The 284,406-nt window shown below is 56.2% G+C and overlaps 3 protein-coding genes, 2 long non-coding RNA genes and 3 other non-coding genes across 8 annotated transcripts; 3 read left to right on the top strand and 5 right to left on the bottom strand.

Moving 5' to 3' along the window:
- Positions 1 to 66,134: 66,134 nt before the first annotated feature.
- IGFBP3 (insulin like growth factor binding protein 3) lies at positions 66,135 to 72,887 on the top strand. The gene is made up of 5 exons (XM_038559248.1): positions 66,135 to 66,543; positions 69,181 to 69,401; positions 69,721 to 69,840; positions 70,430 to 70,569; positions 71,548 to 72,887. The coding sequence occupies exons 1-4, from the start codon at positions 66,135 to 66,137 to the stop codon at positions 70,553 to 70,555; spliced, it is 876 nt and encodes a 291-aa protein (XP_038415176.1). The 3' UTR covers positions 70,556 to 70,569; positions 71,548 to 72,887.
- An 8,448-nt stretch (positions 72,888 to 81,335) lies between these two features.
- IGFBP1 (insulin like growth factor binding protein 1) lies at positions 81,336 to 85,062 on the bottom strand. The gene is made up of 4 exons (XM_038559250.1): positions 84,638 to 85,062; positions 83,466 to 83,620; positions 82,610 to 82,732; positions 81,336 to 81,801 (listed from the first exon to the last, which is right to left on the bottom strand). Exons 1-4 carry the CDS (start codon positions 84,975 to 84,977, stop codon positions 81,670 to 81,672), a joined length of 750 nt encoding a protein of 249 aa, XP_038415178.1. The 5' UTR covers positions 84,978 to 85,062; the 3' UTR covers positions 81,336 to 81,669.
- Positions 85,063 to 96,829: 11,767 nt separating this feature from the next.
- On the top strand, positions 96,830 to 101,634 carry LOC102151790. The gene is made up of 3 exons (XR_005371156.1): positions 96,830 to 97,335; positions 98,824 to 98,868; positions 101,464 to 101,634. It is a non-coding gene; the product is annotated as an uncharacterized LOC102151790 (long non-coding RNA).
- A 7,076-nt stretch (positions 101,635 to 108,710) lies between these two features.
- Positions 108,711 to 209,797, bottom strand: ADCY1 (adenylate cyclase 1). The gene is made up of 20 exons (XM_038559246.1): positions 209,636 to 209,797; positions 192,818 to 192,967; positions 182,592 to 182,710; positions 177,585 to 177,696; positions 163,994 to 164,121; positions 159,459 to 159,617; positions 158,940 to 159,081; positions 157,053 to 157,208; positions 149,484 to 149,678; positions 149,246 to 149,343; positions 148,376 to 148,460; positions 143,306 to 143,395; positions 142,466 to 142,722; positions 142,113 to 142,239; positions 125,311 to 125,427; positions 124,587 to 124,733; positions 124,126 to 124,224; positions 119,478 to 119,592; positions 118,232 to 118,356; positions 108,711 to 116,269 (listed from the first exon to the last, which is right to left on the bottom strand). Exons 2-20 carry the CDS (start codon positions 192,929 to 192,931, stop codon positions 115,931 to 115,933), a joined length of 2,724 nt encoding a protein of 907 aa, XP_038415174.1. The 5' UTR covers positions 192,932 to 192,967; positions 209,636 to 209,797; the 3' UTR covers positions 108,711 to 115,930.
- MIR8862 (microRNA mir-8862) lies at positions 144,729 to 144,873 on the bottom strand. Its single transcript, NR_128815.1, has one exon. It is a non-coding gene; the product is annotated as a microRNA mir-8862 (primary transcript).
- On the bottom strand, positions 191,559 to 191,703 carry MIR8852 (microRNA mir-8852). The gene has a single exon (NR_128803.1). It is a non-coding gene; the product is annotated as a microRNA mir-8852 (primary transcript).
- Positions 209,798 to 275,010: 65,213 nt separating the features above from the next.
- MIR8853 (microRNA mir-8853) lies at positions 275,011 to 275,143 on the bottom strand. The gene has a single exon (NR_128804.1). It is a non-coding gene; the product is annotated as a microRNA mir-8853 (primary transcript).
- A 97-nt stretch (positions 275,144 to 275,240) lies between these two features.
- LOC102152535 lies at positions 275,241 to 276,233 on the top strand. Its single transcript, XR_005371151.1, has 3 exons — positions 275,241 to 275,499; positions 275,587 to 275,657; positions 275,859 to 276,233. It is a non-coding gene; the product is annotated as an uncharacterized LOC102152535 (long non-coding RNA).
- Positions 276,234 to 284,406: the final 8,173 nt, after the last annotated feature.

Raw genomic sequence — 284,406 nt, 5'->3', positions numbered from 1 at the left:
AGGGTGTGTAGGTGAAGAAAAAAACAGTCATCAAAAAAACAAGCACACATTTATTTCCTATTCTACAACACTAACATTTATAACAAAATGGCACTTGTTCAACACAATTCTGAAGAGAAACAATCTTAACTCTAAACTTTTTACACTGGATTTCACTCATGAATAAAGACAAAAGAATGACATTTTCAGATATCCAGGGCATAAAACATTGACATATATGCTTCCTGGAAAACACTGCCCCAAAATTAGCACCAGCCAAGCAAGATTAACCAAAACAGAGCACTCGTCATAGTGAGCTGTGAAAGGAAATCGTGGAAAGAATCAAAACAAGTTATTTACAATACCAATGCTTGCTATAAATTTTGGTTGAAAATCTAATGCAAGAAACAAAATAATTTTTGAAAGGGAAGTTAAATAATGTAAACAAAAAAGAGCTAATTTTGAGCTGGCCCTACTGGAACAATAATATCACAAAATATAATGAAAATAGCGATGGGGAAAATTAAGAGAAATGAAGCTTGTTAAAAATAGCCATCATATTTATATATTGGGCAGAGAAAAGAATTTACTATAAACTGAGTGACTGTCAACACTGGGCATTAGAGGAGGGAAGTTTTCAATGTTAGAATTGAAAAGAATACATAATTTCCAGAATATTGGAGAAATGAAAAAGGAGACATCCACTGAACAAAAACAGGGTAGTGGGGAGAGAAGGAACATAACAAAATTGAAATAATATAATAGTACAATTTGTGGACTACAATACATGTAAATGTGTTATATTCTCCTATTAAAAGTGCTTTTACACTGAGGCAAAAATAAAATCAATTTTCATTTATAAAATATACACATGATAGGGGATCCCCAAGTGGCTCAGCTGTTAAATGCCTGCCTTTGGCTCAGGATGTGATCCTGGAGTCCCGGGATGGAGTCCCACGTCAGGCTCCCTGCGTGAAGCCTACTTCTCCTTCTGCCTGTGTGTCTGCCTCTCTCTCCCTCTCTGTGTCTCTCATGAATAAATAAATAAAATCTTTAAAAAAATAAAATATACACATAATAAAAAGAAAATATGCAACAGGGAAAGAAGATGTGATAGACTGCAGCAATGGTCCCAGTTCTTCTGGACAGCTTCTACCTATGCAAATCGTGAGCCCCCCAGCTATGGGTCATGTAATTCTCCAACGCTGGGCTCAGTCATTTGACAAGACTTGGCGGAGAAGACACTAGATGACATGACATATGCAGGGTCTTGGGAATTACTCATGGCTCCTGTGCTCGCAATCACCAGGGGGAGAGCCTGCCTGTGCTGGCCCATTGGCTCCAGGAGCAGGAGGTGAGACATGTGCAGCAGAGCCACCCCAGGCTGACCCTCGCCCTGCTCAGCTCGCCCTCTGCTGACCCCTGGAAAGATGAGTGACCCCAGCCAAGGTCAGCTTGGAAGAACAGAAGCCTCAGATGCAGAAAACAAATGGCTACTGTTGCATGCCACTGATTGCACTTCACCGCCAGGAGAAGCTGACTGATACATTAGGTCAGGCTTTTTCAACTTTGGTGCTATTGGGATTTGGGGCAGGATTATTTTAATTTAACGTTGTCCACCAGCAGACTCAAGTGACGTTCCAGAACACCCCCCAACAACAGTACAACACAAATTCTCCTCAAGCACTCAAGGAAGCACGAAGGAGGTGCTTGCGGTGACGGGACAGCTCTATCCTGCTGGTGGGGCTGTCACACAAATCAATGCATGTGACGGAGTGGGACAGGCTACCCTCCAAGATAGAAATACACACAGATGAAACATGCAGAAATCTCATAAAATTCTGAAAACAACTGCTCCCAATTAAAGAACATATCGTGCCAAATCTAGCTCACCTGCAAAATGCGTATGTATATTTTCTGCTTTAGCCTTGGCGTCCCCTATGGATGTTCCAACCTTCGGAAGGGTGAGAGACAGATGCGATGAAGGAGACAAGATACTGGTAATGTGCAAAGACACTCAAACGTGATACGATGTTTTTAGACGCAAAATACATGGCTACCTGTATTCACCATAAACCCTATTTTTGTTTCCATGTGTGTGTGAGCATCTATGAGTCAGGAGATAAACTGGTGTGTCGGTAGTGGTTTTGCCCGGGTAGCGGTACGACATACATTTCTAGAACTTGCGTAACTTTTCATGGCTTTCTAATGTGTGATAAAGAGCATGCACTACTATGACCAAGTAATCACATTGTTCAAAACAGATTATGTGACAATCTCTCTTTATGTTGTCACGGCTGCACACTCCATCTTCCCACACTGGACGTTCCCAGCCCCCATGCTGCAGGATGTCAGCTTTCCTGCTCACGCTTATTTTTAAATATGCTGCACGCTGTCCAGATGATGAAAATACCCTCGGACTTGAAGAGAGACAAATAGACATGGCCAGCGAACTAGGGTTTTCCCTCACTGGCGGTTTTCCAAATGCATCCCACACTGTCTGCAGAGTCCTTGAGGGGCAGCAGGGTGCCGTCGTTGTCCCTGTATGGAGCACAGAGTCTCCAGGACACATATTTGTGACTAGCACCTGTTTAGGAAACACGTACAATTCGCTGGAAAGAACTCTCAGAACCAGGCCATCTGGGAGCTAGAAGCCCTGGCCAGGAAGGAGCGAATCCAAGGAGATGCTCAAGTGTTCGAATGCTACTGCCTCTTCCTGTTGAGAACACCAACAGCATAACAATATAGGCAAGTGATTAGATCTCACATTTCCTTGTATGCGCGCAACAATTCCTCCACACCTCAAATCAAACATAAGGTATACTTTTCTTCCAAACACGTCTCCTTAAATGTACCCCATAAGTGGCAGGATCAGAAGACATTCTGATGCTTACCGAGTTACCGTGCGATTCAGCCTTGGACACGGAGTTTTCAGCATCTCCCACCCTCCAACCCAGGAGTTTAACAAGCGCACTTTAAAAATAATTGCCTTGTCTGTGTTCTGTATTTGGGCTACACCACCAAAGCAAGGAACACACACAAAATCCATTTACCTGCCCAAGTAGACTGTGCACCTCATAATCTGGTTGCAAATTGTCTCGGTTTAGCAGGGGGCTCACTGGGGGTCGGAGGGCAGACAGAAATCTTTGGAGAAGGAGCTCGGGTCCAGAGGCCCTAGGAACACAAGGCTGAGTCCTGGCTGCACATCCCTGGGCAATTATTTAAAATTTGGCAGCCAAAAAAATAAAAAATAAAATAAAATAAAATAAAATAAAATAAAATAAAATAAAATAAAATAAAATTTGGCAGCCACATTCCTTCCACTAAACCTATTGAATCAAACAAAACTGATTTATAAATTAAAGGAATATCATGTGGGGGCACCAGGTGGCTCAGCGGTTGAGCATCTGCCTTCGGCCCAGGGCGTGACCCCAGTGTCCTGGGATCGAGTCCCACATCAGGTCCCTGCGGGGAGCCTGCTTCTCCCTCTGCCTATGTCTCTGCCTCTCTCTGTGTCTCATGAATAAATACATAAAATCTTTGAAAGTAAACAAATAAAGGAATATCATGCTAGAGAATCCTGCCTGTCGTAAGACACATGCGGCCCAGTAACAACCGCCTGCTTCTAACTGAGAACCCGAGTGGCCTGCAAAGCCCCGGAGGGCACAGCATACAACATCTCTCGACACTTCCGATTAAGCCACGTCCCACACACCAGTGTCTTTGCCTTTGGAAAATACTGTGTAACAACACAGGCATACGGTTTAATGTAACAAATTCATACACACAAAACAGTTACTCTGTACCTTAGATATACATTATTTTAAAACAATGGCAAATTTATATTTACGATTTTGTTTTATTATCAACAGGAGGAATGTTATGGGTGACAAGGGTGGTGACACAATTTGCACAAATGGCTTGACGGTCCCGTGAGTAACCGTCACCGAGCGGGTGCTGGGAAATGCCACGGGAGTTACCATAGAAACTGTTGAAGATTTCTGAACAGAGGTAAGGGCTTCAAACACGGGGGCTCGTCTACTTTAAAACCCTGGTCCCGCCGAGGACCGCGTGGCACACGTTTCCATGGGAACAAGAGCTGTTTGCTGCTCAGCAATATCAGGGAGACGAGGTGGTTGCTTCCTGGAGCCACGTTCTTACTGGAAATGTGGTTAAAAGTCCTATAGCTTTGTCAGCACAGACTCAGAGTAGTGCTCTCCAGGAAAACCGAATAAGTATGTTCTATTTATGCTGGCGGTGAGGTGTCCCAGTTGAAGGGTGGAGGAGGCACCTGTAATTTGAGAAGGGGCACAAGGACACAGGGTCCCGTTCAAGGTCGGATGCTGGCAGAGAGGAGGTGGCTGTGTGACTGGAGGAAGTCCCTCGATCGGTAAAAGGGGGACGTTGGCATTTCGTAAGCTACCCAGTGGCTCATGTCCACACACGGACACAATTCTGACGTCGCTTTATTCTGTCTTATTTTGTCACGGTCTCAGTGATTCACTGAGGTTTACGGTTTGTCTGAGGTTTCTTTCTGGGAAACAGTTATGGTCTAATAGCAGAAGACCAGCCACACACCTGACGGGAGGAGCACTGGGTGTTATTCTATATGTTGGCAAATTGAACACCAATAAAAAATAAATCTATAAAAAAAAGCATTAGCACCGTGCCTGATATATAAAAATTATTTAATAAATGGTAACTATAAATGCCATTGGAAAAAAAAAAAAAAAAAGACCAGCCACAAAGTGGAGTGAATGTCAGGGGCTCCTCAGTGGGTGGATAGATAATGATGGATGGACACCATAGACAAATAGACATAGATCATTAGAGTGAAAGATGATGGGTGATTAGATACGTAGATACACAGTTGGATGATAGATAATTAGATGATTGGATAGATAATTAAGATACACAGATAGATGATAGGGAGATCGTAAATAGATGGATAACAGACAGATGGTGGACAGCCCTCAATACTACCCTGTGTGGCCCCTACCTGAGGTCCCACCTGACCGACTGTCCACCCACCAGCCCTCTTGGTTCCATGGCTCCTAAAAACCAGTCCCACCAATAAATCCGTGCACTTCCCAAAGTCCAAGCTATTGAGCGCTTTCTACGCTCCTCATGTTAAATATATACAGTTGTTAAATGACAAGGGAAAACGCTGTAGACAGAGTGTGAAAGATTAAAGGTAGGATACAAAGAAATGCAGACGCAGCTATGGCCGTAGGCCCAGGCGCCTGCCCTAACCCAGAGGGACGCCCGGGGAACGGAAGCAAGCTCCGAGCATTCTGTGCAGACCCTGCCGGGGCCCTTGTGCAGCTGAGACCCCGACCCGACCCCTTGCTCCCCACCTGGCTTCCCACCCCTGGCCTCCCACAGGGACACCTCCCAGGGGGGCCCCGGGACGCCGGGACACGGTGCCAGCACACACCACTCTGCCCACACCTGCCAGCCGCCTCTGCCATCACTGGCTCATGGCCCCCGGCCTGACTGTTCTCCTCCCTCAAAAAACTCTAAGTGCAGGCAGGCAGTGACCTCTGCCACCCTGTCCACGGACGGTGTCAGAGCTTCTCCCTCTGCCTCTCTCTCTCTCTCTCTCATGAATAAATAAATAAAATCTTTAAAAAAAATGAAAAGATCTCACACGCCTCACATGTTCATTGAACAAAGGTTGATCGACTACTGATCCATCCACCGGCCTGTGCACAGTGGCGACGGTCGTGGTAAGTGCAAACGACGGAAGTTCACGGGAGTAGCCAGTGGCCGCAGGGGAGCATGCCGCGGGGACAGCTTTCTCCAGGAGGATGGAAAGCCCCTGGAGGAACTAGGGCTCGGGTGGGCAAAGTATCAGAACCGTGTGACCGCAGCGCCACTCACTTGTTCACGTGTGGTTCTAGTGCTGCTCCTCCCCCCGGGGACACCGGGCCCTCGCTGCCCCGGGCCGCAGGGAACAGATCCCCCAGCCGAGGTCTCTCTGGCCAACACCGCCCATATTTCATTCCAGAACCACTCACACCGCCCTCAAGGACCAGAGACGTTTTATCCCAGTAATTCTCTACATCTTGGTGGGCAAAAAGCAGAGCAAGACAGAGGCCTGCCATACTGACAGTACGATCTTCCAGCAAACGTCTTCTCCGGCCTCAAAGGGTCATGTGGGGCATGTGGACGTGCAGAGTTAGGACAACTAGTGTCAGGGCCTCCGGGGGGCTTTTGCCCAATTGAGCGTCTGACTCTTGATTTCAGCTCAGGTCGCGGTTTTCAGGGTCATGAGATCGAGCACCATGGTGGGCTCTCCTCTCAGTGGGGAGTCTGCTTCAGATGCTCCCCCTCTGCCCCTCACCTGCTCTTGCTAAATAAATGAATGAATGAAGAAAGAAAGAAAGAAAGAAAGAAAGAAAGAAAGAAAGAAAGAAAGAAAGAAAGAAAGAAAGAAAATCTTTAAAAAAAGAACACCTAGTGTCCATTCAGAATTCTGAGCGAGGGGGCCCTTTGGGGGCACCTCCTGGAGCCCCTCCAGCTCCAGGAGGTGACGGGAACACCCGCTCCTGAGCTCCTGCCATGGCTCCCGATGGTCCTCTCTCTGCAGTAATGCTCAGCGTCCAGGCCAGAGCTCACAAACCAAATGTATGACCATTGCATGAACGCGGCCAGTGACCCCAGACAGCCTCTTGCAACCGGCACGCGGTGTTTTCAGAGGGTACGGGCCAGGTTTGGGCTCATGCACACAGAGTTGTGAGGTCTCGAAATCTGCAACCTCCATCATCTTCGGTCCTGGCACCTAAAGACACTCTTGTACAAAATGCTCAAGACCGAAATGGTGCTGGATCAAGGCGGTGTTCAGTGTAGACTCTGTGACCCTGTGGCAGGTGCCTTGGGCGCGTTCCCACCCCCTGCCCAGCTCCAAGCTCTTGCACGGCTCCACCGGCACCGCTTCTGGAAGCCGACGGGGGACGTCCTGGGAGTGGGACTGGAAGCCCGGCTCCTCCTCAAGGCAAACCCTGCAAACAGAGCACCCCTGTCCCTGCAGGTGCCCCACCCGCAGGCATCACCCAGGCCCAGATGTGGCCTGAATCCTCATTTGCCCCTCCCCTGGCCCCAGCCCCTAGACTCCTCTCAATGTCTCCTCGGAGCAGAGGCCTAATAAGCCTCTCGCACACGAAGCCCTGGCTCAGCGCACCTGCTATGGGAGAACCTGACCCACACGGGCCCCGAAGGGGGGACCAGGGCCAGTGCAGGCGAGCTCCCGGGAAGCAGAGAGTGTCTGCTCCACAGGAGGAGCTACTTTTCTCACAGATGTGCTGCAAAAGGAAATGTGACTTTATCACTGGACGCCAGAAGGGTCCATCCGGATTGCATCCGACGTAGAACAGCTACTTCAAAGAATTTCTACCTTGGCCCTCTCCCCTCCTTTGGGTGACTTCCATCATGGGGGTAGGTGGTCTTCAACTCAGACATAAGCCTATTCCTCTGACAGGCCTCCCAACTTCGACAGGACAATCCCGGGCAGGGCTCCCGCATCCGGGGCGCTGGGCTAGGTGCTTGGGGTGTCCTCCGTGTCCAGGAGACAGCGCTTACGGGGCCTCCTAACCCACCACCATGACTCGCAAGTTCACCTTCGGAGGAGGATCCCGGGAGATGTCCTTGAATCCCCCGGCAACGCTGAGCTGTGAGCAGTGACAGTGTCTCTCACGCTTCCAGATGGCGTAGCTCTCCTGGCATTTGCCCCCACGGGCGGGCACGGAAGCAGCAGCGAGATCCTAAGCACCCGCTGGGGCCTGAGTCAGGCTGGGCCGCGGCCTACCCGGGAGGGCTCACGGCTCCCGGGTGCCGGGAGAGAGCGCGCAAGTCCTGGCAAGGAAACCACGCGCCTTGGAAGCTACCCCCGGCTCCCCGAATGGTTTTCCTCGCCTCTGCATTCCGTGGAAAGCAGGAAGCGAACGCACCCTGAGGTCCCCGAATCACAGCACTGAGGTCGCCCAGACCCAGCTGGCCGGAGTCACACCCCGCATTGTGTCCCCGGAGAGGGAGGGATGCAGAGAGCAGTGTGCGCCCACGCAACCGCGCGGACACGAGGGCCCGTCGCTCACTCTCCCACCTGTGCTCAGATTCCTCATTCCTGGACGTACCTTCCCCGGAGGCTCCGGCCTACCAGTGGCTACCTGACACTCATTTCCGAAATGTGTTCCTATTTTTCGGGTGTTCTGCTTCGGATCTGTAAGCAGCTCCCCCGGGAACCCCTGGATGTCCCTCAGCTCCTGGACCAAGAGGCTGTGTCCAGAGGCTCCCAGAGAAGCCGTCACCTGGGACAGGACAAGCCGCCCGTGGCCCATGCAGGTCCAGGCCGGGGGGCCGGGGCGCCTTCTCCCCTCCTCTCCCCTCCCCTCCTGGGCACTCGCAGCCGCCACCTGCCGCGCCACCAGGTGCGCATGCCTGTGTTTCACACCCGACCCCAGCCCCCGCCCCACCTGGAAGACCCGCTTCACCGATGACCTTGACATTGAGCCCCCCTGCCCTCCGCGGGGGTCTCCTGGCACAGAGACCACTCCTGGCCAGCTCGTCCTGCCCTGGCCTCGCTCACCCACATGGTCCCTCCCGCGTCCCCGTTCCGCATGCTCCTCGCGCTCCCCTGAGGCTCCTTCTGGCCTCCTCCCTGGGACCCCACAGCTCCGGCCCCCCTCGCTATCCCTCCGGAATCTGCCCCAGTCTCCCTCCCATGACAGCCCATCAGACGCCCGTCCGGGCTGCGCCAAGCTCCCGCCCAACCTCACACGCGTGCTCCTGACCCCCATCCTGCTTGGTCAGCTTGCACCCTGGCGCTCATGGCTGGGACTCCTCATGTGTTAGGTTCTCGGGTCTCTGGCTTCCTCCCCTGTTAGAACCTAATGTCTCTAAAGCAGGATCCTTTCTGTCCTATAAGGTGGCCTATGTGCTCCCTACAGAGGCCCCCACATAACGGGTCTCAGCAGAATGTGTGCAGTGCATGGGCTTCACCCGGGCAGACCATGAGTCTGGGCCCCAAGGGTGCCGTGACGCCGGGCCTGCTTGATGGGTGGGCTTGACCCACGGACAGCGAACCTCCAGACCGCAGGCTGCAGCGGCCCTGGGTGCCTCCGGGTGCCTCACAGCCTGGGCAACGCTCCGGGCCCTTCCGCTGACCTAGGGGTGAGGCCTGACCGCCCGCCGCATGTGCACCAGATGCGGGGCCCGACCCAGCACCCGACTGACTTCATCTCTCTCCTCCCTCCCCCCCCCCCCCCGTTTCTGGAAACATCTAAATGTTTTGAGGTGACGACTGAAAACTAGATTAATTTTTTTTTTAAGATTTTATTTATTTATTCATGAGAGACACAGAGAAAGGCAGAGACCCAGGCAGAGGGAGAAGCAGGCTCCATGCAGGGAGCCCGACACGGGACTTGAACCTGGGACCCCGGGGTCACGCCCTGGGCCGCAGGCAGGTGCTCAACCACTGAGCCCCCCAGGGCTGCCCCAAAAACCCGATTAGTTTTAAGATAAAATAATGGGTCTCTTAGCAGCTCACAAACCTACTTCTGGAGGCAGCATGTACATTTTCATACCAGCTTTCTTTGGTTTCTCTTTATTACAGATGAAACAATGGATTCGTTCAATCGCGATGAATTCTTGAACTCTCGTCTATGTCAAGGGCAGAGTTGAATCATGCCAGTTTTCCTTAAGATTTTTGCAGAAAATTTTTTTTTCTTTAATTCCTTTAAAAAAATTAAATAATTAAAGTCTGGTTCGCGGCCCAGAGAGGAAGCAGAAATGCCAAACCTCCCCCAGAAAAGCGTATTTGACTGCAGAGCCAGAAACCCCACAAGAAAGCCTCCTCCATGGCCCTCTGGGCTTGGTCATGGTCATGGATTCAGATCTAGGTGAGCTCAGCCCAGCTCCCACCCCAGCCTCGGGCACTTGGCTCCTTCCCGAGGTTTGGGGACACAGGTCCCTCCGCAGGGGTGCCGGGAGACTCCAGCTGGGGGCAGAAAGCCGGGCAACTGGTGCCCAGTGGGTGGGCTGCACAGACCCCGGAGGAGGGCCCACGACCCCGAGGACGGCTGAGCAGCATAGAGGCTCCTGCGCTGAGGGCCTGGAGCCAGCATCGGGGGGCAGGGCTGGGCAGGGAGCCTGGATGAGCAGAAGCACTGGCTGTTACGGGGGGCGCCTCAGCTCCGCCGACCAGGGTGAGCCGTTGGCCCTGCCCCATGCGCACACCGTGAGCCCACCTCGCTCTCACGCCCGGTTGGGGTCCTCCTGTCCTGTCTGAGCAGGAGGCAGCCTGGGAGCGAGCTCTGCTGACTTGGGCGCCCCTGCCCTGACCTGCCCGGTGCCAGCCTCCCGTGCGCTGAGCTGCCGGGATGGAGTGCCCGGGATTCACCGGCACCGAGCCCTGGAGGGACGGCCAAAACCCCGGCTCCTGGGTGCTGGCAGGACCTAGGGCCAAGCCCACCTGACCTCCGAAGCCGTCCCATCACTCCCAAGCACACGAGGTCGGGCCACATGCAGGCAAGGGTACTCACTCCGACCCCAGTGGGGAAAAAAGAGACAAAACAGGCAAAAAAAAAAAAAAAAAAAGTCCTTGTGAATAGGTGCCACCGATCTGCAGCCATTCGTAAGCCGGGCCACCTCCTACAAGACACGAGGACCCAGTCCAACCGGTGGACCCCCAGACGGGTGCCGAGGACGCTCTTCCAAGTCGACAGCAGAGCTTCCTCGGTGTTAACTGCAACTGCAGGGTGAGGCCCCAGACTCACCCTAGGGCCCACAGCCTGGTGCCAGGTCCCCTCTTTCCGGCCTCGACCCACCCGGTTGCTGCTCCAGGAGACACGCGACTCATCACTCTTCTCCTTAGATGTGTCTGTGCATTTGCACACGTCTGTGTCCCTCTGGTGCCTCGTCTGCAGCAGGTGTCCGGTGATGGGTGGATGCGGGGAGGTGCGTTCCAAGAGGCACTGCAGGTGCAGGGAGGGGAGGAGTGGGAGGGTCTGGAGGCGGGGTGCTCCTCAGCCCAAAGACGTCCAACCTAAGCCAGGACCAGAACTCAGTTGCCGCATGAGGATCCAAGCACTGGGCGGGTTTGGTTTCTTAAACATGTGACTATGTCCCAGCTACAGTGTCACACCCAGCGTCTCAGGCCCTGACCCGGCCTCGTCTGCTTCCCCGGCACTTCTGTGGGGATCCACCTGGAGACTTGGTGGTGTCTGAGGTTCGTGACACCCCAGCTGATGCCGGGAGCCAGGTGTCAAACCTACTTGATTTGCTCAGCCTCCCGGAGGCCTGGAGGGGCAGTGTCCTCGCCGTGATGCTGAGGCCAAGGGGCTCGGGGGCCCAGGGGAGGGTGCCCAGTGCTACAGCCTGCAGAAGGAATGGAGGCAAATCAAAGTAGACCACCCCGTCCTTTTACGTGGTAGCTTCACATCGGGATCACAGGCACCTTCCCTGTGACTTGCACCACCTCCCGGGGCAGGGTCTGCACTCCCGGAGCTTCGCTGTGTGCCCAGCCTCCCCGAGGGCCACTGTAACCCCGTAGCCCCCCCCCCAGCATGCCCTCCCCGGAGCCCCAGTCTGCGGGTGCAGCCAGAGTGGGCCCAGCAGCGGCTGGAGGCTGCGGAGCCCCAGGGACAGTCACCGCACGGGCCCCCTGGCCCCGGCCTCGTCAGTCGAGGTCTTGCAGGGACCACCCTTGGCTGGCAGGTGTGGGACGCCGCAGGCCAACCCGCTGACCCAGCACGCCCCTTGTCAGACAAGGAAGGAGCCAAGAGCCTGCTCTGCCCCCTGGGGCCGTCTTTCAGAGACTCCCAGGGCTGGGAGGGCGGAGAGGGACGGGCCTATCTCCCCAGGGTGCTGCTCCCGGCTAGCCGGAGAGGCTGCACAGACGCGCACGCAGGGCCACGACGCGGGAAAGGAAGGCAGATCGTAGCTTATGTCCTCGCTCGCTGCGGCCCACGGACACGTCCTCGAGCCGGGCAGAGGGACCGTCCTCCCGGGACTCAGCTGCCTCCATGTGCACACCCTGCTGAGGGCACAGACAACCTTGGCCCGACCCCAGGGCCCCGTGAGGCCCCTCTAACACGTAACTTCTTTAAAGTTGAGAAACTTTAAGCTTCTGAGTTTCCTGTAGAAACTCCCTGTGTCTCTGCAGCCCCCGAGATATGTGTTGGCGTCACCCCCCAGGCACGTGGCCCACCCATGTCCATCCGAAGGGGCTCAGGACGCAGGTTTTATTAGACGGTAATCAATGGCCTGCTCCCAGCAGTAGGTGGCCCCCCAGGGTCCTGGAAACCTGGCTTCCAAATTCCTCAGGGACTCCCGCTCTCCCGGAGTATAAAATGCCCCCCACCCCCCCGCCAGTGACCCCAGGGCAGCCCCTCCTACCCATGGGTCCCATCCCTGTGATCGATAAAAATCACCCTTTTGCACCAAAGACGTCTCAGGAATTCTTCTCGGCCTCAGGCTTTGAACCCTGACGTCTCTCCTACATCAGGGACGGGGCCAAGGTCATTATCTACCTTGTAACGAGATTTACACCCCCGCCCCCGGTTGGCATCAGCACTGTGGTCCCTTGGCCCACAGACCGCGAGTGCCGCGGGGCATGCGGGTGCCTTCCCTCTGGGCAGACGTCCTCGCGCTTGTCACCCTGTGTGATCTGCTGTTGGGATGACGCTGAATGTAGACGAATCTCAGTGACCAGGATGCCCCCACCCCTGGCCCGACCTCGAGGGACGGGGCCGCAGGGTGAACCCACACCCATGACCAGTGATTTCATCAGTCCTCGGGATGAAGCCCCCAAAATGCCCACAAGGATGGGGTCTGGGGGCTCCTGGGCTGGTGAGCAGGTGACATGGGGACCGTGGGCCCTGGGGGGCCTGAGAGTGCGACCTGGGCGCAGAACCTCTCAGAAGCATCCTTCATAGGATTCCACGGAGCATGCCCCGTGGCCTTCCGTGCTTTAGACAGAAGGACTCGCGTGTGTTGGACACTTTGAAGGAGCAACAGCAGAGGAGACACGCACAGCACGACGGAGGGGCTGCTGCCCGGCGGCCCTCAGCCCCGACCTGGCCAGGACACTGGTCTCCGATACAACGTCAGACTGCGACAAGGAGCAGGGGTGTCGGGGACGGCCCCCTTCCAGAAATCCACGATGAAGACTAGTTTTATGCATGGCCCGGCTGGACCACAGCGTCCGGACACACGTGGTCAGGTGCCACTCTGCATCTCTGGGTGACAGTGGCTTGAGACGAGGTCAGCGTTTCGAGCGGCAGACCTTGGATGAAGCCGATGACCCGTAAGGTGTGTGGTCTCGTGGCCGGGAGAGGGCCTGCACGGCGCACAGGCCGACGCCCTGAGCGAGGGGGTGTCCCAGCAGGCGGCCCCGACGGCCCTGCGAGACCACAGGCTCCGGCCCGCCAGCCCACCCCGCCCACTGCGCTTGACGGCCTCCACGGTCACAAAGAAGCAAACAAATCCACTCATCCATCGGTCCCCACACCGCGGCTTCCCTGGAGCACGTGGAGTCCTGCCCCCGTGATCCGAGGCTCCCAGACCCGGCTCAGGGCACAGACCCCACAGCAAGCTTCCCCAAGAACCTATTGACCTATAAGGAAGGTGCAAATAGCCCCTGAAGCTCCAGGCTTGAACCTGCTCCTGGCCCAGCAGGAGCCGAAGGCGAGCAGCCGCCCAGCAACGCTACCCTGGTGCCTGGCGGTGCCGCGTGGAAGGCCCGTCCCCACCCGGCGCCCCGAGGCCGGCCACAGCCATGGCCCCAGGCAGGGGAGCTCCGATGGAAGCCGGGAGGGGGCCCGGCAGTCCCGAGTGTGGGCAGTGGGTCCTGATGGGGTCCAGGTTCCCAGGAAGGACAGGCGGGGAGGCCCAGCCCCCTCACCGCAGCCAGATCCAGCAGCACGTGGCTGCACCCCGCACCCCCCCGGGTGGATGCAGACCTCACAAAGTGCTTCTGAATACCCGAACGTGAAGGAAATAACCAGCAGCCACTTATTTAGCACCTACTGTGTTCAAAGCACCTTCCTGTGTCCATCACATGACACTACAACAAACCTTCCTACGAATGGTCCCAGGGAGTTTATTTGATCCCAGCAATTTTATCACATTTTATAGATAACTTGGCTGAGTCTTGGGGAGGCTTAAATAGCTTTGTGCGGGTCGGAAAGCAGGAACCGGAACTCCGGGGCTAACCCTTGGGAGTTCGTCTCCAACAGAGGGCGTGCCGCAGACTTCCCCCGCACACGCCCGGATCCTGACTTGTCAGGGTTGGGCCCCAAAACACCTCCAGCCTCTTTGCTGGCCTGAGTTTAGGGCATGTTTTTTTTTTTCTTTTTTTCTTTCTTTTTTTTTTTTGGAGGTCAATTTGCCAACATATAGCATAACACCCAGTGCTCATCGCGCCAAGTGCTCCCCCCCCAGTGCCTGTCACCCAGTCACCCCCACCCCCCACCCACCTCCCTTTCCACTACTAGGGTGTTTTTTTTAGATGACTCAGCAACTATACTTTTGCAAAAACTTACCTTATCCTTATAATCCATTAAAGAACACATCAGTTAGGAGAAATAAACAGGAAAAAGAGCAAGTTAAGTAATTCCTGGGCTTCTCCCACGGGAGACCACTCCTGAAATTAGGAAACTGTGTACTTGAGATACTTGTCGTTGGACGTGCACTTTCTATGGTCAAGTTTATCATGAGGGAAGTGTCTGTTTTCTCTGTGAGTTCTCAGCATTTCATTCAGGGAGGACAAGGAGGCAAATTTGCATTTAGCAATACTCCACACATCTCAGCTGGTCACCTGAAATATTCCCAGGAAGATACCCTACATGGGAAAGCACTCCCCAGGCGTCCGCTGCGTGTCCGGCCTTGCTCCAGGCGCTGGGACTCGACCCTCACAGGAACAGAACAGGGGCCTGGCCACACAGCAGTCTCCTTTTGTTGGGGCAAGACCAGCAACAAATTAACCAACAAGGAGCCCCCCGGCCCTTACGACACCGTCTCAGGGGCTCCTTCAGGTCAGAGGACAGAGGAGCCCATCAGGGAGGTAGCGTGTGAGTTGAGATCTGCATGCAACAGCCAGCCCACCAACTGCTCTGCAAAGCCCCTGGGAAGAGCAAGAGGCAGAGAGGACGGTAGAGTAAAGGCCCTGAGGCAGGCCACGCACAAGGAGTTGCAGAAGGAGGTCGGCGAAGATGCCAGGGTCACCCCAGAGGGCCTGAGAGGCAGCACGGGCAGATGCGGAGAGACCAGGTTGCAGAAGGAGCAGCTGTCGTGCTCCCAGGAAAGTGAGCTGGGTGCTGAGGACCGGCCTCAGCGGCCCGATGTTCTAAAAGTGCTGGCTGCTGTGTGTAGTCAGTCGTGGACGGGCTAAGTGCAGGTAGGGAGAAGTCTTCGGCGTTGACGTTGAACTTCCTTTGCAGTCATGCAGAAAACGTGGCTCATTTCCTACTACCTCTCAGACATGTCACATGAATAAACCCCCAAGCATTTTGGGGGTTCAGATTTGGGAGTCTGAGAAGGCTGCCCCGGAGAGGTGACCCCAGAGCTTCAATAGGATGAATAGGGAATGAAAGAAGGGGTCATGCGTGGTACACAGAAGGAACAGCAAGTACAAAGGCCCAGGGGCACAGAGCAGGGAGAGGGGATAAGCCATAAGGGTCCTTAAAGAAAGTAGGTGCCAGCCTGAGATGGCACAAGTGCCTCCCCTGGCACCAGGCAGGGCATGGAGGCCTTCCCCAAACTTGTCAGCAGCAGAACATGGTTTTCAGATTATGTTTTAGGAAGGTCATTCAGGTAATGGAACATGTGCCAGCCACATGTCAAGCACGCTGCTAGGAATTGGGATGCAGAACTGAATAAGGTTGATTTTTCCCTGAAGGAATTCAGAGTCTACTAACTAGATGCAAACACACATCACCTGCGGAGCATAGCTGTCCACCTGGTGGAGACCCCATGGTAGTGGGAGCATGCTTCTGACCTGAGGGTCTTAGCCAGGGTTTTAGAAAGTGGAATTCTTCAATCCACCCATCTATCCATCCACCATCCATCCACCATCCATCCATCCACCCACTATCCATCCACCCATACACCATCCGTCCATCCAACCACCATCCATCCATCCACCCACCCACCATCCATCCACCATCCATCCATCCACCCATCCACCCATCTATCCATCCACCATCCATCCATCCACCCATCCACCCATCTATCCATCCACCATCCATCCATCCACCCATCCACCCATCTATCCATCCACCATCCATCCATCCACCCATCCACTCATCCATCCATGCACCATCCATCCATCAACCTATCCATCATCTATCTGCCCATCCATCCACCTATTCACAGGCAGCCACCCATCTACCCAACCATTTCATTTATTTGATCACATATTTTCTTTACCAACTACATACCAGGTACTGAGGGTTCTTAAGGGGGAAAAGACAGATATACATCTCAGTGGGTACCACGTAGAGACCACTCTACTCAATAGGCCACTGAAGAACCTGCCAGACTCCAAGTTCCTTGGAAAGTATATTTTATGTCATTTTTTAAGTCCTAGGTGTTGAACTGAGTTTTATTCTATAAGTAAGAATGAGCCCATTTTTTGACACATTATTCCCTTGACTCTCTTTATTATATTTCTTTCCTTCTTAAAAAAACTCTTTAAGCCTTAAACATTTTTAATGTTTAATTATGGAAGCAGGTGTCAAGAAATAGCCTTCTAGTGACCACCTCTGAAGTGTCAGCAGGAATAGCCTTTCTACCTCGTTCTCCATCTTTAGGGAACCTGCTATGCCAGACAGGGCAAAGAATGTTTTATCAAAAAAATTTTTAATATGCATGACAACAGTGTGAGGCAGGAATTGTTTTCCCTATTTAATAAATGAGGAACCCGAGCTTCTATACAGCTAAATAACCTTGAGGAGAGGACACAGCAAATGATTTCTGGATCCAAAATGCCAAAGCATGGCCAACCTCCTACTCAGAGGCGTCCTGGAAAGTGGCCATCACTTTTACTTGAAGGCTCCGATGCAACCATTAAAAAATTCTCATTTGTGTCACTGAATTGTCCTAAACAGGGCATCCATCAGCTTTGTCCCTAACCGCTGTGCTCCTCTCTTCAGTAGGTCTGTAGGACCCTCCAAGGCTAGGTAAGGGCCTGCTCACTTTCTCATTTGATGTTCAAACACAGATCTAAGGGAAATGCATTCCCGTACACCTTTGTACGTCACTTGAACCCGGTGAGAGATTCCCTGACAGCGAAGTGCCATTTACAAATGAACGTGAAGAGCATCTTACAAAGGCCTTGGAAACCATGACCCGAGCTCCATTTTACTCATTCTGATCAACACAACCCATGTCTACCCAGTATTTTAGTGAGTCATTTTTCAATATCTTCCTTGACAAATATTTGTTGCTTCTGAAACTTTCTTTCACCCATACGTTGTAGGCAACCCTATGTCACCGTATTTGCAAAGGCAATGAATAGAGCAGAGGCTCCCATCAAGACCTAGGCCATGTCCCGTCTTTCTAACAAAGCCATGAGAACAGAGACACCTGCCCGCCACCCATCAAAACCGTGACCATCCACGACAGCTGCTGGGGGTGAGCGAGTTCACAGAGCCGTGAGGTTCTGATCTGGGTCCACCTGTTTGGGGTTTTCTTATAAACTGCACATGCTTCTGCCCATAAATTTCAGGAATGCCGTGTTGGCTCCCAGACTTCCTGGCGGGGGGGGGGGGGGGGGGGCGGGGATGATGAAGTTATACAATTTCATGTCCGACAAAAGCTTTGTTCCCACAGCTGCAAATCTTCATCTGTTCCAACGCATATGGACCTTATGGGTCCCGTGAGTGCAGTTTCTATGACCACGAAAGGTTCCCATAACCATTGTTTAGTTACACATATAGAAGAGGAATCTCTTAAACTTTGAATATAAACATTGCAGATGCACCGTGCTAATTGATGCAGACTACATTTCAGTACCCCTAACGAAGGAAGAAAAAATAAGAGCTTTTCGGTAAATAAGAGAAATATTCGTGAGCACATTAATTGTTTTAAAGATGATATATTTGAATTAAGGGTGTTTTTCTTTTTCTTCTTCACTGGGGGAGAAACATTGTGATTTTTGGAAGAAAATCCAAGCGCTATCTCACTTGAATATTTTGAAACAATCTTCATTAGTTTGCTACTCAGACCGAAAATACTCTGTGTGAATGTGTGTGTGTGTGTGTGTGTGTGTGTGTGTGTGTTTATTGGAAGAAACAATGTTATGTTTTGCAGAAATCAAGACAGGAAAGAATGATAATTCTCAGAAGATTCTCCTTGAAATATTTTAGGTTAAAATTTTTATTGTGTTGTCTTCATGATTCATAGAACTTTCAAGCTGAAAGGTGTTCATATTTCATTCATCTGGTCAAGACACAGAGTCCAGACTCCCATAAGCGACACCCACAAAGAGGCCCTTCCAGTGCCCATCTGGCAGTGCCGACAGCAGAGAAACAGCTGTCCCCTGGATTCGATTCCCAGTGAATCCACCGGCCACACCCAACCAGAAGCAGAGGGCAAGGGCCCCGTCCGGCCGTCTGGGGAGGTCACCCTGGTGGGGAGCAGGGCTGGAGGGGCCAGCGGAGAAGATCCAGCACAAACCAGATGTCCCTAAAGTCATGGGATGTGAAGGATTAGACAGTTCCTGGAATTCTGCTTCAGAACTCATTCTCATGTAAAGGGATGGAGGCTGAGGGGAGGGAGGCCGCTTCCCCAGGACCACCCAGAAGGGCAGAGGAGCCCGGCAGGGCAGCTTTGAGACTCCTTTTGTGCTGGAGGTGGACCTCTTTGGCTTTCTCTTAGGACAGGGGTGATGGTCCTTTGTGACGGGAGGACCTTGATGTGCCACCACACGGAGCCAACCCCAAATCTGGGCCTCAAAGGTCTCATGAGTTACCCAGTCGAGCTAAACAGCCACAGACTCCCACCCAGCTCTGAAGGCAGGCTGTCTCCCATCTGAGGGGCAAGAGAGACCATTGGTGCTTTATAAGAACTTAACTCTTTTTAAAGAGCCAAAGTTAAAATGCCTTTAATCTTTCTTCCCTCGGAAATTGAAGAAATACGATGAAAAGAATGATAAATTTGCAAAACACATTTTTATGAAAACTTAAATACAAAAATTAAATTTAAAAGATTGTGTAAAATGCATGAGCTGTGTTTTATAGACATACACTCAAAGATTCATTCCGCTTGGTAATTGCTTCTAAGCGCCTGTCAGAGTGGAAAACAGAATGCTTTATTGTTTACAAACCCATCCTTTTGAAAGCATCAAAGGGCCTCAAGTAGAAACCCAAGAGCCCCACAGACACATGATGAGGAAACAGAGAACAGATAACCCTTAGAAATGGGGCGGCAAACACAGATGAACTGGTTTAAAAGCCCTTTCTCAAAAAATTAAAATTAAAATTAAAATTAAATAAATAAATAAATAAATAAATAAATAAATAAATAAATAAATAAAAGCCCTTTCTCCATGTCCTGAGCCATGCAGCTGCCATGAAGAACGGAAAGAACAGAGTTCAAATGATTAAAGATGAAGTTTAGGCATCGAGACAAACGAAGGAGTCGCACAGCGCGAGGCTGGTGTGACTGTGGAAGTCAACTGAGTCGTGGCGCGGGGGAGACTGAAGATACAACTCAAGAAAATTTTCCAGAAAGAAAATGAGCCGATGGGATCCCTGGGTGGCGCAGCGGTTTGGCGCCTGCCTTTGGCCCAGGGCGCGATCCTGGAGACCCGGGATCGAATCCCACGTCGGGCTCCCGGTGCATGGAGCCTGCTTCTCCCTCTGCCTGTGTCTCTGCCTCTCTCTCTCTCTCTGTGTGTGTGTGACTATCATAAATAAATAAAAATTTAAAAAAAAAAAAGAAAATGAGCCGAATCGCATCATTAAAACGACCTTCCAGGGCGCTGGAAAGGTTTACAAAGGGCGAAGCTGCCCTATAAATACAGCAATGAGCTTGCCAAGCATCAAAAATAGAAGTGAATACTTGGGACGTGTAAGCAAGGGGCCCCGCTGCCCACGGAGGACGGAGGAGGACAGCTCCACCACCGTCGCGGCGACAGAGACCTACGTCGGAACGTAAAGGCAGAGCCGGACTGAAATCATCGCTTCATAAAAACTAAACACACAGATAGTTTTCACCCAGGAATTCCGTGTCTAAAAATTAGCCCAGCGCATACGGTGCTGCTGCCTGTGAGCCGTCAAGTGTCTATACTGGTACGTGACAGCTGCTCTTTTTGGTTCAAACCCAAAAGATAGGAAACCACCAAAACACTTATCAAAGGAAAAGAATTAAAATAATTAGGATCGATTTATAGAAAGGGATTCTGAAGAGCCATTAAATAGAACGCTGCCGATCGATGGCTGCGTGGTTAGTAGAGAGAGCAGGACAGTGTGTTTGCTGCTTGGGTGTTACCCGTACACATTCTTGGCACCGGGAGCACGTGAGAGTTAGCACACACGCTGCGTGTGAGCCCATGGAAGGTTCTGGAGGGATGCACAGGGAGCTGATAATGGAGATGGTCCCCGGAAAGGGGGCGTGTCGGGGGACACGGGTGAAAGCAAACACATGCTCCATCTTTGGGATTTTGCTCACGCACGTGTGTGACAGACAGTGACCCAGAAACACGGCGCCTGTGGTTTGCAGATATTAAACATCCCGCTGGGTAGAAGCAGCGGGAGGAGTGAGCGCTGCCACCCACCGACCCAGCCCTGCGATGCCTTCTCCTGCAGAATGACCGCTCCTACCTCCACGTCGCCTACGTGAGCCCAGGATGCGGTGATCGGTGCAGGAAACTCCAGGCGCGAGCCCCTGTCTGCAACTCTGGGCCACGGGTACCAAACTGCTCTGCTTCGTGGAATTTCTTCCCTGGAGTCCTGGGCCACTTGCCCAGAGGATCTTACAGACTTTCTTTTACTCGAGGGTGACATCCCGGGAGGTGGGGAGGCAGCAGGCCATCCCTCCTCACTGTCCCACTGAGGCTTGCCCCCAGCTGGCGAAACCCACTGACCTGTTGCCCAGAGCCCTGCAGCTCCAAGGGCAGGTGGTCGAACAGAGCTGGGAAAGCCACAGGCCTGAGCAGGGGTCCTGGGAGCTCACGCCCTAAAGGCCCCGTGCTGGCCAGCTGTGCTCGTTGGGGTGAGCAGGGGCAGGTAGCCCTGCTGGCAGGGGAAGCAGCAAGGGAGGGGGAGGGCCTGAGGGGCCCCGGCTGGTCCAGTCCAGCCCATCACGGGCATGGCCAGGTCCTGGGAGCTCCTCCAGCCGCTGAGCTGGAGCAACCCTGGGCAACGGATGCGACGTGGCCCAGAGAGACAAGGTCTGCAGCCTGTGCTGGGCCCCAAGTGGACACACTTACATGGCTGAAGGGCAGCGTGTGCCCCCCGTGCTTCCTCGGGCGCCCCAGGAACTGGAAGATGCACTCCAGCCACGCCTGCTGGCCCGGCCTCGCGCTGCAAGCAGCCACCCGCTCTCCCCGGGCACCTCCTTCATCCCAAGAACGCACCGAGGGGCGGGGAGGGGGCACAAGTCTGTGCAAGACATCTGCAACGTGTCTCCTTGTCAGCCAGGAGAGTTTGGGGCCCAGGGACCTTGGTCTGCTCCCCCCGGGGTCCTCCCAGCCTGTGTCTGCAGCATCTCTGGACCCACCTCAATCCCACCTGCAGGCCTGGCTGTGAGTAATTCTCGACATGTCCCCACTGCGCTGCTTCCTCTGGGACCCTGGGGGCTCTGACCCCGCGACAGCCTCTGCTCTGGTGTCCTGACAACCACTCCTGTGCCAACGCAGCCCTCACCCCAGTGATGGGCACGTCACCATAGCAGCACCCATGGTGCCGTCAGGGATGCTGGTGTGTTCAACAAGCCCCGTTACTCAGGAATACGAGGCCCGAGGTGCATGGGTGCTGACGCAACACAAGCAGTGGCAGCTGGGGCCCCCAGGCGCTGGGGGCTGCAGAGAGTGGCCTGCGCCCGGGGACACCTGGGCACCGCGCCACAGGGAGCACGAAGGCGCCTCCGCCACAGAACCAGTGCAGATGAATGTTGGGGACGCAGGTGTCAGCGACACAGGGAACGGGAAGCCACTTAGCTAGAGGTCAACAACACGCGGGTCAAGCAGATGAACACAGATGTGATAAGGCTCCAATTGCCGGCGGTGTGGACCCACCCAGGGACTCGGAGAGCACCCAGGATTGTGTCCGCGGGTGCCCCTGAAGCCGGGCCTGGCCCGTCGGGGTCAGAGCCCCCTGGGCAGCCTTCCTGGAGCGCCAGGACCAGTGTCCCCGCAGCGGGCATGTGAGCCCCCCTCCGTGAAGGTGTCGGGGGCAGGGAGGGGACAGGGGCAGAGGCAGGATGGCAAGGAGAGGGAGATGGAAACCAAGGGACACCTTGGTTCAAGGTGAGTTTCCTGGTCACCGAGTTACATTTGTAGAGTTACAGTGACATCCTGCTGGAAGGACTCCGGAGCTCGCTCAGAAACTCCCATTGGCAAAGTTGAGACAATCTGACCAACAATAAGAAAAAGAATTGAAACGGTTGGAAATGTATCAACTATGTTTAAACCCGTGGGGTCTTAATGATGTTTTAAAGGCAAAAACTGGTCTTTTTTTACTGGCCCCCTTCTGATGACAGAGTAGCCATTATTGAAAAACTAAAGCATTCAGGGAAAGTGAGCTATTTACATCACTTTTCCCAGATAAACTTATCTCAGGGTAATAAACTTGATGGTGGTAAGGTCATGTTTAGGATTTCTCAGCTAAAGAAGAATAAGGGGAATGTCACCATGTTGCCCTCTTCTGAAATGAAAGGTGTTGTGTGCCGACCATCCCCACCACGCCCTTGGCAAGAAGGGACACAGACCCCACAGGTTCCTCTGAGGCCACGTCACAGGACACGCCCAGAAAAGCCAATAGGACTCTGACAAGGCTTCTGTGCGGGAGAGGCAGGGGACAAAGGGAGTGCGTCCCGTTACGCCAGGTAGACGCAGTCAGCAGACCCAGCCTGGGAATGTCTACAGGACAAACAAAGGGTCTAGTTTATCCCATAATTTGCAAAAAAAAAAAAAAAAAAAAAAAAAAAAAGACAAAAGAAGGAGGAAGAAGGACAGTGGGGAGGGGAATGGGGATGGGGAGTAGAAGAGGAGGGGGGCACAGGGAGTTAAGGACATTGGCCTTCGCAGAGGGCATGTGTCCACGCCCCCTGCTTTTCTTCTCTCAGACACGTTGGAAAGTGGGTGGACTGTCCCAGCCGCCGGAAGCGTGAGGACCACGCATGCAGCACCCCCCACCCCGCCGCCCCACAGCGAGGCCGTGACCTTCCCACGCAGGGCGGGAGGCTCCATCCGAGGCACCGGTCAGCCTGAGAGTGGGGCTCGGGCTGGGACACCTACCAGCATCCGGCCCACGGACAATCCAAGCCCCCCGCCTCTGAGGGTGTGTCCCGGGGTGACGGACAGTGGAACCCACCCTGCGGGGCTGCGGCCGGTGCACGTGCTCCCCCAGGGACGGTCGCCACACCAGCTGCGGAAGCGGGGTGAGCAACTAGCCAGCCAAAGCCGCGTGAGCGTGAGCGTGAGGCTGCCCCGCGCACGTCCGCCCGCACTCGGCGCCCGCGTGTGCGCTGTCTGGGGCCACAGCCGGCGCGCCCGGGGGCCTGCGGGTGTGACCGTGTCTGCGCCTCCTCACACCATCGCTACGTGACTTTCCATCGCACTGTGTGGTCTCACCTGGCAAACAAAGCAACGACCGCCCCGCAGAATCCCTGCCGCCTGAGAAGCAGGAAGAGCCGTGAGTCACTTGGTTACGGTGAAGGTAACGTGAGAACGTTCAGGTGACACGTGTTTCGCCTTGTCTCAGCGGCCCACGCCAGGCGGATGTTAGCTGTTAAAATAACTATGTGGCTCTAATTCAAATAAAGTCAGTTATAGAGAATGCTGTATCCTAAAAACTTGTGTCGAAACAACTATGTCTGAGTGTAAAAATGATACTTTTTTTTTCATTCCTCTTTGCAGGAATGTTGGGAATTAAGGAACAACAGACCGGGCACAGAGACCCCTGCTTGCACCCCTGCCCCACCGCACGCTGCCGCTCAAGCACCGCCCGCCGCCCTCCGGCCTGGACAAGGCCCCTGGCATCTGGCTGCCACAGCTGGCACTGCGGGTCCCCACCACTCACGACGCTCTGTGCGTCCCCGCAGCAGCTCCCATATGCCACAGCCCTGGTACCTCAGGGCCTTTGCACACACGGCCCCTCTGCCCACACCCTCCTTCCCACACTCAGCTGTACTGCAAGCCTCCCCCTGGAGGGCCCCCCCCAAGCAGCCCCTCCGATGCGTCACTCCTCTCTGCCTGTCATCCGTGTCCCGCTCACGGAGGCTTTTCCATGCAGCCTGGCTCTTGCTCTTCTGTGGACACGTTGGCCGTGGGCCCCCCAACCGGCCTGTGCTCTCTCTAAGGCCTACAGGGCAGCTCCGTCCCCTCACCCGCACAGCACCTGCCCTAGACGCCGGGGAGTACAGATTTGTGGGCGAATCCATTACTGTGCCCTTCTTGGCATCCCGGAGCCAGGCCACCCGTGGTCGTTGCCTGTGATGGAAGTGGCGGAGTGTCACTCTCATTCTGTCTCCACGGCCCCGCCAGGCCCCAGGCGCCTCTTGGTGAGGGAGGATCTTGTGACCCCAGGACCAGCATCTGGCCCCGAGGCCTGGCTTGGCCACCACCACAGCCCAGAAGGGCGCAGAGGCCAGACCCCAGTCCAGGCGGGGGTGGGGGGTGCTCCCGAGGCCTCCGCAGTCCTCGCGCGCTCGTGCCTCTGTGCGGGTCTGCGTCCTGACAGCTTCTTCCGGTAGAGACGCCGGGCAGATTGGCTCAGCACCACCTAGGCCCTCATTCCCCTGCCTCCCTCCCCGAAGCCCTGTCTCCAAATAGCCACATCCCAGGGCGACGTGGGTTAGGGCTCCAACACGGGCTCAGGGCAGGACGTGAACCAGACCTACCCGCGCTCACGCTCAAACATGAATTCTTTGGAAGTTGAATATTCTTTCCTAAAATTTCAAATAAATAAACTATCCTCGTGGCGGATCATTGAATTGGTTTGATCCTGTGAGATTTGGGACTAACTTTTCAACTGCTTGTCTCCCCTGAGCCCCCCCGCCCCAAGTGTGTCCACACGTAATGCAAGCGTCCGCAGGGCCGAGGGGTCCTGGGTTAGGGCGGAGGGCAGTCCCGCAGCAGGAGGGTCGGCGACAATGCGACACGCCCCATGCACCAGGGCTTGCGGTGGGGGTGGGGCCGTGGTAGCTGCCTGGCTGCCCGTGACACAGGTGGACTCAGGATAAGCTTTGTGTTACCTGCAGAGGAGGACAGGTAACCTCCAAAGAAACAAATGCCCCCCAGAGGGCCCCAAACCACAGTCTGGGGGTGAAGCAAGAAGGGGTCAGGGTGACGGGGATGCTTGTGAGCTGCCCACTGGGGTCAGGGTGATGGGGACACCCATGGGCTGCCCGATGGGGGAGGGGGTCAGGTTGATGGGGATGCTCCTGGACTGCCCTCTGGGGGAGGGGATCAGGGTGACTGGGATGCCCATGAGCTGTCTGCTGGGGTCAGGGCGACGGGGACACCTGTGGGCTGCCCGCTGGGGGAAGGAGTCAGTGTGATGGGGACACCTGTGGGCTGCCTGCTGGGGTCAGGGTGACGGGGATGCCCGTGGGCTGCCCGCTGGGGGAGGGGGTCAGGGCGACAGCGACGCCCCGGGGCTGCCCGCTGGGGCAGGGTCAGGGGGACAGGGACGCCCGTGGGCTGACCGCTGGGGTCAGGGTGACTAGGACGCCCGTGGGCTGTCTGCTGGGGGAGGGGTCAAGGGGATGGGGACGCCCATGGTCCCTGAGCGTCTTCCTGCACGAGCAAACCCAAGCGCCTCCCCAAAGCAGCCTTCACAGACTTCTGAGCGGGGGACAACTGCTACCCATATCTACAGTGACCCCCAAGCTGCAGGATCTAAGACAATCTAACCCACATGAGATAGACGGTCATTAAGATTGATTCTCCAAGAAAAGTCTGGAAAATGCCTGACATAAAACCCCTACAACCTTGTCATTAGCTAGGGTCGGCTTTGCCCTGGGAGCTGGCACTGAGCCTGCGGGGGCACACTCCCAATGTGGTCCCACTGCAGAGAACCTCCTGGTCACACGAGCGACATGTGTTTCTTGCTGTCCAAGCATGAGACCCTCGGCCCCAAGAGCCGTCCTTTAACTTTCACCGGATGAATCCACATGAGCTCATCTGGCGCCGCCGGGACGCAGCTTAGTGCCGTCCCCAAAGGGCTGGGTCGCCACAGGGGACTGAGAGCAAACAGCAGCGCTGCAGCTGTGACTTGGTGGAGAAGCCCCCGTCCTCGTGATGACGGGATGTCGGCTGCAGGGACGGACGTGCCCCCTCCCCGAGGCTGTGCACACCGGGCGGAGTATCAGACCCCAAGGGCGCGGCCAGGCTGGGCTGCGGGGCCGGGGACGCCCCAGGAGCGGCCAGGAGCTCAGGGCCCGGCGGTCGCACGCAACAATGAGCCATGCTTCGCTCTTTTCAATCCTGTCGTCAAGGGGGTCAGGGGGTGGGGGTTCCCACAGGCTCCAGGATGCACAACCTCACAAAGACCCAATGCAGGCTCGGGAGTGAGTCTGTCCCCTACGGTGGCAGTGACAAGACTGGCTGGCAGAGATAGGAAACAGAGGCATATCGGCCACTTCTTCCTTAGAAAATGTATTTTCAAAAAAAAATGTATTTTCATTAAGAATATATTTTGTATGGGGGTATGTGAGGGGCTCAGCTGTTGAGCATCTTCCTTCATCTCAGGGCATGACCCCGGGGTCCCGGGATTGAGTCCTGTGTTGGGCTCCCTGCATGGAGCCTGCTTCTCCCTCTGCCTGTGTCTCTGCCTCTCTCTGTGTGTCTCTTAGAAAGAAAGAAAGAAAGAAAGAAAGAAAGAAAGAAAGAAAGAAAGAAAGAAAGAAAGAAAGAAAGAAAGAAAGAAAAAAGAAAGAAAGAAAGAAAAAAGAAAGAAAGAAAGAAAGAAAGAAAGAAAGAAAGAAAGAAAGAAAGAAAGAAAGAAAGAAAGAAAGAAAGAAAAGAAAGAAAGAAAATGTGTGTACAGTTCACGTTTTATTTATTTATTTTTTTTTTCAGTTCACATTTTCTAACCCTACAAGAGCCATGTCAGACGTCGTTATCTGGGCACTGAAATTATGAACACTGGGACTCATGTGTTCATAATTTTTAAAAGAATGTATTTTTATTTATAATGAAGTTACATGTTTCCAGTCTTGCAAAATAACTCCAGGGTTCCTATTTGTTATACAGAAAGCTTAAAAGCTGCATTAATCAAAAATATTCTAGTTCCTTTGCCAACTATTAGTGATCCTTTTTTTTTTTTTAACCTTAGAACTTTGTCTTTTAAGGACCAGGACTGGATTTTTTTTTTTTTATCACATTTGTTGGCTCCATGCTGCTTAATGAATGTTAGTAAAAATAATGAATATTAACATAAGAAGTTTAAAGACAGAAATAACCCAGGGGAGCCAGGCTCTGCGCCCTGAGCGCTGCGTCCGCTGGTTACACAAATGACCTCAGTAAAGTACAGGCCGTGGCGGGTTTTGTGATGACCGACCAGTATCGGCTCGGCAGTCGAGGGAGGAAGAAGCACCTTTGATTTGTGAGTAGGCCCTTTAAGATCTCCCAGCCGGCCCTACTCATAACCCAGCTCAGGACAGACTTGCAGGGCAGGGGTTGGGGGGGGGGGGGGGGATGCTGGACACCTGCCGACCCCCAGAAGCCACACGTACAGCCGGACTCGACGTCTGCTGTCCTGGAGGACCCGGCACCAACCATACTCAGAGCAAGTTGGGGACCTCGCAGCGGAGACTCCCGACCTCAGCAGAACTGACCTGGGGCGGGGCGGGGGCAGGGGTGAGGGAGCCCCCACACCGCAGGCCTTGTGAAGGGACCATCCGGCTTGCAGCTGATGCCACCTCTGACCGGCAGCCCCGGGAAAGGGGGCATTCTTGGAGGGTGACGACTACGTGATGTGACGGAGGGTGTGCTCGTGGGGGGGGTCAGCTCCAGGAGGGGGTCAGCAATCAGGAGGGGTCAACTCACAGGGTGGGGTCAGCTACAGGAAGGGGGTCAGCTCCAGGAGAGGGGTCAGCTCGCAGGAGGGGTCAGCTCGCAGGAGGGGGTCAGCTCTCAGGAGGGGTCAGCTCACAGGGTGGGGTCAGCTCCAGGAAGGGGTCAGCTCCAGGAGGGGTGTCAGCTCACAGGAGGGAGTGAGCTTGCAGGGGGGGTCAGGTCCAGGAGGGGGGTCAGCTCGCAGGAGGGGTCAGCTCCAGGAGGGGGGTCACCTCTCAGGAGAGGGGTCAGCTCGCAGGAGGGTGTCAGCTCACAGGGTGGGGTCAGCTCCAGGAGGGGGTTCACCTGTCAGGAGAGGGGTCAGCTCCAGGAGGGGGTGAGATCACAAGGGGGGGGTGAGCTCACAGGAGGGGGTGAGCTTGCAGGAGGGGGTCAGCTCCAGGATGGGGTCAGCTCGCAGGGTGAGGGGTCAGCTCTGAGGGCCAGGGGTCAGCTCACAGCAAAGGAATATGCCCTTCCTCTTCTATTAAGAAGCCATCCTTCCCGCCTCATGGCAGACACTGGGACTATCTCCACGTCCTGAACTCCAAGAGTCATTGGTACGACCCAGAGCTGGGGGTCACGATCAGTATTTCCGTGTTGCACACTTCCTGCGCCCGCCAAGTATTTTTACCGTCTTTTCGGACTTTGCTACTCGGCTGCTTTCTGATCCTCAATCGCTGTATTTTCTGTGGGTTGTGTCTGCTCCGCGCCCGCATCTCAGCCTGACCCTCCTGTGATTTTTGTCGCCTTGGGGCCCCCCTCCTGCATTTCTTCTCACCCCCCGGCTGCTGAAGAAGCGAGGCTCAAAGGATGGGAGTCGCCGGCCGGTTATTTCCTGAAGCTCACCGTGGGGCATCAGAGGAGAGAGTGGGGCAGGTCCGTGAGCCACGGGGCGCACCCCCTGCCACCTGTGCTGGGCCTTTGTGGGGACAACCTGTGGACATAGGCCTGGGGTCCACGTGTGTGACAGCAGGGAAGGCACTTCTGGGTGATTCTGGGGCGCTTTCGGTTCTTTGTCCATGAACTAGTTAGATACACGTGAGTGAAAACCACGAACACGCGGTTTCCAGGTGTGCGTGTGCCCAGGGTGCCTCGGCAGCGCCCACCGCCGCTCCAAGGGCCCTGGGGCCCGCCTGTGTCTCCGGCCCGTCGCATCGGCAAGCTCCTCCCGCGTCGCCGTCAGCCACCAGCGCGCGTCCTCCAGAGTCTGTGAAGCCGAGGGTCTATCCGTGTAGACTCGCTGCAGAGACCAAGCTCGAAGAAGACTCCACGAGGAGACCGTGCCCACGCAGGACTGCGGCCGAGCGCTCCTCCAAAGTCAGTTCCAAGGAAGCAGCCCGTGACGCCAAGGGGGGAGCTTCCGTGCTCCACGTGGGAGCTCAGACTGCAGGGCACACTTCGCCCTCCAGACGGCGGACACGGTATCTCGGTGGGAGGGACCCACGAATGGCGTCTCGCATACGTGGGTTCAACTGGGTCATTTCCAACAGTTACGGTAGGAGAAGGGAACCTGTGACGGCTCGGAATGCAACCTCGAACAGGGCTAAATGTATTGTTAAATTGTATTTTAAGGAGAATATATGGAGTTTAAAATAATAATAGAGGGCCCGCCTGGGGGGCGCAGCAGTTGAGCGGCTGCCTTCGGCTCAGGGCGTGACCCCGGGGACCCGGGTTCGAGTCCCGCGTCGGGCTCTCTGCCTGGAGCCTGCTTGTCCTTCTGCTTGTGTCTCTGCCTCTCTCTCTCTCTCTGTGTCGTTCATGAATGAATAAATAAAATCTTTTTTAAAAAAATAAATGATAATAGAGTGGTTAAAGGAACAGGCTTTAAAAGACTTTTGGAAACGGGTCAAGGGTGTGCGGTGAGGACGGTGGGCAGCAGCTCAGAATGGGCCCCGGGCTTTCCTGCACAGGGTCTGGGAACCGCAGGGGGGCCTGCTGCTAGGCCCGGTTGACAGGCTGCCCGGCGTGGGGAAGGCAGTGACACCTCACCCCAAGCCACTTTCCTCCCTGGGAAAGCGTGAGGGTCTGAACCACCGTTGAGTCCCTCGTTACACTCCGCAGCCCCCAGTGCCCCCAGGGCACCTCTTAACCTGAGAATATTTGTGGTTAATGTGGTGGGTCTGGCGCCTCCGTTTTGCTGCTGAGGGACCTGACATGTCAAAGGCGATTGTAGTTTTACAGGGACCGCCCGTGGGACGGCCAGCCTGTCCCCAGGATTTGGGATGGTGAGCCACACTCACCGTGCACACCTCCTCCTCACCGACCAGACAGGGGTGTCTGCATCCTGCTGCCCAAGCGTGCGGTCCATCTCCTGTTAGGGAAGGATAGAGCCCCTGGGGGCCCCTGAGGGCCTGCCCAAGATGGCCAGACCCAGGAGCCCAGGGCCTGCCCAAGGTGACCAGACCCAGGTTCCCGGGGCCTGCCCAAGGTGGCCAGACCCAGGAGCCCGGGGCCTGCCCAAGATGACCAGACCCAGGAGACCAGGGGCCTGCCCAAGGTGGCCAGACCCAGGAGACCAGGGCCTGCCCAAGGTGGCCAGACCCAGGTGCCCGGGGCCTGCCCAAGGTGGCCAGACCCAGGAGACCGGGGCCTGCCCAAGGTGGCCAGACCCAGGAGACCAGGGCCTGCCCAAGTTGGCCAGACCCAGGTGCCCGGGGCCTGCCCAAGGTGACCAGAGCCAGGAGCCCGGGGCCTGCCCAAGGTGGCCAGACCCAGGTGCCCGGGGCCTGCCCAAGGTGACCAGAGCCAGGAGCCCGGGGCCTGCCCAAGGTGGCCAGACCCAGGAGCCCGGGGCCTGCCCAAGGTGACCAGACCCAGGAGCCCGGGGCCTGCCCAAGGTGACCAGACCCAGGTGCCCGGGGCCTGCCTAAGGTGACCAGAGCCAGGTGCCCAGGGCCCCCTGCCCACACAGAGCCTTTGCCCAGCCTGACTCCCTCCCTACCCCCGGGACAACTTGAGGTCTAGGGGAGACCCAGCGTCAGCGCTGTGAGGAGCGGTTGGGACGTGATGTTTTATCAGGGTCCCAGTTCACAGCAGGATCACAGTCCACTTTCTTTTGATTGCGCGACAAAATTCTTCACAGTAGCTTGGATTCGTCCGGGAAGCACCCTGAAGTAGTTGCTTTTAAGGTGAAATGTGAGTGGCCCTCGTGTGGACACGTGGATGAACCGGGTCAATCCTCAGCAGTAGACAGCAGGGCCGGGGGCGCAGGACGGGCCAGCAGGTGCCGAGGAGCCCTTAACAGCAGTCGACCCCGGGGGGGCTGGCTACCGGCTCTCGGGGCTCCTGTGCTCCATGCGCATGTGCTGCTTTTAGTTAAGGAAATAAAATAACACTAAGCAGAAGGTGCCTAACCCCTAACGGACACAGGGAGCACTTCCGGGGGCTCGGCTCGGGCAAGCGGCTGGGCCGTTCGTTGGGCGCCGGGGGCCAGCCCGCCCCGCCCCCTCCTCCTAGGAAGAAACCCGCCAGCGGCCCTTGTGTTTCTGGGTTTTCCCTCTTCTTTCATGTTTCCTATTGTTCATTAAGGTAATTAGATTTTTTCAATGCTTTAATGCAATTTTAACTGAAAGAAGTGGAAAGGGGTCAATGAGTCCCCAGATTTGGGTGCAAATGGATGACAGTATTTCGCAACCACACGCGCCGTCCCTGCTGTTAGCGACAGACAGGTTATCACGCAGCACACCCCAACGAAAACCCCAAATCATGTGCTTGGTTCACCTGTGCACACACGTCGTAACCTGACGCGAGGTCAGATGAGGCCAACGCAGAGCGGAGGAGGCACCCTTGGGGCCCAGAGCTGCGGAGCCGCCGGGCAAGGGAAAGAAAGCAGAGGGCAGAGCTGGCGCAGGCGGAAGGCAGCGAGGGCTTCGCGGGGGGCGCCTCGCACCATCCACGGCCTGCGGGGCTCTCCCGGGAGAAGCCGGGGGTCCAGGCCTGGGCGAGGCTCGGGCACCGGCAGGCTGCAAGCAGGGAGAGGCCGGATGACCCCGGCGGCCGTGGGCACCCCACCTCTGGGACGCCGACCCCCATCGGGTGACCCATGCACACACCTGCTCGGCTGTAGACTTGTCTCCAGGTGGAGTCTTGGCCTGGCATGTGGGGGGTCATGAGGCGTCACGGGCGTCCAGCTGCAGGGAGGAAGGGGAGAGCTGATATTTCGCACTCGCCGCATGAAGGACATACACCACTTGCCTGTCTCCCACCAGGGAGCCCAGGGGTCTGAGCCGGGGAGAGTAGGTTCTCCACCCCACTGAGCCCCCCGGTGCTGTGGCAGGAGGAGGCTCCAGCTCCCAGCCTGGCTCGCGGCGCCGGGGCCACCACCAGCAAGACGGGGCCTGCTCAGCGGCCTCACGGGCAGGTGGCAACTCTCCGGGGGTCCGCCCAGGAGACGGGCCCGAGGCGGCCAGGACAGCGTCCTGGCCTCGGAGCTGCCTGTGCGTCCACCTGAACGTCCACCTAGGCTGGCTCCTTTGCCAGGAACGGCACCACGGCGCTGGCGAGGCCTGCCCATCGCTAGTTGGCTGAGGCCCCACACGCAGCTGCATTTTTCTTACGAGACGCAATCCTCGAGTTACTTGCAGGCTTGATGGGTCTGCATCCCGAATCACAGCCGCTGGGCCAGTGACAACGGAGCACGTCCTCCCACCAGGTTCCTTGCACCGACAACCACCTCTTCTCTACAGGTCCGGGGAACTATCCTGGCGAGATCCTAGGAATGGGAAATCCAAGGTGGCCCCGTCGTACCCTCCCCGAGGGAAGCCACTCGCCGCCAGTGGCAGGAGCGTGAACTCTCCAGGCGAGCGTCCGGCGTGTGAGCACGTGTATGCACGTGTGAGCTCGGAGATGCAGGCAGGGCCCAGAGCCCAGGTGTGACCTCTGGCTGCAGCGTCCCCGAGAGCACAGCAGCGTCTCCCGCGTCGGTCGGGATGGGTTTCCTGCCTCAAGCACTATTGCCACCTCGGAACGGGAACCCCAGTATGACAGACGGCCTCTTTCCACATGGACCCTTACAGGGACAGAGCCTCCACATGCTGAGTCACCGCGTCTTCAAAAGGCGGCAAATCCGTGAACGGGAGCATCTCCCTTTTCCAGCAAGAGCCCTAGACGCGAAGGCATGGCGAGGACACCCACGGGCTCCTGGGGGGAGGTTTGGATGCAAGCGGGGGGCTGGGATCACGGACCCGGGCGCTTTGCTCCAGCTCACGCTGACCTTCTAAAATTTGCCCACGGAGACCTCCAAGGGCGGCCATTAGGGGCCCCCACGGAACAGTTTTCCAGATAGAATGTTCCAGTGTGTTGGGTGGAGTTTGACAGGTTTGGGACTAAGTCCTCAGCCTGCAGGAGGGGAGCGTCACTCCAGGCCCCGACCTCGGCCGGCCGTGCTTGGCCAGCGCATCTGAGCCACAGCCTGGAGGGGACAGGAGGGGATTCCCACCCCGTGGTGCCCCCGTGCTCCCCCCTTACCTCTCAAGACCCATGCGTGCTTGGACCCTGGCCTCCCTCTCCCTCATCTCCCAGATCCCCTCCGACATCCCTGCCTCCAAAGTGTGACTGCACAGGTGTGTCTCCACTGAGTTCGAGTGTCCGGGCCACCTGACCCGCCGGCCCCTCCACATTGGGGACCATCCTCCCCGGAGCGCCGGGGTGCCCTTCTGGCCCGCACCTCTGCCTGTAAGCCCCTGCCCTTGCTGCATCAGCCTGTCCCTCCCAGTCCCCTGCTCTATCCACCTGCTCCGACAGAGCCACTGTCCTTCTCTCTGTCCCTGTGACACCATGTTTCTCAAAAATGTGGAGCCCAGGCCAGCCACGTCAACGCATCAGCACCAACAGGGAATCAATTAGAAATGCAGACCAGAGGCCCAGACCTGCTGAATCAGGACGTGTGGGGCCCGGCACTCAGTGTTTCCACAAGACCCCAGGGGACCCGGGGACAGCTGAGGGTGGGAACGGGTCTGACCCCGCTCAGCGGTGCTGTGGGTCCTGCCCCAGGGCCCCATCGCTGTGCGGCTTCCTCTCCTGAGTCACCGTGAGAGCATCTGCAGAACTCACTTGTTGTCATGTGTATTTTCTGCTTTCCCCCCCAACGCTGGGGGTCTGGACCCCGTGAAATAGGCCTGTTAGGCGCCCTGATTCCAGAAGCACGCCCGGCACAGAGGCGGGAACCCACTTAGGGCTGTTTCACCTCTGCCCAGACCCACTTGGGGAACACGGGACCTCTGTCTGCGTTCGAGGCCACCCTACGGGGTCCGCAGACGGGAGCAGGGCCGGGAGGAGCATCCCACAAGGTGGCATCAGGGGCACTTGCACGTGGCCTGGCATCGGATGACCCGGGGGCTTCAACATTTTTACACTTTGATCCCATCGTGATATTTAACTTCGATCTGTTTTCCCGTTTCTAACAGTCCTGTTCATCCTGCGTGTTTTTATTTTTCTCTCTTCCCTTAAAAAGCATTGATGGACTCTTTTCAGGAAAAAAAAAAAAGGTCTCCCTTAAAGGCGCATCTGGGCAGGATGTCCTGGAGTGGCCACGCGGGTGGAAACCCCAGGTGCCATCGTGGCAGAGGCTGCTTCCCACACTCCAAGGCTCCAGATTCCCAACAGCTGCCCGCCAGTGCCTGCTGCCTCCCGCGTGCGTTACCTTCCGTCCTGGAGCCGAGCCACCATCTGCCTTTCTTTTGTACGACTGAGGACAAATCCGCAGGAAAAATCTAATTAGCGGCTCCAGCAGGGACCAAGATGTGAAATGACATTTTTATCTAATTGTGGTTCATTGTGTCTAACAAAGGAAAGCCAGGCTTTCAGAATCTCGACCACCAGCTTGGTGGCCTCATTTCCCTGAGCTGCCTCGGAGCCTCCGCGAAGCCATACGGAGCGATGCAGAAAGATCGTGCCCGCGGTAGGCCAGGCCCAGGATGTCCCCATGTCACTACATGGCCCGACCAAGGAAAGAGGAGACCAGACAAAGGGCGCCGGTGTTGGGAGCTGTCGCGGCCTCCTGTCTGTCTGTGCGGCAGCCCCCGGGCCCCTCGTCGCGTGGCCTCCCACTGAAGTGCACCCAGCAGCCTCCGCCTCCCGGAGCGGCCTATCTCGACCGCCTCAGGCAGCTCCCATCATCTGCACGCCCTGGCACTTCCAGACCCGCACAGGCGCCCCAGGCTCCTGCCCCTTCCAGCAGGGCTGGCTTCCACCACCCCCGGCAGGTGTCCCCGGATGTGGGACGTGGGTGTCACACCTGGGACGAGTGGGTGACCCTGCCAGGAAGGTGACGGGCATGGACAAGGTGCTTCCCTGGGTGGGGTCCAGTGGGAGCAAGGTGACATCCACACGGGTCTGTGGTTAGGGATTCATTTGGTAGCCGGTGTTATGTTCTGTTTCAAAAGTGTGGCCGGCAGAACTAGGGTACACACAGATCAGTGGATTTGTCCTGTCTGTGCCATGCAGGATCCATTTGTTCGTTGACTACCAAGACTACCAACTCAACGTCTTGATAGATTAGGGACAGCCAGGGGATCTATTCTCCCTTAAGCAGATTCTAGTAGCACGTACGCTTCAAGAAGTGGATCCGTCTCATTTCAGTTGTAAAATAAGTGGGTTGTTTGTGGGGCTTCCTTATTACCCCTTTAATGACCGTGAATCTGTAGTGATGACTCCTTTCCCATTCCTGATACTGGTGATTTATAAATTTTCCTATCCTGAGTTAGTCTGGCTAGAGGTTCATCATTTCCATCACCTCTTCCAAATGACCATATTCCTATGTCATCGGTTTTCTCTATCAATTTTCTGTTTATTGATTCCTGCTCTGATTTTTATTGCTCCTTTTCTTCTGTTTGCTTTACGAGGGCTCTTCTTCCTCTAGTGTCCTGAGAGTGAAGTTGAGTCGTTGACTTTCTTTTCTTCTTTTCTAACGTGCATTCGGCATCATCAGCTCCCCTCTCTGCATTGCTCTGGCGATGCCCTCCAAGTCATAACAAGTTGTGCCTTCGTTCTTACTCAGGTCAATGATCTTACAATTTCATTTGAGACGTCTTTGACCCCTGGACTAGTTAGAAACATGTTGTCAAACCTCAACAAACTTGAGTATTTCCCAACATTTTTTTTTGTTACTAATTTCTTATTCAATTGCATCCTGAGAACATACTCTGTATAATTTCTATTATTTTTTTTAAGATTTTATTTATTCATTCATGAGAGACACAGAGAGAGAGAGAGAGAGAGGCAGAGACACAGGCAGAGGGAGAAGCAGGCTCCATGAAGGGAGCCCGACGTGAGACTCGATTCCAGGTCTCTAGGATCACGCCCTGGGCCGAAGGCCATGCTAAACTGCTGAGCCACCCTGGCTGCCCGTGTTTTAATTTTTTAAATTAAAAAAATTATCCCACAGTTCTTGGATGTTCTACTCTGTTCATGATTGTCATTCCTATTTCTCTTGCTGCATTCCACTTTGGGAAATTCCTACGGATGACACTCGGGTTCAGAAATCATTGTTTGTACTGACCTGCTGAAGGGCTCATCAAAGACATGCTTCTCATCTGTTACTCTGGGCTTTAATTCACTCCACTCTGATGTCCTCCTGCCACATCCCCCCTTGGAAGGAACGGTAGGTTTGGCCACTGTACTGGCCCAGACCACAGGCAGCCACGCTAACTGGGCAAGGGCCTCCCGCCGCCCACGCCCACCCAGGCAGGGTGCGCAGACCTGGGTGCAGAGCCAGTGGGCCTTCTCCTGCTCTGCAAACAGGTGCACTCACCGCCAACCAGCCCCCACTTTTCCGATGGGGTCTTTTCTGATTCCACACAAATCTTCAGATGATCTGTTCCAGCTCTCTGAAGAGAGTCCGTGGTATTTTTTTTTTTTTGAGTCCGTGGTATTTTTGATAGGGATTATGTTAATTGTGTAAATTGCCCTGGGTCACGTTGACATTTTCCCAATATTCATTCTTCGGATCCATGAGCATGGAATAGTTTTCCATCTCTTTGTGTCTTCCTCAGTCTCTTTCAGACGTGTTCTGTAGGTTTTTGGGTAGAGATCCTTTACCTCTTTGGTTAGGTTTATCCCTAGGTAGCGCATGCTTTTGGGTGCAACTGTAAATGGGGTTGACTCCTTAATTTCTCTTTCTTCAGTCTCATCGTTAGCATCTAGAAAGGCCACTGATTTCTGGGCATTGATTTTGTACCCTGCCACACTGCCGAATTTGCTGTATGAGTTCTAGCAGTCTTGGGGTGGAGTCTTTTGGGTTTTCTAGGTGTACGGTATCATGTCATCTGCGAAGAGGGAGAGTTTGACTTTTTCTAGGCCGATTTGAATGCCTTCTGTTTCTTTTTGTTGCCTGATTCCTGAAGCTACGATGTCTAGTGTTATGTTGAATAGCAGTGGTGAGAGTGGACATCCCTGTCTCGTTCCTGATCTTCTTCGGGGAAAGGCTCCCAGCGTTTGCCCCTTGGGGATGATAATTTGCTGTGGGCTTTTCGTAGATGGCTTTGAAGATGCTGAGGAACGTTCCCTCTATCCCTACACTCTGAAGCGTTTGGATCAGGAATGGATGCCCTATAACTGGCCATTTTGAATACCATAATGTGGTAACTCTGGAAGCAAAATCTCTCCCACCCCAAGGTTTGTTGTTGCTGTTTTTTGTGGACTGTTGTTGTTTAGTATCTTCTAAACTCTTTCTGTAAGATTATTCCTTGCGGTGTGTACTCAATGAAGTCCTAGTTCTGCTAGCTCAGTGGTCAGCTGGTGATTTAACAGAGAGGTCATTAAATGCCTGAAGGCAACATAATAAAATATTCTCCTAGTCTTTGCAGATAGGTTGTGTGTTTGGGCACCCCCAATGTTGCTATGCCATTTGCAACTCTGCCCTAGCCTTCACGTCCATCTTGAGCAGAGCCTAAAGATCAGCCAGAGATAAAAGTGTATGGTCTTCCCCAAACTTTTCTGAGCACCTAGCCCTGGGCATGGAAGAGGTCTTCTAGATTCTTCAGGATTGGGGGTGTTCAGAGCCTATTCGCCCATTCTTAGCCTTCCCCAGCCTCTTCCTAAGACTTCTGTCTGTCTGCCGCCCGTCCTGCTGCTGCGCCTCATCTCACACAGCTGCAGCTAGTATGTTTGCCTTCATAGGCTTCTGACAAATGCCCCTGAGTCTGCTCCAGCCCTGAGGAAGTTCCGAGAAAAGTGAATCAAAGCCCCTGAGCAATCCATCAGGGTGCCATCTGACAGACACACAGCCATAAATCCTGGAGACCAAGGTCCGCATTGTCCCTTCTGGCACCAGCAAGTCCCACGAGGAACACAGTCTAGCATCACCAAAGCCACCATGGAGCTGGGAAGTAGAGGGTTGCGCACGGGTGAGTTAAAATGCCACAGTAGGGCAGCCCCGGTGGCTCAGCCCAGGGTGTGATCCTGGAGTCCTGGGATCGAGTCCCGCATCGGACTCCCTGCATGGAGCCTGCTTCTCCCTCTGCCTGGGTCTCTGCCTCTCTTTGTGTATCTCTCATGAATAAATAAATAGAATCTTTTAAAAAAAATGCCACAGTACCCTCATCCTGAAATTCAAGAGCTTCTCTCTTCATAAAACATACCCCTGGTTCTTGTGAATTTTTTATTAGATTCCAGAATTTGGAAGCATTGCTTCTGAACGTGTTTTCCAGCTTAATTGCTGCTCCAGTGGAGGAGCAGAGTTTGGGAGTCTCCAGTCTGTCATTTTTGATGTTGTTACACCCTAGACTTACATTGTATAAGACCTGCTGGTGCCCACATCAGAGGAACTGAGCGGCGGTGATGATAAAAGACACGAGGGTGCCCTATGCCGAGAGTAACAGTGAGAAGACACAGTTAGACTCTGCATACTGAGAAAGGACAGGCAAAGGGATCTGCAATGGGGTGGAAAGCAGGTCATGAAAGCTCTGGAGCTGGAGGGACGGATTGGCTATTATTCACCTGATTCCTCCAGGAGCCTCCTGACTGGTCTCCCTGCCCCCAGTTCACACTTGAGTCACCTATTCTCAACAGAGTAGCCAGCATGAGCTTTTCAAATGCCAAATGAGGTTATGTTACTCCTCTGTTCCCGTGCCCTCTCCCAAGCCCTTACCACAGCCTGCAGAGCCCTGCAAAATCTGGCTCCCTGTGACCTCTCTGTCCACCCCTCCTAACCCACTCACTCTGTTTCATGCTGGCCTCATGGCTGTTCCCCTCACTCACCATCAAGCTTCCGCCTCAGGACCTTTGCACCTGTGTTCCCTGACATGCTTGGCTCCTTCCCCACTTCTTTATGTATCTACACAAATGCCTTGTCCCCTTGTTCTGCCTGTTCGTCATAGCTCCTGTCTCCACAGCACCCGTCATATGGTTGTTTCTTTATTTGATTGTCATCCATCTGCATTCGCTGCCCCACAGAATGTTGGCTCCGTGAGCACCAGACAACTGCTTCTCTCCTGTCTGTGTCTCTAGCACCTTGAGCAGTCCCTGCAGGCAGGACAGCCAAGTTCCCTTTCCTGATATCACAAATCGAGGCACACGGTCTTTCTGCTGAGAGATTCCACAAGTGAGACGGGAAGAGAAAGCAGCGAACCAGTGATGGCATTCAAACGACGGATCCCGTGCTGCAGGCAAGTGCAGCAGAGGGATGTGAACAGGACGTACTCAGGGGTCACTAGACCTAGTGGACACTCGCCAGGCAGCTCCCACCCCCTCAGAATGACTCTGTCCTCAACTCTTCCTGGTCCACATAAGGCTTCATTTGGAAAAAAAAAAAAAAAATCCTGAGCCTTAAAATAAGGTTTGAAAAATAACTAGTCTAACACAAAAATTAACTCAAAATGGACTAAAGACTTAAACATAAGACTCCTATGAAAACACACACGTGGTAACCTCCTGGACCCTGGTCCAGGACATGATTTTTTTTTTAATGTGAACCAAAAGCAGAAGCAATGAAAGCAAAATAAACAAGTGGGACAATATCAAACTAAAAACGCTTCTGCAGAAAAAAAGGTCATCAACAAAATGACATCTATCTACTGAACGGGAAAAAATGTTTTTGAATCATATATCTGAAAAGAAGTTAATATCCAAAATATATAATAAACTCATACAACTCAGTAAAAAAAAAATCCAATTAAAAAATAGAGAATCTGAATATGTATTTCTCCAAAGAAGACATCCAGAGGGTCAACAGGCACATGGAAGTGTGCTCAACATCACCTGTCACCAGGGAAATACAAATCCAAACCACAGTGAGATAGATATCGCCTCACACCTGTTGGGATGGCTTTTCTCAAAAACATGAGGGACAACAGGTGTCGGCGAGGATGTGGAGAAAGCAGAGCTCTCGGGCACTGTTGGCGGGAATGCAAACTGGTGCAGCCACTTGGAGGACAGTGTGGAGGTTCCTCAAAAAATTAAAAATAGAGCTGTCCTATCATCCAATAATTCTGAGTATTTACCTAGAGAAAACAAAAAACACTAACTCGAAAAGATCTCTGCTCCCCCATATTCATTGCAATCACCAAGACATGGAGGCAGCTAAGTGTCCAACGATGGCTGGCTGGCTGGATGGCTGGATAAAGAAAATATGAGCTACACACCCAGGGAATATCACTCAGCTATAAAAAGGACAAGGCCCACATGATGATGCCTCTCATGTATGGAACCAAAAACAAAACCAAGCAAAACAAAAAACCACCAAGCCCATAGACACAGAGGCCAGATTGGTGGTGGTCAGAGTCAGGGGTGGGGGGAATAAATGAACTGTTGTTTGCTGTTGAAGTAAATTGAATAATAAAAGAGGGGGGGGGAGAAAACGTTTGGTCCATCCTATGGCTGAGTTAGCACCCAATTCCTACAGGGTAGCAGCTGCTTGGGAGAGCCTGGCCACGCTTCCCTTGGGACTCCCAGGGCGCAGCTCCCTGGCCCTAAAACCCTACATTCAGGGGTTGGGTTGGAGGCTTTGGGGCGTGCCCCCAGCTTCAACAGCGTGGCATCGGAGTCCATAAACACTTGGCCACAAAGATGCAGAGCATCTTCATGACATAAAACAGTTAAAACCAAGAATTCATCAACGACTTTATTTTTCCCCGAGACCCTCTGACATCTCTTTGCTTTGGTGATCATTCCTTGGAATTAAGCTTAATGAGCAGATGTGGTTCCTGCCATGCAGTCACACTAATGTGAACTTTGATATTCCAAATTTCATTTGCTTCTTTGCATTTGAGATATTTGCACCAGGTTTAGAAAGAGATTTTCCTCTGTTTTGTTTACAACAGATGCTAGAGAAATACGGCCAAGAAGGAAAAAAGCAGTCCGCGCTTATCTGCGTAAACTCTTGCTGGCTTCTCCGGGAGATGTGAAAAACAGCAGGGCAGCCCAGCAACCCCACAGAATGCGCCGGACCCTCCCCCCTTAGGGATGCACAGCCCTCGAGTCATGATTTTAAAACCTTTTAGATTTTTTTTTAATTTTATTTGTTTATTCATGATAGACGAGAGAGAGAGAGAGAGAGAGAGAGAGAGAGGCAGAGACACAGGCAGAGGGAGAACACATGGCAGGGACTCCGACGCGGGACTTGATCCCGGGACCCCAGGATGGCGCCCTGGGCCAAAGGCAGGCACCAAACAGCTAAGCCACCCAGGGATCCCCTAAAAGCTTTTAGATTTAAAAGTGTGGTTCACTCCTGCAAAAGCTGTTTTTGACTGTTATAAGCCGATAATGCAAAAACAAATACCATATTGTTCTTTATCAAGAGACTTACAGTCTTCAAAAAAATAGGAATAATCGGTATTTCAGAGCACCCCAAGAAAGGAAGTAGAGGTTTGCTAGCAGATGCCAGGTTTCTCTTTGGGGCCAGGGAAATGCTCTAGAATTAAGTTATGGTGGTGGCTGCACAGGCTGCGAGTCCAAGAAAAGCCATGGAATTGTCAGAATGAAACAAGCACACTAGACAGTGTTGCAGTGTGAGCCTGGGTCTCCCGGAGAGGAGAGGCCGACGCTGTCACACAGTCTGGGGGCAGACAGGCCGGCCCACAAGGGACTCAGACACACACCTTCACAGCTACTCCTCGCTGACCCCAGCCCCTCCCCCAGACCCTAACCCTAACGCTATCAAACCGTAACCCTAACCCTAACCCTAACCCTAACCCTAACAGTACCCTACCCTAACTCTAACCCCAACCCGAACCCTAACCCCTAACCCTAACCCTAACACTAACCCTACCTTACCCTAACCCTAACCCTACCCTACCCCTAACCCTACCCCTACCCCTACCCCTACCCCTAACCCTAACCCTAACCCTACCCTAACCCTAACAACCCTAACCCTAACCCTAACCCTACCCTACCTCTAACCCTAACCCTGAACCCCGAACCCTAACCCTAACCCAACCCTAAACCTACCCTACCCTAACCCTAACCCTAACCCTACCCTACCCCTAACCCCGAACCCCAAACCCCAAACCCCAAACCCTAACCCTAACCCAACCCTACCTAACCCTAACAACCCTAACCCTAACAACCCTAACCCCTACCCCTAAGCCTAGCCCTACCCTAACCGCCGACCGCCCCACCTGCCCTGCGCCACCTGCGGTGCTGTCACCCACCGGCTCCCCGTGTCCCGCCTCCCGGCCCCACCTGTCGTGACCGCGTCGGCCGCCTCCTGGGTCTGCTCGGTCCAGCCTCGCCGCCCCCCCCCCGCCCCCCTCAGCACCCCCGACAGACCGCTGCCCGCCCCGGCCCCGGCCCGGGCCCCCAGGGAGTCTCCACCCCGCGTGGGCGCGGCCGGACGTCGGGGCTCCCGGGCGCAGCACCCAGCGGCGTGTCCCGCCTCGCGTGTCCTCCCGCGCTCGGAACGGGGGCGCGGGGGCGCCTCCTGCGCGGACTGCGGGAGCTTGCGGGGCAGGCATGGGGCACAGGCTGAGGCCCAGGGAGGAGATTCCGGGACTAAGGGGGGGGAGGGCGGGGGCGACTGTGTGGGCGCCACCTGCCCGGGGGAGCCTGCGGGGCGGGGCTGCAGGGATGGGGCGCAGCTCGGGGTGTGCCGGGGGGGGGTACGGGGGGCAGAGCAGCTCGGGGTGCAGGGGGGTACCCGGGGCAGAGCAGCTGACCCCCACAGTCAGCCACAAGCCCAGCCCGACCCTGTGGGCCGCATGGACACATCAGAGGGCCCCAGGGCCCCAGAGAGGAGCCGGCCCCTGCTAGGGTGCGGGACACAGAGGGCGAGGGCCCCACGGCGCGGCTGCGGGGTGAGTGCCTAGCTCGGGGCCTGGGGTTCCCTCCTGAGAGCAGCTCGGGGTGCGGGGGTTCCCTGGGCCGATGTCTTCAGCGCAGCAGGCTGTGCCTTACACTTGGATCCTTCGAGGCCGTGGGGGGGGTGACCCCTGGGAGCGTCCGCAGCTGAGCGCTCTGACGCGGGAGGCTCCCAGGGGGCCCCCAGCCCCGCGCCCTGCAGCCCCGCACCCCCACCTCCGCGGGGAGCCGCCAGCCCAGAGCAGGCCCCGCTCACCCCCGCGCCTCCGGGACCAGGGCGCAGCCACGGCTAAGGTCCGGCCCACGGCCCACAGCCTCTGCCCCCGCAGTCCCCCCACGGCCCCCGGACCCTGGGAACCCGAGGCCCGGGTGTCATGGGTGTCGCGGGTCGGCTTGAGCAGGACCTGGACGGCCGGCGAGGTGCGTGTGGCCCACTGGGCCCCGACCCCGTGCGTCCCCCCCACCCCCCACCCCCGACTCCCCGGCTGCCGGCCTCCCCGCGGCCTCTCGGGCTCCTTGCTGCGCCCCCCAACCCCGCGCCCTGGGCGCCTGCCCTCCTCTCTGCTGCGGAGGGCCACACGGGCAGCGCGGGGCTGGCACCTTCCCCCCGGCTCGCTGGTCATCCTGGGGACAGGAGGGTGACCCAGCGGCCACCACTTTGAGCTGACACCCAGGGCAGCGGGACATGCTGAGAAGCGCCCACCACAAGAGCTCCTGTCCGGCGCTCAGGGACCCCCAGGCCTCCGGCAGTGGTCACCCTCAGGCCAGGGTCGCATGCCAGGCCTGCTTCTCCTTTGTCCCATGGGACCAAGAGGTCCCTTCTCATGTGCGATGGGGTCGCAGACGCAGCACAGGCCAGGCTGGCACCAGCACCCCTCGAGCCACCCTCTACCAACCAGAAAGCCCACCCGGGGTCTTGAATCTCAGGGGGCAGGACGCAGAGGGTCTGGTGGGACACAAGGCGGGACCCCACTGGGCTGGATCCAGCAGATGCCGAAACAGGAGGCCCCTCAGCTCAGGCAGTTTGCTACCTACAAGCCCTGGCGGCCGCGCTCAGCCAAAGGTCCTTGTGGGGGGCGCCGTGAGTCAGGGGCTACAGGACAGCCACAGCAGGGAGGGGACACGAAGAGGCTCTGTGCCCGAGGGGGCGAGCGGAAGGCTCATCCCGGGCCTCAGAACCAGGGCCATGAGACATCATTGTCACAACCTCCTCCATCGGGGAGGCCACTTAGAGATGACAGTGCCCCTCAGGCCTCCGAGATAGACCCTGGGGTCTGGGAGGACCACAAGGCCTCCTGCAAACCCCACAGTCAGCCACAAGCTGTACACACGAGAGGGCCCCAGGGCCCCAGAGAGGAGCCGGCCCCCTTCTAGGGTGAGGGACACAGACAGAGGGCCCCACGGCGTGGCCGCAGGGTGAGCACCTAGCTTGGGGCCTGGGGTTCCCTCCTGGGGGCACCAGGGGCCCTCCGAAAATTTGAAGCAAAATCACCTAATCGGGCTGGCATCGGATTATTGATGTTTCCTGAAAGCAGAAACGCGAGCCAATGTTCAAATCACCACTCGGTAGGGAGGGCAGATTTTTTTTTATTAAATAATGTTAAATGACAACAGATATTACCCTCGGCTCTGTTTACCGTCCCAGCTAAACTCTATTAATCAAGAAGCTAAGAAAATATTTTTTTAAGATTTTTGTCTTACCAGGTTATAGCTTTCCCCAGGCTGCACTGGACTTGCTCACGTCCTTCAGAGTGGGATGTGTTTTTATTTTATGAGACCAGCTTCCCAGCAAGTATTCTGATAAAAAGGGGGCTTCTTCTTTAAAAAAAGGGCGGGTGGGCTTCTTGCAGCGGGAACCTGGGAGCAGAGAAAGCAGATTTCAGGAGACGCTGGAGTCTCTGGCAGCAGAGAGAGGGCCAGTCCTGGGCAGGGGCAGGGCCGCTGGAGCCCCCGGAACAGGGCAGCAGAGGCTGAGCCCTGCGGGCACCTTCCAACCTCACTGCCCTGAGCACCTGCCCGGTGTGGACACAGGTGCCCCTGAAATAAATTAGGACGCGGGCTCGGTACTCGGGCGCCGTTTCCGCGGAGGCCGGGAGGCCCAGAGGCGGAGGCTGTGCTGCGTGGCCCCCCGGCGAGGCCTGGGTCTGACCCCAGAGCGCGGCCAGCTGCGTGGGAGCGCCCCTCCTCCTGCAGCCCACGCGGGATGGGCCCTCGGGGTGGCCCCACCAAGTGCAGCTGCCCACCCCCCCATGTCGGACCCCAGGCCACCCTGGACCCTTCCCAGCAGCCACTCATTCTTTTGTAAGTGAAATCCCCCGGCCAACGACACCCAGGTCCTAGAGTCGGTGCCGATTCCTTCCCCGAGTCCCCCCCGATTCCTGGGGAGGACGGTCCAGCCGCAGCCCAGCTCCCACGGTCGAGTCCAGAGCCTGCCCGCCTCCCACCCAGGCGGGCCAGTGGGCTACCCTTTATTCATCAATCCACAACAACACAGGCTCGTGGGGTAGCAGCTCAGAGACAGGCGCCCCCGGGCTGGGGGAGGGGGCCGGCGGCCTGCTGCTCCCATGGCTCACCCATTATTTCCAGAAATCCGTACTTTATAGAATCATTTAAGTGTTAAGCGGCAAAGAGGCCCTGGGACTTCCTTCTCTGTGTGCTCGTGCCGGTGACAGAAGTGAGGACAGTTCGCCAGCACGACTCTGTTTCCTTGATGACTCTTCTTGGCCTCATCACATCGAGGTTCAGGAGGTCAGGAGGGAGCAAGGAAAAGCCGGTTCGTGCGCGTGTCCCAACGAGGAACCCGAGTGAACTCCACGTCTCCTATTGGGGCCTGCTGAGCCCATTCCTGCCACAGGCCCTTTGCACGACTCACCCATGTGGCCGCCCTTCACACAGCCCGTCCTGTCATCCTCCCTCACTTTGCCTTCACCCATCACACCACGAAGCTGTCCCCCTCTGGCCATTTCAGCTCGTCTCAGTGTCTCCCCACCGCACCCCCACCGGAAAGTGAATTCCTGGGAAGGACGGGCCCTTCCTGCAGCCACTCAACAATCAGCTGTTGGGTGCTCGCTCTGGGCTCGGCGGCGTTCCAGAAGGGAGTAGCAGGACGGTGGCCCGCTCGGGAAGCCTTGGGCCACGAGGAACCAGGGGGGCGGCTGTAGGCGGCCGTCAGCGAAAGCCTCTCCGGCCCCTCCCCAGGAGGCCAGCTGCCTGCGGCCGGGGCGGGAGGCAGGTCAGCCACACCTGTGCTCCCCAGCACCCACCTTCACATCGGCTCCCTGCTGGCTGCAGCCTGGCGGGGGCTGGGGACCCAGGCCACCAGACGTGGTCAGGCCCCCAGAGGCCACCAGTGCCTGAGGCGGGCGGGTGGGCACGCCGCCACTCCATCTGGGTGCCAGGCCGCAGCGCCCACACAGTGGGGCGGGGGGACGGCCCATCAGCCGCCGCTGGCTCTCAGCTCCGTTCCCCGCCTGGACCCCCTCCCCGCTCCTGTCGCTCCACCTCAGGGCACCCAGAGTGACAGCCGAGGGGACGGGGGGTGTCCACATGGCCTCCCCGACTGGCCTTGACCCCTGCAGGGGCAGGGCCCTTCTCCCCATCAGTCCAGGAACTGGGCCTCAGAGGGACCCCGCAGACCCTGCTCTGACACCCGAGGCCCAGAGGCGCCAGCCCCTCCTGGGGCCCCGTTCCTGCCGCCAAGACCCCATAGGCACAAACCCCAGCTGGCAGCTCAGAGACACCCCCTGCACCCCCCTGGCCTGCAGGCTGCAGCAGGAAAGGGGTGCAGGCATCCCAGCGCATCAGAGCCGCAGCGGGCAGCGGGCAGCCTGGGGTCCCGGGGCCGGGAGCTCTCCGACCTCGTCCATTGGGCCGCACAAGAATCTGAGCGCGGCCCCATGGACACGCAGGACCCTCTGGCGGTGGGGGGGGGGGGGTGGCTTTCCAGTACATTCCAGGCAGCACAGGCCTGCAGGAGCTGCTGGGCGGGGGAGGCCTGTGTCTGGAAGCCCCTGGGACCTTCTGCCTGAGGGAGGGCATCACAGGAGAAGCAAATGGTGCAGCCGCGTCAGGAGGCCAAAAGTTCCTTCCTCTGAAACGCCCTGGGTCCCCTCCTCTGAAGGGCCTTGGCCTGGGGTGTCCACTGGCTCCCACGCGGACGTGGACCGCAGGTGGCAGCCCCAGCCTTGACACCCACACGTGTTGCTCGGCACCCAGGATCCCCCCAAACGCATTTGCCCACACCCTCACCTGCCTAACCCCTTCCTCGGGCCCACGGTCCAGGGGCTGCTGCCTTGGCTGGGCTCGTGCCCCCGCCCCCGTGGTCTGACACCCGCAGCACTGGCGCTCATGTGGGTCGGGCACTCGGCCTGGGGCCTGAGGGAAACTCCGTGGCCAGGCATCCGGCCGCCCCCTGGGCCCAGCCCAGCAATGACCCTCCAGTCCTGCCGCATGTCATCTGCTTTGGGGGCCATGCAATTGAGGATCGCGAGGAAAAGCGGCATCTGGGGCCCTGTGAGTACACGTGGGAAGGTGCGGGGGGTCAGGGCAGGCTGGCCTCAGGGACAGCGGGATCCAGGGCAAACCCAGCGGTCCCAGGCCCGCTCCACCCTCAGCCGGCATCTGTGGCCACCTGTGGAACCAGCGGCCGCGTGTGCCTCCCCCGCCGACAGGTGGGTTCCCACAGCACCAGCTCCTTGTGGGGGGGGCGGGAAAATAAAAAGGCAAGTCCAGACACAGGCTCCAGCCACGGGGCCAAGTAGTCACAGGGTGGAAGGTGCAGCCCGGGGGGGCCAGCAACGGTGTTGTGACACACAGCATCGTGGTGACATGGAGACACGGCAGGTGGGCCACAGCACGACACAGAGATGCCGAAGCGCCGGTCATAGCCCTGAGCGAGTGCACGGGGGCGCGTCACCTGTACCCAAATCCAAACGTGGAAAGAGTAAAGACATACATTTACTTTGTGGTTATTTAAAAAGGCAAGTACGGAAGCTGCCAGAGCTCAGGGTCGGGGTGAGGAGGGGCTGCCCTGGGGAGGGAGCAGGGCTAGGGGGTGAGGCTGCCTGCCCCCGAGGAGGGCCCCAGGAGGGTCCAGCGAGCGGAGCTCAGGGAGGAGGACGCTCAGGAGCAAGAGGCCAGGCCTCACAGGACAGCCCGCGGGAGCCCGGGCCCAGGTGGATGTGGACGGCTCCGGCTCCACGTCGGGGAGGACGGCGCTCACCCTCCAGGAGCCTGGGGAGGAGGCAGGTCCTCCCAGCCAGCGCCTCCGAGAGGTTCCCGCGGCCCCAGACTGAGGACAGGGGCGACCTGGCTTCTGGAGCGGGAAGGCTGCGCCAGGTCCCCCAGGAGGCCCCAGGGAAGCTGCAGGGGGAGCCCCGGAGCTGCAGAGCCCCCAGGAGCAGGGTCGCAGCGCAGGTCGGGGAGGCAGGCAAGAGGCGAGCCTGGGGCGCCACCCTGCCAACCGGTGGCCAGGCACCTGCCCCCCTTCCTTCCCACGTGGCTCCCACATCCACATGCTTCAGGCTGACAGAGGCGCCAGGCCCCCCGCCAGCCCCCTTCCTCAAGCCTTCCTCTCCCACATGTCCCCAAGCCCTGGGGCGGTCTGAGCTGGCTGGCCGACAGGGATGGGGCCGAATACCTGTCCACTGACGGGGGCTGCAGCTGTCAGGTGACGGCACCGGGGCCCCTCAGCAGGCCCGGTGCGGCGCCTCCTCGCCCCACGGTGGCCCGGGTGCCCTCCTGCAGCGGCCCCAGGCGCCAGCCACCCGCCGCAGACACCTCTGCAGGCCACGTCGCCGCCCGCTGCCGTGAGGGGCACACAACAGATTGTCGCGTCCCCGCCACCAGGGTGGGTGACGCTTTGGAAACCTTCCCACGCGCAGCAGAGAAGCATCCCTGTCCCCCTGGAATGAGGTACGTTGTGTCGCTCGTGGGACGGGCCGTGCAGGCGGCGTCCCAATGCTACCTGTGGACGCGCCCTTGCCCGAGGCATCACCTGGCCCGCTGCACAGCAGAGCTGATGTGGAGCAAAGCGGGAGCTCAGGGAGGCGGCCAGGGACGTGCCACCGGGGCTCCCCCCTAGGGCGGGGGCGCTTCCCCGCGGGGCTCAGGGAGCCGGGGCAGTTCCGCCAACCGCCAACCCTGGGAGAGGACCTGAAAAGGAGAGAAGAGCAAGATAGGGAACATAAGGGTCCTCATCTCCCGGCACGTGGATTCTTAAGACGTTCACCTGGAGGCTTCTCCGATACTGAGTCATCTGCAGAGGACGGAGTTTTCCTCATATTTGGACTTTTAACAGACAAAGGTGAGTCAGAGGGAAGGAAAACATCCTTGCCCCATGCACGCTGTGTAGACCCGGAACTCCCTGGCTGCTCGGTGGCTGCGGAGGCTTCTCGGAGGCTCGGCCCCCACAGGAAGTGCCTCACAGCCACTGGAAGGGCGAGACCCTGTCATCTGCAGCGACGTGGAGGGCACCAGAGGGCATGATGCTGACTGAAGCCAGAGAAAGACACATCCTCTATGACCTGGCTCGTGCGGAATTTAAGAAATAAAACACATGAACCTAGGGAGAGGGAAGGAAAAGGAAAACAAGATAAAAACAGAGAGGAAGGCAAACCACGAGAGGCTCTGAACTCCAGGAAACAAACTGAGGGTCGCTGGAGGGGAGGCAGGTGGAGGGATGGGGTCACTGGGGGGGGGGGCATGAGGAGGGCAGGGGATGGGATGAGCAATGGGTGCTTATGCAGCTGATGCATCCCTGACCACTGCCTATGAAACTAGTAATACACTGTATGTTAACCAAATAAAAAAAAAAAGAAGAAAAGAAAAAAAAGAGAAGTAGGTATGTGTGTGCTCATAGGGCCAGGGACACACTGGGCAGGAAACAAGGGGCTACACAGCACCCCTGTGCACCCTAGTCCTGTTCACAGCATGAGGAGGGCCTTTGGGACACTCACTATCAATGGCTACATCCACCTCTGGGAGGAGAGCAGGAACAGGTAAAGGAAGGAGTCCCTGAGGAATTTGGAAGCCAGGGTTCCAGGACCCCGGGGGGCCACCTACTGCTGGGAGCAGGCCATTGATTACCGTCTAATAAAACCTGCGTCCTGAGCCCCTTCGGATGGACATGGGTGGGCCACGTGCCTGGGGGGTGACGCCAACACGTATCTCGGGGGCTGCAGAGACACAGGGAGTTTCTACAGGAAACTTAGAAGCTTAAAGTTTCTTAACTTTAAAGAAGTTACGTGTTAGAGGGGCCTCACGGGGCCCTGGGGTCGGGCCAAGGTTGTCTGTGCCCTCAGCAGGGTGTGCACATGGAGGCAGCTGAGTCCCGGGAGGACGGTCCCTCTGCCCGGCTCGAGGACGTGTCTGTGGGCCGCAGCGAGCGAGGACATCTAATAGTTCCCTTCTGTCCTCGCTTCCCACGTCAATAGGGCCTCGGGTTTCAGCAGATTCACGGATTCCGCGGATGGCCCAGGTGAGCCCGTTCCCCGCCCCCCATGCTTCAGCAGCTCGCCACCTGCGTGCCGACTCCCCCTTACACCCCAATCTAACCTACCCCGTTTGTCCCTCGGAAGGTTCCTGTAACCACAGAGCGAGTCCAGGAGCAACGGAGCTCGCTCCCCAGGGCTCAGAAGACACAGTAAACCAGCGGCAGATGAGGGAACGGCTCCCTCCCACTAGTAGGACCTCCAGCAAGACCCTCCAGCAAGTGCGGACGGACAAAACCCTGGGAATCGATGACCTTCTGGAACTATCTACAGGGAATAAAAATCATTAGATATACAATTGCACTTAACGCGTTTTTAAATGGCTTTGCAGGGTAACTCAGCATTTTAATTTGAGTTGAACCTACACTCAGGTGTCTCCTGTTATGCTAACGAGGTGAGGTCAAGAAAGCACCTGATGGGGGCTGGTTGCCAGGGGAACCGACCATGTGGTTACAGGTGGGGACCCCCCCAGCGGCAGCCCGACCTCGAGGGGCGGGACCGCAGGGTGAACCCACACCCATGACCCAGTGATCATGACCATGATCCCCTGTCCTCTGTCCTCCGGGGATCCCTGGGTGGCGCAGTGGTTTGGCGCCTGCCTTCAGCCCTGGGCGTGACCCTGGAAACCCGGATCAAGTCCCATGTCAGGCTCCCTGCATGGAGCCTGCTTCTCCCTCTGCCTGTGTCTCTGCCTCTCTCTCTCTCTCTCTCTCTCTCTCTATCATAAATAAATTTAAAAAATTCAAAAAAAAAAATCCCGTCCTCGGGATGAAGCCCCAGAAACGCCCACAAGGACGGGGTCTGGGGGACTCCCCGGCTGGTGAGCAGGTGACGCGGGGACTGTGGGCCCTGGGGGGCCTGGGAGCCCCGCGCTCCCTGCCCCCCACCCGCCCCGGGCAGCTCTCCCTTCTGGTTTCTCACAGAGCGGTGACCTAGGGACGGAGCTGTCCCCTGAGCTCTGCGAGCCGCTCCGGAGACCTCTTCAGACCCAGGAGGGGCCGCGGGGGCCTGGGCTGGTCCCTCAGAGCCCGGGTGACAGCTTGGACGGTGGGGGAGGGGTGTGTGGGGACCCACCTGGGCCTGCGGGGCTGTGTCCCCCGGTAGAGGGGGTCAGGGTCGGGGGAGTTGTGAGTTGTAGGAGGGCCGTGCATGGGGTGGGGAGCCTCCCACCGCGCCCCCCCCCCCCCCGCCCGTGTAGGGACGGATGATGGGAAGTGGAGCTGGTGTCAAAATGCTGCGTCCTGATTGACGTTAATTGGCGTGAACATATTAATCAACATATTGATGACTCTGAAAACTTCCGACAGTACAAGTTGCTGGGGATGGAATGGCTTCCTCGAGTCATCCTTTCCCCAGAACGGTTAGCGGGGCGAGCATCACCCGGACGGCTCCTGTGACCTGGTGCTGTGAGCCCCCGCACCGTGAGGGGCCCTCGGCATAGCGGGCAGCTGTGCCCGAGCTGGGCCCCGACGGCAGAGGGTGCCCGGGGCTCAGGGATGACCCTCCAGGCCTGGCGTCCCAAGGCTGGGCAGGTTGGTGTCGCCGGGGAGAGGCCCTCTGGGAGGGAGCACGCCAGGCCTCGCGGCGTGAAAGCAAACGCGGACATGGCGTGACCCCATCTGAGGGAAGTGGTGCGTCCAGGAATTGGTCTGAGTGCAGAGGCGCATTGTCCCTGAGGACCACAACAGGCCGCCCCGGGGAGGGGGTCCCAAGGCCAACGCCATGGGCCAGGTGCAAAGTTCTAGGACACCTGCCTCCAGAGCCTCTGCACCTGAGCAAAGAGGGGTGGGGTGCTCTGAGGCCCCCCAAGCGCCTGGACGCCAGCCCCTCCCTGGTCCCCGCGGCGCTCTGCTCCAGAGACCGCCTCCACCTCCCCTCCCTGGCCCAGCCCAGACCCACCCCGTGACCTGGCCCTCCAGCCGCACTCAGGGTGACCGATGCCACCTGCTGCCCCTAAAGGGCCCCGAATACTGTGCTGCAAGCTCCCCCAGCAAAGGGAATCTGCACGTCAACAGTCACATCATCCCCAAGCTTCGCCACAAGCATCCGAGGGATATTTCTACTTGGAACCCACCGTGGGGAGGTGGGGTGTTGTGGTTTGGGGGACAGGTCGGGGGACCACAGCACAATGGCCGGAGCCCTGGACACAGTGGGGAGGTTCCATGCGGGGACGCCGGGTCTGCAGCCCAGCCCCCAGGACAGGCCCCAGGCAGAGGCTGCGGGGAGCAGCTCCCCCTGCATCATGGGCTCTGTTGAAAGTAGAGCTTCGGCCTTCAAAGCAGTGGGATGCGGGGTCGCTGGTTACCTGTCCCTCACCAGGCTAACCAGAAGCCCAGACGCTCACAGGTTTGGAGCTCCTTCCACCACCGGTCACCCTGCTGGGGTCCAGCAGCACCGTAAACCACACGGGGAAAGGCCTGCCCTGCCCCCCCCACCCCAGCTGGGGACCTCATCCCTTCTGGTTTGTTAGAGAACTTACCTGCTCTTACTCCGTCTGTTTTACACACTTTGGTGTTTCTTTGCATGCTGCAAGCTGCTGAATTTTCTTTTTCTTTTCTTTTCTTTTTTTTTTCTTTTTTTTTTTTTTTTTTTGCTGTTGAATTTTCGAAGCCAACGATACCTCCTCTTAAATAGATCTCATGTAATCTTGAGACTTCAGCAAGAAGTGGGGAGCGGGGGCGGGGCGGGCATCATCACAAGTGTTTACCCAGGTTTTATTTTTTTCTAATTCCCTCCAACTAAAATTAATGACAATTATTTCCTGCATCTCGAGAAAACATAAGCGATTTTTGGCCACTAAAATTGTTTTCAACGGGAACTGATGCTTGCACCTTTGCCAATCTTGATAATTGCTGCTTCGTTATGGCTTCGGCTGAGACTCTGTCAAAGTAAAAACAGCGATATAATCAGAAAATGTGGATCTGTGCGTTCATTGTACGTGCACGCGCTCACTCCCAACCACACACGCTCACAGGCTCATGCAGATATATGCGCCTGCACACGCGTGTGCACACGCTCACACACACACAGAGTCCTCCGGGAAGTCTGTTTTCAGGGCAGTCAGGGAAGTATCTCAGATCAGAAATCTTTCCCACTGCTCTTGTCCAACAACAAATGCTCTTCCTACGCTTTAAAAGCAGCCAATGGGGACGCCCGGGGGGCTCAGCGGTGGAGCGTCTGCCTTGGGCTCAGGGTGTGACCCCGGGGTTCCGGGATCGAGTCCCGCGTCGGGCTCCCTGCTTGGAGCCTGCTTCCCCCTCTGCCTGTGTGTCTGCCTCTCTCTCTCTCTCTGTGTCTTTCAAAGATAAATAAAATCTTAAAAAAAAAAAAAAAAAGCAGCCAATGTTCCCAACAACAGGTAAAGGCTTAATTTTGTGGCACCTGCGCAGACACCCTTCCTTACTCGACACGTTCCCCATCTAGCCCAGACCCACACACACGACACACTCTCCCCAGGACCCAGGATGCTGGACCCTCCCACCCACACGTGGGTGTATCTGCCGCAGGCGCGTCACTCGGGGAGGAGCCCCCTTGACATTCTGCATGTGGGCTTGGCTAAAGATGTCCTACAGAGCAACACAAATTCTCAGAACAGCAATCAAGGGAGACAAATGGATGACCTGCCACGGGGTCGGGACCTTGTAAGTTGGTGCTCACCGTAGGCTAGCGAGCCCCAGGCACCCATGGAGTCCAGGCAGAGGCTGCAGGCAGGGGCCGTTCGCTGCACACGGGCCCCCACGAGAGCTGATTCCCCTACCCGGGGTCACTGCTGCCCACCCCGGGGCCAATCTGCCTCCCCCGTCAGGGCAGGTTGTCCGTGCGATGAAGAAACATCTGCTTTGAGGGGAAGGGGGGGACAGCCTCTGAGAGCAACCCATGAGCCTTCGTGGCCACCACCGCAGGGAGACCCCACCGTGTTGCCCAACACCTCCCCGAGCTCCACCCTGCAAATATCTGGCTTCCTTTTCCATCCTGTATCCTTACACTGAGAAAGGAACAGCAACTCCTCCGTTTGGAGCAGACCGGTGGCCTCTACTCTGGACAATCCTAGAAATGAAGGCAGGATCACCCAGCGACCGGCATGCACTCGGGCCAGGAAAACACAGAAGGCGTCCCTAGTGTCGCAAGCACCCATTTTAACAGCCTTTTCGGAGGGGCTGCCCGGATCTGACTCTGTATCTGTGGAACTCACAAAATGATTGCCAGAGGGATTAAATATAGACCAGCTGAGGTGCCCGGCACAGAGATGGGCACGTCCTGAGTGTCCAGGGAGTGACCAATCTTGCTTTTACTTCCCTACATCTGCCCCCCTCTGTGATCCGGCTTCCGGATGACTGCGGCAGCAACCCACCCTGGTCCCAACCCCAAATCAAGCCTCCGCCCTCCCCCGTCCCCCTGGTTTTTATATACCTGCATTGTCTGGTGGCGGAGACATGCAGCCCCGGTATCGTGGGTCAAACCCTGGGCATCCCAGGTACCCAGACCAATGCACAAGGCTTTCCCCAGCTCCCAAGCATCGTCAGCACCTGCGTGCACCGGCAGGTATGAGAGGCATGAGTAAGAGCTGCTCCCCGCCCTGAATGGAAGAAAGAGACACGAGATCTATTTTCTTCAAAGCAAAATAAACTCTGTGATAGGAGCACAAGGAAAGGGGCAGCAGTGAAAGATCTGGAGACGTCAGGAAGGCTCGGGGGAAGATGCGACTTCTCAGGCTTGTCTGAAGCTCTCAGGCGGATGGGAAAGACGCGGAGGGCTTGTGAGGAAGGAGACGTGGGTCTTCAGGACGTAACTCAGTGCGGCCTACGACGACATGGGACTGCTGGGAGACCGAGACGAGGGTGCCCGGGGGGAGCAGCTGACTGAGCGTCGAACTCTTGGTGTCAGCTCAGGTTGTGATCTCAGGGTCGTGGAATTAAACTAAATGTGGAGTCGGCTTGAGACTCTCTCTCCCTCTCCCTCTGCCCCTCCCTCCACAGTCGCTCATGCTGGCTGGCTCTCCCTCTCAAAAAAAAAAAAAAAAAAAAAAAAAAGGAAAGGCAGAGATGCTCAGAGAAAGAGAAAAAAGAGAAAGCCAGCTGGGAGGCCACAGCAAAGCTGAAATTCATCGTGTAAGTAACACATTTGAACGAGCACAGTTGTGCCTGAAATAAAGACCAATGTCTCTGACAACTAGATTTCCTGGTGGATCTTTGAAAATCCATGCAAAACATTAAAAGGATAGAGTAAAACTTTGATAGGGAAAACTATGGGTAACCTGTATCACAAATGATGAATAGCCTTAAAACATGGAGTTTCTTACTACAGAGAAGGAAGAAGAAAAATGAACAAAAAATCCACAAGAAAATGGGCTAAGATACGAACTGACAAACAGGAATTGGAAATGACCTTTAAATACAGAAAAAGATGCTCAACTCACAGTAAGAGAAAAGCAGGGGCGCCTGGGGGGCTCAGTGGGTGAAGCGTCTGCCTTTGGCTCAGGTCATGATCTCAGCGTCCTGGGTTCAAGTCCCCCATCGGGCTCTCTGCTTGCCGGGGAGTCTGCTCCTCCCTCTGCCCTTGCTCCTCCCCCAGCTTGTGCTCATTCACTCTCTCTCAAATAAATAAATATAAATAAATAAATAAATGTGAGGCCCATACCTTAAAAAAAGTAAGAGGAAAGCAAATTCTAAGTACAGTTAACCCTTGAACAACTGGGTTTTAATTGCACAGGTCCACTTACGGATTTTTTTTTTATATAAATACCATACAGCACTATAAATGTATTTTCTCTTCCTTATGATTTTCTTGATAACATCTTCTTTTCTCTGGCTTACTTATTGTAAGAATACAGCATCTATTACATACGACATATAAAATATGGGTTAATCAACGGTTTTATGTTATCTATGAGACGTTCCATCAACAATAGGCTATTAGTAGTTAAGTTTTTGGGGGGAGACCAAAGTTATACATGGAGGGTAAGCACCCCAAGCCCCTTTGTTGTCCAAAGGTCAAGTGGATGATGAGTTATGATTTTCTTGCCTATCAGCGGGGCAAAAACCCAAAAGGCTGATGATCACCGAGGACGAGGTAAGACAAAGGGACATGCCTTCTCACGTATACTAGAGGAGATGCGAGATAGCACAGTCCCTACAGAGAGGAATGGAGATAAATCACACATGCTATTACCCTGTGACCCAGCGGTGTCACTTCTAGGAATATTCCAGCAAATATGTTAAAAGACATAGGCACAGTGTTACACACGATAGCCCTTATTTTACAACAATACAAAAAGAAAAGGAGAGAGCAGAAGCAGCCCAAATGTGCACCCCTAGGGAGGAGCAGGGCAAGTTCTCGTGCTGCGCGGGACAGAGTGCCAGGCACCTGTACTGAGGGGTGGGGTGTCTGCTTCAAGGTGGAATGGAGAGAACAGCAAAAGACCATCCCTACCAGCCAAACAGTGAACTTCTAAATAAAACAATATTTTACTTAAACCCATCAGAAATACGCAGATGAAAAAATAAGGTCTATATGCACTAAATTCTAGAAGGTTCTAAACCTTCCCCAAAAAGAACAGACCAATGGCTACTTGCTCCTTGAGATCACTGCAGAGCAGAAAATGAGCACATCTGCCAGGATGAGGAGATTTAAAGGATTGGCCTGTTGGGGGCTGGAATTTGAAAGACCCCAAATTTGGAGCCAGCTCACACGTCCTGCCAACTCTCCTATTGGAGAATCTGGAGGGAGAGAAATGTCCCAGTTCTGAGGTATTTAGAACCAAAGGTTTGACTACAGAGAGGAACCTGGTGTGGTCCAGAGATGAACTGCAGCTACAGAACGTGGGGACCCACCACAGCCCCCCTGACTCTGATGGACCCCGGTGACGGGCCGCTCACTCCGGCTGCCTAACGAAGCACAGCGCACACCATCCTCACTGTCCTTTATATTCAAAGTCAAGTATATAATAAACAATTATCAGATATTTAGAGAACCAAGAAAACAAGACCCACTCTAAAGAGATAAAACAGTTCGAGAGGCGTACAAGGAATGCAGCAGACAAGGATTTTATGATAACTTATAAATATACTAAAGTAATTAAAGAAAAATGTGAAAATAGATTAAAAGATGGGTAATTCAAAAAAATAAAAATAAAAAAAAGATGGGTAATTCCAGCAAAGAAATGAAAACCAAAAAAAAAAAAAAAAGAAAGAAAGAAAGAAAGAAAAAAAAAGAAAAAAAAAGGAAATGAAAACCAGAGAAAAGATCCAAATGGAAATTCTACAATGAAAAAAATATATAATAACCAAAATTAAGGAAACATTCAGTGGGTTTAATGGGAGGCTAAGCAAAACAAAACAATCAGTAAACTCCAAAGTAAATTAGCAGAAAGGATTCACACTGAAGCATGGAAAAAACAAATACATCCTGTCGCAGATGGAGACAATGTCCATCAGTCTAGCATAACAAGGTGTGTTGACAGGAGACAGGGGACCAGAGCAGAAGTATTTGAACGGATAACAAGCGAGAACTCCCCAATGATGTCAGTCATCAGGCCAACAATTCAAAAGCTCAATAAGTCCCATGATGGATAATCACACACACACACACACACACACACACACACACACACAAAAACTACACGAAGCCATGCCCTAGTCAAACTTCTGAAAACCAGAGAAAAACTGGGTAAAAACACCCAGAGGGAAAATAATTCAATTCCGTGCAACAGAAAGAAAGGCAGACGGCTTTTCCTAAAAACAAAGGAAACCAGAGTGAGGAAAATGAAATAATTTTTTCAAATGCCGAAGAACAACCTTTCCAACTCTAAGTTCTATAATTAGCAAACATATCCTTTAGAAATGAAGCTGAAATAAATCATTTTCAGAAAAAAAAAAAGAAAGATGAAAGGATCCACAGCAGCAGGTCTACACTGAAAGAAATACCACAGAGAGACCCTCAGGCCATCAGGATCATCCAAGACAAAAGCCCAGGTCTGCCAGAAGGAACATAGGGGACCAGAGGGAGTCGACGTGTGGCCAAAAATAAAATGTGAAAAGATATATGTAAAACTATGAATTCTGTTTTTTTTTTAAGGTTTTGATTATTTTGGGGGGTGAGGGAAAGAGCACATGGGGGTGGGGTAGGGAGAGACGGAAAGAGAATCTCAAGCAGACTCCACGGTGAGCGAGGAGCCTGACTCAGGGCTCGATCCCATGACCCTGAGATCATGACCTGAGCCAAAATCAAGAACCAGATGCTTAGCACTGAGTCACCCAGGCGCCCCAAGACTATTCATTCCTTAAAGAAAAAATTATAACATCATGCTGTGTGTTTTAGAACATGTGTGTAAGCAAAATATATTACCTTCATAGCACAGAATGGGTGGTGGTTATAGTAACAGAATTGTGTTGTTCTAAAGCTCTTACACGGAAAAGTGGTCCAATAGTAACCCATGGTTCACTGAGAAAAGTTAAGCATGATAATTGTATTCTGTAAAGTCAACGATCAAAGAAATACAAAAAAAGCCAACAGAGGACATGAAGTAGAATATAAAAAGATATTTAATGAATCCAAAAAATGTACAGAAAAAAAAAACAGGACAAAGATTCAATGAGACAAAGAGAAAGTAAACGGGAAAAATGGTAGATTTGGCCCAATTGCGTGCATGATTACATTAAATGTTAATTAACAAAAAAGGTCCAATTAAAAGATGGAGATTGGGATACCCGGGAGGCTCAGTGGTTGAGCATCTGCTTTTGGCTCAGGGTGCTGGGATCGAGTCCTGCATCAGGTCCCTGCATGGAGCCTGCTTCTCCCTCTGCCTGTGTCTCTGCCTCTCTCTCTGTGTCTCTCATGAATAAATAAATAAAATCTTTAGAGAATAATTAAGAAATAAAAAAATAAATGATGGAGATTATTGAACTAAGTTCAAAAATAAAGAGCAGGACACCACTACCTATATATAAATGAACCGTAAATATAAATGCACCCCTAGGTTTAGATTAAAAGGGTGGAAGATCTGTACCTAGTAGACACTGATTATAGGAAGGCTGGAGATACAAAATTGAAGGAAGGAAGAAATCCAAATTACGAGACTATATTCAAAGGAATGCTAACTGTAGTAAAACAAGAACACTAATACGTTCTGGGACGTGAGACACAGAGACACAGCAACAAGGGCCCAGAAATCCGGGAGCGCACAACTAGAACTAACGCATCTGAATGTGCTCCCGTTGCACAGAAATAGGATAAAGGCACCAACCAACACTAGGATTTTATAAATTAAGAAGGCCTTTGTGGTTTCTAGGGAGTACTGCAAAATAACTCAAGAATAACTTTGAAAGTAGTCGGAAGAAATAAAAGCACAATCATGAAAACTAACAACCAGGACACTACTTCCCGCAACGAGGGAGTGAGGTTTCCCCAGCTCCTCGACCAGCCGCTGACCACCACGGACACATCTAGTCCCCAGAGCCGGCCACGCAGAGGGGAGCCAACGCATGGCCAGGTCGCCCCGGTGGGCTGCCTCCTAGTGTGGAGGGTCCTCTTTCCTCTCGGGTGATGCCCCAAATGCAGCCCCACACACAGAAGGTGCCGGGCCGGCTTCCTGGCCAGAGGGACTCACAGAAAGGGCTCCTGAAGCCAGGAGGTCGGCAGGAAAAGCCTGTCTCTTCCATCCTTTCCCTCTGAGCTTTGCCCAAAGGTGTGGCCCCATCTGAGCACCCCAAGTGCAGGAGAGGCCCCCGGCTTCCGGCTAGAGCTCATCTAGGGACCCCCGTGGGCCGCTTCTAAGAACGGCCGTGCACACGTGCCAGGCAGCTGAGGCCCAAGACAGAGTCGCAGACGCTCGGGCCCCGGGCTTGGGGACGACCTGACACAGCAGAGCCAAGCCCTGCACGTGGCACTGACACGCGAACCGCAGGCCACGGGCAACACAGAACTCGTGGCCACTAACCGGGCGGCTACCCGCCTGGAGAAACAAAAGCATCAACGTTCTCCCGAAGCTGGTAACAGGCTCCCGCAGGGGCCACACACACCCACAGAACACAAGCGCGTCGCGAGCAACGACCGCGGACCGCGGAGGCCAGCCTCACGACGCCGACGCCCAGACACACAAACACCGGCCGTAGGCAGCTCCTCACACCGCGCACTGTGCACCCAAAGGGGAAACTAAGTGAAAGAAAAGCTGACGTTCCCCACAGAATAGGAAATTTAAGAAAGGACCCCCCCTCCCCGAGAAGGAGAGAAGAGAGAAATGCGGCCCACAAAGTAAAAACGCACCAGGCGAGGGCAGGCGGGCTGGCAAAGCGGCCAGATGCTGGCCCAGATGTGGGCACGCACGCCTTGGGGCCCAGGGCCACTCGCTAACGGGGGACAGCGAAGGCCAAGGTTCACACAGCTCGATCGGGAGCGCCCCCGAGGGCCAGGCCACCCAGGGGCCGCCCAGGGGCCACCCAGGGGCCTGCACGGCGCTTGGAGAGCGCGCACACGGCCGTGCGGCGGACTCGCTCGGAGCGTGGAACCCGCTGCCCAACTGTAGCTCCGCGTTGAAAGCCACGGGGAGCCCCGCACGACGGTTTCTCCTCGAGGCCAAGGCCTGCAACCAAATCCCATGCCGGCGTCTGTCCCGGCTTTCGAGCCGGTCTGTTGACTCTGTGGAGACAGTGGGCTCGCTCTGCAATGTAAATGTTTACATGGGTTTCCCAGAAGCTCTCCGAGGCAAGCTCTCTCTCCATAAGTAAGTGTTATCTTTTATGAAAACACTTCAGCGTCTTACCATAAAGTAGACACAAACACTCGTGACAGCCTCCTCTCCCTCCGGCGCTGCTCGTCTCTCGGGGAACACTTGGTGATGATTTCAAACGTTTATCAGTGGTAGAAAATTGCTTGAATAAATGAAGTATCTGGGATTACCCCTTGAAAACAGATGTCTCCATGCTTGTTGAAGAAGAGTGACTAGGCCGTCTAATTTCAAATACTTCTAAAAGAATGATGATCTAATCCCTGAGTAAGCCAATTAAAAAAGGGGGGGGGTAGAAACGGAACAATGCAAAGAGCAATCGAAAGAAATGGAAGTATCTAAACTCGTATCAAATGAGTAGATTACACAGCAAAGCAATCCATAGGGCAAGGAAGAACTTTAATGACAACAGGGTCACCCATCAGTTCACTAAGGGCACAGAAATTCTACAGGCGTGTGCAGAACCCGGAGCCTCAAAATGCACGCGGTGAAAGCTGCGAAACAGAAAGGAGAATTGATTTTGGCTTGTCCCCATCCCTGGTCCCGCTCACAGTCAGCTCGTCCCCATCCCTGGTCCCGCTCACAGTTGGCTTGTCCCCATCCCTGGTCCCGCTCACAGTTGGCTCGTCCCCATCCCTGGTCCTGATCACAGTTGGCTCGTCCCCATCCCTGGTTGGGTTGTCCCTGGTTGGTCTGTCCCCATCCCTGGTCCCGCTCACAGTTGGCCCGTCCCCATCCCTGGTCATGGTCACAGTTGGCTCGTCCCCATCCCTGGTCCCGATCACAGTTGGTTGGTCCCCATCCCTGGTCCCGCTCAGTTGGCTCGTCCCCATCCCTGGTCCCGCTCACAGTTGGCTCGTCCCCATCCCTGGTCCCGCTCACAGTTGGCTTGTCCCCATCCCTGGTCCAGCTCACAGTTGGCTTGTCCCCATCCCAGGTCCCACTCACAGTTGGCTCATCCCCATCCCTGGTCATGCTCACAGTTGGTTTGTCCCCATCCCTGGTTGGCTTGTCCCTGGTTGGTCTGTCCCCATCCCTGGTCCAGCTCACAGTTCAGCCTCCTCTTTTGGGAAAACCATGCCCAGTGAAGCCAACTCTGACTGTTCGGAGGGGGGCGGGGCACCCGTTGAGTCTAGGGACTAGGACGGTCAGGCTGATGAGTCTTACTTCAAATTCATAACATCCCAGTACGCCCTGCGTGCCGCCAGGACCCTGCTCCACTTCCCCGGGGCTGCGTCCCCTGCTCCCACATCTCCATTCCCTTCTCCTCCCACCTCACGCTCATTTTGGCTCTTCTCCTTCCTCCCTGATGGCTCAGCCTTCTTTATTCTGACCCCGCAAGCCTCAAGCTGGGTGGGCCCCCCTACTTCTGCTAGGTGAGTCCCCCCACTTCTGCTGGGTCCTGTGTTCTGGTTTTAGGGTGCATTAGGGCATCACTGCTGATGAGCGCACTAGAAATGGATTTAACCTGCGTGTAAGAGCAGCAAGGGTCCGGCTGTCTGTTCCGTTCAGGTACTGAGCACCTTCTCACGCTGGCTGCGGGGTCTCACAGGCTGGCCAGGCCAGACATCTGTGGGGCAGTGGGCATCTGTGTCTTGGGAGGGGGGTTCCTGTGGGGTCAGAAGAAGCCTCAGAGAGGCAGTGGCCTTCCAGTGGAGTCTTACCAGGTTTGGGAAAGCCTGGCTGAGGGGAGCAGCTGGGAGCGAGGAGGGGCGTATGCACACAAGGACCTTTGCTCGGTGTGTCTGGAGGGGCTGGGGGGCTCACAAAGGATGCCGCCTCTTGGGGGATGTAGAATTCTGGGGTTCAGAAAGGAAGACAAAACTTGACAAAGTGGACCGGGGAGGGGTGCTAGCGGCACTGGAAACCCATAGTCTGGAGCCAGGGACCTCAGAGTTGGTGTATTCTGTTTGGTCCCGCAATTTGGAAACGGATGAAGGGTCCCCAGAGAAAGACAGAATGCAAGCCTTCCTGGGACCCCAGATGCTAGGTGTGGGACTTGCTTGGGACCCATCATCCGTTTATTCCTTCCAGTCTCTCCCTTTTGGAATGGGCATGCCCAACCTCTCCCACCATGTACCTGGGGAGCAGAAGTGGGGGGGGGCTCACCCAGCAGGAGAGCTGGTAGAGGGACAGCAAGGTTCCCCGTCCCCACCCACACCTCCCCTAGTGGGAGACACTGAAGCTCTAGGCAGCGTGCCACCGAGGCCTGAAATGAGACCCTACAGGCTACTTGCCTCTGGGAGTTAGGGCCGTCCTGTCCAGGGTCCACCCGGGCAGGGGAGCCTGACCGCCACACCTCCCAGACGCAGAAGAGAGGGTTCGCTGCTCCCGACATCCATCTGCACTGCCCGTGGAGAGCACCCTGGGGTGGCGGGTCAGCAGGGCCTGGGTGGAAGAGAGGCCGGGAAGACTGATGTCACCTGGGGGCAGGTGCCTGTGAGCAGCAGCAGTGGACTCAAGGGAGAAATGAGAGGCTCGTGTCATGTGCTTATGACGACGGGCTGACCCCAGCAACCACCAGCCCTCAGCGGGCCGTGGCTTCTTCCCACAGCCGCACACACTTGACAACCACTAAGCAACTGCACGCGGGTCCATCCGAGGGCGTGGCGGTGCCCGTCTTCCCACTGACCACCCCAGTCCCTAGCTTCTGTCAGTTAACCACCCGCGCCGGGTGAACCACCATCTGACACAATCAACTAGCATGACACAAAGGCAGTTTCAGCCCATCAAAGTCCCCCCGTTCCAACGACTACAATCTGGGGGTAGCGGGGGGGGGGGGCCTGCAGTTGGGTCTCATAAAAACGAGCACCTGTTGGAATGTGGTCTTCCCCACGTGGCCGCCCATGACTGCAGACCCACTTGGCCGCTGCAGGACTTCACAGAGAAGGGGACCAAGGTCCTACCACCCGTGGTCCTGAGTGTACAGTGTGGCCTGGCACCCAGCTCTCTGGTGCCCCCTGGGGCCTTGCATGACACTGGCACCCGCTCTCCAGCCAGGGAAGGGTGCGGGGTTCTCCTGGGGCTTTGGGGCCACCACTGCCCCCAGCAACACTCCAGCAGTGCCATGCTGCCTGGCGGCTGACACTGTCCTAAACACAGAGGCCGACCTCGGGGATCTACAGCGGGACAAGCAGCACTCGGTCAGCACTGTGGCCTCCGCGGGTAGTGAAGGAGCACTTGCAACTCTCAGGGGATGTCTGGCTCCCTCTGATTTTCCAAGGCATTCTGGGACTCTGCTCTCAGAGCCAAAGCAGCCCACACAGAGCTACAAGGAGGGATGGGGGGGTGGGAGGGACGGCCAGGAGGTTGAGCCCCATGCCGGTCGCCGGGGGGACAGGAGTGGACACCCCTGCGGAGCTGGGGACGCAGGTCCCTCTGCGGGTCCCTGATGTTTCCAAGGAGGGACTCACGTACAACTCTTGTTGCCCGTGCATTTGCTGTGAGCAGCTGGTGCTCTCCCTCTAAAGGAGGGCACACGCATGCACACACACCTGCGCCTGTACACAGCAGGGCGGACGCTGGGGGTTCATGCCAGCCTCACCCACAGCCGCACAGGGGGCTGGGCCCGGGCAGCGGGGAAGGCAAGGGGGCCTGAGGGGCGGTCTCTACCGCACAAGGCACCTGTCCGCCTCCTGGAGCAAGAACGCATCGCCAACAGCGCCCGAGAGCGTGCCCTCCCGGGGTCTCCTCCGTTGGCACCGAGGCCCCAACAGCTCTGGGCAGCGGAGCCTGGAGAGGGTAGCCCCCGCGCCAATCCTGGGCCACCGGTGCCCTCTGTTGGTCACCTAGGGAAGGGGCGCGCTGGCCCCGTCGCAGCCCGGCGCGCAAGGAGCGAGACTCCCAGAGCATCTCCCCTCGGGCGCGCGGGGGCCGGGAGCGCGCAACGGCGGGGGCCGCCGGGCATCACCGGCGCTTCGGCAGCGCCCGCTGTCCCGCCCGCTCCATGGCCTCGGCGAGAGCACCCACGGGGAGGAGGGCGGTGAGGTCCAGCGTAGGGACCCGCTGCAGGCGCCGGGCGCACCGGCCGAGGCGCAGGGGCGGGGGGGCGCGCGCCAGCCGACGGCCTCCCGCTCGGGAACACCCCACGACGCCCCCGACCGAGGCTCCCCGTGGTGCGAAGCTTTGCGCAGCGCGCCCGGCGAGGGTCCGCGCAGGCCAGGCGCCCCGGCCCGGGCCCCGGCCCCGGCCCCGGCCCCCGCACCCCGCCCGGGGGGCCCGCGTGCGCGCGTGCAGCAGGTGCCGGCCCCCGCCCCCGCCCCGCCCCCGCGCCCGCGCCGCCCCCGCCCCCGCCCGCGCGCCGTTCCGGGGCGTGTCCTCGGCCACCGGCTTCTATATAGCGGCCGGCGCGCTCCGGCGGCCCAGACGCGACATCGGCGGCGCAGTGCGCAGCTCCGGCGACCGCCCCGCGCTCCCGCAGCCTCCCGCCGCGCGCTTCCCCGATCCCCGCGCCACGGTCGGCCGAGCAGCGGGCCCCCCGGAGGGCGCCATGCAGGGGGCGCGCCCCGCGCTCTGGGCCGCGGCGCTGACGGCGCTGGCGCTGCTCCGCGGACCCCCGGCGGCTCGGGCGGGCGCGGGCGCGGCGGGCGCGGGCCCCGTGGTGCGCTGCGAGCCGTGCGACGCGCGCGCCCTGGCGCAGTGCGCGCCGCCGCCCACCGCGCCCGCGTGCCCCGAGCTGGTGCGGGAGCCCGGCTGCGGCTGCTGCCTGACGTGCGCGCTGCGCGAGGGCCAGCCGTGCGGCGTCTACACCGAGCGCTGCGGCGCCGGCCTCCGCTGCCAGCCGCCGCCCGGGGAGCCGCGCCCGCTGCAGGCGCTGCTGGACGGCCGCGGGCTCTGCGCCAACGCCAGCGCCGCCGGCCGCCTGCGCGCCTACCTGCTGCCTGCGCCGCCAGCGCCAGGTGAGCCGCCGCGCCAGGTGGGCCCCCGCCCCGGCTGCCGCCCCTGAGCGCTTGGGCGCCGGTGTCCCGGGCGGGCAGGGGGCGGACCCCGGGCGGGGGAGCATCTCCCCGGCCGGGCGCGGGCGCCTCGGGGGCGCGGCGGGGAGCGAGCGCGTCGGTGCCGGGGAGCGGGGGCGGTGGAGGGGCCGGGGAGGCTGCGCGGGTACGTGCGGGACACGCTGCCGGGCCTCGGGGACGCTCGGCGCGCGGCAGGGACGGTGAGGTGGGAAGCAGGTATGCGCGTCTCGTTGCGTTGGCGCACCCTGATGTCCGCAAGGAGGTGGCCCCCCCAAGGTCCCCCAAAGGCAAGGAAGGGCGTGGGGGTGCGCCCGGTTAGCACGTCCCGCATCGGCCCCGCGTGCGCCCCAGACCCACGCCAGGGCCGGAGCTGCGGGGAACGTGGACTCGAAGACCTCAGGGATGCTGAGGGGGAAGGAGCCTCGGAGGGCTGGGGCGCGGCTGCTGGGAGCCCCAAGAGGACGGAGGCTCCGGCTTGGCGCAGCGGGACCTCAGGCCGCGTAAATGGGGTCGGCAGCTGCTGCTTTAGACCCCCGCAGGCCCAGCCAGCCTCCCTAGAGGCGGGGAGCATGATGCCCCCACCTGCCCGCCCCAGGCAGGGCCCCACCCCGGGCTGGCAGGAGAGAAGTCCCTTTGTGGCTTCGGGTTCTGCACGTTTCCACTCCCGAGGGAGGCAGGCTGGCTTTGTTGGGCCAACCCAGGATTGGTGAGAAGGCAAAAATCCAGTTGCCCAAGACGTGCACTGTGCTACGGTGGTGGATGTGAAGTGACTAAGGGGCCTCTGTGTGGGGCACTTAGGTCCTGTGCTCTGTGGGCACTGCGTTCGGCCCGCGTGTCTTCAGGATTTTCAAAAAGTGCGGTTGGAAGTTCTTAGAGGCGCCGCCGATTCCAGGTAGCCAGCAATGGGTGTGTTGCGACCACTACCACTGAGGCTCCCCGCTGTGGGTTGATGGGCTTTCCTATAACGCGATTAAAAGACCTAAGGTTTTATAAGGCTTCTCGGGCCTCTGGGGGTGGGGAGGTGCATTTAAGCGGCCGTCCCAAGTTCACTTTATCCGCTGCTTCACTGGGGAGGTTTTGTGTTGCTGCTGAAGTCCGCAGGCATTAGAAAGAAAACCAGGGAGGTTTAAGAAGTTACTCCGTTCTTGGAAAAGAAATGCAAATCTGTTTATTTGCATACTCTTAGCATCTCCTTTGTCCCTGCTACTTCCCTGACAAGGAAGGAAAAAAAACCCCTATGGGTTAAAGGAAATTGAAACCAAATTCTAGCAATTAAGAACCGGGCGCTGGGCTAATCTGCGCTTCCCCTGCCGCCAGACCCCTCGGGAGCCCAGCCACCCCTCCGCCTCCGGGGAGTCTCTCTTCCTAGGGAGGGGTGATCTCCGGGCCCTGGTGAGCACACCTGCCCTGAGCACGTTTTGCAGCCGAGGGAGCGCTCTCCAGGAGACCGTGTAATGCACCTGTCACCTAGAGCCAGAGGTGTCAGCCGGCTTCACTGCGGGCCGCCACCCTATGTGCGGCGGGGGGGGGGGGGGCCTGGGGGGCACGCTCCTGGTCAAACAGAGCAATCGCTGATGCCACAGGAGCCCCACGTTTCATCTGTGGGCTTGAAACTCTGGTGGTGCTGTGGGCATTGCAGCACCGGCGTCAGGGCCTCGGGTGCCCTTCTCGTTTGCACGTTGCGCACCGGGAGGTGTCTCGGGGTGGTGGGGTCCTTCTCGGGGACTGAGAGCTCCAGCACACAGCAACGCGCCCGGCGCGCACAGGGTCTGTGCAGCCCCCTCCGGGCGCTCCAGCCCACGCGCGGACAGGGAGTTAGAGACCTGTAGGTGGGACCCATCTCACACCACCAAACACGCCCAGAGCAGGGGGACGCGCAGCCAGTCCCGGAGGGGCGTGCGGTTTCCCCGGGACGGCGCTGGACTCCAGGGCCCTGCAGGGCTTGTGCACTCTGGCTGCTGCCTCCACCCCACATGGGGCCCAGATTCCGCAGGGCAGGCAGGTGGAGCTGGGGGTGCTTGTCCCCCAGACCACTGTTCCCTCAGAGCAGAGTCAATCCTGAGCACTGTCCCTGCTCTGGCTCGGGCGTGCCCCCTGCTGGTGGAGGGCATGGGTGGTGACGAGCCTTCCACGCCCCCGCTGCCCTGGAAGAGCACACAGCAGGTTTCACTGTATTTACTTTTCTTAAACATTTATTTATTTGAGAGAGAGAGAGAGAGCACGCGAGCGGGTGTGAACAGGAGCAGGGAAGGGAGATCTGGGCAGAGAGCCCAGCACGGGGCTCGATCCCGCGACCCTGAAACTGCCACCTGCGCTGAGACCAAGAGTTGGCCGCCTAAGAGCCGAGCCAGCCAGGGGCCCCAGCAGATTCCATTCAGAAAGTGGGCTCCCTGGGGTGCCGTGTCGGCCGCCCGCTGCTGGTGCCCGGAACCAAACCTGATCCCCGTGTTTCGAGGTCACGTGGCATTGCCGGATGGCACTGCCATGCAGCCGGCACTCGGGCCCAGGGGTGAGATTCTGAAAAGGCCGCCGCTCATGGTGGATGGCTGTGCCACCCGTGTGCCCCTTGCACCTTTCAAGGAAACAGCAGCGAGTCGGAGGAGGACCACGGCGCGGGGGGCGCGCAGGCCCTGCCTGGCACGCACCGGGTGCCCGACGCCAAGCTGCAGCCCCTGCACACGAAGATGGATGTCATTAAGAAGGGGCACGCCAAGGACAGCCAGCGCTACAAGGTGGACTACGAGTCCCAGAGCACCGACACCCAGAACTTCTCCTCCGAGTACAAGCGGGAGACGGAATATGTGAGCGCCTCTCCTGGCGGGTGGCAGGCGGCAGGCACTCGGGGCGCCCGGTCGGGGTGCACGAGCCCGCCTTGCATGGGAGGGGCCGGCCCTGCCTGCCACGGGGAGGTCTCGGGGGTGTCTCGGGGGTCCAGGTACAGGGACACGGGTTCCAGCACCTCGAGTCCTCTGCGCAGAGGTGGTGGCTGTTTTGTCTGCCTGGTCGCTGAGTGTTGTGTGTGTCCCCCACCCCGGGGAGCCATGGTTGGTGACTGGGCATGACCTGGTGGATCCCCCGCGGGGCCACCCACGCTCCCTGTAACCCGCCGCTCCCCCACAGGGGCCCTGCCGCCGGGAGGTGGAGGACACGCTGAACCGGCTCAAGTTCTTGGATATGCTCAGCCCCAGGGGCATCCACATCCCCAACTGTGACAGGAAGGGCTTCTATAAGAAGAAGCAGGTGAGTGCCATACCCCCTGCTGCCCCGGGAGCCCCTGGGCACCCCCTCATGTTCCCCTTCCTGGGAGGCACGGCCCAGCCAGGGTGTCCTTATTTTAGGCCAGGGTGAGTCGTGTCTGGAGATGAGCCTCAGCGTCACGACCGCCAGGCGGCTGCAGAAGCCACAGGGCCCGAGCGCCTGGGGGCCGCGCTTCCCTGGCCGTGGGGCTCCGTGGGGCTCCGTGGTGTCCCTGTGACACCTGTGTGCCACCTGCCAGGAGGCAGCAGCACGTCCGTCTATTCCCCTCAGTCAGTTCTTCGGCAAACCCACGCCGAGAATGCATCTGTGCAGACTGGCGCGTGCCCGGGGACAGGTGCCCGGGGAGGTGGGGACGTTGCCATCCCGCCCGTCAGCGCAGGTGCCTGCAGGGTGGCAGGTCCGGCGTTGCTGTGACACCTGAGGGACCCAGAATCACCCCGGGCCCGCTTCTCCAGGGAGCCCCCCTCCCACATGCACAAGCCTGTAACCTTGCTGCACACGTGCCCCTCAGACGGCAGGGACCCTGCGGGGGCTCCCTCCGGGCTCACTGCCCCCCTGCGCTCCCTCGCAGTGCCGCCCCTCCAAGGGCAGGAAGCGGGGCTTCTGCTGGTGTGTGGACAAGTATGGGCAGCCGCTGCCCGGCTTCGATGCCAGGGGCAAAGGCGACATTCACTGCTACAGCATGGACAGCAAGTAGACGCCGCTGGCCACGTAAGTCGGGGAAGTGGGACGTGCCCACCCGGGAAGTGGGGCCCTGGTCCCGTTGTCTCGGGCACCTCTGGTCCCTTGGGAGATGCTGGACTAGGACGCACGCAGCGCAGAGCCGCCCAGGCTGCCCCACGCAGCTGTCCTGTCGGGGGCTCGTCCTCGCAGCAAAGGACTGAATCCACGAGGACATGGGGAAGGAACGTGCTTCGCGCTTACAAGCGTGGCTCGTGCTCCTCCGTACTGTACGTCACGGACGCGTTGAGAGTCGGTGCTGGACAGACCTGTCTTCACCAGACGCGAAGGGGGGGTTTACGGGAGACTTTGACTTCTAAGAATGCAGTCACCTGCGATCCTGCTTGGTCTTTGAATACACGAGAGAGCCTGGGGCAGCCCGGTCTGCCCTCGGCCCAGGGCGTGACCCGGGGTCCCGGGATCGAGTCCCCTGTCGGGCTCCCCGCAGGGAGCCTGCTCCTCCCTCTGCCTGTGTCTCTGCCTCTGTCTGTGTGTGTCTCTCATGAATAAATAAGTAAAATCTTTAAAATTTTAAAATGGAGAGAGCCATTGGGGAAAAGAGAATAAATGTGTTTCATCTCCTCAAGACAAACTTAAGGAAAGAGAAGAAGTTCTCATTTCGTTTTTTTTTTTTTTTTTTTAAGATTTTATTTATTTATTTGAGAGAGAGCACCAGCAGGACGGGGTGGGAAGAAGACTCCTACCCACGCAGCTCAGTCCCGGGGCCCCGGGATCATGACCTGAGCCACCCAGGCGCCCCCAAATTTTCATTTTTAGTTACAAGTTTTGTTTCCCCACGAGTCGGAAGCAAGAACTCAAGGTTGAGGGTGAGACCTGGGGCTGGGCCTCGGCCTGCAGCCCCCGTCTGCCCGCCGCGGGGGGATCTAGCACCAAGCACCGTGGGGTAGGAGTTGAGCCTTCCGAGGTGGGGGAGTTATCTCAACATATTTATCTTTCTGTTTGTTTTAGTTAACGTGGAGCTCAGAAACGCCTTATTTTGCACAAAAGACTGCCAAGGACATGATCAGCATCTGGCTACAGCCTCAATTTATATTTCTTTTTTGTGGTGAATTGATTTTTTCTTTTAACCAAAGTTTAGAAAGAGATGTCTGCGACGCCTAGGGCTCTTCTAGGTGGTGAACCAGGGCGCCTTCCACCTCCCAGGAGTCCGTGGGACGCCGCTTGGTTTTTCTTCCTGCTTCCTCCAAACGTACACGTAAACCCCAGTGCTGCGCGTCCCCGAGCGCTCCCGCGTGTCTGCCCGCGCAGCCCACCCTCCGCCTCAAGACCGAGCGACTGTTGCCTCCGTGGAGCACAGGCCTCGTCCCCGCTCGGGAAGCAGGCACAGGCCTCGCAAGGATGGGGAGCCCCGCACCTGGTGGTGTCTGAGACCCCCCGGTGCACCTGCCAGGGGCTCACGTCCATCGGGCAAGGGCCCAGCTCGGCTCGTGGAGAGGGTCCTGCGAGCCTTCAGGGGGCCACCCTGGGGAAGAGCAGAGAGTAGATGAGTCTTACAGGAAAATTCGAGAAGCCAAGAATGTCGTCGGGATCCCCAGGAGCCCGTGAGAGCAGGTGTTCCTGACCCTCTGGGTTAGGCAGCTTCCCAGGGGTGCAAGGTGGAGGGCTGGGGACCCGCCAGCAGAGGCAGCCCCATGGGGCCGGGGGCACCACAAGAATTGGCCCTTTTCAGCGGCCGTGGAACGAGAGCAGAATTATTTGGGGACCGCAGACCACAAACCACGTTTCCCCCGTTCAGCAGTTCCAGAACCAGGTTTATCTTTGAGGATGAGCTCCTTTCTGTCCTTGTCTTCCTCTGCACGATGTAAAAAGAGTTAAAAATCAGTTCGGTCACCTGGCAGAGAGGGATGGCCCGCCGGGGACGCGGGGGCCACCTAGACAATCCATGCGCTCACACGGGACTCCCCCTGCTTCTCCTTCTAGTCACACGTAGACGCAGAGAATGTGCATTCCGCCTGAGGTGTCCCCTTGTATACGTCATAGTCCAGATGCGCTAGGAGCTGATCTAGGTAACCGTAGGCACGAGGTTAGCACACGAGGGTGGCCGCGCGGGACGACAGAACCCTGGTGGGCTGCGGCGGCAGGCCAGGACTCCAACTAGCGGGAGCGGGAGACCCCGGGCTGGAGTGCCGCCCGCGGCCCCTTGGGGACACAGAGGGGCCTCGAGACGTTCGCCTCTTAGCTTTCCTTTATTTTTTTAATTAAGTTTTTTTGGGGAAAAAAGGTATTTTTGAAAAGTTTGTCTTGCGATGTATTTATAAATAGTAAATAAAGTTTTTACCATAAGGAGACCAGCTTCCATTCCCCGTGTTGGTGACCAGCTCCGGGGTTTGCGTCGCTGGAGAGTTGGGTGTTCCGAGCACAGCTGGAGTCTGCATAGACAAATGCCTTTGCTTGTCTCATCCTGTCCCAAGAAGCACCCCAGCAGGACCCCTCCCCAGCCCTGTTGGTGCCCTGGAGGCTATGGAGGCGCCAGGCCACACCTCCCAGGAACTCGGGGCCTAGTCGTGCCTCCAGTCCTTTGGCTGGTGTCCCCCAGGGGCCTGTCTTGTCACCACTCAGGCCACGCAGAGCAGACCTGAAACCTGCAGAACGGCGTCCCCTGTGGCCTTCAGCCCCTCTGCTCTGGCAGCAGACGAGGCCGGGGAGGGAGAGGCCGCAGGCCCCTGAGTGGCCTGTTGAGATCCGTGACTGACCCTTTTTTAAAAGATTTTATTCATGTGAGAGGCTGCGGGAGAGGTAGCGCGGCAGGGGAAGCAGCAGAGGGCGAGGGAGAAGCAGACCCCCACTGAGCAGGGAGCCTGCCTGGGGCGCCATCCCAGGACCCCGAGGTCACCACCTGAGCCCCCAGGCGCCCATGACCGACCCTTTAGAGAAGCCTCTGCGGGCTGTGCCAGCTGGCATTGAGCTCTGCGTCCTCGGGGATTGTCCACGGGGATCCGGGGACAGGCCAGGGTTCCGTGGGGGCTGTGCCTGCAAGGTGCCAACCCTGAGGGAGGGAGCCGGCAAGCAGAGCAAGGCCCGAGGCCCATGGGTGCTGGGGCTGCACACGTCTGGCAGGCGCGCGGGCACCCAGGACGGAGCTGGGCGGGCCCCATCGAGCCCCTGCGGGTGACAGTGCCCATCGGCCCTGGACCACTTTCCTTCTCCCGGGTCTCCTGTCACATCTGATGAGCACGTGAAGTTGCACACACTCGGCCCTCTCCCGCCCCCCCACCCCCCACCTCCCAGCTCCTGGGAGCTCCACCCCCCGCACCACGTGTCCCCAGCCGCCATCCCCCCAAACACAGGAATGAGCATGCCAGGGCGTGTGTCCCCAAGCCCCGGGGATGCAGTGGCTACATCTGCACAGCTGAAGCATGACTGTCACCGACGCTGAGGAGGGTGGCATGGGAGGGGCTTCCCCCCTCTGCTGCGCTGCCCGGAGAGGCATGTCTCTTACGGCCGGACTCCTGGGACCCAGCACTCCTCCCCGACACGCTCCTGAAGGTGGCACGACGGCGATGTCACCCACAAGGATTTCGATGTCGGTGATAAAGACAAATGCTCATGGTGGGTGAAAATGAGAGCAGATGCTGTTGGACTGTGCACACACCCACGTGCACACACTTGCACACACCCAGAGGTACATGCCCACAGGCCCACGCATGCAGTGACACACACAAGCACACGGACATTTGCACACATATACAGACGCGTGCACACACAGATGTGCACACATGTACACTGACACGTGCACACGCACACAGATGTTTGCACACATGCACAGACACGTGCACACACATGCACAGATGTGTTCACATGCACACAGACGTGCATACAGACACGTGCACACATGCACACATACACAGATGTTTGCACATATGTACACAGACCCATGCACACACACCCATTTACACAGACGTGCATACATGTACACAGACACGTGCACACACGCACACATGTACACAGAAGTGCACACATTCACAGACGTTTGCACACATATATAGACATGTGCACACACATACACAGACATGCACACATTTACACAGACACGTGCACACATGCACAGATGTGCATACATGTACACAGATGTGTGTGCACATACACAGATGTGCACACATGGACATGGACATGTGCACACATGTACACAGATGTTTGCACACATATACACAGACACATGCACAGACGTTTGCACACATGTACATTTACACAGACGTGTACACATGCACACATGCACCCAGACATTTGCACTCACCTACACAGACACATGCACACATTTACACAGACACGTGCACACACGCACACATGTACACAGACGTGCACACACATGCACACAAAGAAACACAGCATAATGTCAACCTGGTTGTGAAAATGTAGGCAATGTCTTTATTTCCACCTCATTACACTCCCAGCAGTTTCAGCAGTGACACGCATGTGCCCCTCTACCTGGAGAGGGCGCTGCTCACCTCGTCGGCCACCGCCTGTCGCCCTGGAGCCTGAAGAAGGAGCCTGAAGGAGCCTGCGCTTCCAGGGCCGGATTCTTCCCGAGTCAGGGCCGCGGCTCCCACTGCTGACCACCCCCACGCGCATGGTGTAGCCCTGACCCCAACCTGGGAAGGGGACTGGACGCCCCCCGGCCCCCACTCCAAGCGGTCCCGCCTCTCCACACCGTCTGCTCTGGAACAGCGCCCGCAGGCGGTGCGCAAGGGGTGCGGAGTCAGGGCTCCCATGCAGAGGGGCAGCCCGCGGGCGGGGCCGGGACGCGGGGCTGGGGAGGAGGGGGCTCCGCACAGGAAGGGCGGCAGGGCGGCAGGGTGCGGGACACCTGCCGGTGGCCGTCCTCTCATTCCCGCGTGGCAACTGGTCAAGGAAGGCCTCATGGGAGTGGCTTTCCAGTGGCGCCAGGGAGGCCAGGGAGCAGTCACCCCACGCCAGGGCCACCGTGAGCCGGACGCCCCCGACCCCGGGTGCACAAGGTGGGACCTGGGAGAGGGCAGGCGCCAGGTCAGGGACCCAGGAACCCTGGCATTTGCGCTGAGTGGATGGGGAACCAGGCCTGCTGCTCCAAGTCCCGCTGCCCCCGGGAGGCTCGGGGGTGCAGTCAGGGCGTATTTTAGACATGGGGTCCCCTATTCATGGGTTGGATTTGGGGGCCCAGGAGGACATAGAAGGTGCCACCCAAGGCAGCCTTCCAACTGAAGAAGGAAACAAGAGGAGGTGGTTTTGGGGGGACACCAGGATCTCTAGGGGGTGAGGGGAGGTGCCTGCAGGCATGTCCCTCTAGGCTGCCATGGAGAACGTCAAGGTCACTAGAAACAGAGCGGAGGCCCTGGCCATTCTAAAGGGGGCAGGGGTGCCCCGCAGCCCCTTGCGCACCGGGAAGGCCAGAGCAGCGATGCTGCAGCGTGCACCCAGGAACAAGGCCGCTGTCCGTCCACCCCACCAGGGCCCCCGACAGCTTGGGAGCTGTCAGCACCTGCCCCCGGCTGTACGGACACACGCACGCGCGTCCTGAAGGAGTGAAGGAGGCAGGAGGGCGACGGGCCGCAGAGCTCCTCTCCCGAGCCGGGCAGCGGTGAGTGACCCACCGCAGACTCCCGGAGCTGGAGGCTTTCCCAGGACCCCACGCTTGCTGCGCCGCTGCCCGGCGAGCTCCGGGTGGGGACACGGCCGCACACAGCAGGGCTCCCGGGGCGCCCCGGCCAGTCTGAGAGCCGCGACCTCCGAGCAGCACAGCTACATCCAAAGTGAGCCGCGCAGCAGATCATTTCCTCCGGAAACAAAATGAGAACTAACTGCCCCTCCAAGCGCGGGGTTAGGAGCTGTCATGTCCCAGGAGCTCAGGAGGGACCAACCGGCACCGTCGGTCTGAGGCACCCAACCGGGGAAACAAGGAACGCAGAGGGGGAAGAAAGAACAGAATGGGCTCCGCAGAGGCTGCGTCAGTGACCATCAAGTACACGACCTGCCTTGGAGGAAGCCAGGGGCCTAGAGGCTGGAAAATAAAGGGAGCACTTGAGATCCCCGACGTCCTGGCGAATATTCAAAGGAATATGACATGCATTTCTCATTGAGTGAAAAAAAAAGAGAATGACTTTAGGTTGACAGGCTCCACCGAATGTACAAGACAGTACAGCTTAAAGACACTGTGGGGGCATCTGGGAGGCGCAGGTCATGATCCCAGGGTCCTGGATAGAGTTCCGCTTCGGACTCCCTGCTCAGTGGGGGGTATGCTTGGAATCCTCTCCCTCTGTCCTCCCCTCATGCTCTCTAAATGAAATAAAATCATTAAAAATAAAACCACTGGGGCAGCCCGGGTGGCTCAGTGGTTTAGCGCCGCCTTCAGCCCTGGGCGTGACCCTGGAGACCTGGGATTGAGTTCTGCGTCGGGCTCCCTGCATAGAGCCTGCTTCTCCCCCTGCCTGTGTCTCTGCCTCTGTGTGTGTGTGTGTGTGTGTGTGTGTGTGTGTGTCTCATGGATAAATAAAATCTTTAAAAAAAATAAAATAAAATGAAATTTGTCAGGTGAACATAGAGAAGCAGGTTCACAAAAAAAAAAAAAAAAGAGAAGCAGGTTCATTTGCTAAAAATCAAGATACGGGTTGTAATCACCAGAGGAGGCTAAAAGTTAAAGGGTAGACAAGTGAAATCAGAAAAAAGTATCCAGAACAATGTAGAGTAGCCAGTACGATGAGAACAACTTGATTTTAAGCCAGAGAGTGTTTTCTTAGAGGCAGGAAAGTCACCTCGAGACAGCACGAGGGTGGATGAGCCAGGAGTACGAGCTGTTCCAAACACGTGCACCCAATAAAATATCCTTCAACTTTTTTATTTGAAAATTAATATATTACAGGAATTGTTACCCTCTTTGGAAAAAATCGGAGGGGATTTAGGAGATCTGCAACCTCAAAACCAGCCAGCTTAGCCCAACCAAGCTACATGCTGAAATAATAGACTGCACGTCCTTCTCAAGAACCTGCAGGATGTCGAAAAATCAATCACATATCAGGTGGTAAGAAAGCCTCAGAAGTGAAAACCTAGATACCATGTACGTGATAGTTTATGACCATAATGTGATTAAATTGAGAATCAATGACAGGAATCACCTCCCTGAATCCCCACATTTTTGAAAACGAGAAAGCACAGGAGATGAATGCTTCCAGGTTGAAGGAGGAGTTGATTATCTTGAAATCAGAACTCGGTGGGTGATGTTAATGAGGACAATGACGGCAAGCAAGAAGGCCGAAAGAAATACACGCTCGAAATACCTCCATTAGGTTCAGTGGCTTTGAGTGTATTCACCCACATGTGGCATCATCCTCACTCAGTTTTAGAGCATCTCCATCACTAAATAAGAACCCCGTACCTGCTAGCCATCATCCTCCAGCCCCTTGTCCCAGCCCCAAACAACCACTCATTACTTTCATTCTCTGCAGCCTTCCCTACCTTGGACATACGTCCACACGAACAGAATCACACAATGTGAGGTTGTGGTGATGGGTATACTGTCTTCAAGGTCCATCCGTGTTGTAGGACGTATCATTCCCTTTTATGGCCAAGTAGTATTTCATGATATGGATACATGATATTGTGTTTATCCATTTGTTTGTCTACTGATGAGCATTTGGACTAGTTCCACCTCTTGGCCATTATAAATGACACATCTAAGAGCGCACATCTGTGTACAAGTTTTTGCATGGATGTGAGTTTTCACTTATCTTGGATATAGCCCTAGAAGCAGAATTGCTGGGTCCTATGGTAACTCGGTGTGGAATCATTTGAGGAACTGCCAGACCGTTTTCCGAAGTAGTTGCACATCGTACATTCCCACCAGCAGCGTACAAGGGCCTCATTTCTGCACGTCACCACTTGCACTTCTTACCTGCTGTTTTGAGCACGGCCATCCTCATGGGTGCAAAGGGGCATCTCATTGGGGTGTTGATTTGCATTTCCCTGAGGACTCATGACGGTGAGCATCTATCATGTCATGTGCTTAGTGACAGTATCTTCTTTGGAGGAATGTCTGTCCATATATTTTGCCCAACTGGGTTGTTTGTCTTTATACTACTGGGTTGTAAGAGTTCCTCATGTATAATGGATGCCAGCATTAGCAGATTATTAATTTGCAAATATTTTCTCCCATTCTGCAGGTTGTCCTTTTACTTTCCTGAAGCACACGAGTTTTTAATCTGGGTAAAATTTAGCTTTCAGTTTTGTCACTTGCATTTTTGGTGTTATATCTAAGAATCTTTTGCCAAATCCAAGGTGGTGAAGATTTACCCCAAAGTTTTCATCTAAGAATTTTATGTTTGTAGCTCTTATATTTACATCTTTATTGGTCTTGAGTTAATCTTGTATATAGTGTGAGGTAGGGATCCAATTTCTTCTACATGTGACTATTCAGTTTTCCCTGCCCCATTTGTTGAAAAAACCATTTATCCTCACTAAACGGTCTTCCAACCCTCACTGAAATTCAGCTGAACATCAATGTCTATTAGTGGCCTTTCGATTCTATTCCACTGATCTATATGTCTATCCTTACTCCCCTAACACCCTGTTTGATTACTATTATTCTGTAGAAAGTTTTGGAATCAGTTAATGTGAGTCCTTCTACTTTGTTCTTTAGCAGGATTGTTTGGGCTATTCCAGACCTCTGGAAGTTCCATCCTAAATTTGAAATCCGTTTTTTAGCTGACTACAAAGAAGTCAGCTTAGATTCTGAAAAGGATTGTGGTTAATCTGTGGGTTTAAGGTGTTTAATGTTGACAATGTCAAGCCTTCTGTTCCATGAACATGGTATGTTTTCCATCTATTTAGATTTCCTTTTATTTCTTTCAACAACATTTTGTAGTCTTTATTTTGTACTTCTTCTGTTAAATGTATTACCAAGTATTTTATTTATTAATGCTAAACACTGAGTGAAATTATTAATTTTATTTTTTGGTTGTTCATTGCAAATGTATAGGAATACAATGGATTGTTGTATATTGATCTTGTATCCTGCAACCTCGCTCAACTCATTGAATAGTCTTTTAGTGGATCGCCTAGGATTTTCTGTATGTAAGATCATATCATCTCCAAATAGGGATACTTCTACCTTTCCTTTACCTGAATGCCTTTTATTTATTTTTCTTGCCTAACTGATAGAACCTCCAGGACACTGTTGAAGAGAAGTGATGGGAGTAGACATCCTCGCCTTGTTTACCATCTGCAGGAAGGGGAAAGGCACCCAGACTTTCCCCATTAACCACATTGTCAGCTGTGGGATTTTCCTAGATCCCTTTAGTCAGCTTGAGGAAGTTCTTTCTACTCCTAGTCTGTTGATATTTGTTGTTTGGATTCTTTTTTTTTTTTTTTTTTTTTTTTTTACCCTGAAAAGTTATAAAAGATATTGGATACTATCAAATGCTTTTTCTGAGTCTGTTGAGATGACCATGTGATTTTTGTTTTTTGTTTTTTTTCTATTGATATGATTTGTTGCATTATTTTGTTTTAGGGTTTTGGAACAACCTTGCATTCCTGAGATAAATCCACTTGGTTATAGTGAATTTTTTTTTTTTTTCCAGAGAGAGAGAGAGAGAGAGAGCTCACACATGCACACACATACACACAAGTTGGGGGTGAAGCAGAGAGAGAGAAAGAGAGAGAATCTCAAGTAGGCTGTATGCTCAGCATGGAGCCATTGCAGGGCTCGATCTCGCACCCTGAGATCGTGACCTGAACCAAAATCAGGAGTTGGATACATACCCGTCTGAGTCACCCAGGCACCTCATGAATGATTATTTTAATATGTTGCTGGATTCAGTTTACTAGTATTTTGTTGAAGATTTTGTGTCAATAGTCATAATATATTATAATATTGGATGTTGAGTTCACAAGTCAATCCTGGGGGCTTGGCAGAGGGAGGGTGGCAGCCACAGGTCAGAGGTGAAGGGAGAGCCCCAAGAGGGAGAGCTGGAGCCCAGACCATAGAGGGTGGGGGTGTAAATTGGGGAGACTCTGGCTTTTCCCACAGCAAGATAGGGGCATCCAGGAGATGGAGTGGAGGCAGCCAAGAGGCCAGGAGGGACCCATGTGATGGTTGAGATACCCATCGTGGAGAGATGTGGAAGGAAGAGTTGGCAGGGCTGCATCGGGGAGAGCAAGCCAGGAATAGTTCCTGCTAGGAAGAAATAAGGAATCCAGGGAGCAGAGAAGCCCCATGTGCTCAGGGTTCAACCATCAAAACACAAGGGGTCAAGCCCTACAGAGGACAGAGGAGAGGGCGAGGGGCAAAGGAAGAAAGTGTTTGTATCCCGTGCTTAAGATGGTGGGGGGCAGGCCTGCTGCTCACAGAGACAGGAAAGGGGTGAGTCATCAGAGGTTAGGCCCCAGGACAGGGGGTGGGGCAGGCAGGGGGGTGGTAGGGGAAGGGCAGACCTGCCAGCAGCAGGACAGGGAGCCTGAAACACCAAAGCTGCATGAGAAGGGGGTGTGTGAGGGGATTTCGGAAACAAAGGGGGAGCATTTGGTCCTTATCCACGCAGCCACCGTGTTCCTTCGTAGAGCATTTATTCCCACCCACCACGTCCACACCATGCAGGTGCGTGTGACCACACAGCCACGTCCAGCTCGGGCCCCATAATCAGCCCCGAACTCTCCCTGCACGTCTACACAGACTGGGATCTGTGGGCACAGGGTGAGTCCTTAAGCACGGCTTCACCGTCCCCTCAGGTCACTTGAAGGGAACAACAACAAACAACAAAAACCCAGCACTGTGACGCATTTAAGTTTTGCATTTTCCAGGCTTTATTTTTCCCCTGCTTTTTAGAACCAGAAGCAGGGAACTTTGAGGAGCTACAAATCAAGTATTTACACCCAGTGCCTCTAACGTGTTTCATGATTTACAAAATAACAGCACAGCAACTGTGTCGAAAAAATACATGTACAGTGAATAAATAAACTACAGATTTATGCGTTCACCAACACGTATAAAAGTGGCTCCCACACATATACATATATAGGTAGATAAGTGTGCATGATTTCTAGACTATAAATACACTATGTACTTAAATATTCCCCGTGAAGGGACAGAGGACAGCGCGCGTGCTCTCAGCTGTGCCCGGTGAAATACTGCCCGCAGTTGGGGTCGCCTCTGACCTCCACGGACCCCGGAATCCTCTCCCCGTTCCAGGGGTACACGCACCAGCAGAGCCCGCGCTGGCCGTCCATGGCCGTCTTGCACTGCAGATCAAGCGGACAGCGCGAGGTCAGGGGCGGCCCACGGGCGGGGAGGAGGGGGCGCCCCGTGACCGCGGCCAAGGGCACGGACGCCCCCCACCCAGTTCTCCTCCTAAGATAGGGACTGAGGCTGAGCACCTGGTTGTTAGGGAGGCTGTGCATGCGGTAGATGGCTCGGTGCACACAGCTGTCTGCCTCGTGACCCCGACGGCGGGGCAGCTGGGCCCGGAGGGACACGTCCCGAGTGTGGCTGCTGTCACCTTGGACGCTGTGCCCACCCCCCGCCCCCGGGCAGGTTCCTCATCAGGAAAGCACAGCCTCCTCCCGGAAGGGGGAGGTGACCCTCCCGTGATCCCCCCAGAGCCCAAGCTTCCTGGAGTCCTAAAGAGCTCCCCCAGATGAAGCCTCGCTTTGTTTCCCATCCCAGTGATCACCCGGGAGGCCGGAAACACTCTTTCCTGAAGGTGGTTGCTTCCCCTTGAGGGGAGGAAAGCAGGGGGCTGGCTCCATCTCCTGAGCGGAGCTCTCCCCTCCCTCTGGTGTCACAGCCGGGACACAGGTGCAGAGCACGGGACCTGTCGCCCACCTGCCCGGGCTCACTGCGCAAGCGACCAAGAGCCCCTGGCCGACTGCGGGGTCCCTCCACCCCCCTGCCCTGGGCCCCGGAGGGGCGGAGTCTGACTCAGTACGGCTGGTTGGGGGGCCTTGCAGGGCGTATTTGGGACTGGATGCCCTGTCTGGGGAAAGGGCGGCTCTGCGGGGATGTGCCAGGCTGGCCAACCCGCGAGGGCGCCCCGAGCAAGGTGCATACCTGTCTGCTGTGATAGAACCCATTTTTGTTGCAGTTGGGCAGGTAGAAACTGTACAGCTGTCTGGACGCCTGCTCCTCGGCCAGCCGTGCCAGCACCTCGTGCAGCTCCCGCCGGCAGGGCTCCTGGAAGGGCAGTTAGGTCCACATCGCCGTGAGTGACACGGGGACTGACCCAACGGGCTGTGCGTCCCCACCAGGCCTTCCCGGGCCCCTGCCCTGTGGGGACTCGCCCCCCCCCCCCCCCCCCCCCCCGCCTGGAGAGAGGACACGGCCTCTCCCGCAGCAGAAGCTCCTAGGCCGTGAGCCTTTCCTCTGTGCTGTTATGTCACAGCAGCCACGTGGAGTGAGGACACGGCCCCTCCGGGCTACCGCAGACAACGGGACCGTCTGCACCCATCACCCTTGCAGACAAAACCCCGAAGCACCTGGGAAGCGGGTCAGACCCGGTGCCCAGGCCTATGGGTCCCATCTGGCTCTTTCTCTCACAGACCGGCCCGTGTCCCCAACTTTGATTCTTGGTCGCCCTCAAGCGGTAGAATGAAAAACAGCCGTCGGCTCAGCCCGGACCAGGGAGCTAGTGCTGGGTGGGGACAGTTTCGGGGGACGACAGAAGGGGCGATGCTTGCAGAGCTGATGCCTCTGATCACAATGTTTAAGGGGGGGTGCGGGCGCCCTCGGGGAGGGAGCGTAAAGGCCCCGCCTGAGCTTTAGGGCGACACACGGGCAAAGCTACACAGCCCAGCAGGCCCCTGGTGGGAGAACAGCCACAGCTGCGGTGGGGAAGGTCTATCCTTCCCAGGCCCCCGGGAGGCAGGGGGCCGACGGCTTCTGCGTGGCACCTGCCCCAAGGCCTCACCTTCAACTTGTCGGAGTCGTCGGATCTCACGGTCTTGTAATTACGGACAGCGTTCCAGAGGATGGGCGTGTCCTCCTCCGACGGGACCATCAGGTGGAAGTTCTCCAGGAGCTGCTCCTGGGTGATCTCCGAGCTCTCCGAGGACTCCTTGGCATCTGAAACGTGCAGCGCCGCACACCCGTGAGCCCCCCACCGCCTCCCCCGAGCTTGGGCGCCTGCGCCCCTGGGAGCGCCTTCCTCTCCCGGCAGCCAGGCTGGGCTGGGAGGCTGCTCGAGCTGATCCTGAGCTCTACCCCCTTACCGCTGAACAGGGCTTCTGACAGTTTCCTGGGAACGTGACGACCCAACAGCAATTGTGTAATTCAGGTATGTGGGGGGGGGGGTCTGGCAAGGGCGCCCCGAGTCTTTGCCTCTAAAGGGGTGGAAGAGTGAAGCCACATGGACGTTGGGATTCGGTGCATGGACGGAGATAGAGAACTGGCTTTCCTGGGGGGCCCTGGGGATGCATCTCTGCTGGGGACCATCAGGATGAGCCCATTTCACTGACTCTGAAGGCAGAGAGCCTCCTGGGAAGGACCATGCACTCGGGCCGATGCCCTAGCAGGGTTACGGAACCATGGGGCTCCTCCAGGAAGGACCCGGGACAGCCCAGCCACCGGCCCCACGGGGAGGGACAGACGGAGGGGTGTTTCCTCTGCTCCCCTCTGCAAGTCAGGAACGTCTGACAGTCCAGTCCTTGAGCGGGGGCAACACACACATCAGACACCTTCTTTCTATGGCAGTGAATGCAGACTCCCAGCCTCCACTCCCGCCAGCTCTGGAGCAGCGGGCATCTCAGGCTGTCCCCACAGCCCGTGATAAAGGACGTCCCCGGGCCGGCTGGCAGGAGGGATCCCCGTCCTGGGCCACCCAGTGGCAGGCGCACCCCGTGGCCTCCCTCCCCGACCCTGGCACCGAGTCCTGGGAGCCCTCCCGCCTCTCCTGCCCTCTCCTGGGCACCTGCCGCTGGACCACGCAGCGATAGGCCTCACTAGGTGCCGGAAGACCCTCTGCCTGCCGTGCTCTGGCCGTGGGTGGGTTTGCTCCGCACCGGCCGTGGGCCTCGGCGGCACCCCCCGCCCCACCCCAGTCGTCTGTCCTGGGGAGGGGAACCAGTGGGGCTGCGGTCCTACCTGCGGCGGGATCGGTGGGCACGCAGACGCCCCGGCCGCGGATGAGGGCGTGCAGGGGCCGCTCTTCCCCTGGCGCCGCTCGGCAGCTGAGCCCAGTGGCGCAGCGCGCAGTGGCCACTCCGCAGGGCGCGTCCTGTGGCAGGGCGCACATGGGGCAGCAGCCGCAGCCGGCGGGCAGGGCGGTCTCGGCGCAGGAGGCGGGCACCGGAGGGCAGAGCGCCAGCTTCTCGGGGGTGCAGGGCGCACAGTGCCACGGCTGCGGGGTGCCAGCGGTGGCGCCGAGCTGGACAGCCAGCAGGAGCAGAGGCGGCCAGGCACGGGCAGCGGGGGCCACAGGCATTGTCGCGCAGGTGTGGCGCTCGGAGACCGGCTGGCGGGCAGTGGCTCGCAGGCAGGCGACGCTCAGTGCCAAAAGCCAGATGCTCGCATGCTGGGAGCCACGCGCGCCCTATAAAGGGTGCGGCCGGCCCTCCCCTTCCCCCTGAATGGGCGGTTAATGATTGCCCGCGCTGCGTGTTTGTGGCCGCGTTCAAAATAAGTCTGGAAAAAAAAGTTTGTTTTGCTTGCGCACCCAAGGCCCTGCGCAAATGGTGGGTGGAGGGAGGGCTCCCGGCCCAGGTGTCCGACTGTGTTTGTCCTGTTATGGTTTCCACCTGGAGCCAAAGTGCAATTCTTTTTTTTTTTTTCTTTAAAGATTTTATTTATTTATTCATAAGAGACACAGAGAGAGAGATACAGGCAGAGGGAGAAGCAGGCTCCATGCAGGGAGCCCGATGGGGGACTTGATCCCGGGACCCCAGGGTCACGCCCTGGGCTGAAGGCAGATGCTCCACCGCTAAGCCCCCCGGGCTGCCCCAAAGTGCTGTTCTAACCAGGAACGCAGAGCCAGGCCTCGCCTGTTGTGTTCAAGGGGCATCCCCGGTCCACCGGTCGGCACCCCTCCTCGTCCCCCGCACACCCAGGGAGCACCGGAGACATCAGCCGGGCAGGGCTGGGCCTCCTGCCAGCTTCAAATGGGGAAGCCAAGGCCCAGGGAGGGGAAGGGAGGGACCCTGGCCAGGTCTCCGCGGCAAAGCCCAGAATTGAGGCAGAAGGCCCGCAGCCCAGGGACCCGCACGCATCGCAGCCCTTCCCACGATGAGGATGGAAGGAAAGGCCCAGCATCCCCCGGAGCTGGTGCCAAGCTCCCCGGTGTGGCAGGAGCACAGCATCCAGAGAGGAGCTGGACCCCGAGTCTACGAAGGGCCAGGGCCGTGGCTGTGGAATGGGCTCCAGGACCCCAGGCTTCCCCTGACTTTCTGGCTCAGACCAAAATTAAAAAAATAAGAGTTAATACTTTATTTTAGAGAGAGCGAGAGTGAGGAGCAGAGGGAGAGGATCTCTAGCAGCCTCCCTGCCGAGTGCAGAGCCCGGCCTGAGCTCTGAGTCAAGACCAGAGTCTGACACTCAACCCAGAGTCCCCCCGACACGTGCCCCGTCAGACTGAATTTTTACCAGGATTCTTTTTTGTGAAAATTCCCATTTCCCGGATATTCTCTGGGGGTGGTGAGAATGTCACTGTGCGTTTAAAGGCAGTGGGACCGGGGCCCGCTTGCCTCTGGGGCCTGAGGGGCTCACGTGGACAGCCAGCCCCTGGGAACTAGGCCGCTCTTAGCAAGAAGGAGGCAGCTCTGCGTTTACCGGTGGGGAAAATGTCCAGTACTGAAGTTTTGCAAGTTTACCATAATGTCCAATAAAAACGAGCAGGTCCAGGGGTGCCCGGGGGGCTTAGTTGGTGAAGCACCTGCCTTCGGGTCAGGTCATGATCTATCTCGGGGGCCCGGGAGTGAGGCCCCCGTCGGGCCCCCTGCCCAGCGGGGCGTCTGCTTCTCCCTCCGCTCCTGCTCTCTCTCTCTCTCTCTCTCAATAAATAGATAAAATCTTTTAAAAATGGGGAGGTGCAGAGCATACAGCTTGTGTGCCAAACAGTAATATGAAATCACGTCAGGGTGACTCTACATTTATGGACAATGGTGAGAGGAATAGGTAAGAACCCGAGGTGGGCACCTGCTGGGTGGGGGCACGTGAAGTCAGGGACCCGGGCGGAGCGCCGACTTCCGTCGTCCCCAGTTCCCCGACCTCATAAATCAGCATCAGTCCCTATAGTGGTGCTTGCATCCTCCCGTAGGACCCCAGGAGCGAGCGCATCACAACACCCGTCCCGGCCCCATGCGCGGCCCCATGCACAGCCCCATGCACGGCCCCCTGCCCGGGGCCGCGGCGGGCGAGCACCTTGGCTTCGCTCTGCCCCGTCCCCTGGCCGCAGCTCCAGCGGCCACCAAAACAAGGTCGGCGGAAATCACTGCAGTCAGGAGGTCAAGGTCGCGTCTGTCACTGTTTTTACAGAGTAAAGGTCAGTGTCCGGCGAGGAGCTGACCGAGGCTTCGGACTGGCTGAATGCTATTTTTCCAGCAGGTGCCTCAACGATTTCGTTTCCAAGAGTCTGGGCTCCGGATTTCCTCGCACTTCCTCCACTCAGGATCTGTGTGTCCACCCGAGATGGCCCCTGAGGGACGCTGCACGACAGGCATCATCGGGTGAGCACTCACGGCCCACCCGCTGTGCGGGGGCCAGGTGCCAGCCCTGGACAGTTCACCCTGTTGTGCACTTGCCCGCGAGGCCCCCGCCTCCAGCCCACCCTGCCCTAGCTTGGCCTGTTCAGTTCCTCTCCGTCGCAGATCGATGTCCCCAATGTTTCCGCTGCTTGCCTCAGAGCTGCCACAAACCAGAGCCGGCCAGAGAGAGCGCTCCCGCCCGTGGCCACATACCCCAAACGGCGCGGGCCCTCCCGGGGGCCTCTGTGGGCCGTGCCTGTTTGTCTGTCCGCCCCTGGTGGCGGCTGCTCCTGAGCGCACCCCCAAGCCCAGGTCCCGTCACCCAAGTCCGTGCCACCGGGGGCGCAGGGTGGGCCCTAAGGGAAGCCCCTCCTCACCCACCTTGCAGAGGACTGGGCGCCATGCCGCGCGTGGGTGAGGCCGCAGCCGCTGCCAAGGGGATGGCGCATTCGGGGAAGGACCCAGCGCTGTCCCGCCCGGAAGCTGGGAGGGCAGCCGGGGGACGGGAGAGAGGGGCCGTAGGTGCTGTGCGACGGGCTCAGGCCACCCGGGGAGGGGTGAGGCCTGCAGGGCAGAGAGCCAGGCCGAGACCCTCCCGCTAGCGTCCCTGCAGGCTGGACACGGACTGCAGGCCGGACCCCGGACAGAGCGGACCGGCTGCGCCAGAGGCACATCGGCGACAGGCTCACAGCCGTCGTGAGGCCGGAAAGGTCAGCTGGCTCAGGGACAGGGAGGGGCCGCGGGAGGGGCCGCAGCCGGAGGGGCCACAGCCAAGCCGGGCGTCTCAGGGGAGACGGTCGTCCGCGCAGGACCGTCCCTCGGGAAGTGGTGCCGGTTCCATCCGAGTCTCCACGGGCCCCCCACGCCCTGCTATACCTTGGTATGCATCTGCCCTGCTGCCCTCCTCCGTCCCGGGACCCACCTGAGTGTCCCCATCTCCCGGGAGCCTTGCCGGGGCTCCTCCCCTGCATCCTGGTAGCACGTGACACGCCGACCGGATGAGCCGAGCCGAGAGCGTGTGGCTGCGCGCTGGCCCGTGGGTCTCTCCCCAGCGCCCTGCCCAGGTCACCCGTGGGCACCCCTGCCCATCTGACCAGCGATGGAGGAGCCACAGGGCGGGGAGGGCAGAGTGGGGCATGGGGAGCCAGGCTTCCCTGCTCCCCTGCCGAGTGCACCTGGCGCCACGCCGTGCCCAGCAGCGTTGCCAGACGACCCCCCGGATCTAGTGGGCTTCCCACCGCCATCCCGGCGTGGAGCCACGTGGCCCGAATCAAAGCCTGCAGACACCTGCTGTCGGGGGAGGCCACACGCCACAAGTTCAGGGCAGTCGGGTGGACTGGGGGCAGCACGGAAAGGTGGTTGGGGACGCACGGGGAAGTTTTCTGAGCCAAACACGGAATGTGTGTTAGATCCGCTCAGCAAGAAAGAGCCTCAGCCCTGTGGAACCCCAGCCACAGAGAGACGCCCGCCCTGCCTCCCAGGGTGCATCCTCCAGCCGCTGCTCCTGGCTCAGAAAACCAGGGCGGGCGGCTCCTCCGTGCGACCCCGGGGCGGGCGTCACGGGTGGGGACCTGGACTGTACGAGTGTCCCTGCCAGCATGCATCGGGCCCTGACTGCAGGAGCTGCGGGCACAGGTGCCACCTGCTGCGTCTAGGACTCGGGCAATGGCTGCCTCCGTCCCCAGGGGCAGGTCGCCTGCCCAGCTGCACCACGGGGGCTGGCCCCTCGATTCCCACGTCCCGGCCCATCATGCCACTTCCCTGACCTGTGAGGGGGGATCAGGAGCCCTGAGAGGCTGCGCGCGACCCCCCAGCTGCTACGGGCGGAGGGGGCATCCCCAGATGATGAAACCGCACAGGCCTCCCGTCACCCGGTGGGTCCGGTCCTGCCCCGGCAGCGAGCCGCTTACTCACCAGCAGCGGGAAGTTGGGCAATCTCCGCTCTAAAAAACAATGCAAGGGTCAAGGGCGAAGTCAAACCTTCAAAGGGAGGGAACACTGCAATCCGGAGGCCCCTCCAGGGGAAGGACACAAAGATGTTGTGTCGTGTTCTGCGACATCGGGGATGATGTAAATCCATGCAAGCACCTGGCCGCGGCCCCGGCCCCAAGTGACGAAGGGCACCGTCCTCACACCCGCTCCCCCCAATCACACGGGGAAGTAACCTGGCTCCTGTCACGTCGGCACAGCCCAGATCCCAGAGGCAAGAGCTCGCGACGAGCCCGGGGCCCATGTCCACCCGAGGGCTCCCCGAAGGCACAGGGCTTTCCTCCGCGATGCGGGCCACCCAACCTGCAGGCACACGTCCGGGCGCGGCTGGGGTCGGGGTACCGAGTGCCAGGCGCACGGGCAGTGCCCACCTGTGTTCATTCCCTTGATCTTCTCCAGAACCCATGGCCCAAGTGTCGTGGCCTAGGCTGGCCTCACGTCACCTGGGGTCTGGGTAGAGGGGCATGTTCCCTGCCCCATGCGCACCCTGACTGGCAAGCTCTGACGCGGGCGCCCAAGCTCCCGGGGGCCCCCATGCCTGCCTCCTCCGCTCTTGCTGAAGGCCAGGGTGGGCAAACCAGGGTGGACGCTGGGAGGGGTCAGGAGGGTCACCGCGGCAGGTGGGTGGGGTGGGCTGTGGGGTGACGGGCAGGACTCTGCAGGAGCCACAGACCCCACCTCCGCCCCCATGCCGGGGCTCCCCCGCAGAGGGAGCCGCTCCCGCCCTCCACCGCCCCGTGTATGAAGGAAGAAGTGCAACCCAGGAGTCTGCCCGGGGCCCTGCTCGGCTCCCAGGCAGGCCTTGTTTGGCTGGGCGGTGATGAAAATGCCCTGGAGAGCAGGTCTGTGTCTCCCTAGTGGTGAAGCGTGCCCATGAGTCCGATGACAAGAAAATGCTCCACCACAGTGGCCCCAGGAGCCCCTGGGCAGAGTTGGGGGGACGGGGTCCCTGTTCTGACGCCTGACCTGGGGCTGCTCTCTGCACCTGCTCACTAACCTGTCGACAGCCTCATCTGTCAACCTCCAACCCGCAGAGCTGTCCTTGGGGCACTGGGACCTCCCCATGCCCAGAGGGGGCAACAGTGTGCTGTACTCGTGCCCACCAGGCGTGGGGAGGACACAGCTTTGCCTATTCTCTGACCTGCTCAAAGGGCAAGGACGCCGAGCAGAAAAGTGGGGATCATTTCCTATACTATAGTCTGTAGCACATCAGGCTGAGGTGTCTCCCCAACATCACAGCATGGATGTCATGGGGTGTCTCCCCAACATCACGGTGTGGACATCATGGGGTATCTCCCCAACGTCATGGTGTGGACGTCATGGGGTGTCTCCCCAACATCATGGTGTGGACGTCATAGGGTGTCTCCCCAACATCACAGCATGGACATCATGGGGTGTCTCCCCAACATCACAGTGTGGACACCATGGGGGTGTCTCCCCAACATCACAGTGTGGACACCATGGGGGTGTCTCCCCAGCATCACAGTGTGGACGCCATGGGGGTGTCTCCCCTACATTACAGCATGGATGTCATGGGGTGTCTCCCCAACATCACAGCATGGACACCATGGGGGTGTCTCCACACATCACAGCATGGACATCATGAGTGTATCTCCCCAATGTCACAGCATGTACACAACGGGGGTGTCTCCCCAGCATTCCAGTGTGGACATCATGGGGGTGTCTCCCCTACATCACAGCATAGACATCATGGTGGTGTCTCCCCTACATCACAGTGTGGATATCATGGGGGTGTCTCCCCAACATCACAGTGTGGACACCATGCTGTGGTATCTCCCTCACATCACAGTGTGACTGTGATATATGCACCTGGGGGTGCTGTCACCCTGGTCACACCATGACTGGACACCATGAGTGGCATCACATGCTCCTGCCCAGTGATGACAGTATCCCGTTGGCTGTTCTAAGAGATGTTTACCTATATCTGCTTGTTTTTTACATTCTCCAGATGACGTATGATGTGGAGCAATTTTTCATGTGCTTATTTGGTGTTTATCTTCTTTGGGGAATGTGTCCATTAAGGCCTTTGGCCATTTATTAATCAGGTTGTTTGTTTTCTTGTTTTTGAGTTTTAAGCGTTCTTTTAACTTTTTTAGATAACAGTCCTTTATCAGATTCATCTTTTGTAAATATTTTCTCCCAGTCTTTGGGTTTTCTTCTTTTCTCCTTATGTTTTCTTTCACAGAAGTTTTTAATGTTACTAGTGTCCAGCTTCTACATTTTTGCTTTTGTGGATCACACATTTAGCATCGAATAACTCATCACCATACCCAAGGTGATCTAGGTTTTCCCCATATCACCTAAGAGTTGATAGTTTTTCATTTTACACTTAAGTCTGTTTGACTTAATTTTGTGAAAGGTGTAAAGTCTGTGTCTAGGTTCATTTTTTTGCATATGGACACGCAGTTGTTCTGGTGCCATTTGTTAAAAAGCCATTTCTTCATTGTATTATCTTTGCTTGTCCAAGACCAGCTGACTATATTTACGTGGGTCTATTTCTGGGCTCTCTAAGCTGTTCCATTGCTCTCTTTGTCTATTAATTACCAATATCCCTCTCTCTGCTATAGGGTCATAGATTATGATTACCATAGATTTAGAGTAGGGCATGAAGTCAAGTAGCGTCACTCCTCTCACTTTCTTCTCCAGTACTGTGTTGCCTATTCTGGGTCTTTTGCCTCTCTCTCTTTTTTAAGATTTTATTTATTTATTCATGATAGACATAGAGAGACAGTGGGGCAGAGACATAGGCAGAGGGAGAAGCAGGCTCCATGCAGGGAGCCCGATGCAGGACTTGATCCCAGGACTCCAGGATCACACCCTGGGCCAAAGGCAGATGCCAAACCGCTGAGCCCCCCAGGGATCCCCTTGCCTCTCTTTTTAAACTTTAGAATCAATTTATCAACACCTCCAAAATAACATACTGAAACCTTGATTGGGATTGCTTCGAATCTATAGATCCAGTTGAGAAGAACCCACATCTTGACAAAATTGAGTCTTCCTATCCATGAACATGGGATGCCTCTCCATTTACCCAGTTCTTATGTAAGATCCATCAGTCTAGTACTTTTTCATATAGATCTCACTCATATTTTGTTACATACAAGTATTCCATTTGGGGGGTACTAATGTAAGTGGTGTCTTTTTAATTTCAGATTCTACTTTTTCATTGCTGGCATATTTAGAAAGGATTGACTCTGGATCTTGGTATCCTCCCACTTTTCTTTAATCACTTATTGGTTCCAGGAGTTTTTTCAATGATTCTTCTTGTCATCTGCAAAGACAATTTCATTTACTCCTTCCCAATCAGTAGACCTTTATTTCCTTTTCTTGTCTTATTGCATCAGCTAGGACTCCCACCATGATGTTAACAAGTGAGAGATGGGACATCCTTGTCTTGTTTTACTCTTCGTGGGAAAGCTTCAAGATTCTCATCATTAGGGGCACCTGGGTAGCTCAATGCCTGAGCATCTGCCTTTGGCTCAGGGGTCCTGGGATCAAGTCCCACATCAGGCTCCCTGTGTGGAGCCTGCTTCTCCCTCTGTCTGTGTCTCTGCCTCTTTCTCTGCATCTCTCATGAATAAACTTTTTTTTAAAATCTTAAAGAAAAAGATTCTTACCATTAACTGTGATTAAACTGATTTTTTATTTTTATTTTTTGGGGTTTTTTTTTAAACTGAAGTTTTTAGAGATATTCTTTATCGAGTTGAGGAAGTTCTCCTGTATTCACAGTTTACTGGGTTTTTTTTTTAAAGATTTTATTTACTTATTTATTCATCAGAGACACAGAGAGAGGCAGACACACAGGCAGAGGGAGATGCAGGCTCCCTGTGGGGAGCCCGATGCGGGACTCGATCCTAGGACCCTGGGATCATGCCCTGAGCTGAAGGGCATGAGCCCCCCAGGAGTACCAGTTTACTGCATTTTTATCATGAATGCATACTGGATTTTGTCAAATGCTTTTTCTGCCTCTATTGATATGATCATGTGCTATTTCTTTAGCTTGATGTGATGGCTTACATTGGATGATTTTCAACTCTCAAAACAGCCTTGCACACCAGAATAAATCCCATTTGGTCACAGTATATAATTATTTTGTACATTGTTGGATTTGATTTGCTAATATTTTGTTGAGGATGTTTTCGTCTCTGTTCATGAAAGATATTCATCTATAGTTTTCCTTTCTTGTAATGTCTTCATCTGTTTTTGGTATTCTGGTAATGCTGGCCTCAAAGAATGGGTTAAGAATTATTTACTCTGCTTATATTTTCAGGTAAAGATGATAAAGAATTGGTATAATTTCTTTCTTTAAATGTCCAATAGGATTCACAAGTGAACCTGGCTCTTTCTGTCTTGGGAGATATTTTGACAGTTTATGTTTACAAATGTTAGTGCATTTAAAGCAGTCCCTGCGCTATGATCTTTTGCACTTAATTGATTATTAGTGAAGTTTACGGGGTTTTTTCTCTTCTGTAGTGGTTTCCAAATAGTATCAGTCATTAGCCTCGTATTTATAACCCGAGGTCAACTGCAACCTTGAGTAAACTGGTTGCGTAGAATCTGTTCTAGGAATATACATGTTGGGTACAGAATAGTAAAGTCAATGGGACACAGGACGAGATGGAAATGGGGCTTAGACCAGGTGGCCCAGCGGTTTAGCTCCACCTTCAGCCCAGGGTGTGATCCTGGGGTCCTGGGATCGAGTCCCACGTCGAGCTCCCTGCATGGAGCCTGCTTCTCCCTCTGCCTGTGTCTTTGCCTCCCTCTCTCTCTCTGTGTATCTCTCATTAATAAATTTGTTTTAAATCTTTAGAAATGGGGCTTAGAAGGAAAATTCATCATATTCTGTGATCCAGAGACAGCCGGCATGGCATGTCACACGGGGCCACCAGGAGGCCCCCGGGGCGGCCAGGAGACGGCAGTGGGAAGGGGGCAGGGCCCAGGCCGCAGCCCTCACTGGGTTTCCACGGGGAAGGAGAGCAGGGCAGCCGCCTTGAGGAATCCCGGCGGCCTCTGAGCTGCGGGGTGGCCCCTCGTGCCTAGCTCCCCACCCCGGGCAACCAAGCCAGAGGAGCACCGTCTCCGGGGCTGTGGCTCTGGGCTGCTCAGCGCCCAGCAGAAGGCATGGTGCTCCGTGCCAGGTCCTCCCCCCTCCAGGGACCACTGACCCCATGCGGGCAGCCTCTCCCCAGCCAGAACGGCGCTAAAAGAGGCCAAAGCATCACCATAGACAGAAAATAAAAATAAATATCCGATGCAGAAACAATAAGTAATTCTGTGTGCTGGAGTCAGAAAGCCCCAGCGCGAGGTGGAGCGGCCTCACTGAAGGAAGTAGGTGAGTGGGCGCCGATGCCACCCGCTGCCGGGCGCCCCTGGGTGTTCCCCGGCCATGATCCTAAAGCTTGGGACTCAGCCGTCGCTGCCCTGGGCCACCTGCGGGTCCGTCCAAAGCCAGGCTCCGACTTGCTCTTTCCTGCGCCAAGAGGGTCCCTTGTGCCCGTGACACGGTTTCAGTGTGACAGGCCAGAGACACACGCCTCTACCGCTTGGCTGAGTGGTGCCTGAGGCCGGGCCCCTGCCCAGGGAAAGGCCCCCAGCCCTGGGCACACGGCCTCCCCCGGCCCCGCTCTGGGAACTCGCTGGGCTCCCCCAGGTGCCAGAGCAGGGTGTGCGGCCCGCTCCTCCCCGGCCTGGAGCCCAGGGCCTCCCCTGCCCCAGCCCCTGCCCAGACCCCGTGCTTCCCGCCCAGGGCGCCACGGAGGGTGCTGGGGACAGGCGACTCGGCGTGCCCGACAAACGTGACCCAAGACACACACTGCCCATTTCGAAATTGTTTTCAGTGGCAAACGCAAACAGAAGAGGCTGCGGCTGCGCTCAGAGCAGCGGTCCCTGGTGCCAGGTCAGGGGGACTCGGGTCAGGAGGGCAGGGCAACCGGGGCACCAGGAGGTCAGGGGACCCTCAAGACAACAGGACACTGGGGTGTTCTCCAGGAGGCCGCACCTGGCTCACACGGCGGGACTCGGAACCAACTGTCCCCACTGTGGCCCTCACCTGGCATCTGGAAAAGGAGAGACGGCACCAGGAGAGGTTTTTTAAAGTGCTCTTTACTATGAAACGTTAAGAGGCTGGTCAAGGGGCGCCCGGGGGACTCAGGGGTTGAGCAGCTGCCTTGGGCCCAGGGCATGACCCGGGGGGCCCAGGATCGAGTCCCGCATCGGGATCCCCACGGGGAGCCTGCTTCTCCCTCTGCCTGTGTGTCCGCCTCTCTCATGAATAAATAAATTAAATACTTAAAAAAAAAAAAAGAGGCGGGTTGGGTGGGCCCCAGCTTCTCGCCTGCCCCCCTCCGTCCCCCTCCCAGAAATGCTGGCCATGGGGGAGCTCACCGTGGCGGTGGCAGCACCGCTAGTGCCGGGGCTGGGCACCACCAGCAAGGCAGGCCAGGTCCCAGCAGACCCTCGGGGCCGCCTGGCGGTTCTGACGCCCACCCTCTGAGGGCTGGGAAGGACTGTCCCCAGCACCAAGGACACTGTGGGTCACACGTGGCTCCCTACTCGGGACACGGGGGCATGGGGACGCAGGCCTCACCCTGGGTGCCTGGTGGGATGATGGTCTCCACTCCTGTAGCTTGCGGTGAATATGCACGAGGATGCCAGGTCCGGCGCCACAGGAAACCCGAGCACACACACAGGTGTACCTGGGAGCCCACCAGGTGGAAACCCCCGGGGCCTCCGCCCACACATGTGCGCTCCGCCCTGCATCTGCGCCACACAGGCAGCAGGTGCAGGCCGAGCACCGGTGGATCCACGCCCCTGCCTGGCCTGTGGGCGGCGCCGCGGGTGCTTCTGGGCGCAGGCTTCCTGCGGCAGCTGCTTCCTTGTGCAGAGGCGGGATGGCGCTCAGGGCTCAGGTACCGCTGCCCACCTCCCCTGGCCCTGGGCGCCCTGCGCTGGGACCCAGCACGGCCTCCCCTGACTCACCTGTGCAGCTCTGCGTCCTGCACACCCCACCCCCCATTCCCTCCCCAGCCCGGCCGGTGTGGCTTTGCGGGGGGAGGCGGGAGGGAAGCCCACGGGATGCCCGCTCCGTGTGCCCAGGGGAAAGCAGGTGCAGGACCAGCAGGGTCCCCGGGGGGCGTCACATAGCCCTGCGCTTAGGGGGCCCCCACTGGGGTGGGACCACCCCCCAACCACTCCCCAGCCTGGGGAAGGGGCGGCCCACGGCTCCTGGTCTCCTGCACCTGGTCAGAGGAGGAGGGGCCCTCCTCCCTTCTCCATTTCTAGGCCAGGTGTCAAAAGGCTTAATTAGATCATTAGATCCTTAATTTTCCTCACTTTGGAAAAAAATAGAGAAAGACTGTACCCAAAACATGGAGATCTTTTCTTATCGGTGTATTAGAAAAACATTTGTGTGTGTTTTTTTTTTTAAACCATTAAGGGTCCTTGCAAGTGCGCTCTCCCCGGGTTGGAGAGACGATGGCCTCTTTTATAGGGACTGTGCGCCATCTGTTTTCACTGAGGATATCGTGTGTTTTTCTTTGCAGAAGTTTAAAATTTTATGTTTAGTTTAACTTTTCTCCTCCACGGCTTCTGTGTCATGGGTTGTCACATGAAAGCCCTCCTTCCGGCCGATTTACAGAGGAATCCGCCCGCATTTCCTTCCACCGTTTTATTTGTTTATTTTTTTTAAGGTTTTTATTTATTTATCCATGAGAGGCACAGAGAGAGAGAGAGGCAGAGACACAGGCAGAGGGAGCAGCAGGCTCCCGGCGGGGAGCGGGATGCGGGACTTGATCCTGGGACCCCGGGGTCACGGCCTGGGCCGCAGGTGGCTGCTCATCCGCTGGGCCCCCCGGGCGCCCCTCCCTCCAGCGCCTTTGTGGTTCTGCGCTCATATGCGTCGGCAGAGGACAGACAGAGAGGGGACACAAAGCCGAGCGTCTATATGGGGTCTCAGAATTGCAGCTCAGGAACAAGCTGAGTCTCCTAAGAGCTTAGGGAGTTTTGAAGACAACGGGGCATGTTTGCAAATGCTGCTGAGGAAGAATCTGGTAGGTGCTGGCACCGAGAAGCCGGGCGGGCCCAACAGGATTGATGGTGAGTCGCTCACTGAGCAAAATCTGCTCCAGTAGCAAGTTGCAGGGGCTCGGGGGTGTGGGGTTCGGCCCGGTTCCAGGATCCCGGCTCCACCCTGAGGATGGAGGATGAGGGTGCGGCCCCCCAGCTCTGCCCAAGCCCCTCCATGTCAGTGACCCCAGGCCATGCCGTCTCTCACGACATTTATGCCTTCTGTGCAGCTGGAATTTATCTCGGTGGATGCTGCAAGAACTCCACTTCTTTCAGAGTTTTAAAAATCATTGTTTTGTTTTAATAATCTGAATGGTTTTTTTTTAAGAATTTATTTATTCATGAGACAGAGAGAGAAGCAGAGACATAGGCAGAGGGAGAAGCAGACTTTGTGCAGGGAGCTTGATGCAGGACTCGATCCCAGGACCCCGGGGTCATGCCCTGGGCCGCGGGCCAACACTCAACCTCTGAGCCACCCAGGTGCCTCAGTAATGTTAATTTTTAAAGACCATAATATTCGGTCCCTCATAACTTATTTTCATGTAGGATAGGAGGTAGGGACCTGGCTTTGCTACTTTTTTTTTTTTTCCCTCAATGACTGGCCCGTCAGAACAACATGAAATGAAACAAAACAAAAACAAAAACAAAAACAAAAACCTTCCCCGCGCATTTCAAACCCATCTCTTCCCAAATAACATTCCCAGAGGTGGGTCCAGGTTGCTTGTGCTGAGTGTGTGTCTGTAAAAACCACAGGCCTCCCTGTAAGCTGTCGGCCCTACAGGACTGTCCTACAAAAAATGTATCCGACTGTTCTTTCGGAAAAGCAGGGAACAATTCATTGCGTATGGTCCTCGGGGCACTTCCGTGGAAAGGTTAGGTCACCACAGCAGCTGGTGATCGTCCGTGGGAACAGGATCTTTTGCTTCTTTTTCATCCACCAGAGACTGAAAAAAAAAAAAAAAAAAAAAAGCCCAGAACCGTGAATTAGCCCCGATTAGTAATTGGTTTCTGTTTCTCTGAATTTCCTTGTGTCTTTAGCTCTATGGTGATGCTGCAGCGTCTGCATCAAAGGTACTTCCAGCAAGAGAACATCCCGGCCTTTATGGTTTAGCACACAGCTTTTTTGTTTTTATTAAGATTTTATTTATTTATTCATGATAGAGACACAGAGAGAGAGGGGGCAGAGACACAGGCAGAGGGAGAAGCAGGCTCCATGCAGGGAGCCCGACGTGGGACTCGATCCCAGGACTCCGGGGTCACGCCCTGGGCTGAAGACGGCGCTCAACCACTGACCCCCCAGGGACCCCCTAGCACACGGCTTTTGTTCCCGGGCTCACCTACTGTATCTGCCCGTGAACTTGGCCTTTCCCAGGGTTAGCCCTGGAGACCGAGGTGCTCCTGCGTCTCCCCGAGGCTGTCTCTGTGGCCAGCACCCTCTGGATCTTTCTGGAGCCCTCCGTCTCCCGTGCGGCCTCCTGCAGACAGCGTGGAGCTGATTCTGTTTGCCTTTGTCGACAGGGCACAGGGGCTAGACCTGTAAGCAGCAACGGAGATCCATACACGGTAAGTAGGGATCCACAGAGACGCGTCTGGGCCCTTGGTGGCTGAAGGAGTGGCCGCCGACGCCATCGGCCGCTGCTCCCTGTTGGAGAGGGCGCCTCAGGAGGGAGTGGGTCCCCCCACGGGACCCGAGGGCCGCACAGCCACCCCGGTCAACGCTTGGGCACTTCCTGCCGTGGACCCATTCTCCGGCGTGAATCCAGTTTTTCAGGGTGGTTCGAGTTTGCGTTCATTGACTTGTAAAGGATTTGCAAAAGGAGAACAATGTGGGAAGAGCACGCGGGAGCCCCACGGCGGAGGCTCTGCAGCCCGCCCCCACCCCCGCCCCGGGAGGGCTCTCCCCTGGGTGCTGCGGCCCCGGGCCCCCTCCTTGGTGGGTGTGTGTGCAGCCAGGCCCGGTCTGGGCTTCCGGCTGGGCTTGCACCCCCGCCGGCTACCTGGTGGTGATGCACTCACCTGGTAAAGACGCCCTGAGAGCCCCGGGGACCTGGTTATGCATGTGTCCTGGAGAAACAACCCTTCCTCCTAGGTGGCATCTGCAGACCCCCTTCAGCCCTGCCCCGCCTCCAAGCCGCTGTGGAAACTCCAGCCCCTGACCCCGCTCTGGTATCCCAAGCCACAGTCTATCCTACGTGTCCGTTCAGAGAGTCCGGGACATGGCAAATCGGGGCGGGGGGTGCGCGGTGGACAGCCACACGACCATCCACGCGTGCCAGGGGCCGTCTATGACGCATTAACGCTTCTGTGCACGGGACGCGTGGTCTGTGTCTTTTGTTTAGCACAGACTGCTAAGGGCAGCCACTGGGCGAGCAGGACTGCGGGGAGGTGGAAATTGGACTTTCTCGTTTTACCTGCCCCCCTCCTGCGTGGCTGCAGCCGGGACAGCTGACCCCAAGGGCCCTACGGGAGACCCGAGCTCCCACCCACAGAAACTGAGGTCCCAGCGTCTGTCGTAGGCACCTCGGTGTGGGTCTCATTGGTCTTGCCGCGATGCTCACGCGCTCCCCGCTGCTGGCAACGTTCCCAATCAGGCTGGCGCTAAAGGGAACATAAGCCTCTGTCCTCGGTTCTCTAAGAAACATTTAGGCCTTTATTACGTCAGTCTCATTCCCGTGCTCTCGGCTCTGCCACCCCAAAACTCAGCGCCAGGGACATCCCTTCAGGTGCAAATGCACAGCAGGAATTCAAGGAAAACAACGCGGCCGTGCCCCGCGTGACGGGTGGAAGCTGGTTCCACCTTGGTTTTCTGCCAAGCCTGCAGAGCGCGGGCGTCCGGGAATGTCACAATCACCCATCCTGGAGGCTTCATCCGCCTGTTCTTGCAGAAAAGTTCCACTTCCTCCCACACCGTGCGTGCCGGCGGCTTCTCTTAATACTCCTGGGAAGCACCGCCTACCGTGGACGTTGTGACCGGAGACTGTCACTGCCGCTGCCAACGGGGGCACGGAATGGTCCCCCGGGAGTGCGTGCTGTCCACTGTGCACCCCGCGGCTGCAGGGGCCGGGGCGCCGTGGGTCCCTCCTCAGGATGCAGGTCTCCTCTCCTGGGGCTAAATGCCCAGAAGTGCAATTCCTGGGTCACACGGTATTTCAACTTCTCATTTCTTGAGGCGCCTGCACACCGTTCTCCAGGGTGGCTGCGCGGGTCCGCACGCCCACCACAGGGCCGGAGGCCCCCTCGCTCCGCCTCCTTTGCGTCCACCTGTGGTTTCCTGTGTTGCTGACTTCCGCTGCCTGACAGGTGTGAGGTGGGCTCTGCATTTCCCTGATGCCAGGGACGCGGAGCCTCTGTCCACGGCTTGTTGGCCGTCCGCGTGTCTTCTTTGGTGAAGTCCCCATTCAGCTCCTCTGCCTGTTTTTCAGCTGGATTATTTGGGGTTTTTTGCCGGGTCGCAGGAATTCCTGGTGGACCTTGGATAGTATCTCCCCCCGTTGGTGTTGGTCACCGCGGGAAGCTGCACCTCTTTAAAGCAACCCGAGGGCTCCTTTCAAAGAACAAATGCTCAGTCTGTCCCGTTGTTGTCACATGACTTTTCAAGGAGCGCCGTGGAGGCCGGGGCCCTACGATGCTGATAAAGCTATTTGCTGAGGATGGTTTGTCAGCATCTGCAAAGGCCATGAGCACAGCACTTAGAGGGTTTTCAACGAAGCTTGTTCTGGAAGGAAACACTGGCTCGGGGGCTCGGGAGCTCGGGGGCTCGGGATCAGGATGCTCGGTGTCCCGCCCGCTGCACCCCCACCCAGCTCCTGTCCCCACTGTATAGAGAGCAGATGCTCCTCTCTGCTGAATGTGGATGTTAATGTGATTTCATTGACGACGTTTTACAGTTTTCTTTTGGGGGGGGAAAAGTGACTTTACCTGAAAGCAACTTGTTTTTTCAAGTCTATAGATAAAAAAATTGCATTTTTGACCAATGCTTGCTTTTGACCAAAAAAATAGAACAGGCGAGGTTGGCGGAGCGCTGGCACGGCGGGAGGGTGCTCCGGGCAGGCCCAAAGCTCTGCACCCAGAGCAGAGGCCCAGGAGGAGGGCGTGCTGTCCTGCACACCCACCCCCCGGGACCTTCCAGGGAGCAACCTCCGCGCTTTGTCCTGACAGTTTCCTGCGTTGAGCGACGCCGAGGAAGATGAGGCTCCTTCCTTGACGATGGGTCAGCAGCGCTGGGGAGAGGCGGTAAAGCACAGCACCCCGCAGGAAGGCTCCCCCCGCCTGCGCAGGCGGCCGCCGGGCGAGGTCCCCTCCCGCCAGGGCGAGGGCCCCGAGCCCTGGTCCCGGCGGCCTGCGCGCGCCCCCCGGAGCACCCCATCCCTCCGGGCAGGGCCTGGGCGCTCGGCCCCCCTGCAGACCCCGCGGCTCTCCAACGGCCGGGCCTCCAGGGCGGCTCGCGGGCAGCCAGGGCCCCGCTCAGGGCACCCCGCTCCCAAGGAGGACCCGCCCGCACAGGCCTCGGTCACGCGGCAGCAGCACGCGGAGTCCTGCGCACCAAGGAGCTGGCCTGGCCCCACGGGGCTGCCCGGGATCCCAAGCGCGGCCAGGAGGAGGCGGAGGGACCCGGAGAAGATGGCAGCCGAGGTAGGACTGTCCCTGTCCTGGACCCCAGCCCTGATCCAATCCCAACCCTGTCCCAGGTCCAACCCCGACCCTGTCCCTGACCAGTTCCCAACCTCGACCCTGTCCCCGATCTAACCCCAACCCTGTCCCCAACCAGTCCCCAACCTAAACCCGACCCTGACCAGTTCCTGACCTTGACCCTGTCCCCAACCTTCATCCTGATCCAACCCCAATCCTGTCCCTGACCAGTCCCTGACCCTAACCTGACCTTGTCTGCATCCCTGTCCCAGATCCAACCCCAACCCTGTCCCTGACCAGTTCCAGACCCCAACCCAGTCCCCGACCTCAACCCTGTCCCTGACCAGTCTCCAACCTCGACTCTGTCTCTGACCAGTCCCTGACCTCGGCCCTGTCCCAAACCCTGTCCCAGATCCAACCCCAACCCTATCCCCAACCAGTCCTCGACCAGTCCCCGACCTTGACCCTGTCCCTGACCAGTTCCCAACCCCGACCCTGTCCCCAATCCTGTCCCAGATCCAACCCCAACCCTGTCCCCTACCAGTCCCCGACCACGACCCTGTCCTGGGCCAGTTCCTGACCCCAATCCCATCCCTGACCCTGTCCCAGATCCAACTCCAACCCTGTCCCTGACCAGCCCCCAACTTTGACCCCGTCCCTGACCAGTCCCCGACCTGAACCCGATCCTGACCTTGTTCCCAACCTTGTCCCAGATCTAACCCCAACCGTGTCCCTGACAAGTCCCTGACCTTGACCCTAACCCGGACCAGTTCCTGACCCTGACCCCGTCCCTGACCAGTCCCTGACCCTGACCCCACCTGGAGGCTCAGGGTTCTGTGGAGGCAGCTGCCCTTCCCCCACGGCTCAGCCTTTCTGATGTCCTGGGCCTGCCCCACCTGCTCCGAGGGGCCAGGCGACCCCATGTAGAGCACCTGTGACCCCAGGTCCCCTCTGCTCCCCAAGCTCCCGAACTTGCTGCTGTGAATCCTCCGGGCCTTCTCAGGGTGAGCCAAGTGGTCCCAGACAGCCGCGGCTCTTTCCATTCCTCTGAGTGAAGATCTGGGGGCCTCCCCCCATGGCCCCTGCCCCCCCACCCCCAGGGCCCCTTTCCTGCTGGGAGCTCTGCTTCCCCACCTCCTCTGACGCCCTGGTGTTCTAGAAGGTTCTGAGAAGGGCCCCGCTAGGGGACTTAGGCCTGGCCCCTCACACAGGGCCGCAGCTGACCCTGGGTCCGGCTCTGCTGCCCTGGGGTGACCCGTGGGCAGTGGATGGCCTGGGTGCCCGGGGGCCGGACGGGTCCCCCTGGGAAGTTGCCCTGCACTCTGCTGCACCTGCTGGACTCCTTGCCGCCTGGACAGCCGCCCTCCAGGTCTCCTCGGGGGGCGCGTGGCTCCACGTGCCCGGGCCGCTGCAGGAGCCCGGCTCCCCCGCCCTGCTGCTGGGCCTCGCTGGCGTTTCTGGGCACCCCTGCAGGGAGCGTCCTTGAGGCCCCCGCCCTGCGCCACGGCCGCCCTGGCTGTGTGGGGAGCCGGCCTCGCAGGGCAGGGGAGCCCCGCCCGCCATCCCGAATGCCTGCCCGCCGTCGGGTCCCCGTGGGCTGGTGCTTCCCCCCCCCCCCCCCCGCTTCCAGGAGAGCTGTGAGGTGGCTGGAATGTTCCAGAGCTGACGAAGGCGCAGGGCCCGAGAGTGTCCCTGTGGTGGACGTGGTCGCGGGGGGGCAGCCTCTGGATGGCTGGGGTCCCTTGTGCGGGCGTCAAGCTCCCAGCACCCTGACTGCTGGGGTGGCCACAAGCTCCCCAGAGGCCCCCTCTGCTGTCCTGCTCCGCCTGCACCTCCGTGGGCAGCCCCAACACCAGCCTCTCCGGGTCCTCAGGGATAGCTCCTAGTTTTCATGCTTTCAGGCTATTTGGAGGACCCTGGAGCACTGGAGACCCCAGATCTCCCTTCCCCCCGGTCCCTGCCCCAGGGCACCCTGGTCCGGTCTGACTCAGCCACCTGCACCCCCCGCCGGCCGCCCCCACTCTGGTTCCCGGGAGGCCATCGTCTGGGTTTGGAGCAGGGCTGTTCCTGGCCTGGACCCCTCTCCGCTGCAGCCGGGCACCGTGGGGGGACCCCAGGCCCTGGGCTGGCCCCCCTTGGCCCTGCTCCCCTCCCCCCCCCCGCCTCCTGTCTGCACCCTCATCAGACTGGGTCCCGGGCCCTTACCGGGCCCAGTCACACCCAGAAGCAGCCCTCCGGGTGCTGCAATGCCCGGCAGGTGGCAGTGGGGGTGCCGAGAGCCCGAGGGCAGGGGTGGGCAGGGGGCGCAGCCTGCGGGGCCTGTGTCCCTTCCGCGGGTCTTCTCAGAGCTGCCCTTCCTCCCCCAGAGGGAGCGCGTGCGCCAGTGGGAGGCCCGCCAGCTTTGGGACATCGAGGAGGCCACTCAGCATGAGCTCACCCTCCAGGACGAGTGACCTCGGTGCCGGCCCAGAGGCGCCGTGTTCTGGAGCCCCCGCCGCGGCCTATAGGCTTGTTCAGCCTCTGTCCATCCGTCTGTCCATCTGCAAGCCCCAGCCCGTCCTCGGGGCTGGCCCAGGTCCCCCTTGGACCACCGTCCTCTTTACCTGGTGCCTCCTGAGTAGGGGCTCCCACTACTCAGACCCCACATGTGGCTCTGGGGGGCACCACCGGACAGCGGGACGGAGGGAACGGAGCCCACAGGGGATGTGGATGCCCACCACCCATCCCGGCGGCACCGGCCCCTGCCGCCTTCCCTGGTGTGACCCAGGGACAGGGTGACATATGTCGAAAGCAGGGAGCGTGGCGACCTCCTTGGCACATGGGCCGGTGCCGCCACCCCCCCCCCCCACCTCGCAGGGAGGGCAGGCCCAAGGCTCCACAGGAGGCGGCTCTGTGGCACGGGGGCGGGGGTGGGGTGACGAACCCAACCCCCTGCAGCTCGGGGCGCCTCGGCCCCACCCCTGGGCAGCGTTGGGGTCCCGCCCAAGGGCCGGAGGGGTCTGGACCCCTGGGCTGCGAAGAGGAGGAAGCGGGACGCCCAGGGCTCGCCACCCCAGGCCCGCCTGGCACAGACGTGTCGCGGGTCGCCGTGCACACCTAGGCTTTCACCTTACGAATGTGTTCACCCCCCACGGTATTTGGACACACTTGGTGGTTGGTTTTGTCTTTGTGTCCTGGCAACGGGAAGGAGAGCGCTGGGGCCGCCTCCCCTGGGTCGCCTCCAGGCCTGACAGGTGTGGCCCGACTCGCAGGGACAGGGACACAGCAGACACAGCGCTCAGCTGGGACAGTCGGGGGCACCCCGGAGCCTGGACCGGGCCCAGCAGGCGGGGTCGGGAACCCGGCTCTCCCTGCGGTGGTTCTGAGGTCTCCAACCTGGAAGGCCGGGTCCTCGCGGGGCGGGGCGAGGGCTGCGGTCACTGGGCGAGTCACCCTGAGGCCACCTGCGTGTGCTAAGCGCTTGGACGCTCCTGAGTGCCCTGGGTGGGTCCTTCCCATCTCCCCCTTGTCTCTGCTTCTTCCTTTGTTATGACAATTAACAGGATTGGGGAAACAGGTTTATTTTCCAAGCCACAGCAGCGGAAAGTCTGGCTGTAACTGCACACCACGCAATAAACCCTTCGGGGCTAACCCTTGCCCGCTTTAGTGTTGGGGTAATAACCCCCCGAGCGTCTGTGTCTGATGTGAAGGGATTCCGATGCGGAACCGAGTGGCTTTCTGGTCTTGCTTCGGTCCTTTGAGAGGTTCAGATGCAGAAAGAGGCCAGGGAGGAGGAAAGCAGGATGGAGGGACCTTGGGACGGGGCGGGGCCGGGGGGGGGCGGTTCCTGAGCTTGGAGCCCCAGGCACCCCGGGGGAGGGGTTCTGCTCCTCAGATGCTTTCCCAGGTGCTCCTGGGGCATTTCCTCCCCTGTACGATGGCTGGCGAAGCAGACTCTTGCATTTCTACAAAGGGGCCCAGTTAGTGCTGGAAATGCGACCTCACATGGCGTCTCCCCCCACAGCGTGGATCGGGGTGTGCTCCGGTCACGGGAGGCGTGGCCGGGAAGCCGCCGGAGGAAGGAGCAAGGACTGTGCCCGAGGTTGGGACGTGGTCCCCAGGGAGGGCATCCCGTCCGTGCCCACCACCTCTGCGACCCCTGCGTCCCCGGGCCCCGGGCCACCTGCAGACAGGAGGGCGCTCCGGAGGTGGGCGCTGCTGCTTGGGCCACGGGGTCTCCCCTGAAGCAGCCTGCTTTTCCCTCGGGCAGTTTCATATAACGGGAAAAGAGAACTGACCCCCTTCTAACTTAATCTTTATCTAAAGGACACATTTTTCCCCCTGAAATACGCTATTGACCCAGGGCGTCCGACGCTCACACAGCTTGTCACTGTGTCAGAACCCGGTTTGAGGGGCTGCCCGCGTTGGGTTCAGGTGACCTGGCTAAGGACATCTGGTTTGTAGACCACTCGCCACGGCAGTCTCAGCACCTGTTGTTTTAAGTTTCTTTTCGCTGCAAAACAAAGGCTCAAAACAGCCTGTGTTTGCCTTGGTTCTGGTGGCTCAGCTACGCCTCTGCCTGGGCTCCTGCAGGGGACGTGCAGCAGGTGCTCATGCGGTGCACCTGGGCACAAAGGGGGACCCCCAACTGCGTGTGGGGGTGCAGGACCCGGGGCCCCGTGCCTTCCCAGGTTCGCCCAGGTGTATGTGGCCGCCTCGGCTTGCAGCCGTGTAGGGTGGGACACAGACCGTCCGTGCTCCGGATCCCCTGCTCGAGGGCCGGCATGGGGTCCAGCGTGCCAGGTGGCAGCTGAGGGCACAAGCAGGGTCACAGCGTCCCCCACTCACAGGTTTGGGGGCTGCGGGCAGCTCCAGAATCGTGTCTTTTGTGCGAGCCTGCTCAGCACGAAGCATCTTATACTAATGTCTACCAATTCTGTTAGAACCCTACAGGCCACTGCGTAGGCTAAAGGGTCTTAGAGTTACAAGCTCCCTGCTAGCTAGCAGCCGGCGGGGCTCCTGGGTGCGGCATCCGAGTGGGCACTCGCTGCAGCTCTGCTAGCTGTGTAATATCCTTTAAAACATATACTAAAAAATAAATTAAAAATAATAAAACAAAACGCAAACCGCCCAGAAGGGGGACATAGTACCTCCGCGTTCTCACCACGTGCGTCCCTCACGGAGGCTCTGTGGATGTGAGTCTGCCTGTTCCCTGGCGGGTTGTAGCCCTTTCTCGGAGGATTCGATAAATGGCCTGTTTCTCCGGGGGGGGGGGGGGGGGGGGGGGGGGGGGTTATGCTCTTCATAAGGACTTTTTAAATTTCTCTACTTTGGGGCAGCCCCGGTGGCGCAGCAGTTTGGCGCCACCTGCAGCCTGGGGTGTGATCCTGGAGACCCAGGATCGAGTCCCACGTCGGGCTCCCTGCATAGAGCCTGCTTCTCCCTCTGCCTGTGTCTCTGCCTCTCTCTCTCTGTGTCTATGAATAAATAAATAAAATGCTTAAAAAAATAAATAAATTCCTCTACTTTGGATTGACTTTATTTGAACTTAGAGATACAACCAGAGGAGCCACGCGTTATGCTTGTGATGACTGATTTTATGTGTCAGCTTGGCTGGGCCACTGCACCCCCCTGTTTGGTCAAACGCCAGTCTAGATAGTCCCGATGTCATGCTGAAGGTACGGTTTTGATGCGATTGACGTGTACATGGACCCTGATTGAAGCAGATCAAGCTCCATCACGTGGTGGGCCGCGTCCAATCAATTGAAGGCCTTAAGAGAAAAGCCTGAGGTTCCGGCCCCCCCCCGCCCCAGAGGAGGAGGGATTTCTGCCTTCGGGCTGCCTTCGGGCTCCAGATGTCAGCCTCTCCCTGGGTCTCCATGTACCGCCTGCCCTGCAGACGGGACCTGCCAGCCCTGTGACGGGCCCTCATAGCTGTCACGTGCTCCTACCCCTCAGGATGGCGTGCACCCCATGATGTGTCTGCCGACCTCTGAGGGAAGATGCGGAGCAAGTGGGGGCTGGAAATTCGCCCCGGGTCTCGGGGTTGTCAGAGGAGGTGCCGCCCCGCCCGCCTTCCCTCCCTCCCTGCTGACGGGGCTGGGGCTAGGGCCCTATAGGGTGTGCCCAGCCTGGGCCATACTCTCGCTCTCGTGTTCTGCAGGGTCTGGCCCAGTCCCTCCCCAGGCAGGGAGACACCTGTCCCCTCCCATCTCCTCCCGTCCCCTCCCTTTCCCTCCTGTCCCCTCCCATCCCCAGCAGCTGGGGGGGGGGGGGTTGTCCCTGTACCAGTCCTGCTTCTCTTGCCTGCCATGTGGGGGTAGGAGGTGGCTTCCCCGGACATTGGGGGTGTCCCAGTGGGGTGGCCCGGCAAGTCCTTCCTGACACTGCGGTCCAGGGCCTCGCAGCCCCTCCCGAGCCTGGCCCCGACCTTGTCCTGACTGTGGCCCGACCTTGGCCCGTGGAACTTGGCTTTAGGGAACAGCCTGGCTCCACCTGCTGTCCCCCCACCGGCCCCTGCCATCCACCCTTGGTTTCATTCAACCAGGTTCCCTGCCCGGGAGGACACGGCTTGGTCTGAGGACGGCAGGCGGTACGAGTCACCCTCCCGGGGCCCTGGCTGGGAGCAGAGGCCTTCCCCCCACCCCCGCGGCCGGCGGTGGGTGCAGCAGCAGAGCCCGGCCAGGAGTCCCCCGCACCCACACGGGAGGGGCCCACAGTCTCCCGCAGGCAGGCGTGTCTTCCGCACCCTCCCCCCCTCCACCACCCCGTGGTGCTCGGTTAGGACGACCGCAGGGTTTAGTCAAGCAATTTTTTTTCCCTTTATTTTTGTTAAATAAGATTCCAGAAAGTATAGTGCAAACACTCGGTAGAAAAGTCGCAATTAAGAAATGTACATTCACGTTAACATTTCAGTCCGTTCACTGGTTCGTTAATAAAAATAGGACCAATTATTGGGTGACTTGTCTAGGTCGGACAATCTTGGAAAAGACTGGAAGGAACAGTGTGGGGTTGACATAAAAATAGACCCGTATTGATTATACAAATCTATTGAGAGAAGCCACCCGGTGACAGTGAGCTGCCATCATCTGACCCCGTCACCCGGGTCCATGTCTGGAGAGCTGTTCTCGAGCACTGGCGGGGAGCGTGTCCCCCGGCCCACCTGCCCCGCATCCCCGAGGGCTCGGCCACGCCCAGCCCAACACGGACGGTGCAGGGGCCCACCCGGCCTTTCACGGCGATCACCAAACTCCGGGGGGTGGGGGGGTGCTGGGGTTTACCTTCAGCGAGAATGGAAGCTACTCGAGGTGGTGGCGACCGTTACGTCATCTTCCTTGTGCAACACGGCCAGCGGTTGTGCCGTCGTGTGGCCAGCGGGCGGGGGCCCCAGGCTGTGCTGTGTCTCGGGGACGCTCTGCGGCCAGCCGGCAGATGGCCCGAGGCGGGCCTGTCCCTCCCTGCATGTGCATGCTGCGTGTTTACGTTCACGGTGGGCTTCACACACACGGGGTTTCACGGCATGCAATTCTGAGTGCGTGTGGTGTGCAAGCCCGTGGTTTGCACAGGGTGAAGGCAAGACCGCCCCCCGCCCCGGGACTGACACTCGGGAGTGTGGGCTCCTCGGTGTGTGCGAGAAGGGGGGGTGGGCTCCCTCGGGATTCCCGCCACTAGGGACGCTCCCCTGAGACGTGGGCTTCGTGCCCAGGGCCCGGGGGCTGCTGGTGGAGGCAGGAAACAAGTTCTGGCTGCTGGTGGGCCCGTGGCCCGCGCCATGAGGAGCGAGAGCCCACGGACACGGCGCTGCGAGTGGCTGCTCCGCAGACCGTCCGCACAGCACGTGCGGCGGCGAGCCCTGGAGGCCCCCCAGATCTCTCGGGCGGCTGGTCCTGGACGACCCCTCTGTTTAGACCTCAGCTCTCAGCAAACGAGGAGAGCTTCAGAGGTCCGAGCGGAAGAAGCCGAAGGAGCCAGTTTCCTACCAGCCTCCTCAATCCCCATCTTGCCTTCCCCACGTTCTCCGGAAAACCTGCCCTTGGCTGTCCCCCAACCCGCAGGAGGGGACACTGGCCACCCACCCGGGGCCCGGGGCCCGGGGCGTGAGGCACCGGATGGCTGCACCGCCAAGCGAGACAGAGCAGAGACAGCCAGCTGCACCCACAGCCTCCCGGGGCCCACGTGCCTCGGGCCTGGGACTTGGGGGCCACTGGGCTCCAGGTGTGCAGGGAAGCGTGTATGGTCTGGGGGCTCCTGGGGGCCCTCGTCGCCCTAGGTGATGCCAGAAGGCCCAGGCAACTGTCCTCCCTGCTGAAGGAGGCTCTGTGCTTTCTCAGGACAGACTGAGGCTGGAAAGTGGGACATGGTGGGGCTCCTGGGGCTGGCCTCCAGGGTCCTGGGGGGACCCACGGTTGGGGAGGCCGAGCCCGGGGCACACCCAGGGGTGGGCTGGGCGGCAAACCTCTCAGAACCAGCCTGCCAGGGGCCCCCCACTGCGGCGGGCCCCCGGGTGCAGACCATCACAACCAACGCAGGGTCGGCAAAGAGCCGCTGAGCACGGTGGAAACCAAGGCTTGGGACAGACAGGCCTGCCACTGTCCCTGCCCCGGGCATGGGTCCCGGCCCCGGCGCTGCGCTGTGGGGCTCGCTCAAGTCATGGCCTCTCTGGGCCTGAGGCCTCAGGACACCGCAGGGGCCGTGGGTGGTGACGGGTGCGCAGGGTGTGGGCGCTCTGTACATGGGTCTCAGTCACGGGGACCACGCGGGAATTCCAGAGGAGCCGCGTTTTCACTGCACATGCGGATGACCACTGGCCTTTCCTGCAGCTTTTGTGCGAACCTGCAGAACCCAGCGTGAGGCAGGGGCCACGCATAGATCTCATAAAGGACTAAAGGGCTGTTTCTAACCCGCCCCCCGCCAGTGGTGGTGACAGGTGGCTGCCCCCGCGGTCAGCACTGACGGCCAACGCGTGCTTCCGGACAACTGAGAACGTCACCCGAGGGGGCCCCTGTCCGTGGACGTCTGCACGGCAGAGGGACAGTGGACATGGCCTGGGGGCGGGGGCTCCAGCGTGGGCCAGGAGCAGCCGCGGGCAGGCCCAGGCTCCCTCCAGCCCTGCCTCGGGAATCCCCGCGCCCGTGCCCCCGGCCTCCCTGCCCAGCCTCCACAGGCACCAGAGGCCCAGGCAAAACCAAACTAAAAGCCGCTGCACGAAGGGGAGGTGACGCGCAGCGCCCGACACCCGGCGCCTCTGCGACGAACTGCACACGGACTCTGGGGGAAACATCCGGACAAGAGCCTTCGCTCCTCGCCGGGGCCGCTGCTGGGCCCGTGGCCACGTCCTGCCCTGGGCTCTCGGGCCGTCCCGCCGAATGCCCACCCAGGGCACTCTGCTCCCTGCACGCTCCCTCCATCTCGGGACACACAACTGCTTTTCACTTTGGTTACGCTAGACCGTGTGCACGTGTCCGCACATGCACCCTTGCACCCTTGCATATGCACACACACATGCATCCACACGCCAGATGCATACACGTGCACACCCGCCCACGTCCACACAGACAGGTGCACACCCACACGCATCCACATACACGCACACAGGTGCACACACAACACAAGCTCACACACACATGTCCACATAGACCATGTGCACACACATGCACACCCACACGCATCTACATGCACACAGGTGCGCACGCACACCCGCACACGTCCACACAGACCATGCATACACACACATGCATCCATACATGCACACAGGTGCACACGCGACACAAGCGTGCACGCACACCTGCACACGTCCACACATGCGCACACACATGCACACCCACACGCATCCACATACACGCAGAGGTGCACACGCAACACAAGCGCGCACACCCCCCCGCACACATCCACACACGTGCACACCCCCTGCATGCGTGCACACCTGCACACACACAAACGCACGTACACACATGCACATATACACGCGTGTGCGCACACACAGCTGTGAGTAAAGCATGTCTCCAGCAGAGCAGTTAGTTTATCTCTGTGAACAGAGCTGGCGGGGAACAGGTGGATTATAACTTTGAAGGAAATCACGAAACGCAGGTGTACGAGTCGTTACCACGAGGCTGTTAGTGAAGTCCAGTCCCAGAATGTGGCCTCTGCTATCAGGTTGACGTCAATGAACCGGCCGTGGCGGTGACCCACGTGCCCCGGCACCACAAGATCGGCGTCCAGCGTGTGCACACACGGGCTGGCTTACGGAGCTGAGGCGTCCCTGGGAGCACCCTGAGGGCAGGGGGGCCTGGGGCTGGGCACGCAGGGAGGAGCTAGGGGCCGCGGCCGGTTTGACGGCGCCCTGCCCCGCGCTGCCGGCCACACCAGGCCGCCCCGCCCACTCGGGCACCCTGGCACCCCTACGTTCTCACAGTCGTGGCTGCGAGGCCCCCACCGTCTTCGGTCACAGGGCCTGCCTGTGGCTCCTCCCCACCCACCATCATCATTCTCACAGAATCAGGGACCCCCCCCCCGCCCCCCAGGGGCCTGCCGGTCAGCAGCAGCCCCCCACCTCCTAGGTCCATCCTAGCAGAATCCCCGGCGGGGGCTTATGCACGAGGCTGAGCCACGCTGAGCCTTCCTGACCATCCACCCCTCGCCCTCCGGGACGGGGGGCCTCAGGCTGCCTGATTTCAACCCCCCAGCCTAAGACTCAGGAAGGCAAATGCAAACCCCAAGATACTGTGAAAAGAAAGGTCACATTTCCACGTGCCGGCCAGTCCCCCAGAGGGTGCTGGGCGCAGACTCCCCGCGTGAACCTACAGCTGGAGAGGCGGGGAGGCAGGATGTCCGAGCCTGGGGACGCGGCCGTCCGCTCCAGCTTCCGGCCGGCCACCGTTTGCCCCTCATTGATTTCACCAAACCAAACATTTTGAAATCCACTGCCTCTGAGAAGACTGATTTTTTGATTTTTTTTTTTTTTTGCTTTGTTAGTTTCGTCATGTTTTTAATTGAAGCCACTATAAAATTGGGTCAGGTCAGTTTCCGGGGTGACCTTCTACAGCGCTGACCGGAGCTAGCAGTGCTTAGAGGGCTGTTTGGTGCACGGCGGGCGTACGCCCCCTTCCCGACCACTGGGCGCCAGCAGGTGCACGTTCAGGAGGCAGCTCCCTCTCAGGCCCTGCCACACCGGGAGGGGCCGGCGGGACCCTGACTCAGGGAACTACAAGGACACACGCTGGAATGCACACGGGTCCGGGACAAATGCACAAGGCCGCTGGGACCCTTCCTCCTCGAGCCGCAGGACAGAGTGGGGGTTTCCTACCACTTCCAGGGTGCTGATGGGACGGGAGCACCGCAAGCCTATCGGGGGAAGCAGCATGTGGTGTCTCCGTCTGGGTCCTGTCCAGGCGCAGAGCCTGCACGCCAGGCAGGTTACCACGGAGGACGGGCGTCCTGGTCCCAAGGCACACCGCACCCCGCGGACACGTGGACATGGGGTTCAGAGGGTCACAGATGTGCACAGAGCTAGGCCTTCCTTGCCTCTCCCCTTCCTCGCCCCAAGGGTGACCCGAAGCACACCCCATGGAGGGAGGTGCCTGCGCGGGGTCTACAGGAGGAGCCGGGGCCCCCCGCAGCATGGCTGACCTCAGGCAAACCCCGTGCACATGGCTTGTGTTGGAATTAACGCATCTGCTTTGGACCAGGCTTGTCTCCACAGTTCAGTTAGTTATTGCTTCTAGTGACAGAAGGTGTCTGGAAGCCCTGGTGGCTCTGGAGTCTGCAAACCCGCAGGCTCCTGGCGCCTGGCCCGTGGGGGCTCACCCTGCAGGACGCAGACCCCAAGCAGCCCGGAAGGCCCCTGGAAGCGTCTGGAAGGTCGGAGCCGCCTCCTACTCTACTGAGGTTGGACATAAGCAGCACACTAGGGTGGCCGAGGGACATGCAGGCCCCCCCCAAAGTGCCGGGGCCTCCGCACGCTGGGATGTGGCCCCCTAGGAACGTCATACATCTGGGTGAAGCGTGCCATTTGCACGGGGGTCGGGCTGTTCTCAGTTTTGGTGGGAGTGAACAGGTGCCACTTGAAACAGTGCACTATTTACAGAGTGTCTTAAATCATTTAGACAGAACCCTACTCGACAGGCTAACGTCTGTCCGCAAACGCTGTACATGATCAAAAATAAATAAGGCAATATCATACAGTCTCATCACAAAGAAAGAGGAAGACGTCGTGCACCCGACCCCGAGGAACACTATAGCAGCTCCCGCGCCCTCGGGGTCGGCAGGGCCTGGACTGCTGATGACACAGGTGGAGGCTGGGGCCTCGCCACCATGGGAGGCTCCGGAGCTCCTGCTTCCATGGACCCCGGGTCCGGGCCCGGCGGGCAGGGCTGGGGGGCCGCTGAGAGTCTCACGGGCGTCCACGTGCTCCCGGTGTCTGCGGCATGTGTCTGCGGAGCCACCAGACCTCCCGTGGCTCGTGGCCAGGTCCCTGCACCTCTCAACAGCAACCTCATGCTCGGGCCGTCCTGACCACCCTGCCTCTGTGTCCACTTCGAGGGGACAGGTGGCCCCAGACGGCGCAGGACCCTGCGCCCAGCTGGAGACCCGTTGCCTCCATTCCACCTATAAAGTCACCCTTGCCACGTGACAGCACGTCCACGGGATGGGGGCCACGGTGCCGTCCACCGCCCCCCTGCGCTGCCCCGGCTGGAGGCTCGGCCACCACTAGCTGGCGGGCGCCGGGTCTCTGGGCCAGGTCCTCAGCCCTGCAGCCCGTGGGCCACATGCTCACAGGACTCCTGAGATGACTCGGTTTCCTCTGGAGGACTCACGCCAGGTCACTAAAGGCTGTGGGGGGCGTTGGCTGGGCCGCGGAGTCCTTCCCAGTGTGGTCACGGCCGTCGCTGGCCCAGCGCAGAGCCGTCTAACCCACCCGCTTCCGTCCTGAGTCCCATACCGCTGGCCTGTCCACGCACCCCCGGCGGCCGGCCGAGCTGGCTGCCCTGCAGAAGCCCCCGCCTGGCAACACGGGCCCCCGGGGAGGATGGCACGCCTCCCGGGCCCACGCGGGAGCAGCCCAGGGCCATCCTGGGGGCTCAACCAGAGCGAGCCCAGCCCTCCCTGGGGGCCACGCTGCCGTCCTCCCTGGGTCGGGGTCTACGGCCTGTCCTCCCCGTCCTTCCCCATGCCGGCCACCGCCCTGAGGCCCTAGCAGCACATCCCTGGGTCTGCACCTGTCGCACAGGAGGCCCCCGGAGCTCCCAGAGTCACCTGCGGCGCGCCCCCTGCAGACGCAGCCCCAAACTCACTCTGGAATCTTCTGCCCTGGGGAAGCCCTCTCTCGGGCATGAGGTTCGCTTGCGTCAATCCACGCGGGCGTGCGCTGTTGTGAGAAGAGCAGGGGCCCGAGAGGCCGAGCGGGACAAGGATGGTGGCACTGCCCGCCGTTCCTCCCCCAGCGAGGGGGGCCAGGGTCTGCGGGGCCGATGCCATCGGGGGTCGAGGGCAACGCAGAACGGCGGGCAGAGCAGGATGCTGGTCGTGACACGGAGGCGCGGCTTGGGACCCCAAGAATTCCAGAAGACCTGCCTCTGGCTCTCAGCAAACACGGGTCCCGAAGGAGGCCGGCGCCCCCGTCTGTGCAGCGGGGCTTCTCTGTTCCCACCGAGTCGCTCGTCACAGAGCCAGCCCCCCGCCCCCGGCTGCCGCAGGCCACACGCAGGCCTTGCTCCCGCTCTCCCGGCCACGGCTCCACGGCTCGGCGGAACCGAAGCCAGCAGCTGCAAAGGATGTTCTCAGGGTCTCAACGTCAGACGCCGAGCCAACCCCACGGAAGACAGGACCGAGCCGGCACGGTCCCCTGAAAGCCTCAGCATCCAGGCGGGCAGGGCTCCCCCTCGCCCGTCACTGCCCGGCTGCTTCGGGTCACGCCCGGGCGGCACCCCTTCTGCGGCCCAGCGTGGCCCCTGGCCCTGCTCCGTGGGCCGGGCTGGTCCCTGCTGGAGCGCCTCAGCCCCAGCAGCCGGCGTGGGTTCCGCTAAGCCTCCTTCCCCGCTGCTCTGGGGGGCAGGTGCTGGCCGTGGGGGCATGGGGGAAGCCCCGAGCCCTGCAGAGCCCCCAGCCCAGCTCGGACCGGGAGGCCGGCCATGGGGGCCACTGGGGGCGGGCCCGTGGCCAGTCTGGCCTGGAGGCCGGCTCGCCCGTAAGCGCACATCTTCCGCTCTGCGCCCAAGGACCTGGCCTGGGAGCCGTTCCCATCAGTCCGGCCTTCCAGGAAGTACGTAAGCATCTCGCCCTTGCCTTTCACGCTGACCTTCCCGCGGCACACGAAGCGGTACGTGCCCCTTCGCAGCAGCCGGTGAACCTCCTCCGTCACCTGCAGCAGAGGAAAGCAAGCGAGCGTCCCCCGGGGTCAGCAGGGGGCGACCCCAGGGGCAGGGCCACACAGCAGGTCCCTCCTGCACCCCCCGCGGCCTGTCCCCAACATCAAAGAGCGCCAGGGGACCCCAGGGCTGAGCCAGGGAAAGCAGCGCTCTCTGGGGGCGGGGGCTGGGGCGCCGCGTGCACGGCCAGGCTGGACGGGGCACGGAGAATGTGGCATCAGGCCAAGTGTGGGCCCCGTGGCGCCCCAGAGCCCAGCCAGAGCCCCGGACAGGGAGGAGCAGGACAGGCGAAGCTTTAGCGCTAACATCGGAGCCTCCCACTCGCTCTCACTTCTTGCAGGAAAGAGCCAAATGTCTAGCTTGGGCCCAGCAGAGCAGGGACGAGTAAGAGCAGCAATGATGGGGGTGCTCCTTAACACGGGGAGGGGAGTGCGTGGGGGCGCAGAAGGGGTGGTCTCAGGGCCAGGCGGCAGGCAGACCGGGGGCCCCGACGGAGGGACCGCAGCTTCCCCAACTGACAGGTGTCTGGCGCGCTCCCACCAGATGCTAACACCAGGGCCGAGGCAGGGGCAAGGCGCCCCGTCTGCACAGAGCTCCCCTGACGCGGTCCTCTGCGGACAACGGGGCTTTCGCGGGACAGCGGAGTGCTTTGTCCCTCGGGGTCCAGACACAGACACGCGGGGACACGGCGGCGTGGGGCGTGGGAGGGACTCCGCCCAGCACGCAGGGTGGCCTCCAGGGGGTCACGGGGCTTGTGGGACCCCGTGAGGCAGGCCCCTGGGTCAGTGTGGGCACACGGGGCCATGGTCGCCCAAAGCACCCTGTGGATCTCCCTACGCTCTTCCCTCCACGCAGGGACCTGCGTGGAAGGCCGGTCCCTGCGGTGTGGCAGGAGGACGGGAAGACCCGAAGGGGACATGGGGTGGGCACGTGGCTGGAAGCCCAGCACCTGGGGGGAGGCCAAGGCCGTGAGGGGGCCACACCTCGGGGAACGGCCTCGGGAGCCACAGTGGACAGCCCGGTCCTGAGCAGGGGAGGGGCTCGCTGGAATCCGAAGTTGGAAACTTGTAACTTCCACGTGGGCGTGGTTGGTGGCCGGCTGGAGGGTGAATGGGGCTTCGCCAAGGTCCCCGGACACGGAGGCAGGGCCAGGACTGGACACATGGACCCAGGAGAGCTGGGGGCCCGCACCCGGGGTTCACGCAGGTCTCGGATGACCTTGCCAGGCCTCAGGGCAGAGGAGCCCAGTGCTCACAGAGCGCCCTGCATCGACCATCCCAGCCCTGTGGGTCTCAAGAGCCCAGCCGCGGCCACACTGGGGGGTGGACAGGCCCCTTCTTCTCCCAAGGCCCCCAGGCCTGCTGTGTGCGCCCCTACAGAGCCAGGTTCACGGAGCTGGGAGGTCCTGAGGGCTGCCCACACCTGTGCAGGCTGGGGGGCAGCCCCAGTCCTGGAGCCTGGGGGGCTGGGGGGGTGCTACAGGGTATGAGGGCTGCCCACACCTGTGCACAGAGGAAGGGGCAGCCCCAGTCCTGGAGCCTGGGGGGCTGGGGGGGGTGCTGCAGGGCATGAGGGCTGCCCACACCTGTGCACGGTGGGGAGGGGCAGCCCTGGTCCTGGAGCCTGGGGGGCGGGGGGCCCCCATACAGGGCCAGAGGGCTGCCCAGAGGCTCCCAGCCCAGCAGCGCTGGAAACCCAAGGAAGCCGGTCCGTGTAAGGTGGGCAGGGTCCAGGATGCCGGGCGGCTCCCTGCCGTGACAGGACCCCAGCGCCCGCCGCACCTGGCCTCTGCACAGGGCCCACCCCGCGGCCACGGGCACAGCAAGGAGTACTCAGGCGGACGCCGGCCTAGCCTGCGAGGTGTCCCTGCCGCGCAGCAGGTGGCAGGGAAGGGAGCCCGGGCTGGCCCTGCCCCCGCCTGCAGGCCGGCACCGCGGGCACTGCCAGGAGCTCACCTGGATTCTGCCCTGAACGCCGGTGCTGTCCATCCGACTGGCCACGTTGACCGTGTTTCCCCAGATGTCGTACTGTGGCCTTCGGGCCCCGATCACCCCGGCCACCACAGGGCCCACGTTGATGCCTGGAAGACAGCCGCGGAGTGCCGTCAGCAGCCGCCCCTCCCGGGGTCGTGGATTCCCAGGGTCCCCAAGCACAGAGCCCCTCCCGGAGCGGGGACCCACCACGCTGGGAAGAGGCCTCTGCTCCCACACAGAGCCCCGGGCTCCCGGCACCGTCCTGACCCGCACTCATGGTCCCGTTTCCTGGAACAGTGGCCCCGCGCGGAGCCTGCTCTGGGAGGCCTGTAGGACGGCAGCGTGCGGCCCGCAGGCCCCTTCTAGAAGGGACGGTCGCTCCCAACGGTTTCCCAGGCTGGGAACCCGCAGGCGTTCATCGTGTGCAGCCCAGAACTGTTCAGTCTTTCGGGATGCTCCCACGTGGGGTGCAGAAGCCCCCTTCTGTTTACGAGACCTGCCTTGCAACGGGGCTCCCCGGCCCTGCTGACGCCACGCAGTGTCCCCGTTCTGTACCTGCGCAGACTTTTCTGGGCTAGCCCGGGGATGCTAGTGCTCTCAGTCACTGGCATGGTCAGCGGCCCAGACCCCACAGTGAGGGGGGGCGCTGGGGCTGACCCGGGACGGGACAGGAGCCCGAGGGGCCACTCCCCCCGCGTCTGCTGGGGCACGGACCCCGCAGAGCCTGCCTGCTGGCTGGAAGGGCCTGCGCTCACAGCCGGACGGATCCCGCCGCAGGGGGAGCAGCATCTGTGTCTCCCGACACGTGGAGCTCCAGCCCGAGGACAGGCCGGAGGGCGGCACTCGGGGGATGGGCACCAGGACTCAGCTGCGCTCAGCCCCAGAGCACCCCTCACTCCGGCCGACCCCCACTCTGGCCGACCTCACACTCAGTTCTTAGGTTTTTTTCTGAATTTAGAACCACCACAAGCACCCACTTGGGAGCACCCTCCTCCAGCCACACGTGGACTCCGGTGTTTCTAGGGCACCCCTTTGGGTCCTAAGACCTAGGTGCCAGCTTCCAGAGGCAGCGGTCCCTGCGTTTCCAGGCCTCCCCCGCCCCCCAAGGCCTGAGCCTCCTTCCTGGGACCCAGACGTTGGTGGCGGGGGGGTGGGGGGTGGGCAGGGGGTTTGGTGGGGGCACGTGGAGGCCACCGGCCCGGGTGGGTGGGAGCCCGCAGACACCTACCGACGCGGAGCACGAAGTCGTTGTAAGACTGGTAGTTGATTTCATCCAGGACGTCGAACATCTCAATGGCGAAGTCCGCCAGCGTGCTGAGGTGGGAGGAGATGCACTTCTTTGCCTGCACACGAGCGGACGGAGGTTACCACGGGGCGTGTGCGAGGGCAAGTCTGGGGGCCGGGGACACTCGGCAGGTGCCCCGCCGTGCCCCCGGGGCAATCAGGGACCTGACCCCACATGCACGACAGCGCCCACCGCCCACGGGCTGGGTGCCCGCCTGGCATCAGCCCCTGGACGCACTGGACCCCACTGTGGGCAGGGGCGAGGGGTGGGGGCAGCCACGGTGAGCGACACCAGGCGCCACGGCCGGCCTGTCGGGGTCCAGTCTCCCCACACATGGAGCCCGAGGCTCTCACGACTTTGTGCTATTAGCACGGCCTCTCGAGTGTAAAACGACGACGACCGTCCACTTTTCCCTTTAGGCAGGAGCCCCGCAGGCTGCCCTCCCTCACTCAGGCCCCCTCCTGACCCCCTCCTGCATCAGGAGCTTCGGTAACCGTCAAAGCGCCCCCAGTGACCCACGGGGTAAGTCCGCAGGGTACACGAGGCCTCGCTGCGCGTGTGTACATCCCGTGCGTTCCCACAGAGGCAGGATTCCCTGCACCCACAACCGTAGTTTAACACAAAGCAGCTCCACTGCCCGCCCCTGGTGCCCAAGCCCGCGTGTTTGTCCCCCGCCCCTGGCACCCCCGGCCCCTGGGCCTTCCGCTGTGTCTATAACTGTACCTCTTCCAGAATGTCCCATAAATGGAATCCTAGAGTATCAGCCTTTTCAGGTGGGCTTCTCGCCTCAGTGACTCGCACCCCAGGCCGCTCCACAGCTTTTCCGAGCTCCCTCCTGGTTAGCGCCAAGTAACGTTCCCTTTCTGGATGGGCCACAGTGGGTCGATCATCTGCTCACCCAGCGAAGGGCATCCTGGTTGCTGGCGAGCTCCGGCGATCACGCATAGAGCTGCTGTGAACATCCACATCAGGTGCTCACGCGGGCACGGGGGGTCGCCTCCTGGGGTAAATGCCAAGGCGCGTGGCCGCAGGATCGCACGGTAAGAGGATGTTTAGCTCCGGGAGAAACGGCCAGCCTGTCCTCTGGGTGCCCCCTCGGCATCCCCACAGCAGTGAGTGCTCCGGCCCCTCCACGTCCTCGCCAGCCCGGAGCGTCCTCGCCAGCCTGGGGCGTCCTCGGGGCTCTGGGTCTGGGCCCTTCCGGTCCTTCATCTGCATTTCCCCGATGACACGTGATACAAAGCATCTCTGTATGCTTCACTCGTCCCATGCACCTTCTTCAGCTCTTTTGCACACTTTTTAATCGGGTGGTTTGTTTTCTTACTTGTTGCATTTTAAGATTCTCTGTACATTTCATTCTTACTTTTTTTAAGTCGGCTCCACACCCAACGTGGAGCCCAATGCAGGGCTTGAACTCACCACCCTCAGATCAAACCCTGAGCTGAGATTAAGAGTCAGACACTTCGCCAGCTGAGCCACCCAGACACCCCAGGAGTTCTTTCTGTATTTTAGGTCCAAGTCCTTTACAGAATTTTAAATTCTTAATTACATCCAACATAACCATGTTTTCTTCCATGGATCATGCCTTTGGGGTTGTATCTAAAAACTCATCAAGGTCACCTACATTTCCTCGTAGGTTATCTTCTAGATGTATGATACATCTGCTTTGACGTGGAGGTCTGTGACCCATTTTGAGTTGATTTCACACATCTTGCATTAACATCTATCTAAACATGGAGAGACGTGCAGCTGTCCCAGCACTGTTCCCTGAAGGCTGCTGTTGCTCCACTCGCTCTTCCGCCAGAGATCCGTTGCCTCTACTGGTGGAGGGTCCCCGTCTGGGCTCTCTACTCGGTTCCACCGATCCAGTCGTCTCTTCTTCCCCGACACCACACCGTTGATCACGGCACCTTTCCATTCGACCCTGAGGTCGGCGGGATCGGTCCTCCGACTCCCTTCTCTTTCTGCTGTACTACGTTACCCTACTCCGGGTCTTCCATCTCCGTGTGATGTCAGACTACAGGGTTTTTGTAGATGTTCTTTATCCAGTTGACAAGGTTTCCGTTTGCAGAGTTTGCTCACTTGAATTCAAAAAATTATCATTTTTTTTTAATCAAGTATGAGCATTGGATTGGTCAATGGTTGTTCTGCATCAACTGACATGATCACACGATCTCTCTTCTCTAACCTGTTGATCTAGTAGATTTCAGTAACTTTTTTAAATGTTATACCAGCCTTGGCGTCTTGAATGAATCCACCTTGTGTGTGGTCTATTGTTCTTTTCATACAATGTTGGATTCAACCGGCTAATGATTGCTGAGGACTTACACGTCTCTACTCGTGAGAAATACTGGCCTGTGATCCTCCTTCCTTGTCATTCCTTTATCTGGTTTTCATGTTACCGTAATACTGGACTCACAGAATGAGTTAGAAACTTCTGCTTTCTGGAAGAGATTTTGGAGAACCGCTATAGTTTCTTCCCTAAATGTTCAGTGAAACATTCCTGTTCTTCCTCCAAACATGCTGTTTTGGAAGGTTACTAGTTATTGATGCAATTTCTTGAATAGATATGGGCCTGTTAAGATTTTTTACTTCCCCCTTGTCAGAGTTTTGGTAGGTTGTGATTTTCGGGGCATTGGTCCATTTGATCTAAATCATCACACTTGTGGGCACAGAATTATTCCTTTTTTTTTTAACAGAATTATTCCTAACATACCTTTTCATCCTTTTATTGCGCATTGGTTCAGTACAACTGGCCCGACTTTCATTTCTAATATTAGTAACTTGTTTTTTTTCTCATTTAGCATAGCTAGAAATTATCAACTTATGGGTTTTTCTTTTTTTTTTTTTTTTTTTTTTTTTTTAACTTATGGGTTTTTCAAACAGCCAGCTTTTAGTTTCATTGATTTCCTTTTTTAAAAAAGATTGTATGTATGTATGTATTTATTTATTTAGAGCATGAGTGGGAGGAGGGGCAGGGGCAGAGGCAGAGGGAGGATTTCAAGCAGACTCCTCACTGAGCACAGAGCCTGATGCAGGGCTCGATCTCACTACCCTGAGATCATGCTCCGAGCTGAAATCAGGACTCAGACTCTTCACTGACTGAGCCACGCAGGCGCCCCATCATTGCTTTTCTTTAATACTTGCTTTCAATTTCATTAATTTGTGCTTCCCCTCTCCCATGCTTATCAGAGGCTTATACTGTTCTTTCTGTAGTTTCCTAAAGTGGAAGCTTACATGGTTGATTTTGGATCGTTCCTCTTTTCTAATATATGACTTCAACAACATAAATTTCCCCCTAAGAGCTGCTTTTGCTGCATCCCACAGACCTTGATAAACTGCATGTTCATTTAGTTCAAAACATTTTCAAAACTTCTAATATTTCTTCTTTGATTCACGTCATTTAGACAAGTGTTGCCTGATTTCCAAATATTCTGGGATTTACCAATTCTTTCCCTATCAACAGATGTCTAGTTAAATTCCATTCTGTTCTGAGAACATACTTTACAAGATTTCAACTGTTTTAAAGTTGTTGAGGTATGTCTCGGAGCCCAGAATATGCTCTATCTTGGTAAAAGCTCCACATGAGCTTGAGAAGAATGTGGGTTCTGCTGTTGTTGGATGAAGCTGTCTGCAGATGCCAATTCTATCTAGGTGCTTAATGATGCTGTTCACACTCCAACCACCTTTGCAGATGCACAGCCCACGGGATCTGCCAATTACTAAGAAGGGTGCTGCAGTCTCCAACTATAAGAGTGGGTTCATCTGGTCCCACTCATGGTTCCATCTGTGTTTTACTTTGTGTATTTTGACACACTGTTGTTAGGTGCATGCATGTTGAAGACTGTTACATCCACCTGGAGAACTGACTCCTTTATCATTCTGTAGTCTCCCTCCCTTTATGTGTCTGATAATTTTCCTTGACCTGAAGTTTGCTGCATCTGAAATTAAAATTGCTACTTGAATTTTGTTTTATTAGCGCTAGAACGGGATCTCCTTCTACATCCTCCATTTTTAAGGTATCTGTGTCTTTACATTTAAAAGGTATTTCTTGTGGCAGATACAGTTGGGTCTTGTGGTTTTGCCCACTCTGTCTCTTTTAATTGGCATATTTACATTTGCATCTAAAGTAATCATTGATATAGTCGGATTAGTACCTCTTGTATTTGTGACCGTTTTCCATTCATTGCATTTCTTTTTACATCTTCCTTTCTTTCCCCGCCTCTTTTTTAAGGGGCAACCTGAGGACTTTATTCACAGTTCTGCACTGGGGGAGGGGAACACTCCGTGGTGCTGAGCTGGCAGGACTGGGGTGCAGCTGGTGGGGAGGGGGCAGGGCTGGTGAGGAGGGGATCAGTGGGGCGGGCAGGGCAGGGCCAGAGGAGGCCCCCGGGACAGGCCTCGTGCTGACTTTCCCTGGGAGACTGTCTGGAGAAAGCTGGCCCCTGAATGGACAGCCCACAGGCCACTGCCCTGACCCAGTGCTGTGCTGACTGGGGCTCAGAGCAGGGAATCTGCCCAGAATCTCAAAGAAGCTTGGGACAGAGCTGAGACCCAGTTCCTGAGCAGCAAAGCCCTGGATAGCACTCACCTTGGTCCCGGTTGTGGGTGCCAGCCCCACCGCAGCCATGTAGGTGCTCCCGATGGTCTTGATCTTCTCCAGGTCCTTGTAAAAGTCTTTGTCCATGAGCTTTGTTTAAAACACAAAAGTGTTAAATGTGATGTAACATCTGAGAGAAGCCACTGCAGGAGCAACCCCAGCACAGAAGAGTCTGTTCTGGGAAGCAGAGGGTCTCTTCTGTTGTGGGCACCAGACAAGGTCGAGGCTGATGTGAGGGGCACCAGCAAGGGCGTGGAAAAGAGGTAGGGGACGGAGGCCAGCACCCACCACCAGAACTCAGTGCCTGCAGGCCCTTCTCCATGGCGAGGATCAGTTTGGACCCCCAAGGAGACCGAATGCATGTGCTTCCTCCCAGCAATGTGTGCGGGGAATGCGCCACATTCCAGGGCACCATTCAGGAGTGGTCCTCAGGGGACGGCCGGCACCCTCACCTCGTCAAAGTCAGCGATGATCTCATTCAGGAGGCGCAGACACTCCACGCCCATGTTGTTGCCATCCAGCTCGATGTAGAAGTCGTCAAAGTTGGGGATGGAGGCGAACATGACGCCCACCTGCGAGTAGGACTGGTAGTACAGGTCCTGGAGGCAAAGGTCAGGTCAGCGGCGTGCCAGGCAGCGCGGCAGGGTGCGTGAGGGGGCGGCAGGGAAGGACCGGGGCCTGCCGAGCTACCCCGGCCAGCGGGAGGAACAGGATGCCCTGGAAGCTATGTACGGTCAGAGACGGCCAGCCTGAGCCTTGGGCTCTGCACCTTTAGGATCTAAACTGCTGACTGAGCCTCTTTATTTTGGAGTCAGCATTAGTGGGTCCCGCTCTGTGGGTGGTTGCAGAGCTTCACTCAGCAGGCCGCCCGGCTGGCCCGAGCACGGGTCCCCGGAAGCCCATTCTCCCCCATGTGGGGTGACAGGCGCTCTGCTCTCTCCCGGGACAAGGACTTCCTTGCCCTGGAGCCTCCTGAGGTCTGGCCCCTGCCTGCTGCCCGTGGAGCCCACTCAGCCTCGGTGTGGCCCGGGCTCAGCAACAGCCATGCTTTGCGATCTTAAGCAGAGAAGTGGGGGGCACGTCCCTCTGGGTGGGAGCTCCAGCCACAGGCCTGTGACCCCCCTCCGCCCTGGGGGCAGCTGCTCAGTGGGGCGGGAGCCAGGAGCAGGTGCTCACCATGTTCCGGGGGTTGGACATGAGGAAGTGCTGAGCTACGTGGGCCGGCAGGAGGTTGAAGAGAATCCTCTTGTTGTCCAGCTTCACCCTCTCCATGTCATCCCTCTCTTCCTCTGCCTGGGGGACAGACCCTCCGTCACCCACCGGCTTCTTCCCCTTGCTCGTTACTCCCAATGGCCGCCTCTCCCAGACCAGGCTGAGCACGTCCCCAGCCCCTTCCAGCCTGGCCTTGCGTGGGCATCACCTGGTAGCAGAACCAGCAGTCCAGCCAGGCTCCCACCTTGAGCTTTGATGGGGCTCCTCAGCCCCTCCCTCCCGGGTGGCATCTGACGCCCTGGACTGCCTTCCCCGGGCCTGCTGAGTCAGCTCAACCAGACCTCTGGCCCCTGACGTCTGCCCTTCGTATTTCTCTCTGCTGGCCCTGACCTGCTCCTCGGCGATGAACCCCACCTGCCTATGCTGCACCTGTCCCCTGGCTCTAAATGACATCTGCCTCACCACTGTTAGCGAGGGCCATGAATTACCTTTCCTACAGCACCCAGGTCTTTCCAATCATCCAAACTAAACTCCAAGGGTGCTGATCCCTGGTCTACAAGCCGCCTCTTCACCCCCCAGAGCTCCTCTTCTCCAGGCAGAGCGGCTACATCGTCACAGGGATCCAGAGGAGCCACAGATTTCTGGGTAAGTCCCCACCCTGATCAGCTGTAACCTCCACAGGACAGATAATGGGGGGCTCCACTCCATTTCTAAAGTACACTCCCCACCACCTTCTGGGACCCAGACACCTGTAGCAGCTCTGAGGCACGAGCCTGCTCCCAGGTCATGCTGCCCCCCAGGCAGCCCCTGATGTGCCCTAGAACATTCATGGGCACTGCCACTTGTGTCAGTCACTCAGGATGCCCACAGCCAGGCAGGCAGCCCCATTTCCTCTAGAATCTCCCCACTTCCAGCAGGATTCACATCCTGGGCACTGAGACAGGGAGACCTGTGGGGACCTGGGGTTGGGAACAGATGCAGCACCAATGGAGCTCGGCTGGGTATAGGCTCATGGGAGCAGGGGGCGAAGGCCAAGGGGGTCCCGTGGCTATGCTGCTGGGGAGGTGAAGGTCCTCTGAGCCTCAGGGCCTTGCACAGAGTAATGAAACCAGCATCCACAGCTCCGCCCATGAGCTGAAGCAACCAGAGGGCCATTGGTCATTCACTCTAGCTCCCAAACCTGGCCCCCAGCCTGACCTGAGAGAGGCCATTTGAGGAACATTTCAAGGGCTGCATCAGCCCTGTGGACACTGGCCTTTAGGGGTGCTAACAGTGGCAGAGCGATGCCTCATCGGGAGCCTGCAGCCTGGTGATCAAAGCTGGGGCTTGGAGGCCCCACTCCGCACTTCCTGTCTTGCATCATGGCCAGGTGACATGCCCCATCTTCCTCATCATAAAGTGGATGGAAGGTCCTCAGTTTTAGGGCCCTGCTCTTACTTATCAAGGCTTTGGAGCATGTTTACTACCTGCTAAGCCTGGAACCATCCGCTCCTATTAATTCAGTACAACATCTACCAGTTATAGTGAGAAGCAGTGACTCCCAGAGGCAGAGCTGCAGAAGCTTGGCCTGAGGAGGAAGATGCATGGACCATAGGGGAGGGCGCAGCCAGGATGAGGGGCCCGGTCAGCAGCCCTAGGCCTCCTCTGGGGGCTGTGCTGGGAAACCACCATGGGTGGTCCACGGGTCCATTAGTTATCAAGGAGCCTGGCGATGGGATGGGCTTCATCCTCCTCCTCACAGCATGCAGTCAGGCAGCAGGGGGCACAGGAGAAGGAGCCCAGAAGCTACAAGACCCGGTGGAGATGGGCTAAGCTGTCCTCTGTGGAAGGGAGGCTGCGGCCATGGGAAAAATGGAGGCATCAGAAGGAAGCCAGGAACCCCTCCTAGGAGCATGCAATTCATTACCTGTCAACGGGTGTGCAATGACTGACACAAAAGAAAGTTTTTTACAGGATAAGATAAAGACGAAGTAAATATTTTTAAGATGGCAGTTTTATTTGCTAATGGCACTAACCATTTTGCTCTCCCCAAAATATTGTCAGTGTTGAAGAAAGCAACGTAAGTGAATGCACTTCAACTGCGTAAAATAAAAGAATCTTGGTTTATCATTTTGTGATCAAAAACTTTAGTTCAAAATTCATTTTCTTTCCACTGACTTAGAATTCACTGACATCCATAGCAAATCAGGGAGGAAAAACCGTTGTCTGTTTTTCAATCCATCCACAGATGCAAAGGTCTATGTTACATGATGGATAAATGTCCATCTTCTTACAAGTTAAGCAGAAGACGGACGCCTGGGTGGCTCAGTGGTTGAGCATCTGTCTTTGGCTCAGGGCATGATCCTGGAGTCCTGGGATGGAGTCTCACATCGGGCTCCCTGCAGGGGGCCTGCTTCTCTCTCTGCCTGTCTCTCATGAATAAATAAATAAATAAAATCTTAAAAAAAAAAAAAACAAGTTAAGTAGAAAAAGTTGTATTGTGATATATTTAACAAATAAGAGGAACACCCAGTGAAATTCTCGTTTTTGTAAGATTTTCCTAACCAGCCAGGAAACTCTAAGTGTTGGTGAGAAGGAGCTGGTGTAGCTGACACACACTATTCCTGCCAGCACATGAGAGATAAAACCAACACCCATTCTCAAGCTGTTCCCTCTGCAGCAGAGCTTCTTTCAAAAGACATTTCCCTTCTCATACATCAAAATCCAACCCTGAAAAAAAAAAAAAAAATCCGACCCTGGACATTAAGGGAAAGAATGTGGGAGCTGACATCTCAGAAAGTACTTCCCAGGGTGCACTTACAGTTACGTGGCACCCGAAGAGGGGCTCGCAGGCTGGGGCCACTGTCTCTCCATCAATAGAACAGAACAAAACAGCATAACCTGATGGATCCCAGGTCTGCTGGCATAGTGACCAGTGGGCTAGATGTGCTGTGACTATCACCATGACTCCCATAAAATGCTGCAAAGATTTCTAATTTAACCAACCAGACCAGCACACCCCTCCTAGTGCCTGGAATGAAGGACATGCTCACTCAAAATGAACAGCCCATCATGCTCTTTCTGGGAAGTGACATCCCTGCATCCTCCTGGAAGTGACATCTGGCTGGAGGCAGATGGTCACTGCCAGCTTATTCCTCAAATAGTAGGAGAGTGCATTTCTTAATTTCCAGAACACTCACTATGAACAGAGCTGCTGATGCTGCACTAGCATCCTCCGGAGAAAAGAACCAACAGAATATATGCAGACACAGGAAGAGATTACCAGGACTTGGCTCACAAGATCATGGAGCTGAGCAGTTCCACCTTCTGCTGTCTGCAAGCCGGATGGCTAGGAAAACAAGTGGTGGTTCCTGTCCAAGCCCAAAGGCCTGAGGACCAGGAGAAACAAGGGCAGAAGACCAATGTCCCAGCTCAACCGTGCAGGAGGAGGTGCTGGAATCCAGCTCTGCCTTTTTGTTCTATTAAGGCCTCAACTTGAACTTATCTAGGTCCCAAAAAAGGGATCAAAATGATATTTATGGCATAAAAAAATACTTAGCACCCAGAAACTAAAATTCACAATCCATAACATCTAACTAAAAATTAGCAGACAGGGATCCCTGGGTGGCGCAGCGGTTTGGCGCCTGCCTTTGGCCCAGGGCGCGATCCTGGGGACCCGGGATCGAATCCCACATCGGGCTCCCGGTGCATGGAGCCTGCTTCTCCCTCTGCCTGTGTCTCTGCCTCTCTCTCTTTCTCTCTTTGTGACTATCATAAATAAAAAAAAAATAAAAATAAAAATAAAAATTAGCAGACAGGGAAGCAGAAAACTATAGCTCATAACTAAGAGTTGACAACTATCAGTTGACATCGACCTATAGGCGTACAGTCGGTGGTCTGAGTTAAACAATTTGTTCAAAAAACTGGAGGAAAGGTGCCTGGGTGGCTCAGTGGTTGGCTTTCTCCCTTTGGCTCAGGTTGTGATCCCAGGGTCCTGGGATCAAGTCCCCCATCAGATTCCCTACAGGGAGCCTACCTCTCCCTCTGCCTGTCTCTCTTGTGAATAAATAAAACCTTAAAAAAAAAAAAAAAAGCTGGAGGAAACATGGTAAGTAGATACAGAGGAGATGTGAAAGAGACCCAAATCTACATTCTAAAAATGAAAACTACAAAATCTGAGATGGGAAATGCACAGACGGGATTAGCAAAAGTAATATTAGGTGCTGCGGCAGAAATGAGGATAAACGTGAAAAACACCAAATGTGGAAGGCACTGAGAAGAGGGAGAAACAGAGTGTGCCCAAAGCATGAGAGAGGTGTGGGACACCGTCCAGATACCTAATGCACACACAGGCAAGGCCCTTGAAGGACAGAGACAGAAAAACATCAGAAGAAATAAGGGATGAAATTTTTCCAAATTTACTAAAATCTATAAACGCACAGATCCAAGATGCTCCAAACCTCAAGCAAAAAATGACATCAGGGTACATCACAATCAAGCCACTTAAAACCAGGAATAAAGAGAAAATCTTCAAAAGCCACCAGATACAAGGACACATTTACTCACAGAAAGATGGTGGTTGATGAATCGCTGGAAGCAATGCCAGACAAGAGACAAGAGATTATCTTTAAAATGTGAAAGGGAAAAGGATCGTCAACCTACAGACCTATAGCACACTTATCTTTCAATCATGAAGGCAAAATAAAGATGTTTCCAGACACATGAGAGTTGGAAGAATGAATTGCCAACAGACCTGCAAGAAATGTTAAAAGTGATCCTTCAGGAAGAAGGCGGGTACCAGATGGAAACCTAGATCTTCACCAAAGAATGACAAGCACCAGAATTCACAACTCTGTAGATACATAAAAATACCACTTCTTCGCATAAAATATCCTTAAAATACAATTAAATAAATTTATGGTGGAAAATATATTTTGGAGTTTATTGTATATTTCCAAATAAGATCTATGATGTCTGTACCAAAAACTTAGGATGGGAGAAAGATGTATGCTGTTGTAGGTAGAATAACATCAACTAAAGAGAGACAATAATAAGTATTCACTGAAATAATACCACAGGGGGTGGGGGGCGCTAAGATGGTGGAATAGGAGGAGGGCCCCATTCTTGCCTCGTCCCTCAAACACAGCTAGATACGTATCAACTCATTCTGAACACCCAAGAAGTCAATCTAGGACTGACAACAAACTGCACAAGAGGGAGAGAAAAGGCCACATCATGGATGGTAGAAGGTGGGGAGATGTGGTTTGGGGAGAAACAGATTATGGGCACTGCAGTGGGGAAAGAACCCTGGTCACAGAGTCAGGCAACAGACAGACGGGGGTGGGAGGGTGGGCACACAGGCCTATGCACAGGAACAACTCCCCAAAGCCAATGATGGGGAAAACAAGAGAGGCTGATTTTCACAAGATTTTACAACTGGCGGGATTCAAAGACTGGAGTTCTAGAGGTCCACAGTGTGGCCAGTATGGAGCCCGGTGGGCACTGCAGTGAGCACCCCTATGGAGAAGGAAGGTGCAGAGCCCAGGGAGTGGAGGGCACAATTGGAGAATCCCCTAGGACACACTGGGAAAGACAGTTCCCCCTTCTTGGAGCACATCTGGGAGAAGTGTCACGGCTTCTCCCGGGACAAAAGACTTGCATGCATCAGTTCTCTCCCCAACCCGTCAGCATAAACTAACTTCAGTAAGCAGCACAGCACCAGCACTGGCAGCCTAAACCAAGCCCTGCCCCCTGTGGTGCAGGCGCTGCTTTTCCTGGGCGAGTGAGCCTGAGAAGCAGAACAGTGGGTCCCTCCCCAAGAAAACCAGCACAAACCCCCTGCACACACCACATCTAAAGACCACAGAATGCCGCAAAGCTTCAGCTCTAGTGCAAACAGGATCTAGCCTCTTTTAACAAGCAGACCAGAGCACACCTAGTTAAAACTTGCCACATGCTGGACAAGGTCCAAACACTGCCCACTGCAGGCAAGGAGACACTCTGCAGACAACTGGCATGAAGGATGCAGCCGCCAGAACACCGCAGCACAGTGCACACAGCACACACCAGGACACTTCCTGAATCCCAGGCCCTGGACATTATATGACCTCTTCTTCATAAAGCCACTACTCTCAGGAGCAGGAAACATACCAGGCTTTCCTAACACATAAAAGACAGAGACTGAGACAAAATGCCAAAACAGAGGAATTCATTCCAAATGAAACAAGGAAAGGTCATAGCCAGGGATCAAAGCAGATGTAAGTACTGATCCAGAATTTAAAGCAACAATCATAAGGATATTAGCTAGGCCTGAGAAAAGCATAGAGGACACCAGAGAGTCTCTTACTGCAGAGATCAAAGACCTAAAACCTAGCCATGCCAAAATAAAAAAATTATAGCTGAAAACTTCCCTAATTTAGGGAAGGAAACAGACATGCAAATCCAGGAGAAACAGAGAACTTCCATCAAAATCAGCAAAAGCAGGCCAACACCAAGACACACTGTAGTTAAATATGGAAAACACAGAGACAAAGAAAAAATCTTAAGAGCAGCAAGAGAAAAGAAGTCCCTAATCTACAAGGGAAGACAAATCGGATTAGCAGCAGATCTATCCACAGAAACTTAGCAGACCAGAAGAGAGCAGCATGATATACTCGATGTGCTGAAAGGGAAAAATCTACAGCCAAGAGGATACTCTATCCAGCAAAGCTGTCATTAAGAATAGGAGAGCCAAAAAAAAAAAAAAAAGAAAGAAAGAAAGAAAAAAAGAATAGAAAAAAAAATAGGAGAGACAGAGTTTCCCAGACAAACAGAAACTAAAGTAGTTTGTGACCACTAAACCTGCTGGGCAAGAAATATTAAAGGGGACTCTCAGTGGGAAAGACCAAAAGTGACAAAGACTAGAAAGGTACAGAGTAAAGTCTCTGTAAACAAGACTTTACAGGTAATATACTGGCACTAAACTTATATCTATCAATAATTATTCTGAATGCAAGTGGACTAAATGTTCCAACCAAAATACATAGGGTATCAGAATGGATTTTAAAAAGACCCATTGATATGTTGCCTATAAGAGCCTCATTTTGGACCTAAAGACACCTGCAGATTGAAAGCAAGGGGATGGAGAACCATCGGACATCAAAAGAAAGCTGGTGTAGCCATCCTTACATCAGACAAACTAGATTTTTTTTTTTTTAAGATTTTATTTATTTATTCATGAGAGACACACAGACAGAGAGAGAGAGAGAGAGAGAATGAGAGAAGCAGAGACACAGGCAGAGAGAGAAGCAGGCCCCACGCAGGGAGCCTGATGTGGGACTTGACCCCGGGTCTCCAGGATCACGCCCTGGACCGAAGGCAGGCGCTAAACCGTTGAGCCACCCAGGCTGCCCAGACAAACTAGATTTTAAACCAAAGACTGTAAATGGAGATGAAGAAGGACACTATATCATAATAAAGAGGTCTATCCATCAAGAAGATCTACAATTGTAAGTAGTCATGCTCTCAACTTGGAGGCACTTAGATATATAAATCAATTAATAACAAACATGGAGGAACTCATTGATAATAATACAAAAATAGTAGGGGCCTTCAACACCCCATTCACAGCAATGGACAGATTATCTCAGCAGAAAATCAACAAGGAAACAATGGCTTTGATTGACACACTGGATCAGATGGACTTCACAAATTCATTCAGAACATTCCATCCTACAGCAGCAGAATACACATTCTTTTCAAGTGCCCATGGAACATTCTCCGGAATAGATCACGTCACAAATCAGGCCTCAATGAGTACAAAAAGATTGAGATCATACCATGAATATTTTCTGACCACAACATTATGAAACTTGAAGTCAACCATAAGAAAAATTTGGAAAGAACACAAATATATGGAGGTTGAAGAACATCCTACTAAAGAACGAACAGGTTAACCAGGAAATAAAAGATAAAATAAAAAATACATGGAAACAAATGAAATGAAAACACAACAGTCCAAACCTTTGGGATGCAGCAAAGGCAGTCGTAAGACGGAAGTATGTGGCAATGCAGGCCTTCCTCAAGAAGCAAGAAATTTTTCAAATACACAATCTAACTTTACACATAAAGGAACTAGAAAAGGAACAGCAAATAAAAACCTAATGCCACAAAACAAAACAAAACAAAACAAAACCTAATGCCTCCAGAAGAGGGGAAATAATAAAGATTAGAACAGAAATAAATGATTCAGAAACAAACAAAACCAGTAGAACAGATCAATGAAACCAGAAGCTGATTCTTTGAAATAACTAATAAAAGTGATAAACCCCATGGCAGACTTATCAAAAAGAAAAAAGGGCTCAAAGAAATAAAATCACAAATCAGGGAGGAGAAATAACCACCAACATCACAGAAAAGCAATTAAAAGAGAATATTATGAAAATTATATGCCAATAAATTGGGCAATCTGGAAGAAATGGATAAATTCCTACAAACATATAAACTATCAAAAGTGAAACAGGAAGAAATAGAAAACTTGAACAGACCCATAACCAGCAAAGGATTGAATCAGTCATCAAATATCTTCCAAAAAACATTAGGGCCAAATGGCTTCTCAGGGGGATCCCTGGGTGGCACAGCGGTTTGGCGCCTGCCTTTGGCCCAGGGAGCAACCCTGGAGACCCGGGATCGAATCCCACGTCGGGCTCCCGGTGCATGGAGCCTGCTTCTCCCTCTGCCTGTGTCTCTGCCTCTCTCTCTCTCTCTCTCTCTCTGTGGCTATCATAAGTAAATTAAAAAAAATTAAAAAAAAAAAAAACAAATGGCTTCTCAGGGGAATTATACCAGACATTTAAAGAAGAGTTAATACCTATTCTCAAGTTGTTCCAAAAAACAGAAATGGAAGGAAAATCTCCAAACTCCTTCCACAAGGTTCACATTACCTTGATCCCAAAACCAAGGACCCTAGTAAAAAAGAGATCTATGGGCCAAAATCCCTGATGAACATGGATGTAAAAACAAGATACTGGCAAATCCAATCAATAGTATATTAAAAGAATCATTCACCAAAATTCAGCGGGATTTATTCCTGGCTTGCAATTGCAAGAGTGGCTCAATATTTGCAAATCAATCAGTGTGATACAGCCCATTAATAAGGAAAGGATAATGCAGAAGAATGAAACTGGACCACTTTCTTACATACTACAGACCAATTAATTTATTCAAAATAAATTTGAAACCATAAAAATCCCAGAAGAGAAACAGAGTAACCTCCCTGATATTGGCCATAGTAATTTCTTCCTAGACATGTCTCCAGAGGAAAGGGAAACAAAGCTAAAAGTGAACTATTGGGACTTCATCAAGATAAAAATCTTCTGCACAATGAAGGAAACAATCAATGAAACTAAAAGGCAGCCTACAGAATGGGACAAGATGTTTACAAATGACATACCTGATAAAGGGTTATGATCCAAAATCTATAGAGAACTTATCAAACTCAACACACCAAAAAACAAATAATCCAGCTAGGAAATAGGCAGAAGACACAAATAGACATTTTTCCAAATAAGCCACACAGATGGCCAACAGACACATGAAAAGATATTCAACATCACTCATCATCAGGGAAATACAAATCAAACCATGATGAGACATCATCTCACACCTGTCAGAATGGCCAAAATTAACAACACAAGAAGCAACAAGTGTCGGTGAGTAGGTAAAGAAAGGAGAACCCTCTTTCATTGCTGGTGGGAATGAAAACTGGTACAGCCACTCTGGAAAACAGTATGGAGTTTCCTCAAAGACTTAAAATAGTACTACCCTAAGATCCAGCAATTGCACTACTAGGTATTTACCCAAAAGATACAAAAATACTGATTCGAAGGGGTATATGCCCCCTGATGTTTATAGCAGCATTATCAACAATAGCCAAACTATCAAGAGAGCCTAAATGTTTATCAACGTGCATGGATAAAGATGTGGTCTCACCCCAGTGAGAATGGTGAAAATTAACAAGACAGGAAACAACACACGTTGGAGAGGATGTAGAGAGAGGGGGACCCTCCTCCCACTGTTGGTGGGAACGTGAACTGGTGCAGCCACTCTGGAAAACTGTGGAGGCTCCTCAAGAAGTTAAAAATAGAGCTACCCTACGGCCCAGCAACTGCACTGCTGGGGATTTACCCCAAAGATACAGATGCAGTGAAATGCTGGGACACCTGCACCCCGATGTTTACAGCAGCAATGTCCAAAATAGCCACACTGTGGAAGGAGCTGAGATGTCCTTCAACAGATGAATGGATAAAGATGCGGTCTATGTATACGATGGAATATTACTCCGCCATCAGAAAGGACAAATACCCACCATTTGCTTCGATGTGGATGGAACTGGAAGGTATTATGATGAGTGAAAAAGTCAACTGGAGAAGGACAATCATCATATGGTTTCACTCATATGTGGAATATAAGAAACAGTGAAAGAGATTATAAGGAAAAGGAGGGGAACTGAGCGAGAAAAATTAGAGAGGGAGACAAACCGTGAGAGACTCCTAACTCTGGGAAAGAAACAAAGGGTTGCAGAAGGGGAGGTGGGTAGGGGAATGGGGTAGCTGGGTGACTGAGGAGGGCACTTGGTTGGACGACCACTGGATGTTATACTATATGGTGGAAAATCGAATTTTAATAAAAACAAACGTAAAAACAAAAACAAAAAAGATGTGGTCTACATATACAATGGAATACTACTGGGCCATCCAAAAAGAATGAAATCTTGCCATTTGCAACATCCTGGATGGAGCTAGAGCGTATTATGCTAAGTGAAATAAGTAAAAAAGAGATCTATGGGCCAAAATCCCTGATGAACATGGATGTAAAAACAAGATACTGGCAAATCCAATCAATAGTATGTTAAGAGAAAGACAGAGAAAGACAAACACCATATAATTTCACTCATGTATGGAATGTAAGAAATGAAACAGATGAACACAGGGAGAGAAAAGAGAGAGACGCAAACCAGGAAACAGATTCTTAGTTACAGAGAACACGCTGAGGGTTGCTGAGGCGAGGGGGGAGAGGGAGTGGGTATTAAGGAGGGCACCTGTGATGAGCACTGAGCATTATGTGTAAGTGATGGATCACTAAATTCTACCCTTGAAACTAATAATAGCTATATTTAACCATCGAATTTATATAAAAACTTGAAACCTAAAAGAAATAATACTTCAAAGAATGCAGCTAATAAAAAGAGGAAGGGAAAAAGAAGAGGGAAAGCAAGAGAGACAAATGAATTATAACTATTAATAAAGTAATCAATACTAATTATAAATGGAATAATAAACACTCTTTTATATTTTAATAGAATAACAAAAATATTTAATCCAAAGCAGCCAGAAAAAGAGGGAAAAAACCACAAAGAACAGATGGGCAGACATGACAAATAGGAGACAGCAAGATAAAAGATTAAAATCCAATGCATCAATAATCATATTAATTATAAATGGTCTGAACAGCTCAATTTAAAAAGCAGAGATTTATAAGTTGGATAAGAAGGCAAGGTCCAATTGTATGTTGGTCCAATTTTGTTTTGCTTATGAGAAACCCACCTTAAGTAAAAAGATATAAATAAGTTAAAAGTAAAATGATGGGAAAAATATATAAAGGGAGCAGGATTACCTATATAATATCATGTAAAGTATACTGCAGAGCCAAGCACATTACCTGGGAAAAGCAGCTCTTTCCATAGTGATAAAGGGGACAAAGGTTCCAACTTACCAAGAGGACATCCTCATCCTAAACATTTATTATGCACCTAATAATGAATTGCCAAAATACACGAAGGAAAAATTGGTAGAACCGCACAAAATTCTGTCTATGGGTACAACGGGAGATTTCAACATCATTCTCTCAAAAATTGGTAGAATATCTGGGCATAAAGTCCATTAGGGCATAGAAGACCTATGAGCATCCTCGGCCAGGGTGGCCTCATTGGCATTCATGAAACACACCATCGAAAAAAATAAAAAATTAAAAAATTAAAATAAATTTTTAAAAACCACACCATCCAACAGCCACAAAATGGAACATGGATGATAGAATTCTCAAGAATCAGTTCAGCAGCTTAACTGAGCCACCCACATGCCCCTCTTTCTCAAGAAATCTAAAAGAAGTCAAGGCATAATCTCTGACCACAGTACAACTAAGGAAAAGTCAGTAACAGAAAGATCCCTGGGAAATTTTCAACAAAAGAATGTATGTCTTCATAACTCTTGGTCTGAAGAAGAAGAAGAAGAAGAACAACAACAACAACAACAACAAAGATCTTTGAGCCAAAGGAAAATGAAATGACATTTAATGTCAAAATTTGTGAATTAAGCAGCACTTGGAGGAAAATGTATAATAAAACCACTGAGTTAGAGAAAGTACAAATCATCTTGAGAAACTAGAGAATATGAGTAAATTAACCCCAAAGTTATCAGAAGAAAATAAAGATCAGAGTAGAATTCAATGACATTGGAAACTCAAAAGAGAAAGATCAGTAAGACCAAAAGCTATTTCTTGAGATCAATAAAATGTATCAACTTCTAGTCACATTGATCAAAAAAAAAAAAAAAAAAAAAGAGTCTACACAATCCTACATCAGGAGAGAGGGGATGTCACAACAAATCCTACAAATGGTAAAGTGGGTAAGAAGGGAATAGTAAAAACAAGTTTGTGATAATCGAATGAACAACATCCAGGGAATGACATAAGTTCCCAAAGCTACCTCAAAAAAGAAAAAAAAAAAAAAAAAAAAAAAAAGGAAAGCATGGCCCTTTATCTTTAGAGAAGTTCATTTTAGTTAAAACCTTCCTACTCTAAAGATAGACGTACAAATCCAAGCCGAAGGGCTTCACTTCCCAAAACGTCTGAGGAAGAAATGGCACCAATTCTACGAACTCTTCCAGAAACCCGCAAAGGAAGGAACAGGTCCCCACTGGTGAGGCCTGCTTCGCTCTGACCTCAAAGCCTTGTCTGGCCTAGAAAATGAGAGAACAACCTATATGTTGGCAAACTGAACACCAATAAAAAATAAATTCACAAAAATAAATAAATAAATAAATACATAAATAAATAAATAAATAAAAATTAAAAAAAGAAAATGAGAGAACAACCTATATGTTGGCAAACTGAACACCAATAGAAAATAAATTCACAAAAATAAATAAATAAATAAATACATAAATAAATAAATAAATAAAAATTAAAAAAAGAAAATGAGAGAACAACCTATATGTTGGCAAACTGAACACCAATAAAAAATAAATTCACAAAAATAAATAAATAAATAAATACATAAATAAATAAATAAATAAAAATTAAAAAAAGAAAATGAGAGAACAACCTATATGTTGGCAAACTGAACACCAATAGAAAATAAATCCACGAAAATAAATAAATAAATAAATAAATAAATTTTAAAAAAGAATGAGAACAACCTATATGTTGGCAAATTGAACACCAACAGAAAATAAATTTACAAAAATAAATAAGTAAATAAATGAATGAATGAACGAATAAATAAATAAATAAATAAATAAATAAATAAATAAATAAATAAAAGACAATGAGAGAACTACATTATTCATGAGCGCCGACGCACATCCCCTTACCACGTTTTGGCAAAGCGAATCCAACAACACACAGAACCGTTCCCGCATGACAGGCAAGGCCACGCCGGGCCACCTTCCCTCCGAGTGCCGCCAATACGGCGCCACCACCGACGGGAATCACCCTCCCGAGACAGGCATTCCCTGAGCAGGAACAAGTTGCCCTACTATCATCCAAACTAAGGTCGCATCCCGATCGTCTGGGGAATCCAAAGGAAACACGGCTCTGGCACACATGCAGGCTCCTGTGACCACCCGGGGTCTGAAAATAATTAACCCCCAGGCCTGGCCTGACCGTTCCACAACGGCGTGAGACACTGTGATGTCTGCGTGACAGGCTTACGGACCCACAGGGCAAGCGGGCAAAGTCGAGAAATGTCCTTGTTTTGCTGGGTTTACAGGAAGGTGAGGTGGCCTTTCCCGTTACACGTCCTTGGGAAAGTATGTCGCATGTAGGCACCCCTTCCCAGTGACGCGTGGAGGGTCTCCCTGCCACTGAGCTCCCCGGAAACCTCACCGAGAGGTGGGGGCCCGGGGTGTTGTCAGTGGGGAACCCCAGGGCAGGCCCAAACACTGGGCTTACACCATCTAAAGGGACACCGAGAAGAGCGCCTGCCAACCCAGACGGGGCACCGCAGCCTCTGTCTGTGGCGCTGGCCGCACGGCAGGTGCCTGGTGAACAAGCCGGAAGCCAGATGCACACACGCCAGGCCAACCCGGCTCTCCAGCGCACCCTGACTGCTCTCCTCAAGCTGAGTAGCTAATCACAACTAAAGACCTGAAACCAGAGGGGCCAGCTGACCGTGGGGTGGGCACCTCTAGGGACCAGCCAGCCCGGTGCCCCTGGACAGCCAGCCACAGCCAGACAAGGGTCCCCTGAGTCCCCTGGCACAGCCCACGAGAGACGCTGTGCTCCGTCACCTGGTGAGGCTGTGGCAAACAGCAGCGGTCGGGTCTCCCTTCTGGGAGCCCACGTATGCGGCCGTCTGTCTGGCATCGGCTCCGACCTGAGACCTCCGGGCTTGGCCAGGGCAGAGCATCCGCAGGCCCGGGGAGAACGCGGCTGGGCCCCTCCCGGCACGGTCAAGGAGGGCCGGCCGGGTCCCTTGGCTGACTGCCGTGAGTCTTGTCTGGTGGCCTGCCTCAGGGCGCCTGCAGTGGCCCTAGACCCGCCCATCTCAGGTGAGCCGACGGTCCTACCCCTGACCCACCCAATCCGGGCTGTGGTCGGGCCCTCACGTGGGGTAACGGTGGCAGCTCAAGTCCCTTGTGGGACAGAGCCAGCATCGGGTGCGTTCCCTGGTCTGCAGGGAGGCTCAAGCCAGCACTGTACACCCGCCCCCCCAGGGCGCCCCAGCCCCATGGACAGGGGTCCAGAGGGCTCAGCATTCCAGGGCCTCTGCCCACCCAGAACCCAGAATCCAGGTGTACGGTGAAGACGGCACCGGGCAGTGAGCCCCTCAGATCAGGGGTCTCCCCAGGACTCGGGGGCGTGGGCTGCCCAGAGTAGACGCGGGATGGGCAATGAGCAGAAACACACATCCGCGGGGATGGGGCGGCAGACGTAGGGAGTGACCACTGCTGGGGACAGGGCTCTCTGGGAACGTGAAGATGCTCTACACTGACCATTGCGACGGCGGCCCAAGTCTGTAAATACACTGGAAACCACCGAACCGCATACTTTACAGGAATGAAGCGTGAAGAGAGTGGTTTTAACCTCAGTGCAGGTGTTACGCAGAAAAGAATAATTAGGCTGTTGCTCCCCAGCATATGGACGTGTGTGCAGACTCCCTATGTACTCGGGTGCGCACACGTGCACGCACACGGGTCTTCCCTCCTCTGTCTACCCGGAGGAACGGGATCACCCCTCACAGTCCCGAACACGCATCCTGCCCAGACATCCGTAGCCGGGACCTGTTTTTCCCAGGTTAACAAAACCAGAGAAGAAGTATCAGACTGGCTCCTGCAGGTGGAGCGTCCCAAGAGATGAACAAGGCGGCGTCCGGAGGCCGCCCAGCCGCACCGAGCGCTCACTGCGTGCCAGGCCCGCCGCCAAGCCAGTCCTGGTGGGGAACTAATCACTATATCCCCACCCAGGCTGGAAGGTTTTATGTGTCACTCGGACCAGGCCACAGGGCGCCCACACGGCCACCAAACATCACTTCCAGGTGTCCGTGCTGGTCTCTGCAGCCCATGGTCTTCTTCGGCGAGGGCGACCTCACCCCCCAATCCTCTGGGCTCCACCTGTCTGGCATCGAACACTGGCTCTCCCTGCATCCTGGTCCCCAGGGAGGCCCCAGGCTGGACACGGGGCTCCCAGGATGAGGCGACTGCCCCCCTGCTCCGGACACCACTCAGACCCTGGCTCCTCCCCGCTGGGCCATGTACCAGCCACCCGGGCCCAAGCACGTCACATCACTGCCCTGCTCCCCACCTGCAGGCCCATGCCCTGGGCAGGGCTGCCATGAAGACCAGACACAATTAAATGCCTCGGACGCTAGAGAGCAACTTCGTAATACATCAGGATTAGAAAGCTCCTGAGAGCTCGCATCCACCGTCTCTGTTCTAGGGCGTGCCCCCTGCCCACTTCTAGCCGGGGAAGCCAAGGGAGGCCCTCCACCCAGGGTCCAGACGTCTGCAAGTGGCACGGGTGGACTTGTCCAGCAGGCCGGAAGGCCTCCCATCCAGAGGCGAGGGGGGCCCCTCGCGCATGCCCGGCTGGCCCAGACATGCACCGGTGTGCTGGTCACCTGGCAGGTGCACAGCCCATGCCTCCGGTAGTCATCCCCTCCCTCCCCGGGCTCGGGGCCGACAGCTTGCATACCTGCACCCGCACACCTACTAACTTGGGTGGGCGGTGCAAGAGTCGGTGTTTTCTGGACACTCCCATGACCCTGGGGAGACCCGCTGTCCCGTGCAGCGCAGCAAAGGCTGAGCCACTCTGCGCGGCAGCCCTACTGCCAGACGCCTCTGGGGATGGGGAGCTCACTGCTCAGGATGCCACCAAACTCCTGTGCCTGTCAGGCGCGGCTCATGGGGCTGTGCCCAGCTTCCCCTGGTCCCCGTCCTGCCCCAGCACTAGCCCCTCCACCCGGACGGCCCCTCCCCAGGGGCTCCTTTGCCGCACCCCACCCTCCATGGAGCACACGGAGCGCCTCTTGCCTGTGCCGTCCAGAGGTAGTCCAGCCGCAGCTTGACGTCCACCTGCCGGGCGTGCAGGGCCAGCGTGCACGAGAACAGCAGGATGGCCATGATGGGCTCGAAGCTGCGCCCGGACACCGCGCTGCCCCTGGGGGGGTCGGGGGGGTGAGGAGGGAAACCTCTTCAGTACCAAGACCCGTCCACGTGCCCCTGGGGCAGGCCAGTCGGCAGCACCTGCCACCGGCCCGGCTGCAGCACCTCCCGCCCGAACTGAGGCCTCGCTGGCCCTGGGCCCAAATGGACACACGGAGAAGCCGCGGAAGCAGGCAGCACCCGACGCGTGTGTCAGGGGGGCCCGGCAGCAGCGCACCTACCCCGAGGCCCGGGTGTAGCCGCTGAGCTCCAGGACCAGGATGTAGGATGCGGTGAGCACGAGGAGCAGGATCATTTTGGGCAGGGAGGACACTCGCAGGAAGATGGCCAGTGGGAGCGTGCCCACCAGGCCGCAGAGCAGAGCATGGGGCGCAGACTCGCAGGGCGCAGCGGGCAGCAGTGCGCTCTGGCCGCCGGGCGTCAGGACCACCAGGGTCCTGTTTGGGCTGGAGCTCCAGGCCCAGGGCAGACAGCCCACCTGGAGGGGGCGGAGGGGTGGAGGGGGCAGGGGAGGAGGGGGAGGGGGAGGAGGGGGCGGGGGTGAAGGGGGAGGAGGAGCAGAGAAAGCAGGGCCAGAGGAGGCAGGGGCAGAGGGGGCAGGGGAGGAGGAGCCAGGGGCAGAAGAGCAGGGGTGGAGGGGCAGGGGAGGAGGAGCCAGGGGCAGGGGTGGCAGGGAGACAGGGGCTCAGGACCAGCTGCTCTCAGCCCCACCTGCACCCCCCACCCGCTGCTACAGTTTCCTATGGGAAGGAGGGGATGCCCCCAGGTGCCGCCCGCCCCCCCTTGCTGTGCCCTCCAGGCTCCTCCCAGTGTAGGCTGGGAGAAGCAAGAGACCCCCTCGCCCCCCAGACCGCCCGTGCCCTCTCGGCCCCCCTACTGTCACTGCGGCCCTGCCTCCCTCCTGGTACTCAGCGCCCCACCCCTGCCCTGACTCCTGCCCCAGCTTCTACTGCGCACTGGGGAGGGGCTGGGTGTCCCTTCACCCGGAGACAGCCCCCCTCAGCCCCGCACACCTCGCGGGGCTCCCCCCGCAACACCCTGCCGCCTGCGGACATGCTCACCACACATCCTTGGGCCACGGAGTAGATCAAGACCACTATGAAAATACACAAGACGGTGCGGATCTGGATGGTCAGGCATCCGGGAAAACACTGGACAATAAAACATATTACTGTGAACACAGGCGTTTCTTAGAGTTGGTTCGGGTCGCAGGAACGGTCACAGCACAGAATGGGCTGCGCCCTGGTGCCGCTGGTTCCCCACCCAGGCCCCCCCTCCACACATCTCAGCTGTGCCCAGGCTTCCTCTCCCAGGTGACGCTGCCAAAATTAAAAGAAACAAAATCTACTGTCTTTCAGTGAAAAACCACCACACCTGCCACCGTGTGCCCCACGCTGTGATTCTGGCACTGGAATGAACGGATTAATTTGACATTTTTATTGCATTAAATCTTTACTATGTTATGTATTTTTTAAGTTTATATATTGTTATTTATTATATTAAATAACAAGGTTTTACACATACTTGTGTCTTTTTTAGGTACTTTAAGTTTTAGGTTATTCACATAGGTTTTACGCTGTTTTTGTTACTAGAAATTTAAAAAAAATTTTTTTTTATTTATGATAGTCACACAGAGAGAGAAAGAGAGGCAGAGACACAGGCAGAGGGAGAAGCAGGCTCCATGCACTGGGAGCCCGACGTGGGATTCGATCCCGGGTCTCCAGGATCGCGCCCTGGGCCAAAGGCAGGCGCCAAACCGCTGCGCCACCCAGGGATCCCGTTACTAGAAATTTTATTTTAAATCTGTTTGGGGGAACCTGGGCAGCTCAGGTCGTGATCTCAGGGTCCTGGGACCGAGTCCCACATCGGGCTCCCGGCTCAGGAAGGAGTCTGCTTCTCCCTCTCCCTCTGCCCGTCCCCGAAATTGTGCTTTCTTGCTCTCTCCCAAATAAATAAAATCTTTTTAAAAGAAAGAAGGCAGCTGAAATACAGTTTGCAATAGTCAACACGTGACTTCGTGGATAAAAGCGCAAAGTTCTTTTTAGATTCACGCTCGTGAAATTCGAAACAAAAACTAAAATAAAGACCGCAGGGACCCTGCACAAGACGCTGACGAGACCCGCAGCCAGCCAGGGCCGGCCCCCTCCGCGGCCCTCCCCTGGGGAAGTCCCGACCCTCCTGTCCCCACCAGCTGGCCTTCCGCGTCCTACAAGGCTCCCACGGCGCAGCCTTGGTTCCAGATTCCGTCCGGGATTCCTGAGTCCGACGCTGCCGCACCGCACAGACACGCTGGGCCCCCAGATCTCAGGGAGAGGAGCCCCCTGCAGCGGCGCCAGCCCCGACTGCTCACACCTGGCGCTGGCCACCTCCCTCCCTGTCCAATCTCGTGTCCGCCCCCGGCCGGGACGGAGATGTGCCCACGGACTCTCGCCCGGCCGACAAGGCATACGCAGCTCACGCATTCGCTCAGCAAACATGGGGTAAGGGGGGCTCCTCCCGCTGTGGACATCAGGAGCCCCTGGGAGCACTGCCCAGGCCTGGCCTCTGGTGGCCTCTGGTGACTGGAGGGCCACCGGCCAACGCTCAGCAAGCTGTGCCCGGGGTGCAGGGAGGCTGAAGCGGGAGGCGGCCTGGAGTGTGCAGGCGGGGCTCAGAGGCGGGGGCGGCCTGGGGGGTGGATGCGCCGTTCCCATTTGGCAGCCAGCCGGCCAAGCGCTGGCGCCTTCCTACGACGATGCTGAACAGAGGACACAATCTGCCCCCGTGGCTCCCCCGGTCTGGCCCTCCTTCCGAGCTCTACTTACTGAAGGCCATACGCGGCGGGCGCTAGCCGCTCCCGCATGTCCTACGGATGGGCAGGGACTTACGAGTCCTGGATGCACTCACACAGGACAGCTCTGCTCCCACCGCCCACGTGCCAGCGCCACACGACGCTCTGCAGAAACGAGAGAGCCAGCGAGCTGCCGGGGGCTGGCCTCGGTCACCTCCGACCCGGGGTGCCCGCTGAGCGCCTGTCACTCCGTCCACACTGCGGGCAGCCCGGTTCCACTCCCTCGGCTGCCCGGGCGCCGGCTCCCCCGCACTCACTCCACAGCGCACGGTGACATCCAGGGATCCGGTGTCTTGGGACCCAGGCCTCGGGGCCACTGAGCACAGTGGAGCGCACAGGGCCGGGCACACCGCCTCACCGGGTGCAGAGAGCATGCCAGGGCTAGGACGCGGGCCCGCAGGAACCACGGGGCGCTATGGCCTCGCGCGACCTGGATCCTCCTCGCGGGCCCTGCTCAGGGTCGCGGACCCCTGCCTGGCCGGGTGCTCCGTGCCAGGAACCCCACCGCATGAGAACGGAGATGTGGGCAGTCATCTGCTCACACTCGCAGGGCCCCAGGGTTCCTGCTACTCACACCCACCCCCCCCCCCCGCTAGCCAGGCGTCTCCCCTGCCCCCTGCCCGCCCTGGGGACCTCAAGGCCCACCAGCAACAAGCCCACAGCGGACACAGACCAGCTCGTGGGCCTTCTCCATGCACGAGCTCACAGGCGGGCAGGAGCCCCCAGAGCAGCTGGCTGCCCCGATAGGTGACTCCCAGCCCCAGAGGGACGGGCGGGGACTCGGATGGAGCACGACCAGAACAGTGTGCCAAGGAAGCCACCGCCACAACACACGTATGTGGAGAGACCGGTCTGAGTGGGTGGAAAGTGCCCGTGTCCCGTGTGATCGGCACCCACGGGGACCTCGGCAGACGCGGTGTGATTATGGGGGCGGGGACGGCCCGCTCTGCAGACACAGAGGAGGTGACATTCAGGACACGGGGCCACTCGCCCCAGCTGACCTAACCGCGGCCAGCGCCGAGGCCCAGTGGCCCCCAGAGACGCAGGGAGCCCCCGACCCACCGAGCTCCTCCCAACCGGGGACCCGGGAAGGGATGCCGGGAACGAGGGTCCCTCCCCGCCCAGTGACAGGCCCCAAAGCCAGCAGACCCCTCGCCCCAGCCATGCTGCTGAGCCCACTGCGGCCCGGCGTTCTCACGGCGGGGGGGGGGGGAGGGGACCCCACGGCCTGGAGCTGCTGCTCTTGCCACGACCCCACCCCCGCCCCATCCTGACGCAGCAGCTTTGCCGACGCAGAAATGGCCTTTTGAAGATTCAGGGATGGTGTCAACTGGGCAGCCGCCCTTGCAGAGCCGGGGCGCATCCTCCTGGGGGCTGGGGCGCTGTCCGGGCCTGGCGGCGCCCCGTGACCCCTGAAACGTTTGTTGAAACGTCAGAACTCTCAGCCTCGGTCATAAACACAGCAAGAGGCGCACGGTAAGACCAGCCCGGATCTGCTGCCTGTGACACGGCACAGGAGGGCCCAGGGTTCCTCCCCCAGTGCCGGCCCCGAAGAGCCACCACCCCTGGCCCACGGCCGCCCAGGCGCAGGGTAGCAGCGTGACTGGAGGGACGGGTTCCTGACCGAGGACTCCAGAGGACCCGGCTCAGCAGCACCAGGTCTTGAAAGCCAGACAGTGGAGGAAGGGGAAGCGGGCGGGCTGCGGCACCAGGACTCCACGCGCCGGGGCAGGTGATGGCCCCCCAACCGCCCCACGGGACCCCGCCGATAGCGAGCCTGCGGGCCCCTGCCCTGCAGCAAGTGCTGCCCGCAGCCGGGAGCCAGCGGGCGTGTGCGCCCTGGGACCTCCGAGGCCGCGGTCACTGGCCCGGCAGCAGCAGGAGGACGGGACTGACGCCGCAGCTGGGAGCGGGGGTGGCCAGGAACGGGCAGCGGGGCCGCGCCCGCCCGCCACCTGCTTTCTACTCGTGTCGTCTGCTCTCCTGGCCCGCAGCTTCCAGACTCCCCCGGGGAAGGGCACCAGCCCAGCCGAGGAGGAAGGCCAGGTCCTGGGGAGGGACCCTCCTACGCGGGGCGCTTGGACACACTGCTCCCTGGGGCTGCCTGGAGACGCCAGGGTGCAGGGAGGGCAGCTCGTGGGCTCTCTGCGGGAGATGCCACGGGAGCTGGCTCTTCTGTTACCTGCGAAGCCACGGTCCCGTCGGCCAGCACGCCCACAGCCCTGCAGGAGCGGGGACTGCCAGCGCGGGTGCTGAGACCCGCCCCCCGTCTCGCCCCCAACTCCTGAGCCTGCGCACGCATTCGCTCACATGCAAAGGGGTAACGCGCTCTTCTGAAAAGTGAACGCTGCTGGTCGCAGAGACCGACGTGGGCGCCACCTGCATGCCGCTGGTCACGCGTGGACTCCACGGGGCCTGTCCTAGCTTTGAGGCCGGTCGCTGCTCATCTTCACGGTCAGTTTGCTTATACACTCATGGAGCAAACACATGCGTGGAAAATTGTTGTAATACAGAAAAAAAAAAAAAAAACAGCACATCTGCCCCAAACCCAGGAGAAACCCCCCCAGAAGGAGCTCCTGCTACTCTCCACCACCCCACCCGTCCTGTCAAGAGGACAAGCGGAGGCCACACATGTACCTGCCCAGGTGATGTGCAGGTAAAGGACACAGGCAAATACACATACCTGCCCAGGTGATATACAGATGCAAGACACATGTGTACCTGTCCCAAGCAGAGTGTAAGGCACACACACGCACATACACCTGGATCTAGGTCATGCACAGGTACGGGACATATGCACACACACTCCTGGACCTGAGTGATGTCCAGGTACAGGACACACGCACACATAAGTAGCTGGACCCAGGTGATGTACAGGACACACATGCACACACATCTGGACCACATGGATCATAGGTCAGGGAGAAGTACAACAGGCACCTGGACCCAGCTAATGTGCAGGTACAGGACACAGGCACACAGACACCTGGGCCAGGGGATTGCAGGTCAGGGAGACACACAACAAGCACCTGGACCCAGGTGATGTGCAGGCACAGGACACATGCACACATAACTACCTGTATCCAGGTGATATGCAGGTACAGGATACACGCACCCACACTCCTGGACCCAGGTGATGTACAGGTACAGTACACACACACACACGCGCGCACACACACACACACACACACACACACACACCTGGACCTGAGTGATGTGTAGGTACAGGACACAAGCACACATGCACACATGCACCTGGACCCAGGCAATGGCAGGTCTGGACATATGCTCACACACGCACCTGGACCCGAGTGATGTGCAGGTACAGGACGCAGGCCACCAGGAAGCAGATGCAGAATACCAGGAGCAAGAGGACAACCACGTTCCTAGAACAGAAGATGCAGGGTCACTGCGGGCTGGGGCCAAGCAAGGTGTGCCCGACAAGTGCCCTCGACCTCTCCATCAAGTCCCTTTCTGTCTTCCCCCCAACTCCTAACCAGCGGGGCCCATGGAGAGGTCCTCCCTCATGGAGGACCTGCCGCTGGGCACTGCCCTCCTGGGCCAAGTCATCTGGGAGCAGATTTTCTAGGAAAAGCTTGATCCCCACACGGGGCCATCAGGTGGTCGCCATGTTTACAGCATCTGGGGACGGAGCAGCTCCCTGTGCTTTCTGGAAACTCTGGAAACCAGAGGAGAGCCACTCCACCAGGGGGTCTAAGAAACTGGCCTCTCTGGAAGGAAAGTGGACTTTCCTCCTGAAAACAAACACTGCCAAACTCACTTGGACTTTGGGTAACTGATTATTAGTAAATTACGACATTTCTCTTCCTTTCCAGAGGCCACTATTTCTCACTTTAACATATCTGAAGATGACGTGCACCTAGAAATCAACGTCCCTCGAAATCTGTCCTGAAGTCAAGGGTACACGTTGGGTGGATGGAAAGGCGCTGAAAATATCTTGTGTCTTAGGACTGTGTAAATGACACACGAGAACCTGAGCGTGAGCGTCCCACACGTGTGCCACCAGGGCCTGCCTGACGGCTGACTGCAACCAGGGGACAACGGGCTGTGGCTCGTGCGGTCCCGGTGCCAGGGACCACGGGGGCAACGAGCAGATGAGGAAGGACCTCCGGCGCCCTCCTGCCCCGACAGCCAGGCCTGTCACACTTACTGCGGGATGATGAGAAGGTAGACGAGGCCGAAAAGGGCGGTGAGGATGAGCGCCAGCACAACGGCACTGGTGAAATACTCGTCCTGGAGCTGGTGGTACTGGGAGACACGGAGACCGCCCATCAGTGGCTGCAGCTGCCAGGACACACGCAAGGTCCCCGCAGGGGCACCCGAGACCCGGGGACCACGCCGCCTGGAGAGGGGTGGGGGGAGTGGCTCCCGGGGCCCCTGCCACCTACCTTGCGCTCGCGCTCAGCCTGCTTGTACTTCAGGGTGAAGAAGTCCAGGTCTGCCATCTCCAGCTCCATCTGGCGCGCTTCCAGGAGGCGGCCGATGTACCTGTTGACGCGCGTGCCCGGCGTGGTGTAGACGACGTTTGCAGAGAACGATGAGCGGTTTCTGAGTTTCTCCGATGCGGTTCTCAATGCCCTCCGCTGCCGCCATGGAGGGAAAAAAATGTCAAATCCTCCACTTATTGAAGAAAAAGCTCTTCCACTCCCTCAGCCTGCTGTCTGGGGGTGCAGGTGCGGGGCCGAGATGCGGTCGTGCCTCCACCACCTGAGATCCCAGGTGACTTAGCGCATCACTGGCCCTGAGACGCCTGCGTCTGCAAATACGGGCATGCGACGTTCATGTGGCACTCTGTGTGGATGCGGGCAGAACCCAGCACAGAGCAAGAAAACAGAAGTTGGTTCTTGAAAAATATCAATAAAGTTGACAGATCTCCAGCAGGCATGACAAAGAAAAAAAGAAAGAGAGACTAACAAACCTGGGGATGAAACAATTATACTATAGACTCTGCTGACATCAAAAAGGTAATAAGGAAATACTGTGAACAATTACACACCTTAATTTGACGACTCAGATCAATGAACGACTTGGAACACACACGCTACCACAACTCACCTAACATGAAAGATTATGAGATTAGCCCTGTAATTTACTAAAGAAATTCAACTCATAACTGTAAAGTTCCCGAAAAATGAATCTCCAGCTCCAGGTGGCTTCACTGGAGAATTTTACTCAACATTTAAATAAGAATTAATACCAATTCTATATCATCTCTTCCAGAAAACAGAAAAGGTAACACCTTCCAACTCACTTTATGAAGTCGGAATCATCCTGATACCAAAGCCAGACCGAGACAAGACAAAAAAAGGAACACTACAGGCCATCTCTTTCAATACCGATGCTACAATCCTTAACAAAACAGCAAATAGAATTCGGCAGCCTAAGAACAGAAGCATGCACCATGACCATGAATAGAGATGCAGATCCTTTTACACATCTGCACATCGATGCAATACAGAAAAAATCCCATGGTTTTGTCAATTAACACAGAAAATTTGACAGTTGAATCTGACAAAATTCAACACTCATTCTTGATAAACAAGATCAGAAAACTAGGGAGGGAGGGGAAGTTCTCCAACTTGATGAAGATCTACAGAATACTGACAGCTACTGTCATACTCGCTGGTGAAAGATGGAGTGCTTTCAGCAACCCCAGCCATTGCAATAGGGCAAGAAAAAGAAAAAAAGAACATCAGAAAACTGGCCCTTTGCAGATGCCACAGTGGTGTACATAGAAAATTCTATGTAGGGGAGGAAACAACTCTAGAACAAATGAATTCCATAAGGTCACTGGATACAAGATGAACATAAAAAAGGTATTTCTTGGGGCACCTGGGTGGCTCAGTCAGTTGGGCGTCTGAATCTTGGTTTCAGCTCTGGGCATGATCTCGGGGTCCTGGGATGAAGCTTCACATTGGGCCCCCTGCTCAGCAGGTAATCTGCTTGAGCTTCTCCTTCTCCCTCTGTTCCTCCCCCTGCTTGTGCACTCTCATTCTCTCTAAAAATAAGTGTATTTCTTAAACTAATAATCAGCATGTGAAGACCAAAGTCAAAATTCAGTGCCATATGTACTCATGGAGAAAAACGAAGTACTAGCTACAAATCTAACACGTACACAACTTGTATGCTGAAGACTATATGATACTGATGAAAGAAATCAAAGATTTCAATGAACAAAGGGACACACGTGCTCATCCATGAGAAGACATGACACAGTAAAGCTGTCGATTCTCCTCATATTGATGTGCACAGGTTCTTAAAAAAAAAAAGATTTTATTTGCTTATTCATGAGAGACAGTGAAAGAGGCAGAAACCCAGGCAGAGGGACAAGCAGGCTCCATGCAGGGAGCCCAGTGTGGGACTCGATCCCAGAACCCTGGGTCAGGGCCTAAGCCAAAGACAGATGCTCAACCAATGAGCCACCCAGGTGTCCCCGCAGTGCATGGGTTTAAGGTAATTCTTATCAAAATCCTAACAGGAATTTTTTCATAGATAGACAGGCTTATCTTAACTACAAATGGAAAGGGAAGGGGATGAGAATAGCTCATTTTTCTCAAAATCACTCAACCCAAGGTTAAGACTGATTGTGTAGCTACTCTGGTTGGAGCAGTACAGCACTGGTGACAGGAGAGACACAGAGATCTACAGAATAGAGAGTCCAGAAACAGCCTCACACCAATATGGTCAATGATATTTGACTAACTGCAGAAGTAATTCAATGGAAGAGTCAACAAAGGGTACTGGACCAACTGGTCATCCCTGCGCAAAAAAAGGAACTCTCAACCTAAACCTCACATGTTATAAAAAGAACTTATCAAACTCAACACCCAAGAAACAAACAATCCAATCCTGAAATGGGCAAAAGACATGAAGAGAAATCTCACAGAGTAAGACATAGACGTGGCTGACAAGCACATGAGAAAATGCTCCGCGTCACTGTATTTCCATCAGGGAAATACAGATCAAAACCACAATGAGAGTGAGAATGGGGAACACTGGCCAGACAGGAAACCACAAATGTTGGAGAGGATGTGGAGAAAGGGGAACCCTCCTGCACTTTTGGTGGGAATGTGACCTGGTGCAGCCACCCTGGAAAACTGTGTGGAGGTTCCTCAAAGAGTTAAAACTAGACCTGCCCTACGACCCAGCAATTGCACTGTTGGGGATTTACCCCAAAGATTCAGATGCAGTGAAACACTGGGACACCTGCACCCCGATGTTTCTAGCAGCAATGTCCACAATAGCCACACTGTGGAAGGAGCCTCGGTGTCCATCGAAAGATGATGGATAAAGAAGATGTGGTTTATGTATACAATGGAATATTCCTCAGCCACTAGAAACGACAAATACCCACCATTTGCTTCAACGTGGATGGAACTGGAGGGTATTATGCTGAGTGAAATGAGTCAATCGGAGAAGGACAAACATTATATGGTCTCATTCATTTGGGGAATATAAATAATAGTGAAAGGGAATAAAAGGGAAAGGAGAGAAAATGAGTGGGAAAAATCAGACAAACCACAAACGACCCCTAACTCTGGGAAACGAACAAGGGGTGGAAGAAAGGGAGGTGGGCGGGGGGTGGGGTGACTGGGTGATGGGCACTGAGGGGGGCACTTGACGGGATGAGCACTGGGTGTTATGCTATATGTTGGCAAATCTAACTTAAATTTAAAAATGTAAAAAAAATAAAAATAAAAATAAAATAAAAAAATAAAAATAAAAGTAAAAATAAAAATGTGATAAAATATATGTATATATAAAAGATTAATTCAAAATGCACCCATAAGTTTAACCAGAAAACATAGCAGTATAAACTTTTAGAAGATAATCTTTAGGGTTTGGGCTACATAGAAAATTCTTAGAACACCAGAAACACAGTCCAGAAAGGAAAAAAATATCAGTAAATCGGACATCTTTGAAATTTGAAACCTCTGTCCTGGGAAAGACACTGTGAACGGGACGGAAAGACAAGCTACACGTGTGACAGTAGAATCAGATCCAGGATTCATCGAGAACTGCGAAAAGTCAACAGTACCAAAAAAAAAAAAAAAAAAAACCCACTCCAATTACAAAGCAGACAGACATTTTGCCAACAAAGAAGAGAAAATATACGGACAGAAAACAAGCACTTGAAAAGGTGGCTGGCATGACGAGCCACCTGGGAGATGCCAATAAACGCAAGTCACTACACATGTGTTAGAACAGCCAACATTTTCTAAAACAGAGACCGCACAAAGCTGGCTGGACGCAGAGAAGCTGCGTCTCGCACACGTGGCTGCCGGGAACGTGGTACCGGACGGTCTTTCTGGAAACAGTTTGGCGGTTTCTTAAAAAAAACCAAAAACCAAAAACAAGACCCATCCGCGGCAAAGCTGGGCATCTGTCCCAGATAATAAGCGTTTACGTCCCCACGAAAGAGAACGCAGCGAATGTTGCGGTTTTATTTTTAACAGTCACGGTCGGGAACAAGCTAAACGTCCTTCAACGGGTCCCGCAAACGGTGGCCCGCCCACCCCGCGGAACGCCAGCCGGCCACGGGGGGACGGGGGACCCGGGGCTCCATCCCGAGTGAGGAGGAGCCAGGGTCACGGGGCGCATCCCGGGGTCCACGTCCACGATGTCCTCAGTGCAGAGGTCAGCACGGAGAGCCGTCCGTGGGGGGGGCCGGGGGCTGGGGAGGGGGGCATGTGGCACAGCAGAAGGGGGATCGTGGTGTGAGGGAACGACCCGGGGCACAGCCACACGCACCACCCAGCGGCGCCCGTCACTAGCTCGGGTGCACCCATCCTGGGGAGCCGCGACCTCAGGGAGCCCGCCGGGGGCCCCAGTGTGCACACTGCGTGGCGCCACCGCGGACCTGCGTGCGGCCAGGGTGGCGCATCACCGCCCCCCTCCGGAACTTGGCGAGAACGTGGGACAGGTTAGGACAGAGCCGTCACCCACGACCCCTGCTGGGCAGGTTGCTCCCACGCGACCAGCAGCGGGTCCGTGCTCCACCAGGGCCCAGCTGCTCCGAGGGCAGGACCTCCGCCGCGCCCACCCCACCCCCACCGCCCCACGGCGAGGCCACGCTTTCCCTCTTTGTCGTTCTTCCCTGGACTTTCCACAACAATCGTGTTTCCTCGGAAAACAAGTCAGAGCCAAGGTCACAAGGAAACATGCCCGTTTTGGTGCAGACTCTGGCCGCCTGAGCCTGTTTCCTGACCTGCCGGAGGGCAGGCTCGAGGCCTGGGTGCAGAGCCCTGGGTGCAGGCCAGCCGTGCAGCCCGAGGGTGCCCCTTAACCTCTCTGCTCCAGCTTCCCGGTCTGCGACCCACAACGAGGGGGGACACGGCGTGCTGCCAGCGGGAAGCATCGGAATCCACGCAGAGACCCAGGTGAGGCAGAGCCGCCGGGAGCAAGAGGCCCTTGCGGGAAGTCGGGAGGCCGGACTGGGCCGGCTGACCCCGGGCAGGAGAGGTGACCCGGACCCGCTCTGCTCGCCACCAGGCCTTGCGGGGACGTGGGGGGAACGGGGCTGTGCGGGCAGGAGAGCCAGCTTGGGGGCCGACATGGACTTGCCTCCTCTGCGTCCTTCCCGCCAGCTGAAACAAGGACGCAATGACCAGAGCCCCAGCATCCCTGCTGGGCCACGTGGCGATGACGGCAGACAGGCAGGCCGGAACAGGGTCACGGGTCTGGCTCAAGATGATCATGAAGCTGCCACGTGGGCCCCCACCTGCCTGCTCTCTGGGTTCACTTTAAGTGTAAGAAAGCTAACCTCTCTCCTGGTCAAGCCCCCACGACCGCGGGTTTGTACAACAGCACGATGCCCACGCTGACTCACAGCGGCCCTGAGCACACACACGAGTGACATGCATTTGGGGGGCTCAGCGGTTGAGCGTCTGCCTTCAGCTCAGGGCGTGACCCCAGGGTCCCGGGATCGAGTCCTGCATGAGGCTCCCTGCAAGGAATGGAGCCTGCTTCTCCCTCTGCCTGTGTCTCTGTCTCTCTGTCTCTCTCTCTCTCATGAATAAATAAATAAACCTAATAATAATAATAGTAGTAGTAGTAGTAGTAATAACAATAATAACAATAATACAGGGTGGAAAAGAGGCGCCAAAGTCAGAGCTACAACCATTCGTCCAGAAAACCGAGAGAGCCAGCCCCGGCCACACACAAGGGCGCCTGCGCAGGACTCAGGCCTGGACATGGACGACCAGGGACACAGGGCCAGTGAGAGACCCCATCTCAACGGGGACACAGGCCCTGGGGGGCAGTGGGGACAGTGCTTGTGGGCAGAAGGGCCTGCCCGGCAGGGTCACCCCGACAGCCACCTCCCCAGCTCCCCAGCTGGCATCCTGGCCCGGCCTCGGTGCCTGTACCCCCGCCCTTCAGAACCACCGGCCTTGTCACTCCCCGTCTCCACCCCGGGGGCGACCCCCGAGGTGGGAGGCCAGGACCCGCTGTCCCCAGCAAACAGACAAAGGACCAGAGTCGGCAGGTGTGCACGGCCCCACCTGGGAGGCATCCCGCACTGCAGAGGTTCAGGGGTCAGGGGCTAGGCCAGGATTCAGGGACATGGCCCTGTGCTCCCAGGAGGGGCAGGAATCCAGCAGCGACATCAGACGACAGGAAGGGAGGGAAGGGCCGGCGCGCACGTGCACAGGCATGTGTTCTCGTGCACACACGGCCATGCACACGCATGGACACTCACGCAGGCACACTTACAGATACACAAGAACGTGGTAAGAAAGGGAAGCCGCCAGGGGCCCTCACGACGTGGGAACCCAGGCCGGGCAGGTGGCAGATGCACCCAGAGAGCTTGCGGAGCCCGTCATCCTGACTGCAGCCACACAGGGCCTGAGCGAGATGGGCAGGAAGCTTCCCCCCAAAACCCCACCAGTAAACACCGACATGGGGAGACCCTGCCCCCCGTGGTGGGGGACGGTGAGGACCACGCTCTCAGACGTGGCTTTGCACCGACGGGACCCGCTCTCAGGAACACTCTTGCACATGCCTGCCCGCCTGGGATGTCCAAACCCACCGGCCACACACGTGAAGCCCCCGCGTATAGGGGGGTGCGCGGAGTCAGTGCCGATGGAATTCACATCCCAGCAAAATTCTCACAAACGTGAGCTCATGGCCAAATCCACAAAAACCCTTAGAGGCCATAAACCCCTGGGAGTGCCAGCCAGCAGAATCTGGCTTCTTCCTGAATGAAAAGCCCCTAAAACTGCAGGGATGGAATTCCTCGTAACTGCACAAAACCCAGGATGGCGGGGGACAGACGGCATGGTGTCGGGAAACGGGAATCAGTCGTGGACGGAGCCACACTGGGCTGGGGGGGCCCAGGACGCAAGGACACAGGAGGGGAAGGGGCGATGCGCCAGGCTTTTCCTGCCCCCACGGAGGACCGGGGTCGCCCCTGGAGGGGCTGGGGTCTCCGCCCACACCCCCAGACAGGAGGCCCATGTGGTTGAAGCAGATGCTGGGACCCGCACGGAGCGGCACCGTCCCCCAACCCAGCAGAAGAGGAGAAAACCCAAGGATGCCTCTGACCAACCCAAGGGGAAAACTAGAAACTCCCGGGAGCCAGGTCATGAGGCGGGGAGCCCAGGGGAGGCCGCTTTCCGCGGACTCCACGATCTAGCCACGGAGGAGAGGCAAGCAGGTGCTTGGCAGGAGGCCACGGACAGGAGGGGGCCGAGGGCGGGTCTGTGGGACAGCGGCCGGGTCTCACAGGCCGTGGCCGGGGCTCCAGACTTCACGACAGAGCATCTGAGGACCGTGAACCTGCAGACGGCAGCGAGGGTCTGAGCACGAATTTACCGAGAAGCACGGGGAATGCCAAATGGAAAAAAAAAAAATGCAAGAGCATAGGAAGATTTTCACAGGGAAACGAAAGCCACCCAGCCCCGGACAGCATCCACACGGTCAGGAAGCACAAAGGACGGCGCGGGCGGCCCTCCTACCTTGTCGTCATCCTCACACGTCATGACGTTGGAGAACGGGATCTCCGCCTTGAACATCTTCCGGCAGTGCATGAGCTGAACCAGCAGGTAGCACACGGTCTTGAATTTCATCCTCTTGGCTGGCTTGATGTCGGACAGGATGAGCCCTGGGAATATCTGTGCAGAGAGGTGGCCCGGGGACGGCCCGTGAGCAGCCCCGAGCTGCCCCCGGGCCGGGCACGACCTCACGGGGACACGGACGCCAAACAGGCGAGCGGGACCGGCGGGGGACGGCTCTCGGCTCCTTCCGGGGCCTCTGGACCCAGAGCGAGGCCCGGAGCTGGGCCTGCAGCAGTGGGGGGCTTGGGGCCCGGCCAGGGAGGGACCCGGAGGCCTGGACGTCGCTGGCTGGCGGGCGGCAGATGACCGAGGACCAGCGCCCAGAGACCCCCGGGGTCCTGCCCCGCAGGCCCCACCTGCCTGGGTGACTGCTGCTGTGCTGGGGTCCTAGGCGACCCCTCGCCCGGCCCTCCTCTGGCCCGCGAGAGCTGCCCCTGCTTCAGGAGTGAGCTCAGGGAGCCCCTCGGCCGTGGGCCCCAGGTCACAGGGCCTGCACAGCCCCAAACCGCGGACACGCAGGACGGAGAAGCTTCAAGCTCTGCCTCGCAGCCGACCTGCTTATGTCCTGAAGGAGCACCAGGGCCGCCGGTGCCCCCCGACCCACCTGTGCCCCGCAACCCCCACCTGTGCCCCCTGCCCCTCACCTGTGCCCCCCATTCCTCGTCTGCGCCCCCGCCCCTCGCCTGTGCCCCGCGACCCCTGCCTGTGCCCTGAGACACCGTCTTGAGCCCCCAGACACCACCCGTGCCCCGTGGCCTCCCTTTCTGTGCCCCTGCTTCCTGCTTCTGTGCCCCTCGCCCCCTGCCTGTGCCCCGCATCACCCGCCTGTACCCCAACCCCCACCTGTGTCCAGCGCCCCCCGCCTGTGCCCCCAGCCCATCTCCTGTGGCCCTGCTCCCCGCCTCTGCCCCATAACCCCTGCCTAGGCCCTGCAAACCCCGCCTGTGCCCCGCATCCCCCGCCTGAGCCCCCTGCCCCTCACCTGTGCCCCACATCCCTCACATATGCCCCCTGCCCCTCGCCTGTGCCCCCCACCCATGCCTATGCCCCACATCCCCTGCCTGAGTCCCCCGCCCCCTGCCTGTGCCCCCGCCCCTTGCCTGTGCCCCTCATCCCCCCTGCCTGTGCCCCGCTCTCCCCGCCTGTGCCCCGTGCCCCTTGCCTGTACCCCCAGACTCCGCATGTGCCCCATGGCCCCCTTTCTGTGCCCCCTGCCCCTCACCTGTGCCCCCCGCCCCTCACCTGTGCCCCATGCCCCCTGCCTGTGTCCCGCGACCCCCACCTGTGCCCCGCCACCCCCGCCTGTATGCCGCGCCCCCCTGCCTGTGCCCCGCGCCCGCCCCCCGTGCCCCATGCCCCTTGCCTATGCCCCATGCCCCCCGCCTGTGCCTTGAAACCCCGTCTGTGTCCCGCGCCTCTCGCCTGTGCCCTGAGACCCTCCTCTGTGCCCTGAACCCCTCACCTGAGCCCTGGAAGAACTAGGCCCCCTTAATCACACCCAAATCCGTTTCCTTGGGCACACAGCCCTTGAGGGCCCCCTATGCGGGTCACGGGCTGTCTGGCATGCATGGCACCCTCAGCACTCAGCAGCCCCACCACTGACCTGGCATGCTGGAGAGGAGTAGAGGCCCAGGAAGGTCAGTGGGGGGGGGGGGCGGTTGCAGGGTGGCCCCGCCCCCGAGAGGACCCTGGGCTCCGCCTGGGGGTCCAGGAGCTCATCCACCCCGAAGGCCTGGCCCAGGCCCAGGACCAGGCGAGTGGGGGCCCCGTCCCCCTCCCGGAGCCTACCTTCCGCCGGTGAGACGGCACAATGAAGAACGTTTCGATGTTGTGAGCTTTCAGGAAGCTGTTCCTCTCGTGCCCATGACCCGGCTCCACCTCATAGTCACCGTTCAAACACGCCAGCGTCGTCTTCGTGATGTGGACTTTCCTGCAACACAGCAGCCCCGCCATGCCCAGGGCCTGCAGGCAGCGGCAGGCGGCCCTCCCCGCGGGTGTGTCCAGGACTCAGGCTCCCAGTGTCAGGGGTAGCCCAGGCACTTGGACACGCAGTGCCAGGAGGAAGCTGGTGTGCCCTCCAGACAGTGAGGCCACGGGGCCCCCCTTCCTCAGGTGAGCGCAGGGGACGAGCAGAGAGAAGTGACAGTACCAGGTGGTCCGAGCCTCGGACCTCCTCTCCGTCCACTGTGTCTCCTGCAGAGGCCGGGGGTCCTGGGGGCCCCCCGCAAGCCCCTCCCAGGTGGCTCCGAGAAGCACCTGCACCAGTCCTTTGGCCTGGAGTGCATCGCCTCCCCTCGCTCGACTCACCCGGGCAGGCCGGCGGCCTCCATGACGTTGGCCAGGGTCACGTCGTTGGACCACACGTCGTACTGCCACTTGCGCAGGCCGAGGACCCCGCAGAGGACCCTGCCGGTGTGCAGCCCCACACGCATGTTCAGATCCACCTCAGTGGCCTCGGCCACCGACCTGCAAGAAACAGGTCACGGGCATGAGCTGGGCCCTCGTGTACACCCGTGAGGGGAGCCCGGACAGGCGGGAGCATGGTGTCCCCGCCCGGCTCTGGGACGCACGGCCACAGTCAGGTGCCAGAGGGAGCGCTGAGCCAGGTGACCAGCCCCTCTGCCGCCCTGGTCTGTCCACAGGTGGCCCCCACAGCAGGTGTCCAACGGGCATTCCGCATGAGCGGCAAAGCCCAACCACACCAGGAGGCCGAGCCACGGCGTAGGACACGGTGGCCCTGTGGTTAGCAAGTCTGCCACAAGGGAAACCACAGACATGCAGGGGCCAGGCCGCCACCCTGGAGCCAACCCCACCAGCGCCCAGCCCGGGGCAGACCCCCACCCGCCCAGCATAGCAGGTGGCCCGTGAGCTCAGGGACCAACCTCCCTCCTGCTTCAAAACTGCAGTTGATTCATGTGCGCCCACCTTCTCCCTAGTACGACTTGGCCCAGCTGAGATGCAGCCTCCAGGGAGCCCTCCCAGGCCCTCACCCCCATCCCCCAGGGCCCATCACCAAGGCCTTTGGGTGCCGGTCGCCCTTGCAGGAACCCCCTCCCCCAGGCCGTGAGGACCGCGTCTCCCTTGGCCCAGCCTTCCGTGGCCGGGCGCCCATCACCGCCCCTTGTACCCACCGAGGGCCCAGCCCCCAGAACAACAGTGTTTCGCATCGGGTCCGGGGTCCCCGGTGCACGTCCAGAAGTCCGCGTGCCAGCACGGGTTACTTGGGAGTCTGAACGGGTGTGTCCTTGATACCTATTGACTTTTACACGTGATGAACGTATTTTCTCTCAATTTTAACTTTATCACTCATTTCCCAACCTCTAGTGAGAGGCGCCAAGACAAACAAAATGAGGTTAAAATTTGGGTTGGGTTTTTTTTTTTTTAATTGTTTTGTTTTTTGTTTTGAAATTTGCAAAAGGAAAGGAAGACAGAGAAACCTGAATGAGAAAAGCAGGACATGGTCTACTTGAGCGTTTTTCACATTTCCGCCTCTGCAGCCAGGAAGGGGCCCAGGGACGGGGAGGCGGGGACCCACGTGTGGCACGCAGCACCCCAGCCAGCTGCCAACCAAATCCCATAACCCACACACCCTCACCTGCTCTGGAAAGCTCTGCCTCAAACATCTGCCAACAGATGCAGTTACCGGGACACTCACTTCTCAGTAAAACGCGCATCAGGGAAGGTCTCACAGAGACGTAACCCCAAACACCAGAGCCGGAGCAAAGCGTGTCCGGCTAACGTCTCTTTGGCACAACGGCAGCACCCGCTTGCTGGTGGCTGTGCGACCCGACGCTCTGCAGCCTCAGGGGCCGGGACAGAGGAGCCGCGGAGGGGGGCACTGAGGCTCCAGCTGATGGGAACCCAGCAGAGCACCAGGGCCAGCCCGACCGGAGAGCCCCCAACCCCAGGAGCGGCGCCCACCCCGCAAGGAGGGAGCCCTGGGCCTCCGCTTCCACATCAGCGCCCTGTGCGGTCTTGAACACAGAGCGTGCCAACATTCCCGCCTGTTACTCCCACGGGAACGTGCCTGCCATGGAGTAGAGCACAAGATCACCCCCACCCGCTGCACCAGGAACACACACGTCCTCCCGCCTTCCCCCCCCCCCCCCAGCCTCAGGAGAGCTCAGAACCCTGGCGGCCAGGGCCTGCACACACCTGCCCTTGAGGAGAGGCTGTCCATCACCGTTACCGTGTTCATGCAGGGGCAGCAAACACCCAGCCCCTCACACGCCTGTCCTGAGCTCACAAGTCCAGGGACTCTCGTGTTTGCACCTCGACTGCGTGTACTGCCAGAGAGGCAACACCCTCGGGGCCGAAGGAGCAGCATCCCCCGACCCTGAGCACCCTGGAACCGCACACAGGGTCTGCAGCAGATGCTCTAAGAATCCCACAACCGGCCCAAACCAGCCCCCGGCTCTGGGTCTCCCCCGTGCGCCGAGGACCCCCAGCTGGAGCCGACCGCTCCGCGGCCTGGTGAGGGGCGTCTGCAAGCACCACCTTCCTGCCGGTCGCCCACAGCTCACTCTAGCCATCCAGGCCGCAGCAGGGCCTCGGGGATGCTGCGCCTTCGGGGCTCCGAGGGAGAAGACTGACAGGCCCTGCCCAGAAGGAAGCCGCCGTCCTCCCGGGGGGCCGCGGGCCCAACGCACAGCAGCACACAGCCCAGCCAGAGGCCAGACACCCGCCCTGGCCAATGCTCCTCGCTTCTTCTCGGGCAAGTTTCGCGTTTACAGAGTTCCAGGCTAAACACAAATACACACGTTTGCGCACGATTCTGTGTCAGAAGGGGGCGGTGCGGCAGGTGAGGGAGGCCACCGGCAGGCCAGGAGTGGCCCCCCAGGAGCCCGTCCCTGCGTGAGGCCCACCGTGCGGCGGACGCACACAGGCGGCGCCCTGCGCTGGGGCCCCCGGAGAACGGAAGAGGGGCTCACCGTGGGCAGGAGGCCGGCTCCGAGCTGTGGCTCTGGTGGCCCTCGCCCCTGTCCAAGCCGGGACGGCGCCCAGCACGCGCTCCCAGTTTTTGGAGACAGAGACCGGGCCCCGGAATCCCAGGAGGCCATGGAAGCCTCTGGGGATCCGGAGCCGACGCAGACGGCAGCCCCTGGAGGCCAGGGAAGATGCCCACTGGCCCCGGGGTGGGCGGCCTCCGAGGCCAAGGCCGGGTCTCAGGGCCGACAGGGTTGGGGAGCCTGGAGCTCAGCCTCAGCGGACAGGAGACACAGCCAAGGGGCCCCCACCGCCCCGAGGGAACGGAGCAGGGGGCAGACAGGTGGCCGATCCACCTCTCCACACGGCACAGCAGCAGCCACGCCCGAGGGGAGGTGCAGAACTCCGGGTTGGGGCAGCCAGGAGACGGTCACAGAAATCCCTCCGAGGCCGCCCAAGTGCGGCGAAGGTGGGGCGCACCAGGGCAGGCCCAGAGCCCGCTGAGCAGCCAGGCGTCCCAAGCACGCCTCTGGGCGCCTCTCCACCCAAGGAGACCTGGGGGCGGCGGGGGCACCAGGTCCCCCCAGGAGGCCCCCAGCAGGGGCGGCCGGCGTCACCCCCCTCAGGGACATCAACGGCACGAGCCGTCGGCGGCAGCCTGGCCAGGCCCTGCCGGGAACGCACCCCTGACCAGCTGATGGGGGAGTGGACACCTGCCTCCCCGCACCTCCCCCTGCACAACCTCACTTTGGCCCAGAAGGTCCCAGAACGACACAGGACGTGACCCAGGCCGTGCTCCACACTGATGTGGCCGCGACGTGAGAGCTGCTGGGCGTGAGCCCCACGCGACGACACACAAGACAGCACGGGCTGTGACACAAGGGGTGACACGCGACGGGGCGGACGTCACATGCTAACAAAGGATGCGATGCGAACCGCAGGCGTATTCGTGGCACGTGGTGCCCGGCGCTCTGATGGCTGGGACGCGGCCGGGGACAGGAGAGGACACCGTCGCGAGGGGGAGCCTCTGAACCCTCCGGGAGACGCACCTGTGCTTCCTGCTTGGCCCTGCCCGCCTGCCCCAGTGCAGCTCCCCCTCGAGGGCAGAGGCTCCAGTGTCTGGATGCACGCTGGCCTCACCGGGGCCTCTCCCGGCCCAACCCTGGCGCGGGTGCAGACCCGCCACCACTGGCACAGAGACCCACTGCCCGCAGGGCCCCCACCCCTGTCCCCGAGGGCGCTGCCTGCCTCCTGGACGCCCCACCTCCACACCTGTCCACACTTCGGAGCCGCCTCGTTTGCATCTCTCTCTCTCCCTTTTCTTGTTCCCCAGACGACGCTGCTGCTGCCACTTCTCAGCTCTGAGTGTGGATGCCGACAGCGGTCCCTGTGAATTAAGCCCGTCCTGCGGGGCTGCACCCACCCCTCTGAGCTGCACCACGGGGGTGCTCCAGCCACCGGCGCAGCCTCCCAGCCCCATGCCGTCCCTACCCCGACCGAGGGTCCCTAACTCTTCATCCCGCTGCCTGACGGGACGAGACAGGCTGGCTGAGAAGTGGACACGGCCGGCCCGCGGTGTCCAGGCGACGCGCACCTGTTCCCTCGAAGGCCCCTCGGCACGGGGCACCTGGACGCCAAGGCGTGCAAGGCCGAGCACGTGCAGTTCCTTCAGCAGAACCCGGCTGACTCCCTGGATGCCCGGCCTGGCTACGCGACAAAGCGTATTTCCTCCCGCCCCACTAACGCCATCCCGACAATGCCCAGGATGGCCACGGATGAAGAAATGCCATCCCAGCCAAATGCAGAGGAGGAGGTCCCGAGGCACACGTGCCTCACCATGCGGCCTGGCTCTCGGCAGAGTGGACGGGACAGCGCGGGGGCAGTCGCCGCGGGGACGGTCGCTGCGGGGCACTCACGTGATGGTATCGATCATGTCCAGGCCCATCTCCACGCAGCAGTGGGCATGGTCGGTCTTGGGCTGGGTGAGGCCGGACACGCAGTAATAACAGTCGCCAAGGATCTTGATGCGGCGACAGTGGTTCTCCTGGAGGGGGAGGGGGGGCGACAGGACAAATCCCAGGTTAGTGACCCGCCCGGGGCCTGGGCACCTGCACTTTCACCACCAGGTGCCAGAGACCACAGAGCGTGCAGCACGACAGGCAGGGGACCCCCTCGGAGGCCAGGGCAGCCTCAGGAAGGTGAGCAGCCCCCAGGGCTGTGGTTAGGGTCACCATGGGGCACCCACCCGGCCCTACACCTGCACTCAGGTCGGTTCCCACGCAGGGGCCCACCCTGCCCGCCCCGCGGCCCAGCTGGCACACCCACACAGCCCCAGCCTGGAGCCAGCTCTCTCTTCCAGCTTCCCTCCTGACCACCCCCTCAGACCGTCACCTGCTGGCCCCTGTGCATCGTGCCACACACCCCCGACACCGGCCCCCGAAGGGCATGTGCGCACACCTGAGTCCTCGTGGCTGGCCTCCACGGGATGTGTGGGCGGCTGTCTGTGAAGAGTCACCCGCCGGGGCCCGAGCCGCAAGGGGCGTACCAGGCTCTGCACCCTGACCTCGCCACCCAGGGTCATCTCAGAACTGCCACTCTGGCACTTTGCAACAGGAAGAGTGTCAGCGCCCACCTCGCCGTCGCCCGGGGGCAGACTCACTAGCACCTGTCACGGGCTGACCTGCCGCTCTCGGCTGTGATCATCCTCGGACGCTTCCATAAAGCTCCCCTCTGCGTCCCTAAAACAGCAGACGGCCTCACAAGACTCCTTCCCGCGGGTGGCTCAGGTCCACGGGTGTGACCACGAGATACGAGGGAGACGCTCTCCAAAACGCATTCACGCGTTCTCCCAGAGGGGACAGCAAGCCCACGACCCGTTAACGGAAGTCGCGAACTTCATGAAAAACGATGACCTTTTCCAGAATGAACACAAGCAGTGAGAAGCGTGGCTGTGTTCACACGGGGAGTGTCGCGGGCGCCCTGGGCCCACGGGCGTCTGCAGCCCCTCTGAGAGCACATCCCCCGGCTTCTGCTCATGCTGCCCTCCGTCTGCCCAGAAGGACCGACCCCTCCGGCCGTTCTCCGGTGCTACACGTTGACCTGAGAATTCACCGTGAGAGCCCTCAGCTCCCGCCTCCTGCAGCCCCACCCACGTCCCATGTCAGAGGACAGGGCACCCGCCCGGCCCCCTTGGGCTCCCCCGTGGACTGCAAGCTGGCCGCAGGGACGTCCGGTTCTGACCACTCAGCCTCCGGGGGACCGTGGCAGCCACCTGTTAGGACCCCGCCGGCCTCCCTGCCTGCGGAAAGGAGCTCCCGGGTGTCCCACGCGAAGGTCGGGCCGCTGGCGGCCTGTCCTCTGCTGGTGTTGGGGAGCCGGAGCCAGATGGCCGGAGGCAGACGCCCCCCCGGGGGAGTCGAGGGCCGGGCCCTGGGAGTCTGCCGGCCCGCGTTCCTCAGCCACGCTCGCCAGGCCTCCAGCCAGCAGGCAGCCCTGGGCTCTCTCCGGGCTCTTCCGGAGCGCTCGCCCCACTGTCCCCATCATCCCCAGTGGGCAGGCAGGCCAGGACGCCCAGGCAGGCCAAGGACAGGGAGCCCTCTCCCAACGTCCCCTGTCCCCAGGCCTGGGGCCCACGGATGGCACCAGGGGCCACCGCCAAGCCTCACCCGTGTCCTGGGCATCAGGACGTCCTCCCAGCGATCAGCCCGGGGCTGCAGACCCCCACCTCCGAGGAGCCCATGGGTGACGGCACTATTCCTGCAGCCGGCCAGGGTCCCGGTACCTCAAGGGTGATGTGTGCCCATCGGCACCTCCGCAGGGCGTCCCTGTGCCCCCGGCTGTCTCTGGACCCCAGGTGTGCGTGGGCCGCAGGAAGGCAGGGAGGTGCCCACGGGGAGCCCCGGGAGTGAGCACGCCGCCCGCACGCCGACCTCTAAGGAAGGGCAAAGCCACTGAGCAGGTAGTGTCCGGAGGCCACAGCCTCCTAATTACAGGCTGTCAGTGGCAGATGTGTCCTTGGTGAAGGTCCGGCCACGCAGCCTCCGCCCCTCCTGGCTGCCCGGCCGCGGGGCAGGGCAGGGCACAGCCCACGGCCGACCGGGCTGAATGCAGCGAAGGCCTCACCTCGTCTTCTAACCTCCAACGTCCCGGCTGCCGTTCGCCAGCTCGCGAGACAGAGGAGGTGCTGTGCGGACTTGGCCGTGCTCCAACCTCAAGCCCCCTGAGGGGCAGCCCTGGAGCTGGAGCCAGGCCCCTGCGATGACGACGGGACAGCGGTTTCTGAGACCTCCGCCCACATGTCCACGCTGGGGGACACAGCAGCCAGCGAGGCCCGAGGGGCTGCAGGAGGATCCAGGCAGGAAGGCCGCACGCGGGGCCTCACGGACAAGCTCTGACCTGCCGCCCGGCCGAACGGGCAGCCGCGGGGCCTGGACCCACGACATCAGCCACAGTGTTCGCGGGGAGGAGGCGCGGACCACCATCCACCGCGACTTCCGTTCCTCCTGAACCGTCCGCACAGAATTCCCTTCACCTGGCCCTTGAGAGCCGGCCCCGGGCTAGGATGAGGGTCCTGTGGTCCCAGAGCCTCTGCCCGCCGGGGGGGACCGCACAGGAGCCACGTCTGTCCGGCCGCAGAGAGGCCGTCCGCCCAGCGCCGACTCCGCAGGCCCAGGCAGGCCCGAGACGGCCCCGCGCCCGGTGTGGCTCTGGGCAGCAGGTGGTCATCGTGCACGTCGGCTCCTGGTACCGGTACCGAGGGGACCGCTCACGGCGGCACGATGCCTGACCCCGTGGACGGGGAGGCCCTCCCTCCACACACAGGCCTCGGGGTCTCCTCCAAGGAACCAAGCCATGAAAATACTATACACAGTTCAAAAAACTCAATTGAGGGACACCTGGGAGGCTCAGCTGAAGCGTCTGCCTTCAGCTTAGGTCATGATCTCGGGGTCCTGGGATCAAGCCCCATATGGGGTTCCCTGGTCAGCACGGAGTCTGCTTCTCCCTCTGCCCCTCACCTTGCTCGTGTTCACACTCTCTCCCTCTAATCAATTTTTTAAAATCTGAATAAATATAAAATAAATAAATAAATAAATAAATAAATAAATAAATAAATAAATAAACGGCAAGCAGCGATGCTCAAAACGCAAAACCAAAATGAAATAAGCCCTAAGGGTGACAGCGTCGGGAGGGTGACAGCATCGGGACGCCGACCGCGCCCGGGTCCTGCGACTGCGTGTCCAGTGGGACGTCAGCCGCAGACAAAACAAAGAAAGGCCCCGAGGAACCTGAAACCGCACGCGGTGTCCTGTCGCACGTGTCGAGCGGGCAATGTCCCTCTGAGCCTTCGATGCGCAGAGACATAAAAGAGGGAAAGGACCTTGCCGGTGCCGGGACTTCCAGCCTCAGGGAGAAGGGACGTGCGGGGGGAGAATCAAAGGAGCAGAGTGACTCAGTGGTCGGAAAGAGCAACACAAACACGGAATCCGCCGTTATTCTTCTAAAACACAGCCTCACCCCTGCGTCCTGAGACGCCGGAGGACGAGCTGGAAAACCAGTTCCCGAGGACGGAAGCAATTGCCGCATCTGTGTGTGTGTGTGGGGGGGGGGGGGGTCTCGCCGTCCGGGGACACGGGCTGGGGGCGGCCTCGTCCCTGGAGGCGGGAGGCGCCCGGGGGGAGGCCCCAGAGCAGGGGGGATGCATCCAGGCACAGCGGGCGCCCACAATCCCAGGAACGCCCAGGACGGAGGGGCCAGACGGCGGCTCCGGGCGCCCATTCCTCAATCGGAAAGCACATCGGTGACAAAAGCCAAGCGGGCACCGTTTTTGAGGATCACCAATCAGCTGACGTGTGAACCTTCTCCGATGTAAAGAATCACGAGCCAATAAGTGCAGGAACAATGATGGGAAAAGTTCACCGCAGTGAATTGCCAAGCACCCCGCTTTCGGGGCAGCTGCCGTGGCCCCCTACGGGACGGGCGTCATGGGAAGCAGCCAGCAGGTGGGTCACACGCACACAGGGACCACGGAAACCGCGAGCCTTGAACGAGCTGGGAGCTGGCCAAGGGCATGCCAGGGGACGAACGGGGAGACCGGCGGCACCCAGGAAGGCTCCCCAGCACAAAGGAACCAGGCGGGGCCCCAGCCCCAGGGGCCCGAGGGCTCAGGGCAGGTGGCGGGCAGGAGTTGCCCCGAGGCCTGTGTCCTGACAGACATCCGGGGGCCGCGACGACCAGTCCCACTGTGTCCACGGCAGCCCAAGGGTCTGGAGCCCCCACCCCACCCCACGTGCTCTACTCGCCCTGCCGCCCAGGCCGGCCACCAGATCACAGAGGAGGGGACACCGGAGCCAGGGTCCGTGATACCGACTGTCAGGCCCCTCGCCCGCCTCACCCTTCCTCTGTGGAAACCACGAGAAAGCCCCACCACGCTGCCCAGCCCCCTCTGCGCCCCGCACGCCGTGCCCTGCCCTGCCCTCTTCAGGGTCTGCGGGGCCGTGACCAGTGGCACGAGCTCCGTGCCATCGGCCAGCGCCCAACGTATATTAAACCCAGACACGTATCCCGCCTGGAACAAGGCTGCCAAGGAGAGAACGCCTGACATGACGAGCAGGTGCCACAGCCCAGAGAGACCCAGAGCTTCCACGCTGGCGGTCCACTGGGCAGGTGACAAAGGCATCGTGGCGGCCTTGTCGTTCTCGAGGGAAGGGCTGGGGCCCAGGCTGTGAGCACAAGGTGCGGTGACATCTAGAACCTGGGAGGAGAGCCGCCAGCCAGAGGGGCTACAGGGGTCAGGTGGGGCCGCTGTGTCCTCCCTGCCATCATGCATAGGTGAGTCCACGAGGCACATTCCCCAGCCCCCGAGGGCACGGCTGGACCTCTCCCTGCAGCTTCTCTGAGCGTGTCCCCAGGAGCACGCAGGCACCCCCAGGTGAGCCGGGTGCCCCCTACCTTCCCGGGCGCCCACACCCCACAGCTCTGAGCTGCCCTGGACGAGGAGTGATCATCCCCTCCTGAAAAGAAGCTACATCTCTGCACCCAGAAGCAGGCGGGGCGGGGACGACCAGGCGAGTGACCCTGGGGGTTGGGACAGGGGCTGGGCTGTCCCCAGTGCATAGTCCCCCCAGGGGCCTGGGGTCCTCACTGGGACCCCAGTGAGGGTGCGGTGCACTGGGGACCGTGCACCAGAGCAGCCCCCCGGGTACCAAGCAGCAAGGACGGGGGATCGTGAACCAGGGCAGCCCCGGGGGACCACGCACCGGAGCCCCCACGGCCGCCCGCGAGGGAGCGTGCCCAGGCTTCCACCCACGGGAAACGCCAGTGCCCGCATTCCACACACCACCTGCTGTTTCAGGGAAGTGTTTATTTCCTGCTCATTAAGGAAGAATTAAATCGGGCTCATCATAATGCAGGAAGCTCCGAAAATTAAAACTCAGCAAGAACCCCACGGCCCTGGGGCCCTCGTCCCCGCAGCCCACCCCTGACGGCTCGTGGCTGCGTGTGCACACGCTCTGCAGCTGGTTCGTGCCCCTGGCCGTCGTGCACACGCCTCCACCACATCAAGGCTCGCCCGGGGAGACTGTCCCCCAAGCCGAGGGTGGACGCCACCTGCACTGCCTCCTCCTCCCTCGGGACAGCCGGGCCCAGTCCTGACCACAACGCCCCATGCGGGCCCCTCCTGCGCGGGACACTCCAGGCGAGCCCCCGTGTGCCTCACAGCCCACCCACGTGCAAGCCTGACGGCGCGGGCACAGCACGTCTGCGGAAAGGGCACTGCTCAGCCGGGGACGCAGCTGGCCGTCGCGCACACTCCCGGCCCGCAGCACGCTCGGGGAGGAGGCCACCTCCGGGCATGAGGCCACCGGGGCTCCTCATGTTCACCGGCCAGGAAGAAAAGGCGCCAGGAGACCCGAGGGCGCCACTGAGTCCTCGCGCTGCCTTCTGAGCCCAGGGGAAGCCCGGCGAGGAGGAGGGACGTGGGCACACACCGCAGCGAGCTCTGGCTCCCGGACTGGCTTCCGCAGCCACACGCAGAGGAACCCCGGGCGCTGGAGACAGACACCCTCACCCTCACTGGTCCTCACGGTCACCTTCCGGCGGCTCCCGGGGGAGCACAGCCCCGTGGCTTCGGCCAGACTCTCCGCGTCCTCACCGCCCCATCTTCCCTCACAATCCCAACCAACATGCTCCCCGCGTCCCTATGCAGCAGGTCAGGGGGGCCAGGAAGGCTCCCCACTGCGTGTGCGGCGGGGACTGCGCAGACTGGCCAAGCCCGGGGCGGGGTCCCGAGGAGAGCCCCTGCGTGGACACCGTGCGCCCCGACAGGCAATGCCTCCCAGGCTCGTCCAAGCTCGCCGACTGCGCTGGACCCCACGCCAGCCGAGTCTGAGTGTGTACGCCCGCCGTGTGCCAGGCACAGGCCGCCTGGGGGCTGAGAGCCGACCAGAGTGCACCAAGCTCCGGCCGGGAACTCCTGGGGCGCAGCCCCGCCGGAGGATGGTCTCCAGTTGTCAGCCCCGAGGGGCGCGTGGGACCCAGGCCGCCTCCGCGGCCGGCACAGCCAGAGTCTGGGCCTCCCCACGGAGCCTGGACGCGCGTGGAGCGAAGTCTGCTTCTCCCAGCGGGGCTGCCCTCCCCACATCCAGAGAAGAGCCCTGTGGTCAGAGCAGATGTAAACCTAAAGTGGCTCAAGCAATAAATACTGTGTCCATCTGCGGTCCGCCGGGCACAAGGGTCAATAAACCTCTGGAGACCGTGGAGACCAAGCCAACACGCTCACCCTCGGGTCTCACTGCCCGCAGGGACCCTGGTAAGGCGGGGTGTGTCTGGGTGACCACATGCAGGCGCACTCACGGGGCTCCCGCGTCCTGCACACAGACGCGTCTCCTCGGAGCCGGGCTCAAGCAGATGGGACGTAGGTTTTAAACACACCCAACACCATCGGAGCACTAAAGAACAGAGGGTCGTCATCCTCAGCTGCCCGGCAGCGACCTCGACAGGGCGGATGGCAGTGTGGGGGGGGTTCATGCTGAAATTCCAGAGATGGAAACATAATCTCTGAGACGACGTGGTGCTGGACAGATGGGCGGACAGACGGACAGCAGGTCACACCTCGCCAGTCACCTGAACAGCTCAGCAGCACAAACCATCCGGAACGAAAGAAAAGGAAGAGGCCAAAATGAAAAAGGATCATCAGTGAGCTGTGGGATGTCAAGATCCACACACGGGTAAACCGGGGTCCCTGAAAGAAGGGGGGATGTGTGAGGAGCATTCGAGGGCTTTCTCCCCCAGATGATCAAACCATAAACCCACCGATGCAGGAAGCCCAAAATCCGTGAGTAAAACCTCATGGAGGCACATCAGAGTCAAACTGCTTGAAGCCGGCGATGAAGAGAAAACCTTAAAAGCAGTCAGAGGAAACAGACATCTTCCCCGTTGCGTACGGAGGACCAGAGCGGCCTCCTTGGACAGCACGACCCGATGACCCACAGTCCTGTAAGGAACGGGTGAAAAGAATTTCCAAAGATAAAGGCAAAATGAAGACCCTTCTCAGAAACACAGAGACGGCGCGGATTCCTCGCCGGCTGGCTGCCCTCCTCCCTGCGGAGCACCCACACGCAGAGCCGCGGGCGACCCGCACAGGCTGGACCCCACCTTCCTTCTTCTAAAGGGAACGGCTTGTTTGCCCAAACATAAATGGCAACAATGCAGAACAGAGTTTATAACACCAAGTGAAACACGCACAGCAGCAACCTCACACAGGCCAGGAAGGGAGGCGCATGAGGAGGCGCGTCCGCAAGATCCTCGGACGACATCCAGGAACCTGCCGCAGACCCCGGAGCAGCCAGCCCAGTGCCAGAGCCAACGGTGCACACTCATGAGCCAACAGACGTGCAAGGGCAGAGTCACAGAACGCGCCCCCTACACCCACAGAATGGCAGGAAAAGCAAAACCACGACACAAAACAGATGGGACAAACCAAACCCGGGCCGACGGCAAAGCACAGCAAACGCGGACAGTCAGATTCAAGGGAGAAAAGACAAACCCAGCCCGTTAGAGAAAAAGACATGAACCCCTTGGGGGGAAAAAAGGGAGATGGAAAAGACATGCTTCCCGACAATAATCAAAGGAAAGCTGGAACGGCTATGCTCACACAGCACGTTAGGGCTCCAGGGAAAGAGGGTCATTTCTTCATGAAAATAGAGTTAATTAGGGGAGTGTGGGTGGCTCAGTAGGTTGAGCATCCGACTCTTGGTTTTAGCTCTCCCTCTGCTCCTCTCCTGGCTCACACGCACACACACGCTCTGTCTCTAAACAAACAGAATGGGACTGCTGGGTGGCTCAGTGGTTGAGCGCCTGCCTTCGGCCCAGGGTGTGATCCCGTGGTCCTGGGATCGAGTCCCACGTCCGGCTCCCTGCATGGAGCCTGCTTCTCCCTCTGCCTGTGTCTCTGCCTCTCTCTCTGTGTCTCTCATGAATCAATAACATCTTAAAAAAGTTAATTCATCAAGAGGACCTAAGAACCCTAAATGTTATAAATCAAGCAGCAGAGCTTGAGAACACAGGGAGCAGACAGATCTCTAAGTATGTCGCAGACTCAATACCCCTCGATCAGGAACTGAGAAATCCAGGAGCCAGGACATAAGTAATGACGCAGAGTAAGAACGTGAGCAGCCCGTCCCCAGCCAGCCTCAGCGTGTGTACACAACACCCCAGAACACAAGGATGGCACAGAAGCACAGTGCATCTTGTTGCTCAGTTCCTGAGGAGACCGTGTTCTGAACCGTGCACTTAAGAGGACTCAAATTTTTGATAAAATGTGTTCTCTGACCACAACAGAATTCAATGTGAACTCAAAAACAGAAAGACCTTTGAAAAAATCCCTCAAAAAACATATCTCTAAATAAGCCATGGGTGTAACCAAAATTAAAAGGGAAATTAGAAAGCATCTTGAACCGACGGGAAACGAGGACACAGTGTCGGAGCAACATGGGGATGCCACCTTAGCCAGACACCCGCCTGGTCTGTGGCACCAACTCTGCACATTTGGAGGGGAAAGATCCTGATCAGCAGTCTCAGCTTCCATCTTCCCAAACAACAAAAACAAGAGTAAAAGAAAAACAAGGAAAGCACAAGAATCACAATAATAAAAAATCAGAGAAAAACAATAAAACAGAGAAATCAATGAAACCAAAAGCAAACTCTACAAAAATTGATAACATTGATAAACGTGCAGCCAGAATGATGGGGGAGAGAGGGAAGCACAAATTATCACAGTCAGAAAAGGAGGAGGTGATGTCACGGCTGCTTCTGCAAATATTAGAAAGCTAAAAGGGAAATACCATAAACACGTTTATTCTAACAATCTCGGTGACTTAGCTCACATGGACAGATTCCTCGAAAGACTAAGAAACACAAAGCTCACTCCAATATATGGACATATGCATATCGTATATGGATATATCACAGACATATAAAAAAACCGATTCTAGGGAACCCGGGGTGGCTCAGCAGTTTAGCGCCTGCCATCGGCCCAGGGCGTGATCCCGGAGACCCAGGATCCAGTCCCACATCGGGCTCCCTGCATGGAGCCTGCTTCTCCCTCTGCCTGTGTCTTTGCCTCTGTCTGTGTGTGTGTGTGTGTGTGTGTCTCATGAATGAATAAATAAAATCTTTAAAAATATCCCTGATTTTATATATATAATAGCCCTATTTTTAAAAATTGAACTTGTACATAAAAACTTCCAGGGGCGCCTGGGCAGCTCAGTCAGTTAAGCGTCTGCCTTCCACTCAGGTCGTCATCTCAAGGTGCTGGGAGGGAGCCCCCAGTTGGGCTCCCCGCTCAGTGGGGAGCCTGCTTCTCCCCTTCCAGCCTACTTGTGCTCTCTCGTGCTCTGTCTCTCTCAAATACATAAATTTTCTTAAGAATTGTTTAAAAGTTTCAGAAAGAAAATCTCCAGAAAGTGGAACAGGAGGAAACATGCCCAAACTCTTCCAGGAGACCAGCCTGACCAAGATTCCACATGAAGACGACGTAAGGAAAGAAAGCCATAGAACAGCATCCTGCAGAACCATAACAGGAAGACATCTAAAAAAAATTTTAGCCCACATGCACATACTCACACATGGACACCTGCACACATATACGTGAACAAGCGTGTCCATATGCACATGTGTGTGTGCACAACCGCATATGCACATGCTCTCATGTATGTATGCAATGCACTCGCGGATATCCATACACATGTGCATGCCCCCCACACACACACAGCTACATGGACATGTCCCACCACGTCCCACTGCAGCCCACACAAGCACGTGTCCTAGTGAAAGAGCCAGGTAGTGAATAAAAAGGGATACATCTTGTACACCAGCAAACCTGACAACCTAGAAGAGATGAATAAATCCCTACAGACACTCAACCTACCAAGACCGAATCATAAAGAAACAGAAAATCTGCAGACATTTCTAGTACAGAGACTGAAGCAGTGATCAAAAGCCCCCAACACAGAAAAGCCCAGGACCGGATGGCTTCACTAGTGACCTCTAACAAACGTTTGAAGAAGATCACCAACACTTCTTAAGCTCTAAGAAAGCTCCCAAATTCACTCTGTGGGGCCAGCATTACCCTGAACCCAAAACCACTGGACCTGACCAGAAAAGACAAGGATCTTTTACTAATACCAATACCCCCAATGATCACAGATGCAGAAATCCCCCCAAACAAAGATGAGCAAGCCACTTCCAACAGTACATTAAAGGGATTGGACACCACAACCAAGTGGGATTTGTTCCCAGGATGCTAGGATGGTTCGATACCCACAAATCGATCGATGTGATGCATCGCATTAACTGAAGAAAGGGTAGAAATACATGATCGTCTCAGCAGATGCAGAACAAGCATTTGACAGGATGCAACGTCCTTTCAGGATAAAAACTCCCAACACAGTAGGAGCACAGGGCACGTTTCCCGACACAGTGAGGGCCAGGGATGCCAAGCCCACGGCACACACCGGCCCCAACAGTGAGAACAGGAGAGCTTCCCCTGTAGGGTCAGGAGTGGACAGGGAGGCCACTCCCATCCAACAGCATAAGTCCCAGCCTCAGCAACCGGGCACGGAAAGAAAATCACACACTATCTCTCTCTGAAAATGGCTTAATATCTACAGAAAACACTAAAGATGCCACCAAGAACTTGTCAGAATAACTGAATTCAGCAAATTTTCAGGATGTGAAATTAACACGCAGAAATCTGTGGTGTTTCTGCACACAAACAATGAATGCTTGGAAAAGCGGAGAAAATAATTGTATTTACAACTGCATCAAAGGGAATAAAATACCCAGGAATAAATTCAATGAACAAAAACAGGAAGGCAAGTCTGATGACTTGAGAGGTGTTTGGAACATGTCCTGTCCCCAGAGCAGGCCCAGCAGATGTCCACCGCGTGAGCCCCGAGTGGGGTGCCGATGCAAAGGGATGGTGACACCGCAGCTGGGGTGCAAGTCCGGGAGACCCCGCCTGGGCCAGGGTGAGCCCGATGTATCCTGAGCTGATGAAGAAAGAAGGGGACAGGACAGCGAGCCCCCATGCTCACACATTTCATGCCGAGAACAAGACCCAGACCATGCATCCCGGGGACAGCCTCTCCGCCCTCCACCCTGCGGTCAGGGGAGGCCCACATCTGTAGCCCCCACCCCGAGCAGAAGTGGGCCAGCCAGCACACCCCTCCCTCACTCTGGGGATGCCACGGTCCACACTGAGAAGTGGGCTGCACGCCGAGTCACGCGCCACGTAAGTAAACTGGCTGAAGCCAGGGAGAAGACATCTGCCAACCGTGTACCCGCGGAAGGACAAGCTAAGACTCTACAGACTCCTGTCATCCTAGGGTCGGGGGCTGTTGTAAGCAACCCAAGCAGGGGCGGGAGTTGGCGGTAGGCTGGTGGCACTGCTGACCACTGAGTCACTGAGGGAACATGTCCCCTCCGGGACCAGGAAAGACAGATCCGGACAGTGGAAGGAGGGCACACCCCTCACATCAGCAGCCTGTCCTCAGAGAGCCCCGGTGGCCAGTGAATCCTCATGCAGAAGCTTCCTCGTGGAGGGGCAGGGGAAAGGCGCAGGCCCCGGAAAGCTCAGAGCAGCACCCAGAAAGCCCCGGGCCACCCCAGCCTCGGACAAAACACACGTTCTGACCCTAATATGGGAGGCTGTGTCCGTGAGCCCCACATGCCACACGGAACCCGTCACCCTGACTCCTCCATCATGCTTCCCCAAAACCACAGGTGTCAGGTAGGGAGGAGGCCCCGGAGGCCCCGGAGGCCCCGGAGGCCCCGGAGGCCGAGCCTCAGCTGCTCCCCAGGGCACGAGGCCAGCACCCCCGCACCCAGGCTGCCAGGGCACCTCATGGCCCGGCAGAGCCCGCAACGGACAGAGAGCCGACCCCCTCCTTTCATCCTCAGGAAAGACCCAGCAGCCTTCCCCACACGGGGTCCCGCAGAGCCCCGGCCCGGGATAGCAGCGGGTGCCCCAGGAGAAAGGCCTCCAGCGCCAGCCCAGTCCGAGCAAGCGGCGAACTCCCAACTGGGCGTCTCAAGATCCCGACCAGCCTCCAGGACACTCCGGGTGGAGGGCGGGGGGCAGCGTCCAAGGGCGGCATGCCGCCGCCCCCAAGGCCCAGTGCTCTCCTCCTGACTCGGTCCCAAAACTACAGCCAGGCACAGCCCGTGTGACAGCCACCCACTCCACCTGCGGGTCAAGGGCGAATGCTGGAGCCCAGCGCTCTGCAGCCCGCGGGGTACCCTCCCCCAGCCCTGCACGCACGTGGGACATCCTCAGGACTCCACTGTACAAGGCACGCTGGCCCGGGGACCGCTCCTCCCCCTCCCTCATCAAGGGGACATCCGTGCACTCTTTCTACCAAGTTCTTTCCCTGGGTGAAGAGTTCTCAGTCTGCGAACTCCCTCCCCCCAACCACCTGCCCAGGACCCCTCTGCGTCCAGAGGCAGGCTGGCCGGGCCGGTGGGCGGGGCTGTATGTCCCCGCGTCCCCCCACGTCCTTGTGGGGCAGGGGAGGCCAGCATCCAGGTCCAAGGACACCAGGCAGTCCGTTGCCTCCGCACCAAGACACCAGGCAGTGAGCCAGGCCTGGGCTTGAGACCTTTGCGGGCCTTCACGTGACCTGCCCCAGGAAGCTCTTAAAATGCCAGCACTCTCCTGCCACAGCAAGGGGGCTCGGCATCGTCAGACGCCACCAACTGGCTGAGGTGACCTTCAGGGCAGGGCCTCCCCACCCAGCCATCACCCTCGGTCTGGGGCCAGCTCTGGGCGACCTGGCTGCGCTCGGGCAAGCGCCCTCTTTTGCACAAAGGAGTCGCTGGCGGTGATGCAGAAGCTGTGGGTGAGGACAGCCGGGCGGGGCCGACGCACTCGGCATCCGCTAGGTCGCACCTGCAACCCCGGAGCCCCAGAGGCTGCTCCAATGACACGCGAACATCGGGGGCTGCGCTTACCGTGGCCAGTTCATCAAACTTGCCGAAGAGCTCGTTGAGGAGCTTGACCAACTCCTGCGCGGTGCACTGTGACGCCAAGCCCGTGAAGCCCACGATGTCCGCGAAGAGGATGCTGCAAGAGAAACGCACCAGGCTGCCTCCTCCACAGGTATGCGGTCCCCAGAGCGGCCTTACGAGCACCCCAAAATAAACCTCCCTGGTTATTCCTCGGGCCGGCCTGGGAAGGAAGGGCCTGTCCTGTTTGACAGGTGGCAGCAGCAGCGGCTGGGGAAGCAGGGGAGGCCCTTGCCACCATGGGGGGCGTCAGAGCTCCTGCTGACCCCCCAGGACACGGGCAGGGCACAGCTCCACAGCCACCAGACCTGCCTCCAGCCCCGGATGGCCCTCCTCAGCCCTTGCGGCCCCTGCAGGCTGACAGGTGACAGAGGGACAGCCCTGGAGCCCCGCTGCGAACCCCTGCGCCTCATGGACGGGCCACCTGGGTCCTGCGGTGGGACAGGGCCTCACCTCGCGGGACGGAAGCCTGCCACGTGAGCATCCACTTACTACGGGACGGGGCGGGTCTAAACAACGGCGCCTGCCACCCGCACAGCCTCCTCCCCAGACGCCACAGCGTGAGGCACACGGCGGCACCGAGCTGCCGTCACCGTCGTTTTTGCTGGATACTGAATTCCTGCCTGTTTCGTTCCACCCTGAACACGTCACCTCAGCCCCCACCTCCACCATCCCTGGTGAAAAATCCCACGCTGGTCTTGCTGGCCATCACTTCTGTCCCACTCCTTTCCTAATCTCTGGCCCTTAGGGTTCAACGACCACGTGGGGGGCTCCGTGCGGGTCCTGACAGGGCTTCTGCAATGCGTACGTTACTGCTTTCCATGAAATTTCAGACCTTTTGAGTCCTATTTTTTCAAAGACTCTCTCTCCTCCTTTCCTCTCCTCTGAGACTCATCCTGGGGGTGCTGTCGCACTGGCCGGCGTCCCTCGAGACCCCCAGCCTCTGTTCTCTCTCCATCCATCAGACTCCATGATCTCAGGTGGCTGTCTTCAAGTTCCCCGAGTCTTTCCACAACCCGCTCAGATCTGCTCAATGTGGAACCCCCACCCCGACCCTCTAGTGAACTTTTTATTTTGGTCACTGTATTTTTCAAAGCTGGAATTTCTGTTTGGTTGGTTTATTATAATTTCTACCTTTTTATTGGTATAGTCTACTTGATGAGAAGTCTTTCTCATGCTCTCCTTTATTTAGACACAGTTTGTTCTTTGAGAGTATTTCAAACAGGTGATTTAGGGGCGCCTGGGTGACTCAGGGGGTCAAGCATCTGCCTTCGACTCAGGTCATGATCCCGGGATCGTGGGATGGAGCCCTGTGCCCTGGGTCGGGCTCCCTGCTCAGCGGGGAGTCTGCTTCTCTCTCTCCTTCTGCCCCTCCCGCTGCTCATGTTGTCTCTCTTTCACTGTCTCAAATAAATAAATAAAATATTTAAAAATATATATATGTGACTTAAAGTTTTGTCTAGAAGTCCAATGTGTGGGCTCCCTCTGGGACTGCATTTTCATTCCCATGTGAGCTATACATTCACGCTTTCTTGCACACTTGCATATATTTTCACAGAAAATCAGATAATACACTGTGGCAACTCTGAAAATCAGAACACCTCCCCCCACCTCAGGATTGAAGTTGTTCTTGTTGCTGTTTGTGTTGTTATTTGTTCAGTGACTTTTCTGACAAACTCTGAAAAGTCTGTTTCCTCTCTCATGTGGGGCCATTAAAGTCTGTGGTTGGTTAAGCTAGTGGTCAGCTAATGACCAGACAGAAATTTCCTCCCATTCCTGAAGCCAGTAAGTCTCTCCGTCTTTGATGATGGGCACTCAGCCAGGCAGATTCCAACGGTCTCAGTCTGCTCTTCCTGCTTGCACACATCCTCAAGGTCAGCCTCAAGACCTAAGGACAGCCCAGGGTCATCATGGTCTTTTCTGAACATGCACGTCGCCCGACCTGTGTGCGGGATCTTCTGATTCCCAGAAACATTCCCAGAGCCTTTCAAAGCACCTGACAGACATCTCATTCCCTAGTTTTAAGTTTTCAGTGCCCTGCTGCTTGCCTCAGCTGTTATCACTGCCTCTGACAGCTATGATGTTAAACACTTGCCACTGATTGTTCTTAACAAATGTCCCAGGGCAAAAGCTGTTCCAACTGAGTGTTGAGTCAGGTCAAATAAAGACAAGCCTATGAGGAAGGTTTCCCAGGGAATTCCCAGGCAGTCAAATGATGACAGTTCTCTGAGAATTTTTCAAAGCCCTGACCCCATTCTGTCCCCTCAGGTGGCTGTCAGTGGACAGGTTTTCACTGTAATAGCAGCTGCTGGTTTTCAACGCTATCATGGAGCTAAAGACAGTGAAACAGGGTAAGTTAGAACTCTACAAAGCTTGCTGTTTTTTACCAGGATCCAGCTGTTTTTCATAAATAAACATTCCTGGATTCTTGCAAGGCTTTGCTTAATTTCCAGTGTTCTGACAATGTTGACTCAGTTTTTGTCAGTATTGTCATTGCTTCTATGGAGTTGAGGATTTTCAGATGTCCTTACTCCACTGTTCCTGATGACATCAGCCTATTAGTTCTGAATGGTGTACTGACTCGGGATTCTAATCCTGGATGATGGGGAACCAGAGAGGGACTCTAACGAGGATGGTGAGGAAGACAGTGAGCTGATCACATCTGGGCTCTACAAAGCCACCTTTGACCCTGTTGAAGGGTGGCCAGGGGAGCCATGGTGGAGATGGTGCCATCAGGGACAGGGAGCTGGCCTCAGCTCCCTCTCCTATCTCAGCATCGTCACACCTGCACCTGCTGGGAATGAGGCATCTGCCGGGGGATGTGGGCGGAGATTTTTCACATCAGAGGGAAATGGTGACTTTCCACACCTGTGTCTGTTGTCCCAAGTCAGAAAAGAGGCGGGAGGCACATGGGCACCACACACCATGCTCACCTCCACCTGCTGCCCCAGGAAGTCCTTGACAGCTGATGCCTTCCCTGCTGTGTGCAGACACTCCACACCCCTCCCCCTGGGCACTCCCTGGATTGTTCTGGTGATCTGGTCTCATCAGGGGGCTGGGTCACTGTGCCATCTCCTTACCCACTGAGGAGAGGCAGTGGGTGAATGGGAAGTCTAGGTGGGTATCAGCATCAGCCAATCCCAGGCTGCCCCAGCCCCACCACTCACTGGCTCCACCTCCAAGTAGAGGTGACAGTGCCTGGGCTGCCTGGGCTGGAATGCTGGCCCCACACACTGGGGCCTTAACCCCATTGGGCTCAGTATCCTCCACAGGAGGACAGCACTAGTCCTCAGCAAGAGGCACAGCAGTGGAAGTGAGCATGCTCACCAGACAGCGGCTAGCCACACCAGCTCGCACACAGGGATGGCTGGGGCCCTGATGAGGAGGGGCCGGCGGCAGCAGCACTCCTTCGTTCAGCCTAGACGGACAAGCACCAGCTTGTAGAGACTCAGTCCACAGCACTCAACACAAACAGAGGGAATTTTTATCCTGTTGTGTCCGCAAAGGCCCAGTGGCAGGTAGGCCTGACACCAACTAGAAGGACCAGCAAAGAATATCAGGGGTGGAGGGTGCTTCTGGGCCTCAACCACCATCACCAGCCTGATTGATGCTTACATAAAGGGAGATACTCAGCTAGTCTAAGAACTTTATTTTTTTAAGATTTTATTTATTTATTCATGAGAGACACAGAGAAAGAGAGAAGCAGAGACATAGGCAGAGGGAGAAGCAGGCTCCATGTGGGGACCCCAATGTAGGACTCGATCCCGGGACTCTGGGATCACGCCCTGAGCCATAGGCAGACGCTCAGCCTCTGAGCCACCCAGGCATCCCTAGTCTAAGTACTTTAAAAGGGAATATACGATGTAGTAGAATAAAATTCTTTGTGATAGGATTTGTAAAAACAAGCAAACCTCAGAGCGTGTCTGGGGCAAGCTGCTTTATCACCTGTAAAACGGGAACAATTCCTACCTCCTGGGGCTGCCATGAGAGGAACGGGGGAGGAAGAGGATGCCTACCCCAGGCCCTGGCACCAAGTGGAATATTGCTCAGCTGTTATCCTGACATGGGCCAAGATCCAGCTGAAATGCCACCACCCAAACCAGTTCAGAGACAGAGTGCCAACCCTCCCCAGCCCACGCAGGACATGGGAGGTGAGGAACAGAGGGAAAGAGCAGCTGTGACATCTATCACCCAAGAGGTCAACACCCCCCCTCCATGGGACCTGCTTCCAGGCCAGCAGGTGCTCACCTGGGCCTCCTGATGCACACCCGCTCCCTCCTCCCCTCACATCAAGGCCTTCCACCCCCACCTGCCCAAGGCCTCCCACCTCTGCCACTACCTGTGCCGCACACTTACTCCTCACCTCCTGCATCACCTCCACCTCCACCAGCACCTCCCATTTCCATCACCGTCACTTCCATTATCTCTTACCCTTACGCTCACCACCTCCTCCGCAACCTCCCACATCACCTCCCATCTCAATCACCTCCTCGCCAACCCCCACAGCCCCCATATCCATCACCTCCACTTCCATCACTTCTCACAATCGCCCTCACTGTCTCCATTATGCCCACCCCGGCAATCACCTCCACCACTTCAACATCCACCTCCTCCCCCTCCCTCCTCCTCCTCCTCCTCCTCCTCCACCTCTTCCCCCTCCTCCTCCACCTCCTTCTCTACCTCCTCTTTCTCCACCCCTTCCTCCCCCTCCTTCTCCACCTCCACTCCTCCCCCTCCTCCTCCATCTGTACTGCCTCCCCTCTACTCCTCCACCTCTTCCACCTCCTTCTCTACCTCCTCCTCCTTCTCTTCCACCTCTTCCCCTCCTCCTCCATCACTTCCACCACTTCCCCCTCCTCCTCCTCCTCCGCCGCCTCCACTGCCTCCATCTCCACCTCCATCATCTTCATCTGAGCTCCCCAAGGCCCAGCACCCAGGCCGCATCAGCCCTACCTCACATTGTCATGCCGCTGGATATAAATCTTGTGGAAAATCCTTTCGGGGGGCTTCAGGAAGTCCTCCTTCATCTCCATGGCAACATTCCGGGGCAGAAGGCTCATAAGCAGCCGCTCCTGGACAGGAGAGACAGGTCTGTGTGATGCAGCAGGACTCCCCTGCGAGTCCTCGATCACCCCCACCGAGGTGGTGCTGAGGAGCTGCCCTGCACAAGGGGCTGCAGACCCTCCTCACGGGCAGCAGGCGGCCTGGTGCTATAGACCCTGCCTGGCCCCTGGGCCCCTGCAGACTGTGCCCAGGCCTGCAGTGGCATTACACAGGAAACTCGCTCCCGGAGCACTGGCAAGGGGCCTGCATCACCTCCACGACACCCGGGCCACCACGGCAACCTTCACCCACCGTCCACCCACCCGCGTGCCCCCACTTCACCGAGCAGAGGTCACAGGGAGGAAACGCCACCGGCCCCAACCAGGATGGCCAGGCCTCACTCCACATCCTACTGCCCAACACGGCCCCGAGAGGGACCTCCAGATGGGCCGTAAAACCCGCCCCTCTGGAAAAACGGGAGTCCAATGACCTCACAGAGATCGGTACACAACGTCGCATTTCCCTCCTCCCCCCACCCCAGTCCTATCTTCCGATTTCTTCCTTCTCTCTGGGAGTCAGGTGTTTTCTTCCCTCTCAGAGAATGGAATAAACATCTAGGCTTTTCCAGAGGTGCCCTGCCGCACAGGAGACTCCATCCCTCTCCCAGGGACTCAGTTTCCCCACCTGCTTCATTCTGCCTCTCTGCCTCCCAGGGATCCTCACCCGCCCCCAAGCCCCCTGGCCCGTGACCACAGCTGGCCACACCTGCATCTGAGGCCCTCCCCTCAGGGCCTCTCGCTCCCCTTCCCAGCCTGCTTCGGGAAGCAAAGAGATTACATTGAAATCCCAGTAGACTGAGGAAGGAAGCCTGCTCAGAAGAGCAAACACGGCAGAGACTGGGCAAGAGAAGCCGCTCCCTCACTCCATACCTCCAGCCCCAGGCTCTGCTCCGGGCCCTCTGCCCTCAGCTGCAGCCTGTCTCATCAACGCAGCAGCTCTAGTGAAGCCCTCGACCCCTGACATCCCCCAGCCCACAGCAGGCATCGGGTGACCTCCTGGACCACAGCCCCATTCCGTAAGGCCACGTCCCACGTGATGACCTCAGGAGGACGATGAGAGCGGCACAGTGACAAGAGTCCCCCGGAGCCCAGGGGGCCTCTGGGCGATGGCCTGGGAGGCCTGGGGCAGGGGTGTGAGGGCTTCACCCGTCTGCTCTGGATTCCACAGAGCATGTCACAGGCCTAACACATGGAGGCCACACCCCTCAGGAGCTTCCCCAGGTCATGCGTCTCCACGTAAACCGCAGAGGGGAAGGCCAGCCAAGCGCCGCTAGATGCTGCATGGAGCCAAGCAGACAGACGGGGCCAACCTGAGTCCCGGACCATGTGGCCCGAGCAAGGCCTGGCTCTGCCCTGAGACCCATGCCCACGGCGGCCAAATGGACAGACTGCAATGTCGCGGCGGGACTTCACGCTACTGCCATGGCCTGTGACCACTCTCAGCGCTGGGACCCCTGGGAGAGAGGCTCTGAGTGCTGGCGAGCACACGGACGCCATGCATGGACACGTCCAGGCTGACATGTGAGGGGCAGCCCCAGCACACGGGGTGTGGGAGCTGCTGTGTGACTGGTGCCTGGCCAGCAGACGCCGACCCCTTCCTTGGCTGGGGGGCCTCTGGGGCGAGGCTGAGACACAGGCAGAGGGTGCCAGACTGTGAGGGCAGTGGAGGGAGCTTGGGCAGGGCCTCACCCAAGCCACCTCGCGGACAGGCCAAGGGCAGCATCAGCAACATGAACACACCTGGAAGCTGCTGGAAATGCCTCAAGGCACAAGGCCAGGACACTACAGAATGCTGCCGCAGAACACACATGGGGCTTCACGCTCTCCTGGGAAGACCCAGTGTCACAGGGCCCCACGACCCTGGGCCGCCTGGGCTGCCGAGCTACGGTTAGGGGCTTGGGGGTGGCTCCTGCACCAGCGTGCCCCACACGGAGGGTCCCTGGAGAAGTGCACGGTGGCCTGGCCTTGCATCGCACCTCTGCCCTGTCTGAATTCCATCACACCAGACAGGGAGACAGGTGCACAGCATCCTCAGCAGGTGCTCTGTGAGGGGATCATTGCCCCCCAGACCCTGCTCCCCCTTTGCCTGCCACACCTCCAATTCCCACTGCTCAGGGCTCAGGTCTTAAATCCCTCACCTGCACCTACAAATACGCTATATCAGATCAAACAAGGGAGGCTGCCCCCCACACCCGCCGTGCCCAGCACACCCTCCTCCCCGTTCAGTATTCTCCTAATGCCCTGGAACCCCTCCCTCTCCAAGGACCCCAGCTGAGGGCACACCTCCAGGACCTGGTCTCTCCATCCCATCAGTTGCCCTGCACCGTGGAGTTAGGACAGGGAAACTGAGTCAGCCACAGACCACAGGAGAGCACCACGCTGGGAATGCTGGGCAGTGGCATCTGGTGCTGGAAGTGAGGCCAGGGCAGAGCTGGCCGCTGTTCCCACATCCCTTCGTCACCACTAGCACAACCGTCTAGCCCCTTACTTTCATCTGGGGCTCAGAGACCTAAGATAAACACCCCGTTATCCAGCCTGCTCTTGCAGCTAGATGTGGCCCAGGAGACAGGGGGTGAAAGGTCACATGAGAGCTTCTGGAATGGCTCTTAAAGACGGCCTGTTCTTCCTTTTGTCCCTCTGTTGCTGGGGACATGGTCTTCATGTCCAGCCCTCTACCTACCATCTTGATTCACGAGGACGAGGGCCACACATCAGCAGTGGCAGACCAGTGAAGAGATGGGAGACTGGCCTGGAAGGGCTGCATGGATCAGCCCTGCCACCTCAGCCATAAAGAGGCTCCCTGGAACCCACACACGAGGGGGAAAGAGTGCTCACACTTGCATAAGCCACTGTCACATGAAATTCCTAAGGACAGGCTGTGGCTGCCCTTCTGACCAGGGGCTCAGCATCAGCTGCACCCACGAGATTAGGGATGGTACATAAAGCCGACACACATAACCAAGAGTAAAAGCACACAACTTCCCCATAGGGAGCAAAGCGCCATCTGGCAAGATCAAGCACCCATCCCCGATTAAAAACAGCAAAACCTGGAACAAAGTAGTTTTCTGACATCATAAAGATATTACCTGCAATCCACGTCCAATCTCAGACCCAGCCCGAAAGCCCCAAGCAGCAGTAAACACTGCATCAGGAGCCGACAGGCCTGATGTGTTCTGACCAGCAAAATGAAACACAAATCCAGAAATCCAAAAGACAAACTCATGAACGTGGATCCTACAAAGTCTCCCAGCGTCCTACAAACACCAAAACGTGACTTAAGATAAATGTATTAGGGACGCCTGGGTGGCTCAGTGGTTGAGCATCTGTCTTCCACCTGGGCTGTGACCCTGGGGTCCTGGGATCGAGTCCTGCATCAGGCGGGCTCCCTGCAGGGAGTCTGCTTCTCCCTCTGCCTCTGTCTCTGCCTCTCTCTGTGTCTCTCATGAATAAATACATAAATAAAATCTTTAAAAAAAAAGAAAATCATGCAGCACATGAGAAGCAGAACCATCTCAACAAATGAATAAAGACAATCAATAGACAGCAACAGCACGATTAACAGAATAATCACCATACCTAACGAGATTTTAAAGCAGCTATTGTAAGAATCATTCGATAAACAGCCACAAACACACCTGAAAAAAATGAAAGAAGAAAAAGGAACTCCAGCAAAGAGATAAAAGATACAAAAGAGACTCAAATACAAATGTTGGAGCTGATAAAAAAATAATGAAATAAAAGGCTCGACAGGTGGCAGAGAACAGAGGAGAGCCTAGTGACCTTGCAGGCGGAATGACAGAGATTGCCCACACGGTTCGAATTACCGCAGATTTCTCATCGGGGATCGTGGAGGCCATGAGACGGTGGCCGGCTTCTCGAGTGCAAGAGAAAAGAACTGTCTACCCAGAGCCCTTCGGGAATGAAAGAAATCAAGAGGGAAAAGTAGGAGGCCTTGTCACCAACAGACCTGCCCCAAGAGAAAGACCTGTAACCAGAAAGAAAAGGAGAAAAGGAAGCATCTGGGCATAGGGGAGGAAGAAATGACATAACATAAGCAAAAATATCCATGAATAAAACTGACTTCCCTTCTCCGCTACGTGCTGGTTGACGCAAGCCGTACAGCACTGCCTGTATGCAATGAAATATTTCAAATGTATGCAGAAAAATATTTAAGACCGCGTTGTCGCAGGTGAGGCTGAAGGCCAGGGAGGTGGGGTTTCTGCACTTCGCCCTACCCGGTAACATGTCGACAACAGTAGAATGTGACATTACGTGTCTTTAGTATAAAACCTTAAGCAGCACTGAGAAAGACACGCACTCATGGGCACAATGATATATCAAAGCTGAATTCTAAAAACGCGTTCGACTAACACAGAGGAAAGCAGGAAAAAGAAACAAAACATAAAATGACAAGTGGATGCTCTGACATAATAATTACATGAAAGAGAAGTGTTCTAAACATACAAAAGACAGACATCGGCAGACTGATTTTTAACAAGTATGACCCAGGGACGCCCGGGTGGCTCAGCGGTTGAGCATCTGCCTTTGGCTCAGGGCGTGATCCCGGGGTCCTGGGATCGAGTCTCGCATCGGGCTCCCCACGGGGAGCCTGCTTCTCCCTCTGCCTGTGTCTCTGCATCGGTGTGTGTGTGTCTCTCATGAATAAACTCTTTTTTAAAAAAAAATTTAAGAAGAAAAATAAATAATAGAAAATCTGGACAAAGATTAGCAATGATACAGAGCACTCGAGAAGACCATCAGCCAACAGTATGTCAACAACAGGTATAAAACACCTCGCCCAAGAAGTGCAGAAAACACGTTGTCTTCAAGCACCCACAGAACTCACACCAAGACAGGCCATATCCTGGACCATGACACGAACTTCAGCGTACTTACAAGAATTCAAATTCTAGAGCATGGTCTTTGAAAATCATGGACTCAAACTAAAAATCGGTAGCAGAAAACAGCAGAAAAATCTCCAAATATTGAGAAACTAAGCAAAAGGATTCTAAGCAATCCAGGAGTCGAAAGGAGATGTCAAAGGAAAGTTTTAAAAATACACAGAACCGAATGAGAGTGAGAATACCACACACCAATATCGGTGGAGCGCAGCTCTGAAAGGGAAATTTATGAGACTACTTGCTCATACTAAAAAAGAGAAAGTTGTCAAATAAATAATCTAAGCTTCCATTTAAAGAATCTGGAAAAAGAAGAACAAAGTTAAGCAAATTTAGAGGAGGGAATAGCATAATAAATACAAGAAAAAAATCAAAGAAACTGAAAACAGGAAAAAAAAACAAAATCAACGAAACAAAAATGTGATCCTTTATATATAGCAGTAAAATACGCAAACCTCTAGCAAAATGAGTGAGAGAGAGACTGATATGACATAATTAACAAAATCAGGAAGGAAACGTTATCATTACAGACCCTGCAGAAACCGAAAAGATAAAGGGAACAGTAGTCACACTTCACACATGAATTTGACCATTTCAAAGATACGGACAAGCTTCTCAGAGAAGCACAAGCCACTACAACTCACGCAGTAAGATATAAATACTGTGAATAAAACATCTGAATAGCTCTGTAACCTATTAAGTAAACTGAATTCTTAATTTTAAAATTCATATACCAATAAAAAATAAAGAAATGAAAAGAATAAAATTCATATAGAAGAAATCTCCAGATCCTGATGGTTTTACTAAACATGCCTGCCAAGCAGTGAAGAAAATTTAACACCAATTCTACCTAAAATTTTCCAGAAAATATCAGTTTTAGCAAGATTTTTCTAGATGTATCTCCTCATGTGAGTAAAGCAAAAGCAAAAATAAATTATTGGGGCTGTACCAAATAAAAAGCTTTTACACGGCAAAGGAAATAATTAACAAAATGAAAAAGAAATGAAACCTACTGAATGGGAGAAGGTATCTGCAAATGGTAGATTCAATAAGCGGTTGGTATCCAAGATATATAAAGAACCTAGACAACTCCACATCGGAAACCCAAATTATGCAACTAAAAAACGGGCAGAAAATCTGAATATACATTTCTCAAAAAAAGACATCCAGATGGCCAACAGGTGCTTGAAAAGATGCTCAACATCATTAATCCTCTGGGGAATGCAAATCAAAACCACGAGATACCACCTTACCCCAAGGGAACACCCCCCAACTCCTTAAATGAAGTCAATATTATCTGATACCAAAACTGGATCAAGACAAAAAGTAAACTTTGTCAGGGAGTTCCCTGGGTGGCCCAGCGGTTTAGTGCCTGCCTTTGGCCCAGGGCGGGATCCTGGACACCCGGGATCGAGTCCTCCGTCGGGCTCCCTGCATGGAGCCTGCTTCTCCCTCTGCCTGTGTCTCTGCCTCTTTCTCTCTCTCATGAGTAAATAAATAACATTTAAAAAGAAAAGAAAACTTTGTCAGCTCTGCTTCCACGGTGTCCAGGCAATCATGGGGATGACAACACACGGGGTAGCGGCAGCCCCTGCAGAGCCCCACACGTGGCACATGGATGCGCCAAGGCGTCCAGACAAAACCCGCTCCCCGCTCAGCGCCAGGAAGGGCCTGGGGGTGACCGCCCAGGAGCACAGCGCCGGGAGCAGGGGCCACTCCCCACGTGTGTGCGACCTGCACGTCGGCGACTCTGGAGAGTCACCCTGCGCCCACATCCCCGGGACAAGCGGGAGCGGGAATGGCGCCTTCCCCGGACGCCCACATGGCTGGCTCATGGGTGACCACGGGCCCGGAGACGACTGTCACTGCTAAGTCAACGTTTGGGTGGCCACAGACTTTCCGAGCCCTCTGTTTGCTTCTCGAATCAGTTTCGATCCTGGAAACTGTGCGGGAACTGGTGCATCTCGGAGTTTTCAAATCTCCTGCTAGTGACGAATCCTGAGTGTTTCCCTTGTGTCTGCTTTTAGCACGGCTCTATCTGCCGCCGAGCCTTCCGTCCCTAACACCCGCCTTATGCCCATTCTTTCTTCTTGATCAGCTGCTCTAAGGCTTTCCCGTTTCGAAGACCTAAGGTTGGACGTCTTTGTTCTGGAAGCGAAAGACCCTCCAAGTCCCTTTGGAGTACCTGACCCCCGGGGCCGCAAGCCCTCGCCGTGTGCCAAGCCTACTCCCGTGTGACAGACCCGACCCCCAGGCCCCAACAGAGAAGACATGGCAGGTCAAAGTCCGGACTCGCCCGCTCTGGGCCAGCCAGAGATGCATGGACGTGACCCTCACCCTCCTGTTCCAAAAGCACCGTGTGAACCACCAAGAGAAATGACGGAAATGTCTGAAATATGGAACTATTGAATGTTTACACCGAGAGAAGCAAGGCGAGAGAAACACACGTGGGGACACAGGGACCACCCCGGAGGAGACACCGGCCTCTCCACGGTGAGCGGCCCGTTGGCACCCACGGGGCCAGAGCGTGGGCCAGGAGGGGTCAAACACATACGCCACAAAGAAATACGAAGGGCAACCGTGTGGAGAGGCCGTCCCGCGTCAGTGAGGGCCAGGAGGCGCAGCAAGGCCCGCCAGGGAGTGGAGGATGGACAAAGAAGACCAGACTCCTCTCCGGGACACACGCCGGGCCCCCGACCACCAGGCCCGCCTCAGCCGGCCCCCATGGACTGGCGGGCCCCGGGGCCCCGCTCAGAGGCCACCGCTACCGGAGCCACGCGCAATCGCGGATAACTTCGAAGGAGAACATGGAACACGGCGTAACCGGGAGACCCCCCCGGAGCCGGGGCGAGGCGCGAAGTCGCACCTGCTCTCCCGACAACACAGCTGAGGCCTGCTCCCAGGCGATGAACCGGGATGAACTCCTCCTCGGGAGGAGTCACGTTTTCAAAACACGGCGTCTAAACGTCGGTGCCGAGAACACAAAGTCCCGCGCACACGCCGGGGAGGAAGGCACAGCGGCCTCAAGCTACATTCAAAGCACCGGTGGATCCGTCCGTGGGAAAATGCAGAAAATCTAAATATCCGGACCCAGAGTGACAACACGGTAACAGCAGTCACCGGGCTGACGGGTCGGGGTGACATCTGCCGTCTTGCAGAGTTGCTGCGCCCACACGCCGGCCCTGAGCCTCCCGGTGTCTGGGCTCCCCCCTCTGTGGGATGAGCCCTTGCTGGCGGAGCTGACACGAGCACGCAGAGTGGCCCCGTGACGGCAGGAGTGCGTGTGACCGCTCGCCCCTGGGGCCGGGGCCGGGGGTGCGGTTAGAGCACAGGCCTGGGAGTCTGCATGCACGTGCGGTCCACGCCGCGGCCACCACTGCAGCATCGCTCGCGGCCGACCCCAAGCTCGGGGACCCAACAGGCCCAGAGCCTCACGTGGTCGTCGGGAAAGGCAGCCACGGGAAGAGAAGAGATGAAGACAGACACACGCCGAGCACGGAAAGAAAGACATCCGAAAGGAAACGCAGAGGAGATGGAAGACAGGAGGAAGAGCAAAGGGAAACTCAGAAGAGGAAGACGCAGCGGCGGCCCCCAAACGTCGCTTCTTCAAGGATGTCGGGGAGGCATCCAAGGGGGGTCCCCGCGCTGCGCGTGCAAGCGTCTCAAAAACGGCCAAGAGACCCTCAGTTGGCGGGGCTGATGTCGCAGGAGACGCTCAGGGACCAGCCCCGGGGACTCCGGATCGTACGCACGTGTGTGCCTGCATGCACACACACACTCAGCCACACACTCGTCTGCACACACGCGCACACACTTACACTCACATCCACACACGCATCCACACATGTGCAGTTACGCACACATCCACACATATATGCACACACCCGACGTTTGCATGCATATGTTCACGTATCCCCACATACATGTACGCACATGCACACACTCACGTACAGACACTGGCATGCACAGAGTCCACACGAATGCAAATCCACACGCATAGACATACACAGACATGGACACTTGCACACATGCTCCACATATACACATACACGTGTGTACAGACCCAAATGCACACGTTTCCACACATGTGGCCCACACACATGCATACCACGCATGTGCACGTACGTATACACGCAGACGTGGATCTCCCACAGACAAGTCCATCCAGATACGCACACACAATCTAAGCATACGTACGTCATCTGCTTCTAAACCACAACCTACCTTCACTGTAAACACTAGGTATCGTTATAGTATCTATAAATAAACACACGCGTGTGCATGTTTTAGAAGGACAGCCCGTACCCCACGCCCTGCGTCTGCGATACGGTGGGCTCTCACGTACGGAGCAATCCCACCCGCCACCCCACAGAAACAAGGCTCAGCACCGACGCTGCGGGGAAGCCTCGCCGGGGGCTCCCAGCCCACCCGGCACCCCTGACGGGGATGAGCCCGGGGACTCCGGGCAGTGCGCACCGGTCCGGCTCGCCGTCTAGGTGGGGGTGTGTGGTCCCGCGGCCCCAGGAGGCTGTGGCAGGGGCCGGGCAGGGGGCCCCCCAGGTTCACAGCCGAGCTGCTGGCCAGGGTTACCGTGACGACCACTGTCATGGGGACACCCTCGGGTCTGCAGAGCTTTAGCCTCTGGCCGGCGGGTCAGGGCCCACCACACCTGCGCCAGGGCCGGTCAGGACCTGCCTCACCACCCCCCCACCACCCCGGCTCCAAGGCAGTGGATTCCAGCTGGATCCCACCCAACCTCCCCCCCACAGGTGAAACCCCCGCCCTCCGTGCCGGCCTTGGAGCAGCTCAGCCCCTGCAGGGCAACAAACCCACGGGGCGAGCTCTGCAGCTCGCCCTGCCCCCTCCCAGCCCTACAGTGTCACCTGGGCACACCGTCTGACCAATTGGGAGACTGACGCTGGGGCCACAGAAGGTGGCAGGTCCTCCCCCTCCACGTCTACGGAGTCCCCACTGCCGCTGCCCTGTCTCCTCTTCCTGAGGCCCCTGAGCATCTCCACCCCGAGCTCCGTGCTCCCCGCTGGGTGCTCCCGGCCCTGCACCCCGGGCCCACACTCCGCTGTCTGCACCCCCCACACGGCCCCATGCCCCCAGCTGTGCTCCCCACCCTGTGTCCCCCGCTGGCCCCGTGGCCCTGCAGGTGAGAGCCCCCCGTGCCCACCTGCTTCTCATTCTCGTCCTCCAGCCTCAGCCGGTCTTCAATGTAGCTGCGGGCCTGCAGGAAGGCTTTCCTTTGGGAGCGCTCGGCCAGGACCCTCACGAAGACCCCGTACATGTTCACGCTGAGGAAAAGCAGGGCGTTGGCTCCGAGCTGGAAGGGAGAGAGCACAGGGCACCTGACGCGGGGGGCGCGAGCTCGGCGGGGCTCCTCAGCCTCCACACCCAGCCCGTGTCCCCACTGGACTGCCCAGGTGGCCGCGGGTGCCGGCGAGGCTGCTTCCCGGACCAGGAGCCGGGGCGGCAGGTGCACCCCTCGTCCCGAGTGGGCCGCTTCACGCGGTGGCAGCACAGCACGCAGGGAGCTCTCCGTCCCGGAGCCAGGCTCACCTGCCGCGCTCTCCTCCCGGCACCGGGACGGCATCCCCTACACGCCGCGCAGCCAGAAAACCGCTATCCCGCGAGCATCCCCGGGAGCCGCCCGAGTCCCCGTGTGACCCGCTCCCCGCCCTGTGACCGGCCCGGCCATGCTGCTGCGACCCTGGTCATCTCCAGCCCCAGGAGCCCACCGCTGCGCCCTCGCTGGAGCGCTCCTAGCCTGAAGCAGGCTTACAGCGCCGGGGAGGTGCTTCTGTGGTGCCTGCAACAGCCTCCCACCGGGCCCAGGGGCAGCAGGGGCGGCGCGGCCGTCGGGGGCCCGTGCCATGTCCCAGGGCGTCCGCTCAGGCCACCTGCTCAGCCGGGGCTCAGCTCGTGCCAGTTGTTCCTGAAGCCACGAGTCGGGGGAGGCGGGCAGCGCGGGTGCGGGAGGCCACGGACGGGGTTCTGCAGGGTCAAGGTGCTTCACGTGCCCCAGGCGCCGTCATGGGCGCCTTTCCACCCCCACACGCTGACAGGTCCCTGCGCAGAGCACACGTCTTTTCCGGGCCGACACATGACCTGTCTGGCCTCTCTGTGCCCCCGCCTGGCCTCGACCGCACGTGTGGCAGCAAGGGGACCGGTGAGCCACACGCCCTCCCAGCCCGGCGCCCCACAGCCCCCACGCGGGCACCCCGCTCAGAGGCACAGAGTGGGAGGTCGGGACCCCACGGGCTGCCCTGCCCTGGGCCAGAGGCGGGACACGGGCCAGCAGGAGGCCGTCGGGCCAGTGGAGAAGCGGACAGCAGAGCGGCGGGGCCCAGGTCCCCACCCTACAAGCACCTCATCACTCCTTCCCTTCCCCCCCGCCACGATGATCCACCAGGGAAACTGAGGCCCCCTGGCCAGTCAGCCCCATGAGCGCTGGTGAAGCTGTCCGCGTGCAGGAGGAGTCCGTGTCCAGTGGGCCGGGGGTGGGGGGCTCCTCTGCCTGGCGCTCTGCATGCACCCGGCCCGGGGCCTCCCTGCACCCCCACCTGCCAGCCGGCGCTCCCCTCCCTCCTGGCGTCGCCCACACCCCGTGGTCGGGCACAGCCCTGCCCGGCGGACTGCAAGGCGCCATCAGCATCGGCCAGGTAACCAGCCACCAGTGATGGGGGTGATGCCTGGAGCTCACCTGCCGACAGGTATGACCGGAGGCAGAGGGAGTTCACATGGGGAACTGTGGGGGGTGGGGGACACCCCACCCGAGGCCAGGGCAGGGCGTATCAGGGTCCAGACGAGCACTCCAAGACCCACAGGTCAGCAGGGCCACAGGGCAGGGGTCAGGAGCCACAGGGCCGGCCAGGGAGGGCCCGGCGTAATCTGCTGCCTCTCTCGTCTGGCCTCTGGGTCCCCGCCAGGACGCCGGCCTGTGGAGGAGGGCGCCCCGAAACCCTGCTCGCCCATGCCACCCCCTCCCCCCATGAGGAAACCCAGCCCTTGCGGCTGCCCCATCCCTATGCCCACTCGGGTCCCCGGCGCTGCCCTCCTCGTTGCTCCACGGCCACGTCAGAGCAGCCATGCCCACTGCTGCCCCACCTGGCACCTGGCGCAGGCCGGGCTGGGCCACAGGAGCGGGGCATCCGCACCCCTCATGCACCATGCTCCGGCCTCCCTTGCTGCAGCGTCCCCCAGGGGGGCTCCAGGCAGGGGTCCCAGGGAGCGAGGCCCCTGCCCTGGCCGCTTTTGGGCCACTGCCCCAGTCATCACCTGTTGAGCGGTGGCACCTGGCCGCACATCCACAGGGGTTCCCGGCAGGTGACTGGTCCTCGCTGCCCCCACCGTCATCACCACCAACGGACACAGCGGCGCTCAGGACGTGCGGCCCCGGGCTGAAGAGACCTGCACACTCTGCAGCCCTGAGCTTCTGGCCTCTGCACACCTGCCCCACGCCCCCGGCCTCCTGTACCTGCCCCACACCCCCGGCCTCCTGTACCTGCCCTCACCCCCGGCCTCCTGTACCTGCCCTCACCCCCGGCCTCCTGTACCTGCCCCACACCCCCGGCCTCCTGTACCTGCCCCACGCCCCGGCCTCCTGTACCTGCCCCACGCCCCCGGCCTCCTGTACCTGCCCCACGCCCCGGCCTCCTAAACCTGCCCCACGCCCCCGGCCTCCTGTACCTGCCCCACGCCCCCGGCCTCCTGTACCTGCCCCACGCCCCCGGCCTCCTGTACCTGCCCCACGCCCCCGGCCTCCTGTACCTGCCCCATGCCCCGAGCCTCCTGTACCTGCCCCACGCCCCCGGCCTCCTGTACCTGCCCCACACCCCCGGCCTCCTGTACCTGCCCCACGCCCCGGCCTCCTAAACCTGCCCCACGCCCCCGGCCTCCTGTACCTGCCCCATGCCCTGAGCCTCCTGTACCTGCCCCACGCCCCCGGCCTCCTGTACCTGCCCCATGCCCCGAGCCTCCTGTACCTGCCCCACGCCCCCGGCCTCCTGTACCTCCCCACGCCCGGGGCCTCCTGTACCTGCCCCACACCCCCGGCCTCCTGTACCTGCCCCACGCCCCGGCCTCCTAAACCTGCCCCACGCCCCCGGCCTCCTGTACCTGCCCTCACCCCCAGCCTCCTGTACCTGCCCTCACCCCCGGCCTCCTATACCTGCCCCACACCCCCGGCCTCCTGTACCTGCCCCACACCCCCGGCCTCCTGTACCTCCCCACGCCCGGGGCCTCCTGTACCTGCCCCACACCCCCGGCCTCCTGTACCTGCCCCATACCCGTGGCCTCAGCACACAGGCTCCTCAGGACTGCCCCGCCCTCCACTTTCCAAAGCCCACACTGCACTGGACACAGGGCCCTGTCAGGGCCTCGAGGCTACAGGTGTCCCGCCCTGGAAGCCCCACTCCGCGTTCTCTCCTCCTCCCGCCCACCCCCTTCCCACTGCTCTCCTACTCTGGGAGAAACACACAGTCCATGTGACGGGCCCTGCTCGGTCCACTCCAGGGCTCGGGGTGCTCCTCGTGCGGCAGGAGAGTCCTGCACTCGCCCCGCCTTCCTCGGGGCCCGCACCTGCCACCCAGGCCACAGGACCCCCTCTGCCCTCCGGCTGGGACCCGCGGGCTCCGCTGCATCCCCCTCGGCAGCTGACACACCGACCTGCGGTTCTTCCTCTCGTCTGAGGCTCCTGCCTCCTCTCCGGGCCCCTGCTGTCCCGGCCCGTTCTGCGCAGTCCGCAGGCAACACCCTGGGAAAGGCCCCCGCCCCCTCGGCCCCCCCCAGCCCACCCACCCTCGCGGCGGCCCAGGCTCTGCCCAGGTCAGGTCCCAGCACCCAGCACCCCTCCCTCCCCGTCCCTTGGGCCCATGCACATGCCTGGGACCTCTCCACTGACAGCACCCATCCCCCCCCCCCCCCCCCCACCTCTGCACTTCATGTGGGACCCCACCCCCAGACCAAGGAGCCACACCTCCAGCCTGGCCCCGCCCCAGCCCCCTGTGCCCCTCCTGCCCTGCTTGGGACAGACCCCCGAAGGGCCCCCCGACCCCTCCCGCTGCTCCCCCCAGCAGACCCCTGAGCCTGGGATGAGCCACTCGCGAAACGGGCACCCTGGTGTTTGCTGAATGAATAAAGAAGGGCACGTGGGTAGTAGGGGCAGATGTGTGCCACCACCTGCTCCCCGCTGTCCCGGATGAGACCCCACGAGACGTTTCCCAGTCCTCACATCTGCGGTCAGGTGGGTGGGTGGGCAGGGACCCCAGCTGTCCCATGACCCACAGGACATACAGACGCAAGGCCTGGAGGCAGCCTGACGTCTGAAGTGACGAGCTTCTGGAGCATGCTGAGCCTGGGGGGAGGCCGGGGGGCGCCACGGGGGTACGGGGACACGGCCTGCACACACGTGCATTGCGGACAAGGTCTCTGAGCCCCGGGAACAGCACTGGGGGAGGGGACAGGCCCACGTCCCTCCCAGGCACTCCCTGTCTGTCCCCATCAGGCCTGCAAGGCCAAGGAGCCTCTGAGTCCACTCGCACCCCAACCCTGCCTACGTGGGCCGCAAGGACAATCCCAGAAGAGCTCTAGGCCTGTGCCTGCTCGTCAGGGTCCGCCGGCGGCCCGAGGCCTCTCTTGGCTCCTGAAAGCACCAGCACCCCATGGCCCTTCCTCACTGCGGGGGGGGGGGGGGGGGCAGGGTCGGCGTGGAACTATCCCCAGTGCTCTTCCTGACTCCTGATCCCCTGGGTCACAGGTGGGAGAAGATATGGTCCCTGTGCTCAGCCCACACCCCACCCGGGCTCCCCGCAACCCCGCCTGGCCTCCCTTACAAACGTGAGACAGAGCTCGGGCTGAGGAGCGTGGGCGGGCTCTCACAGCTGGTGCGTGAGCAGACTTGGGCCTGTGTGGTCTGGGCCCAGACCCCTCACTGCGCTCTCCCGCTGGGCCCTGCTTCCAGTGAATCCTCCGGACGATCACTGGCCGCGAAGTCAGAGGCCCGGGTTCAAATCCAGCTCTGCCCACTGCCAAGGGACCCCATGCAAATGGGACCACCACCCTCACCTGCAGGGTGCTGACGTGGGTAACACCCCGCCGTCCCCCTCTCCCTGACACTTCCCAGTGAGTGAAGAAACCAACAAGGAACTGCTCCACCACAAACACCGTCTCCTTCCATAATCAGGGTGTCACCAGCCGGAATCAAATCTGTAGACATACACGCCCTATTCAAAACATCCACCCATCCATCCACCCACTCACCCAGCCATGGACTCACCCAGCCACGGACTCACCCACCAGCCCACTCAACCATTCACCCACCCATCCATCCACCCACTCACCCATCCACCCACCCATCCACCACTCACCCATTCATCCACTCCCTCACCCACCCACTCACCCACCCAACCACTCACCCATCCACTCACCCATCTATCCACCCACCCACCCATCCACCCACCCATCCATCCACCCACTCACCCATCTATCCACTTCCCCATCCAATCCATCCATCTACGCATACATACATACATCCCTTACCCACTCACCCATCCATATCATCCATCTATGCCCTCCCACCCATCCATCCTCATGCACTCAACCATCCACCCACCGACCCATCCATCCGCACCCACCCATCCACCCATGCACCTATCTATCCGCCATCCATCCTTGCATCCGTCCATCCACTCAAGCACAACAGGGGCAAGGCTTTGGATCTGTGTCCACTCCAGGATGGGCTGGCAGGGCCTCCTCGCCTTAGATGGGCCAGGTGGCTCCAGGAGTCCCGGGAACCTCAAAGGACAACAAGGGTGACAACCGAACATCGACGTCAAAGCACTTCTGGAGGGGACGACGCATGCGAGAGCTCTGGCTCGGAGGCACACGGGGCCCACCCCAGTCCACACGGCGCAGCCACGCACATCCGCTACAGAGAAGACCCCTCCGTCAGATAGAAGCTGAGGCCACAGTCGGGATGATCTGTCCAAGGCGAAGCTGAATTATGCAAAGTGGGAGCGGCGCAGAGCTCACCGCCCGCCCCGCGTGGGCACCACACCGACACCCGTGCGAAGCGTCCGGGGCCAGTGTGAAGCGGCGACGGACGTGGCTCAGGGGGAAGCCGCCCCTGGCCGGGGAGGCAGCGCCACTGTGAAGGACCAGACTGAAAGCCGTGAGCCGGGGCACCTGCCTGCTGCAGGAAAAGCAGCCACAGCGCTGCCGCGTCTCCTGCCCTCGCACCTGACCGCAGAGGACCAGAAGCGTGCTCTTGCGCTGCCTCGGCTTCCAGGAAGCCCCATTCCTGCTCCGGGCAGCTCCACTGAGCGCTTGGCTCATCAGCGGGGCACGCAGGCTGGAGGTGCAAGGGCCACACGCAAGGCCAGAGCGGCGGGGAAAGCCGCCCAGGGCGCCTCCTGCATGGCGGCGAGGCGCAGGAATGGGTCGAAGCAGACCCCTGCCCCGTGGACCTGGGCAGATGCCAGTGGGACAGGCACGGGGCGGGGGTGGGTGGGGGGTCACCTGGAGACGAGTATGCATGGCTGGGCAGGCGCACGGCCCTCTGCCCCCGGGTGAGCAGCCAATCCCCACCCCACAGCGCCCCCGGGTCCTCACGCTGCCCTGGGGCTCCCGGAGCGGGGGCGGGCGCCTTCCCCTTGCTGCTGCAGCACGGGCTCCCTGCCCCCGGGGTCACGCCCCGTCTGACGCACACCTACTCCAGAAGCCACGGGCTGCACCACGCACAGAGTGACGCCGGCCGTGCCGACCACAGGCATCACCTTGAACCTCACAACCACTGACAAGTCTTGAGACCAAGAACTCAACCACAGAACACGCTTTCAAAGCCAGGAGCCAGGGTTCGAGGCCCGGCAGGAGGGCGGCCGCCCCCAGGAGGCCGGGCAGCGGCAGCAGAGCCAGCACCCTGCCAGCCCGGAGTGGCGGGAGTGTCTGCAGACCCACTGGGGACACGGCGACCCGGGAATGCAGGGGGCCAGGCGCCACCGCGTCCAGATTGCGCAGAGCCTGAGGCACAGCCTGCCACCCCACCGCCCACACCTAGCGGCAGGATGCGGCTGTACAGAGGCTGGCACACAGCCCGAGTGCCCGCCCCAGGCCCCGCACAGCCACCTCCAGGTCCAGGCACCGGGCGGGCCTTGGGGTTCCACGGCTCCAGGGTGGCCAGGCTCCTTGCCAGTGGGGGGCTGGCCTTGGCCTCACCCTCCCCTCGTCCTCCGTCCAGGACAAGAGTAGAGGCTGGGAGGAGGGGGGCCAGGCCCGAGGGTGAGGGGTACCTGGCGGGGCGGCGGAGGGGGGACCACCCGGAGGCGGGAGCAGGTGCTCTCGGGACAAGGGGACTGGGGATAAGGACCCAGCGGCAGGTTCTGGGGTGTCAGGAAGCGCACACAGCGCGGGACTCCACAAAGGTAAGCCGGGTGTCGAGGCTCCTGGGCTTTGGTGAGGGGTCTACACGGCAGCAGAGGCCCTGGCCCTGGGCCGGGCACGAGGTCTGGAGAGGCTCAGCGTGGGTGGAGGGAGCTGGGGCCGGCACCCACCAGGAGGGGGTGGGCTGCAGCTGCTGTGAGCTTCCCAGAGATGAAGGTGACCACAGGCTGCAGGGTCAGGGGTGGGAGAGGGGGAGGCGTCACTGGCCCAGGTCCCGCGCTCGGCCCCTTCCCAAGCGGCCCAGCCCCTGTGCCCACCGGGACAGGGACAGGCTGTTCACACACGGGGAGAGGCGGCTAGGGCCAAGGTCACCAGGTGGGCTCTCAGGACAGGTGAGTGAGACGCCGTCCGGACAGAAGGGCCGTGTCCGAGGGGAAGAGCCCAGCCCGGGGAGCCCCAGGCTGCTTCAGAGGGGGCCCCGGGGGCCGCCACGGACGACAGGGGCCAAGCACATGACCAGCCCAGCCTCCCCGGTGGCCACACTCGGTCGTTACAGTGGGGCGGGGACCCGGGAAGGAAGCTCCCAGATGGCCGCGTGCATTCTCAGAGGGGCCCCTTGGAAGGGGAAATGGAACACAGAAAACAACCCCAACTGGGAAGGAGCACCTCAAAGCTTTGCTGTTCGCTGCTCCCCGCCAGTCACTGCCCCCTATACCCTCTGGTCACCGCGCCTCACGTCCGTGGTCTCCAGGATGGCATCCCCATCCCTCAGAGGCCGGGGCCCGGCCCACGTCTCCAGGCTGACCTCTCCCCTGTCCCATCTCCCCATCGGGGCCCCGGGTGGACACACACGTGCTCGTGCCCCCACCAGGCCTGCATCGTGCCGCTCTCCCTCAGGACTGTGCCTCCCACGGCAGCCTCCGCCTCAAGGATTTCCCTCTGACCACTGGGCAGCCTCCTGACCCCAAGCCCGAGGCACCCCAAGATCCCCCCTGTTCAGCACTCAAACCTCTGTGCGGAACACCCGGGTTCCATCCAGCCGCCGCCCGCGCCACCCAGCACAGGGCACCGGCCTCCGCGTCGGCAGCTCGGCCACCGCCCGAAGAGGGGGAGCCCTGCCCGCACACGAGAACCCCCACCTCACCGGGCGCACCCCCTGCGCCAAATCAACGCCCCGCCCGGGCCTCGCCAAGTCCCGTGTTTCTGGTCGGGGCCCCCCTGACGGTGCCCGCACTGGGACCCACCCAGTCCTGCCTGCGGGTGCGGGGTGCTCCCCGCGGGGTGCTCCCTTTCCCACGTTGCTCACGGACGTGTTTCCTAACGCGACCGCTTGCCACCTTCTCTGTGGTGGAATTAAGAAAAGCGTTCTGGGACGAGCATCCCCTGAAGGAGGAAAAGCGGAGAGGACAGGGACAGGGGTAGGGGCTGCCCCTGGCCCCAAGAAAGCGCCCTGCTGGCCGCGCTCCAGCGAGTTTCAGAGTTTCCGTAACAAAAACAAAACAAAAACGGGTTTCTTAACTACAGATTCTGGGGGGGAGGAGGCTGTGAGCTCCTGCTGTCGGGTTTCCCACACGTGATGCTGAGGACCCCGGCCGCAGCCACCACCGTGAGCGGCCCATGCCCAGGGGCCCGGCAAGCACCGCGCCGTTTCCTGTGCGCCCTGGCGGCTCTCCCGGGGGGATCCCGGCGTGAGGGCCTGCCCGCCCCGCTGCGGCTCCCGGGCCTCCACGCGTGTCCCCGCCGGGCCGTGGAATTGCAGCCGCCGACCACAGCCCTGGGACATCTCGAGGCCTCCGCGTACCTTCGGGCCGGTGCCAGCGACGGCAGCCACAGAGGCGCTCTCCAGCCCCTGCCCGCAGCGCCCCTAGGCAGCGAGCCCCCCGCAGCCCCCCGGGGCGCCGTCAGCCAGGGGGACGCCCCTGAGGTCAGCAACACCTGCTTCCAAGTAAGGACCCGGACGCACGGTTCCCGGAGCCCCCCTGAGCAGGCGTTCGGTGCAGATGTGCGAGGCAACCTCCGAAGAGCCCACAGGTCACGCGGGCACAGGGCCCTAGGGAGACTGCTGGGGGGGGCGGCCCCCCGAGGCCGTGGGCGCCCCGAGGGCCAGGGCAGGGTGCAGGCCTGGCTGCCGGCCACACTCTCCTCTCCCGGGCGTCGGGCCTCACGTCCCCACACTGGGGCACATGGTGCCAACCAAGAGGCTGGTCCGTGCTTCGGAGGTGGCCTCGCTCCTGGAGACCGGGGTCCGCATCACCCAAGGAGACTCCCGCTCGGCCCACTCGGCCCCGCAGAAGCACCACTGGTGCCGCTGCACACCCATGAGCGCACGCCCACGCACCCCTGCTCTGCAGCACGACGCCGGGAGGAGGGGGGCTCCCGGCCCTTCCCGTGACCCCAACACTCCCCGGGCCACAGCCCCTGTCCTCAGGTCCCCCGCGTGGATGGGCACCCTGTGCCTGTGTGCAGGGGATCCTCTCACAGACGTCCTGTCCTCCCGTCCCACAGGTCCTTCCATGGGCGCCCTGCCTCACCCCCGGGTCCTTCCATGGTTGCCCTGTCCCTGCTCCACCCCTACGTCCCTCCATGGACACCCCATCCCCCCTCCACCCCTGGGTCCCTCCACGGGTGCCCTGTCCCCTCCACCCCCAGGTCCCTCCATGGGCGCCCTGTCCCCCCAGCCCCCGCCTCCCTCCATGGGCACCCTGTCCCCTCCACCCCCAGGTCCCTCCATCGGCACCCTGTCCCCCCCCACCCCTGGGTCCCTCCATGGGTGCCCCGTCCCCCCCGCCCCCAGGTCCCTCCATGGATACCCTGTCCCCCTGTCTCCTTCTCTGGGATCTCCTCCCTGGGGATCCCTGAGCAGCTTGATCAGGACGCTGGGCCTGAGCAGCCACACTGCCCACACAGTCACCGTCACCGTGGGCCGCTCCTACCTGGTCAGGCTCCCCGTCCAGCCCTGCTCCCCACCAAGGGAAGCGCCCCTAACTGCAGACCTAGACCCAGGACAGCCATACTGCGGTCCCTCCACCCAAGCTCTCGGCCCACAGACACTGCAACAAGCCCAGAGCAAGGTGGGTCCTGGGTGCTGAGAGAGAGTGAGCAGCCTCAGACCCAGACATCCAGACCTGCAGGTCCTGGTGGGCCTCAGGGCTCCGAATGCTACCAACACACGCAAGTGTGCACGCAGCAGCCTCACAGGGACAGCACCGGGGAGCAGCGAGCCCTTCTCTGATCAGCAGGGAGCCTTCCTCCGGGCCTGAGGGCAGGAGGCAGCCTGGACACCAGCAGCTCAGAGATCACAGCAGGTCCCACCACCCGCAGTCCAAGAGCACAGGCTCCAGGGGCCAGGAACACAGGAGCATCCAGGGAGGGTCCTGACGCCCCCTCGGCCCACGCATTGGGGAGCAGAGGGTGGGAGCTTCAGGGACATGGCCCCAGGCTGGGCAGGGGTCCCGGCCCTTGTCACTGACCCACGTTCTGCAACCCCGACCCCCCCCCCCCAGACGAAGCCCAGGCTGGTTCACTTTCTGGGCCGTCTCTGAGGCCGCTCAGGGTCACGAAGCTGGAGGGCCCCGGGTCCCATATCCTTCAGGTAAGAACGCGGCGACATCAACACGGGAATGATGTGTGGGGTGCGCAGCGTGTGCCTGTGTGTGTACATGGGGGGGTGTGTGAAGGCGGACAAGTGTGAGGACATGCGGGTGAAACGTGAGGGCATGGATGTGTCTGCGGGAGGAGTCAGTGCGTGTGTGCATGCGTGTACACGGGCCACACGGGGGGCCGCACATGCCCAGCCCTACTAAGCGGGCAAGGTCCTTCCTGCCCGCCTGCCCAGCCCCACGGTGTGAACCGAGGCACCTGGCGCCGGGCGACACGGGGTCTGTCCCTTCTGCCCCAACCCGACCCCCCTGCCTGGCGGGCAAGTGGACCACCTAAGCCCTGAGGCCACGGACATAGGCCTCCGTGTGGCTGCCACCGCGGGGCACCCCGGCCGCACTGCAGGAGGGGGAGAGCGCCGACAGCACAGCCGGAGGACACAGTCTGGACAGTCTGGCCGCCACCAGCCGACGGGGCGTCTCTTGCATCACTCGACCAAGCCCAGACGCGGGGACACTGAGTCAGAGAAAGCTGGCGGGTCACAGACCCTGAGCAGTAACAAGAGGCGGCTCTCACCTGGCCGAGCGCTGGCCCCACGCCCGGGGCACAGGAAGCTGCACGCGCTCCTACAAAGCCCCGGAGCCACCCCAGAAGAAACCGAGGCACAGGGTAAGTACCCACAGCCAGGAGCTCCAGCACCCCTCCACACCGGCCCGCCACGCCGTCTGAGTCGGGAAACGGGATGAGGACGTTTCGGGCTGAGTCTGCAGGGACACAGCACAGATTGTCTATCCCCCTGGGAGATGAGCCCTGGCCCTCGGGACCTCGGAGAGGGGACAGGAGACGGGCATCGCCCAAGAACAATCGCCTCTGGGCAGGTAGGTGGCTGGGCAGCTCCACAGCAGGTGGGGGCAGTGGCAAGCAGACATGTCCCCAAGGATGCCGCTCTGGTCTGAGCCAGGCACAGCACCCACGTCCACTCGTGTGACCCCTGCTCCCCGCTGCATCCCAGGAACCCCCAAACAGAAACCCGATCAGACCACTCTGCTAAAAAGACTAGCAGAGTGGTGGAAAGGGAGGTGGGCGGGGGGTGGGGTGACTGGGTGACGGGCACTGAGTGGGGCACTTGATGGGATGGGCACTGGGTGTTATGCTATATGTTGGCAATTTGAACTCCAATAAAATATAACTTAAAAAATAAAAATAAATAAATAAAAATAAACAAATAAAAAGGCTGGCAGGGCCTCGGCATGGCTTTCCAAAGAAACAGAAGATGCTCCATGTGCCCTGCAGCCCTCACCTGCCCTTTCTGGCTCGCCCGCCTCCCGGGCTGAGCCTGACCCCAGGCCCCGAAGGCTGCCCTGGGCCTCATCTGTCCAGCCTGGAGCACACGGGCCTCAGGAAGCCGCCCTGAGCCCTCCGCCCCCGCCCCGTCCCCTTCTCGCACCTCTGAAGGTCACAGGCTCCCCGGCACAGGCCAGCGTCCCCCCACAGACAACTTAAGTAAGTTCCTAGAGGGCAGGGGGTCTCGTTCCCACTGGGCCCCCAGCCCCTAGCCCAAGGCCTGGCACCCAAGCGTGGGTCACAGAGCTTCCCAGAGAAGGCGGCACAACCAGGACAAGTACTGAGTCATCACAGCTGTCTGCCCAGCCTGTGCCCTGCGCCCCCACCAGGTCCGCAGGTGGGGCCAGACTCCAGCCCTCACAGTCCCTGGGGCTTGTGGAGGCAGGTCCCATCCCTGGCACCTGCAGTCCCTAGGCCTGCCCCGAGCAGGTGCAAGCCCTGGCCTGAGGCCAGGATGTGTCCCCTCAGCGTGCCGGCCCCCTGCCCAATTCCTGCTGCCCTGGCCCGGGCCATTCCCGGGCTGCTTCAGGTCAGGGCCAGCCGCCCTGGAGGGAGGACAGCAGACCAGATCCTGGGGAGGGGACCCGAGGACCAACGGGGCAGATGTGGGAGTGTCGCCTGTGAGGAATCAGGTGTCCCGGTGGGATTCCCCCTGGACACGGCCCTGGAAGCCTGGAGGACACCCCGAGTATGCAGTGATGGGAGGCTGAGCCCTGCCCAGCGACCAGAGGCCTAGGGAAAGGGGGTCCAGACCAAGGAGGCTGCCTGTGGGCTCCCTCCTCAGAGGCAGAGAACCGCACTCCCCGCCCCCACACTGCCCCGGAGCCAGGAGGATCCCCCGCCTCCCTCCCCCTTCCAGCCCCCACCCAGCAGCACCTGTCGGCGGCCTTGGCAGGTGGAGGCACCAGCAGGTGAGCCAACAAGGTGAGGAGGCCCAAGGAAATGGGGGAGGAGGACGGGCGTCCCTGCGGGGGGAGGGGCCCCGCTGGTAAAGCGCTCGGCTGCGGGGGCGCAGGGCCGCAGGGGCGGGGCCTGTGGGGGGAGGGGCGGGGAGGCAGAGCAGGGGCGGGGGTACCTAGAGGAGGCAGGGGGAAGGGGTAGGGGGAGGCGGTGCTGGGGCGGGGAGGGCACCTAGAGGAGGCAGGGGGAGGGGCCCGGGACGGGGGCGGGGCGGGGGGTACGTAGAGGAGGCAGGGGAGGGGCCAGGGGGGGAGGTCGGCGCGGGGTCCTGGTATGGGGGCGGCGGCCGCCGGGGATCAGGGAGGCCCCGGGATGGGGGGCCGAGGGGGCGGGGCCGAGCTGCGGTGGAGGGCGGGGCGGCCGGCAGCGGGACCCAGAGCAGGGCGGCCCGGAGCGGGAGGGGGAGCCGTGGCTCAGGCGGGCGCCCAGGGGTCCCGCGGGTACACCTGGGCACACCTGGGCCCGGGCCCTTCTGTACGCAGCAGGTCGCCAGGGCGCCGGGCCCTGAGGGCGGGGACAAGCACCCCCCCCCAGTGGCAGCACGGGAGCTCCCCACAGAGCTCGGGCGACCCAGGAGCTGGGAACCCGCCAAACCTCACTTCCCCAGGTCAGGGTGCCTTGTCCTGTCCTGCACGCGGCCCAGCACCCGGGACAGGGGGACACGAAGTACCTGTCACCCACACTGACAGGCCACCGAACAAGGCCATTCTGCACACGGCAGTGGGCCCTGGACGCGTGCAGGAAAACCCAGGCTCTTGCTCCCCCCTGGCCAACAAGTGGTCATTTGGGGCCCTGGGGGTTGAGGCCGCAGGGGAGGAAGCTGGAGGAAGGGAGGAGGCTGGTGCCCATAGGGGCACAACACCAGGCACCACGGGAGTGGAGGGGGTGGGGGGGGCAGAGACCCCCCCCCCCAGCTGCTCCTCTGCAGACAAAGCCCGATGCCCCAGCCACCACTCCAAGGCCAGGACCTGGGCACGCACACTAACCCTACTTCCCCACCACTGCCCCCCCCCAAACACAGCCACTCCCTCCTCGAGCTGTACCCCTCAAGGTCCCGAGTGCCACCCACCGCCAGGGAGCAGGGGTCACATGCCTGATGTCTCCCTCTTCCCCCCACCAGCCCCCCACGTCCTAGACCCCCCAGACGCCCCTGAGCAGGCCTCAAGGGTTCTGCAACATGTGTTGGTTCCCCCACGTTGCTGGAATGAATTTCTGCGCTGTGTTTAGATACAACGGGGAGTGGGGAGGGGGGCAGGAAGTGGACCCAGTCTGGCCTGGCCGATATTTACAAGGCTCCTCCTGGGGGCTGGGGAGGGGGATGAGACTGACTCTGTCCCTAAACTCCTTCTGCCAGAGCTGAGCACAGCAGCAGGCGCCCCTCCTGGGGAAGGGCAGGACCCTGTATTTCAACTGTCCAGTCGGGGCGCTCCTGGGTGCTCTCAGGCCGGGCCAGCCTGGTGCCACAGGGTCCCCAAAGCACATGGTTACATCCCAGAGCTCCGCACACCAGGGCAGTGCAAGACTGCTGCAGGAACCTCCCTGTGGAGGGGCCGAGGCTCGGGGGCTGGGGCTTGACCCCCCCCATCTCAGCGCCCCCAGCAGGACTGGCTCTCTCCCACCGCACTGACTCAGATGGCCTCAGTCACCGTCCATCACCCGGGCCTCCTACAGCCTCCTGTGGGCCTCCAGCTGACGGCCTGCGAGGCCTCTGCTTACCCCAAACCAGATCCTGAGGAATATGGGGCTGTGGGCATGTGACTGCACCACGGGGTAGCAGGGAGGCTGCGGAGCAGTAGAGGAGGACCCGCTTGGCATATATGGCTCCCACCTTCCCCCCTGGCGTCCAGGCCAATCTGCAGACTGCACCCCAGGCCCCCCACCACATGTGTGTCTGCACCCATCCTGTCCGTCTGCCCACATCGCCACCACCAGTAGTGATGCCTGGACTTGGACGGGAACGTTCTAAGGAAGCCAAGAGAACTGGGAAGTGGCAGGAGACTCTGCATATGTGCTTTCCCAGCAGGTTTCCACCTGCTTGGCAGCTCTGCAGGTAGGGAAACCGAGGCTCTGTGCAGGAAAGTGTGCCTTGCCCAGTGAGCCGGCAGCAGCCAACCCCCAAGGTGCACGGCTTCAGGACAGGCTCCCTGCCTGGAGGATACAGGGGCTCGTCTTATCCTGGGGGCAGAGCTCCTTGTGCCCGAGGCACCTTCACAGACTCCAGCCTCTCCCTTAATTGTCTAGAAGGAATGACCAAAAACTGTATAAAAATTGTACCCCCCCCCCCAGAAAAACCAACAGTGCGGCCTTTCATTGAACCAGCTGAACCCCTGGTACACCAGAACCCAGAGCTGCCCTGGCCCTGGGCCTGCCTGGCCAGGTCGGCTCAGGCTCCCCCCACCTGGAGCCCACCTGGCTTCGGGCCACCACCTCCCAGTCCCAGAGGGGAGGCTGTCCTGCGGGGGGCTCCCCTCGTCAGCCATGATGGAGGGGTACAGTGGCACCCCCGAAGGACAGCCAGCAAGGCTACAGGCCGCCGATAAGAGGCAAGCAAGCAGGCGGCCTGCTGCAGAACCCTCCAGAACAGAACCCCCCTCCCCTCCCTCAGGTCCTCTTCCCCATTTTCTCAGCCTCACCTCTGACTTGGCCTACACCCCTATCTCCCTCCCTCCTCCCACCTCCACAGCTCCCTTCCCCCGTCCCCTTCCCCCCAGCCTCCAGCACATGTTGACCTCTGTGGGCCCCGAAGTGCTCCTCCAGCCAGAGTCTACCCTGTGCATCCACGGCCCCTCTGACCATGTGCACCCCTGTCATCACCATCCTGGTCCCCTCACCTCTCCCTTCTTCTTCCCAGCTCTTGCCCTGTGCAGCCTCCCCTCCTCCCCTCATCTCCCCCATCCCCTCTATCTGCCACGTTCTCTCCACACGTGAGCTGCCCCCCCCCCCCCCCCCGCCCCCATCCTCCTGCCACAAAGCTGCTGCTGCTGGAGGCAGAAACCAGGCCCTTCCTAAGGTCCCTCCAAGCCCCAGTGGGCCGGGTGGAGCTCCACCGCCCAGACAGGCTCCGGGAGCCCCACAGCGCAAAGACCTCTGTCTGGGTCCCCAGAGTCCCCGGCTTGGGAGGAGCCCCTGGGGAGCGGTGGCGCCTGGTCCTCCCAGCGGCCCCGCTGGCCCACCTGGAAGGCAGTGACAAAGTTCAGCTGCCGGCAGCCCCGGTCAGGTCCCAGCAGGGTGGGTGGGGACAGCAGGGACCGGAGCCCTGCTCGACCTTGGCAAACCCGTTTTTCTACCCGGGAGAGAGGTCCACCATGAGCACGAGAGAGACTGGAGGGGACCCGAGTCCCCGGGGTGCCGCAGGCTGGGAGGGGGCTCTGCTCGCGCACTACGAGGTCCGGGCACACTGGAGCGCACCCCGAGCCCGCGCCCACTTTCGTTACCCCCCTCCCCTCCCGCGGGAGGGATGCGCGGCGCCAGGAGCGGCCTGACTCGGGTCAGTTCCCGGCCGCGCGGTCCCGGGTCCCCAGCCCGCAGGTCCCCAGCCCCGGTCCCCAGCCCGGCAGGTCGGGCAAGCGCCGGCCCCGCAGCCCCGCCGCGTCCTCGGCGCGGGTGACCTTGAGCGGCCCCTCCCCCTCCGGGCCCACCGAGCCCCGCGCGCCGCGTCCCGGGTGCCTCCGGGCAGCTGAGCCGGGGGCGAGGGCGCGCCCCGGGCACTCACCGTCCTCCAGAGGCGCGGGCGTTTGGCGGGCGCCAGGGTGGCGGTGATGAGCAGGTGCGAGGCGGCCACCGCGAGCCCGAAGCCGACGGCCAGCAGGCTGCGCACGGGCAGCAGGGCGTAGGACACGAAGGTGACCAGCAGCAGCTGCCACACGCCCTGGTCGGCGGCCGCCGCGCCCGCAGCCGCGCCGGCCGGGGTCCCCGCGGGGCGGCCGAGCGCCAAGGGGCAGCAGAGCAGCGCGAAGGTGAGGCTGAAGAGCAGCGCCAGCTGGCCGACCTGCCGCAGCTGCGGGCCCCGCAGCGAGCGCACGTTGGTGACCACGAGCAGCGCCAGGAAGAGCGCGCAGTGCGCGGGGGGCGAGCCCCGGGCCAGGCCGCCCGCGGGCCCCGGCGCGCCCAGCAGCTCGGCCAGCGCCCGCGCGCCCGCCAGCGCGCTCAGCACCGCCAGCGCCTTCAGCGTGGCCGCCTGCTCCAGCCGCAGCGTGTAGCCGCGAACAGCGCCTCCAGCTCGGGGCACGCGAACGCCTCGCCGCACGCCCGCAGCCCGCGCCGGCCGCCGGCCCGCCGCCCGCTCGGCGCCCCCGGGGCTCGCCCGCGCCGCCGCCGCCGCCGCCGCCTCCGCCTCCGCCTCCGCCTCGGCCGCGGGCGCCCCCGCCATCTCAGCGCCATGCGGCGCGGCGGGGCCGGGCCGGGGCGGGCGGGCGCGGGCGGGAGGAGCGGGGCGCCGCGGGCACACTCGGGGCGCAGGCTGCCCCGCGCGCGCGCCCCGAGCGCGTCCCCTCCCGCCGCCGCCGCCTGCGCACTGCGCCGCCCGCCCGCCCGCCCGCGGTCCCCCGCGGTCCCCCCGTCCCCCCGCGGCCGCCGCCGCAGCCTCAGTTTCCCCGCCGGCGCGCGCCGCCCCCCGCAGCGCGGAGCACCCTGCGGGGCGAGGACGGGGGCCGCACCCCTCCGACCGCGGGACCTGGCGCCCCGGCCCTGCGCACCGGCAGCGAGCGCGGGGAGGCCTCCGGGCTGCAGGACCCACCGGCCGGCCGGGCCGAGGACCGACCAGAGTCCCGGGAGGAGGGGCCCCGCGGCCTGCCCTCCGCACCTGCAGCCCGGGGACGCCGCGCTGTCTGGGTGTCCACGGGGCCGCCCCTGGGCTCACCCCGGGGAGGGGCCGAGCGGCCGCCCCGCGCCCCGCGCCCCGCGGAGGAGGATGGCCCCGGCAAAGCCGCAGACCCGCTGTCCCCCTCTGCTCGCTGTCCCCCTCCCCACGCACAGGCAGGACTGAGGGTCCCCAGAGTCCCGGGAGGCAGCAGCAGGGCCCTCCCGGGTGCCTTCGGGCCCCAGGACGCACCTGAGCCCCCCAGGCCTGGTCTGTCTCGCAGGCACCAGGGAATTGCCGCCGCCGCTGCCCCCCTCCCTGGAGCCCCGGCCGCTCTTCTGTGGGCTCCAGGTCTAGAGTGTAGGAAACCGCATCATTTGGGCCACGTCAAGGGGCCGCTTTCCACGCGGCACAACACGGGCAACACACGTCAGCCCCGATGGCTGTAGACGCGGCACCTCGCCAACTGCCTGGCCAGGAGCACCCGCTGTGCCATCCCCAGCAGCTCACGTCACTTCGCCTGGTGGCCGCCGCCCCTCCTCCTGCACAGGCCTCCCCACGCGCAGCCCTCCTGGCCCCAGGCTCCGTGACCGCGTCCTCACCGCAGTTCCCTATCCCCAGTGCCCAGGCCTCTATCTGGCAGACCCTGGGGCAGAGGGACTGGAATTTGCCGGCCCTCCCTGTTTTCAGAAGACAGGACGTGTTCCTCACCAGTGCCCACCTGTGCCCACCGGTAGCAAAGTCCACACGGTCTCCCAAGCATGGGGGACCAAACGTGGGCACTCCGGCTAAATGTATATTTTTATGTCCTAATGATATTATGGAAGGAAAGCTGAGTAATGTCCAAAAATCTGGCAAGCCATCCAAGAACGAAGGAATGGCCAATGCCCTGGGACCCAGGTCACAGCACCCTCCCCCGTGAGCAGCACAGTCATGAGCAGGATCTGCGTCCATCTCCTTCACAGAGACACAGAGACAGGAGGCACCAGGCCCCCGTGGGAGCCCCCGACGGCACCCGGGTGGGGGACGAGGTGGGTGCCGTGGGCCAGGGGCTGCAGGTGCACTCATCCTCTCTGGTCCCGTCCGCGGGGCAGTCTGCAGCCAGGGAGGAGGACACGCACGCTGTCTGAGACACACCGCGGGGCCCACACCCCGTGCTCCTGCGGATGTCATCAGTTAAATCGTCTCCCCTCCTCCAAAATCCACATGCTGAGCTCCTAACCCCAAGTAGCTCAGAACATGACCCTCTCTGGGACTAAGGTCATGCAGACGACCTTGAGATGAGGCCACCCTGAGATAGAGTGGGTCCTAATCCAACAGGACTGGTGTCCTTCCACAAAGGGGACATCGGGAGACAGACATGCACACGCCCAGAGAAAGAAGGCAGTGACTTACGGCAAACAGAGGAGCCACAGGAAGGCGGGAGGTTCCTCCCCCAGGGAACTCGGCCCTGAGACCCCCATCCCAGCCTTCCGGCCCCCACGGCTATGGGAACAGGCGTCCACACCCCTGCTCTCGGGGGTGCGTGAGGGCGACCCTGGCCACGAGCACCCCCAGCGCGTGGTCGGCCCTGGATACCGTTGTCCACGACGGATCGTCAATATTGACCAACAGCAGAGGGGCTGCTGCACAGACCGAGTCGAGACACTCTGCTCTTCCTGGAGGCACCTCGTCCCTCCCCGTGGGAGGTGAGCAGAGGGACGGGAGCCATCGTGGTCATCCTGTGTCCCCATTCCCGGAGAACGCCAACGGGCATCGCCAGGACCTCGTTAGAGACAGGAACGCGGGCCTCCTGGAGCAGGAGTGCAGCCGGGCGTCCCTCGGACCCGTCATCGGTCACAAATCTCGGTCTTTGCCTTTGAGGCTCACCGCGGCTGAGGGCTTGTCCAACCGAGAAACCGCAGAACTCTGCGGGACGGCGGGTGGGCGTCGTGCGGCAGGGCTGCGGCCTCCCCAGCGGCGTGTGGTGTCCAGGCCAAGAGCACAGACGTGTGCCTCCTCCCCCAGCTGCGTGACTCTGCGCAGGTTACTCACCCTCTCCGTGCCCCATCTCCTCGGCGATTCGGGGATGTAAAAGCTCCCGGCCCACGGGGTTACCCCCAGTGCACGCAGAGGCTGCACGGAGCACCCACGAGAGCCAGCTGTCAGTGTTCTGGGCGCGCAGGACCCTGTGACCGCCAGGCCTTGCACACGGTGGCCATAGCAGCCAGGGAGGTCACCGTAAGCCGGCTTCTGTCTGGGGGCACTCGCCACGTTCCTGGGGCCTCTGCCAGAGACTTGGCCTCCAGGCGAGTGTTCCTCCTGGGGTGGATCTGGGGATGAAGTTTCCCCGTGGGTCTTTTGGAAACCCCATGGAAATGCAGGCCGCTAGGGGACCAGGCAGGTGGTCCTCATCAGGGAAGTGGATCAGGAATGCTCATTTTGCCAAGACTGTGTCCAGGGATCAAAGGGCCCCGCCACGGGCTCCGTTAGCCGTAGAAACCCGGACACGGGGCTCAGCCTCCCCCTGTCCCTGGTGGCTGGACAGGCACCTTCCTGGATATGTCCCGGTGGCTGGTTGCTGGAGGCGAGGGAGCCCAGGAACGCAGTGTGGACGGAGACTAGAAACGGCCACAGGGATCTGACCGGGACTCCTCCAGCAGGAATGGGCCAGGACTCCATCCAGAAGCTGGAGGTGGCCAGGACGGACCGAGGACCACGCCGGGCGGCCACTGGCCACACACCCCCCACCCACAGCAGGACGCTGACCCGTCTGGCTGAGGCCCCTCGGGGCGCAGGCGGCCGACAAGGAGAGCGAGCGGGTCCTCCAGCCAAACCAGGGGCCACAGCTGAATGGGCAGGTGGGTGGTCGCTGAGCCACACGGCAGAGTGGCAGGACAGGACCCACTAATGTCCCCCTTCACCCATCACTGTCCCCATACCTCAATGGCCAGGAAGACCACCTGGGGCCTCACAGCTGGCTCTGCCCCTTCCCTGCACGGGGCCCTGGGCTCGCAGGGTCCCAGGGACTTGGCATCCTTGCCGCCGTGCCCAGGGGTCAGGCCAGCCCAGAGTGCCAGGCTCCAGACGACGTCAGACTGCATGCCCGGTCTGTAGGGACACCTGGCCGGCAGGAGGAGTTGGTGTCATGGTCACGGGGGTTTGCTGCTTGTCACTAAGCTTCGGCCCTAAGCAGAACAGGACTGCTGGCCGGTGGGATCGGCCGGGGCCAGCCCAGGGACCCCACAAATAAATACGTATGTGCTCAAAACTGTGGCCAGGGCTCCCACAGAAAGCAGCCACAGCGCGTGACCTCTGGCCAGCCCTGGGGGGGTGGGCAGAGTGCGGCCCGGCTGTGCCATCGTGACCGTGCCCGGGCCCCCAGCAGGGTGAGCAGTCGGAGGCGGTGGATGGAACTGGTACCCTGAGCTCTGGAGAACCAGAACTGTGGTGCCCAGACAACAACCCCAGACCCGGGGCTGCTGGAACTGACCTCTTCTCTCCAGAGCCAGGGGTCCTGCGAGGTCTGTGTCCTCCTGGGGGGACAAGTGGCCTCCAATGAGTGGACGCTGGCCCCTGGCCGGGCAGAAGGGTCTCACTGAGCTCAGGACTGAGGCCGCCGTGGAGGTCGGTAAGGCAGGGTGGGAGGTTCCTGAGGACCCCAGGACGCTGGACGGCAGCTGCAGGCGAGGGGATGGTCTACTGGCCCCTGGAGGAGGTGGGGTGGACGCTCTAGGTGAGAGGCGGCCCCTTCGAGCCCATCCACGTCCACTCAGGAGTTCGAAGGGAGAGCCCTCCTCCCAGATGTGACCTCCCCTCCCTCAAGAGGCCAAAGTGTGTCCCCTCTGGCCCCTCTAGACCGCAGCTGCTTTCTACTAAACCTGAAAGATGCCACATCCTGGGCAGGCACTTTCCCAAGGAGGACGGGACCCCCGGCCTGGCAGTGGACATGAGGGGATGCATGTCCCCCACACGCAGTGGCTCCGCCCGTGCCAGGCTCCCAGGGCCCGGGTGGGTTTTCACTTATTCCTGCTGATCCCAGGAATCAGGGAAGACAAAGGATGTGACAGCTGGTGCCACTATTCGCCACGTGTGCCTTGGACCTGAGTGTGGCTTCAAGGGGCAGCGGTCCTCGGGCGCTGTGCCCTGGATGCCCGGAGGTACGGGGCAGGGGCGGTCGGGGGAGTCGGTCTTGCCCTGAGCATCGTCCCAGAGCACAGGTAGGACACAGAGGCAGCTCGCACACAGCTCCAGCATCCGGTGGTTGACGTAGAACCAGTGGCCACGGTCCTCTCAGGAAGGACAGTGCGTGGTCCTCCCGGGAATCGGCTGGGCCGGGGGCCGCCCCTGAAAGCCTGCTCTGTCCCCAGGCCAGGCCAGAGCAGCGAACTGGAAACTAATCATCAGGGGTCAGGAACGAGGCCGAGGCTGGTAGGGACAGTGAGCGGGGACCGACGATCTTCTCCAGGGCTCCTGGGGAGGGCGGGAGGCAGAGCCTTCTGGAAGATGCCCGAGGGAGACCTCAGTGATAGATCGCTAAGGAGGAGAGTCTGGGGAAACGGGGCCTCTGTTCCCTCCCCCCGACCCCTACTGTTCGGGACACAGGGCTCTGGCCTTCCTGGTTGGGTCCCGTGATGACCCGATGAGCCCAGAGGCACGCGTGTCCACACCAACGCGGGCCGGCCTCAGCCCTCAGCGACCCCTGGGCCACGCGCGTGACGGGCGGGGACCCATATGCTTCAATCAGGGGCTCCAGTCCGAGGCCCCGAGGCCAGGGCCACCAGGGGCAACCTAGGAGACCCACAGTGCTGCGTCCTGAAGACACAGTGGTGACCAAGTCCCACCCTGCCCACCAGGAGTGCACAGCCCAGCGGGGGAAAGACAGGGACACAGGCGCGGAGCGTGCCACTGGAGGGGACAGGCGGTCAGTGAGCGGGAGAGCCTTGCACGCCGGAGGCAGTCGTGGTGTGGCCCCTGAACAGAGCGGGGTCCCCTGGCTGAATGGGGACAAGGATGAGATTGTGTACGGGTTCCACTCCGTGTGGCTTAGCTTGGCCACTGGGGATGCTCAGGGTCCTCGCAGGTCACCAAACCCGCCGTAGTACTCGCTCTCCTGGGGAGCAGCCCCACGTGGCCCCGGGCTTCGCCTCCGGCCCTGCCCAAGCCGAGACTCACTATTTATAGTGACACAGGACCGCGGAACCGGCGGGCATTAAGCGGATTCGTGTCACCGGGGCCGGGGGTTAGGGTGAACGTGGGGAGGCCGGCAGGTGCCCCTGTCCCGAGCCTGGCAGATACCAACTGAGGCCTGCTGGCGGGGGGAGAGCCCGATGCAGTCAGCTCTGACAGCTGCGCCGGGAGGGGGAGGCTTCAGGAGGATTTGTGCTAAAAATAGCATCGCTGGCTTGTGGGTAGAGAATTTGACCCAATTAGAGATTACCAGTTTCAGGAATTACTGGAAAAGAAATCTCATTAAATAGGTTAAATATAGGAGCCAGAGGCTGAGAAGGCCATCTGGGATTCACGGGAAAACCAAAACCAACGCGGGGTGCCTTGCACTCTGCGACTCTGCCCCCCGGGGGGTGCTCGACTCGGAAGGCGGCGTGCAAGGCCTGGGCTCGGCGCTGGCACGCGCAGGGCCACCACCTCTGCCTCCCGGGGTGGGGGCAGCTGCTCCCAAATCCACCACCACGGGCCGCAGGCCCCTCCCCCCACCAGTCCCCCTCGCCTCCCTCCAGGTGCGCGGACCCCCCAGGGAGCCTGTCGCTGTCCCCCCACCCTGCCAGGCCAGCCGTTTCCTGCCTGGCCCAGGGCCCGCCACCCGCCCTCCTCCCACCACCCTGGGCGGTTCCATTTCCATAAAATGCAGAAGGGAGGGTCTTCCCATTCCCTGCTCTGAAAGAAAGAGGCTTCCTTCTGCCTCACAGCTTCCCCAGGCGCCTTTCACTGCGCAGGTTCTCGGGGAAAACCCTGAGGGGAGCTTTGCCCTGCCCGTCCTCCCCCCACCCCATGCTCTGGAGATGCCTTGGGCAGGACCCTGCTGACCTGGGTTTCACCCAGCCTGGCAGTGACTTGACCAGCACACCTGGTGGCACCAGGTAACATGACGGCACTCCTGGTGAGGCTGGGCAGGCCAGCCCCCCTGCCCTGTGCCCCTGCCCAGCCCCCAGCCCTGAACCTTGCCCAGTCCCCCTGCCCTGCACCCCTGCCCTGAACCTTGCCCAGCCCCCCTGCCCAGCCCCCCAGCCCTGAACCTTACCCAGCACCCCTGCCCTACACCCCTAGCCCTGAACTGTGCCCAGCCCCCCTAGCCCTGAACTGTGCCCAGCCCCCCAGCCCTGAACCTTGCCCAGCACTCCTGCCCTACACCCCTGCTCTGCACACTAACCCAGTACCCCTGCCCTGCACCCCTGCCCTCACCCCTGCCATGTGTCCTTTCCCATCACCCTCCCTGCACACTTGCCTGGCACCCCTGCCCTGCACCCACACCCCGCACCCCTGCCCTAACCCCTGCTCTGCACACTTACCCAGTCCCCCTGCCCTGCACACTTACCGAGCATTCCTGCCTGCTGCCCCCAGCCCTCCTGGTGATTCTTGAACTGTTCCCAGACATCCCTGCGTGGCCAGGGACCAAACATTCCCTGCCTTAGAGTTCTGCCCAAGTGCAGTGACCAGAGAGGTGGAAGCCAGGGTGCCAGGGTGCTTCAGACACACCTTTGACAGGTGCAGGCCCAAACTGTTTTTGGTGTTGCAGCAGGAGTGGCACACACGGGGAAGGGCCCCTGTGCTCTGGGTCATTCCCAGGTTGGCTCTGTCCATGTGCCGGAGAAGAGAGCCCAGCAGCACCCGCCTCCTACTGGGGGTCGACCACTGAAGGGGAATGTACCCTCCACACATGCACTTGGGGTCTCAGCCAAGAACCTCCCAGGCCCCATCAGGGCCACGAGCTCACTCCCGAGGCCATCACTGTGCCCGGAGCCTGAGGTCTCTGGCAGCGGGCCAGCCCGGGGTCCTGAGACCACCTTGGGATAAGGGTGTGTCGCAAGAACCACTCCTCCCCATGCCCCATGCCCCTCGATGTCTGTCTCTGTGGTGGGTGGAACGGGGCCCCCCAGAGCTCACGTCTGCCTGGAAGTGGTTAAGGCCCTCGAGATGCCATCGTCTTGCATCAGGGTGAGTCCCGAGTCCAGGGACAGGTAGGGGGCCTGTCCTTGTAGGAGGAGGAGACGACCCAGAGGGAAGCCGCAGGACCGCAGACCTGCAGGCCACCAGCCACGCTGCGAGGGGTAGGGAAGGGATCCCCGCAGGATCCCGGGGCAGCAGCCCTGACACGTCTGGACCGGAACCTGGGGCACCGGGCGGTGGGAGAAGGAAGCTGTGATGCAGAATGACCACCCCGCCCGGCCTGGAGCCATCTTCCGCAGCAGCGCAGGGAACTCTTAGAGTCTCCAGTGACAATTATTTACCTTGTCCTTACCTCTCCCTTGTGACCTCCAGAGGCCACTTCTAGCTCACTTTTATGTCCCACTCCTGCGGCCCCAGGGCTGGGCTCTGGGTGCTGGACCCGGCGAGTGCTCATGGATTGGGGTGCGTTGAGTCTCACAACATCGAGGGTCTGGGGCCACTGAGTCAGGGCCAGCTACCCCATCCCCCGTGGTCCTCGGCATCCAGCGAGGGGGCCCCCCCGCCCTCACCGACGTGCTGCAGCCCAGGAGCAGTGCAGCAGAGCACCCAGAACGCCAACAGTGCACGAAGCCACGTGTCCGCGTGTGTCTGGTGGATGAGGACACGGGTGTCTTTCCCTCCTTCTATACGAGTTTTTATGGTTTACAAAAGCATTACGACAGATTTTTATAATCAGAAAAATGTAATACTATGAGGTTCGATTGAAATCTAGCACATTGCAGGTTTGCTGGGAGCAGCAGTGAATCCCTCGGTGTACGAGAAAGGACTCTGGCCACGCCGGGCAGAGGCAAACATACGTTATGAAGGTCGTAATATTTCTTCTGAGGTCAGGACACGGTGCACGCGGAGAGAGGAAGGCGGGCTAATTCTTGCATTTAGCAGGCTAGCCAGTGCAATTATTGAGCTCCTGCCAACGTGCCGGGGGAATGCGGAGTCCGGTGGGTGTGCCTCTCCTCCCATCAGGACACTGGCTGGGGTGCACGTCATCTGTCCCGCACACGGCTGTGGGGCAGCGACGGGAAGCGGTGTGCGGCCCCCAGCCCCCTGCACACCTGCGTGCACACCTTGATTTTCGCCGTGGTTACCAGCGCGGGGGGCACAGTTCTCTTGCCAAAACCCCACGGAGCTCAGGGTCTGGCCACGCACACCCACCTCACAGGTTTGGTTCTGCCGCAAGCCTCTCTCCGGAGCAAGCCCTCCCCCTGTCCAGGTGAGAGCTCCCCGCGCTTGGCCTCGACGTTGTCATCTGATAGAGGGAGGAGTCCCTGCTGGTCCCTCCCCACTGGGACCTGCTGGGAAGGCTCCCCCACAGGGGCTCGAGGGGCCAGCAGGGCTGGGGCTGGGACACGGGGGCCGCTCAATGTGGGTGTGGAGTCAGCCCTGGACCACCCCCCTTCAGGAGGTTGTGTGTCACGGGAAATAAAACTTTTCTTTTATGTGAAAAGGCATGAGGACTGTTCTAGAATAACAGGCAGCCGGATCGATCGGAGAACAGAAGCTCTGATGGATCTTAACAGTTCCTGAAGGAGCCCGAGGGGACCGTGAGGGGTGTGGGGACCGCCGGCCTCAGATGACACCAGGCGGTCACTAGGTGACCGCTGGCCGGGTGACGCAGGCTGCGGGCACCCAGGGGCTTGGGCATGGGGCACCTACAGCTTGCCCTGAATGGCTTTCCATCAGAGAAGACCCCCCCTTCCTGCATGTGTGACACTGGGAGCGAGGAAGGGACGTGGAGGGGGCTGGACGCTGGCTCCTGGGGGGCAACGGCTTCTCAGGGGACCCTGCTCGTCCTCAGACTGGCACAAGCCTCCCGCATCCACACGAACGTCAGCAGGAGAAGCACACGCGGCTGTAGAGCCTCAGGGACCCGAGATGTGGCGACGATCCCGCGTGGAGCACAAGCCGGTGGTGAACGTGTGTTCTGAGGCAGTGACGGTGTCGGGACCAAGGTGAGCGAGCGGCACAGCTATTGCACGCATGGCTGTTCAGGGCAGCCGGACAAAGGACAGGCCGCTTCCCATGGAGCCACAGGGAGGCCGAGAACAGGCCTTTGAAAGGACAGAGACAAGAAGCCCCACCAAGGTGACCGGTAGCGTGATAAGTGCTGCTGAGGCCGGAGACGCTCACACCCAGTGGCAGTCGCTTCGAGGGTCTGGCTCGGCTCCGCTTAGACACAGACCAGGAAGGCAGAGCCTGCTGCCCACAGTCCCGCAGGCCGTGGGCCCCCACCAGGGAGCCGCAGACTTGGGGTCTGTGGAGGCTCCCTTCCAGGCTGCAGGCCCCTCACAGGCTGCCTGCCACCCCTCCCATGGCCGGAGGGGGTCACCCTGGCTCTCGGGGCTCCTGCTAGCGCACTGACCCCACAGAGGGGCCCCACGCGTGGAACCACTCTAACCTCACCAACAGAAAGGGGATCCAGATAGGAAAAACAGGAATTAACAGAACTGGGTGCCTGGGTGGCTCAGCGGTTGAGTGTCTGCCTTCAGCCCAGGTCGTGACCCCAGAGTCCCGGGGTCGAGTCCCGCATCGGGGTCCCTGCATGGAGCCTGCTTCTCCCTCTGCCTGTGTCTCTGCCTCTCTCTCTCTCTCTCTCTCTCTCTCTGCATCTCTCATGAACAAATAAATAAAATCATTAAAAAAAAAAATTAGAGACCACTGACCACTGAAGATCCTCTGCAGAGATGAATGGTCTTCAAGGGGACATCGGGAAGGTATCAAAGTCCCTAATCACAGAGGCTGCAGCTTGGAGGAAATTAAGATGATAGCAGGGCTGAATCGTGCCAACAGATTAGAAAGCACACCGCAACCAGGCCTGGAAGGATGTAAGCTACGGGCGTCTCCAGAGGAAACAGAAGCTTCGGTGGTTTTAGAAGCCCTGGAAGGGCTGGGTCAATAGCTATGCGGCCAGCGGTCAGGGACGTGGGTGGCCAGCATCCCCAGACTCACGCTCTTCCCAGACTCACAACTGCGAGGACATGCCAGGAGGTCACAGCTGCTCTGCTCTGCCAGCATTAGAAAAACTGTACATATCATTGCCCATATAAATGGATTAATAAGTGGGAGGGGGGCCCGGAGTATGTATGTCCTTAACTGTTACAGTGAGAGCTTTGGACAAAATCCATCACACGTTCACGATCAGTCTAATGAAACCCAAATGGAAGGAAACGCCCTAACCTGGCCACGTGTGCCTATCAAAAATGTTCAGAAACCATGATTGTTTATGATACAATCTTAGAAATGCTTTCTTTGAAACTCAGGAATAAAACGAGGAATCCCATCTCATACCTCACGTTCAGAATCTACTGGAGGTCCTTGCAAAGTGTAATGAAGAGAAAACAAGTCTGAAAACCAAAAATCTGAAGCCCTTGAAAATTGTTAAGGAACCAAACTGTTATTCTTTGAATATTAAATGATACTCCATGAAGAAAATGCGGTAATTTCTAGACCTAGATTATTGGAAGTGATCAGACTATAACACTATGACTGGATTTAGGATCAACCTAAAAATGTATGAGCCTTATTTACTCTGTGTCTGAAACAGAGAGACCATCTTCCAAGTGATCCCATCTTACAATAAAAGAAAAAAATCATAAAGGAATAAACATAACAAAAGAGACATGAGTCCCCTGAGGAAAAATTATGAAACCTCATGGAAATTGATGAGAACCCAAATGAATGGAAAGAGATAGGCTACGTTCATGGGTAAGAGAATCCAACACCCAACGTCCGTTCTCTCTAGACTGCCCTATAAGCAGATCGCAACGCCAAAAAGAGTCCCAAAGAGTCTTTAAAAATAAACGGGCAAGCTGATTCGAAACTTCTCACGAGGGTAGAGCTCTCCAGGGAGCCGAGACGTGCAGGCATGGGGAGGAGGGATGAGCTGTGGGAAGGAACAGCGGCCCTCGAAGTAGACCCACACTCTACGGAAGCTCGTCGTGGGACGAGGCGGCGTGACGGATCACTAGGAAAGCGGTAGAGATTCAATAGTTGGGGAATTAAAGGGCAGTTCCCCAAAACAACGTCTCCATGGAATAAAGACAAAAGTGAGAGGCAGGGTTTTAGCCCCTCTTAAAGAATATGGAGGAGAGGCGTTGGGACTTTGGAGCAGGAAAGTGTTGTTTCAACAAGAGCCCAACAGCAAGATGGTCACTGAGCGAATCTGACGGCATTGCATAGAACATCTCTGCTCATCAAGAATGCCCTGAAAACTGCAAGCCCAGCGGGCGTCTGGGGGGCTCAGTCGGTGATGCAGCTGCCTTGGGCTCAGGTCATGATCCAGGGGTCCTGGGGTGGAGCCGCACGTCGAGCTCCCTTCGCGGGGGAGAGTCTGCTTCTCCCTCTCCCTCTGCTTGTTCTCTCTCTCTCTCTCTCTCCCATGGTCTCAAATAAATAAATAAAATTTTTCTTAAAAAAGAAAAAGAACAATCCAGCCACAAACTGGAGAAGACATTGCTACCACCTCCGTAGCTCAGAGTGGGTTCTTGCCAACGTGCACACAGAACTCTCATCCCTTGAAAAGACAAACGACCCACACCCTGTAAAGGGGGAGCTGACAAATTGGCAAAGAAGCATAAAGGAGAAGGTGCTCCAACCCCTTGGTCACCAGGAAAACCAGGAAGGCCCGTGGAGGTCACGACGAACACCATCCCCGCCCTGGAGGTGCGCAGATGCGCAGGCGCTGCAGCGCAGGAGCCACGAAGCAGGAGGGTCATCGGTCCCGCCGCCCTTCCTGGGAAGCGATATGGTGTTGTCCTGTAAATGCGTTCTCCCCTACGGGGCCTTGCACACGTGCACCGCAAGGTGCACAAACGGTCCATGAAACCGGGACCCCACACCCAGCCCAGGGAAGACAGCTTCGGACAGGGCCGCGGACTACGAGGCTGCAACGAGAAGATCTCTACAGCCTGGTGCCGCAGCTTCGGTGATCAGAGGACGGGAGACACCACTTCCACAAAACTGGAAAACGAGCACGTGGAAACTATAAAAGAGTCACACATTCCAAACAACAGCGGCAGACTTGGGGTCTGCTGAGGCCCCCTTCCAGGCTGCAGGCCCCTCATAGGGCTATTTAGGGCTGCACGCACGCTTGAGAAACAAACAAAACAAACCTATTGCCCCAGATGGGGGGCGGGGAGCACATCCTGCAGCAACGCCCAGGCGGCCAGTCCTGCGCAGAGGCCTGCTCGGGGCTCCCCTCCGGGGCCGCGCACGGAGCCTGCACCTGCAGGTGTGTCGCTGACTCACGTAATCGGGAGATTCATCCCCAACTTCACGTCGTGAACCAGTGGCCAGGAAAATCATGTGCACACCGCAGTCCCTGCAGGGCCGCCCTCCGCCACCCACCCCCCGGTTTAGTAGGTCTGCGCCGGCCTGAGACTACGTTTTACCCCGTTAACTGGGGGCAGGTGCAGGCACCTGCCACCTGTGCTGCCCAGAGCCCCCGGCACACACATCTTTCTGCCTGGGGACCTGCGCTTCCTGCCTCCCCCCCGCGGTCCATAAAATAAAAGGACTGAACTCTGAGCACTTGGGAGAATATTGGTGATTCTGAAGCTGTGCATTTCCCGCTGTGTGAACAGGAGTAGAAATGGAGTGCGCGTCCCTCCCGGCCGACCCGCCGTGTTCCATCTATGACTGCATAATGATCGAGCCACGGCTCCTGCCCTGGGACGTCAGGGTGGCTGTGTCCTGCTGTCGCTCTGACCCGGGGTGCAGCGGGGCCACCCGGGCTCAGAGACCCGGCTGACCCCACCGCACCCAGCACTGCGGGGCGGGAGCCATGGCAAGCCTTTCCACGCTACGCAAATGCACCTCCTCACCTTGAAGACTTGCAGAAGGGACACGGGGAGGAGAGGCACAGGCCTCCCCGGACTTCTAGGTCATCGCTTCATACAAGCGGAAGCAGAAAGCGCTCCGTGCACTACAGTCATAAAAGTATTAACGGCATGAAGGGCTCTCGTGAGCTCACGCTAAGTGGGAGACGGAGAAGCTGAAATCGTGCATGCAGTGTGCCCCCAAACGTGGTGACACCGTCCACGGACGGAAGGTACAGCTTCCTACGGATGCTGTCATACTTCCTGCGGGGAGTCCAGAGTGGAGGCTGGATTCAGAGTCCCGTCCGCGTGCCAGGCCCCGCCGTGAGCATGCTGTCCATCCCCCCTGGTCCATCCCCCCCGAGAACCGCGAGCAAGGACAGGCTCAGGACCCTGAGCACAGAGGGCTTGCCCACCGTCCCGCAGCAGCCAGCAGGGTCGCAGCCTGCACCGGGGCCTTCCTGAGGCAACGGGGAAGAAGCAAGCACAGAGGGAGAACGTGCCCTGGCCCAGAGGGCAGTGCGCAAGGCTCCCGCTGTGCGCAGGTGTCTGGGCTCTGGGGGCCACCGAGGGGCCTTTCTCCAGGCAGATCGAGAGACCCAGGGTGGGGGCCCTGGGCCCCTTGGCCTAGGAGAGGGCCCCTTCACACGACAACGGCACTCTGCAGGTGGCTCCTGCCCAGAGGCCCACACCCAACCATTTCGGGATGGGGGACAGTTAGTTCCACTTTGGGGTCGGGGAGGTGAGGCTCAGGAAGCAGCCTGGCCCCAGCTAGGCAGGCAGCGAGCACACACGGTGCTCTTGCACACACTGTGACTGGTACACTTGTGCATATCTGGAGGGCACGAAGGACACACAGGTGCACACGCACCCAATGCAGACCCTCCCCTCAGCCTGGGTGCTTCTCTAACAGGCACACTCAGTGATGTGTGAATGCACGCATTCTCACACATGCAACTCTACAGAGGCACACAGACGTGTACAGCACACATGCACACAGTCACCTGTGCACACGCACACGTGTTCACACAGGCACCCATAGGTGTGCACGTGCACGCATGCACATCCAAGCACAGATGCACACGGGTGCGCACACACCCATGGACACAAGCACGTGAGCCCAGCCAGCATGAGGAGCAGGATGCTGCAGACCAGGCCCCTGCCATGCATCCCCACTCCCAGAGGCCCACCCTGCTGCACCCTAGCAGTTCAGTCCTTGCCGCATCCCTGCCAGGTCACAGATCCTGCTGTAGATCTGTCTGTGTGCCCACCTGGCTTTGGGAGCTCCGGCTGTCTCCTCTCTGTTGCTCGGCCTCCCCAGGTTCTGAGGGGAGCTCATCCCCGGGGCCCTCCTGGACCCCTGGCCCCACGGCCACTGCCTCCCTGTGATGGGGTGCACATCCCACCCTTGCCTTCATTCCCGTGAGGGGTCGTGCGGTCCCCACCACCGTGGAATCCAGATTCCTGATACCTGACAGGGCCCTCCACCTGCCTGACACCAGCCCTCCCCTCGGCCCGGGCGCCCTTGTGGCAGCTGATCCCAGGCTGGCCGGCGACAGGATAATGGGGACCGACACAGTATGAGAAGGGGGCCCCTGGTGATCACTCCCCCGACACATTGGCTGCATGGCCAGGATGAGGGGCTGTGTGTGCGTGGGGCCCCAGCATCTCCCCTGCGCTGGTGTGCGGCTCTGTGCAGCCATCCGTGGGCAGCCGCTGGCAAGCAGGTGCGGCCCCGAGATGAGCAGATCCAGGCCCCTCCCTCCCTCCAGCCAGGGCTCCAGTTCCCTGAACTGCTTCAAGGCCTGACACAGCTTAAAAGATTAATTCTCCTGATTCTAAAATAAAAAACCTGCACAAACTGCAGAACATATTTAAAAAAAAACCACAGAAACCTACACGTACAAATCAAGGACATGTATCTCCTTTTAATTCACTAGCGAAACAGAAGTCTCTCCATCTATGTCCTACCTGTCTTTTTGTGTCCTTTGCTGATGTTTCTAGTGGTGGTTAAAAAAAAACAGATTTATGTGTATTAAGGATATGGAGTTTTATGGTAGACGTGGAAAATAATTCCTGGCTGTTTCACTTTTAAGGCTGCCTTTGTTTACTCTTTTGAGATATGATTCACATACCACTAAACTCACCATTTTAAACGGTATGATTCAGTGGTTTTAATGTGTTTGCAGGGTTGTGCAATAGCCACTACCTCCTTCCATGGTGCTTTCACACCCCGGGAAGAAACGCGGTCCCTATTAGCCATTAACCCTAGTCCATTCTCACCGTCACGCCAGCATCCTTCTACAGATTGGCCTATTCTGCAGAATTCATATGAATTTAATCATATATATATACACCTTTGTGTCTGGTTTCTTTCATTCAGCATAAGGCTTTCAAAGCTCACCCACATTAGGGCTCCTGGGTGGCTCAGTCGGTTGAGCGTCCGATTCTTGGTTTCAAAGCAGGTCATGATCTCAGGGTTGTGAGATCGAGCCCCATGTCGGGCTTCACACTCAGTGGGGAGTCTGCAGGAGCTTCTCCCTCTCCCTCTCCCTCTGCCACCCCGCCCCCCCGCCACTTATGCTCTCTCTGTCTCTCAAATAAATAACTAAAACCTTAAAAAAAAAGTTCACTCATATGGTAGCATGTACCAGTACTTGGCTTCGTTTGACTCCTAGACAATAGTCTAATGTTGATACAGCACGCTTTCCTTCTCCATCCACCAGCGGGTGGACAGTTGGGTTGGCTACCGCGAGTAAAGCTGCCATCAACAGTGTGCACAATATTCGTGTGCGCAGACGTTTCCTGTTCTCATGGGCACATACCAAGGAGCAACAGTGCAGAGTCCTCTGGTTGACCTTAGAAGGCACTGCCAACATGATTTCCAAGGTGAGTTTGCCATCTTGCATTCAGGACAATGAATTGGGGTTTCGATTTTTCCATGTCTTCATCAACATCTGCTGTCAGTGCTGCCTTTTTCTATTCCAGCCATGCTAGTGGGTGCGAAGTGGTGTCTCACGGGGGCCTGGGTTTGTGATTCCCTGACGGCTGGTGACATTGAGCATCTTTTCATGTGCCTATTGACCATTTATATACATTATTTGGAGAAACGTCTATTCAAATCTTGGGTCGTTGGCACATTGTTGAGTCGTAAGATGACGACTTCAATAGTCTGTAACTAGACACTTATCAGATAAACGATTTGCAAATGGCTTCTTCCATCCTGTGGCTCTTCTGGTTACTTTTGAAATAATGTCTTTGAATGCATCGGAGTCTTAATTTTGATGATGTCCAAGCTACCTACTTTTTCTTTGGTTCCTTGCACTCGAGGTAGAAGTCAGAAGCTTTTCCTCAATTCAAGGTCACGAAGACTTACATCTATGTTTTGTTCTGAAAGTTTTATAGTTTCAGCCCCTACATTTAGGTATTTGATCCATTTGTAAATCAGTTTTTGTTTATGGTGTGTAAGGTAAGTCTCCAAACCCATTCTCTGGTAAGTGCATGTTCAATTGTCCCAGCTCCATTTGTTGAAGAGACTATTCTGTTCCCACTGAATGGTCCTGATGCCCTTGTTGATATCGGCGGACCTTATACGTAGAGTTTATTTCTGGACTCTGCATTATGTCCCCGTGATCAGTGAGCCCATCCTTGCCCATGCCACAGTGTCCTCGGTACCACACTGTAGCTTGGTAGTAGGCTTTTGAAACTGAAGTGTAAGTCTTCCAACTTTGTTCTTTCTTTTTCAAAATTATTTGAGATATTTGGGGTGCTTGCATTTCCCTATGAATTTTGGGATAAATTTGTCAATCTCTTTAAAAAAGGGGTATTGGTATTTTACTAGGGATTTTACTGAATCTGTAGATAATTTAGGGGGTGTTGTCATCTTAATAGCATGACTTCCAATCCATGAACATGGGATGTCTCCCCAAGTACTTAAACTGACCTGTGTGTACTGATCCTGCATCCACAAACTCAGACAACTTGTAATTAGCTCTATTGGCTTTATTTTGTGAATTCCTTCCTTGTGAATGCCTGTGTATAAGATCATGTTCCTCAACACTAGAGATATTTTTACTTCTTTTTCTGCAATCTGAGTGCCTTTGTTTCTTTTTCTTGCCTAATTGTCCCGGTTAGAACCTACAGTACGCCGATGACATGATACTCTACATAGAAAACTCAAAAGCCTCCACCCCAAGATTGCTAGAACTCATACAGCAATTTGGTAGCGTGGCAGGATACAAAATCAATGCCCAGAAATCAGTGGCGTTTCTATACACTAACAATGAGACTGAAGAAAGAGAAATTAAGGAGTCAATCCCATTTACAATTGCACCCAAAAGCATAAGATATCTAGGAATAAACCTAACCAAAGAGGTAAAGGATCTATACCCTAAAAACTATAGAACACTTCTGAAAGAAATGGAGGAAGACACAAAGAGATGGAAAAATATTCCACGCTCATGGATTGGCAGAATATTGTGAAAATGTCAATGTTACCCAGGGCAATGTACACGTTTAATGCAATCCCTGTCAAAATACCATGGGCTTTCTTCAGAGAGTTAGAACAAATTATTTTAAGATTAGTGTGGAATCAGAAAAGACCCCGAATAGCCAGGGGAATTTTAAAAAAGAAAACCATATCTGGGGGCATCACAATGCCAGATTTCAGGTTGTACTACAAAGCTGTGGTCATCAAGACAGTGTGGTACTGGCACAAAAACAGACACATAGATCAGTGGAACAGAATAGAGAACCCAGAAGTGGACCCTGAACTTTATGGGCAACTAATATTCGATAAAGGAGGAAAGACTATCCATTGGAAGAAAGACAGTCTCTTCAATAGATGGTGCTGGGAAAATTGGACATCCACATGCAGAAGAATGAAACTAGACCACTCTCTTTCACCATACACAAAGATAAACTCAAAATGGATGAAAGATCTAAATGTGAGACAAGATTCCATCAAAATCCTAGAGAAGAACACAGGCAACACCCTTTTTGAACTCGGCCATAGTAACTTCTTGCAAGATACATCCACGAAGGCAAAAGAAACAAAAGCAAAAATGAACTATTGGGACTTCATCAAGATAAGAAGCTTTTGCACAGCAAAGGATACAGTCAACAAAACTAAAAGACAACCTACAGAATGGGGGAAGATATTTGCAAATGACCTACCAGATAAAGGGCTAGTTTCCAAGATCTAAGAACTTCTTAAACTCAACACCAAAGAAACAATCCAATCATGAAATGGGCAAAAGACATGAAGAGAAATCTCACAGAGGAAGACATGGACATGGCCAACATGCACATGAGAAAATGCTCTGCATCACTTGCCATCAGGGAAATACAAATCAAAACCACAATGAGATACCACCTCACACCAGTGAGAATGGGGCAAATTAACAAGGCAGGAAACCACAAATGTTGGAGAGGATGCGGAGAAAGGGGAACCCTCTTACACTGTTGGTGGGAATGTGAACTGGTGCAGCCACTCTGGAAAACTGTGTGGAGGTTCCTCAAAGAGTTAAAACTAGACCTGCCCTACGACCCAGCAATTGCACTGCTGGGGATTTACCCCAAAGATTCAGATGCAATGAAACGTCGGGACACCTGCACCCCGATGTTTCTAGCAGCAATGTCCACAATAGCCAAATGGTGGAAGGAGCCTCGGTGTCCATCGAAAGATGATGGATAAAGAAGCTGTGGTCTATATATACAATGGAATATTCCTCAGCCATTAGAAACGACAAATACCTACCATTTGCTTCAATGTGGATGGAACTGGAGGGTATTATGCTGAGTGAAATGAGTCAATCAGAGAAGGACAAACAGTGTTCTCATTCATTTGGGGAAGATAAATAATAGTGAAAGGGAATATAAGGGAAGGGAGAAGAAATGTGTGGGAAATATCAGAAAGGGAGACAGAACATGAGAGACTCCTAACTTTGGGAAACGAACTAGGGGTGGTGGGAGGGGAGGAGGGCGGGGGGTGGGGGTGAATGGGTGATGGGCACTGAGGGGGACACTTGACGGGATGAGCACTGGGTGTTATTCTGTATGTTGGTAAATTGAACACCAATAAAAAAATTAATTTATTAAAAAAAAACTTTCTGGGCAAAAAAAAAAAAAAAAAAGAACCTACAGTACAGGGTTGAACAGCCGTGGGGGGAGAGGACACCCTTGTCTGGTTTCTAATCCTAGAGGAAAGGCACCAGCTTTTCACCATTAAGTGTGATGGTAGCTGTAGGGTTTTCACAGATGCCTTTTATCATATAAGGAAGTTTCCTTATAGTCTTAGCTTGTGGAGGGTTTTTACCATGAAAGGCAGTTGGATTTTGTCAAATGCTTTCCCTAGTGAGGTGATCGTGTTTTCTTCTCCTTCCTTACATGAATGTGGAGTTTTATTTATTCCTTTGCCAGCGTTGCCATGACAAAGTACCCCAGGCTGCCAGCTTAGTGTATTCTAGTTCTGGGGGCTAGAAGTCCCAGATCCCAGTGTCGGCAGAGTGGGTCCTTCTGAGGCCGTGTGGGGGAGGCTGACCCCAGCCCCTCTCCAGCTGCTGGGAGTCCTCCATGTGGCAGCATCACCCCAGTGTTCACACGGCACTTGCCCTGTGTGTGTGTCTCCAAACTTTCCCTTTTCATAAGGAGACCAGCTTCCTCCAGGATGGCCCCATCTTAACTACTTGCATCTGCAACAACCCTATCTCCAGGTAAGGGCACATTGCAAGGTTTAGTGTTAAACTTTAGGGGGGACACAATTCAGCACATCAGAGCTCAAGCACAGTAAAATACACCAATGGTAGACTATAGTCTTTCGCCTGTGAATAAACCCACGTAGCCACCACCCAAACACAGACACTCCACACATCCAGCACCCCACAGGCTCCCTCGCACTTCCCCATGAGACTTCCCCTAAAAGTATTGGCGGGTTTAGCAGGACTTTATTTTGAAACCAAAGACCTGTTATGATTTTTCAATTTCTCAGTAGAGCCCCTGGGAACCCCCTCCCCGAGCTCCACGCTGAGCCTGTCGGTTGTGCGGCTAAGATCAGAGGAGATCTCTCTGTTAACCGCTCCCGATGAGTCACAGGCCCTCCTGCCTGGCTCCACTCCTGGTGTCACACGCTGATCAACCAACAGTCTCTGGGGAACATCTGGCTAATAAAGGGACCAGGTTGACTTCCCCGGTCCTCAGGGCTAATGGCTCCTGTCCGATGCCCTTGCGCCCCAGACCAGCTCCATGCCGTAGAATGACAGGTGGCAGCCCCAACCGTGCCCCCCAGGGTCCTGGGGCCCAGATAACAGGGGCTCAAGGCTGGGACGGATGAACCCCTTCCCCTGGCGGCTCATATCGGACACTTGGTCACTTTTTCTCCTGGCTGTTTGCTCTCGCGTTTGTTTCCTAGAACTCCACAGTGAGATGGCTAGAATGCAGAACAAAGTCCTCAGCCAAGGTGACACTGCAGTAGCTCTGCTCTGTGGCATCCTCTGCTCTGTGCCCCCGATGCCCCTCCGAAGACCCTTCCCTGGTTGTTGCAAACACACCTCGAGCTCAATCTGCAAAACTGAAATCCCCGCCCACATTTTTCCAGAGAAATCACACTGCTTTGCCCTTGTGGTTTTTCGCTTTGGTCTGTTTGGGGGGTGGGGATTTGAGGAGGGCCTCTCCTTCCTCACGCACTACCTCTGTGACGCTGGGGACCTCCGCTGTCCCCACAGCCCATGCTCCTGGAGCCCCTGCTGTGAGCCAACACCCACCATCCAGCTGGTGTTGCCCCGTCCCCCACCCCGCCCCCTGAAACAGCCATCAAGTAGACTCTACGTGGAAATAGGACTGTGTCTTGTCATGCTTAATGCTGTACAGAGCCTCTTAATAATCCCTAGAGTAGACCAAAAAGGTCGTTCGTGCTCTGGGCTCCCCAGCCTTTGGGTCTGACCTCTCCGCTGCCCCCACACCCCCGGCCACGGCCCACACGAGGGGCTTGTAGTTCCAGGAAACCGTGTCCCTCCCCGTGACCACCACACCCACAGGAGGCACAGGCCTCAGGGCCCCCACACCCTTCTTCCACCTGGGAGCCTTAGCTCGGGCTGCCAGCCTCAGTTCCCATCCCCACCTCTGGAGGTCTGACCCCAGTGACCCTCTTCCTCTGCGTGAGCCCCATCTTCTGAGCCTCAGCTTGCAGGCACCCAGACTCTGCTCCCAGAGTAGTTAAATCTTCCAAGGCAGAGTGACCCCGGGTTCAAGACCCTGTGCAGTGCTTTTAGCCAGATGACCTTGAGCAAGCTGACCTCTGAGTCTTGATGTCTCCACCTGTAAAATGGAAACCACAGAGCCCCCCTTCAAGGCCATGAGAGGAATGGCCCTTACTACTGCTACTGGGGCTCAGGAAACATTCCTTGCTAATATTCCCTTTCTCACCTTTTTTTTAAAAAAAGATTTATTTATTTATTTATTTATTTATTTATTTATTTATTTATTTATTATTTGAGAGATTGAGTGCAAGTGCAGGTGGGAGGGGTGGACAGAGGGAGAGAGAGAATCCCCAGGAGACTAACCAATGAGCCCAGAGCCCAACTCAGAGCTCGAACTCACGACCCTGAGATCAAGACCTGAGCTGAGAGCAAAAGTTGGATGCTTGGCCGACTGAGCCACCCAGGTGTCTGCCCCCCCTTCTCATCTCTTGGGAAACTGTCCCCACGTTGGAGCAGTGTCCGCACTCCCGAGAGTGAGAGGTGTGCTGATCAGCCCTCCAAGCCCAGGCATGGCTCAGCGCCCACTGGGGATGACAGTAAATGACTTCACCATATCCACCCTGTCATCGTCCTGGGGGGGCACAGGGCCGTGTCTCCTATGCCGCAGGGACTGAGGAAGGGCAGCACTGGGGGGCCTCGGAGATGACCCCCCTGCAGCTGCCACATAGAGTGGGCAGCGACCGCTTGGCTCTGTGGGCTCCCGGTCGGGGATGCAATGGGGCATCCCACGGAGGTCGGCTGGACCCCAGGAATCGCCACTCGGAGCCAAAGGCTGGGAACTCCAGAGCTGCATTTCTCTGAACCTCTTGTACAACCCAGACCCAGAATGTTCTGTTTACAGCCAGTCCCCAGGTTCCTGCTCTGACCGCCGACGGGGTCTGACATCCAGACCCTCTGCACTCCACTCCATCAGCTGCCAAATGAAGGAAAAATTAAGCCCATTTGACAGAGGCAGGGTTTTATGGACATACACCTCATGCAGAATTAGAATTATTCCTACGACAGAGGGAAAACCACGTAGGGCACGAAACATGGCCCTGAACACATCTGCTCATGAAGTGTTCTCTGTTGGCTTCAACGAAGAGGGATGTTGTCCCTAGAGCGGCCCCAAATATCCTCAGAAGTCCTGTCATGGTTTCTGGAAGAACTGAGAAGCCTGGCATCCTGTGTGCATGGGTCCCATGACCCCAGAGACCCTTCCCAGGGCCGGCCAGAACCACTACGGCTCAGAGGCTCCCCTACATCTGCTACAGCCCCACTTCCTGCCCCCCCCATTACAAATGAGGCACCCCTGCCTCGGCGTGTGAGCATCACGCGCCTCCTCCTCCCTGTCCTCTGCTGGTAGTGTCCCTGTCACCAGTCCCTGCTCAGGGTGACCCAACAACCAAGGCCTTGCCCAGAGCACGGCCTCCCAGACTTACTGGACTGGACCCAGAGCCCAGTATCACACTCCAGTTCCAGTTCGGGCTGGGCCGCATCCCTGTCTGTAATCAGGTGTGTGTTTGCTCCCCTGTTCATGCAAAAGCTCGTCCACTTGCCTAGATGCCTCAGGACCGACGCTTTCCTGGAGGAGCCCCAAAGCTAAAGGTGGGCAGGTGGGGTGGCCAGTTCTGCAGAGGCCTCCGTATGGAGGGCCTGCCGATCGGGCTTCCCCGAGGATGTGAGGTTTGAAGAATGAGAAGAGTGACCTCTCCCCAGTTCATCCGTGCGGCCAGAATTGCCGGATACACAGTCAGACAAGCACTGCCCCCGAGACAGGACCTAAAGCAGCAGCCTTCCTGGGTGTAGATGCGAAGCCCCTGACAAAACAGAAGCAAACACAGTTCACCAAGAGAGATATTTTTTCTGTTTTCAAAGTGCATATCGAGACACCTGGGTGGCTCAGCGGTGGAGTGTCTGCCTTCGGCTCAAAGCTTGACCCCAGGGTCCCGGGATCGAGTCCTGCGTCGGGCTCCCTGCAGGGAGCCTGCTTCTACCTCTGCCTGTGTCTCTGCCTCTCCCTCTCTCAGCCTGTATGTCTCATGAATAAATAAATAAATAAAATCTTTTTAAAAAGAAAAATAAAAATAAATTTAAAAAATTTTTTTAAATCACATGTACAGGGATCCCTGGGTGGCACAGCAGTTTAGTGCCTGCCTTTGGCCCAGGGCGTGATCCTGGAGACCCAGGATCGAATCCCACGTTGGGCTCCCGGTGCATGGAGCCTGCTTCTCCCTCTGCCTATGTCTCTGCCTCTCTCTCTGTGTGACTATCATAAATAAATAAAAATTTAAAAAAAATACTTTTAAAAAAATCACATGTACACATCATGACCAAGTGGGTTCCATCCAGGTTTCCAACGATGGTTTGAAATTCCAAAGGTCAGTCAGTGTAACCACCGTATTAATAAACTAAAGAAGAAATGCTCAATCATATCAATCGTGCAGACAGACGCATTTGACAACATTAAAAAAAAAACCCTCGGGATCCCTGGGTGGCACAGCGGTTTGGCGCCTGCCTTTGGCCCAGGGCGCGATCCTGGAGATCCGGGATCGAATCCCACGTCGGGCTCCCGGTGCATGGAGCCTGCTTCTCCCTCTGCCTGTGTCTCTGCCTCTCTCTCTCTGTGTGTGACTATCATAAATAAATAAATAATTTTAAAAAAATGAAAAAAAAAAAACCCTCAAGGAACTCAAAACAAAACAAAAGTAAAAAAAAAAAAACCCCACAAAAGTAAGAATACAGGGAAACTCTCTTAACTAGGTAATAAGGATTTGCAAAAACCTACATTCTTGGTCACAGTGGAATCGGGAGCGCGTTCCCCTGTGTGGAACCGAGGAGCTGTGTCCCCAGCGCTTGCTGTCATGAGGCGCAGATGCTCTGGGCTGTGTTCTCTCTGCTTGCGATGGGCATACGGACACAGAAATGACAAATGGCCTTATGGCTGCTCAGGAAAACGCAGCTGTCCTGTGGCAACGAAGTGCCTGTGGAGTCCTTATCAGAGCCCTGTGAGTGGAGGAGCTACATGGGGTTTCCTGTTTGAGAACCCAATACGGAAGGGGGTCACTCCCTCCCAAACAGAGACACAGGTTTACTCTACTCAAATCCCAGCAGGACATTTCACAGGTCTGGACAAGATTATTCTAAAATTTACATAGAGGGCGTCCGCGTCTTGGCTTCAGCTCACGTCGTGATGTCGGGGTTGTGGGGTTGAGTCCCGCGTGGGGCTCTGCGCTCAGCACCGAGTCTGCTGGACACTGTCTCTCTCCCCCGCCTCTGCCCCTCCCACTCCTGCCCTTGCTCTCTCGCTGTCTCTTTCCCTAAAGAAGAAATTTTTAAAAATGTACACAGAAAGGCAAACATAGATGGACAATTTTGACAAAGAAGAAGGAAGTGTGAGGAATCAGTCCACCAGCTGTAGGGCTTCGGGTTCAGCCCTGGTGACGGGGACAGTGGGCCGCAGGGAAGGTGGGCAGCAGTGGACCACATGCAGCCCTGCTCGGTGCGGCCCGTGGCCTTTAAGAGAGACCACGGAAGCAATGCCACGCAGGGACGATCGTGTTTCCCACGTGCTCCTGGAGCGCTTATCCACCCACCGGCAAGGAGAACCAAAAAGAGCCTTGACTGCAGCCTCACTTGGAGGAGATCACACGCTTACGTGTAAAATATAAGACGATGAACTCTGAACTTTTGAAAGAAAACAGTAGAAAATCTTCGAGATCTAGAGCTGCTTGCAGAGTTCTGAGTCAACACCCAAAACATGATTCGTAACAGAAATGGATTAAACTTCCAAAGCACAGCTCTGCGAAAAAACAAAACCAGAAGAAACGAATAGGAACACACCTGCAAAAGGGTTAAAAGTCAAGCTAGGAACTGAGGGAAATGTTTGTAACAAAGCGTATCTGACAAGCACCTGGAATATATAAGGAGCCCATAAAAGGCGGTGGTGAACAAGGTTGGACTCATGCACAAGGACACCCTAAGCCAAGAGAGGACGCCCTAAGTCGAGAGGAGGATGCCCTAAGCTGAGAGAGGAGGACACCCTAAGTCAAGAATGGAGGACGCCCTAAGTGAGAGAGGAGGACGCCCTAAGCCGAGACAGGAGGACACCCTAAGTCAAGAGAGGAGGATGCCCTAAGCCAAGAGAGGAGGACGCCCTAAGCCTAGAGAGGAGGATGCCCTAAGCCAAGAGAGGAGGACACCCTAAGCTGAGAGAGGAGGGTGCCCTGAGTCAAGAGAGGAGGACACCCTAAGTCAAGAGAGGAGGGCGCCCTAAGTCAAGAGAGGAGGGCGCCCTAAGCCTAGAGAGGAGGACGCGCTAAGCCGAGAGAGAAGGGTGCCCTGAGTCAAGAGAGGACGATGCCCTAAGCGAGAGAGGAGGACGCCCCAAGCCGAGTGAGGAGGATGCCCTGAGTCAAGAGTGGAGGATGCCCTAAGCCAAGAATGGAGGATGCCCTAAGCGAGAGAGGAGGACACCCTAAGCTGAGAAAGGAGGATGCCCTAAGCCGAGAGAGGAGGATGTCCTAAGCCAAGAATGGAGGATGCCCTAAGTGAGAGAGGAGGATGCCCTAAGCCTAGAGAGTAGGACGCCCTAAGCCGAGAGAAGAGGATGCCCTAAGCCGAGAGAGGAGGACGCCCTGAGCCAAGAGAGGAGGACGCCCTAACCTGAGAGAGGAGGACGCCCTAAGTCGAGAGAGGAGGATGTCCTAAGCCAAGAATGGAGGATGCCCTAAGCGAGAGAGGAGGATGCCCTAAACCTAGACAGTAGGATGCCCTAAGCCAAGAGAGGAGGACGCCCTAAGCTGAGAGAGGAGGACGCCCTAAGCTGAGAGAGGAGGACGCCCTAAGAGAGAGAGGAGGACGATACTCAGTATCTTTAGCCACTAGCGGCAGAGCAAACAGAGCCCAAGCCGCCAGGGGCCACCCGCCAGAGGCCACCCCTTCACACCTGCTAGTGTGGCTGCCCTGAACCTAGTCCTCACGCCCCGCACCCCATGGCTGCGAGAACCTGTGTCTCTCAGGGTGCAGCCCCCCTGAAAACCAGCCGGGTGTGTATTCCAGAGAGGCAGGCACTCCGCTCTCGCCAACGCCATCGGGGGGATGACCCGAGACTGAAACAAGCCGCATGACCCCAGCAGGTGGCCGCGGGACCGAAGGTCGTGAGGGCCTGGAACAGCGGACGCAGAGGCCCAAGGGCGCGGGGCCTGGCCACACCAGGCCATCCCCGTAAAGCGTGACAAAGGTGTGCAATCCGCAGCGTGAGGAACAACAGCTCCCTTGGGGGTGCAGGGCGCAGGCGGTTTCCACCCACATGCGCGGCTCCGAAGTGCACCTGCAGGGGCTTGCGGGCCCCCCACGCGTGACACCTGGCGGTGAGGAGCCCCCGCTCGCTGCAGCCAAGTCGGCTGCCCCGGACACCGCATCACCGGCAGGCAGGCCGCGGCCACGGACACCCGCCGGGGGGCGCACGAGGCCTCGCTCCACTGTCTTTGCGACTTTCTTGCAGATCTATGGTTCTTTCCAAGCGGAAGGTGTTTTAAAAGCCGACGCTGCATACCTTTGAAACGATCAAACCGCTGTCACCTGCAGCGCGTGGCTGGATCGCCGAGGGATAGGAAGCCAGCAGAGCGCCAGCTGCACGCTCTCCCTCCGGGGCAGTCCCCGAGCCATCGGGTTCTCCCCAGGGGTTAAATCGGACAGCGGCGCCTCCGGTTTGGAGAGACTGACCGGGGAGGAAGATGATGTACAAGGGGAGGGAAACGTCCCAGTGCTCTTCACATGGGCGGTGACACAGGGCTGCAAAGGCTCGAAAAGCCAGTAAGCGGGCGCCTGGGCAGCCCCCCCGGGTAAGCATCTGACTTGATTTCAGCTCGGGTAGTGATCTCAGGGTCCTGGGATGGAGTCCCGCATCGGGCTCATGCTCCGCGTGGAGTCTGCTTCTCCCTCCGCTCTGCCCCTCCCCGGCTCCTGCTCTCAGTCACTAAGCTGTACACTTGAGAAAAGCACGTGTGTTTGTGACTTTTTTTTCAAGTTGGCAGCCTCAGCTTATCCTGCTTGCGAACCTCTGAACAGCCAGAGCAGGCCGTACCTGAGGGTGGCTGATTCTGCATCAGGATGGCGACTCCAGGACAGAGGAGAGACTTCCTTCTGTCCCCCCTCCCAGGATGTCCTCTGTCCCCGGCTGCGTCTCTGTGCTCGTCATGGCTGTTGCTATATTTGAATGGGAAGCGTCGTCATATTTATCGAGAGCCATGGATCTGGGATGTGGCTCCCAGGCCAGCAGCACCCACATCAGCAGGGAGCTTACCAGAAACGTGGCACCCGGACCTGCTGAATCAGGAGCGTGGAGCTGGGCCCAGCCACACGCCCTGCAGGTGGTTCTGTGATATCTGAGCCCCTCTGAGCTAGAATCTCTGCTGCTCGGGCTGCACACAGGGCTGGGCAGGACCGCTCAGCCCAGAATAACATCTCGTCTTTGCAGGTTCACTGCCTGCTGCGTGGACTCTCCTTGCCCACTGTCGCTCCGCCCAGAGGGGAAACCAGACTGCAGTCTGCAGGTGTCCTTCTGCGTCCACGGGCAGCCGGGCTTGGGGGCGGGAGGCAAAGTGGGGCTAAGGCAGCTGCTGGAGAAGGAGGCCGGGCGGACCACCCGACACTTCCTGCCCATCCCAGGACCATGCTTGCAGCCGTGCCTGGAACATCCTGTGGCTTCCAAGTGCGGCTCTGTCCTCGTTAGACAGGATAGAATCAATTTTCTCTGCTGGCCGTCTGTGATGCCTGATTTATTTTGAAGGGAGGAAGAACGTTATTCAATTTTCGGGGGCTTAGTGTGAAGGGCAAATTGAATCGTGAGGCGGACATGTCCGCTGTGGCGTGTCCTTCCCCAGGATCCCAGAAACCACGCCGCCTTTACCAGTCATTAGAGATCACTTTCAATTATGTTGAAAAGAAAAATATCGTTCTAACAACTATAAACGGCTTATATTGTAGCTCCCGACCTTTTAAAAGATGGTTTATTTCATAAAAATTAAATTGCACCAAACTCAGAATGTCTGGAGACTGAAGAAGTCAGACTCCCCCAATTAAGCCTCCCTCCAGCATCTGCTGCAATATTTTGCCAATAAGCCATTCCAATCCAAATATAGATCTGACGCTCGCAGCACTTTCTGGAGAATTAAGTGTATGGTTTTTAACGTCCCCACCAGCCAGCCACTGCCCGGCGCTGGCTTCCTGCCCGCCCCCTGCTCTGCGCCACCTGCGAGGTCTGATCCTGGCCTGTGCACGCACGCCGCGTCCCCACCTTGGAGCTGCGAGCCAGGGGCTGTGTGCCCTGCAGCCTGGGGGGTGACGTGTGGCGCCCCAGCCCCCTCTGAGCTAACGAGGGGGGTCTCAGCCTCTCTCCTTGCCCCCCCAGCATCCACCTGCCTCCCAGGAGCTGCTCTGGAAGGCGGGTGGGGGCTCATACTCCACCAATGTCCAGGCCTCTGGGCTCTGACCCACATCCCCCCTGAGCTGTTACTATCCTCAGGCCCAGCTTGGCCTCCGCTTCATCCCAGTGATGGGCCCCCCACCCCCTCCCCCAGGCGCAAACCCTGGCCGGTCCTATGAGGCTGCCCCTGCCCCAGTCGCCCACTGTCCCTTGGTTTCTGTTCTACTGACACAGCCTTGCTCCACACGTGCACCATCTCCTGGGAGACTCAGAAAGTCACCTCTGGCAGCCCCCTGCTGCCCGGTCCTGTCCCTCCTGCTGCTGGCCGGCCACCGAGTCATCATACATGGTGCACCACCAGGGCATCGGGACCCTTCTGAGGACACCCGGCCTTAGACACCCAGCCTCCAGGGTCCTCGGGGTCCCTCCCCTACAGCAGGGCCTCCTGCTCTGTGGCCGTGCACGTGACCACACGGGGTCACCACCAGGCTGGCCTTGCAGACCCCCCTCCCGGGGCTCAAGGGCCTCTGCTCACCCTTCCTTGGGAATGCCACCGCCCTGAGGCCCGCGCGGCGCTCCTGGAGAGCCAGAGGAGGCAGGAAGGAGGACGAGGACAAGCCGCTCGGAGGGAGGAGATGGAGCAAGAACGACCTCACGTCCCACGTTCAGCGGGCAGACGGCTGGGGGGCCTAGGAACGGTGGCGGAGGGAGAGGTCTCTGGGGTCCGCGGGCCAGCATCACCCCAAACAGCGGTCCTCCCGGAGCCTCAGAGCAGGGCTGTTTCTGGAAATGGGTGTAACTGGTGAAGGCTCTCGAGGCGAGGCCCTCCTGCATTTGGGGTGGGCCCTGAACCCAGACTGGCATCCTTTCGAGGAGGAGATGGGGACCCCTGGGCCTTGGGCTCCGGCCCCCAGACTGCAGGGGAACACATCCCTGCTGCTCACACTGCCAAGTCTGCGTCCCCTAGGAGGAATGCAGAATTGTGCGCGTCCAGCCGTGGACCCAGCAGCAGTCGGTCCCGGGTCTGGTTCTGCCGAAACACCTCGCAAAGCGCAGCTCAGCCCTTGTGGGACATCCTGGATGGACAGGAGGCCCGACAGGTGTGCATAGGCCAGCCCTCAGGCCCGCAGCAGGCGCCTGGCAAGGACCCAGGCTCCTCTGGCACTCAGGGCTCGGCCGGTGCCAGACGCTCAGACCGAAGCAGGTGTCGCCCCCCCCAGATTCTGGCTAGGACGGGGTCTGGACCGAATTCATGCATTTACCCCTAAGCCCCGTGGGATGGTGGAGGAGGAGGTGGTCCAGGTGAGATGAGGTCAGGAGAGCGGGGTCCTGTTGGTGGGATTAGCGCCCCTGGCAGGAAAGGATCTCACACTCTCTGCCCCGTGAGGACACGGTGGGAATCGGCATCTACGAGCCAGGAAGCGGCCTCACCAGGACCCCGACCAGCCGGCAGCCCTGTCTGGGACGTCCAGCCTCCAGGGCCACCGGACACGAGGGTCTGTGGGCTCGGGGCTGTAGGACATTGCAGGCGGCGGCAGCCGGGCTGGCCCTGGAGAGGGAGGCTTCGACCCCAGGGCCGGCCCCCAGCAGCCTGGCACTCGCGGCGCGTGGCGCGTGGGCGGCCTCAGCACTCTACAGTGAGCAGGCCACACGCACCCCAGCACCCCAGCCCTTTACGTTCCTGAGGGCGGAGTGCCCGGAGCCAGGCCGGAGCGCCTGAACCCTCCCCTCCCTCCCCGAATCACTGCTCCCCTCCGGATCCCGCTTGGAACGGTCAACCTGGAATCTGCCGGGAGAACGCTTAGCAGGGAAACGCGTCGAGATGATGGCCGGGATGGTGGATTCCCTTTTGAAATATTAAGAATATGCAGATTATAATATGTAGATTAGGCAATTGTGAGAGTTTATGTGAACGGACTTTCAATTGCTTTCTCTACAATTTTTTGTATAAACCATTCTTTTGGTTTCAAATTTTCTCTAAAAGAAATTGTACATCTCTTAGAGATTTTTCTAAATGTTCTCTCTCTCTCTCTTTTTTTTTTTTTTGGAAGATTTTATTTAATTATTTGACAGGGGGAGGGGCAGAGGCAGAGGGAGAAGCAGGCTCCCCAGGGAGCAGGGAGCCCAATGCGGGACTCGATCCTAGACCCCCGGGGATCACGACCTGAGCCTGAGCCGAAGGCAGACGCTCCGCCACTGAGCCCCCACGCGTCCCCTCTGTATATTCTTTTAGCAACAAGAGGACATTTCCATGTTTCAATATGTTTATCACAATGATTCTTTTAAAATCATTACCAGAAACATAACCACGCCCCTCCGTTCCCATCCACACCTCATTTCCATCCTATAAAATGAGCAATACACAAATTTACATTCAATATCCATTCTCTGTTTTTAAAGATTTTATTGAACTCGTCATTCAAGGAAGGCACCACCTAACATGGTCAAGGATAATCCACTTCCAGAGCTTGCCTTGCGCCCATCGGAGGTGCTCTCGTAGGGTCTGGAAGACGCTGAGCACATTTCCCATCACTAGGACACGACAGCTCTGGCCCGGGCAACGGAACCACTGCCGCCTGAAAGGAGGCCGGGGGGAAGTAGAGCAGACGAGGCTGGGGACAAACCAACATTTTTGCCAACGACATAAACACCAACTCAGAACACATTTGCCCTGGGTCACCGGGCTCGGCTTTTTCCAGTTTTCTAACCCGAAGCTCGGGTTCTGAATTCAACTTTCTCCTCCTTTGATTGGGGCACTGAATGGTCTGCGCTTCCTCCGGGTGCGGCCGGAGCCGCTTCCTACAAACTCCGTATATTTGCATTTTTATTCAGTCTTAAATATTTTCCTAGTTCCCTTGCAGACTTCCCTTTGATCATGGATGATTTTTTTATTGATTGATTGATTAATCATGGGTGATTTTAAACCACGCGGCTTCGTTTCCAAGCGTTGGCAGATTTTCCTCTTTTCTCTCGGTTTTGGGTTTTAGTTGAACCCCGCTGTCCAGAGGACATGTTGTGTGAGCCCAGTTGTCCCTGGGCCCCGGCGGTGTCCCTGGACACAGAGCGCAGCCGGTCACGGCCACCATCCCGCTCCCTTGCGGATGCAGAACGGTTGGTGCGGGTCGGTCAAGTCCTCGGGCGCTCTGTGAACACTCAGGGTTCACGAAGCTCACAGACCGGCGTCCGCCCCCCGTGATTTCCCTGCACGCTCTGTGACCCCGCTGTGGGTCCTGGTGCTCCGTCCTGCCCTCCCAGGCTGGCACCTTGTCCTGTGCCAAGGGGCAGGGGCAAAGGGAGCCGAGAAGCGGGGCAGCTGGCCCCGTGCTCCTGGGCGAAGGGCTCTTTCTCCGGCACTCAGGCACCTGGGGCCTCAGACCCTGAGGGTTGCTGGGGAGCGGGGGGCTGGAGCGGTTCCCTCAAAGCTCAGGAGAGCCTGGGCCCAGGCGCAGACAGGGAGGACTGCGAGGGAGGAGGGAGACAGGGAGCTGTGCTCTGTGCGGTGCTCCAGTGCCGTCCTCTGCGGGGCCGCCGCCACCTGCTCGGCAGCGGTTCACGGCCCACTCCGCGGCTTCCCGTCTGCCCTCAGCAGCGAGGCTGGCACCAGAAGCCGCCCGCTGTTGGGCTCTACCTGTTCCTCTGCAGGTGCATCAGGTGGCCTGAGCCTCAGGGCTTCGGCTCCCAACGAGCCCGGGCCCTGCACGCTGAGCTGAGCGCACGCGCTGCCTGTCCTCGCGCTCCTCCGAGCACTTGCTTCATTTGAAAGCTTAGAATTTCTAAGAGTATAATGAAATCTCTTTGTTTTGTAAGTCACCGGCAAGGTCACCGGAAGGTGTACATGGAGACGCAAGCCACTGGGCTGCCCAAGGGCATTTTGAGACGGAAGAGTGCCGATGGCAGAGGAGGGGGCTCTCGGGACACGGTGGAGGCCCCCCGCAGGTGACCAAATGGAGGGGAAGATGCGAAAGACGAGGTGCTGGTGCGTGGCGCCTTCCCAACGCCAGAAGCAGGGGTGCGTGTGCGCAGCTGCGAGGATAACCGGAGGAGCGGCTGCGTAGCTGCCCCCCTGGGCACGCGATTCCCAGTCTGCAGCTCAGGGCCCGGGCGGGCAGGCCGGCGGGGGCTCTGCTGAGGCACCAGCGCTGGAGGTCGAGGGGAGCTGCGTCCTCGCACCCGCCCCGCAGGGCTCACCTGTTCCCGGGATGGGGGTGGTCCAGGGAGAGGGGGGCCCCTGAGCACGGAGCATCGTGGGCGCATCTCACAGTTTACAGATTCCTGGAGGCCTCTCCCGGGCACAGACACTGTGTCCTCCCCACGTCCTCACGTGGCCGGCCCCCCACGCGTGTCTGTATCCCCAACCGTCTTCTTAGAAGCCCCTCACCAGAGTGGAGCAGGGCTCAGCGGGAGGGGAGCAGGGCCCAGCCTGGTGGCCTCCGCCCCTCAATGACCTCTTGGTAAGAATCCTGCCTCCTGATACAGGCACGTCCGAAGTCCTGGGGCCAGGGCTTCACCCCATGGGTTGGGGGGACACCATCCTGCCCATACCACTGAGGCAGGACCGCTGTCACTGCCAGGTGCCGGTGCAGAGCAGATGGCATGTATCTCTCACGTTTCTAGAGGCTTCTCCCACATATAGGCTGTTGGAACTTGCTCGGTTTCATATGGTGCTGAATTAAACTAGCGGCTCCCAAACAACACTGCTGAGAACGGGGAGGGAGGGAGAAAGGGATAGGGAGGGAGGGAGGTCGGGTGATGGGGGAGGGGGGCGAGGATGGGCAATGGGGGGAGGGAGGGCGATGGAGGGGAGGGAGGAAGGAGGAGGAGGGGGGAGGTGGAGGGGGAGGGAGAGGGAGGGGGCATCAAGCAGCTCACAGCCGCATTGTACTTCCTGTGCCTGCGCAGCCATAGGGTGAGCAAGGTGACAGCCGGTCTCTGTCCCTGGTAGGGGCCCCCCCGAGCTTCAGGACAGACAGCAGTGCCTCTGCCCCGGAGTGAGGGGCGGGGGGAGTTGATCCCTCAGGCCTCAGGCTGAAGAGGCTGGGAGGACTTGGTGAGGACAGACATGCCCCCAACACCAGCTCCCGTGTGCGTGGGACCCTCCCCGACCTTACTGTGGGCCCTCCGACCTCACTGGGCGCTGCCTGACCTGGCTGTGGGATCGCAGACCTCGCCGTGGGCCCCCCAACCTCCCTGTGGGCTCCCTGCCCTCCCTGGGTGCTGCCCGACCTCCCTGGGTGCTCCCCGGCCTCGCCGTGGGCCCCCTGACCTCTCTGTGGGCTCCTGTTTCGGCTGCGCCTCCGTGGCCTTCGTGACAAAGCAGCAATCACACGTTTGGGGCCTCCTGAGTTCTGGGTTGTTTAGCAGATGGACGGAGCTGGGGCAAGGGCTGTGGGGCCCCTCTGCCAGCTGGTGTCAGAGCTGGGGGCAGTGTCGCCGAGGCCTTCCCCCAGGTTGCGGGGATCTGTGCCAAGTCGGGGAGGTTGAGTCAGGTTGGACCGCAGCTGCGGCCGGACCTGCGGGAACACAGCAGTGCCCAGAGCAAGGCAGCTCCCGGGCCCCAGGGAGAAAGTGGTGACAGGTGTCACCGTTAAAGCGGTGACAGGTGGGGTTTCACTCAGGCGTTACTGCCGCCACGAAAGGAGCCCCCAGTACGGAAGAGGGCTCGGGCCTGCGCAGCCTGGGCTCCTGGGGAGCAGGGTGTGGCAAAGAGAGCACATCAGGGTGACGGGTCCCAGCCAGTCCGGCCTTCAGGGGCTCGCTGAGGGCAGGCCAGGGCATCAGACATCCCCCGGGGGTGGGGGTGGCATCTGATGTGACATCGGGTTCTTATTACACCTGCTTCTGCCCAGACGGACACAGAAGCCATAGGTGGATGCCTGGCAGCAAAGGAGCTTGGTCAGGAGAGGGTCCCTGTCCCCATCTGGAGGCAGCAGCACGTGACTGTGTGGGTCTGCGGATCACCCCCGGGCCACGCGATGGGCCATGGCTCTGTGGCAGTGGGTGAGCCTGTCAGGGGCCTTTTGGGGCCAGGACTCTCCGAGACGAAGCGGGACACAGGGCAGGACAGGGGACTCCCCAGCAACACTGCCTTCTGCCTGCAGGCACCTGCTTCCCGGGGGACAGAGCAGAAGACGCGGCCAGCACCCCCCGCAAGAGAGGGGCTGTCGGGGAGCAGAGCAGGTGATCAGATGCCCCCCGCAGGCCTCAGCAAAGCCGTCCTCCCCGGGAAACAAAACTGACACAGTCGCCAAGCAGTTCTCTCGGGACCCGGGCCAGGGCTGCTGGGGATTCGGGGCTCCACCCAGTGAGATATAAAGAAGCCCTGTGGCCTGCGAGCAGGGGGCTCTGTGGCCTGGACAGCAGGGGGAGCAGAGGCGGGGACCCGCAGCTTCAACTCCTCGGTCGGGGCTGGTGGGCTGCCCAAGGGAGGTGGTCTGCAGACGTCCCCCCCACCCCCCACAGGCGCCCGGTGCCGCAGCAGGACACTCCTGCCCGCCCAGCCTGGCCTCCCGCACACGCCTAAACCCCAAGTCTCCATTTAGCTTAAATAGGGCATGTGTCCCCGGGTCCCTGACAGCCGGGGTGGACCAGCCTCCCGGTCACACGAGGCCGCAGCAGAAGGCGCGCCTCCCTACGCTAACCCCTGAAGATGTGCTGGGGCAGCTGGCAGGTGCCACAGCCCCTCCCCTGCCCCCACACTCACTCCGCCCAGAGCACACCGCACCTGCACCCCGCGGCTCCCACGGCCGCCCCACCCGGGGAGGTTCCTGAAAACACCACAGGGGATGGAGTGTCTTCCCTGCTGCGCAGCCTCTGCTGGTCCCTCCCCCGCCTCACAGGCGCCACCTGGGCCTGGAGACACCCCCCCCACCCATGCACCCTGTAGGGCTGGTGTGTCCTCTCCAGCCCGGGGCCCAGCACCAAGCCATCGAGCAGCCCTTCCCCGAGGGCCGGGCACATCCAGGCCTCCCCGGATGGGAGCCACAGCTTCCCCGCACCACAGCCCCCGTGGACCCCCGCCCCCTCCTTCCTATCCAAAGCCCCTGCTTCCTGCGGGTCCTGAATCCCTCGGAGGGGACCCCCGCAAGCCACAGCTTAGAGCCTGGAACCAGGAGCTCTCCACCCGTGGCCTGGCGGGGTCACTTTGTGCTCAGGTTTGGGGGGCCCAGCTGAGCCTGTCCCGGGCCCACCGCACAACGCTCCGGGAGAACCCAGGCTCCAGGGCTCCCCGCCCGAGGGGGTAGTGTGCCCAGGGCTGCCAGGGAACGGCGGGCCGGAGGGAGGGCGCCTGGCCACTCGGAGCCCAGGGTGCTGCTGCGGGGGTGCTGCCTCCGGGCGATGGCACCTCCCAGGCAGAGCTGCTGGACAGCAGGGGCTGGCGGTGCTCACCCCAGGATTGCTGAGCCTGGATGGCCGGGGAGGGGGGGGGGCAGGGGCCTCCTTCTCCTCCCCTCCCTCTTCCTCCCTCCTCCCTCCCCCTCTTTCTCTCCCTCCCTCCCTCTCCTTACTGACCGACCTACTGCTCCACCAAGGGTCCTTCACTGTGCCTGTGGCCTCATCTCCACGTCCCAGAGGCATCACCTGCAAGGGAGGCGGGCAGATGGGGACAGGAGCCCCTGAACCCAGGGAATGGGGGGGCAGGGAGGCAGATGTGCATGTCCTGGGACGTGACGCGCACCCTGCAGAGACCGCCGTGTGTCAGCACTCCGGGTCCCGCCACCGGCTACAGCCTCCGGGTCGTGTCCCCGGGCACAGAGGGCTCACGGCCCTGATGGAACGTGGGCCCTGGAAACCCTGCCCTCCGGCTTTGCTCATGACCTGTGAGGCCTGGGGGTTCGCCTGCAAGTCGATGAGCCCCAGGAACTTGGCCTCGCCTTACATCGGCCCGAGATCTATAAATGTGCAAAATTAGCATTAAAACCTTCCAAGTTGCCCTGTAAGATCAGCTGCTCTTTCAGCTTCTTTATAAAAGTACCCCCAACCCCCCTGCTCCTCACATTTCTTCGTGTTTGTCCTGTTCCGCACCTGGGCTGTGTCCGCGGGAAACAGGCAGGTCGGGGCTGTGTGGCCCGTGGCGGGCTGGGACGGGTTCCGGGTCAGGTCCTCCAGGGCTCTCATGGGCCGGGGGGGGGGGGGGGGGGGGGGCGGGGAATGGGGACACGGGAGCACGGGGCGGTCTGAACTCCTGGATCCTAACACGCCATGTCCAGGTCTCGGGACAGCCCGACGGAAGGGCGCTGGGCTCCCCGTAGCGGGAGGGCCTGGTCCCCGGCCGAGGCTTGTGGCCCCTGCTGGGGCGCACACCCCTGCTTGCGGCTCAGGGACACCTGGGCGCCTCTCGACACAGAAAACCTGCTCATGGAGGCAGGAAAGAAATCCGTAACCAGAATGTCCTGTGCGTCCCAGGAGCCCGCTAGGCATCGAGGAGCCAGGAGGACACCCCACGGCTGCGCACCCCCCCATTCCACGTGCGTCCTCAAGGGAAATGAGAAGCGGTCCTGGGGCGGGCCAGGGGGCACCTGTGCCGATGGCCGGTCTCATAAGGAAGAAACGGGCCTCCTGTTCCCACGACGAGACGGAGATGGCAACATGGGGCACGGCGCCCACGACGGTGCCCACGACGCCACCCTACCATGGGCGCGGGGACGCGGGCACGGCCTCTAAGGGCATTGACGCCCCAAGAGCTTGCTCCAGGTCCTTGAGAGAGACACCCCTGGCCTCCTGCTTGTGACGTTGGCAAGAGGCTTATTTTCCTTCTAAACGGATTTCCACCCGCTTCCAAGGGCAGGGAAAGAACCCGGAATGCAAATTCTCTACGGTGGGTGCTGTAAGGTGGGGGAGACTCGCCCTTGTTTTTACCAGAAGGGTCAGGCTCTTCTAAAGAATTAGGTTAGTCCTCGCCGGGCCATGCCCCCCGGACGGCCTCCCCCGGGGGCGGGTGACATAGCCCTGTGCCCGAGCACGGGCCTGTCCTCGAGCTCCCTGCTCTGCCCTGGGTCCCCAGGCTCACACCGGCTCCCATGCAGGCCTGCAGGGTTCCCCATTTCCCTCCTCGCCCTTCGCCCCAGGACTCGCACTGGCTCGAAGGAATCAGAGGCTTTCACTCGTCCACTGAGAAACCCCGAAGGCGCCGGCCAGTCCGGCAGATGACCGTGCACTGTGTGTGCCTGCCCGGTGTAGACCGAAGACGAAGAATCCAGATACGAGGATCACCAGGGAAAGGACAGTGTTGTCCCTTCGAATCCTTGCCCCGTTCTTCTACAGGGTTATGGTGTTTCCCCCAAACTAGTTGGTGACAGCTCCATGGGCCACAGACCCCGAGTGTGGCCATGGACAGGAGCACTGCTGGCACCACACGCCGACACTTCCTGTCCATCACCATGATCGATGTCCATCACCATGTTCATCACCCACCACCGCGGTCACCCTCCATCACCGTGGTCACCACACATCACCATGTTCACCATCCATCACTGACCGTGTTCACTGTGGTCACCCTCCATCACCGTGTTCACCCTCCATCACCGTGTCCACCATCCACCACCATGTTTGTCATCCACAACTGTGGTCACCCTCTGTCACCGTGTCCATCATCCATCACCGTGTTCACTGTCCATCACCACGTTCATGTCCTCCACAATCCAGGGAATAAGGGCTATTATCTACACCTTGCAGAAGCTTTTCCCAATCAGCTTTCCTCCCTCTGACCTCAGATCTTTTTAATAACACTACAATTTAACATTTTTGTGCTAAAAATCTAATTTTTCCTCTGCAATTTCTCCATTGCTTCAGAGCTGAGGAAATTGTCTTCCATGATAATATAATTTTATGCTTTCTGCTAGTTCTTAAAATCTTATTTCTTTCATGTAATTCTTTATTCTAAATTTAGCTGAATCTAATTTCAGTGATAGAAGGTACGGATCCAATATGCTCCCTCCCGGGGCTGCAACCACTTGTTCTGAGAACAGTCACTAACGTGTCCTTCCTTGGAAACCCCACCTCAGGGCTTCACCCGGGCCTGCCTCCTTGCCCTGCCTTTGATCCGCGCGCCTCTCCCTGTTTGTACCTATTCTTCTGCACGTTTTAACGTGGCGGCTCCAGCTTACGGACCTTGAGCTCCTGATCGTATCTGTTTTGCCTCAGAAGCTTTGATGGCCTCGCACGTATGTTTTCCCCGTATCTTCAGGCTTTTTCCTTCAATATTTCATTCATTCACAAATGCTTTGAAGACATCGAAAGCGTTAGCTTTGCATTAAACCCACAGATTACTTTGGAGCGCGCCATCACGTCTTGCAGCATCCCGCCTGCTTGTCAGCGAAGCCGCCCCGGGTTCCGTGTCCGCCGACGTGCCCTGAGAGGGGATGGTGGCCAGGACAGCTCCCATTAATCCTGCCATTTCAGGCTTTCTGTGGTTTTTGTTTCTAGTCCCAACCGGATGCCTTTTCTCATCACGCCCTGACAGGTGTTCCTGGGACGTGGGTGCTTCTTATTTAGCATATTTGCCATCAAGCTACTCTTTTCACTAAGCCCTTGTACAGAGCCCGATGGTTTTTGTAGGAACTGTGCTCGGCATGTGCCACACAGCGCTCTGGCACGGAGGAGCTCTGGCGCCCTGGCCATGGCCACACCAGCCCCGGGGGCTGTGCAGCTGGGGAGGGGTGAACCCAGGCCCGGCTTTGCGCCCTCAGCCCCTGCCCCCTGGCAGGCCTAGGAAGGCCCACCTTCTCGGAGGCACCAAGCCATCCCAGCCTGACAAGAGGGCAAGGATCTGAAGCTCAGCCGACCTCATTGTCACACCTTCTATTAGGAGAGTGAGGGCAGGTGCTATGACCCACTCATGCCCCAAGTCCGGGTGGCCGGGCACCCCGTATATACACGACACAGTCATATTTGGTGGCTGGGCCCTACATCCTCAACTGCCTTTCTCAGAGCACCCAAATGCCCCATGTTCCATTTTTTCAATACACTACAGAAATTCTGCAGTTAGAACTATTTTGCCAACACCACACTTGAGTCTTGAATCACGTAAGTGACTCAAAAAGCCAGACCTCCGCCGGTGAGGGTCCAGCCGAGCCTCGGGGCCTGTCCTGTGGGTGGGACCCGGGGGGCCGGGGGCTGAGTGGAAATCACTCGCTGCTCCTATTCCACAGGAAAGGCTGCAGTGTGGCCCAAGCCCCAGGCCCCAGACACGTCGCCACGGACACGCCACCAGGTCTGCCTCCAGCAGGAGCCCCCCTCAGCCCAGTCCTCACTCTCTGACCTGAACCCCTGCCCCAGGCCCCGCTTCTGGAAGCAAGCCGGCCAGCGATGCTGGGCCTCGGGGGGGGGTTGGCACAGAGGATAGCCCCTCACCCTGACCGCCGTGCCGGCCCCGTCCCGCCACCAGTCCCCAGCCCCGGGGCTGCTCCAGGCCACTGGGCCCGCAGCCGTGACGTGATTCCACACGGTCTTGTCCATCCTGGCTGTGCCTCCTGTTGTCTGTAGTTCGCATGTGTATCTGGGCCCCAGGCACCCAAACACAAGTGCAAATACCAAATACCATTTTGACTATTTTTTTTTTGAAAAGCGGACGTTCACTAAGCAGAAAAAAATTCTTTGAAGCTCCTTGTTCAGGACTTGGTGGCCCATCCCCCATGGCAATGGGACCAGTCGGACGTAAGTCATCGCAGGCAGGCAGTTAAGCCCAGCCCTGCATGATTTCCTCAACGGTACTGAAGAGAGGAGTAAAATAACTTTTGGGGGGTTTGTTTGTTTGTTTGTTTAACAGAAATTGACACGAAGAAGACCTAATGCCCCTCAGCTGTTGAGCGTCTGCCTTGGGCCCAGGGTGTGACCCCGGGGTCCCGGGATCGAGTCCCACATCGGGCTCCTGCAGGGCGGCTGCTTCTCCCTCTGCCTGGGTCTCTGCGTCTCTCTCTGTGTGTCTATCATGAATAAATAAATAATTTAAAAAAAGAGTGTCACGGTGGCTCTGGCTCACCCCTAACGGCACAACCGCACACACAGCACATGACAAAGGATTGTCTCCCCTTTGCTTGTGTAGTATTTTCTCTCCCAAAAAACCTTGCTTAAAAAGCTGTTGTGGGGGCAGCCCTGGTGGCACAGCAGTTGGGCACTGCCTGCAGCCTGGGGTGTGATCCTGGGGACCCGGGATCAAGTCCCACATCGGGCTCCCTGCATGGAGCCTGCTTCTCCCTCTGCCTGTGTCTCTGCCTCTCTCTCTCTGTGTCTATGAATAAATAAATAAAATCTTTAAATAAAAAAGCTGTTGTGAGTAAAAGTTCTTTCAGAGGTGACTCAAGAAGTCATAGTGAATTTCTGCAAGTTGTGTCATTGAGTTAGGGGTTCATGGGAAAAATTGCCCTGCTTTTGGTGAAGAGAAGGCAAATACAAGTTTGACAGGAATTCGCATAAAGGTGCAAACAACAGGTGTTTCTGTCGGGACTGTTGGTGGGGTGCGTGGCCGTGCTTCCCGGGTTCCATGGGATCCCGCTCAGGAGGCATCTGCGTGTTTCCCCCCGACACCCACGCCATCGTCATGCAGTGGCCCTCTTTCAACCCAGCTAGGAAAGGACTTCGGTGACCTTGTTGCCATTTCTTGTTCCCTTCTGACCTTCAGAAGTGGCGGGTTGTCCGGATGCAGTTGAAAACACGCTCACTCTATTTGAGGCTCTGAAATCATACTTCCATTTGAAGAAAAATCCCAGAATTCGTGTTGATTTTATAAATAATTTACTGAGTGCAGCCTACTTATTTCTAGTTCAGAGTTTTCAATATCCCTTTAGCAACAGGATTATGCAAATTGACAGAAGCGCCAACAGCACCATTGCAATGCTCCACTGCTTAAAGGGACTCGCTGAATACCTTAGAGAAATAATGGAAGGAATATTTATTCCTTTAAGTGTCAAGGCTGTTCTTTGAAGAAACAACATTAATTATGAGCAGAAAAGGAAATTCTGGCTTGAAATGAATCATTATTACAGCATTCGCCATGACTGTGATTGAAATGAATTTCCCCCCTTTGATGATTCCCCCTTGTGCGGAGGTCGCCAGGTACCCCTCCCCCGCGGGCCGAGGAGAGCGTACTGTAGCAAGAAGGGGAAGGGGAAAGATTGACTGCAGTGCCCACTTTCCTGTGTGTCTGTGAACAGCATTTTAGGATGTCACGGAGGGGTGCCTGTGTGGCTCAGTTTGTTAAGCATCTGCCTTTGGCTCAGGGCATGACCCCACTCAGCGTCCTGGGACCGAGCCCCACATCAGGCTCCCCGCTCACGAGGGAGGCTGCTTCTCCCTCAGGCCCTCCCCTGGCTCACACTCTCTCTCACTCTTAAATAAATAAGTGAAATCTTTGAAAACAAATATAAAGTCACAGAACAGGAGATGCAACGCGATCCTGAAGAACAGAGAAGCGAGTTACTCCGTCGGGGGGACGGCGTGCACCTGCAGAAACCCAACCCGGGGCCAGCGTCAGAGCTGCCCGCGTGACGCCAGGACGTGTGCAGTAGACCAGCTCCAGAGCTGATGCTGAGCGTGTTTCCTCGGCAGCGCCAGGTCATGGGGCACAGGGAGGAAACCAGGGGCGTGTGACCTCGCAGCAGGTGCGCGACCCTGGAAGCGGAAAATACAATGTAGCTGCAAGGAAATCTGTGAGCTCAGAGCAGGAACGAGCGGGCGTGATTAAAAAGGCATGAAACTCAGACGCTCACAATCTGGGTCAGATGAGCAACGAGTAAGCTCGTCTAGGCCCGTCCTTCGCGATGCTGCTCTCTGGTCGCGCCTGGGCGATTAGAGAGCATTCCTGGTGTCACACTGGCAGGTGTCTCCCCGCCCCCGATGGACTCAGCGCCCCCAGCACCTTGGGGAGAAAGCCCAGAACCAGGCAGGACAGGGCCGGGCCAGGTCTCTGCGGCCGCAGGGGCAGGCGGCGTGGCCAGACAGCATGTGGGTGGAAGTCGCCGTCTCTGAAGCTGGCCCCAGGGGCCCCAGGACGGACAGGTGGGTGGGCGAGCACCACAGCCTCCGGATCAGGCCGGGCAGGGCTTTCTTCTTTCTCTTGCTTTCCGCTTGCGCTTTTATCGTGACAAGGACAGTTAGCAGAAGGCCCACCTCTGGACAGATATTTCTGTGTGGGAGTCAGTAGCGCTGGCCGAGATCCCGGCCGCCTCCCTGGCTCTGGCCTGGCCCCCTCGCTCAGCCGCCCTGTGTCTGTGGGTCACACAGAGGTGGGACTGCACGCTCTGTCCCTCGGTGACGGGCTTACACACGAGCATCATGCCCTCCGGGAGCGTCCACGCTGCAGCAGGTGCCAGGAGTCCCTCCCTTTCTAGGGCCGATGACAGTGCACTGTGTGGCTGGACCGTGGTTCCTGGTTCGTGGGGGTGAGCTGAGGCTCCTGGTCGAGGTAAAGGAGGCTCTGACACTCTGTGTAGACAAAGCCACTCTCAGGTAAAGTCTGTGCCGTCTCTTACTTTTTCCCTGATTTTACTCAAAAAAGTAGTCAGATGTTTTCTGTGATCTGTGCATTGTCCATAAGTCCTGGCTTCACTAAAGCCTTAGGAACCTCCCAGAACCTTCCAGACCTTCCCCTTCTCCCTGCCCCAGGTTAGGGATTGCAGGGGCTCATCGCCTGGAGGCCCCGGGTACCGACTACCCAGGGCTTGTGCTCCCTGCTTCTCCCCTGACGCCGTGTGCTCTAGAGGCAGGATGGTCTTGATACGGAAAAAATAAAATAGTAGCTAAACCTCACCTTACACATGACTTGTTGACCAACTTCATAAATTGTGAGCAGAAGTTATTCCTAATGTCTCCAATTTAGGGAAAATGAAAAAAAATTTGACAGATTTTCCCCTGAGATTTTTTCCTTCTCCATTTTTTTCCCTTTAGAGCATTTTAGGATGGTTTTTATATTATATATGCATACATACATATATATATATATATCATTTTTTTCCTAAACAATTAAAAGGTCAAATGGTTCACTGCTTTTTACTAAACTGGCCCCCCTTCCCTGAAGGGTGCTGGGAGGTGAGCAGAGTGCACCCTCCAGGTGCATTCCTGCCTGGAGGGTGACGTGATGGCTGGAGCAAAAGAAGCCACTCTGCGGCTTCAAGGAGCAGGCCAGGCGCTCACTAGGACCACCACGCCAACACGGGTGAGCTGTCGAGCCGAGTTCCAACTTCTTGATTTACCCAGGGCACCGACACCCCAGAGCCTATGAGCTAATGATGGGTGTTACAGGTCCAGGCAACGGCGACACCTGACCGTCCTGCCGGGGGATACAGACCCAGGGCATGAATAAGCAGCCAGAGAGTAAAGACCTCGAGAGCTCAGGCTAAACTCTGCATGGACTGGAGTCCTGGAAAACACACACCATTTTTTTATTTAAAAAAAAACTATATTTGTCTGAAAAGAAAACAACCATGGTTTAAAATATGCTTGAATCCATTTTGTGTTCAACTTCGGGAACCTTAAACTGACATGAAATAGGAGCTGAGGGGAGGCTGCATGACTGCGTCTGTCGAGGCAAATGTGCAGAGCTCTGCCGGGCCAGGCCCCAGAACACCCACACCCTGATGTGGCTAAATGCAGCCCCCGTGCGCTTTCCGCCCTCCACCTGCCCAAGCAATGGGCATAGTTTGGCGAATGAGGTGAAATGACCAACTTCCTAATCCTCTTTGTGACGCCGTTGCGACCTTTAGCAGGGGACCCGCTGCCCCGGGAGCGCAGGGACTCATGTCCCAGGCGGTGAGAAGAAAGCACGGCCACCAGCTCCCAGCCGCAGGCAGCACGGAGCCACCGGGAGGGCCGCTGACCACAGCGTGCGGGACCCCGCATGCCGCGTGCGTGGCGGACTTCAGTGCGGGTGCTGCCGGTGCATGTCGCAGAAACAGCCCCCTGCATCCTGGGGCCGGGGGACGACCACAGACAGAACTCCCTGCGCAGCGGCCCCCATGGTCCCGCGGGCCCCGGTGCTGCAAGGTGCTCAGAGCGGGTGGCAGGTGCGGGCCCGGGCGTCCTCTCCTGGAAGTGGAGGATGAGGCTCAGGGCTGGGACACGGTGAGTCCCCCGCTGGCACGTCCACTGCCTTCCTGCTCCTGCCTCTTCGCAGTCCCTGTCACATGAGGTCACTGCGACGCTGCACACAGGCAGCCCCGCTTCGGGCCGGTCCCACGGTGGGCCACACACCTAAGCCATTGCTCTCAGGGGACATGAGGGTGACTCTGGCGTGACACACAGGCTTTGAGTCACCCAGACCCCCTCCCTGCAGCTCCTCCTGAGGGCCAGGGGGTGACCATCCAGCCCACAGGGAAATCTTATGCTCCGCGACGCTGAAGGCAAATGGTGCCACGGACCGGTATGGGCGCGTGGACGTGTGTCCTCTCCACGCGTGGGGCTGCCAGCAAGCAGTTTGCTGTGCTTGCCAGGTGCCGCGGGCTGGCAAGTGTGGGGGCTGGGCCTGCGCCCACCCCAGGCCTCTGACACTGCCTCACCGGCCTCAGACGACGGATCAGGTCCGACTGAAATAAATGCAAAGTCTTCACATTTGTTCCCAAAGAATATCTGACATGACAAATCCCACATTAGGATGAAGGATGACGGAGTGAGCTTCACAGGGATCCCACTGAGCAACATGGGGACGGCCAGGGCATCAGCAAGAAAAATGACTAGTTGACTCAGACACATGTCGTCTGTAAAAATCCATGAGTCCCTAATAACTCCCAGAGAGAGAGCACCAGCGAGCGAGTGAAAGCCACCCTAATTGGTCTCTGCTGGAAGCAAGGGCCATAGGAGCCGTTCCCCTGGAAATGAGGGGCTCCCTGCAAACCATGAGGCGCCCCCCCGCCCGCCCAGCAGATCAAAACCCCTTCCTATGGAGGGAGGCCAGATGACAGCCAGAGGCGGCAGTGAGAGGATCCCCCTCGCGCCCCTGGTGGGCACCTGACCCAGGCGAGGCTCATCCAGGGAGGCCGAGGCAGGGGGCACCCCGGCTTCCAGATGCACCCGCATGGCTCAGCTCCCAGTCCCGAGGGCTGCGTCGGCGACAGCGTCCCAGGGCCAGAGCCGCCCCAGGGCCGTGGGAGCCTCTCCCAGTCCACGGGGCCAGGAAGGTGCGCCCCAGGGGGCCAACCAGCCTGCCAACAAGTCAAGGTGGTGAAGGACGTCAGGAACACGAAATCAAAACTGCCGTCTTCGATTCGCACCAACCGCGTGTTAAACACGCCTTGGCGACAATGGGGGACATTTGATCTTCAACTTGGGATTTGACATAAGATAATAGGGAAAGGCCATTGCTAACTTTCTCTGATGTGACAATGGGATTGGGATCCTAAGGAATGTCTTTAATTCTTAGGGGAGAATGCCAAAGCGACACAGGCTGGCTGCCCCCACGTGTGACGCATGTCCCCGCACAGGAGCAGAGAACCACACACTGACAAAGGAATCCACGTGGTGAGGGTATGAGGAGCCACTTAATATTCAGTCAACATCGATGCACATCTGAGCGATTCCATACTGAAAAGTGAAAACAAAGGTGAGAATAAGGGACACACTTCACAGGAGCCGTCAGCGGAGGCGAGGTAGCTCTGTGTCCTGAAGGTGGGAAAATGAGTGAGAAATATCAGAGAGGGAGACAGAACATGAGAGACTCCTAACTCCGGAAAGGAACAAGGGGAAGTGGAAGGGGAGGTAGGTGGGGGAGATGGGGTGACAGGGTGATGGGCACTGAGGGGGGCACTTGATGGGAGGAGCACTGGGTGTCATACTATATGTTGGCAAATCGAACTCCAATATATATATATATATATATATATATATATATATATATTTAAAAAAGAAAGTAACGAAATGGTAATTACAACTCAGGTCTGTCTGATTCTAGAGCTAAAGCTCAACACTCACTCAGCAAATACTTCTGTGCATACATTTTTGTATGACTTGTGTTAGTACACACATGGTCCATTTATAAACATAGTATCGCTGAGTCAAAGGTTATGCAATATTTGAACCTCAAGATGTATTTTCTCTTTTTTTTAATATATTTTTTCAATTTTTATTTATTTATGATAGTCACAGAGAGAGAGAGAGGCAGAGACACAGGCCGAGGGAGAAGCAGGCTCCATGCACCAGGAGCCCGATGTGGGATTCAATCCCGGGTCCCCAGGATCGCGCCCTGGGCCAAAGGCAGGCGCCAAACCGCTGCGCCACCCAGGGATCCCTCAAGATGTATTTTCAAAGTAATTTCCAAAAAGTTTTACCGATTAGCACTATTGCAGAAAATCAGAGCACTACTTTCTCCATACTCTTGCCAGCATTGTGTAGTATTTATCTTCCCCCTCCATATGATATGCAAAATAATTTGTGTTATTAGTGTTGTTTCAATTGTCATTTCTTTAATAATTTACTGTTTTAGTAATAAAATGTATATATTTAAATATCATTCTTGTCATCAGCTGTTGCATTATACCTCATATGCCTATCATCTCTGTTTTGAAGACATGGCATAAAATTCTCAAGAAAGTTTCTTTTTTGTGCATTTGTTTATGTGTGTGTGTGCAGTACATTATTCATTCTCTGTGTCACCGCATGTATCCAAATTCCTTGTTTTTCTTTTTTTTTAAAGAATTTTATTTATTTATTCATGAGAGACACACACAGAGACAGAGAGAGAGAGAGGCAGAGACACAGGCAGAGGGAGAAGCAGGCTTCCTCAGGGAGCCTGACCCAGAACTTGATCCCGGGACTCGATCCCGGGACCCCAGGATCACTCCCTGGTCCAAAGGCAGCCGCCCAACCGCTGAGCCACCCAGGGATCCCTCAGTTAAGGTTTCAGGACTTGGGCAAGGTAACTGACTAGAGAGTAGGAACACACTATTTAAAGTTGCTTTTTTTCTCATAAAAATGATGGCAGTTATGGAAAGAGAGAAGAAAAAGTTTTTGAAAACTAACGTGATATGAGTTAATACATGTATACACACATGCATATGTACGTGTTCTTTAAAAGAGTGAAGAGTTCAAGGGAAAAATAACATTAAAAGAAGAGCTGTTCAAAATTTTTCTTAAATTTTAAAAGTCCTTCAGAAAATCAAAAGTGATTAAAGATTTTGAGGTCAAGAATTCTTAGAAATTAAGAAATCAACTCACCATTTACATTTCTTTTAGAGTCCCTCTATAGGAGCACCTGAGTGGCTCATGGGTGACCATCTGCTTTTGGCTCAGGTCATGATCCTGTGATCCCAGGACCTGGGATCGAGTTCTGGATGGGCCTCCCCGTAGGGAGCCTGCTTATCCCTCTGCCTGTGTCTCTGCCTCTCTCTCTGTCTCATGAATAAATAAACGAAGTCTTTAAAAAAATAAAAATAAAAAAATAAATTCCCTCTATACACTCCAACAAGTGCATATCACATTGCAGAAAAATGCACCGGAGTCCACCAAATGCTACCAAGTCTAGGAAGTAGTCAGGGTTAACATTTATTCCAAGTGGAAAAACGTGGCACTCAGCTACATCTAATGGCATGAAGATCAACTAAGGCACACAAAAGCACTTGTTTTTTGTAATATATTCAAAGGTACAGCCATTTGCTGTGCTTAGCATTCTCAAGACGATAGTTTTGTCAATGGTAATAAGTATGATTATGTTATAGAATTATCATCAATAAAAACAAAAGTGTCATAAGTGGTGTCCTTAAGGTTGGAACCAATTAGCAGCACCTGTAATCATTCTCCTTAATTATTCTCATTTTCTTAGAGGAGAAGAGAGGAGAACTTAATGTGTATCAGGTTAAGTGTTTCCTCCCTAAAGTTAAATACTCTTTTCTATAATAATCTCTAATGAATGCATGTTTGATATTTTATACTTCTTTTCTTTTGCATGAGCAGACCTACTGACATTTTTCACCTTGTTCAAGCAAAAATGAAAAAGAATGCTAAGTAATTACAATGTGGAAGTAGCCTTTTTCTTTTTCTGAGTGTTACTTGGAAGAATGCATCTTGCTACAAAGCCAGTATTTTTTCTTCAATTAATATAAATAAGAAATGGGACAGATTAAGGGATTGGGTATGTGGTTTATCTCTGGTCTGTAATTTGTTTAAAAAGCAACTCCTATTTCTTTTCTAACCTGTTCATTTCTCTCCTCTACATAGCTTAAAAAAGAAAAAAAGACCACCTACATCCACACAATATCATGTCCCCCAAAGCCAAACTTAAAAAAAAGGAAGCATCAGTAAAATATTTATTTAACTTTTCTGCTCTAACAGGCAAATGTAACACAAAAGGCAACAAAATCTACATTATGATTTCATGATTATTAATTTGAATATGAATGGAAATGCCGGATTCCAAAGCTCGATTGAACTGCAAAAGTAATATACTGTGCTGTAAGTCATTTTTTTTCCTAATTATATGGTGAAATCATTAAAAAATAATGATTAAGTTCACTCAAAATGACATTGGAAAGCTTGTAGAAATATAAAAGCAGAATCTTTACATATATGTGCGTGTGAATATATATATATATATATTTCATTTTTTTATCATGGTTCATACTGCAAAGATTTTAAGGAGATTGACTTTTATCTTAGAATTCCTATCGATAAGGAGGATAACTACGTAAAAACAAACAAATTGACCAATCTATCAATGGAATACTACAAATTAATTTCATTATTGGTTATGTACACTGTATTATGAACTTGTTTTCTCAATTGCAGAAATGTCTCCTTTACAATGAGCATTGTTTATTTGAGAAAAGAGAGATTAGACAATCTACAGGTAGAAAAAAACTGAGTGAGAAAAAATTTATTTTATTTTTTATATATCTGATTTATTTATTTATTATTTATTTCAGAGAGAGAGAGAGAGAGCATGAGCGATGGGAGCCATACCACCCTGAACATGCCCAATCTCATCTGATCTTGGAAGCTAAACAGGGTTCGGGCCTGGTTATAGTACTTGGATGGGAGACACATATATCAAAATACCACATTGTAGGGACGCCTGGGTGGGCAGCTGCCTTCGACTCAGGTCATGACCCCGGGATCCCAAGATCGAATCCTGTATTGGGCTCCTGGAGGAGCCTGCTTCTCCCTCTGCCTGGGTCTCTGCCTCTCTCTCTCTGTGTGTGTCTCTCATGAATGAATAAATAAATCTTAAAAAAAAATACAACAAAAAACCCAAATACCACATTATTCATCATCAATCTAAATGATTTTTATTTTTCAATTATACCGCAGTTAACTTAGAAACAAAATGAATGAATGAATGAATGAATGAATGTTATATGACAATGCACATAAGTACTATAGTGGGTGCCCGTATCACACCTTCCTATAATGCTCTATACAAGAAGATGAAACACAGCTTATAACCTTTAACTCAAGAATTTTTTTTTTAAATATCTTCTCAGAAACTATAAATACAATATGTCCAAAGTTTTACCAACATAGCTGATTAAAGTTGTATTATGTGTCTGTAGATGTAGGTGAAAATAAATATATATTCTCTCTCTCTCTGAATATACGCATATGCACATGCAGTAAATACTATAAACTATATTATATTTAATGAAACCATACAATAATTAAAAATTTCCTATACAAAAGAATTTAATGATATGGAGGATGTTCATATTATTATCAAATGAGAAAAAGAGATCATGGAAGAATGTTCCAAAATAGCCCATTTCTATAAAAAATTAAGTTCCATGATGTACATGCCCTTGTCATCAGTGAAGATTAGTAGCGATTCATTAGAAGAGTTTTTACATCCTTTCTTTAGAATTATCTGTATTTTCTCAATCAGTCCCTTGCCACATAAGATGATTTCAGCCCATATTAATCAGAAATGTGGCTTCAGTGAAGAGAGACACAACTTGCTGTGACAGTGACAGGTACAAAGTAAAGTCAGTAGGATGCTGGTGGCATGAAAAAAGAAGGATCAGTGTAGGGTGGAGTTCCTGAAGGAAGGAAAGCTTCTCACTGTACATAAGATGAAAAACAGGTAGATCACCCATAAAGAATTATGGTGTTTTTTTTTTCCCCCAGCTGGAAAGTTCTTTCCAGGAGCTTCAGTACAGCTTACAGATAAGGAAAACATTTAGTAGCCGAGCAAAGACAAGTAGCAAAGTCCTTGGTTTCTTTTTAGGAAAAAGCAAATTCCTATATTAGTATAAAATGTTTGACTTTGTTTTCATTAATCGTCCTTCAAAAACATGGTACACATCTATTAAGCTAGGGCTATTCTTACGTTCAGTAAGAGGTTGTTTGGCACATGCTAGAGTCATAAATGTTTCCTGGAAACAATTGACCCAGCGTTTAAAGTGTTCGCTGAGGTAATAAATAATGTTGAAATATGAAATTACTTCCTTCTACATTAAGAATGAGCTTCCTCATTAAAACTATTTAAAAGACCTTCATCTTGCAATAGCTCTAGTAATAGCCTTAGTTTGAGCTTTAAGTAGGAAATCCCACCTCCAACCTCTGCCTACACTGCCAAAAAAACAAAAACAAACAAACAAACAAATTCGGAAGCAAAAGCAACAATTTAGGCTGCCAGCTGCTTTGGGAAGCCCTCTGTAAAGGCACATTTCAAGTAGAAAAATGGTCATTTTATTTATTTTATTTTAGGATTTTACTTATTTGAGAGACAGAGCATGAGCGGGGGGAGGGGCAGAGAGAGAGAGGAGAGGGAGAAGGAGACTCCCCACTGAGTGTGACCTGGCACAGGGCTCTATCCCAGGACCCTGAGATCATGACCTGAGCAGAAGCCAGATGTTTAATCAGCTGAGTCACCCAGGCTCCATAACAATGGTCATTTTAAAGAAGCCCCTTACATAGCCTAATACTTAATATAAATTGTTCCTAGGATACAAAATGATAAACTCCCAGCATTTGATCTGTCATCACACCTGTGATTCACCAAGTTTGTGAAAATATACCCATTTTACCCACCCCCTATGCCCCAACCAGCATAAAGGGAGAGAGAGCTTGAGGTCGTGATCTACACTAATCCTCGAGCAGTAGCTGACAAGTTGGGCCACTGGTAAGGGACTTAAAAGAACCCAATTGAAAAGTTGATGACAAGAAGTTCTGATGAAGTATAGGAGTGGTCCCCTTCGAAAGAGCATAAACTATGGATATTCATGTCCCATTTAATCTTCCAGAGAAGGCTGACGCTGCAGAGGGACCTCAATAATCAGACGCACAAAATTACCTATTCTATAGCTATTAGTCTTCATTTTCATTAATCCAAGTGGTTTCTCAATGGGAAAGTTACTAGTAGGCCAGGATAACACAGGGGGCCAGGTTTGACAACATGAAATTCTCTTCACACACACACCAAAAATCCTCTTTACAGTTGATACAGTTATGGCCAACCAGTGTGCTGACGGCAGAAGACAACACAAAGCCATTCATAGGGCACCTTCTGTCTAACTGGTATGACATTGTTTCTACTTGACTCCTTTTATCACGATGGGAAAATATGTTTTCTTGCAGGAAGAGACATATATGGAATCTTCCTTCTTTGGTCACAATTCTGTCAGCATCATGACCTGTATGTAGGCTTACAAAATCCTTATTTTCTTTGGATCTGACATAATCTTACCTCAGACAAAGGGAAGTAGTTTGCAACAAAAGAAATGTGTCCATGAGCTCACCCCAAAATCCACTGGTCTCAACATCTACAAGTAGCAGATCTGATAGAATGGAATAATCTGCTAAAGACTGCTGTAGCATCTTTCGAGAGACAAAATCTTGTGGATTTGGGATGGCCTCCCACCAGATGTTACAGACCTTACACCATTATCCAACACATGCCATCTCTCCTGCTGTCAAAATGCACAAATCCAGAAACTGAGGAAGGTAGTGAGAGTAGCTTCTTTCAGCAAATAGGTAGAAGTGCCCTAGTTTACACAGAAGAAATGCTTCCCCTAGACAACACAATCTCTGTTAAATTGGAAAGTAAGTATGCCCTCGGGCCATTGTACACTCCTCGAGCTCTTAAACTTACTGGCAGAGAAAGGGACTACAACCATGGTTGAGGTGATTGATGTTATTTAACAATAGGAAATCAGGTTGCTGCCGCACAATGGAAGCAAGAACCATTTCTAGAACCTAGAGGTTTCTCTGGATTGCCTCACTTCTATAAAAGGTCAGGTAACAGAATAATGAAGCAATCCAATCAAGGCAGAAGCAATCAAAGGCTTATACCACAAGATCATATCGCCAGATAAAGAATACTATAGCCCAGTCACTGACAGAGCTTGGAATACACATTGAGTGGATGTAGCTAGAAGAATATATAATTGCCATTTAAGGTCATATGAGAGGTTACACAAGTTATGGGACTATGGCAGCTATATTTTATGTTGAGAATTTCTTCTCTCACTTTTCCCCCTAGATTATTTTACATAAAGCTGGCATACTGAGGTTTGCCAACATTATAGATTTTATGTGGGAATATGACTAAACTGACATCAAGTCATAAGGTTATGGTAGGTGATGGGATTCATGTATCCCTTGTATTAGAGACACCTTTTTTTCATCTGGAAAAGAAAAGATGCCAAGAATAAAGAGGAGTGGAATGCAGCAGGAAATTTTCAATTTTTTCTTGCATATCCACACTCCACTTTCTTTCTCAAACTATGCCCAAGGAGGCTGTCCTGTATGGACTACATCTGTGCACGTCCTTCTCTGGCTTCAGATTGGATCCGGCCAAGGGGAGGGACCAGGAAGAGTTTGGAGGGTGGCAAAAAGTAAAGTCAAGATATCTACTCCCTTGGTTCTTCCTTGGAGAGTAGACATCATCTGTCCCCAAACCAAAGGCCACAGTCTCTGTCAGGTGACCCTCTGCAAAAAGGTATTTTTTATGAGCTCATATAATTGCCTTCTCCCTTTCCGTTTAAGATTTAGGAATAGTGATGACTTAACCGCTGATTACTAGCCCAGTGTACAACCAACCATTCCTTGTTTTATCTAAACTCTATTGACTCCTGTATAAGTAGTTCTCGTATTATATTTTCCTTGGCTACCTCCTGAAGTGTACATCTGTTTCCTGCTGATACAAATTTTTAGAAATGTAAGTGAGAACCATAGCAGAACCACTTACATGATAAAGCTGATAGTTAAACCACTCTAATAAGCACTTAACCCAACATTTTCTCTATATTCAATTTTACTTTTCAGTTAAACTCCCTAACATGCTTCCCTAAAAGTCTTCAACATTTTTTGGTGTCATATTCTTCAACCAGTTAAAAAATATATGACGATATATCTGTAATATATTATGATTCTCTGTTCATGATTAATAAAGGTATTACAGGAAACCAAAAGTAGAAAACTAAAAGATTAATAAAATAATTCTAATACTCTCTTATTCTACCCCAGTAATGTAACTTATGCATCCTTGAGGTGGATATAGTACATTCTGGAAACCATTGTCAATAAATAAATCATAGCATGCATTTCTTCTTGCTGTCAAAAATGGTTGTTCGTTGACATTGTTGGTTGATTGGCTGTTATACAGATACTACTTCATTTTGGTATTCACCTCACAGTGCTGTACATGGGGTTGACTCTCCTACTGATTATTCTTAATGGTATAATATCAAGAAAAAGGAAAAGTTAATGGATAGGATTTCTTAGGTCAAAAATACGGATTAGGTTCAAGTGGTAGATGTGCATTGTGATCATAACATTGTCACATTTCATGGAAAAAGGTATGTTAATCTTTGTATTTATTCATAGTTATTATAAATTTTATTGCTTAACTTTAACTTAACTGAATTTGAATTTTCTACTACCTTTGGGCAATAATAAAAGCAACCAGGAAATTAATAATGTGCTTCAATAAAGGAAGATTTCATATTAATAGTCAAAAAATAAATTGAATGTTAGCTGAATAGTATAAATGTCATTAAAATTTCAGAAATCCATATACACACACACCTTTTTCCTTTTTAATAAGGACAACTTATTAACTCAGTTGTCCTGCTTATCAACTCAGAAACTCAACCATTTAAAATACCCAAGACCTAAGTCAATACTCACTTAGTAAACATTTACCGTCTGTGCCAAATATACATGATAATTCTAATATTTAAAAGTCATAGAAATCAAGATGCTCAACTTTTAGCAAGGTACCTGTCTAAATGAACATAATCTTTCTTAAAATTCATCAGAACTACATGAAATATTGTCAAGTAGACCCTGGCTTTTATTATCTAAGCCTTGTTTTTATTTGTTTTGTTTTTTAAAGGGACTTTTGGTTACATCATAAGGTTAAAGGCATATTGTGGATACTTACTCACCTAGACGAGCTACAGATTAAATTAGTGTGAACCTATGTAAAATAACAGTCTCTCGAGTCTGAGGATAAGCAATGCTTTCTTTCTTCTTCTTTACAGTTTCCTCTTAAAATCCTTAACATTCTACCTGTTTATATAATAAGTATATATATGCACATATATACACAGATGTATGCTTATGCTTACGCAAAAAAATTGTATAAACACACACGTAGACATGCCAATATATAGACTTTTTGTGGAATATTTAAAATATCTTTAAAAAATAAAAATAAAATATCTATTGATACTAGTATTTTCTTTCGTATTTGATGATTTCATCTTCACCTTTTTATAACTACATATGAAACAGTTTAATTTTCATGAAGTATGCATTGCTAATTTAAATTGTGTACTACATAAACCTATCACAATAGGTTAAATTTATTGATATTGAGATTATGCACTTAAATTTGATTTTCCAGATAACTATGAACCCTTTGAGGTATTTTTTAAAATTTATTTTAACCTGAAGAAAAAAGTAGTTTACTCTGACATAGTTCACTGCCAATGTTTAGGAATAAATCTGTTTTTCTATAGGAATAATTACTAGTAGTCAGTTTAGGAACTGGATCTAAAATCTCTTTATATTAGGGGTTTTGTCATCCAATAGGTAATTCCATTGAAATTTATGGTTGATAGCTCTTTATTCATGCTACTGGGAAGGGACAACTAATTTAATATCTATCATTATATTCTTATATTTTCACAGTTATTTTATATTTACTCTTCTGTATCACTGAACTAATATAAGAGGAGTGTTCTTTTAGAAGTGGCCTTTAAGACTGCTTATTGATAAAATTTTAGTTCATCTTCCATTACAGCATAGCAAAAGCATTTCACTTTTTAGAGATTTCACATTTCACTCATAGACATTGTTTCCTTCAGCTCCGTTTCTTCACTCTGGCCCCGTTTTTCCAATGTACTGTCCTATTTCATGCACTCTCCAATGAGAGATCAGTTGGGTGAAAAGACTGACTCTGGACAGGTAATATGCGTGGCCATATTAACTTGCATTCATCAAGACCCACACCCCTGCATCTCTTCTAAAATTATAGACTCACAACATATCAAGATTGGGAATTCAGTTTTGCCTGAATGCACAAGACTTTGAATAGAGAATTGCTTAGACCCAGAGTATCTCTCTTTGCATTAGCTGTTTACAAAATCAAGTTGAGTTCAGTGTGCAAGTCAATCTTGCAAATCAGCCATGGTCTCACCAATAGTTCATGATAACCTAAAGCGTAAGAATATGTGTCTCAGGAAAAACAGACTAATGGGAGAATAGAAAAGATAGAACAATGCTGTAAAGTTCCTTTTCATAGGAAGTATCACAGGAAAGTAAACAGAATCACATGATAGTAGCAACTTGCTCTAGTCCCTTGCCAACTAACTGACATAATTGGCTCACTCACTGAAGAGCAGTCAGGGATGCTCAGCTTGAGGTGTTGAAGAAGGTACATTATCTCTTTTGTAATGAAGCATCTGGGGCCATTATGTAAAGCCATTCTGCTCATGTAAAAAGGTGTTCCTAAGACTTTAAAGCAAGCTGTATATGGACGTCCAAGGCAGAATTAAAAGTTTAGTTTTCATGATAATCATTTTGTGAACTTCCATTCATATTGGTCATCTCTTAACCATATAGACTAGCAAAAAGGAAGGGAGGAAGATGAAACCAAATTTTGTCAAGTTTAACTGTGCAAGGTTCAGTGTGATACGTTCCTCATAGAGAAGAAGTAAGGAATTCCCTGATCAACAAAAACTTGTTTCCTTAGAGTTTTTCCATTTCCTCCCATTTTTTCCCTCAGCTAATGTAAATTATTGCCATCTTCTTTTAGTCCTATCAGATGCCTTTGACTTATCACCAAGGCCCTTTGTAGCCTTTTTTCCTACCTGCAAATTATCTACTTCATGCAGATTTCATTTTTCAAGTTTGGGACAGTAGTTCATGAAACAATTTCAAATTCTATTCCCATGTGCATTACATGTTGAGCTGTAGATGTTCACATGTAATGGAATGTTTAATTTTCATAAGTGTTGGACATGCGGGAATTGTACCTTCATGTCCATGCTGATTCAATTCCACAAGCATCTATTGACTTCTCTATGCCAGACTCTATTTGGGATACTTGGCCTATATCAGTGAACAAGAGAGAAAAACATTCTTACTCTAGTGCTTCTTACATCTTATAATATACATTCTCTGGTTCTGCTCTGCCCACCAAAAGTTTCCATTTCCTTCCATGTTATTCATTCTTATAAGTACTACTAGAAAGTTTCCAATGAAAACTTGTGCTAATGTCCAATAAAAACAATAAAAAAAGCAAACAACTAGTACTTAAATTGTGTTCATGTGTTATGCACTGTTCTAAATTTGTTACATATATTAAGTCATTTAATCTGCATAACAAGTATACGGGGTGCACACTGTTTATTATCATCATCCATACTATTGAATATATCAGTAGTCATTTCTCCTGAGTAAATACCTAGAAAGTAATTGCTGGATGGTATGGGAAGTATATTTTTAAATTCATAAGAGATTGCAAATTTTCCTCTAAATCACATTCCTATCATCAATGCCTGACAGACCCAGTTGCTCTCAATCTGTGCACTGCTAGATATTGTCATCCATTCTGATTTGGTCCTAAAGATGATATGTAGTAATATCTCATTATAGCCTTTTTTGAAGGATAACAATATTTTATTTAATAGTTTTCTAAACATTTATACCTTGTAACTATTTAAACATAGGGGATAGTACCTACCCTTCCTATCTTGATCTCCATCTGACAAATGTTTGGAGGCGAGCCTGTGCTGAGGCATTGTAGGGCAATAACAGGCAAACAAAACACAACACCCAAGACTGGGACAAAGTAAAAAGTACGACATTTAAGTAATTGGGATAACAGAAGGAGAAGAATGGGAAATGAGCAGATGAAATATTTGAAGACACAATGATTTATTTCCTCAAATCACAGATCCCAGGAGCTCAGAAAACACAAGTGGGATAAATATCAAAAGCACACACCTAGGCAATTCATATTGAAAGTGCAGAAAACAAAAGACAAATAGAAACCTTTAAGGCAGCCAGAGGGGAGGAACCTTACCTGCAAAGGAATGACAATAATTAGAGCCAGCTGCTCATCAGAATCTATGCAAAGAGAAGAGAGAGCAGTCAAACTATGAAAGTATGAAAAAGAAAAAAAACTACCTGTGTAGAATTCTACATCAGATGAAACTGTTCAATTAATGAAATAAGCATTTTCTTAAAAATTAAGAAAAATTTATTGTTTGCAGACTGTACTATAAGGCATTTTGAAAGTTCTTTTAAAGGAGCAAGATAACATGTCAAAACCTTGGATTTACATAAAGAAATAAAGTGTACCGGACAAAAAATGCAAGAAAAGATCTGTTGTTATGAGTAAGGACCAAGAGAAATAGATGGGACATCCTTAGAAACTTCTGAGATAAAAAATAGATTAGAAATGGGAGCATGATTAACTGACACATGGAAATACATAGGTCAGCATCTATACTGTCAACCTAGAGAAGGAATTCCTGCTGTGTTAACAGAGTTTATTTCTTTTTTAAAAAAGATGTATTTGTGTGTGTGAGAGAGAGAACGTTAGCAGGCAGTGGGGAGGGGGGCAGTGGAAGGGACTCCTCAAGCAGACTCCGTGCTGAGCGTGGAGCCCGACCCTGGCTTCATATCACACCCCATGAGATGATGACCTGAGGCACCCAGGCAGCCCATGGTGTGTTTCTGTAAAGTCCACTCTAGAATGGTGTCGGGGATTGAAAGTAACTGTTTCCCTGTTACTGCCCTACAATGCCTCAGCACAGGCTCGCCTCCAAACATTTGTCTGATGGGGATCAAGATGGGAAGGGTAGGTACTATCTCCTATGTCTAAATATTTACAAGGTATAAATGTATAGAAAACTATTAAATAAAATATTGTTATCCTTCAAAAAAGCCTATAATGAGATATTACTACATATCATCTTTAGGACCAAATCAGAATGGATGACAATATGTAGCAGTGCACAGATGGAGAGCAACTGGGTCTGTCAGGCATTGATGGTAGGAATGTGATTTATACTTTTGTATCCTTGCGCTTCCGTTTGGGTAATTATTGCTACCCTATGTTCAAGTTTGCTATTTCTTTCCCTGGCTATGTTAAATCAGCTATGAGCACATTGAGTACATTCTCTCTCCTACTGCTCTCTATTAAAATAAATCAAAAAATCTTTTAAAAAATAAAAATAAAATCAGTTGACCAATACCTGTTTATCTAAAACAGTAATAATGATGTTACTAGCTGATATAGCATATAGCCAAGTGAAATGAATGAAAGAATTTTCCTAAGGCTTACGATGGACGAATTGGTAATACTCTATTAAAAGATACCTGTACTCTATGTGAAGTGGTATAGCATCATTTCAAAGTATACTTAGATTAGTTTAAACTGTATGTATGACTAGAAATATCAACACCTCTCTTTCAAGAACTGGTTGACCTAGCAGGCTGAAAATCAGTAAGGATATAGATGAGCTGAACCTGAAATCGGTAGAATATAGAACCCTATGAATCAACTTGATCTAACCGACATTGACAGTAGGTGGCGAATACTCCTAATGAGAGAAAAATACACAGCCTTTGCAAGCTCACTCGGCGGACTCCACAAGATACCATATTCAGAGACACCACAGATCACAGCATAAAAAAATTAAGATAATAAAAAACATACAAGTATGTTTTCAGACCACAATGTAACAAAACTAAAAACCAATGTGTATGAAACCTATATGTGGAAAATTATAAAACTTGGATGAGACAAATTGGATGTAAAAGAATAGGAAATATTCTATTTTTATGGATTCATAGACTCAATACTGGTAAAATACCAATTATTCCCAACTTGATCTATAAGTTCAAAACAAATGCAATGAAAATCTCAAATACTATACATTCCACATTCACAATCTTTTCTATTTATCTACTCCTTTCCAATTGTATAGCTTACTCACTTTGTTTGACGATCTAGTCAGCAGGCAATTAGTGATTGTCTCCTACTAGACGTGCACACCTTGGAAAGGAAACGATGAAATTCATTAGAGGTAGCTCTCCTGAAGGAGGAGGTGGCTACACTTTGCCACCTCTTAGATGCATCATTTATCATACTTTTATGGTCAGGATCACCTGCTCCTTTAGGATCAAGCGGCAGACCTGCCACATTAGTTGTATGCACTGAAGAGGAAAATGAGGAATGCGTGGGCTTCAGGGACTAGCAGAGGCTCCACCGGTTACCTTGGTTTGTCAGCTCTGGTTTCCTTACCCCATCAATTAACCAAGAGTGCCCCAACCAATTTTCATATATTCATTCTAGAGCTGGTTATACAATACGGCAGCCACTAGCCAGATGTGGTTGTTTTAATTTAAATTCATTGAAATAAAATAAAAATTTAGTTCCTCAGTTGCAACAGCCACACTTCCAGGACTCAAGATTCACATGGGGCTAATGGCCACTGCATTGGACAGTGAGAATTTTACAACATATCCATCACAGCAAAGAGTTTTGTAAAACAGTACTGACTAGATTCTCTATACTAACCCAAACAGACTTTTATGATCCTATCCAATTCTCTTATAAATGTCAAGAAAAAAAACACCTATTTTTGCTAAGATCCTTAAATCTTTTCTTAACAAAAATGTAATTCTGAAGAAATTTTCAGAGCCTAATACTTATTGCATTAGCCATATTTAATGAAGACTAGGAGTACTGCATTATGTGAGAAGGAAGAGTCTTCATGGAATGAGTACTAAAGGCTCAAATATCAGAATATTTCTGGAGATAGTTCAGTAATTTTATAATGTTACTGTACAGTGTACATTATCTTTCATGTTAGGTTTATCAAGATTAATACAGAAACAAGCATTTTCTTAATTCTGATTTATTTATTAAGTTTTCCTTTAACTAGAATCAGTTGCTGGATAGAAAATTAACTTTTCTTCCCTCCTACCATCATAGCACATCATTCACCTATAACAGTATTTCTCTTATTTAGTGTCATCCCAAAGGTTTTGTGTTATCGTTTGGTGTTGTTTATGTGTTCATCTGGCCCACTAGTTTCTGAACTTTGGGAAAATGCTTTAGGAGAATACCAAAACCTATACCAAGTTTCCCCATAAAGCCTAGTATATAATGCTTTGAAGCTCTTCACCACTTAAACCTTCACTGAAATAATAACTGATCATTAATTTGAAAATATGTGTAACATGGCAATTTCCTGTGAAAATCAGGACTTCTTAGAGTGACAAGAAACACAAGACATGATCTGTGTGTGTTCTAAGGCTTAAAAAAAGATTTACTTATTAATTTACATATTTATTTCCTTATGTATTTATTTTGAATAGATACGGGATATGCTCTTCCCAAATATCCCACGTCACATTTGGTAGGTCTGCTTGATTCTCTCAATCAGTTAACCATTTGGTTCTCATACTGAGTAACCTGTGTCTTACAATTTAATCTTTATCTTTAAGAAAAGTACTACTTTAGCCTGCTGCCACTAACATCTTTTCAATTTTCCATTTTTTTTAGAATTTATGTAGGAAATAAGGTTGCAATTTATTGGTATTCCTCACAGTCCTTGTCAGCAAGGACTTGATATCTATGCTATTAATTTTGGATTTATCGTGGAGGCGATAAGAAGTTATAATAGCATTTGAGCTACATGGTGTAAGTATAGTATTTTATAACTAATCAGTAGTAGGAAAGGGAATGGTTGTTTATGATTAAAATGAGAAGCAAAAATATCACTTGAGAAAATTTATGAGATGACATTTCTGTGTGCACAAGTCTCTTAGTCTCTGTATATGCAAGAGATGAGAAGGCTTTGAGAGCCATTTCAGTGTTGAGACTTTTTCTCTTGTAATTTTTAACTAAGATTGAGATTACTATAAACCGTTTCAATAGTCACTGCCCATAACCAGTTGTAAAGACGACATACTTCTTATGAACCACCTCTGATTCACAAAAAGAGTATTTGTCTCTTTTCTCCACCCTACCAATTATGCTAGCTTTATATGTTCCAGAACCAGAAGCCAGAAGTGAAGGAACAGAGTTAGGGGACTGAGGTTTAGAGGGATGAAAAACACTCCCCAGAACCTGTGATTTTATTTTATTTGAATATGTTACATAAATTCCACCGGAAGGCTTAAAATTCTATTTTGAGATCTGCCCTACGACCCAGCAATTGCACTGCTGGGGATTTACCCCGAAGATACACATGCAGCGAAACGCCGGGACACCTGCACCCCGATGTTTCTAGCAGCAATGTCCACAATAGCCACACTGTGGAAGGGGCCTCGGTGTCCATCGAAAGACGATGGATAAAGAAGCTGTGGTCTATGGATACAATGGAATATTCCTCAGCCATTAGAAATGACAAATATCTGGAGGGCATGATGCTGAGTGAAGTAAGTCAATCGGAGAAGGAGAAACATTGTATGGTCTCATTCCTTTGGGAAATATAAATAATAGTGAAAAGGGAATAGAGGGGAAGGGAGAAGACGTGGGTAGGAAATGTTAGAAAGGGAGACGGAACATGGGAGACTCCTGACTCTGGGAAATGAACTAGGGGTGGTGGAAGGGGAGGAGGGTGGGGGGGGGTGACTGTGTGGCGGGCACTGACGGGGGCACTTGACGGGATGAGCACTGGGTGGTATTCTGTATGTTGGCAAATTGAACACCAATAAAAAATAAATTTATTATTTAAAAAAATTAAATTCTATTTTGATTTGTTTGTCCAAAAAATACATATTTTAATACCAGTGATAACTTAAAAATAAATATAATTCTTCCTTACACTATAGACAGTAAGAATACACAGACCAGATTACCTGTTCTTCAAGCTACAAGGACCCTCAAATCATTATCTTGTCTAACACCATGCTAATAAGAAAACATTATCAACTATGATGTGTAGATAGGTAACCTACGGAGAATAAAACCACTTATTTTAACCTATATGTTTTGTGGTTCAGTCGCTGATCAATGCACTTTGAAAATAACAATACTCAAGTGATAAGAGTTTATGCTTAATTCTTAAATCTTTCACAAGGTACAAGCTCAAACCCATCATATTCCATATTACAAATATTAAAGCAAGTGTCTTTTAAGTTATGTAAGTTAATTCCTTAGAACTTATTCAGATGAAATTACGCAAATTATAACTTATCCTATAAATAATCCAGGTTATACTCACAGCTTTTTAAATCTACAATTCGTATGTCTTATAAAAATTCTCGCCATTGTCTGCTAAACTTGCAGAAATTTAGAAAATGGAAAGAATTTTAATTTTGTGGCCACAATCAGAGAGTCCATGAGGGTTCGGGTAAAAACAGGGGCCTTAGCACGTTCCTTAGGGCGGTACCTCGGGACCTGGACAGCGGGGCACAGAGCAGCGGGGGGGCGAGCGGGGAGCCAGGCTTGGCCAAGTCCCCATGCAGCCCAGGGGCGACCCGGGGCCTTCCCCGCCGCGCCCCGCCCCCGCGACCCCCGCCGGCCTCAGGTCCCGCCCTCCCCGCTCGGGGTCCCTCCCGACCCCCCAGCATCCCGGGCCCCTGCCCGCCCCCCGCGACGCCGCCGGCCTCAGGTCCCGCCCTCCCCGCTCGGGGTCCCTCCCGACCCCCCAGCATCCCGGGCCCCTGCCCGCCCCCCGCGACCCCGCCGGCCTCAGGTCCCGCCCTCCCCGCTCGGGGTCCCTCCCGACGCCCCAGGGTCCTTGGCCCACGCTCCCCTCTCCCGACCCCCCAGCATCCCGGGCCCCTGCCCGCCCCCCCGCGACCCCGCCGGCCTCAGGTCCCGGCCTCCCCGCTCGGGGTCCCTCCCGACGCCCCAGGGTCCTTGGCCCACGCTCCCCTCTCCCGACCCCCCAGCATCCCGGGCCCCTGCCCGCCCCCCGCGACCCCGCCGGCCTCAGGTCCCGCCCTCCCCGCTCGGGGTCCCTCCCGACCCCCCAGCATCCCGGGCCCCTGCCCGCCCCCCGCGACCCCGCCGGCCTCAGGTCCCGGCCTCCCCGCTCGGGGTCCCTCCCGACGCCCCAGGGTCCTTGGCCCACGCTCCCCTCTCCCGACCCCCCAGCATCCCGGGCCCCTGCCCGCCCCCCGCGACCCCGCCGGCCTCAGGTCCCGCCCTCCCCGCTCGGGGTCCCTCCCGACCCCCCAGCATCCCGGGCCCCTGCCCGCCCCCCGCGACCCCGCCGGCCTCAGGTCCCGCCCTCCCCGCTCCGGGTCCCTCCCGGGGCCGCCCTCAGCCCCCATCGCGCAGTGGGGCGCTGCTTACCGCAGGCCGAGTGCGGGTCAGAGCCCTGCCCCAGGTGGAGCCGCCGCTGTGGGTCCCGGTCCAGGCCGCGGCTTCCCCAACGCCCCCCGCCCGGGTCCCCCCCAGACTGATGCGCCTCTGCCCCCCGCGCCGCCTTCCGTTGAGGCCGTTGGAGCCCGGAGGCGCCGCCGCGGGGGCCTGGCCTGGGCGGGGCGGCGGGGCCCGGGGAGCCTGGGGCGCGCGCTGCTGCTTGGCCACTTTGGGCTTTAACCGCCGCTCCTCCCCTGGGCTGTGGGGTTTTTTTGATTACAGGAAACTAGAGGACTGTAGGGAAGTCCGGCCTTGAGCGGGCTGAAGCGACTGCTGTCACTACTACATTCTTTTTTAGGTGTGACAGGGCCTTGGATCTATAGACAAGCTTCTTGTTCACCAGGAGCACCCCTGCAATGTGCATTTTCGTGTCAAAGCCACATGTAAATGCCTGTTTTTAAATACTTCATGCACAGGTTTTTAGCAGAGAGTCATGTTTTAGTTCTATGACTGCTTATTTCTTTCTTTAGCGTTGCCTTTGTAATGAATCAGCACTTACACCTGTACTAGGCAATCATGCAGTTGGCACCCCAAAAGAAAGGTAATTTTCGCTCATTTTTTAAATAGCTTTTTTTTTTTGAATTTTATTTATTTATGATAGTCACAGAATTTTCGCTCATTTTAAAAATGTAACAAAAACAATTATATTTGCATTTTAGGCCTCGTTTAATGATGTGACATCTAGAATGTTTATCAAATCAGATCATCATGTTTTTTTATTTTATTCATTTATTCATGATAGACCCAGAGAGAGAGAGGCGGAGACCCAGGCAGAGGGAAAAGCACGCGGGACTCCATCCCGGGTCTCCAGGATCAGGCCCTGGGCTGCAGGTGGCGCTAAACCACTGAGCCCCCGGAGCTGCCCGGTTCATCATGTTTTGCGTTTGTGGTGCTCCGTCCTTGAATAGGACATTTCATACCACTCTGCCACAAACATTTAATGTCCTTTGAATTCTGAAAATTCTGATCTAAAAATATTTGCAACAATTTGAAGGACTTTGAATTTGTGAAATTGTGAAATAAAGTTGAAACAGTAGAAAAGTTTATTCGGAGGGGATTGACCTCTGCGCATGTGTTTGAGTTAAAATAATGATGAAAAAGTAAACTTCGTCTATTTCTTCCTGTATTCTTATTTTGAGTTTTTAAACAGTATTTTCAGATTCTCAGTGTAGAATTAAACATTGCTGACACTAAAAAAGAAATACATCTTGTGTCTTCCCCCAAATAATACTATGGTTGCCGTGTCATGAGAAATAACACCACAGTGATTATGTCCTCAACTGCCAGGCTTTTTTCTTTCCTCTCCTGCTACCGTATCATAAGCAGCTTCACCACATGGACTGAATTCCATTAGCTGAGCAGAGATAGAGCAGTGTCAGCTCTCAGGTGAGTATGGCTACTTCTAAACTTTTTGAATCTGCAAAATGTACAACCCAGAGCTAGTGAAAATCCCTCTCTCTTTCTTTCAAAGACAGAGGATATTTACCCCCGGATCCGCTGGGATGGCATCTGAAACTCTGTAGACACTCCTGGAAATTTAGGTTTTTAGTACTTTTTTAAGTTGTCAGTAATGATGCAGTTTGTTGTACAAGTCTGCAGCTTAGGACCTCCAAGGACCTCTTCCTTATTTACAAATGTTCCACTGCCTTTTTAAAAAATGTAAAATGCTCTTACCAATATTTTCTGTGTTTACAAGCAGTTTAGCTTGACTCTTCTATTGCAGGCCTAGTATTTTCTTTAGCACGTTAGTTTGGACGTGACTATTTGTCAAAGTACTGAGCGTAATGTATGCCTACTCCTTGTATTTTGATGTCTGGTACTTCTCTTTGCAGCATTATATTTAATTTGAGCCAAACTCTGTGTATTTAACATATCCTGAACGCATTATTCTTCAAATTCTACAAATTCTTCATCACTTAAATTCTAATTTGGAACTTGTCAAAGTTTTGTTTCATGAGTCTATAAGGAAGTGGAAGCAAAACATTTGTAATGCCGTGTTTTTGTTGCTTCCACATGCATGATCTCAGTAATCACTCTGAGTTGTTATTAGCAGCGCAGCATTATTCCAGGTTTTTAGATCAAAGGACTGAGATTGAGGAATGTGTAGTAACTTACTCAGTGTTGTTGTTTTTATTACTCAATATTAGAATTGTTACTTTTCTGACTCTAATCCCATTGTCCTTTCTTGTACTAATTATCTCCCCTTGAGAATCTTCACATATAGGTACTTCGTATATTTTGTTCCCCAAATAAATTTTGAATGAAAACAGATCAGATGATTACTGAAAAGAAAATCCTTCCCCTCCTGTGTAACTAGTATATGTTTTGAACTCAAATGTATCATTTTGCTTTTTATTTAGGAATTTAAAAACGTTAAATAAGTTTTCACATCATTTCGTACAATGAAAAATTCATTACCTGATACATATTTTTATCCTCCAAGGACTTAAATACAGTAGACACCTCTTGTGTATTATGACAGGAGGGGGAAGAGCCCACATGTACTGTTTGGTTCCCATGACCTTTTCCGTATCCTCCAGGGACACTTGCTGGTGTCCGCTCATTTCCTCCCTTGACACGTAGAGGGAGGCCACACTGAGGCAAGAGAAACATGGCATGTCTTTCTACCCTTTGAGAGGTGCTAAGCCTTTTCCCTGGCATTAATCCGGTTTTGCTTCTAAATCAAGAAAGGAACCTCAAGAGGGAAAATACACCGTCTTCTGGGTCCTGACCCCCATGTAGTCCAGGCTGTTGAGTTCCTCTCAACTGAGCATCTTCCATTGAATTGTTATTCCAAAGACCTCTGTGTTTCAGAAGCCTTCTGGTTTAGGACACCTGTTTCTGGGGTGCTCCCTCTCTCTGCACAAAAATACCAAGTCAGAAGGCCCGGAGCCCCACAGCAGTGTCCTCTCCCAGTAGACCTGCTTAGCTGGGGAGAGTCACAGTCAAGTAGCAAAGCCAGTGCCAAAGAGCTCCCATTCCACCCTCCTTCCTACCTTGGAGAGGGAATTGAGGCCTTTTCATGGTTTCTGGAAACAAAAGAACTCTTTATCAGCAGGTTGAACCTTCCCTTTGGGCACAACTGTTCTTTAAGTTAAGGTAAACATTGTTTTTGTTTGTTTGTTTGTTTGTTTTGTTTTTACCTATTTAAAACATGAATGCCTTGGCTCTGATTTTGTCAGCTTGCTGTATTTTAATTTCTCCAGGACAAAATAATCGGCTTACTTTTTTAGGTTTTCAATTTGATTCTCCCCCTTATGCATTGCATATTATAGCAAATAGTAATAGAACTTCGCCAAATAGGCTGTGACAATTAAATTTTTTTCTTGGAGTTCAATTTGCCAACATATAGCATAACACCCAGTGCTCATCCCACCAAGTGCCCCCCTCAGTGCCCGTCACCCAGTCACCCCAACCCCCCACCCACCTCCCCTTCCACTACCCCTTGTTCATTTCCCAGACTTAGGTGTCTCTCATGTTTTGTGACAATTAAATTAATAATTCATTTTGGTTGCAAGTGTTTAGGCCTTGTGCTTTGACTGATATATGCAAAAATGATAATTTATTACAAATAAATTCATATACTTGCACTATAGTTTGATGAACCGGTAAATTTTGTCTGCATGACTGTCATTAAGCACAAAGTCAGATCATTTCAAATGTATATGTTTGACTTCAAGAATACCTGAAATGACGGCTCGCGGAAGAACATGTTTTTGGGTTTTTTTTGTCCCTAAATTTGTATGAACTTACTTAAAAGGTACTAAGAACACTCCTGTATTTCTGAAGTCTTGTACACTTAAATATAAAGAACTAAACATAACACATTCAATTCACATTCCAAAATAATAGACTCCGATTAATTTGCAAGTTCATTCTAAAGTCTTTCTTATTTTCAAGGAGTAATTCTGTTTGTAATATAGTAAGCCAAAGTACCTTCATGACTGAGTTTGCTCATAGGAATCGAGAAAATGAGCCTCTGCACAATGACCACCGCTGAAACAGCCCTGCTAAGTTTTTCTCGCGTGGGAGTCAGGTGCATATTCTCATAGAAGGAGATGGCATTCCTAGTTCCCTGTGTGGAGGTCAGCTGGGCTCTGAGTGACTGTAAATAGCAGGAGGGGAAAAGGCTCACTGGGAATCCGAGTTTGTGGTGTCCAGGGGCCAGCAAAGTTCTCTGCCCTGACAGCGTCTCAGGGGGGCTTTTATGCCCCAACCCCTTTTTCCACTAGAAGATTTTAAATTGGATCCACGTGTCAGAGCGTCTAAGACCTAAATAATTTCATAACATGGGAAATGTACCTGTTTCTTTCAAGTTGTTAATTAATGAATACCTCGATAAAAACCTTAGTATTTCCTTAGTGAAGCAATTTGGGAGGCATCGAGTCAGGTTGTAAAACTCAGAGAGTGTGTGGTGGTTGACATAGGGAGTCTTTAGGCCCCAGGGCGAGCCCAGGATTGGTCAGGGCTTTTGTTCAGGTGAATGGGTTTTCCCTAGGCCTGTTTCAGATCCCCGAGCTCTTTTCGTGGATGCTGGCTCTATCTCCTTTTTACCGGACACTTGGGATTTGTGATTCATCATCTTCCTTGTCATAGTATCTTTGATCTTATTGATAAGTAAAATCTTGCCCCCCCCCCCCATTTTTGTCCATACCAGGTATTACCTAGACCCCTGTGCAATAGAAGTACTGGCAGCTCTGCTACTTGGTTCTGGTTTACTGTAAACCGTTCGGCCCAGACGACAAGACGTGATACCCTATAAGGTTTCGGGGTCTTGCTTGTCTCCTTTCCTTTTTCTCCTTTTTCAGAAATGCTTGTATTGCAATGTTAAAATTTTATGAAAGCATCATTGTTCCTTGCTTTTTGGTTTAGATGGAAACATAACTCTTTCTGAAAACATGAAAGTATCCCAAACCTAAACATTCCCAGAGAAAAAGCATACCAATGTGCACATGCAGTTGTCTTTGCAACTTTGCTAACAGTAATTTGGGTTGATTAGAAACTTCACTGACTGTCGGGGATTTTCCCCAAATTTACGGATGCAATGAAACGCCGGGACGCCTGCACCCCGATGTTTCTAGCAACAATGTCCACAATAGCCAAACTGTGGAAGGAGCCTCGGTGTCCATCGAAAGATGAATGGATAAAGAAGATGTGGTCTATGTATACAATGGGATATTCCTCAGCCATTAGAAACGACAAATACCCACCATCTGCTTTGACGTGGATGGAACTGGAGGGTCTTATGCTGAGTGAAGTTAGTCAATCGGAGAAGGACAAACATTATATGGTCTCATCATTTCAGGGAATATAAATAATAGTGAAAGGGAATAGAGGGGAAGGGAGAAGAAATGTGTGGGAAATATCAGAAAGGGGGACAGAACATAAAGACTCCTAGCTCTGGGAAACGAACTAGGGGTGGTAGAAGGGGAGGAGGGCGGGGGGGGGGGTGACTGGGTGACGGGCACTGAGGGGGGCACTTGACGGGATGAGCACTGGGTGTTATTCTGTATGTTGGCAAATTGAACACCAATAAAAAATAAATTTATCATTAAAAAATAAATAAATAAAATGAAAAAATAAAACGAAAAAAAAAGATACTTCACTGACATTTATTTATTGAAATATTTTGTTACCAGAGAGAGAGAGAGAGTATACCAGGGAAGAGGGGCAGAGGGAGAGGGAGAGGGAGAAGCAAGCTCCCCGCTGAGCAGGGAGCTCAAAGTGGGGCTGGATCCCAGGACCCTGGGATCATGACCTGAGCTGAAGGGAGACACTTCACTGACTGAGCCACCCAGGCACCCCCAAAACCTTAGGTTACCTTTAAATGAGAGGATAATACAGTTTATAAATATTCTGAATTACGTTTATCTAAAGAGATTCAAAATTTTCCTATCAGAAGAGTATGAGCTTAACTCCTGGAATTGTCACTTGATTGTCCGTTAGAAAGAACTGTGTTCCTTTGGCTAAGTTGTCATCATTACTTTCATTTTCTGTATTAAAAGATCATCATCAGGGTGTCTGGGGGGCTCACTGGATGAAGCCTCAGACTCTTGCTTTCTGCTCTTGATCTCAGGGTCTTGAGTTCAAGCCCCACATTGGGCTCCATGCTGGGTGCTGGACATGGAGTCTACTTATCTACAAAAAAGGTTCGTCATCTTCCTCAGTGTTTATTCCTTATGAATGTCTGTAGGGTAAATACCGTTTTCTGTTCTACCACTGAAATGGGTACCTTATTCTCATGGATGCATTCAGATATTTTCCTCTGTGTTGAGTGACCATCGTGTGATGTCTGTGGAGTGTTCTTGGTAAAACTTGGTCACTTTATGCCTGCTGACCTCAGGCTCCCTGTCACCATGACTCGCCCACTGCTTCTTGGTCTTCCCCTCTCATTTCTTCTCTTACCCCAATGGTTAGCAGTATTTTTTCCCTTTCTATCTTTTTTTTAAATGATGGCCCATTTGAAGAAACATGTTTATAGGCTCTTTTCTGTTGCAAAATATATATATATATATATTTATACCAGAAATAACTCTTGAGCCAAAATGGAGGAAAACATATCTTCTTTACACCTCGGCTTGCTTATGTTAAGGAGTGAGAGGTTGTCCGATGTTATTGCCTCAGTGTTGCCTGAGCTCAGGACTCTGTCTCTTCTGTCTTTTCCCATTTCTCCATCTGCAGACAGTATCCAGGGTAGAATAGAATTAATATCTTGTGATCATTTGCCACGGTTTAATTGTGAACAAGTAGGATCGAACAGACATATAGCCCTGCTTAGTGATCACTTCTCTGTGGAAAGATAGAAGTCACATCAATTCATCTAAAACCAAGGTTATTTATGATTTCTAGAAAATTTCCCTTTATATGTTACTGATTTAAACTCACAACTTATTCAGGTGCCTACAGAGATAAGCATATATCTTCCACGAAAGCTATCTTGTCAGTGTCTAGGAAATCTTTCTCAATTAAGTGGGTAATTTCAATGTTCTTTGGTTGCTTCCTGACCAGTGTTTTCTTACTGAAATGGGTGTTTTCTAACTGCGACTTGATGAATGTTCCTGGTGGAAGTGAACAGAGGTGTCAGTGGTCCAGAAGGTCGGGTTCTCGGATCCTCGTGTGTTGGCTGAAGTTTCCACCTTACTTTCTTGGCAAGGGATTTGGACCTCGTTAGAGTTCATTCTCGGGGCTCATCCGCAAGGGGATGGAAATCCCTCTCTCCGGCTCCCGCCTGCCTCTGGCTCCACAGCCTCCCTGGAGCAGTGGCGGCCCTGCTCCTCCTGCGGCCCAGTGCTCAGGAGCTGCAGGGCGGCTCCGGCCTCTGGGCCTCTGTGCAGCGGTTGCCCTGCCGGCCTGAGCGCACGTTCCTTGCCTTCCCTTCCTCGTGTGCTTCCACTCCCCCTTGCCTTAGCACCTCGCAGGAGAGCCCCTTGCCCTCTCTGCCTTGCTTTTGTTTTCTAAGGCGGAATGGACTTCCCAGTGTTTGTGGTAGTGACGTGCACTTAAGGATGTTCAAAGAAGTGACCTTATAAAATGCATATCTGTGTTATTAAGATAGTGCTCAGGTTGCCGCTCCGGCAAATAGGTCAGATCTTCCTGTGAGATCCAGGGGCCGGTTCTCCCTGGTCTTAATTCCAGGAAAGGCTGTGCTTTTCTGAAACAACTTGTCATTTTGGTCTTAAGTAGCAGCACATCTTCTATCTAAGTGAGTTTTCCTCTTTCTGTTTACTGCTGTGTGTTATTTTCTTTTTGAAAATAATCTTAATTTCCTTATGGTTATTTGTTAATTTTATCCATTCTAGAGAAAGCCTTTGTGCTTACCGAGTATGCTAGAACTGTCATCCAAATAGTGATATATCTTTCTAGACTGAAGAAATCTAGATGTATTATTGTGTTTCATATCTTTAATACTTGACTGGCTTTAAACAAAATAAATAGCTGTTCATGCATGACTGAGAGGGTTTTAGTTTTGTCACCCAGTGAAATAGGCTTGGGGATTAGGCATAGGTCATCATCAGTTTAAAGAGAGGAAAATACACTTGTTTTAATATCTGTGTGATCGAGATACCAAGCTACACTTTCCTCTCTAGCAGAGATGTGTCACACGAGGTTGTAGCTGTGTTCAGGTAGTCCGGTGGATGGATGCAAAATGGAGGGCAACGTTCCAGTCTGAAGCATTGTTATCTTTTCTCCTAATGAGCCTAAAATTCTAACAAACAATGCACTTTTGCGTTTTTTTGTATTGTTTTTTTTTTCAGCAGGTATATATATGCTTTCATTTTATTCATATGATAGTTTACCCAGTACAGCTCTAGGCTCCAACACCTTAAAAAATAACTCTCCTTTCCATACAAATATCACATCAAAATTCAGGTCCAGATTAATTTCACACACATTAACCTCCAACAGTTAAGCAACTATTTCCTCTGAGATACTTGCTACTCTCATTTCACAATGGATTTGGTTCATATAAATTGATGAAGACAACAGAAAAGAAAAGAAATGAAACGAAAAGTGTTTTCTGGACTTAGGTGATTTTGCTTTGCTTTTTAGTAAAACCTAAATGCATTTGTTAAGTTTGTGGTGTCTTGGGAAGACCAGAGACAATCCAGTTACACATTCTTTTTTTTTGTATCACTTTTATTGTTTTCAGTTGTTTGATACTGTTTATTACATGGTTCAGATATTTGACTGCTCTGGTTGAAAATGCCTAAATCTTCTGAAGCTTTTTGAGGACATTAATTCTCTTCTTGCCTCTGCCTGTCTACCGCTGAGCCCAGCACAGTGTCTTCCATGGGGCACGGTTTCAGATATCCGATCGACTGATTTTTTTTTTTTTAATAAACTGACACCAAGAGGTTATAAGCTGTAACTTTATAATTTGTAGGACAAAAGCTCTGGACTTTGAAGGGAAGCCGTGATCACTGCTCGGTCCCTGCCCACCCCAAACTCTTTGTCCCCAGAAGCAGCCACTCTGGACCCTTTGAGATGCTTGTCTGTTCTCCGCGTCCTTGTATCTGAAGAATGAGTATCTGCTGCAACTTCTTGGTTTCCAGGCTCGGGTGCTGTCCGCGTTCCTGCGTGGAAGGGACAGATTGGCGCCCCCTCGCATGCCTCCCCACACACAAACTCACGCCTCCTCCCACCCGCGGTGCAGACGCGGCTCTGCCGCAGAACCCGACCGATGGCCAGCGAGGGTGTTTCCTAACACGGAAGCACCAGGTGCAGCTCGGGAACCTGGGAGGCTCTCTTGCCATTTCCAGGCTCGCACAAGTTTTCATTTCTGCCGATTA

This window comes from Canis lupus, chromosome 16 (assembly GCF_011100685.1).
Source record: "Canis lupus familiaris isolate Mischka breed German Shepherd chromosome 16, alternate assembly UU_Cfam_GSD_1.0, whole genome shotgun sequence".
Lineage (NCBI taxonomy): Eukaryota > Metazoa > Chordata > Mammalia > Carnivora > Canidae > Canis > Canis lupus.
Note: the sequence above shows the minus strand (reverse complement) of the source record. Positions and strands in the feature narration are given on the sequence as shown.

Bases quoted from the DNA above. Each gene is read 5' to 3' on its own strand.
- ADCY1 (XM_038559246.1), bottom strand. From the start codon at position 192,931: ATGTACGGGGTCTTCGTGAGGGTCCTGGCCGAGCGCTCCCAAAGGAAA. The intron at 125,428-142,112 runs GCAAGAGGCGCT...TCTGTCCCCCAG, and splicing joins ACTACCTCTGGACGGCACAG to GCAGAGGAAGAGAGGGATGA. The intron at 124,225-124,586 runs GTGAGGGTGCCG...TTTTAAACAAAG, and splicing joins TCATCGCTGACTTTGACGAG to CTCATGGACAAAGACTTTTA.
- IGFBP3 (XM_038559248.1), top strand. From the start codon at position 66,135: ATGCAGGGGGCGCGCCCCGCGCTCTGGGCCGCGGCGCTGACGGCGCTG. The intron at 66,544-69,180 runs GTGAGCCGCCGC...GCACCTTTCAAG, and splicing joins GCCTGCGCCGCCAGCGCCAG to GAAACAGCAGCGAGTCGGAG. The intron at 69,841-70,429 runs GTGAGTGCCATA...GCTCCCTCGCAG, and splicing joins GCTTCTATAAGAAGAAGCAG to TGCCGCCCCTCCAAGGGCAG.
- IGFBP1 (XM_038559250.1), bottom strand. From the start codon at position 84,977: ATGCCTGTGGCCCCCGCTGCCCGTGCCTGGCCGCCTCTGCTCCTGCTG. The intron at 82,733-83,465 runs GTGAGGCCTTGG...CTGCCCTTCCAG, and splicing joins ACGACTCCGACAAGTTGAAG to GAGCCCTGCCGGCGGGAGCT. The intron at 81,802-82,609 runs GTATGCACCTTG...CTTGATCTGCAG, and splicing joins GGTTCTATCACAGCAGACAG to TGCAAGACGGCCATGGACGG.